At 41.6% G+C, this 279,765-nt stretch overlaps 12 protein-coding genes across 21 annotated transcripts; 8 read left to right on the top strand and 4 right to left on the bottom strand.

The window, feature by feature from the left end:
• The first annotated feature begins 2,668 nt into the window (after positions 1–2,668).
• adcy1a (adenylate cyclase 1a) lies at positions 2,669–40,819 on the top strand. The gene is made up of 20 exons (XM_029500684.1): positions 2,669–3,280; positions 4,549–4,698; positions 6,761–6,879; positions 11,286–11,397; positions 15,693–15,820; positions 17,615–17,773; positions 18,614–18,755; positions 19,996–20,151; positions 23,857–24,051; positions 27,415–27,512; positions 27,737–27,821; positions 28,948–29,037; positions 30,338–30,603; positions 30,741–30,867; positions 32,780–32,896; positions 36,885–37,031; positions 38,594–38,692; positions 39,082–39,196; positions 40,002–40,126; positions 40,490–40,819. Exons 1-20 carry the CDS (start codon positions 2,669–2,671, stop codon positions 40,817–40,819), a joined length of 3,372 nt encoding a protein of 1,123 aa, XP_029356544.1.
• A 13,324-nt stretch (positions 40,820–54,143) lies between these two features.
• igfbp1a (insulin-like growth factor binding protein 1a) lies at positions 54,144–56,060 on the top strand. 2 transcript variants are annotated; one of them, XM_029499530.1, is made up of 4 exons: positions 54,144–54,655; positions 54,830–54,981; positions 55,334–55,462; positions 55,808–56,060. In XM_029499530.1, the coding sequence occupies exons 1-4, from the start codon at positions 54,301–54,303 to the stop codon at positions 55,916–55,918; spliced, it is 747 nt and encodes a 248-aa protein (XP_029355390.1). In that variant the 5' UTR covers positions 54,144–54,300; the 3' UTR covers positions 55,919–56,060. The 2 variants fall into 2 exon arrangements, with proteins under 2 accessions (XP_029355390.1, XP_029355389.1); XM_029499529.1 differs by having other exon boundaries at positions 54,144–54,688; positions 54,812–54,981.
• Positions 56,061–61,162: 5,102 nt separating this feature from the next.
• Positions 61,163–78,159, bottom strand: igfbp3 (insulin-like growth factor binding protein 3). Its single transcript, XM_029499528.1, has 4 exons — positions 77,693–78,159; positions 74,204–74,454; positions 71,759–71,878; positions 61,163–61,490 (listed from the first exon to the last, which is right to left on the bottom strand). The coding sequence occupies exons 1-4, from the start codon at positions 78,054–78,056 to the stop codon at positions 61,365–61,367; spliced, it is 861 nt and encodes a 286-aa protein (XP_029355388.1). The 5' UTR covers positions 78,057–78,159; the 3' UTR covers positions 61,163–61,364.
• Positions 78,160–107,097: 28,938 nt separating this feature from the next.
• tns3.2 (tensin 3, tandem duplicate 2) lies at positions 107,098–150,624 on the bottom strand. Of its 5 annotated transcripts, none has more exons than XM_029499590.1 (27): positions 150,552–150,624; positions 146,523–146,733; positions 145,505–145,555; positions 145,296–145,418; positions 145,150–145,214; positions 142,112–142,195; positions 141,761–141,873; positions 140,517–140,577; positions 140,350–140,425; positions 139,271–139,400; positions 138,971–139,036; positions 137,854–137,955; positions 132,576–133,523; positions 128,289–128,395; positions 127,017–127,125; positions 126,863–126,931; positions 113,066–113,222; positions 112,366–112,823; positions 112,082–112,165; positions 111,841–111,972; positions 111,564–111,659; positions 110,637–110,714; positions 110,286–110,363; positions 109,890–110,058; positions 109,711–109,779; positions 109,124–109,153; positions 107,098–108,575 (listed from the first exon to the last, which is right to left on the bottom strand). In XM_029499590.1, exons 3-27 carry the CDS (start codon positions 145,514–145,516, stop codon positions 108,434–108,436), a joined length of 3,558 nt encoding a protein of 1,185 aa, XP_029355450.1. In that variant the 5' UTR covers positions 145,517–145,555; positions 146,523–146,733; positions 150,552–150,624; the 3' UTR covers positions 107,098–108,433. The 5 variants fall into 5 exon arrangements, with proteins under 5 accessions (XP_029355450.1, XP_029355449.1, XP_029355447.1 ...); XM_029499589.1 differs by having other exon boundaries at positions 132,576–133,543; positions 137,871–137,951; positions 138,967–139,036; positions 146,560–146,733; XM_029499587.1 differs by having other exon boundaries at positions 146,560–146,733.
• Positions 150,625–152,108: 1,484 nt separating this feature from the next.
• Positions 152,109–170,440, top strand: LOC115041758 (PH domain leucine-rich repeat-containing protein phosphatase 1-like). The gene is made up of 17 exons (XM_029499491.1): positions 152,109–153,963; positions 158,439–158,635; positions 159,027–159,152; positions 159,276–159,424; positions 161,185–161,331; positions 162,067–162,294; positions 162,536–162,738; positions 162,833–162,893; positions 162,982–163,077; positions 163,940–164,095; positions 164,259–164,459; positions 164,743–164,905; positions 166,646–166,776; positions 166,882–166,998; positions 167,418–167,612; positions 167,733–167,970; positions 168,548–170,440. The coding sequence occupies exons 1-17, from the start codon at positions 152,415–152,417 to the stop codon at positions 169,685–169,687; spliced, it is 5,097 nt and encodes a 1,698-aa protein (XP_029355351.1). The 5' UTR covers positions 152,109–152,414; the 3' UTR covers positions 169,688–170,440.
• Positions 170,441–171,403: 963 nt separating this feature from the next.
• Positions 171,404–176,703, bottom strand: LOC115041759 (MARVEL domain-containing protein 3). 2 transcript variants are annotated; one of them, XM_029499494.1, is made up of 4 exons: positions 176,597–176,703; positions 176,219–176,294; positions 175,714–175,811; positions 171,404–174,923 (listed from the first exon to the last, which is right to left on the bottom strand). In XM_029499494.1, the coding sequence occupies exons 2-4, from the start codon at positions 176,287–176,289 to the stop codon at positions 174,265–174,267; spliced, it is 828 nt and encodes a 275-aa protein (XP_029355354.1). In that variant the 5' UTR covers positions 176,290–176,294; positions 176,597–176,703; the 3' UTR covers positions 171,404–174,264. The 2 variants fall into 2 exon arrangements, with proteins under 2 accessions (XP_029355354.1, XP_029355353.1); XM_029499493.1 differs by having other exon boundaries at positions 176,219–176,291; positions 176,597–176,682.
• Positions 176,704–177,195: 492 nt separating this feature from the next.
• On the top strand, positions 177,196–181,256 carry c4h8orf82 (chromosome 4 C8orf82 homolog). Its single transcript, XM_029499333.1, has 4 exons — positions 177,196–177,297; positions 178,669–178,990; positions 179,068–179,116; positions 179,939–181,256. Exons 2-4 carry the CDS (start codon positions 178,832–178,834, stop codon positions 180,433–180,435), a joined length of 705 nt encoding a protein of 234 aa, XP_029355193.1. The 5' UTR covers positions 177,196–177,297; positions 178,669–178,831; the 3' UTR covers positions 180,436–181,256.
• A 321-nt stretch (positions 181,257–181,577) lies between these two features.
• naprt (nicotinate phosphoribosyltransferase) lies at positions 181,578–192,077 on the top strand. Its single transcript, XM_029499332.1, has 13 exons — positions 181,578–181,938; positions 182,958–183,085; positions 183,186–183,268; positions 186,005–186,135; positions 186,274–186,389; positions 187,068–187,264; positions 188,480–188,620; positions 188,731–188,815; positions 188,894–188,974; positions 189,347–189,449; positions 189,560–189,717; positions 191,055–191,162; positions 191,310–192,077. Exons 1-13 carry the CDS (start codon positions 181,692–181,694, stop codon positions 191,394–191,396), a joined length of 1,665 nt encoding a protein of 554 aa, XP_029355192.1. The 5' UTR covers positions 181,578–181,691; the 3' UTR covers positions 191,397–192,077.
• A 1,940-nt stretch (positions 192,078–194,017) lies between these two features.
• LOC115041672 (1-phosphatidylinositol 4,5-bisphosphate phosphodiesterase gamma-1-like) lies at positions 194,018–223,040 on the top strand. Of its 3 annotated transcripts, XM_029499329.1 has the most exons (33): positions 194,018–194,654; positions 194,856–195,283; positions 202,318–202,467; positions 203,050–203,143; positions 206,490–206,537; positions 207,896–207,980; positions 208,074–208,154; positions 208,939–208,973; positions 209,370–209,442; positions 209,522–209,617; positions 209,719–209,837; positions 210,222–210,307; positions 210,503–210,623; positions 210,751–210,919; positions 211,708–211,827; positions 211,935–212,042; positions 212,345–212,529; positions 213,272–213,472; positions 213,551–213,670; positions 213,760–213,943; positions 214,141–214,218; positions 214,562–214,665; positions 214,744–214,840; positions 214,912–214,978; positions 215,671–215,837; positions 215,935–216,031; positions 216,108–216,332; positions 216,969–217,114; positions 217,224–217,338; positions 217,431–217,592; positions 217,690–217,778; positions 218,658–218,842; positions 220,501–223,040. In XM_029499329.1, exons 2-33 carry the CDS (start codon positions 195,013–195,015, stop codon positions 220,559–220,561), a joined length of 3,939 nt encoding a protein of 1,312 aa, XP_029355189.1. In that variant the 5' UTR covers positions 194,018–194,654; positions 194,856–195,012; the 3' UTR covers positions 220,562–223,040. The 3 variants fall into 3 exon arrangements, with proteins under 3 accessions (XP_029355189.1, XP_029355188.1, XP_029355191.1); XM_029499328.1 differs by having other exon boundaries at positions 194,018–195,283; XM_029499331.1 differs by lacking the exons at positions 194,018–194,654; positions 194,856–195,283; positions 202,318–202,467; ... (1 more) ...; positions 206,490–206,537; positions 208,939–208,973 and having other exon boundaries at positions 207,898–207,980.
• Positions 223,041–224,179: 1,139 nt separating this feature from the next.
• On the top strand, positions 224,180–228,945 carry LOC115042170 (alanine aminotransferase 2-like). Its single transcript, XM_029500235.1, has 11 exons — positions 224,180–224,284; positions 225,213–225,302; positions 225,523–225,631; positions 225,721–225,854; positions 226,062–226,305; positions 226,370–226,449; positions 226,540–226,676; positions 227,637–227,811; positions 227,888–228,043; positions 228,634–228,746; positions 228,822–228,945. Exons 1-11 carry the CDS (start codon positions 224,180–224,182, stop codon positions 228,943–228,945), a joined length of 1,467 nt encoding a protein of 488 aa, XP_029356095.1.
• Positions 228,946–229,475: 530 nt separating this feature from the next.
• gpx7 (glutathione peroxidase 7) lies at positions 229,476–233,823 on the bottom strand. Its single transcript, XM_029500660.1, has 3 exons — positions 233,615–233,823; positions 230,406–230,667; positions 229,476–229,847 (listed from the first exon to the last, which is right to left on the bottom strand). The coding sequence occupies exons 1-3, from the start codon at positions 233,744–233,746 to the stop codon at positions 229,684–229,686; spliced, it is 558 nt and encodes a 185-aa protein (XP_029356520.1). The 5' UTR covers positions 233,747–233,823; the 3' UTR covers positions 229,476–229,683.
• A 1,555-nt stretch (positions 233,824–235,378) lies between these two features.
• On the top strand, positions 235,379–250,068 carry tut4 (terminal uridylyl transferase 4). 2 transcript variants are annotated; one of them, XM_029500511.1, is made up of 31 exons: positions 235,388–235,507; positions 235,594–235,764; positions 237,791–238,350; positions 238,433–238,584; positions 239,599–239,715; positions 239,818–239,995; positions 240,106–240,194; positions 240,304–240,355; positions 240,603–240,672; positions 240,850–240,976; positions 241,247–241,366; positions 242,300–242,494; positions 242,615–242,795; positions 242,887–243,425; positions 243,950–244,100; positions 244,646–244,732; positions 244,955–245,058; positions 245,152–245,209; positions 245,298–245,401; positions 245,495–245,584; positions 246,256–246,369; positions 246,481–246,558; positions 246,668–246,845; positions 246,931–246,978; positions 247,456–247,538; positions 247,622–247,737; positions 248,284–248,438; positions 248,536–248,633; positions 248,776–249,337; positions 249,463–249,636; positions 249,730–250,068. In XM_029500511.1, exons 3-31 carry the CDS (start codon positions 237,870–237,872, stop codon positions 249,816–249,818), a joined length of 4,590 nt encoding a protein of 1,529 aa, XP_029356371.1. In that variant the 5' UTR covers positions 235,388–235,507; positions 235,594–235,764; positions 237,791–237,869; the 3' UTR covers positions 249,819–250,068. The 2 variants fall into 2 exon arrangements, with proteins under 2 accessions (XP_029356370.1, XP_029356371.1); XM_029500510.1 differs by lacking the exon at positions 235,594–235,764 and having other exon boundaries at positions 235,379–235,507.
• Positions 250,069–279,765: the final 29,697 nt, after the last annotated feature.

Genomic DNA, 279,765 nt, shown 5'->3' with positions numbered 1-279,765 from the left:
AGCGGGCAGCAGAGAGTGATCTTTCTCCGCAGCACATCAACCATGAAAAGTTTATGGACAAGTTTAAAGCCCAAACTCTGAGAAGAAACTGTACAGCAGCACAGGGACAATATGTGACCTCTTCCCACCCTGTTATTCAGACCACTTGACAAAATCTTATTAGGCTCCCCATAGATTGGGGTCTGGATATCGTTTTTGTCACTGTTGTGATCTCGACTCTGCAGCCTATTGATTTAAAGTAGGCTGGAAGATAGAGGATAGTGACCACATAATAATTGAGTGTGTAGAGAATATTTTGTTTGGATGGCCTCAAGAGCTTTGCGTTGACTTTTTCATTGATGAACCAGTCCATTGACTTTTGCACAGATCTTAGTGAGCTGAGGCAGATGTGCAAAAAAACAAGCAAACACAAAAACAAAACTAAACAAAACAAAAACAAAAGCTAAAAATGAAACAAAAAAGAAGCAAGATCTTTGCACCTGATTTTGAAGATGTGAACTGGAGAGGAGCTATTTCAGGCATTAACAAACATGCCAACCTGTGACATTCTAAAAGTGTTTTTATGCACCCTTTAAATGTTTATTTTATTTTTTATTTTTTATGTTTTGTCAACAGTATTTAATTTCCCTTCATGCTGTGGCAATGACAATAAAGCTTCCTTGAATGGGGGGGGGGGGGGGGGGGGGGTGACCCCCAATGTTTACCCATTTGTAGAGTTTTTACTTTTCTTTGTGAAGAATTTCAGAAAATATGAAATCAAAACACAATAGAAACACACAACACAATCATAACAAAAAATGGATGGGTCTGGTTTAATTGCCTGAATTAGATGTTTTGATACTTGATCCAAGCCTGGTTTCATCCAGCTGTAATATCCCTGCATTTATGTGTTTAATCAGATTAGCACACAGACATACCTGGGGTCATGTTATATTCCAGTGCAGGAATTTTGCTGCGGTATGGAGGAGCGCGGCTTGTGTTTTCTCCACCAAACAGACAAATGTCAGTCACATAAGCATATGCACATTAAACAAATAAAAATCTTTATTTTTATCAGATGCTCGGGGCCCAAACCCTGAAACCTGAATATATTACAACTGTGAAATAAAAAACTTTATTAATTTCCTGCTTGCATGTTAAACCTTTATGTGGACATTTAAAGGTTGAATCTACATAATGAAGAATATCATTACACATGCATGTAAACACATCAGCATCCCAGCATCCACACATTTTTCACTTAAATAGGGTTCAGTTTTATACTGACTTGTCACTTTACTACTACTGTATAATTTATAATATTTTACCTTTATGTACTTTTGTCTATGGGGATATCCATTATATTTTCACAAAATGTGTCCCTTTCTAACCATCTGTTGTCTGTCTATTATTAGAATTTTGATTTCAGCTAAAACATCACAGGATCCCCCATTAAATTACCTGACTGAGATTGAGACTGAGATTAATGTACAATACACATTTTCCAGTTTGATGCATCAACTTCAGATTTTTTTATGAATACGGGTACATTCTATGGATTTCTGAATAAAATGCCTTCTAATAAAATGCTCTAATGTTTCATTGCAGATTTTATTTTTGCGTCTGTCTTGCACATTTCCTTTATTTATATTCTCTTTAATCTTGTTTAAATTTGTTAGTGACATCTTTATCTGTCCTATTGTGGAAGGCGCTTGTGAGCCTATCACTCTTTGTTCCACAAAAAAGCATTCCATTTTCCTTGGCGTTTAAGTTCAGGACTGATGAAAATAAATGTATCAACACACATTTAACGACCTACTACAGGATATGAAGAGACGCAGCAAAATGTGTGCAAATGCAAAAGCAAATATGCGCTTAACATACATTATGACATAACATACATGGCAACATTCCCTTCTCACACCTTCCTTTTCACATTTCCTCCCATTAGTTCTCTCTGTGAAATTACACACCCGATTGTGCAATAAAATCTGTGAGGGGGGAGAGATGCGGGAAAGACCAAATTGTTGCTATATTAGACCATCCACCGGTGCAGCTGGTCTATTTTTAGCCGGGAACTACATCAGCACTGACTGCAGACACAGTGAGGGGAAATCACCAGCACTGCTCTGCTGCTTTTTTCACCAACCAATGACATTTCATTGGAGCGAATTAAAGCAGGGGATGGACAAATGATATTTATCCCACTGTGTGTGTGTGCGTGTGTGTGCCAGCAGCTAAATGAATACCAGGAAAAGATGTTATGGTGATTATTATGTTGGTGATGAGGTTGCTGACTAAACCTGTTTGAAAGTTGTTTTGATTATCACAATGCCAATGTGTGAGCTCTCCTGTGAGCGGCGGATCACAAGGAACCCGGTCTGAGGCGCTGCATGTGGTCCAAGAAGGAGGGAGGGAGACAGGGATGGAGAGAAAGAAGGGAGAGACAGGACGGGGGCGGGGGGGGCGGGGGGCTTGCTGCACATTGGTCGGGCTACTTTTCTGACGACACCAACAATCTTCAACCTGAGGATAGAGCGCGTGTCATCTCCTCCACCGCCACCTTCTGCTGTCAGACGCCGAACCCCGACCCGCCGACACCAGGGACTCAAGCTCTGTCGGAGGGTTCGACTCCCGAGCGCAGGAGAGCCATCGAAAAGTTGAAGGAGTCGTGTGCCATCCCCGCTTCATGAATGGCCGGAACATGGAGGAGATTCCATTCGAAAGAGTCAAGACCCAGAGGAGGAGGGGTCATTGCCCGGCCGGGGCGCCCCTGGGCGCCATTGCCTGTGAGGACGAGTTCAACAGTCCAGAGCTGGAGTCTCTATTCCAGAACTACAACCTGAAGCTGGAGCAGACCGCCACCCTCAAAGCGCTCGCGGTGCTGATAGTGGCCGCGTCGTCGCTGTCTCTGATGGAGCTGTCCAGCCCGCGTCTCACCTTGTCCAAGGGCTCCTACCCGGTGCACTGCGTGGTGTTCCTCTCACTGTTTATCGTCACCAACGTCAAATACCTGCAGATGACGCAGCTGCAGCAGATCGCGAAGCTGGCCCTACTCTTCAGCTTTACCTTTGCGCTGCTCTGCTGCCCGTTCCCGCTGGCGCTCGGCACGTCAGACTTGGTGAGCGCCGCTACCCCTGAGCAAGGCGTGTGGCAGCTTATGCTGGTAACCCTCGTGGCTTACGTGCTGCTGCCGGTGCGGACGTTGATGGCTGTGCTCTTCGGGGTGATGCTGGCTGCATCCCACTTCATTGTCATAGCGACATCGGTCACGGGGATAAAACAGAGGCTGTGGAGACCGGTAAGTGCTCCGCCTGCATTCCGGCCGGGTCATCTGGAGGAAATGGCACGCGCTTTACCCACGAGCATGGAATCAAAGCCAGTTTTCCCGTCAAAAAAATGGTGTATTCCCAGTGAGCCTTTGACCTGACTGCACGAAGAGTGTCGGAAGGCAGCCGTCAGAGAGGAGCAGGCTCCAACAGTTTAATCTGAAACACAAAGTTTCACTTTTGCGCAGCAGATTACTGAAGCAGCCGAGGAGCTGTCCAGCACCCGGTGCTGAAATCTGCCTCAATATTGACCCCGAGCTCAGTCGCTGAGCTGAGACTGCTTTAGCCTTTAAGATGGCCCCAAATATTTTGTTCGACCTGTTTAATGGGCCTAGAGCATATCGATTATTATTAGAGTGTCCAGCCAAAACTTCTGATTGAAGTCTTATTTGACTTTTTTAGGGGTTTAGCGTGAATCTAAAATTTTCCACAAGCAAAGAGCATCGATCAGTAAAAAGGGGATTTTTTTTTCTGTTTACTCACAACCTTCCAGATTAATCTTGGTGGTTTGGAGCCACTGCTTGATTTTGATAGCCTTGATTCAATTTACTGCCGCACTGGGTTCCCTTAAAACTTGCCTCCTCATGATCAGATGTCACTAGTTCAGCTAAAAGATGTTTTGATTTTTGATTAAATGACCCAATCGTTTACTGAAACAACAGTAGAAGCAATTGGATTTATTTCTGGTGAATCACTCTCTTGCAAAGACATCAACAGCACTGAGCCAAGAAGTGTGTTCTTCTTTGGTTTACTAGCTACTGTTTGAACTGAAGTGAATGCTGATCTTAGGAGACTGTTTTTTCATTGCTGATCACAACACAGAAAAAGCGCCATCCATCTGTCTGTACTAGATTACAGTGTTTCTCCAACCTCTGACCTCTGACCTTTCTGGAATCAACGGATATAGAGTTCATCCTCTAGATAAAGTGTTTGGGGGATCCATACTCTGAAATCATTGCCCAGTAATGTACTTTAGGTGTTAGCTAGCCCACTGTATGACCTTTGTTGTTAAAGTTACACCTGTAATTCATGTTGTAATCCACGAGCTGACCTTGATATCCATCATCCTATGGATTAATCCAGGATTGCAAAATCTAATCTAGCCGGGATGTATGATTACACGCAGAAAACACACATACAAGTACAGTGCAAACTCATGTGCTCCTTCTGGCCCACATGCAAATGCAGTGTGTAAACCCAGCCAGCTGTGTTTGGCATGTCTGTTCTTGTTTGTGTGCAGCTGGTGGCCAACGCAGTGCTATTTGCCAGCGTCAACTTGTCAGGGGTGTTTGTGAGGATTCTAACCGAACGCACCCAGAGGAAAGTCTTCCTGCAGGCCCGCAATTGCATCGAGGAGCGACTGCGGCTGGAAGATGAGAATGAGAAGCAGGTGAGGCATGAATGCAAAGCCAGCATGCATCCACCAATCACCTCTATTCTCTTGAAAAGTTTTTTTAAGGTTTCAGGTGCCAATGCATTTCTAACAACCTGCCCACAGGCACGCAGTAACTATGACAGCAGCTATTTAAGGAATAAACAATTACTGTGGCACATGCACCGGCACCACACATTCCACCCCCTTCACACACACTTATATGGAACCATTTAACTGAGAAACAGTCAGGCAACTTCAGCACACAAAAACCTTTTGTTGTGCACCACACCCTCACCAGCCGTGAGCACAAATGTCAGCTACACCGATTATTTGATAGAGAATTAATCATCCCATGTATATAATATGAATTGATACGCATGCCACCTTCATACTGGGGAGGACACATGCACTCTCTTAACCTGTGCTTTGTAGATTAGATGTTGATATGCTGTGTTTTCCCCCAGCAGTAACATGCTCTCCTCTGACAGGTAATTACACAAGCAGATTGCTTTCATGGCTTCCCTACTCTAGTAAAGGTAACAGTCTATCTGGGTGAGGGAAACACACAGACCCTGATTCATATCTATCAGCAGCCAGCCAACAGCCCGCAAGTAGGCTGCCAGCATCACTGGCACCACTCGTGTGCCCACCAACAAAAGACTCTGGATTTGAATTTCAACCATCAAACATGCTGCTGGTTATCATTTGGGTGTCTCCCCTGGTCTCTGGGCTGGATCAATAGGTTGCATTGATTGCCGAACATGTGGAGCCTATGTGCTGTATGTCTGCGTAGGAAATTGACTTCTCAGTTCAATAGTAATCTCAGAACAAACCAAGCAACATGCGGTTTCCTCTCATCTCATGTGAAAGGGAAACAGTAAACGAGGCAGAAACACAACACAACCTCTGTTCCAAATGTAGCACCATTCCAGGAGCCATTGCGCTCTCTAATCTAAATGACTGCTTTGTTCGACCATAGTTTCTGGTTGCTCTATTACAATGACTTCCTCAACAGAAGGTCAAAGGTCCTGGCTAACCATTTACCCCACCCCCTTCCTGTCTTTGGTTTTGTAAACCAGTAGAGTTTGTTTTACTCAGTTGTCATCATGTGATGCGAGTAAAGAATTAGGGTATTGGATTTTCTGTTTTTCAGGTCCAAGCATCTGAGTTATCATATATACACAGATCCAACTTATAAGTGTTGGAAAGTGAGTTGATTTTTTTTGCCAAACTTTTCTTTCCACCAAAATGAACTTTTAACACATAAACGGACTTCATTCTAGTCATCATTCAAGAAACTTCACTCACTTCTCCCATCTTGATGTTATGGATGTTCATGTGAATGTACCTTTCAGTCATTATTTTGTGTCTGGAGAACTACACACCTTCAAATTTGTAACTTAACACAAGAATCTTGTTGGCCATCCAATGAATTGCTCAGTAACCATCTCAGAGTGGTCCTTAAACACAAGAGTCAGTTCTTTTTAACTGCACAATGACATCCATCCATCTTCTTATTAACGGGGATGTTTGAAACGCAGGTCTCCAACACCAGTAAGAATCATCTTGTAGAGCTTAAAGTGCTTCATCTGCTGTTTATACGAAGGCGGTAATGACTATGACAGTCTGGACATCTAGACAATGTTGCAGATCAATGAAAAGGAAAACCATCAACATGACAATGTGCTTTTGATTTCTCGTGCGTTTGATTGACTGGATTTGCCAAAAGAAGACATGGCAATCTATAAACAATTGTTTTTCAATGACAGCCAAATTAAATCACTGTTGATCTATTAATCACACTTCTGGAATAAATTTGGTGTTAAAACAAAAGCAGACTTTTTGATCAGTTTCAATGTTTCATGCCATTCATTAAGGGCTGTTTTTATTTAATCTATTAAGTGACATTGTACGTCTTTGCTCCACATTCTAAAAAACTGGATGTTTACCTGAGAACCTGCAGCAGTTTAATGCTTTTCTTTTTGTCTGCATGAACGCAAAACCCACATTCACGTCCACATGTTCGCCACATAAACTAACGCAGCTGTCTCGTCCGCTTTGGCCCCTCCCTCCTCAGGAGCGTCTGCTGATGAGTTTACTGCCCAGGAATGTTGCCATGGAGATGAAGGAGGACTTTCTGAAGCCGCCGGAGAGGATCTTTCACAAGATCTACATCCAACGTCATGACAATGTCAGGTATGGGGGTGTCATGACAACTTGGGGGTTGTGTTGCAGGGCTAGATCGTTTTGATCCAGGTATCACCTTCTTTTATGTCAAGGTCAAGAATGGAAGGGGAGCAATTAAGATTAGCCATTAAAGCTGACACAATGAAAAAACAGGTTAGAGAATATTTAAAAATGCTCACCTTTCTCTGGCTTTGTGTTGTTCTTGTTTTTGAGGTAAATCTTTGCATCTGTGTAAGAAACAAAGCAATGGCTGCAATTAGATTTCATTATCGAATATTAACCCCTGAGAAAATATAATTTTATTTAAACAGCCTGAAGCAGGTTCTGTCTTCGATCATCTACAGTCTAGTTACTGATTCCCCATTCCCGATGATCCGTTTTCGGGTCGCGGGAAGTGCTGGAGCCAATCCCAGTTTTGGATGAAGGTATGCCCTGAGCAGGTCACAAATCTATTGTAGGACCAACACATACAGAGTGACAGAGATGAACCAACCACTCACACTCACACCTACAGACAATTTAAAGTAAAAAATCAACCTAGACATGCATTTCTTTGGACTGTGGGAGGGAACCAGAGTACCCAGGTGAAACTCACATGGCACGGGGAGAACATGCAAACTTCACACAGTAAGGCCCCAAGCTGAGCAGTAATTACAGTATGGAGAAACCCAAGTCAATACTTTCAAGTTCTGCATCCTGAGTCTTTGTTAAAAATGTTTCTCTTTCATCAAATCAAACGACAATAATAAACAATAGAGGTGCAAAAAAGAGAAGCAGTCCAACAATTAGTAGTTTAATCCAAATTTTAAAACAAAGAACATTTATCTAACACTTACAGTATGTCAAAACAAATAATAAAAGAGTAATGCTTTACTCTTTTTGATTGATGATGATTGATGATTTTCTTGCTTTTTAAAGATAAAGAACAAACGAATTAACCATAAAATGATTGGCAGATAAAATAACTTAGTTGCAGCCCTCCTAAGCAAAAGTTCACAGTTTCTGAACTGTTAAACGGTTTCTCACAGCCAAACCATGCTGATGTAGTTGAATGTTTTTTATTCTTCATCACAAAAAATTTTGGACTGCCTGGAAGCTTTCCTAGAAAAAAAAGGTAGTGGTTTGGAAAATATATATATTTTATATATATGTTTATATATATCATCATCCATCCTTCTTCGTCCGCTTATCGGGTTGTGGGTAGCAGCAGCGAGCCCCAGACTTTCCTTTCCCCAGCCACATTGCCCAGCTCTGATTGGGGGATCCCAAGGCATTCCCAGGCCAGAGTGGCGATATAATTGCTCCACCTGGCCCTCCGTCTGCCCCGGGGCCTCCTCCAAACTGGACGTGCCTGGAACACCTTCCAGGGGAAGCGCCCAGGAGTCATCCTGACCAGATGTCCAAACCACCTCAACTCAGGTGGTTCATGAGGTGGCATATATATATACATATATGTGTATATATGTGTACACATGTGTGTATGTGTGTCTGTGTGTGTATGGCTGTCAAATGATTAAAATTAATCTCAAACAAACAACCACATAATTTTTAGAAACCCCTCCTTTCTTTCTTTGTTTTTTTCAGACTCACTTGTTTTCTTATTTATTGGAGATGAGAGCTGTCCGACTGCTTCTTATGTACAATGTTACCTGGAGGGGTTAGATATTAGGGACGCAGCAGTGTGAGCTTTTCATGGGCTCCTGAATGAGCTGACCACTCGTGATGGAGGTATCGATTCCGTGGTACTGATATACTTCTATATATGTATCTATATACTTGATAAGTATCGATACAAATTAATAAATGATAAATAAAAGTGCATGTGTCACTTACTCCAGGGTTTAGTGTCCTCTCCAAGGGACAGTCTCACTGAAATAATAAAATATTTAGCTGCAAGACTATAACTGCATCAATCTCATATAATGTTGACACCCTGTGGTATTAAACTATGAGGACAAATGCAGACCAAAAAAAAAAAAAAGACAGTCCTGCATACTAATGCTTGGCTTTGGTCTGTACTGCCAGCCGCGATCTTGGACAGAGACTTTGAGTAGCATTATGCCCAATATGCATTGCCAGGAATTCAGTTAATCATGCAAATTATCTGAATGAATTAATTTTGACAACCCTAATATATATATGTAAATTAATTAGATGTGTGTGTGTGTGTGTGCGTGAAAGATCAGCAATTGGTTCTTTGGAGCCCCATCCCCATTTTTAGCCTATTCAGAAGCCACCAAGTGGAATAGTGGTGCCACCTTTTTCAGTAAAAATTAGTTTGCATGAGAACCCGGCATGACTTTGAGCTAATTGCACTGAGACGAGGCAGAAAAGAGAAATGGAAAGCTGTATCAGAGCTGCTGACTCTGGGAATGGAGGGCCAGGTACCATGTCAACAACACTCCTGTCAAGAGACAATCCTCTCCAGTCTGTCTGCCCCCCCTCCATGTCTGTCTGCTCAGCTCCCATACTCATCTCACCCACAGCTCAGCAACAACATGCATAGCCCATTCGCCTGCTTCTCTGCTGCACTGCCAAATATCATGCTGCTGATATGCAGCTGAGTTGTAACAAATACACACACACCAAAACACATGGTGGTTTAAAAAAAAAAAGGACAAACCAAACAAACACAAGCTTTATGCTGCCAAGCAGGGCTGTGACATTTCCCTGATCTCGCCCTCCTTTGATCTGGCCCCGAGAACATTTGATTGCACAGCCATTTATCTCTGCCACCACTCTGCCACTCTGGTCTCCCTCGTCTCCATTCTCCCCCTTTGCCCTCCTGTTGTCTTCCCCTCCTTACCCGTCACACATCCAAATGACCTGAAGCACAGCGCCATTCAAAGACAAATCACACAGCAGAGTTCTTCTGTCAAGCATCAGTTGTGATCCCAGTTTTGCATACATTGGGCTCCCGAGGAGCTATATTTTCCTGACAAAAAGAGCAACAACATCTCATCCATGATGCAGAGGAAGGGCCTAGGCAGGAAGACAGGGCTGGGGATTAGAATGCTTTTGGAGAATTAAATCCTGCCTTTGCTCATCATCATCTGGTATTGAATTTATTATTGGACAGTTTTTTGTTGAGGTAACCCATTACGTACAGACTGATGTCTAATGTCATGTTTTCTCTCAACAATGCAAAATACCCAAATTCAGCAACCACAAACAGTTGGAGTGGATGAAACGAAATGTAACTGACTTAGCCATGACGAACAGTTGGGCTGATGGGGATCACTGGGTATTTGCAAACTGAAACACTGTACATCAAGAAATTTTGAGCCAACAATGAAGTTAAATTTATTACATTATTGTTGTTGTTATTATTATTATTATTATTATTATTATTATTATTATTATTATTAATAATAATATTAATAATAATAATAATAATAATATATCATTACATGAGAGGATGAATTGACTGTAATTTCATTCAACCCATCCAACAGACACTTGACTCATACATACATGCTATAAATGTCAACCTCATGGACAACACTAACTCTAGAGAAATAGGATTCATCATGCTTGAACCATAAATCAGAATGGTTGCATAGTGGTTAGCGGATCATGTTTGGGTGAACTGGTGACTCTAAACTGTCCGTAGGTCTGAGTGTGAGTGGTTGTTGGTCTCTGTCTCTGTGTGTTGGCCCTGTGATAGACTGGTGACCTGTCCAGGGTGTACCCTTCCCTCACCCAGTGTCAGCTGGGATTGGCTCCAGCACTCCCCGCAACCCCGAAATGGATAAGCTCTTGAAGATGAATGAATGAAATGAATTAGCCATAAAATGTAAAAAAAATTCATCACAATGTTTCAAATATTTTTGGAGACATTTTAGTTTGGCTTCAAACTTGAGGATGGAACTAATTATTGACCATGAAAACAACAGTCTGAGCTTTCAGTAGCATCTTGTTCCCATGTTCCCTGAAGATAAATAAAAGTTAAAGAGTCAAATTGGGCTTTTTTTTCATGATTGAAATTTCCAATTCAGCATGAACATGTTTGGATAATCAGATCCAAACTCAAATGTCAGCTTCAGGTCCACTTGCTCTGCGCACAACCCCAGCTCAGATGTCTTTACTCCACAGAAAGAAATTAAGTGGTCAGGCTAAAATTAGCTTTCACTTATAGTATCAGAGATTGGCTAATGATACTTTGTGCTTTCTTGGTTCATTTTTGATCTCCATTGCAAATTTACCTGAGTTCATTTGCGCCAGCAAATGTTGAAAAATGCTGTTAAATGCCATTTAATGCAGAGCATCTGTTTCCCTTGGAATTCCTTCTTTCTTTTTATTGGATTAGGAACTGCACTGTTTACTACCTGGTGGACAGAAAGCCAAATCAGCTGTCATGATGAGTTGAGCTCTTCACATTAGATTAAAATCTCTCTTTCTCTTCCTGCCGACAGCATCCTGTTTGCTGACATCGTAGGCTTCACCAGCTTGGCCTCTCAGTGTACAGCTCAGGAACTGGTCAAACTGCTCAACGAACTCTTTGGGAAGTTTGATGAACTGGCTACGGTAGGTACTCCAGCCTCCCCTGAGGATCACTCTTACTTTACAACAATGACGGGCTGAACACCTCTCTGATAATTCGGCCTGTAGATATTAGGCTAAATTATGCTAACTATTCAACAATTATGTGTCAACTCAGCTATACACATTGTGTTCACAGGTTTTCACAGATGTGATTTAATATTTTCACTCCAAGAACTTTGAAGTTGCTTTTATAGATTTTTTAATCGAGGGCAACAAAAAAAGCTTTAACCATCTTTATTTAGTGAATTTCTCAGCAAAAAATTGCCAATTTGGACATTCAGGAGACAGTCACATGAATATTTCCTCCACTTTAGCTCTGTCTACGGCCTCCTTCGAAAAAAATGTTGGTCTTTAGCTGCTAAATGCTCCACTTCACTTGTCCTTCTCGAACTGTGACTGTCTGCACTCTAGTGGCTCAGCAAAAATCAGTGAGAGGGTTATGGCAGCTTTTTTCTGATAGCAGCTGCCTGCTGCAGCTGAAAACAACATGTACCAAGAGGTGGGGGTCAGCCAAGACAGCTCAGCTGTGAGTTCAGGATTTCTACAGTGTACTCCTGTTCAATTTAGGACTTTTAAAGATGTTTTTAACACCATGTAGAATAAACTTTAGTATTTCTATCACTGTCATATCAAATAAGAACAATGTAAAGTCTGAAATTAAATTTCACATGGACCTTTTACAAATGATTTAATCGAAATTAAAAGTAGATGGATTTTGGGAGACATGTATCACAGTGACTGTACAGAATTTGCTCCACAGCACAATTTGTTGTTGCTAATATACCAATTGTAGTTTGTGGTAACTATTATTACTGTCTGCGGTAGGCAAGAGAATGTACTTTTTAATGCCCTCCACCAATGGTTTGCTGTCCTGAAAATCAAGGTTAAAGTGAAAATTGAGAGCACTGAAGTGGCAACAAGATTTTGTCCCTGTCTCTCTGACAGCATGTCCTATTTTATTTAATTATTTATTTGGATGTTTTTTGGTTCTGTTTCATTACCTGTAAAAGTCAGTGCAAATGACTGCCATCTGTTTTTTTTTTTTTTTTTGTTTGTTTTTTTAACGGATTAACAACTATCTGAAAGTCGATATAAAGCTGGAGGAAGCCACAGATTGAGGGGATAATTCCCTGAAGAGTCATCACTATTATCCCCATTTTCACAGACATATTGCTTTTACATTTGACTCATTGGTATAAAAAAAAAGTCATTATCACATGAACATTCTCAGCTAATTTTGCAACAGAACAACATGTTTACATAACATCACATGTCTACCTCCTTAGTTACTAAATGCCAAGAGGAGCTGCAGAGTTGGGTAATAATTCTGTTTGGCTTCACACTTCAAAATTCAATTTGGTAAGTTTTAAATAATTATGATTGTATGAGTTTTTCTTGTAGAAAAAAGTGTAGTGGTAAGTTTAAAACATTTGTGTAAAAAATTTGTACTATTTACCATTAATCATCAGTGAAGCAACATGATAATACTAAAACAGACCAACAGTATTTGTTTTGAGGATGTATCGCATGAAATGGAAGGGCAAGCTGTTGCGACAGAAACAAACAAGTGCATTTAAATGGAAGCTTCTGCTACAACATTAAGTTGCTGAGCCGCCATCTTCAGTTGACAGTGAGGTGGGCAGGCTGGCGTCAAGTGTCTCCCAACAGTTGGTGAGCTCCTCTTTCAGCTCATTGTTCCTCTGCAACACAAAAGGCCCCCAAGAAAACGAGATGTATTATTCAGTACTGGAGCTCATTTATCATGCCAAGCTTTATATTGATCCAAGTGTGAAAAAGCTGTGGAGACTGGGTGACACAGAGGAAGATGAGGAGGTGAAGGTCAAGAAGGTGGAACTGGAAGTGAGAGAGAGAGAGAGAAATATGACTGATCTGATTTCATAGAGTCAATAACTAAGGGTGGAGATTTGCTGTGTATGTGTGTGTGGCATTTAGACTTGTGCAGTTGACGAAGCGTCTGTGTGTGGTAGCATATAATGCATGCCACTAAGCCTGTGTACCTTTCTCTGGAAACTTGTGACGATTCAATCATCAGAACAGCCCCAAATTTGAACAGAATCTTCCCTGGCTCATGTCCGTCAACAGTTTTCAGCAAAAATTGTCTGATGAGCCAAAGAGCACCATGGAAATGTGGCACTTTAAAAGACAGCCAGATTTCAACATAGAAGATTCATTTGCCCCCATTACTTTACAATGTGAATATGAGATTTCTGTGAGATTACTTCCCTTTGACATCATACCGTTCTGTAAAAACTACTGACGGCCTTTATTCAACATTGTAACTGGACTGGTTGTGGGAACCATACAACCACAAGGCGGTCATTCTGTTTTTTTCTCTGAAACAACTTCATGTTTTCACTCGAGTCCGAAGTCACATGAAGCTTTCCAATAATACAGAAAACTCAGGCTTGTCCCAAATGTGAGAAATGCCACGTTCACACTCAACCCTCAGTCTGCTACCTGTTCAACATAGTCCTCCTCTCAGCCAAGGGATCTCTTCAGACAGTTTACTCAGACACACACATGCACACACACAAGTCATGTGATTAGCAGGATTATTCCTCTTGAGTTCATTCTGCATCTCAGCAATCAGTCATGGCTTAGCGTGAGAGAGGGAGAGAAACGGAGGGAGAGTAAGAGCAAGATACAGGGTGATATGTGGCTTGCCATCAGTGCTCAGTAAGCCATTATATGGAAATCTTGTGATGAGGATGTATAGTGTGCATGTGTGTGTCGCTCCAGCTGCATCCTAATTCAGATTTATACCCTGTTGTGTTTAGCAAGGGAGATATTCACTTTCAAACCGGCTCTGTCACAGCTGCTGAGCCTGTCTGACTGCGATATGTTACACAACGCATTGATACCCCAAAGGCTCAGCCTAAACTTAACCAAAACGGACACACTTGTAACTTCACCCTAACCCTCACCGAACTGTAATGGAAACAAAAATGAATCACAGCACCTTGGGGCCACAGATAGTGCCCCCAAATCAGCTGGTTTGAAATCTCAGATCTGCCTCTGAACGCTAAATGTCTCTCTTTTTCCTGCACTGTTGTCCTAACACACACAGGATTCATGACAACTGCAGGATAAGAGGCGGAGATGAGAACAGAGTAGATGGGGTGCTATGGTTTTCTGCTCACGGGAGCAGAACGATTCTGGCGTGGGAGGATAGAGAATTCAGAACGTGGATGATTATCCCAGTCCTAGGAACAGAGATGGAGAGTGTGTATGTGTGTGCACGTGTGTTACTCAGAGACTGCCCGCAGGCAGAGCTTTGTAGGGTTACCATTATGATTTTCTGATGACTGTGTGTGATGCAGTGCCAAATGGAAACCTTGTGTGCGTGTGTGTGTGTGTACCCGCTCCTGTACAGTATGTTTGCATGTAACCATGCAGCTGTTTGTGCTTTTCTTTAGGTGTGCATGACTGGGCTGTAAAGATGCGTGTGTGCGTGTGCACCGATTGTTTGTGTGTGCCATCGTTGCTTAGTTTGTGACAAATAGCTGATATGTCTGGGTACGTGTGGGCGGGATTCTACTTCAAAAGCATGTCAGAGCAATTAGAGTTGGCCTCAACTACAAACACACACATGGTAGCACAAGCGCACATCTAATTTACATGAGCAAAGATACAACTGCAGTTGTTCTATCTTTGCAGTTTTTGTATGTTCAGATCTCATGTAACAGGAGCAGGAGCCACTTTTCAAAGAGAAATCATTTGTCATTAACTCATGTTTTTGTAATCAGCAGAAGAAAAGTCTGTAAAAAAAAAACTCAAAAATTAAATAAGTGAATATTTTAAATTAAATATCTTAAACTGTCTGATAATTTAAAACAACTGCAGAACTGCAAAAAAGATTTGGGCATTTTGAGATGTGTAGATTTTTCGGGGCTCAGATTTTTTAAATTTTTTCTATTTCAGTAAAATAGAGCTTCTATTTTTTAAAAGTGTGTGTTGAAAATTTTAGGTCATAGTAATGTAGTAGTAATTTCTACATGTTTGATGTCCTATTGTCCTATTATCATGTCCTATATTATAACCAGAAATAATCTAAACTCCATTTCCTCATGGTTTGATATTCTGGATACCATGACATAATCTAAACCAAACCACTGGCTTTTTCATTTGCCTGCATAGCTTTCATAAATGTGTTTTTGTGGGAAAAAAGGAAACATCTAACAAGCAGAAAAACCAGCAGAAAAATACTGCTTGTGCCAATTTATCATCTTAACATTTGCCCATTTCTGTTCCTGCAGGAGAATCACTGCCGACGAATAAAGATTCTAGGAGACTGTTACTACTGTGTGTCAGGTTTGACCCAACCAAAGGCAGACCACGCCCACTGCTGCGTGGAGATGGGGCTGGACATGATTGACACGATTGCGTGAGTCTCACTACGCACATCTTATCTTGTCTTACACGCATCTCAATAAACAGGGACACACAGATCAACTAACACACGATCTGCACTAACGCAGTCGAATGAAAATGAATGAAAATTACAGGAGTCATCGGACATGATACACCAGTGATGATGAAAAAATCCAGTTTCATTGCTTCCAATTTCCGGTTGTGTTGATTGCAATAGAAGAGATTGTCTGGTTTATTTGATGTGGGGTCTGTCTGGGCTACAAAGTCAGTTAAAGTGGCTCAGCCTTCTGCAAAATGACCTGAAGACTCGTTTTATTCCTGTTGAATGGAGAGTTTCTAGTAAACTATGTAAGTACAATTGGAAATCACAAACTTCATACAAATAATAGAAACATGGTCATTTCCAGAAAAAAATAAACAAACAAAAAATCATTCTCATGAGGTCGTTTTTCAGATTCTGACAGGGGAATATTTTGCAAAATTTATTTTATAGTTATATCAAGGGACTTTATATATAAACCAAGCCGCTTTATGGAGCTGTTAAAGAAACCCAACAAACCCCCACAAAAAATATGTCAAGAATAGAACAGACCTATTGAACTTTTATATACTAACATGCAAGAAAGGGCTTAACTCAAAATCTACATTGTAAGCAAGTTAAATTTTTGATGTACAGAATAAACTGAATCTGAATCCATTAGAAATCTGCTCTTTGTAGAGTCCTGGTTCCTTTTGCTGCTGAGGGAAATAGAGGGCAGTCTTTCAAGCTTTATGGATTTATCGATGAGCCCAAAAACCATTATGAAACTGTTCCTGATGAATTAGATTGGATACTTTAACTCTTTCGATCTTGAAAACTGAACCAAGAATCGTTTGACAGTCTCTGAATCGCTAAGTCTTCTTTTCTATGAGTTTCAGAACTGTCAATGAACACACATAAGTGTGACATAACGACGTAGTTTGGCAGCAAACCGCCTGGTTTTGATTGAGCACAACAAAGCTGTGTTGGAAATACCTTCTAATAATAACAATATAATGGACAGTTGGAGAGACACACATTGGCAAACACCCACTAGCATGTTGATCCTTTACCTCATTTCCCTGTGTGAACATTCATCCATCGTGTTCTTTCCCTGCTGCTCTGTCTGAGTTGATGGAGGCCACCATGGGTGTCTTTTCTTCAGAAGACAGGTGCTGCCATACACACGCATCCCTCTGTGTGTGAGTGTGTGTGTACGTGCGCAAAATTCCTCCTTCTCTCCAACAGACGGACCCCATTTTCTTTTCTGCCTGCCTGTAAACACACATTTTGTCAGCCCTCCACCGCTTTCCATTTCTGTACCTCCTTCTTCTGAACCTTCAATGACTCTATCTGATTTGAAGTGGCTGCCCTCCTGCTGCCGACAACTATCTCTGTGTGGTGATTTTTTAGGAAAAGTCCTGCTTCATCTCAAAAATGGCTTGAAGAAGACACTTGAAGCAGATTCAGATAGAGATAGCTTGAGGATGTTTCAATTACAATCCTATTTACAAAAAGAAATATGGTTTCATCTGGTTCAAAAAACAATGATGCTGATGACCAAACTGCAAACTGGATACTTATAATCAGCTCAAAGACAAATGGGTGATGTCAGGATGGGTTGTCATTTGATTGGCTCAATGATCAGAAATGCTTGTAATAAAGACTTTGATGTATTCAGATGATTCAGATATAAATGCTAAATTTTCACTTTCTGCTCAAGACTCACGCTAACACAATTACCCGTTGGTTATAGTTTCATCTTACGTTTCTCTCTGCTCCCTGCAGGTCAGTGGTGGAGGCGACGGAGGTGGATCTGAACATGCGAGTTGGGCTGCACACAGGAAGGGTGCTATGTGGTGTGCTGGGACTCAGGAAATGGCAGTATGACGTCTGGTCAAACGATGTCACACTGGCAAATGTGATGGAGGCCGGAGGGCTGCCTGGGTCAGTAGTGACTATTACACACATCCATTCACTTTGAAGTAAAGCTGGACGGATGTATGGATAATACTGTACATGATCAGACACACAGCAACACAGCAACAGAGATAGAATAAGGCTTTATAGTGCACACACTATATCACCGCAGTAACAGATGGGAAAATGCACTGTATATGGTCTGTAGATATAATATACTTTTATGGACTTGTCACGTGTCCAGCATTCAAGGACATTTTTGACTCGGTCCTGTCAAAAACTATGTCTGAACTTTGTGCAGATAAAGTGTATTTAAAATTACATAAGCATAATAATGTTCATAATCACGACTTGACCATCAATTATGAGAAAAAGATCTAGTAATTATAAGATATGCATCTCATATTAGACACAGATTTTGTGATAATTTGATACTACTCCTCAATGTGCATGCCATTATTACAGTACAAGGCAGTTTTGTTATTTATGCGTTTCCTCAATGGGAACATACTCTCAGACTTTTGGACTTTTACTGTGTATGAGTGACAGATACGCACTCTGTCCATAGACCCTTACATCAAATAAGGAAAATTGCTCTTGCTGCTGTTGTGTTTCCTAACCCTAAAGCTCAAGTTCAACCAAATCCAGCCATTATTTCTTGAATGTTTTCAGTTGTGTTAACAAACTTGAAACTTTTGTTTCAAGTGAAGTAATAAGATTTTCATTACGATTAAAAAATTTTTTGCTGTGAAGAATTTTGAGCAAGCTCATAAAAATAATGAGAGGGGGGGGGTGATGATTTGAGATGTTTGTGGCCAACTTTTAATACTGACTGTTGTTTGTCACCTGGTCTGCTTGTGCTCTCAGCAAGGTGCACATCACAAGGACCACCCTAGAGTGTTTGAATGGAGACTATGAGGTGGAGCCTGGCTTCGGACACGAGAGACACGCCTTCCTCCAGAAACACCACATAGAGACTTTCTTCATTGTGCCATCACACAGACGCAAAGTACGCCAGAACCAAATTTTTCCATGTTCCCTCTGTCTCTCACCAGAGTAGAACCAACAAGTGACAGATCTGTCAGCGTTGTAACAGTTAATCCTCTGACTGGGGCTGGGAGGTAGGCCGTGTGTTAAGATGGCATACACATGGCTAGTATCACCACACTACATCAACTGTACATGTGCACCAGTGCTGAGTATGTGTCTCTTCATAGCATTTTAAATACATGTTGCACACTCAGTTTACTTTCAAAATCACACTCAAGTCTACTTTATTTCCATGAATGAGATGATTCTCCAAAGGACTTTCATGTTCATATGCATGCTGCTTTAAGTGTTGCCCCACAATCTCTCCTGTCATGCTTTCTTTTCTTCATCCATCCCTGAACAATCTAACCTCCCTCAGGAAGTAAATAAACTGGAGGTTTGGTGGTCAACAGAGAAGAAATGATTCATATTAAAGTAATAGAAACATTGTTGTATAAATAAAGGCATTTGTGTTTTGTCCTGAAAGTTCAACTTTCTTGAAATCAAACTGCTGGATCCATATTAGCTTCTACTCTCCGATAAGTTTAAATCTATATTGCATTTTAACTTCCTACAAATAACCTTAGGTAATGCTAATGTGCCATTTATGTACTTAAGTCCAATTTATTGTCTCTATTATTCTTGCACTGCCGATCTGATGCCAGACTGAGCCCCTCCTTTGATTGGCCAATATAATCAATATAGCAGATTTTAGGTAAACACCAAGCTGTCCAATGTTAGATGGTGGGTCCAGGTGGGTGGCGCTCGGGGCTTGACCTGTTTTGCTGTGGCATCAATGTCCAGTCCTGACAGCTGGTTTTAAGGCTCATTTTATCAATGCAGGCTGTGAGTATTTCTCTGTTGACTTAGACCTTTGATACTGTCACAGTATTTATATAGAACCTAAACCTAGACATGGAGGTCTACCTTTAGGCCGAATGGATCTTTAACATCTACTTTTAAACCATGTGCAGCCTTTGAGCTATTATTTTTTAATTGCATATCCTAAAATTGTGTAAGAGGCTGTTTGAGAGACGAAACTATCCATAATAGTTTTTTACTTTGAATGAAAAATGTGTGAGCTAAACGGAATTCACTGGTTGCTTATGATACTGACAAATTGTCAGTACATAATACAGAGCACATTTTCAGACCCGTAAACTGTTTTCTGCATCTCCTCTTTTCCTTGTTCATCTCACTGTTCTCATTTTCTTTTCTAGATCTTCCCAGGTCTGATTCTGTCAGACATCAAACCAGCCAAGAGGATGAAGTTCAAGACAGTGTGCTACCTGCTGGTGCAGCTCATGCATTGTAGAAAGATGTTCAAGGCAGAGATCCCCTTCTCCAACGTCATGACATGCGAGGATGATGACAAGGTGTGTGACGTTTGTGTACCTTAATATAGAAATAGGTCACTCTTTTATGCTTGCATCCATCTGTGCACCATTATTGTAGAGTAGATAGGAATATTTCTGCATTCGTAGTAAAAAAAAAAAAAAAAAAAATCTCTTTACTGGGTTTACATGTCCATTTGTGATGGATTGAAATCCTGCTTGGATTTCTAATCTGTCACACATACATACACACACACACACACTAATCTGGATTTCTAGATTCTGCAGCATCATAAACACCACAGCATGCCTGCATTACAACTGATGGCTGGAAAATAGGCCAGTGGATAGATATAATGAAAAACTTTTCATCCAAACACATTACCCATATGCTCCAGCCTGGGTGTACATTTTTGCTAATGTTTGTATGCTTATGTGAGGTTTGAGACACTCATTGATTTCTGACCATTCTGGTGTTGCTGTCTGTGTAAGTGAATTCATTTTTTGAAGCCACTGTGATATGGCAGTGACTCAGTTGCAGCGCTGCTGGTTCCTTCCTCAGTTGCTGTTGTGACATTACTGGGTCCAACTGTAAGATTTTGCCCACAGGCTGTAATCCACCAGGCTGTGTGAGCTCAGTTAGCCAATAGTACTTCATGATTCTGAAGACCTTCCATTATGACTACTGGTAATCACTCACTGCCTGTTATTATCTTCTCTAATAGCATTACCCACATTGTTACATGATTACCCAAGTAACTAAAATCCTAGCATTGTAACACAGGAAATTTCATAATAGAATTATGACACCACCAAATAGTTTAGGTCAAAGAATATTAAGTAATCTAATAGTGAATGATAAATTTAGATTTTAATGCAGTTTTTGGTTTTCAGAAAAGTACAGTCTTTGAAGGTCAAACAGCTTCTCAGCGAGCACCAGCTTCCCCAAAAGCCTCTCTCCATTAATGGTCCATCAAAGGGGGAAATTCACTAAATCAATCAAGTTTTTTCAAGCCCATAAAGTATTATCATTAAAAACTAAGAGATATCATTCTACTGCACTAAGATTTTTGTGTGATTCAGAGAACAGACGGGTTTGGTCAGATAAAGGGGTATTAAGGAAAGGTTCTGTCAGGCAAATTAATCGTATTCAGAGAACAACTGCGAAAAAACCAATGATGAGTCAAAAACAGGTATTCGAAGCTTCTGGTGCCTCTGGAGTCCCAAGAACCTCCTGATGCAGGATCCTCCAGAGGCCTGCTGATGTGTGTAAAGCTATATTTTGGCCACCTATAACCAATGCCCACAAGGTGAGATTGCAGTGGGCTCAGAAATATATGAGGACTAATTACCAAACTGTTTTCACCATATGGCCCAGATCGATGAAGTTCTAAATGGTTGTTGGATGGCCACCATGTCCCAACAGAGTGCAGCGTCTGCAAGGGGATGGTGGAGTGATGTTTTGGGCTGGACAAGTGAGTTGTTAGTCCCCTTGAAGGTGCCTGAATTTCTCAAAAAAACCTCAGAAAAATATGTGGAGTTCCTAACTGCTCATTTCCTGCCACAGTATAAAAAATAGAACCATGCCTTCTAAAAAATAATTTTCAAGCAAGACAATGTACCATCCCATGAGGCAAAAAAATACCATTGACACCTCAGCTGCTATAAGCATAATGGGAGAAAAAAAAATATGATGGGGCCACCATCATCACCTGACCTCAACACTGTTGGACCTGTGGAACATCCATAAAAGTAAGCTCTATTAGGTTGGGCAGAAGTTTACCTCAAAAAAGCAGCTCTGGGAAGCACTTCTGCTCAAACTACACACTGACAAACAAGTTCAATGGATGACAGAGTTTTTAAGGTGCTATCAAAGAAAGAAGACTGGAAGATATCGTGGACAGTTCCTGGTTCAGTCAGTACAACGTCCTCCGCAGCCCATCCAACCTCTTCCACTGGGGCCTGGCAGGCACTCCACTGTGCCCATTCTGCCAGAGAGGAGAACTGCTGGAGCATATCATGAGCAGTTGCCCAAGAGCACTGGGAGATGGGTGCTACTGTTGGCTCCATGACCAAGTACTGAAGGTCATTGGAGAGGTCATCAGCACAGGGATCTCTTGCAGTAGACAACATATATATAAATGAATAGGAAAGTGTGTCCAAACTTTTGGGCTGTACTGTATGTATATATATATATATATATATATATATTCAAGTAAAAGTTCAGTAAAACACATAAGTCTTACTTTTAGGCAGAATCCAATGTGGGCAGCACATCCGCATAGTGGTTAGCGCTATTGCCCCACATTAAGAAGGTTGCAGGTTCAGTTCCCAGCATGGGGCCTTTCTGTGTGTTCTCCTTGTTAAAATTTAACCAGTCAGATGCATTTATTCATTACTCAGCGTCTATTACATATTCAGACATTTTTTTCTGTTTACTTTTTAGAAATTGCCTTTGTTAGTTCTTACCCTATTCCTGTTAAGGGGCACTGCACTAAAACAAGGATGGAGGATGAAAATAAGGGTAAATGATTTGTTCAGGTAGATGTCGAACTGTAGGAACTAAAGAGTGTAGGAGCAGATTTATGTTATAGTTCTTTTATCACCTCCAGTGAGACTGAATGTGTGAGAGACAGTATTTTTAATTTACTTTCACAGAGGCAGGTGTAAATTTTAAGACCACACACAACTACACAGTGTAGAGCAGAGCGGTACAGTAGCTATCACCAACAACACTTTGCACTGCTGACAATAATATCTATACCTAAATGCCGTATTGTATACTGCATTGGCTTCTCTGCCTCCTTTGTGCACAATTTGATAAGTGGCTTTATTTCAGGACAAAACCGATCCCAATTTATCTGTTTACTGGGATACTTAAAAGGAACAGAACCATCATCATCTCATTAACTACATCTGTGCATCCCAAACCAAGTGTCCATACATTCAGTAGCTAAATAAAGCTGAAGAGCATCTAACTCCTCTTCAAGATGGATCACTGCACAAATATTCTTCCAAACAAGGAATTTAGTATTGCTGACCTTAGCAGGCTTGCATTTTTCCCATTTGCCGTTTGTGCAGAATGCTGCTGTTCAACAGCTGTCCAGTCATTGGAGTCATTAGAGGAGACGCCCACATTCTTGCCTTCTTGCAGAGACGCCTTGTGCTGTGTCAAAATCAAACTCAAAAATCTTGTTATTTGTTACAGCTCTTTAACGCTTCCCACCACCGAGAACCAAGTAACAATCCGAGTTTTACTGAGTGGCTTTTTTTTTGGGGGGGAATCCCAGACGGTGCAACAGTTTGCATAAGAACATGAGCCTGTGTTTTCGACAGTCATTTAAAACATATAATTAGTCACCTCCTTTTGATTATTGTTTGATTTTATACTTTAATTCAATTTCTGCCTTCTCATCATGTTGTTAGAGGCTCAGTCCAGTGTAATTAGTTTACTTAGTTTTACAAAGCTACCAATGTTGCTGTAGCGTTCTAATTATATGTATTTAACACATGTTGGTGTACACATTAGGAGCTGCAGGCCTGTTTTCTTTCTTTCCCAGTATACACTGCAGCCCAAATCTGTACACCATGTTACTTCCACATCTGGACCAATTCTGGCCAATGTATGTCTGATATATTGAAGAGTAACGGTGAGAACCTGCCGAGGTGTAGAAGTGTTGGGGCCTGAGGTCTTACATCTGGCCTCTGCAGAGATTGACTGTGTGGCTTGTTTGGGCGCCTTGACAGCGGCGGGCCCTCCGCACCGCATCAGAGAAGCTGAGGAACCGGACATCCTTTTCAGCCACCGCCGTGCAGCACTCACCAGGAACACGAGTCAACCGCTACATCGGGCGGCTCATTGAGGCGAGGCAAACTGAGTCAGAGAAATCAGACTTCAACTACATCACGCTGTTCTACAGGACCAAAGACAGGGAGTGCAGGGTGAGGACACACACATGAACACACTGACTGCACACACTGGTCATCTGAAGAGGGCAGCAGCTTGGGTTCATATTCACAAAGGACAAATACAGTATATAAATACATTACATATAAGGTAATGTGTCATGACTGCAACCCTCATCGCTCACCCCCCAAGTCTCTCCTCTTCGCCTTACTCCCTCATTTACACACACCCTACACAGCCTCTAATTCTCTTTCACCCCATTCTCCTTCCTACGTCTGTTTGCTCTGATGTGTGTGTCTGAGGAATCCACCCACCCTCTCAGGAGGTGGCTCAGATAATGATTTGGGAACGTCTGAACAGCACACGTGATATCTTTCTCCTATGTGTGTGTGGGTTGAGCCATAAAGAAGAGTACGTGTAGCCAATCGCAAACTGGTAGCAAAGGTATTAAAACCTTTTGCAAACAAACAAAATAATTGTACATTTTTTCTTTTTTTTACATATCTATTATGTCTGATTGTTCAGGAATATGCCAAGTTTATTTACTCCCAATCAAGCACACTAAAAAGATTTCTTTCATCTGGTGTTGGTGGAGTCCAGGACATATATCATTTACACAAATTCATACACAAGATCTTTAGAAGTTATTTTTTCATGCACAAGAAACACCATGTGTTTTTCAATAAATCCAGCCTCTCCAGGATGTGACAGTCTGATAAATTAGATGCAAAACATTTTTTCTTTTTATCTCTTTCATAAATAAAAATAACTTTCCAGACTGTGATCAAAGCAAATGAAACAACCCAGAGGTTGAGATTCAATGAGTGTCAGCTGCTCTTTTGAATTTTGATTACTTAATATCATGCTCTCATGGAGATTTTACTGAATGAACTTGTGGTTTGTCAAATCAAAGAAGAATGAAGGATGCTGTCAGGTTTAATCCATCAACATTCTCCAGCTCTGGCATATTGTTGCAACTAATGCTTGAATTCATCACAATTCATATTTGACACAAGCAATGATGTTGATTCTTTAGCTAGTGTACCAACTAGAGAACCAAACATTCAAGTTCACATAGGAGACTGTTCCTCTGAAACTAAGCCAGTGAGATTCACCTGTACAGTACAGCCAGTCTGTGGTACAACATTGCAACCAGCTTAAAAATGAAACCAGAAGTCAACAAAGACAAGATTACAAAATGAGTCATTTTTGAAAAACTTTGGGCATAGTTACTGCACTGTTTTTCCAACCTTATGAGCAGTGATCTGAATGATTTAAAGTATGTAATAATTAGGGAACTCCCACCCTTCTGTCTTCATTTAACTGCTACTCACACAGTAAATGAGCTCTTGCCTCACTTGAAGGATGCCAATGCGTTCTTTGGGTATTGTTCACAAAGGTAAGGTAGAGCATGAGAACGGAGGTCAGGAATAGTGACCATCAGAGGGGTCATGGTAGAGTAAAGCGACACTCCAGATACCTTCTGTGGTTCATCTTCTGGGACCAACCAGAAGGACAAGCTTGCGGACATGGACATATGAGCTCATAGGATCTTAGGGCTCACCCTGAGAGTTAATATCTGGAGTCTAAATATCCAGGATGACCACAGAGAAAAACTGCCTCCTCTTAACATTCGGAGCTGCTGTTTGGGGGAATCTGATTGTGATGCCCCCTAGGAGCTTAATATTGGCGGTATTCTGGGCATGATCCAAATGAAAACACACCCCACTGCCACATCACTCCAGAGGGAGTCTGTATCTGTATAGATATTTCATGCCAAACATAGATTGCGCTATGCATGGCGTACACGTAGATTGTACAGACCACAAATACAGTTGCAATATAATGCTCGAGTCACAAGCATTGCAATGCCTTTACATTATCTCAACAGTGACATTGACCGTGTAAGCACCTATTTGTCAATGCTGTCATGCTATTGAAGGGTGCATTAAGAAAATCCCTATACTTGGCATCCCTTCAGGTCTACAAGGACATGAGTAGTCAAATCAAATCAAATCAAATCAGATTTATTTGTATAGCGCCAAATCATAACAAAGTTACATCAAGGCACTTTACATGTAGAGCAGGTCTAGACCAAACTCTTTATAATATGATTTAAAGAGACCCAACAGATCCCCCGATGAGCAAGCACTTGGCAACAGTGGCAAGGAAAAACTTCCTTTAAGAGGCAGAAACCTCGAGCAGAACCAGGCTCAGGGGGGGCGGCCATCTGCCTCGACTGGTTGGGTTGAGAGTGGGAGCGAGAGAGAGAGAGAGTGAGATAGGCATTGGAGGGGGAGGGTGTAGGCAGGTTCATGGAGTTGAGCTGTAATACAGAATTCATGAAATATGGGACCAGCAGGTGTTCCAGGAACATGGGATGGCGATGAGTCACCACCTGCAGGATGAGGACAGGGAGAGAGAGGAGAGGAACTGGGAGAGACAGAGACTTTGGCAGAACATGGTTAGTAAATGCAGTATAAATGCTTAGAACTGGGTGAAACTGTGTTTTTTAAGAAGGATGGTTCTTATCAGTGCATGCAAGGGGGGAGGAGGGAGAGCGAGCGAGAGGGAGGGAGAGAGAAAGAGGGAGAGGGAGAGAGAGGGTGACAGGGAGAGACAGACAGAGAGAGAGAGAGAGAAAGAAAAAAGCTCAGTCCTTCCCCCAGCAGCATAGGCCTACAGCAACATAGCTAAAGAGTAGATGGACTTTAACTTTTTAACTATAAGCTCTGTCATACAGGAAAGTTTTAAGCCTGATCTTGAAAATTACTAGAGTCCGCCCCCGGACCGATACTGGAAGTTGGTTCGATAGAAGAGGAGCCTGATAACTGAAAGATCTGCCTCCAGATTTACTCTTGGAGACTCTAGGAACCACAAGTAAACCTCCATCTAGAGAGCAGAGTGGCCCGCTAGGACTGTAAGGAACTATGAGCTCTCTGAGATACGATGGAAGGATGGGTGGTGAGGCTCTTAAAAGATTTGCAGGCATACAATTCTCCCCTGATGTATGGACAAGACATACTGAAGATCCACATACATATTTGCTGCATCCATCCATCCATCTCCGCTTTTCCGCTTCTGGGTTGTGGGGGGTGCCGGAGCCAATCCCAGCTCACTCTGGGTGAGGGTGGGGTACACCTTGAACAGGTCACCAGTCCATCAGAGGGCCGACATACAGAGATGAACAACCTACTTGCTGCATCCTGCAAAAAAACAGATAAGAGAGAGCAGAAGGAAGGAGCTATTTGTAAGTTTAGCAACGTTCTTCTTCCAAGCAGGGTGAGAATTCCCCATGGAGAGTTATTTCTCTGACTCTGTATAGACTCGGACGCAGAGGAGATGGATGAATAGATGCTTCGCACATTCCATTTTCTCTCTGCTTTGTGCTTTCTTAGTATCACCAGGTTTATGACGATCATTTCATCAGTGCTGTGGTTCTCTCTCTGATCCTTGCTGCACTGTTTGGCCTGATCTATCTGCTAATGATCCCACAGTAAGTACACACACACACACACACACACACACACACAAATTCACATAAAACAACACACAGACTCTTCCACATTTGCATATCATCCATTGACGGAGAATAATTGGATCATCTTGCCAGGTGTGCTGAGACAGCTGGACAGGAGGAGCTTTCCTCGCAGTCAGTATGAAGCAAGGGGAGCCCTTCTCACTTGGGTCTCTCATCTTGTCTGTCCTCTGGTCTTTCAGGGGGATGCTGGTGCTGCTGCTGCTGGTGCTGTGCGTCTGTTTCCATGTGGCCTGTGTCATGTATTTGCATCTCACCAGTGTTCAGGTAAGACCTCTCAGCAGGATTCACCTCAAAAATTGGTCTGATCTGAATGGAGAAGATGAACTTTTTTCACATTATTACCACCCTCTTTACCTCATTAAAAAAAACAACCCAAAACTAACACTTAGCTGCAGGTAAACAATTAGTCAACAATTGTGGCTAATTTGTTTTCTATCATTCAGCTCAAATATAAATTGACTCCCTCATAATATTAATATCACTAATATTAAGCCAGGGTTAAAACAAGGTTAGCTAAGCATAAGTACAAAATGAATCTGTCAGCACCCTTAAACCTCTTAATCAAATTGTCAAGTCACATTTCTTTAATGAGTGGGTGGATTTTTTTTTTTTACATATGGGAAGAGTCCAGCCTGCGGCTCATGCTGTCAATCTTAATGCTAACCTGCTGCACACATAGATAAAAGTTGGTTAATTATTTACCTTGAAAAAACATGAGAATCATGAGAATGCTATAAGAACACATGAAAACTGGGTGCTGTCACAGGTTTGCCATAAGTACAAGGTTTCTGCTTTGCAGTCAGCCTTGTAGTTGTGCTGGGTGCAGTTGTAGACTGTTTTTTAACCAGGGCAGATTCATTCATACAGCCTATATGACAGTGTGGCATCAGCCAACATTGAACTGTCATCATCTTCTATAACCCTATAATGGTATGCGTATTATATAAGATACATTCATAAAAAAAAAATAAATAAAAAATAAAGATGCAGCTGTTACAGATGACCAAAGAGAAAAGTTCTTGTTATTGCCGGAAATGGGTGTAATTCCCCATCACTGTAACAAATATGGTATAAACAAAAAAGCAAATATGCAATTATTTTTTTCTTTTATTTTCTTTAATTTTTGCATTTATTTGCATTGCAAATAAAGACTTCAGATTAAAGAAATGTTCTGTCCGTTATTTTTTGGGTCAAGTTTTATAGGGTTAAGCCTCTCCTTTAATAAGCCTGCGCAACATAATGAACTACACCACAAAATGTGCCCATTTACTTGCCACTCCTGGCTAACAACGTCTCCAAAATGTTATTGAGGCAGAAAAACAGGTGCTTCATTCAGTGACTCATCCTGTTCTCCTTCCCCCTTCTCCTCGACTCTTTCCTCTGGTTTCAGTGCCAACCAGGCTGCCTCACCATCGAGATACGAACAATGCTGTGTGTGTTCCTCGCTCTGCTCACATACTCTGTCACCCAGGCCTGTGTGGTGAGTAAAAAAATCAAAAATGAGGAAAGGAAAGGTAAAAATACTTAATAAAGTCTGTTTAAAGTGTTTCAATAATAATTTCACCAAATACACTAAATAATAGAATGGATTAAATATTTGGTATTATGCCATCGCGTAACACCTGAAAAGAATAGAGAGCATGATAAAAAAAAAAAAAAAATGCATTTAAATGAGTTAAAAACATTGTCATCAATTCATTGTTCATCCAGAATACTGTGCAGTTTACAAGACTCTTTAGATGCCAACAGCTGAGCAGATGGAGCTGCACAGTCTCAGAAGAATACAACTCTTCTTGCTCAAGTGTAAAATACCCATTAAAATATTTTCGGCACAAATCCGCTGCTGTAAGCGTGTGTGTATGTGTGTGTGTGTGACTACTATATGTGCAAAACACGGTACTGAAGTGTACCAGCTGGAATGTACAGTAGAGATTGGATGATACTGCCAGCTGTAGCCTTGAACCATTAAAGCGGTGCTTTGAAATAATTAGTGCCTTGGGGCCCTGCATAGAGGCACAGAGCCCAGAGTCACTACGGTAATCCTGCGTGTTTCTTTTTAGTGCCTCTGGGCCCTGCATAGAGTCAATGGACCTTTGTAGCTATAGAGGTCCATTACAGCTACAGACTCCATTCAAATTTTAAAATGTCTATTCATCAGCGTTTTCAGCTATTTCATTTCATTTCTTTTATACTTTTTGGGCCGCAAATGTTAAAGTAGCATGCCCAACTTTTACAAATTATCAGTTTTTAATGAGTGTGGAATGTTCAGAGTGGTGTGTAGCTTTGCTGGAGAGCTGAGTGGAGTGGTTGAGAGCTGAGCACATCGCTCTTTGTCCATATTTTAGGCTCCAGAAACACCAAAAGCCAGATACTGCTTCAGGAACTTGTTGTAGAGATCAGTTCTCTGATAGGAGTTACCTTTTTGTCGGAAGTCACCGTAATTTGAGGGCTTCACAGAGCCAAAAATCAGCTGGCTTTGGGCTCTCTGCCTGCTCTCAGGGCTTTGTCACAGCAACCCTGGAGCTACAGGTGACAGCTGCAGGTGTGTGTGTGTGTGTGTGTGCCTAAGATGCAGACTTCTCTGATACCATAGTAGTAGCATAAATATGGATAAAGGGAAGCAGCTATCTGGCCCTCTCATAAGGAATTAGTGATGTTAACTACTAATTTTGTTGATTATCTGGTTACTCATCGTTGTGTACATGTTTCAATAATAAAAAAATTGTTATGTATGGATGTATGTATTGATTTTCATTCACCCACTCCGCGCCCACCTCCAGGTGGGATGCATTCCTTGGGGGAAGGCTGAGACCAACTCCAGCCACTCTGAGGAGGACGTACCTGCAGACATGGGCCTTTCCAACAGCACAGCAGTGGACAGAGCTTGTCCCAACATGGCATACGCCTTGCTGTCCTGCATGGCTGGCACCCTCACTGTCACCCCCTATCTCCGAGTGTCCTCGCTCCCCAAGATCCTCCTGCTCCTCCTCCTCTCTGTCACCTACACCGTTGTCATGGAGACCAGCAGCTATCACCAGGCTGTGGGGTGAGACTGAAATGCATGTGACGTGTTGGTTAATGTACAAAAGATGTGTGTCTGGTGTCATCTTATTTGGTTTGATGACCAGCTTCCGATTGTATTTAACCAGCAATTGATTTTTAACCCTTTGGTCTGTCTTTCAGTGGTGGCTTTCTCCACACGCGTGGTTACGACCCTGTTTTAGCTGTCTTGTTGTTTTGTGGAGCTCTGGCTCTTCATTCAAGGCAACTGGACCTAAAGCTGCGGCTGGACTATCTCTGGGCAACTCAGGTATGTGTCACTGCTTATGTGAGTTAAAGGCTTCTGTTTCTACATCCAGAACTCTTGTGCTTTTTAAAAAAATCTGATTTGGTCATTATGTATGTAATTGATCCATCAAGCCTCAACTGGCTGCTGGCAACAGCTTGTTGATCCTTGACTTTTTGTCATCAAACTTGAAGGCTAGTGAACCCAAGGCCTCAGGAGACCCCCAAATCCCCCTGTTGTACTCCACAAATTTGGGGCCCACATTTAGGTGCACATTCAAACTTTTCACCATTGATTATATCAGCCATGAGCTCTCATGAGTTCCAGTCCCGCGTTTAAGAGTCTGCTAGCTGGTCTTTCAATAAATTCATTGGCAGAATTTTTTCCTATTGATTTTCTGGCCTTTAATTAATTCATCAAACAATCATTTCTGGGAATATTGGCTGGTTCATGGCGGTCTGGGGACTTAATAAAACCCCTCATGTGAGGGGTCAATGAGGGCCACAAGGCATCCTTGGAAGATATTCCAGCTTGACTCTTTCTCACATTGAGAAACCAAAAATAAGATGAGATCAGATCTGTAATCTCTATTGGTATCAAATTTATATTACACTTCAGCGGCAGCTGTGATGATAAATGTCATGAGTTCATAAGGCTGTGGTTCTGGATCCAAAGATCTCTTGGACAATGAAAAGGAACAAGTTATTAACAAGCTATTTTTGTCTTTATTTGAGTTACATAAGGAGCTCAAGTTTAGGTTTCCAAACTGTTTATCTTATTTATAGTGTTGGTACTTCAGTCTCAGATGGTTCAGAGCTAAATGTCACAGAGACACTAAATTGCTCCCGTCTTTTAGGGGAAGTTGTTTCGTAAAAAAGCCTGAGCTTGACTGCGTGTGATGATGGTAGTTTGATTCCCACACATCTGTCAGCGTGCAACAAAGTTGTTCAGCTCTAACTGGTTTGTTCATTTAAGGGGTCACAACACTGTACTTATTTGGATGATGGTTCAATTCCTGACTCGTCTTGTTCAAGTGTCTTTATATACAGCATTTTGTTTTATTTATGGCAGAAAATCATTTTATCATCCACTGTGGCGAGTGTTGACGAGCGTGTGAATGACATTTTAAGTTAGTGTGTGAAAAATGCTTCAACTAGTTGTGAGAATAACATTTTTCCAGATTATTGTTTTTTTTATATTTTTTTTTCTGAAAACACAAACTAATTCATGCTGATGTCACTGATTTTTGAAATGATCTCTTAAACATTAAATCTGCATCAGCCTTAAAATCTAATCAGTCAGAATCAAGTGGAGCTTTTAGACATAATCATGAACATTTTCTTGCCCAGTCTCCCTGTTAAGATCCTCTGTGTATCATTATTATCATTGTATATTTGTGCAACAATATGAATGTCTCCAAGAACACCATGCTAAAATATTTAACGAGTGATTGTATCAATAACTTTGTTCTTCTCTATTAATGTGACGATTTATTTATTTTCAATATGTATTCATACCTTTGTTCATCCAACTCTGATAAACTTAAGTAAAAGGATAGGACAAATCATTTTCATAGAAAAAGAAATTTTAGCTCATTCAAAAAATTAGATTTTTCAGGGGAAAGGGTTGAAATATTATTGCACTTTTATTTTATTTTAAGGATTACATTTTAAATTGAAATTTTCATGATATGATGTGTCTACTCCTGTGGTTGTTTTGTGCTGTTGTTTGTTTACATGCACAGGCTTGCACAGTCTCAGTGGATCATGAAAGTGTTTCTATTTTAAGAATGACGGTGAACATTTGTCTTGTTTGCAAATCATTATCTCCCTCTAGTGATAAGAACGAGCAATTACAGCTGTCATTTGAGCTTTGGGCTACAATAAAAGTTTATTGTTTGACATTTCCTCATGGTCCACCTGTGTGTTGTGTATAGGCGGAAGAGGAGCGAGATGACATGGAGAAGGTGAAACTGGACAACAAGAGGATCCTGTTCAACCTGCTACCGGCTCACGTGGCTCAACACTTCCTCATGTCCAACCCAAGGAACATGGTGAGTCCGACAGGTATCCACAGTCAGAAAGGAGTTAAAGCATCCGAAGCCGGTGGAGGCAGGGAAACAGGAGGTGCTTGTTTGCCGGTTTATGGGCCAACAGACATTTATATGCTTGAAAGGTGACAGCAGTTCTTGCTCTATTGCTTGAGGGAAGTTCAACCACACAGAGAATTTTACTTTTTCTTAGTTTTTTTTTTTTTTTCATATGATAATTTAAAGTCCTGCAGAGGAAATCCCAATTAGATATTTACAAAAACAAAAACAGGAGAAAAGTGCAACAGCCGTGCAAAGCATAACAGTATTTGATGTAACATCTCCTGTTAATGTACTCTCAGTCCAGCCTATACTCACTGATGTAGAGGCACAGTCACTCCAGACCTACTTGCTGCTATGCAGATTTAAACTGACCTTTTTATCCACTGACCCCTGACCTGAGATATAATAATTCCACTGATGTTGACAGTAGTTATTTTTCTTCCCTGGCCTTCACAGTGATATTAGGGTGGGGGTGGGTGATCTTGCATTATGGTTGGCACACATAGACAAATCTTGAAATCAGAAATTCAACACAGGAATGTCATAAAACATTTAATTGCCATTTAACGATTGAAATTCTCTCTATAACTCTATAAGAATTTAAAGCAACTGTTATGGAAGTACTGTAATGCTTTTGATAAAGTGCTACATTGCTCTTACTTTTACCATCAGTGTCTAATGGAGCCAACAAGAAATATATTACTGACAGAAATATCATGAATAGATGGACTACTATGTTGTTCGTTGGCCAGATGTAAAGCAAGAGGATTATTGATTTTAGGCCTGGATCTTGCTAAAGTTATCTTCAAAAGTTGTAAAATATTAATTGTAACAGAGATGTTACAGAAATTACCTGTGCAGATTGTTATTTTTAATTATTCTCATCTTTTTCAAACTTTTAGCTGTTGCCAAAACTACCTGGCAAAAAATTGTCATCCCTGGTTTGACCTTGATGTGTCCGTTGACCCATTAATCACCAGATCAATGATAATTAGGTGGTGTACCTTATGAGCTTTGTTTCAAGCTGGTTATCAGGCCTGTATGTAAACATGACTCACTGTGTAAGTAAATCAGTCCTTTTTAAAACTGGAGTAGGTTAAAGAATTCATGTTTGGCCCTTGTAGACCATCATAACACTCCTTTATTGCACATATGCTCTCTCAGCATCCATGAGACATTTGGTTTTCAATGTGGGAAAATATCTCAGCTATGTTTCCCGACCATGTTTAATGGCGTTAAAATTTGAGATAGCATATTATTTGTGATACAAAATAAAGGTATAGAAATCTTACTGTTAGGTTTTCAATTGAATTTGATATATTTTACATTGGGAAGGATGGTGGCATAGTGGTTAGCTCTGTTTGATTCCCGGGGCCTGGGGTCTTTCTGCATGGATTTTACATGTTCTCCTGATGCTTACGTGGGTTTCCTCCCACCGTCCAAAGACCTCATGTTTGGGTTAACTGGTGACTCTAAATTGTCCGTAGGTCTGAGTGTGAGTGTGATTGGTTGTTCATCTCTGTCTGTCTCTGTGTGTTGGCCCTGTGATGGACTGGTGACCTGCCCAGCGTGTACCCCGCTCTCGCCCAGAGCATTTGCTGGGGTTCGCTCCAGCACCCACCATGACCCAGAAACAGATAAGCGGAAGACGATGAGCCAATGTTATATATTTATACGTGATACAATTGAGAAATATTCTATTTATATTTATATCACATGGACAGAATCATAAAATACTGAGCCAAAAAACCAACAAAGATTTGAGACCAAAAATTTGCATTAAACCATTAAATTGGAAGAAAATTAATTCCTTTTGTCATTTAATGCCAAATCTTTATATTTAACAGCAAGATAATGCAGGAAATAAAACAATCTTCTAATCTTTTATCTTTTTATCTCCCATGAAAAATATTATGTAGAATCTTTTTCTCCATTGAAAAAATGTATACATATATTGGTATTCATTACGATTATAAAAAAACTTTCAAACACAGTTCTGCTAATAAAAAAGCATAAAGCACCTCCACACACAAAATAAATAACTAAATATAAAAGTATATAAATATATCAATATATAAAATAAAACAAGACAGATAAAACCAACAGGAAATAGCAGCACATGCATGTGGGCCCTGAAGACTTTTTTTAAAAGCTTGACTTCCCTTTGTTTTGAACCTGGATTGTGGAACATAAACATCCAGAAAGCAAAATATTTGTTATATTTATAATATTTTTGTTTGGAGCCTGGCCTGAAATGTGTGACTCTCTTAAAAAAGGAACCAGTAATTCAGGTGACAGCAGATAAAGGTGTGAATTACCTGTTCTGATGTTCTGATGTGACGCTGAACTGAAATGATATAAGCAACATCTCTGAGTCACAAAAAAAAAGAAAAAAGAAAAGAAAACGAATAAAACAGGAAATGTTATAATTTGGCTTCATGAAGGCTCATATTGATGAGGATGGTGACTGTAAATGTGAACCAAAAAAACAAACTCATTAGGACAAATTGAATTGAATTAAATTGAATTGAATTGAACCTGATATTTTAAATATTAATATGAAGTTTTTGTAGCATACTGCAATGAGCCAGAGAGCTCAGAGGTTTGACTAATATACAGAATGACAAAATAATAAGAATAAAAGGGACACAGAGGATTATTATGAACCAGAGTTTTAAGTTTAGCTGAGCTGAAGTGGCAATGTAAAAACTGAAGCACTTAATAAAGTGCAGAAGGGTAAGGAGTCCTGACAAAGTCTTTGATCTATGTAAATCACTGAAAATACTGGGTCATTCATTTCCCATAACTCAACTTGTCAGCCTCTTAACTGTTAAATGGTCCCGTGTTTTTAACCCAATTTATAATGCAGGCCTCCTGTTAGGTCTGCAATCCAAAATTCAACTAAGCCTGATCACTCACAGCTGACACACCACCATGAGGCCCGTTGTGCTTGGAACAAACCCTTAAGTGTTTCCTGTATCACCATATTTGTTTTCTGCCCCTGTAAAAGTGCATTTTGTTTAAACATTGTAGTTTAGTCTAAAACATCTCCAGGACTGGAGCAGATGTCACTGAGCATCCTCAGAGCCGTGGCTTCATGTTTCCAATGCTTTACTTGTTTTGCAATCTGAGAGAAACAGACTACTCTGGTTATGTTAAACATTAAACAAATCCATCAGTTATGGCCACACAGACAGCTCTGATTAGTTGGTTGGTTTTGATCTTTTCATGTTTTTTTTGCATTTGTTTGTTTGTTTACTTTTAGTTATTTATTTATTTTTTTTTTTATTTTACAACAGCAAAAAGATAAAGCTGTTCTTATATCTGAACAATCAACAGGCTATGCATCAGACAATCCAGTGATCATCTGAGGCTCGGGCTAGTAAACACTGAGGCCAGGAAGTATGTTTCCGGCACACTGGTGACCCCACAGAGCGACAGTGTATAGAAAGGCTTCCTCTCTTTCCTCTGGGATAAAGTTCACCCATACACTGTATTCATAACACAACGCAGTGGGACTCTGCTGCCTGGAATTCAAAGTTTCACTGCTCCAACATAATGACAACAAAAACAAAACAGTATTTACCTGGTGGTCTTTAATTCGCTGTCGCAACTTTTACCCTTTTTCTATTCAAAACGCCATCCCCGATCAACATAGCATTTCCTGTATTAAACTGTATATATATATTTGAATGTATATGTATCTACTATATGTACCTGAGCCAGCTTTATTTGGTGGAGAAGCTTCAACAAACTACGTGACGTGAGACAATGACTTGATATATGAGTTCTTCCCAGTAATTTGAGGTTCAAATGTTTATTTGCAATTTGTGTAGACTGACCCTTTAATTGGGATTCACTGTGTCCTTCACCAAGCTGCTTAACTTGAAACCATCAGAGTGCAGCTAATAAGGCGAGCATGGACTGAACTCAGCCTCCTCCCCTCCAGGACCTTTACTACCAGTCCTATGCTCAGGTTGGAGTCTTGTTTGCCTCCATCGCCAACTTCAATGACTTCTACATTGAGCTGGATGGAAACAACATGGGAGTGGAATGTCTGAGGCTGCTCAATGAGATCATCGCTGACTTTGATGAGGTGAGAAAAATGCTTCAGAAATCATTTCATTCATAAACTGCAAACTTTTTTTTTTGTAAAAGTGGAGCTTGATTCTGTTGCTGTGAAGTGAGACCTACATTCTGTCTATGGCCATCAGGGGGCAACTCCATGTGTGGTAAAAAGAAGACATATTGAATTGAAGTCTATGGGAAAATGTCCTTACATCTCCCTTGATTTATATGCTCAGTAAAGATTTTCCTGATGAGGTTTTTGTCTAAGGCTCTAGTTTCACAACATGATGTTCATTTTTTTTTAGAAGAGAACAGACTATAACGCACTGATGGGGTAGCCACTTGATTTTTACTCAGCGATAAATTGATTAGAATCAGAGGTGACAAGTAACAAAGTACAAATATTTTGTTACTGTACTTAAGTAGATTTTTCAGGTATCGGTATTTTGCTTGAGTATTTACTTGAGACAACTTTTTACTTTTACTCCCTACATTTATACACAAAAATATGTACTCTACTCCTTACAGTGTAAAGTGTTACTTTTATTTTTAAACCTCCACAGATTACCACATGAAGTAAAAGCATACGTAAAAGGCGTGAGGACCGAGAGAGGGAAAAAGGGTTTGAAGAAGAGGGGGGGACAGGTAACTGCAGGAAGAAGTCAAGTGAGTGAGGGGACAGTAGAGAGAGAACCGAGAACTTCTACTGTTGCAGAAATTATCAAAGGACAGATTGTGTGTCATTAACAGCAAAAATTCATTTTTACTTTTACTTTGAAGGCACATTTCAGAGCCTGTACTTTCTTACTTTTACTTCAGTAAAGGAGCTGAATCAGTACTTCTATTTTCTTCTATTTTTTTTTTTACACACATATCTGGACCGCTACTTAAGTACAGAATATAAGTACCTTTGTCACCTCTGATTAGAATTTAAAAGTCAAAGGTCAAAAGTTAAAGTTACTGTGGCCTCACAAAACAAGGTTTTGTCATGACTCACAAACACCAAATATGACAAAAGATCCATAAAATGACAGGTTTATTGTCACCTCATAATCAAATCAAAAGAAACACCTCTGGTCATTATTCTACGCTGTAACTGAGGAAGGGGAAATTGTAACCATATTTCCTGTGGCTTGGCTGGCTGGCTGATGGAGGGATAACAACCGCGAGGACGTAATTCTGGTTGCAATGTATTTTTCCAGCAGGTTTCATGTCCTGCTGCTCTGCTTGTGGACAAGCTGGAGGTGAAAGTCTGGTGCGACGTGACGCCATAATGTCACTTTCAAAGACTGAGGCTTTAGAAAATACTGTGTTTATTGATGGAGTATAATAAGCATTGGTCACGGTTGGGAAAGTTCTTCAAAATAGGGAATAACTCACAGATGACTTTTGGCCTGCATGGATCTATAATCAGCAGCATAAAGCACTAATTTACTCAGACATGCTAAAATAGTCAGTTTTAAATTACGTTTGGATCCGTTTGCCAACACAGCCTATAAAATATATGAACTTAAGCTGACAGTTTACTGAAATATTAAGATTAGTAATGTTTTCCTCCTGTTTTCATCCCTTTTCTCTTTTCCCCTGCAGTTGATGGACAAAGAGTGCTATAGGGATATTGAGAAAATCAAGACTATTGGCAGTACATATATGGCTGCAGTAGGGCTGGTTCCTACAACTGCCTCCGAGGTATACATGCAGCTGCTATATTTGCATCCTTTGTGATTTAATTTTTATGTTTTATATGTGTGCATCTTTTTGAAGGGTAGAAACACATTTTGAAACTGCTCAGAATACAGTCAGCATATTTGAGCGGCCTAGTATTTCCAGTTCATCATTGTCTGGCTGTTGATGTTTCCCCTGTCACCTTTTGCTCCGCAAATCGTCCACAAGGGCTTGCCAGCCCCTGAGGTGTCAGCATATTCTGCACTCATAGAGTTTCTTTAAATCCAATACAATGCTGACATTATATCACGGAACACTGAAACAGACGCTAATATCCCTTCCTACTTCAGATGTCAGTGAGTTTGTGGATAATTGTGTGTGTTTTGATATTTGTGTGCTTCTCTGATACTTAGGAAAAGAAGTCCATCACCTTGCATTTATGCACAGTGTCAGACTTTGCCATCGAAATGTTCGACGTCCTGGATGCCATCAATTACCAGTCTTACAATGACTTTGTCCTGAGAGTGGGTAAGTGAGAAAACACACAAATGCAAACACTGGTCAATGCAAACGTTAGTGTTAGACGGTCTGACCTATTGCACTGGACACTGTCAGTGTCGGTGCCGGAAAATGCGGTAGGAAATGCATCACAGAAAGACCATTCCCCTACAGGAAACTCGTCACAGCGAGACCTGAAGTTCTGGGTTCTATTGTGTTGGGTATCCTGTGGGGAGCCTGCGACTGGAGCCCTTGTTTAATCCCACTGTAACCTGGTGAACACAGTGCCATCCTGTCTGCAAGCTGTGGGGCTCCATGTGTAAAAAAAATGCAAATGTTTGTGTGCTCAACTGAACCCACTATGCAGAGACACCACTTTCCGTAATTTGCGCACGATGCCATTTCCAGAAAGTGCAGATTAAACAAACCCGGGTCAGGTTTGGCCCACATATCCCAGACTTCCAAAACTGTGGCTGCAAGGATGAAGAGGAAGAGAAAATCTTTAGTTGTTAGTGACAGGTCTTTCAAATGGCAGAATTAGTATGACTGTTTTGCAAACCTAGAACATGAGCTTGTAACAGGTGGATTAATACTTACAATAGCCATCCTACTGATAGTGTTATCTTGAATTTTAATCAGTATTAGTATCACAAAAATGTCAACACCAAATAACAAAAAGGACCCACAACATGGTCTTAAATTACAGTAAAATTGCTCCCTCACTCACAGGAGTAATAAAAAGGTCATTGGGGGACTATAAAATAAAGCTTCCCCCTTTGGGCTGGCACATCAGTGTTGATTCTGCACATGGTGCCACCGCTTGTGCTCGTTCCAGGTGTCAACGTCGGCCCAGTAGTGGCAGGAGTGATCGGAGCCAGGAGGCCTCAGTATGATATCTGGGGCAACACAGTGAACGTGGCCAGCAGGATGGACAGTACCGGAGTACAAGGAAAAATACAGGTGCAGTTCTGCGGTCACCGAAAAACTTTCTCCCTCTGTTTGACGTTTTTGAGATTAACTATGGGTGCAGATTTATAGCCATACTTTTCAACCCATATTGCCATCCATGATAATTGAATGATATGATGATATGATAATTTATGTATTTTAGGTCAGACCTAGACACAGTGAATAAAGGGCCCAATTGAGAATATGCATTTTAGGTACTAAATTGAAAGTTGAGGATTCAAAAGGCCAACCTGTTCCTTTAATGCTTGACTGGGGTCAAGTATCTTGTTTTATATAATGTGAACAAAAATATTTTTAACCCCTGATACTTTAGTCTTTTTTCTCAAGTATCAGGCGTCCATGTTTCCTGTCCAGGTCACAGAAGACGTGTACCGTCTTATCACAGACCACTACAACTTCATCTGTCGTGGCCAGGTCAGCGTAAAAGGCAAAGGTCAGATGCTCACTTACTTCCTGGAGGGGCGCAGACGAGGTGGACGGCTGTCTAAAACACAGCAGCATTCTGGCAATGCTGAGCGTCGGTCAAGTGCCTTCGCCCACAGCAGCGTGTGTACCAGACTAAGTCCCTCCCCGACCATCATCACCTACACTGCCATCAGGACCCCAAGCCCGACCGTGGCCAAACCTACTGCCTCCACCAGCACTACCAGGTACCTGCCCTCTGTCCCCACGGCAACGGTATGATGGATGCTGTCTCCATGGCGACTGTGGAAAGCCAGAAAATTACAGGAAGTGGGGGTAATGGGATGGATGGTGAAAGGGCAGCAGCAGAGAGAGATTATTCTAAAATGGAAAAGGTGCTCCCTCTCTGCAGCACTGAGAGGCTGAGACATTTATCGTCCAATGAGAGGCCTGGACTGAACACAAAAATCCGAGGAACAGACTCTTCCTCCACATTCCAGCCCTGTTTGTTTCATGAACAGGTTACAAGGCGCTTCAGCCACGTTGCTCTGTAAGCACTCACAGGCCAAGGATGTCTCCAGGAGTTCAGAGTCAATCCCCCTACCCCACCCCCAAAAAGAAATCCATTAAATTAAAAATATGTACAATGATATGTACAATGCACAATTAATCGTGTAGCATGGAAGCCTCAAACACATCTGTAAATCCCTCTAGCAGCATCTTTTTAACTCAGTACAAAACCAAATCAGTGCTATTGCCTTAGCGACCGCTCCTCATAATGAATTTTGTTTGTTGCCTTTTTTTTTTTTAAGTATATCCTTCATTTATCTGACACCAGTTCAGATGAGTTTACTACAGGGACACTGGTGTCCATCAGATGCATGTTTTTAAAGAGGATCAAGCCAAATGTTTAATTGTAAATGGCAGTTCGTGGTTGTAAACTTGCCAAAATCCAACAGGGCTTTGCCTTCGATCATTTCCGGGTCAGTGATACAATGTGTCTCTGCCCCTTTTGCTGAAAAACCCTCTTAATGGCACATGATTCCCTGAGCTGTGCTGCTCAGCATCTTATAAGTGCATGATGCCGCTGCTGCATTTCAGTCATGTTTGCTGTCTGTTTCCCTGTGGTGCTTGACTTCCAGATTCTTCCTTGTCGAAGGTGTAGCAATAAAGCGGTTTGTGTCCTATCTCGGCCTATTCATCCCCTTGCATGCTCTAGCCAGCTGGATCCTATTTTCACCTGATAGTGTACGTAACCAAAAGTGTGCATAGCTAGCCTCTGTGGAGTTAAAGCATGCCTTAGGAAAAAAAAATCTGTATTGTGCGAATGTGATGCCTTCCTCATGGAGTTATATAAAAAAAAAAAAAAAAGGAAAGAAAACTCTTCTCTGCCTGCTTGTTTATGAAGAGATATTTTGTATTGTTCAATAATATTCTGTTCTTTTATTTTTATGAACTAACAGCTGCTTTGGAAGAGAAAAAGAAATCTGCTGTTTGCCTAACCTCCATATCTGGCTTCCCAGATGATTTATTCTATGCTATAGCATGCTCCTCACAGTGCGGCTTACCACAGCCATTAACTCTCCTCTAATCTGCTGGAGCATGCACTGCCTGCAAGCCTGTGGGTCTTAACATGCATGCTTTGACAAAACATTGATACAAACCCAAGCAACGGACACACGGTGACCCTGTTTTGATGTAGTCCTAATGCATGCAGTAAAGGTAGCAGTCCTCTTGAATGTAAGGTGCTCTTCTGACCCGTGTCTTCTTGATAAGCTTGGTGTGCAAACCTTTATTGAGGATATATTTTCAGACATAAGGCAAGGAGCCAGTGATGGCGGGCGGGCGGTGGGCGGGGGAGTGGAGTGTTCCTTCCTCTCTCTCCTCTTCCTCACCGCTCCTGCTGTAGTCGACAGCTGGTTTAAACAAACGTGCCAACCTATTTTGATAAACATATCAAACTTTTTTTGTGTTGAGCTGTATGTGACGCTACAGCTGTTGTGAGATTTTCCTTTTGTTGAATGCCTGTATTTTTACTGTTTGAGCTGTTCCTTGGCAGTTTTGTAACTTAAGTGATTTTGGAGAGATTTATTTGGACACTATAGCCTGATTGAAATATTCTTATTGTTCTTCTTATTATATTTGAAACAGATTTAAAGTCCATATTGTAGCTCAGACGCTTACTTTGAGATTCTAAAAGGTTCACAATGAGGATTTTTATACACTTACTTTGAGCAGTTGATGGAAAGTCATTGAACTGGAGTTGTGTACAATATTTTTCCTGTAAATTGGATATTTTCATACTGTATGATATGGGTTTCAATTGTTCAACTGTCTAGATATTATTGTACATTGTCTTTTTCAGAGATATATTATAAATGATCAGAGATTTGTCTTTTTTGTTGAGAATGTATTTATTGAGATGTTTTATGTGAATGTAAATTTTCTTAAAGATGATATTTTATACTAAATGTTTGCACTACGATGATATTGACGTATTATGATTAAAAAAATAAACCTAGGGGGACTGTTACTCCAGGAATAAACGTACCCTCTTCCTGTCCTCATTTAAAAAAAATACACACACACACACACACTGCATATGGAGAGGCCATCAAACTCAGTTATAAAGTTACGTAACACTAGAAGAACAGAGTAGCTGATGTAAGAAGTTTGGAGCAACATTGGGGTTAATGTCAGCTGGAGTCCAGACGTGTTGTTGAGAAAGATCCTCAAGCATATAATTCATATTCCTGGAAGTTGGTGCTTATAATGATTGCCAGGAATGTTATAACACAAAGATAAATTAGATAGAGAGTAAAAAATATATAATAAATCATGTGAGGCACAGGCATCTCTAGAATTTGCAGCATTATTTGCAAGTTATTGTTTGTTGTGCTTTTTGGAAAATGTCAAAAACTATGAGTCCAGTATCTGTTGTGGCGAAGGTGTACAAAATATGTATAAAATCTTCCTCTCGCACATACAGAAACTTATATGTATTTCAATGCCACTCCTTTAAACTGCATCAGCAATCCTGTTGGTTGTCATCGTAACAAGGATCTCCTGTTATTATCTCTGGTGCAACCATTGATGACTGAAGGCCTGATGAGCATTTCCAACTTAGTTCATGTTGAAATAATCACAGGCATCTCTAATTGACCTAAGTACAGGTCTTGTGGTCTCCATGTGGTATCTGCACAGCAGCAGTAACCCAAAGGAAAACCCCTGAATTCCATGTTCAGGGAGACATGTGTTCATTTTGCTGTTGCGATAAAGGCAACATTAGTTGTTTATCTTCCAGTCTTGCCAAGTCTTGCCACTGTTGCACCAGCTGGTTGCATCTAACTTTAGTAGAACCTGTACATTTATCATGTAATATAACAAAGAGAAAAATGGTTAGTTTAATTGTCATTTTCTGATGGGATCAGTCTCTCTGAGTGTGAGACGCCGAGTTAGACTCAGATAAAAGTGTGAGAAAGGTGTCTTCCCTCGCTCACCCTCTCTTTGCACAGTCTGACAAATAAACAGGGGGGTACAGAGGAAAAAGAAAGCAAAACAAACGTGGGGCCTTATCATTGTGTCTGTTTGTGTGTGGAGCTGAGTGTGGTGGGATGTTTCAAGTCCTGTCGCAGGAAGAACCAACTTCCAAACATTCATCAGTGATATGAAAGTGTGTGTGTGTGTGTGTGTGTGTGCGTGCGTGTGTGTGCGTACGTAGTAAAGCAGCTGGAAGTGCTGTAGCATGTGACAAATGGTCATGGTAAGACAACAGGATCATACGCTGACATAGCGCCATCGAGGTTGTGTTTTTCAACAAGTGGATGATAAACCAACACACACCCATGTTGCCATGTGGTTTGTGGTCATTGATACCGCAATCACTAAAGAGGATGTCAATAATCCATTTTCTGTTGATAACGGCTTGGCAGTGCCAATGTAAACATTCACACACTCTGATATAAGTGGGTGAAAATGGGTCATTTTGGCCTTTGTTTGCAGCTTTAGTGTGGCAAGGTTCAGTGTTCAAGGGGCGATTGGGGCAGTGACTGGGATACCCTGCTGAGTTAATTTTACTGGCCCCCTGCCACTTCCCTCGTGTTGCTTACCCAATGACTCTGTGTGTAATATCATACCTTATTGTAAACCCAACTATGATCTGTGAGGATAACAACAACCCATCTCCAAAGGGTGTGTGCGCTTTTGTGTAATGTTGTGTCTTCACTGTTATATTTATTTTGTGAGTATGCTTGTGTATCTCTGTATCTCTGTTTGTAACTGGGGTGTGGGGTTAAGGACTTCCTTGCTGCCAATTGTGCAAACTGACCTCCCAAAGTTTTCACAACACAAATTTTAGAAGTTGCAATAAGATCTGTTGAATAGAGTTTATTTTTATTCCCAAAGTGACCAAGGTCTTAATTAGTAGTTAATCATTAAGATATTTCATTGATTATTTCTTCAGACATTGGCCTCAGCTTGCCTGGGAAGATCATTGGTTAACATGTTGCTGTTACCATCTTTGAACTGATTAAAATGGGTGAAAAGCTTTGGAAACCTCACCATTCTGAAATCAAAAATTGACCTACAGATGAAGGTTTTTCCCACCATTATTTATCGAGTATAAACCTGTTAATGCCATTTTCTGGAGAGAGTTCATAACTGCCCCTTTAAATTTCAGTATTTTCCTGCCAAAACATTAAGAAACCTTCACTCCACCTTTGAATGCTCAAAAAACATTTTAGGAAACAGCAGCACACAAATTAAAATGGTCCTGACAGAGCGTTCTTACTTCCATCCATCCATCTTCTACCGTTTTTCCATTTCCGGGTCACAGGGACCTAAGCTGCACCTGATCTCAGCTCACACTTGCACTGCATACATACAGAAGGTTGGTGACTACATGTCTTGTGCTCTATGATCACACATAAACAGCAACATCCACCTTCTTTCAAAGAAAAAGTAGAGATGACCTTGTTAATCAGTGTCCATATATGGCCTCTCCCTTGCAGCAAAGCAAAGCCTTGCGTGCACCAATCACAAAATATACACCATGTGGCTCATCGTGGACGCTCTCATATTTTTTAACACTATCTTAAATTAGTAAATCCAAGTAAATCCACCTCGAGAGAGCTTTTGGCACACTTCTCCTTTGACCTGCATTGCTCTTGCACTTTATTTCTCATGGTAACCACAAGACACTGCATGAAAACATGAGAAGAATGGATTCATTGTCTGGCAGAAAGTAACTCAGTACGCTCATAACGCTGAGACAGTGCAGTACACTGAGACTCGGTGAGCATCCAGATGATACACATTGCAAAGGTTCAGGCTACTTGCTCCAATTTTTGTCTCCTGGGACCTTCACACTGCCAAATGTGGAGCACAGTTTGAGTTATAACACATGATTCATCCTAAAGGATTGTTTTTTTTTTTTTTTTAAGGTTTAATCACGCCCAACTGCAGTGCTTTTATAGTGCAAAACTCAAAATGTTCTTCCAGTGTTGTTTCATTATGGAGCCCCTGCAAGATTTTGAAACAAAACATTTCCTAGAGATCCCCAACTAGAGCAAAACAAAAATTTTCTCTTTTCTGATTAACAAAGAGAAAACATCCTCCCTCTCAATTGTTTCTCATCAAGGAGTGTTATTCTATTCCTCTATTCCTCAGTACATAATGTACTGAGCTCATCAGCTCAGATACACACAGGGTCAATGAACTCCGTGTTGTGTAAGAATGGCAGTGACCCTTTCTAACCTTCTCCTACCGCTCCTGCATGTTTGTATCATTCTGAACATCCATACAGATGGAATGCGATGAGCTGAGAGGGAACACCTTAGATCATGCAGAAAAGGTCATAATAACCTCCAAAACGGGGTGTATGACAGTCACCTCACGTAAACCAACAAAACACCCTATGAAAAGCAGACCTGGAGGACAGGCAGGTGACCTTTGGACATTCATAGCTGGGACGTTCTGTCACCAAAATCACAAAATACATTTTTCTGATTTGTTTGGGGATGGTCTCTGCAAAGGATCTCTGCAGTTTCTGCCTTTTCATTTGTGCAGAATGTCATGAAAGACACATTTTGTTCATTGTGCATATAAATGATCAAGTGCAACACAGTGAGGATGAAAGTGTGCCCTTGGTCTACACATCTGCCCCTCCCTCATTTTGTTTTGCCATTTGAAACAGACAAAAACCCACGTACCTTTGAATGTGGTGAGATAGTTTCTTTCCAGCTTTCCAGCTTCCAGCAGACAATTGCTCCTGGTATAGAAGTTACAGCACTTGCAGCTAGAATTCTGCGCTACGCATTTATTTGTCCTTCATGGGGACATAAAAGATGAGAGTGAGGAAAAGTGGAACCAAAGAGAGTCAACACAGTCAACGTCTTAAGAGTGGCCACTGCAGCTCATGATCCGTATTTACTGCTGCGACTCGTTTGATCTGGATGTTCTGGACAGGCTGTTCCATTGTGATGGGAGGACGGATCTACTGACACAGATTTAATGGGAGCGAGGGGTGGAGGGTGAAAATAGTAACACTGAGCTTGGATGGAAAACTTCACTTTCTTGTATGCAAGCATAATAATGGTAAATCCCACCAAACACAGCTCCTCTGACCCATTCATGAGACTGTTTCCAGCTCAATTTGCCAAATACACTCCTCTGGCTCGGACTTCCTCCTACTTCTCATTAGAGCCACAACGAAGAGATGGAAGCGCAGCAACTACACACTTACACACACACACACACAGAGAGGGAGAGAGAGAGAGGAGGAAACTAAACACAATGGATGCTGGCGCATGGGAGCCTGGATTTCCTGGGTTTCCCACACACAAGTGTACAATCACAAGCTCACAAACATATACACTCACTCTGAAGCACATCAAAACATAGACACACACACACACGCACAGACACGAACCATCATGCTACATGCCAAGACACTTGGGTCTAATGAATAAATCCATTTCCTCATTCACAACATTAAAATGGTGAGAGTGGCCCAAGACTATGCTACCATGAATGACCCCGGCTCTGTTTCAATGTTTTTCTCCCAGACCTCAATCTATGATCGACACTGCCTGTTTAATAGGACATGGATTATCCGATTAAGGAAATCTTGTGAGAAGCAGAGGAGAAGAAAAAGAACAACTTTGCTGGGGATTAACATCATTGTACCCCCTCACATCACATTCCTAGCTGTTGATTCTCAGCTCTGGGAGAGGACACTGGTTAACCAGACAACGTCAGCTCCATGTCCTGGGATCAGAGAGGAACCCTGGTTCACTCAAAGAGATTAGTCTCCATCTTTACCAGTTCATCACCTTTAAATAGTCACCGCTAGACATCAACAACAGGAGGATAGCTCACACGTGACAATGTAGAAGTGTTAAAATAAAACTGCAAGGCGAACTGTTCAACATGAAACATGCATGGCCAAATGCCAACTTCATATTCCAAACCCCTAAAAAACTTGCCAGTTGCCCCTTTAAGCTTTTAGCTAATCAACCAAATTCCATTTATGATTTACTAGCTAGCATTTGTACGCATGCTAATTCATTTCTAACTGCCAACCTTATGACTCATTGGAAAGAGGACAAGTGATTATTAAGACTCAAGAGTTTCTCAATTGGTAATAAATCTTCAGGCTTGTAAATGTTAGTGTGTCATTAATCAGGAGAGGTTTTTTGTGCCAGTAACCAATCAAATCTGCAGTTTTAAATGGACTTGCATTGCTCAACCTTGTAGAGGGTAAGTGGTTATTACAGGGATTTCTGTGATGAATGAATTTATAGATGCTGTGGATCAAAGTTCAACCTTGAGGAAACATATTGATGGTAACTCCTGCTAAAGCAGATCATATAACACGTTGAAATTAAATTATTATGCCTCATTATATATTTTTATTATGTTACCAGTCAAAACTTGTGGAAGTCTTATTATTCCAGTTTTCATTGGACGTTTAAATTTGAGAGGAAAAACCTTAAAATGTAAAAGATAACCCCTATCATTTTCTTCCACTTATCCATAAGAGTCACAGAGGCTAGAACCAATTGTAGCAAGTGTTTCAGGGAAGAGTGGGGTACACTCTGGACAGGTCGCCAGTCCAACACAGGGCCAACACATAGAGATACAGAGACAACCACTCACGCTCATGCCTACAGCATTTGACTTGGACTGAAGTACCCGGAGGAAACCCATGCAGAACATGAAAATTCCACATAAAAAGTCCCCAGGCCCAGGAATCGAACCCACAACCTTCTTCCTGTGAGGCGACAGTGCTATGCCAGCCATGCTGCATTAAATGATAACCTTCCCTAAATAATAATGGTGTAAATTATACAAAATGGTTTTAGCCACCAAAGGCTGACAAATTTAATCAGTTTTAGAAGCATTCCAGGGAAGACCACTTGGCTTTCCTGCCATAGATGAAGTAAATGAAATCTTGGCAGTTAGTGTGAACAGTGCCTGCAGTTTGATGATTCACACATCCCCTGTACAAAAGCAGTGTTGTAATAGACCTCATTACTACAGCCACTGATCATTAGGACAACGCTGCACTGCAGGAAGTCATTCTGTATGTTGCTGTCAAAATGGTGAGAAAAAGGGCAAGTGACAAAGGAGGTCGGACTGGTTGGTCAGGGCTACTCTATCAGGAAGATAATGAGCCACAACATTAGAACAGGACTTTCACATGATGAAGACCAGCGTGGTCTCTGGACCCAAACCCCATGGACCAGGTGTGCATTCTTTCTGTAGGTGTGATCTCAAACAACCAGATTTTTCTGAGCTCATCTGTTGCAGATACATTCCTTTTGACGCCCTCCAAAGGGAAAGTGTTAAATCACCATAAATGGATCTTGGAAGGTGTGTGTCTGTGTGCGTACAATTGTGTTTGTGCATGAGTGGCTGCTGAGACAACAGAAATGTTTTTCCCTGTGCTCTTGTCAAATGTAAACATTCCAATCTTGGGACGTTCAATGTCAAGCGCTGTTTGATCTCCATCATGTGACATCTGAAAGAGATGGGAACCCCCCCCCATCATTGCTTTCCCAAACACAAGCTCCACAGCAGCAGTATGGGGGATTTGTGGGATAGTAGGCGGGGTCTCTTTGCTCTGATCAATCCTGCTGTGCGTATGTGTTTTTGAAAAAGTAGGTCTGTCCCTGACCTGAGATAACTCTGCTGACCACTCTGTAGTGGAAAAATCCTCACACCACCTGTCAGACAACCCACATGGCCCCACCATGATGTTTTAATCCCTTGTGCCTCTTCTTCTTTACATCAACCTGCTAATTATAAAGACGATACCAAAAAATACTGCTTTACCGCAGCAGCCACAGAAGGCCGTTGTGGTTCTCAAGAAGAAGTCCTGGGCAGCCAGATGTAAATCAGAAGAGTCTAAAACAAGGATTCAAAACAGCATAGATAAAATGGTCAACAAATCAAGGGCATGCTCAAAAATATAGTCACGATAAAAACAAAGTGCTAGAGATCACATATGGCACAGAGCAAGCATCAATAGGAGTTCATGCAGGAAAAAAGGGAAAATGAGCAGTTGAGTGGAGGACAAGCAGGTCAGGTGATCCTACCAGCAGGAAAGGCATGAAATGACATTACATTTACATCATTTACACGCAAACAAGTGGATTGAATGACTGAACAAATGGCTTGAAACTCAAAACCATGACATAAGACATCAGGCTTCACAGACCATTGGAGGCTCATGAGAAGTATTTTGGTTTTTATGAGTTGGCTTCAGCAGCAGAATCCATAAAAAAATGGGTGAAATGAGGATAAATGTCCTGTCACGCAGCCGCCCGATCCTGTTCCCAGCTGCCCTGAAAAGTTTGCATTCCCCCACAAGGATCCAGACTGCAGGCGTCATCCCCGAGTCACAGTTCAGCCGAGGACATGCTGAGCCAAACACACTGCATGAATGTTGGGACACATGTGACCCTGATTTTAAGACTTTACATTTTTAGCGGATTTACAGACAGTAGCAGTAGTTGAACGGCTATTTAGAGGTGAAAAACAAAGCCATTGTTCTTTTTTTTTTTTTTGCATAATTTTTTTTTCTCTGTTAATACTTTTCCTTAATAAAAGGAAAAGCATCTGAACTGTAGCAGTTTTGTGAGCCAATAACACAAGGGTCCTGTTCCTCTGCAATGTAAAAACTAACTCTTCCAGTCTAAACGAAGACCTCCGTGTGGTCCCCAGGTCTAGGTTTTATGCTAATACAGTGAAAGTATGAAAAGTCTTAGTCCACAGAGAAACACTCACAGTCTGTATTCCAAAACTGAGCCTTAAAACGAGCTGTCAAGACTTATGGAACTTTGTGATATCGCAATGAAACACTAATCACATTTAGCATGTCCAGCCTTCCCGGATCTACCGTCCACCCTTTCATTCGTTTAGGAATATCAACAAGAAGAACCATGGAATTGGAATCAACCTGCTGATCATCCTTTACAGCCACCTGCCATTTCCTGAAAAAGGTGACAACATTTAATTGAAAACTCTGCTAATAGCTTCCATTCAAGCCAGATGAAGGCAAGCTTCAGTGTTGTAAGCGGTCAGGTTCATTTAATATTCATGTGAAATCATCATCTGCACCGTCACTTCAGGTAACTGTCACAAAAGAAAACTAATCTAAACAGAAAAAAAAACTATTGAATAAAGGATGTAACTGAAAATGCAGTGGAGAATTTTGGGAACGTGAAAGAGCACACAAATGTACTGAGGCTAAGAGATCAGCTTTCTGTCAGTGTAAACTGCTCATGATGGGAATGTGGCCGTTCAGTTGTGCACTCACGGACTTCCTGTCCAGTGAGAGCGAGAAAACCATTTGGACATCCTGTCTTGGACATGTCATGTTTTCTCTTCCCGTCATCGACCCACAGACGTCACAAACTTGTGATGTGTGGCCAAATTTTCTTCAAACCCACAGAGCTTAATCTTAATTGTAATATGTACGTACACTAAATATTCACATTGGATGGAATGGAAGGTAGAAAAACATCTGGATTTTTTTATATTTTAAGGTTCTAGAAACGCACTAATTCTTATAGCAATAGAAACTGTGTGAAAGTGCTCCATGATGATTTAAGTAAAAGTCCTGCACTCAGATTTTATTTAAGCAAAACTGCAAAGTACTAAGAGATGAATCTGACAAATACTGGAATGTAAACAAATGAATTTACTTAAGTACAGTGCTTCACCACACTAGAGCATTTACATTCTGTACCTTTGTACTTCTACTTCATTGCTTTAGATACTAGTTATTAGTTAAAATAAAGGTTTTCCTTATGCAACAGTATTTTTGACAGGAACTTTCCTTGAGAATTTTAATTGTATTTTTATTTCATTATATTGCACTGCGAATATTCCATTTTTCTTCACTAAATTTGTGTGTTATGATGACAATTCTGATGTTTTAGTAAGGACAGTCTATAGAGAATTTACACCAAAAGCAAAATATATTTGAAAGCAACTCTTGTGATTTTGGGGTGTTACATCATGAAACTATCTTCAGTCCTAATGCTTTAACCCCAAATCTGCATTCTGCTCTCACAGCTTCTCAGGATGCAGCCAGTTTAACTGTAGGGGATGCCAGGTATGGTTTTGACATGGGAGGAGCTGCAACACTGCCAATTCCACAAGTTAGGAAAGAGATAGGGTTCATTTGATCATTTCAGCATTTCCCCACTTCATCCCCAATCTCACATGGTGGTTGTATTTGCACAATTGCAGATAAAATCATGTGACTGACAGTAGATAAGGCATAAGGCCCGCTAATTTCAAACCACTGTGCCAGTACAGTTAGCTAAACAATGGCTGACAGGGGTGGGATGGGTTATAACATATATTTATAAGGTGTAAAAACCCTCCCCTTAAACTAAAATCACTTCTTTGATTTGAATCATTTTACAGCATGCCTGGACAGTGGAAAAGAAAGACTGAGAGGTGTGCTTGCTGACATTTAAAGGAAATATCTTCAGTCAGATTAGCAGCAAAGGAACATGGAATCTGCCCTGTAACACTGAGCAGATAGAGCTCGTAGCCAAAGGAAGTGTGTTTTTCATACAGGTGCTCTGTAGCATTCATTAAACATTCATACTGTTATGAAAGTTTGTTCTAGTAGACTCATTTACACACACAAACACACACTCTCCTGAGTTAAATAGAGAGTGTGTTTGAGTTATGGTCAGTCATAGAGAAGGGCAATTTTCAGGATTATTTTTGTTGTTGTTGTTTCAATACAGCTGTTTCGACGCATATTCCGTGGTGTGGTCTGTTTTTGCTTCTTTTGTCTAATTGTTACAGCTCTCCCCAGCATGTATTACAACCCACCCCAAGAAAACGCTCTCACGCCACATCAGATTACACTAAAAGCTTTATTTATTTAACTTTGACAAATACAAACGTCGCGTGAATGTGACTGTTAACGACGGTTGACGGATGATGCAATCCTATCAGGCACTTGCGTGGAGCCGATCACATTGATGCAACCCATTGCATCAGAAAAAGTCCCGAGTGAAAATGGGTGGCTGGCGGGGTGAAAGGGTACGCTGGCATTTACTGAGATCAGATTTGTCCGAGCCTTTTTTTAGTGCTTTTGTGAATGGAGGGGACATTATCACATGCAGCCCGGGGTCAGCAGTAACAGGTCACCAAATGCCTCGCGGCGGGCCGTAAAAAACGTGCACGTCGCCCACCGTGGGACCATCAAAGCCCCCAGAGAGCTCTGCGATGAGAGGGACGTGTCTGTGGTCATGTCAGCGCGGCTCCCATTCAAAGCCCGGCTCTCTCATTGTTCCAGGAAACTGGCGATTACAACGGGACATCTCCTGTGTGAAACCCAAAGCCGGCTCAGTGCGTGCGCCAAAGAGGCACAGATAGCGGCCACAAAGCGCAGAGCCGGTGACTCACTGGCACTCTGGCGACCCCCTCTTTTCGCAGCTATTTCTGAAACTTGGGTTTATTGTCCCTGTGTGGCGGACTGATCATTTCTCTTGTCTAATCGGGGCCGCCGCCTCTGTCTCTGCTGTGCCCACGCTCCCTGCGCGCTGCGTGGGCGCAGCGTAATTTGCGCTCATTATTACGCCCCCCACCCCCCCAAACACACACACACAAAGTTGTGTAAGAAGTTCGCACAGAGCAATTAATGGAAAACACTCATGAATAGACAGCGTTGTTTGTTAAGAGGGAAACTCGGTTGTGTCAGCGCAAAAGAAAACAAGGAGCTGCTTCAGCCCTGAAATCCATTCAAGTGCCAGCTTTTTCTGATTTATCCCAAATAAACAAAGACTGCGGCATGTGTGTTGATGCTGGTTTGTGTAAATGTAGCGTACAGTTTGGTGTGGCACCCGGGTGCGAAAATGAAGAGGGGAAGTCTGGGTCGCAACATCAAACGCTGGTGTCGTCACCAGCCAACGATACGTGCCTGTTCCAAAATAAATATTGGGGTGATTGTTGTATTCAGATGAGCTGCATGACCGGACACCGGCGGGCCAATCAGAGCCCGTCGAATCATTACACCTTCTTTTCAGAAATCATTCATAACGCTGTTGCGTCAAACACTCACTGAAGACCCAGCTATAAATACGGCTGCGCGCAAGGCACAGTTAGACATTTTCCCAAAATCAAACGAAAGAAACAACTGAGCGAAAACCGTAGGAATCCGGCGTCTTCCTTTGATAACTGTCTCCACTTTGCTCTGCGTTTTATATTCCATATTTAGTATCCAGCTCACTATGTTTGCCACGGGTGGATTATATGTGCAGCACGTCGTGGTGGCAGCAGTGTGCTCCGTGCTGGCCACAGGGACTCTGGGGTCCCCGGTGCCGGGGCCAGAGCCGATCCGGTGCGCCCCGTGCACTCCGGAGAGGATGAGCCAGTGTCCGGCGGTGTCCGGCGGTCCCGGATGCGCGGAGGTGCTGCGGGGGCCGGGCTGTGGATGCTGCTTCGCCTGCGCCCTGAAGGCTGGGGAGCTATGCGGGATCTACACGGCGCCGTGCGGCACCGGACTGAGGTGCATCCCGAGACTCGGCGACCCACGGCCGCTGCACGCCCTCACCCAGGGACAAGCTGTGTGCACGCAGACTCCCCAGTCACAGCCGACCCCCGAGCCCCCAACTCAAGGTAGGCCTCCATATTAATGCATCTGCTTTTACCCCATCCAACAAACACTATGAAACCTGGAGTCTTTTTCCCCACTCACATCCAGTCAGCCTCACTTCACATGCACCCGTCTCCCTCCTCCAGATCAGGGAGAGCCAGAGGCGGAGATGGAGAACGCTGCCATCGTCTCGGACCCCGGCTCCAGCCACTACCTCCCCGGCCACACTAAGCCCTACGACCCGAGAGCTGCGGCTGACGCTCAGGAGAGCATGAAAGCCAAACTCATCGCCATCCGCAAGAAGCTGGTGGAGCAGGTGAGACACCGCATCGTCATCACTGTGTGAATTGTGCTGAAATCCTCGGCGCAATATGTTGCTAAAAGTTTTCCTCAGGGAGTGTGTGTGTGTGTGTGTGTGTGTATATGTCGAGGGTGGGTTTGGGGGTGGGGGGGGGGGCACTCAGAGGAAAGGACCGACATGCCACGAGGTGGAGCCCGTGTGCTGTTTTAAGTAAGGACGGACACAAAGTAGAGATGCTTTTCATTAGAAGTTTTATAGGGCACTTTGAAGCCGGCCCACTTCAGAACCATTGCTGAGTCCATTGCCGATCCAGCGCAGATCCAGAGCCCAGCGATAACCCCCTTGTCTCCCGTGTGTCTCTCCGCAGGGACCCTGTCATCTGGAATTGCAGAGGGCCCTGGACAAGATCGCCAAGTCCCAGCAGAAACTAGGAGACAAGTTAACCAGGTTCTACCTGCCTAACTGTGACAAACACGGGCTTTACAAACCCAAACAGGTTGGTACCTCGAGCAACACATGCTTGTGTGTGTGAGTGTGCGTGTCTATGTCTGTGTGTATGTGTCTATGTCCGTGTGTGTGTGCGTGTTGGATTTGGTTCATGTGACTCCATTAAGTATGAAAAAGCTGTGAGAGTGTGTAGCCAACATTATCTCAGCCACAGCTTGAAAAACATTTTGTGCTTGTGTGTGTTTTGCAGGCAGGGATGTGTTCAGCATCTCAGAATGTGTTTTGTTTGAGCATGACGTCAGCCCAGGCAGTGCATGATTGCACATGTGTGTCTCTTGAACCGCAGTGTAAATGGAAGCAGTTAAATTAAATGATTGCTTCTTCCCATCTGTAGTGCGAATCCTCCCTGGATGGACAGAGGGGTCGATGCTGGTGTGTGAACTCCTGGAACGGCAAGAAGATTTTAAGTTCAAGCGACCTTCCTGCAGAGTCTGAGTGCCCCTGAAGGAATCAACCACTGATGCAGATGTCACCAAGAAACACACACCTTCGAAGAAGAAGAAGGGGAAGAAGAGGAAGAAGAAGAAGAAATTGAAAAAAAAAAAACAAAGTAACAAACAAACCACTGATTCTCCCCTTTTGATAGCTGTTTATTTATTGTTTTTTGTCCATGGTGGTGTTTAATTCAGGTACACTGTTATTGCGGAAATGTGGGTCCCCACCCTCCTTTGCCCTCGCATCCCTTCCTCCTTCAAACACCCGTCCCAAAGAGAAAAAAAAATCTATTTTTGTTCGTCTAAAATGGAGATTTTAATATTGATGTATTTACTTCTACTTTTCAGCCTTATTTATTTCAAATTTACTGCATTTTTTGTTATTTGTAATTATTTCACGAGTATTTATATATTTTTCATTATTATTATTATTATTATTATTATTGTTATTATTATTATTATTATTATTGTTGTTGTTGTTGTTGTTATTATTTGCTAGTGTATAAAGTGTATATATGTATCTTGGCCCTTAGTAACTCCACTGTTGAGTTGAGCGCGCTCCACCCTTACGGAGCTTTATGGATTTTTAGTTGGGACAAACCAAACACGGACAAAGCACTGACTGACCAAATGTTGCTTTTATGATTCATTATACTATTATTTTGTCTTTGTTTTTGCTATTGTCTTTTTGTTTTCTGATGCCACGCATGATCAGAGCTTGTCAGTGAACGTGAAACTCTCAGTCGGAAAATCCTGAAGCAGTCTCAAAAACATTTCCCATGGTTCCATGGGGTTGCAGATAGCATGACAGGAGGTGCCTCCCTGCGCTGCCTCTCAGACGGGTATTTCTACATTTACCTACCTCCAAAATGTATGTGTCTGCTGTCAGTTGTGTTGATATATCTGTCAAAGAAAAGACTTGCTGTTTGACTTTATACGTTGCCGTTCTCTCTGACCAAGAACACGTGACCACAAAGAGCGAGTCCCGCAGTGAACCATTACGCGCTCTGCTCTATCTACATGCTGCTGTTGGAGAGGCAATTACTGTTAATGTGAGTCTATTCCAAAGTGACCAACTGCTCACTCGTGTGTATGTACACTTTTGTAATTGAGATGTAATGTAAGAAAAAAGGTGATATATTTAATAAAAACATTAACCTCAGCTATGTGCCCCTGGCTTGTCTTCCACGTCAGGAAAGGTTGTTTAATCCACGGGTGGCAAAAGGTGGGATCACAACAGTTTCATCAGGATGTGATTGTGAATGTATATGTGCGTAGTCCAGAGCCAGATTTTCTATTTGCGTTGTGTTTGTGTAGAGTGTTATCACGGTGATCCCAAGTGCAGGTCCTTGTCTAACTTTAGACACGCAGGCCTGCGCTGCCTTTTGACCTGCTCTGTGTTTGCCTTGGTCGGGCACAGGAATTTGCCTCAACCTCTCGTGCCCACTGCCAGCCTCCCTGGCACCAGCAGATTTATTTTTATTCTATACAAATTGAACCTGCGCTTTATACTTATTGAAACATTCCAAGACTGACGGGAGCCTGATTGCATTCAAGGACTTTTAGATGTGTTGATTGCCTGATGAGAGGACTCAGTCGTATTATTAGCTGCTGCTGCTGGTGGTGGTGATGATGATGATGATGATGATGAAAACTACATCACAGCAAAGAAGGCAAAAACAAACTTCGGAGCCCGAATCTTAAATTGTGTTCACTTTTTATTTAAAAAAAGACATTAAATACAAATTATATCTTGAATCAAAGTCATTCCATTTCTCGATTTGATTTTTAGTTTAGTATCACGAAAAGCTTGAATCAAAATAACTTTTTGAAGGATAAAGTTAAAATAAAAAAATAAAAACACATTTACCCGTGAACAGAGAGACTCTTATTGTGACCAACAGGGAAAAATAACTAGTGACATTAAAATGCGAGTGTAAAACTGGCTCTGCACTAACAGACTGAGGCTGGGATGGCTGGGTGTGCATGGAGAGAAGAAGTGACTTCAGTGAGAGGTGAAGCGTTCACTCGCCTTCAGTGGCAGCAAACTAAGATGACAAGAGGAGACCTGATCAGCTCGACTGACTACGGTTCTGCCCGAGGCTGGGTCTCGCCTGCTGGGCACGGAGCTTACAAATGACACTGCTGAGCAACAGAAGGAAAAAGTTCATTTAAAAAAATATAACATTCATTAGTGATTATATTCCCCAAAATACACTGAATCTTATAGACTTTACTGTGCAATCGGCGAGTCACTGAATTGTTCATCAGAAAACCTAGTTTGGATCAGCTTATAATTCTTTCTTAGATAAATAATTTTTAGTACTGTACATGATGTCTAGTCAGACAAATAGCTGGCCAGAAAATAATATTAATTATATATCTATATATGTATATATATATATACATATATATATATATATATATATATATATATATATATAAAGACACACTTACAAACATCAAGGAGGGAATAGCTTAAACATATTTGTATGTATGTTCCTCCCTTAACATCAAGTCTTTGAATCGATGGGATGTAGCACCAACAGGCTGGTTTTTAAGTTGTTGCTGTCTATTAAAGTAAGTTTACAGCCGTTTCTTGTGCTACGGAGCTACAGGGAGAGCATTTTTCTCGGCGCTCTCTCCACTTTTCAAGTCTTTACACAGGATGTGGGAGCGCATCGGCCAGGAAGCTCCTCGGGGAGGGCCACGCCTACTCCTCCAGACCCCCTACCACTTGTGTGAATGCATATTTGGTGCTGTGTCCACCTTGTGGAGATTTGTTGGCATACGATCATACACAGCATTTTTTTCAAAGAAACAAAAACAACAACAACAACAACAATAACAACAACAACAACAAAAAGAAAATAGTTGCATTGAATGGAACATTTCTGAGGGGTGTTCGCTAAATTTACTGTCAGAAGTCCTGGTGTAGCTTAGTTTTTCTTTTCCTCTTGGGTTACTATTGGTTTCTTACAGTATCACACTGTTTCATCTAGCATTACCTCGAAGGAAAGTAATGCGGATGGAGATAGGTCCAATTGTCTTTAACTGCATGCACTGACGAGTAGTGGCACAGCTAAAGTGCTATAAGTGCTTGTGCTTGAAGCATAAGGGTAACTGTCACCTGCGTGAGGAAGAAGACGGTCACACCGGCTCGCCCTGTTTTAACAAGTACACCAGGTTGCACCCCTGACAGGAAGAGGATCAGAGGTGAGCAGGGATTGGCGGGGATAGGGGGCAGGGAGCAGGGCCAGGATTAGGCACAGAGACACAAGGGCAACGTTCTGGATGGGTGGGGTGGGGCGGTTAAACGCATGTAGGACCACAGGACCTCGGCTCTGTGGTGGACAGGGTACACTGGGAAGGTTGGTCAGAGCTACAGCTTGGACACACAGGGGAGGGGGAAGTGGGGCACAGATGAAGAGGCAGGAGGACAGACTTATCCAACCAAACTGTTTCCCAACACTGTAGGGCAGCGTGTGGACACCCCAGAATAATGCAGACACTTGTCTGTCTTCTGAGTCTTAAATACTCTGCTTTTTTTTTTTTTTTGCATAAGATGAAGTTCGCTCGGCTTCACAGGAGTGGAATGGATCCACTTGGCAACTTCGAGACACCAAGTTGTTATTCTTTGCATTATTGTTTCCCTTTGGCAAACACGGGACTGGTTGCATCACAGCTTATTACCTTTTTACAAGGTTAGCAGGTATAAGTGGGTTTCTTGGGACAGGCTAAAAGGACAGTTGACTCTTTTTACAGTGGCAGATGGAGTCAGAGCTCCTATAAATCTCAAAGCCTCCATGTAAGACGCTTTGAGCTGCGATTGAGTGTTTTTAAAAGGTAGCGCTGCAGCCCACAGTCTGCTGTGGTGATCCTGATTTAACAGCACAACAAAAAGGAAGTAAGAAACCTGTTTACAGGATAAAACATTCAAATTAGCACATTGACTGTTGCTGTGCATCCGAGCAGGTGAAATGCATTCATTTGGCGTGAATGGGAAAGCTGATTGTAGCTGTTTCTATTGCCGAGCAAAGCCTATATGACTTGGGGTTTTTTTGTTTGTTTGTTTGTTTTTTTATTTTACTGTAGGGAAAAATTATTTAGTTGACATTGATTTTTGCATCCTGACACTTTCTGTATAAACTGAAGCAATATGCGATTTTAAGTAAGATTTCTTTAATTGTGTCGCCGTGTCCAACTTATTCACACTATCACAGTCTGAAAAGAGGGCAACTCCATTGTTACTCGAAATCAAAAAGTTCAATTTTTAAATAATGGAGCACAACACAAAACCTATTTGAACCAGTAATAAAATCTGAGGTCTCCACAGCAGAGCTACTATAAATACACAAACTCTTAGTCAAACAGTTCACACTTGCTTAGTTTACTTTTGGAGCAGTGGAGCAGCCGTACTTTTGAGAGCTTTGCTGCTGTTTTGATTTTTTTAGTTTTACTGTATTGCATTCAGATATTTTTTTTGTATATCCAAAGCAATTACAGCTGCTGTAGCTAGAGCCACATTCATTTCAAGGCTGCAGTATTTGACACTCAGAAGGCAGATATTCAGTGAGGTATTCCTTATGTTGAGGACCACCGAGAGTGAAGGAGAGACAATCGACGGACAGGTGTTTTTTTTAAGGCACTGTAATTGCACCATGCCCTTCCCAAAAGTGGGAAAATGCTGGACAAAGCATTAAAACCCCCACTGTCCCACAGTCCTTCACTTCAAAATGGACCCAGAGTCAGAGATCCCTGTTTTTTGTTTTTTTTTACCACATTTACTGGGGGTGGGCAGTCTCTAAACTTGGCTTTGTGAAAAACAGCATTAAAACAAATCAACACATCTGAGAAAGAAAGCACCGGCCCGCTCTATGTGTTGTACACATTACAATACATTATGCACATGCTCACACATAAGGACACATGCAGACAGAACTCACACGCACAGACACAGACAGATATGGTGGCGGTGCATTTTTGTTTTGGGTTTGGGTCACAGTCACAATCAAAGTCCTCTTTTAAGTGAGTGGAAAAGTCCCTCCTTCCTCTCTCTCTAAAAGAATAGTGCAGGTGATAGGATTCTCCCTTTCAGCTTTCAGCTTGATTTTTTCTTCTTTTTTTTTAATTAAAGAAAGGATAGAGGTTCCCTCCTAAGCACAGGACAGATAGCTGTGATTGACAGGAGTCTCTGCCGGTTGCTGAGGCTGTGCCCCCCCACCCCTGCCCGACCTCCCCCCGTTCACTCCTGCTCTTTCAGACAGAAATGTGACCCAAAATCAAAGGTCCAGATCTCCTTTAACTGTTCACATAAAACTACATGCATGAGCAAAGAAGGCTCTCTGTCTTCCTTCCTTCCTCCCTTTCTTTCTTTTTCTGCCTTTTTCATTCCCTGCCCTCCCCCTTTTTTATTTGCTGTCTTCCTCTCTGTCCACTTGCCGCCCCTATGTGCTCTCATTTGCTCTCCAGGTTGAAGCACTGTGTCTCGCCGCGCTCCCTGCCATTCAAGCCAGGCAGAGGCTGTCCGTATTTGTCCACGCACCAGCAGTATCCCCGCCTCCTGCCTTTGGATGGACGGCACTGCAAAGAGAGGTGGGAGGAAGAAAAAAGAAAAGAAAAATTAGTGGTGTGCAACGCTACATGTTTGCCGTGCACAAGATGGAAGTGTGCAGCCTCCGGCCACAGGGATTGCACAGACAGGTGGCAGAAGCAAAGCAAGGACAGACACACAAACATCACCTGACTGGCTCTGAACACAGGAAAAAAGGCAGGGAAGTAGCACGGGAAGGGGATGGGGGAGGGGCTTTATCACTTTGAGAGACATTGTGAAAACGGATTAGAATTTCCAAGGTGAGGAACTATTATCCCGACACAGCTTTATCAACACCACCTTCAATGTGCCTTTGTGTATTATAATAACAACGCTCAATCTCTCTGTTGGTTTTTAGATCTCTAGATGCCTGACAGGAGGTTGAGTCATGTCTCAGCAAAACTCTGAAAAGACAAACTTGGAATGCTCCACTGTGTTACTGTGCAGGAACTATCAGAGATAAAGAAGATCAGAGCGGGTAGGGCCTTGTTCAGGCGTCCACATGCAGGCAGAGTTTGTCCCATATACGTGTTCCTGAGCAGTGGGGTTACCTGATTAAAAAAGCTGATAATTTCAATACAGGAGGATTGGAAATGAGAAAGGCCCCAAGCAAACCAGAGTGAAGGAGTGCGAAGGTAAACATGGAGTTGCTAAAATATTTGCCAAGGCCAGATGGATGGCTGCAGGGAAACCAGTGCTGCTATTCTGGGAAGCTGGCAGACACTCAAAATCATCTGGAGCTGATTATGTGCCTGCGCATGCACATAAACACACAATCTTTAAACATTTAGGCGCACGCAAATCGAGCTGCATGTACTGTACGTATGCTTACCCCCCACCTGCTTCCACACAAGTGCTCACACGCATGTACACAGTAATATCAGATGCCCCACAAGGGACTGGGCTTTGTAGAGTGGCAACTTTATGAGCTCCATTTGGGGTTCACATGACAGAGCCCAATCAGTCGGGCCAGGCTAAACTCTGGCTCAAAATAATCCCTGTCCTACCCATGAGGGGTAGCGGTGTTAGATCAGTCATGGGAGCAGTCAGCGCTGGGCGCAGACCTCGATCTAATAGTCCTGAAATGCACAGTGTACATGTGTACAATTAAAGGCTGTCTTTTGAAATCATCACTACAAGTTTAACGTGCCGCCTTCAAATGGTTTGATGTATTATAGACCACTTACTACAAAGCACTAACACGCTATATCACAACTAGCCAATAAATCCATAGTACTGCATTTTATAAATATATCTGGACTTTACTGCCATTTCTGCCTCCATTGGCTTCCACTCTTCTGATATCTAACTCAAACCAGTGATTTTGAATTATTTCTATATATATTTCAGATTTTTGGTAACAATATGAGCACACACTTTGTTAATTAATTTGTAAAGGATATGAAAAAATCAAGTTGTAGACTGTCAACTCTTAGATTATACTGTAGAGTGCAGTTGATGCAGCAAAAACCTTTCCAATAAATGTTAATTGACCTGCATTACTGTGCATTGGCTATATAATGTACACTTGATGTTCAGCCTGACAATTTCTACAGTTCAAGCTAGTTTCTACTGAAGACCAATGGACGGAAGAAAATGGATGGAGAAATGCAGAAAGCTTGCACTGCATGTTGTTTATTCACTTTCTTTGAGTTTGATAAGAGATTGGCTTATTTTACAATAAATCTACTTAATCTTCTTAATAAATCTTCATCGGACTTAGATGCTTAAATGTTGAAACCACAATGTGTGGTTTTAAAGGTCTCGTGCTCTAACAGTTTCTTGAGCTGAACCAGAGACTTTTTACCTCGTTGTTGTTTTGGCAACTTTGCAACTGTAGTTTAGCTGCTGTTCACTCTTGTTTGTTAAGAACTGGCCCCTGTTTGCCAAGATGTAGTAATGTTTAAGCAGCATTTCCCAAACCATATCCAACAAGTGTTATCCTTCATGGTGGCTAATATGAGCAGCTATCCTTTTTGAAGTCACATACTATGTCATTAAGAAATGAAGAAATGCTCCTCTTGCGTGAACGGCATGGGATTCATGGCACTTTTTACCCTCACAGAAGGGCTACAATTTCTATCTTATCAGATGTGATGTAAACACCCTCAAATTAAAGCTGAAATCAGCACTTTAATTTCAAAGTCAATGTTTAATTTAAATTCCTTCATCCAGGAGCGCACAGCCCAAACAACTGCATTGTCTGCGGCTGTGCAGCGTCAGACAGACAGACTTTAGAGTGTGACCAGGTGTCTGTTTCCGGCACAGTCGACATCCACATGCAGCCTGAGTGCATGATCAAAGGCACCTTTATAGAGACGGAGGCCTATTAAAATACCTCGCCGACTACTACTGCAGCAGTCTGGGGGCAAGTATGGAGCCCAACACATCCCGTTCTCACACATTAACATCATTGAAGGATTCTTTTGGATGAACTCAGTTTTCCCTCCTAGCTACATCTCCTCTTCCCTCCTCCATCCTCTGTTCTATCGCTACCTTTTTTTCCTCCATTGGTTCCCCTTATGGTGCCATCATCTGAGTCTGTGACCTGTTTCTATTTTAGCCCTGACCCAGCAGACAAGACTGCATTGAGGAGTTTAACATTGTGTTCCTCTGCTCTGTTGAATGATGATAGAGTCCTGCATGTGTCTTGGTGTGGAAGTATTACGTGTGTGCATGTATGTGTGTGCGTGTGTGCATGCACGAGGGTTGAGAAGCAAATGGAGAGAGGGAAGGGAGAGGAAGAGCAAAATGTGCATGTGTGCATTCCCCTGTTGCTTGGCTACCTTTGAATTTCCGTTCAGTCTCTCTTTCATCTGTGAACTATTAGCAGCCATCTCAAGCAATCCTTTCTTTCCTGCTTCAGTACACACACACACACTGTAGGAAAAGGCCAATGACAGCCAAACTGCCATTGATAACTGGATGTCACTTTACAGCTTCCCAATGAAAATTGGAAGATTTATGTGTCACTAATTTGACACTTTTTGTTTTGGAATGTTCATGTTTTTTCACCTTTTTATACACACTTGTGTCCATTTAAGAGGGTGTGAAGCCCAATAAACTTGGCGCTGATAGATGAAATCGAAAACAAAATCTGCAGATGTTTCCATTCAGTCAGTGTGGGAAAATTCATATGAAATCCCTCAGAACCAACTATAGCAGACAAAATACAACATTTGTCTCCTGATGGGGTACTTTTTTTAATGATCCCAGCGGATGTATTGTTTTTCACTTTATTGGTAACATTGATAAGTGATGATGATAAGTGACACTAGAAATAACTTTTTACTCTCTGAGCTTCTTTGTAGCATCCATGTTGTGACTTTGGATCATCCAAGGAACACATAAATGGAGCATTTCACGAGTTCTAACCCTCTAGTGATCTACCTATTCAGCCATCTAATTCTTGAGATAGAGATACATACATGAGTTTGTGTCATTCTCAAAGCCGACTTCAAACTCTTTGGAGAAACCCTCAAGCTACCATGAAGTGAGTAGTTGATCCTCAAAACATGCTGGAGCATGCTGACTGATCTCAGCATCATGAACCAGGGTCCAAAACCAAGACAGCTTGTGGCCTGAACCTCTGAGCCATGGCACTGGCCCTGCATGATCCACATGGCTGTCACTAAAAAAGCCCATTTCATCCACCCTACACATTCACAATACTACCTTTATGGGGTGTGTGTACATGCGTGTTATGTGTATGAATGCATGCTCTTGTGATGTCTGTCTTTATAGCTAATAGCAGTGCTGCTGGGCTTCACGGACATTAAAAAGAGCCTGGTCTGACCACAAGATAAACACAAGCTCATAAAGTGCAATGTGTGTGTGTGTGTAGAGGGGTGTATGTATATGTATTTGTGTAGAAGAGGGAGCATCTGCGGGTATGTTTGTAAGCACATTGTGAACAGCTGCGGGATATAACTTTTTCTGAAAAAACATAGTTTAATGATGGTTTGAGTGAATTCAGCTCCAGAATCATTTTTGTTTGTTTCAGAAGAATGAAATCTCACAATCAATTAAAGTAGGAGCCTAAATATTGTTTTATAAAGAGCTGAAGGATTGACTGAACCAGATGAAATGCAATGCAAAATATTTTCCAGCTGCACTGAAGAGGTCAGTGTACGGTCCACCTCCAATGAGTGAGTGATTTCAGACACAAATTGTGTACCATATGACGAAGAACAAAATGGATGAAATTGGGCACATTTAGCTGATATGTATTCTTTCTCTAAAACCACCGAATATTCCCATGTGAAAGTTTCGTTCAAAAAATGTGCTATTTTCTGGAACTTTATGATTGTAAATTAAAAAAAACAACTGAAGCTCTTCGTGCAGTCCCCCTAGTGGTTGGGACGCCGGCGTCCCAAACTAATAAACATATGAAAGGCGCGCTTCATGCAGCGACAGTAGACAGGATTTTGTGAAAATTTCAACGCAAACGTTTTAAACACACTTTCAGCTACATGCACAGAAATTTTTACGTTTCTGGGTGCTCCGGTTTTATCATAATTACTGAAATGTGTCTGACAGTCGGAGACGATGGCAAGGCAACAAGCGGCATCACGTCAACAACAAAGGGACTGTAAACATATGTGTACTGTCTTTACTAGTTATTTCACCTCCAAAAAATCGTTTACTGTCACAGAAACAACAACAAAGTGCAGAAATGGAGTTTATTTCCCGATAAAGGTTTCAACAAGCCTGCTCACCAAAAACAAAAAAAGTCGCAATTAGTTTTCTGACTCCGTGAAATACGAACATTCTTCGATCAAACCCTAACTAAAACATAGAATAAAACCACAAGCTTGGCCTCATTTTAAAGCTGAAGATGTGCCCAACAACAATCCGCGGTTCAATGTTATCCATCGTGTCCCGTTAATCGGACATTTTGTCTTTTTTCCCCTCTGGGCGAACGCAAACTTAAAGGTCCGTCAAACTGCGCATCTAATACGCGCAGGCAGTGTCTCCTGTCAGTCAAAGTCACGATGAAAACAATATTTCCCTCCAATAGCAGAGGCCCTGAGGTTTCCGTAGACGTATAACAATCCCTGATTGGGCCGTTCTTCCCCCAAATAAGGGCTGAGTAACGGGACCCGAGCTGCACGGGACAAACAGGCAGTGACGCACTCACGCCGTGACACACCTGGTGACGCACCCGGTGACGAATCGGATGTCCCTTTAACTCGGTGTTTACTCGGATTTTACCGTCGTTTTGTTTCTGTTGTGGAGAAGATTGACTCTTCTTTACACCAAAATGGAGAATATGGCGTTTACACCGACGGAGCTGCTGCAAATGTTGTACAGTAAGGACGAAAAAGGCGGCGACGTCGACGACGGCCGCCTGCAGCCAGCTGGTACCTTTGTTTACTCTCCGCTCCGTGTCAACAAGTAAACAATGGACATTTCGACTAAAAGTGTGTTTTTACTGCCCCAGGTTTTAATGTAATTATGAAATTTATAATAAAAGACAGTGCAGTAAATTTCATAACTTCATTTTTCGAAGGTCTTTGTTTATTTCAGCCATCCCTGATAGTCGTGTGTTTACGTCTGGATAAAGCATAAAGCTTCAAAATAACAACATAAAACAGGCAAAAATAGGTCAAATTCGTGTTTGGATAGGTTTTGGACACCATATATTCAGCCCTATAAATGCAAATTTCAAATGAAATTTTACTATTGTTACTGGTGTTCCTAAAAGCAGACATGTCTGTGATTGGCCCCAAAAAGTTATGAGTTAAAAAAATGTGTATATCAGTGAAATCTTGCAGTGTGAATTTTAGCCAAAATGGACCCTTTTGGATAGGTTTGGCACACTGGAGATCGCCAAGGAGCACTGTTTGGTAAAAACTCTATAGTTCCTCAGTAGTTTTACTTATCAACCTAAAATTTGGTACACTTGTGGACAGGGAGTGTGTGAACCATATATGTAAAATTCAAACTGTTTCATAGTGAAAATTTTGAGATATCACAGTTTTCACAAAAAAATTCTTACCCGTTTCCAAAAAATATAGTTTTTCCAATGGCCCTATCTTTTAGGGAATGACTCAATTCAATATTTCAATGGCTGTAAAGGTACAGATGTCTTCTTTCTTTTAAGCCAACAGCCATTGTTCTGGGATTAGTACATCTGAAGTTATAAAGCTTTATTTGCAGTGATACCAAAACAGGCAAAAATTGCCAAAAAGGGCCTCTGCGTGAAGGGGCTAAAACCAGAGCTTTCCAAACTTGCCAAGTGCTAACATAAAAAAAAACAAAAAAAACTACACCCCAAAATTGTAATACAAACATTGCTTTTCAAATTCAAGTCACTGAAGCAGTTCCAGACTGCCGGAAATCTGTCATTGGGCTTATTTGGAACAGTATAACAGGAGAGAATGTACATTTTTTCAGATAATGGAAAACCAACCACAGCACTCACTTCTGTGTTTTGGCAATGTTTCCAAAAAGGTGTGTGTCTATTTTGTGCTAAACTGCAAACGGTACCAGGCTACTGTGAAGAAATCAATTTGAACCCATGAGAATTTTCAGTATAAAATGTAAGTAGTCAGAAATGGAACCAAATGTTTAAATTGAGCTCAGGAGGTTTTTACTTTGATATCCTTCATCCAAATTGGCTCCACTTGCCACAGCAAGTATCGATGGAATAATCAGCAAATTAAAAACAGGATTCTGCCTAATTTGTGCTCACGAACCAATGTTTTGAAAAAGAAGTTTTTGGTATTGGTGCCAGAACTCTTGCATTCATGATGAAAAATATTACTCTGACCTACATATTATGTAACAGCCATGACCAACAAAAAAAGCAAAGTAAAAACATATTCCCCAGTGAGAAGGAAGAAGGGATGGATTAGAGATCCAGGGAGGGAGCAGAACAAGGGAGTGAGACACAGTGAAAATAGCTGCGTGGGTCCCAGAGTTTGACCAGTTATTATAAAACCATTGTGGTTGTTGTGTACGTTTCCACAGATCCTTCTGAGTCACGCTCAATAAGTCAGCCCTTATGGGCCTGGCACTGTCAGGAGGGAGGGAGGAGGGTACAGAGGCACCTGGCTCACATCTTTAACCCACTGGCTCTTCCTCCTCCTCCTCCTCCTAACACATACACACGAAACTCTGAAAGAGTACTCAGACACTGTCGTCCCATTCACAGCCCTCTGCTGGGTGATTCCTGGCCAAACAAGGAAGGAAAAGCCAAGTGGGCAGGAGGGCAGGATGGTGGAGCTGGTGGACAGGACAAAGGATGGGTAGACAACTGTCGGAAGGGCAGAGAGGGATAGGAATAGGGATAGTGATGGATAGGGGAAATGATGAATAAGAGAGAGAAGTGGGGGAGAAAGAGAAACTTTGGAGGTTTTAATGAGAGGCTCAGTGTTGGGCATGCAGGGCCTGAACTGGGATACAGAGCGAATTCATAAAACAGCTGCTAAAAATAGGCTCCTCCGTAGCCAAGGTAGGACTAATACTGCTCTAATTTCTCCTGCGTGCCTGAAACACTTACAACACTTAACATAGACAAACTCAGTCAGAGTTTTACCCCAAGTTTAATTCATCTTGTTTCAAAATTGCCATTTAAGATTTGCATGGTGTTATCAGATTGAATTCACGTAGATTGCGTTGGATTCATATAGCAAAATGTTCCAGCATCTGTTTGGTCAGTCAGTTCAACGCATGTGCAATAATGGCTGTAAGTTTTCCTCTGCTTCGCAAAGACACTGGCCAAGTGCATGAAGATAAGCAAGTGTGGTAACCTAATGTTTATTTCTCATGCAAAGGGAAAGCTATGGGTATAAAAATATTCCTGATTTGAATCATCTCTTCCCTCTATAAAAGCAAACTGTTGGCTCCGCGTTCCTTTAGATGGTCAACACATGGTATCAATGAATTAGCACATTTTGAGCCAAAATATGGTTAACCACTTGTTTCTGTCATTTGCACTGCTGGAAGCAGCTTGAGGAAAACTGTCACGAGACATAATTGCAAAGAGCTACAGTGTGTGCTGCCATATTTTGACAGTTAAAATTACTGTTTGCTGCATACTGAGCACAGCTTGTGGAGTGGACAGTGAGGAAGCCAATTATGGTAAGGAGTAACTTGGGAAGTTTCTGCTATGGTTTTGATTCTTTGTCTTTGGTTGTGGATACCTGGAGCCATTCTTACCCTTTGTAACCAAGATGAGTCTAATTTGAACTCACAGTTGCATTTTAGAGAGTTTTCTAGGAAGTCTGAAACCTTTTTTGGAATTTGGACCTTCACCTGAATTTAAACGAGCTTTGATCTGCACTGAAGTAACAACATCTGGATTATCAAACACACCTGTACCTGCTGTGGAGGGTTCTGTTCAACCTGAAACACTGCAGCTAAAATGAGATCAGAGATGACAGAGTGAGCAGCAGCCCTGAAAAAAGTTTTAAAAAATCGTAATCATGATCCAAACATCTCACTCAAAGGCTCAACCAGTGAGTGAGATGTCAACCCAAGGATGAGCCGTGACTGATCCCACACTCTTTCTGCAAAGTGTGTTCTGTAACTGGACATGTGAAATTGGGCCCTGGAACAGTGTGATCTCACTGTCAAAATCAGCTTTCAAAAAAAAACTTCTTTTACCTTGTAAATCTGGTGTTAAAAGGGTATCACCCAATGACTACACAAAGTGTTTCTTCATGTGTGAAAATTAATCCATTAATCCTCAAAAGCAATCTTGTCCCCGTTTAGCTTTTATTGACCTTTTGTTTCTGGAAACTCGTGGTTGAAAAAAGCAGGTAGTACCCTGGTAATTCCTGGTACAATCGGGTGGAACAGGTCTGTGTGAAAAATAAAACTAGCAGCTTTAACTAACACCCCTTCCTCACCACATGCTGTAGAATCTACTTGAAGACAGACAGTTTATGCATCACGGGTTATGCCCCCCCTTTTTTTCCCCATTCTCTGCTCAGACTTTCACCCCCCCAGCCCAACTCCTCCCTCCTTCCCCCATGCTTACTCCCCTCTTTTCACAGTATTTTCATACTAGACAGTTCACACAGTCTCCTCTTCGCTATGTTTCCGGTCATAAATCTCTGCAACACGCTGTGAAGACACATCCCTTCAGATGGGTTTAACACAACACTCTGCACCACAGCGGCACTCTGAGAAAGGGGCGACAAGGGCTGGCACACTGCTGCACACACAAACCCACACATAATCAGACACACACTTCCACTAGAACTGATACTTTTCTGGTAGTTATTTGTTGATGAAATCCAGAAAAAGAACAAGGAGGAGCCTGATTTTAATAAAGGTAACAATGAAACCACACTTTGGAGACTTTGGGGAAAGAGTGACGGGATGATTTTATTTTGTGTATGTGTGGGTCTGTTATGGTTCAGGGTTCTGACTCATGGTGCTTGTGGTGTGTTTTGTTTTTTTTGAGTGACTCATGGATTTCTCAGAACAGGCCCTGAGGAATCCCTCCGATAAGGCTCCCAACCTCAGGAAATGGGATGGTGGTATTTATTTGACACGCTGTATTTCTCTCTACTCCACTCCAAACCCATCCATCCAGTAACTTCCTGTTTCGCCCCTCCTTCCCTCAGGTCAGTGCATGTCACCCACCAAACTACTACAACAAATTTCAGCTTCCTCTTTTTTTTTTTTTTTTTTTTTGGTTTTTGTGCCCCCACCCCCCCCCCATCCCCCGTCTTGCAAATGAGCAGGCTATGGGTGGCCTGAGTCGGCTGTACCATGGACAAGAAAAACTAAACCAGTGACAGCATGTTTGTTTTTTTTACCTCACCAACAGCACCCCACACCTACACACCCTCACCAAAACTACCACCATCAAACAAGCGCCATACATACACTCCCTTGCCGCCACATTTACAGTGCCACACACACTCCTAGACCACATTCTTACATCCCTACCCCCCACACTCTCCCACACCACACACCCACAAACACACCTGACCGACTTCATTTCCTGTGAGGCATGAGTCAGATGGCTGCATTGCATTTACAGGAGTAATACATGGTTATTAGCGATTCTGATAATATAGTGTTGATGTGGCTGTCAAGGCAACCTGACCGGCACAAAAAAGGGGACTGTCTGTGTGGGTGGGTGGGATGAGTCTGCAAGGATTCTTTGGAAGTGTTCAGGTATGCGGTGGGTCTACTTGCATCTTCGCTGGTGTGTGTATGTTGAACGTGAATGTGTGCACATTTGTGACAGGAAGACCGTGTGTAAGAGAAAGAAACAGCAGGGAGAACTATTTACCTGTTTTTTCTTGTAGAAGCCCTTTCTGTCACAGTTGGGTATGCGAAAGCCTCTTGGGTTTAGCACGTTGCTGATTTTAAGACTGTTCAAGATGCTCTCCATCTCCCGCCGACACGGCCCCTAGGAACGTGGCAAACACACCCCAAAAACACCAATATTACACAGTCATCACAGTAATGAACAAATGCCAGAAGTCAACAATATTTGAAACAACTCGGGCATGATGTTATGTAAACATCCTGAAACTTGAGTTCGATGTGTGCAATGTTTGTGGAAACTGTGATTTTGACAAGACTTGAAAACGACGTTCCTGTAAATCTGAACAAGCCACTGTTTGGTCCAGATTGAAGAGTTTCAGTCCCAGAATGAGACGTCATCCTTCTGAAAAAAGTGGTGCCTTCTCTTACAAAATGCAAGCGTGTAATTTTAAAAATAACGATGTTGAAATGACAGTAGATAGCCTAAGGGAACCTGTTTGACTTTCTGACCACAAATTGCTCTATAGACCAATGTTTTGATGAGCGATTCCCCATGCTGTGTGTATCTTGTATTTTTCCTGCACGTGTATGAGGCCGCACAAGCATACCACCTACCAAGGTTTGACAGCGATATGCATTTCTGTCAACACAGAGTCAAGGTGGCCAGCTATGTGCTACGGAAGGTTAGTATTCTACTGAGTTTAATTCCAACAAAGTACTTCATCATGTGATTTCACAGATGATTACCCCTTTCATTGGGAGTGCTTTTAGTTGAAGAAAAAAAAAAAAAAACGTGTAAAGGTGCTGAACTGAAATGTGAAACAAGGTCTTCTTACTACAAGTTGCTCATCCTCCGATTTTCTCTACTATCAACTCTAAAAAAAGGGATAAAATGACCCCAAAACATTGAAGACATCCAAAATGAAAAAAGAAATAATATAGCGGGCAGTACTGAAGGGAAGAAGGCCATCAAGCAAATATACACAAGCCTCTGTAAATGTTTTAAGAACTAAAACATATTCAATATGTGTTAACCTTGGAGGACACACATTTGGTATGAAGCAATGAAATAGAAAAAAGATAACAAAGACTAAATGTCCGCCAGATGCCTTTCAGTGGGAATTATTTAATTCAATGGTAGAAATCCATGTGGTTAAATGGTTGATGAAGTTTCCGCAGTGTCTGACTGCGGCCTGATGTCCTTGGAAGATTAATCTACTGAGGCCAATAGTGTATGAAAAAGTGATCAAAGTAACTGCAATGAACACCCAGTCCGGCAGGTGGCGGTAAGATTGAAGCGAAGGCCAAACAACAGTAATTGGCATCTTTTTCAGCATTAATGATACTGACCAAAGTTGAGAGTATGTCTTCAGTCCATCTTCAAGCGAAAATTATTGATTGTGGAAAGAAACAAGGCTCGATGCAATATTGTGAGCGGCTACAGATTAAAAAAGAGTATCAATCAGGACACACTGAGGGAAAAACTGGAGATTTAGAGAACAAAGTTATACCTTCTAATAAATGGGAAGTCATCATTTACAAGTCATATATCAGATGAGCAGTCCACTGCTGTGAAAAAAATGTTTCTCAAACAGGGAAATAATTAATTTTTTGACTCATCAGCACCATTACAGTATCAGAATGTATATGCAAATTTAACTGCTGTGGTAGCGCAGCCCTGGAGACAGTGGTCAAGAAGGCTCAGGGCTCTGAGTTTGTTTACTTTCTGAAATTCTTCCGCAAGACTGCAACAGAATATCCTTTTTGTCTTAAAATTACGATGTAGTCTATTTCCCTAATATTATGACTCTGCTGTTGTAAAATTCGATTTCTCTCTAGTCTCAAAAATAAAAAATAAAATTTTTCCACAAAGTGGCTGTTTGGGATCGGATGACATGGCGGGTGGAAAAAAAAAAAAAAACACGCTCTAGTTACTCAACCAATACAAATGTTCAGCACTGCAGGGCTGGCCCATAAAGTTCATGGACCATTGAAAGGCCACTCTGCCTTTTTTGCCCCAGTTCCTCCAAGCGGACCAAGCAGGGTTCCTCAAAAGGTTCCCGGTTGCTTCTCTTCCTGCAGTCGGAAAGTGGCTCAAGTGAGTCTCCGTTCTTCATTAATGAATTGTTTTTAAATTTGGAATCAGATTAGTTTTGTAGGTGAACATTATTCACTGAATTCAGTAGTAAGTTAGCCAACACTTGAGCTAGCTACAGAGCTTGAATGCTAACTAAGTAGAACGAGAGCCAACAAGCTAACAATTTATAATCACTCATAACTGTTTTTTGATTGACAGCTGGTCAGGTATTTTCTTTTATGGGTTTATATTTAATTTGTGAGGGATCATGTATATTACTGACCCTAATTTGATGTTTTCCACCATCTAATGTTTCTATAAATGTCTGCCACTGCTGTTCAAGGCTACATGTGTAATTAGAAATTTCATGGGCTTTTGGGTGTGACTTACATACTCATTCTCCCTCTTGGTCTCCAGGGAGAAGTTGTGGATGTCCATATTGGCTCCCCCTGACACCGACTCAATCTTGTAGCTTTGCGTCTTCCTGTTCTGATCCTTCTGGATCAGTTTGTTGTGTAGTGTGGGCTTGGTGTCCATCGATCCCTGACTGTGCCCACCCTTCACTGTTGCCACACCAGGCCCCATCGTCATCGTCTGGGTCGCATTGGCACAACCTTCTTCAACCTGGTTCCCAACATTTTCTGTGTAGGTAAAAGTAAAAGCATTCACAGTTTTCAAATGGCACTGACTGACAGATGCTGAAGTCAGTGGGTTTTAACTTTGGTGAAATTACATGAGGACATTTACTAGCTGATTTTGTACCATTGTGCCAATTATAGATGTGAACACAATTAGAAACACACATACAGATTTGTGAAACGTGTGATTTCACAACTTCTGCATTGAAATGCATCAAACTATTTAACAACTGGATCATATTTAGGGACTGTTAAAATAAAGTCTTATGTGTTCGTAATGCCGAAGAAGCAGTGGAATCACAGTTTTGTTTTTTTTTTTATTAAGTACAGGCCTCACAAATCTGAAACTGCCCTTGGTGTCTAACCCTAAATCTAATGCAGGTTTGTGAATTGTAAATGTAGTTGTTGGTTTTGATGCAGAAAAGGAAATGCACAAATACTAAACTTTTTTTTTTTTTGTTTGTTTTCTTTTTCTTTTGAACAGCCTGAAGGCTTTCCTTACAAGATGAGCTATATGTGGTGCAACACTAGAGATTCATCTGGGAAGTATCATCATTTGTTTTTCCCTCAACTTTCCACTTAAGGTCTGAAACGGAAGCTACAAATCAGCATCACAGAGTTGTTTTTAGTTTGCAGATCTTGTAAATACCATGATACAAAATGATGAATGTCTGCTGCTCGTGTAGTTAATCCTGCACAGTTTTAGACTGCCTAAAAGAGAACTGTTTAAAACAGACGAAATAAAGTTAACTCATTGCCTTGAGGGTTGTTTGGAGATAGAATTGAAGCCAAGTAATAAACAGAAACATGACAGTTTCATATCCACAAATTCACAAAGAGTTACAAAGAGGAGCTGAGTCCAAACAAGGTTTTTAAGGATGTTGTGAGGCAGAAAATGTGGTGCATGTGTTTACGTGTGTGGGGCAGGGAATGGAGGATTGGGGATAAAATAAGAGGATGTGAGGACAGTAAGCAGTACAGTGGGAGATAAGGGAACAGATATATCAATAGCCCCAGGCAAAAATTCCTGTCAAATCAGGGACTATCTGTCTGAGAGGAAGAGAGGAGGGGGCTTCTAACACTCCTCCATATAGGAGCAGTCCAAAGTACCCACCATGTACCAGCTGGTCTGCCACACCACCACAAGGCCACAGTCAAAGACGCTAACTGATGTCCCATAAGAGGCAAGGGGATGATGGGAACACACATGCAGTGGCTCATACACACCCAAACACAGTTTTAAATTGTTAACTCAAAGCAGATTTAGTGTTGGAAAGCTGCGGTGAGGGTGGCGGGCGAGCATGTAGGGGTGTAACTCATGCGGGCAGGCGGGCTGGCAGCCCACCCTTTTTGTGTGACCACCTGATCAATTAGTGATGTGGTGGGGCTCCACAGTCTCCCAGGCTTGCCAGAACTTAAAATAATAACAAGGATGTCAACAACAAAGTCATAGGAGGGGGCAGATGCTCCTTAAATGGTTTTTGGAACTCTTGAAAAATGTCGATAGCTAAGACAAAAAAAAAAAAAAAAAAAAACTTTAAGCCCTGTTTAAAAATCCTGCACGCACTATTTTTTTTTTTGTCCATATCAATTTTATAGAACCTTTCTAGGCATTCTGGTGTGTTTTAGATACAAACGCATTGGAGAGAACACATGGCAGAATTTGTCTGTATAATGGCACAAGGTAAAACAGCAGAAACTGCAGTGATGAGACCTTGTTAATGTCTGGGAGGAGAGGCTACGCTGGAGTTGGGGACTGCTGACTGTGCAATCATACAGTCTGATTAACAGGAGTGCCTGGGATGATTTCCCTTTTTTTTTTAAACATCTCTTGTAGTGTGAACACCGTGCATGAGCATGCATTGATATGCATGCTCATTCTGTGCTTTCATGCAAGAAATAAAGTTTTATGTCTCTCAAGGCTTTAAAAGGAGAGAGACACATATGACATGACTGGGAGGTGAAGCGAGAAATATTGAGACTAAAAGACAAGAAATTAAAACGTAGGACAAGTTAAACAGTTCGTGTAAGTTTGTGATGGTGTGTGAGTGTGCGTACACATGTTGCCGGAACCATGCATGTGTGCATTTATGCATTATAATATGACTGCTGAGTGCTTGCACACCACACAACACTGTGGCCAAACCAAATAGCCAGGAAGAAGAAAACACACAGAGAGGTTCCTGGAGACTTGACGTCAGCAAAACACACAGTTGTGTATTCATACCAAGGTGGCATGTGTGCCATCTCACCATTGTGAGCAACAGGCATCCATTCATATGAGACACCGTACACACCAGGTCTCTCATTATTATTGTGGCATGCACAGAGGAAAATATGCTCTGATTAAACATGGGCCCCCGAGTGTGTGTTGTAAGTCCTTCTTGGTTGCTTATGGAGAACGACTCCCATCTCTCTCTTCCCTTCTCTCCTTCCCTTTACCACACAGCTGAGATGTTGTGGCCCACATGGAGCGGGAAAGATGCAGCACATATTTTCATGCTGCGCACCAAAATCCATGAGCTTTACTTGAAGGAAAATGAGGACATTACAGAGGACAAGGACCTGGTATACGCTCAGCCTCAGCTAAATACTGTATACTTACAGTATGTATGTGGCATTCCTTAAGTATTGGTTTGCCCAGGCCAGGAGTGTGTGTGTGTCTGTGTGTGTGTGTGTTTGTGTGTGCTTGTGGGTGTGTGCTAAGGAGAGAAAGAGAAGAAGCAGTGTTGCCCTTTCTTAAAAGAGTCTGCACATCCCAAAGCACAATCTTTTGATTTTCTTTTGCATCGGGCACACAGACACCATCATGAGAAAGAATGTGACCGTCCAAGCTCATGGCTGCTGTTAGAATCTACAACTTTCAGGAGCCTCTGTGATTCAGTTTTAACGCCAAACATCACATCAGTGTGCAATGTCAACCCTCCCCTCAAAACAAACAAACAAAAAAGCAAAAACCAAAGCCGGTATTGGTGTTTTAGACTGAACGAGGCAGCAAAAAACGCAATTCACGCATTTTTCTTTGTAGATTAGTCACCTTTCATCTCATCCACTATCAGTTCACCGCACTGACCGGGAACTCCCCAGAGCTGCTCAGAAAAGAGCGCCACCTCATGCGCGCCTGTCAAATTCACCAAATAACACACACACGCACACACACACACACACACACACACACACACACACACACACAGGCAACAATAATCAACAAAACTCGTAGACACAATTAAGCCCTTTCTACCTTGTTTAGGAGTCGATATGAGGATGCTGTTGACTCTTTTGGACGGAGCGCTGGAGCACACTCCCCGTCCCTCCAGCAGGGCTTGCAGGGGTCGGTTCTCCTCCGGCTGGTGCTGGCAGGTCAAACCGGAGCCGCAGCGCGCGGTGTACACTCCACACGGCTCTCCTTCGCCGAGGGCGCACGTCATGCAGCAGCCGCAGCCGGGCTCCCTCACCCGCTCCGCGCAGTCCTTCGGCAGCGGTTTGCATTGCAGGAGCGCCCCGGTGTCGCACGGCTCGCACCGGACCACCGGCCCCACGGTGCCCACCAGCCGGGTAACCATAGCCAGCGCGGCGGCGAAACAAAGCACGCACAGACCGGACATTCTGCCGATTAAGCTGGTCACAAAGGGACAGTGTGTGAGTTGTCGCGTAGGCTTAAGGGGACTCTCTGTGACACAGCGAGCCGGCTAGCTTTCTCCATCTGTATTTTCTTTTACGCGAACCTCTGGGTTTATATAGGCGGAAAAAAGAGCCAACAAGTCACACCCCTCCGTATGAATAATGTAAACGGAGAGCCCCGATATGAGGAACCGCTATATCCAGTCTGATGACAGAGCTGCTCCCACACGCAACTCTTTCAATTACTTGTCATAATTTACAAAGGACTCCTTCCTTTGCTGCGCTTTTTATGCTCAGCCTGCTCCGGAGGGGGCGGGGGTGGGGGGTGGGGGGGATGTTTGTTTCCATGTGGAAACTAGCCACAAGACAGGGAAGTTATGTGAGCTGCAGATGGCACGTAGTTGGAAGGTGAAGGTGTGGGCGGTATACCTCTTCACTGATCACTCAACAGGAGTCTTTTTAACGTTACAGAGAAGATGCACGTGCACAGGGAGAGAAAGAAGGTGTCTTCTACTGACTGTTCCCAAACCTCTGGATGTTTCCACACCACTGGCCACATCCCCTGCTGGCACCAGTGGTATGTGAGTGGATGCCATTGGTAGTACCCCCCCTCTGGGCAGGTGTGTAGGTGGCCTCCATCTTAACCTACTAAAACAATAATTTCTTCTGGCATGTAACCTCTTTTTGAGACCACGTGCCCGGAGGAGGATGCATTTATTTACTGTTCTGGGTTGTAGGACCTTTGGTGTGAGAGAGCACATCAGTCAAAAGAGCAGCCGCAGCAACAACTCAGCACCAGCAGACCAGACTGCATATCTGACCCCTTTTGCCCAAATACTCTCTGCTCACCTTTCACATACCCCCTGATCTGGCACTTTGAGATGCCTCCACAACCCCCTTGTTCCTAGACACACACAGACCTCCACGAGTCACTGCACCTTCTCTCCTGCACGCCCACCCAGGCTTGACCCCACAGGATTTGAAATTATTAGAAAGAAAATGTTCAGATTCTGCAGGCTCAGCATTGCGCCCCCCTGCCCCCTGTCCAGCATATCCTCCGGTTCTGCAATAACAAATGAGAGAGGGGGGTGCACACTGAGAAAATAAAGCAATCAGTATTGGCCATTGTGTGATTTCCACCAGAGAAGCAGAAAAGGTGTTGAGACTGCATTATGAAAAACAAGCAGAGGCTAAGGAAATACCCCCAGAGTAGCAAGGAACTGTCTACGGCCAAGATTAGTTTCTTATTACTTGACATTTTTTCTCTTTCTGCATTTTTTTTTTAGGAGTAAAAAAATACTCAACATCTGACCTTTGGTTTGTTTATTGCCTGCCAGTCTGTCAGTCCAGGGTGTGATTTACCTAAAACACCTCTTGCAGTCTAAACTAATTCAAACTACTACCACCTTTGCAAGAATACAGTACACTCCTGGTTTATTTTGTCATACTATAAAGGTGGATGGGTTCATTCTGATGTGCCGTTATTGTTCCCTTGGCTTTAGATAGCTGCTGAACCAGTCCTCAGACATCACATAAACAAGCGGGTACAGCATTCTCAAATTGGATGACTTTTTTTTCTCTTGATTAGACATTATAGATATTGTATTGGACAGTTTGGGTATGATGAAAACATAAAATATCATTGGATAACCACTGGCCCAAGCTTTTGCACATCTCATTTCCAAAAACCATGCTTTCAACCAATCTTTGCATTCTCAACAAGCTGTGATAAGAGATATTTCTTGTCTCTCTTATTGATCTTGGCTTCATTTTGCATCTGCATTCATAACGATTTATTGAAAGCAAAAAGGTGACACTGCTAAGTAAATAATGGCATAATGCACTTCAAATTTGAGGGTCGACAGGGACGAAAGGATCTGGACTGGTTAATTTTTTACCTTCTTCTTCAAGCTATTGGAGCAGTAAATGTCCTTGTTGTCCGCATTCGCTGTCTCCATTCAAATTGAAGTCATACCATCGGGACAGTCCAAGCTGGCCCACCACATACTGAATTGTGTATCAACTGGTACGAGAGCAGGTATTTTACACACAATGCACAATGTATCACGTTGCCAGCACTGCTGTTTCTTTATTATTGTCACCTGACCAGCTGCTAAGTGCAATGCAATCTGCTACAGCTGGTCTCCAGTATGATCGAATTGTGTCTTGTTTTGATGTTTTTCAGCCTCTCATCAATTCAGGTTGAAGTTTGAAAGTCATATTTGTTGAATCAGTCATTTTACTGACTGACAGTGTTACAGTAACTAGGGGTCAGTTTACCTATATTTTTTCAGCTGTTGTTGAACTGTATTTGAATAGCCATAACCCCTCCCAAATGAGGGAAAACAGATAAATATCTGTGTCAGTAAAATCGAATTCAGTAAATGCAGCAGAAAATATAAGCGTTGCCTTTATAACATTTGTGACTTTTATGGCACAAATTGGGCTGCTGTAACAGAATGCAATCCCCCTTTTCTGCAGATAATCCAGCAGTTTTTATTGTAACTTGTTAAATGCGACACATGCTTTTAAAACCGTCAGTCTTTATTGATTGCTGAACTGGTGGCTACTCTACAGCAATGAACTCTTCCTGTTATATCTGTTTTCAATAAATCAATGGAATGAACATGGCCTGACTTTTCTCTGTCACTGTGTGCATGACATGTTTCGAAAAACCTGGAAGCAAGAAGAGAGACAACAAGAGGAATGTGTGGAACTAAAAAAGCTTGCAGGGTCCAAAAATATTGACTAGCTGCTGATTTTTAATCAAGGCAGCTGCATGAGCAGCAACTGAAAGGCAGAGGGGTTAACGTTTGAGCATGTGTTGTGAAGTCTTGTGGCGAAGTGTGCGCCATTTGTTTGGGCTGGAGTTAGATATGCCTGGCAGCTCCCTGCAGGAGGTGTGGGTCCAGCCTAGCAGAGGCTCACTCTATTTAGTCAAACAGGCAGTGTGGCATCTTGGATTGAACGCATGCCTGGAGCCAGGTACAACTTTCTTAGCAGCACATCGAGGAAAGATCACAGTTATGTGCTCACAGTCTCCGGCTGTTGTTAGGTCAGCAGTCCTCCCAGGGCCAACCAGGCGGGGGAGGCTGTTATGAGAAGGGGATACAAGGCTAGACAATCTTGCCTGGTGCTCTCAGGTTGACCAACTCAAGTGACACTTTCCTGAGTGTGGGCCAATTCCAGGCTACTAAGAGGATCAGTTTCCCCTTCCTGTCCTGACACACATACCCAACTAGCGCCACTCAGATGTCTTCAGACTCGCTGCTCACCAGGCACAGCCACTTCAAACGCTGACCCATGCTTTCTAAAAGCAATTTGTCCCGTAGCATGGATGGGATCAGGGGGTGTTTCACTGGAAGGACAAAGTCCTCACTAAGAGGATTGAGATCTTAAACATGACTCTCACAGAGTCTAACTATGACCACAGGTAGGCAGCAGGCGAAGTCCAGAAGCACAAGACTTCTGAATATCTGAAAACAGATGTAAAGACAGTAGTATAGGAAGTATTTTTGAGAGAAGGCATAGGGAAATCTTTTGGGGGAAATGCAGACTGGAGGAAAGCCTGACAGTAGTGGAGACAGAAACAGAGAGGAGTCTAATCTTGGATCTTGGAGTGGCAAGGCCAACATGTCACGTATAGTGATGTCACCTCCGGAGAGATCCAAGTCAATAGATCCAATTTCCAATAATCTGTATCTGTATATAGGGCGGCATGGTGATGCAGTGTTGAGTGCTGTTGCCTCACAGAAGGGTCTGTGTTTGATTCCTGGGCCAGAGGCCTTTCTGTGTGGAGTTGTCTTTATTTCAGCCCTGTGATACACTCACTTGAACTCACTTCTGTTTGGCTGAAAAACAGTTCTGGATGTCTCAGTACAGATGTGTTTTGCCATTTGGGTGAAATTCCTATTTAAACGTTAATACAGGGAGAGGATGAAAAGCATTTGTGGATTCGGAAGCAAAAGATGAATACTAAAAAAGTAATTTCCTCTTTCTCACTGATAAAGAAACAGACGCTGGCACTGCAGGACACTGCCAGAAAGGTCAAAGTACAACCCATCACATATGACAGTAACACCCCCAACCACTGTATATCTGGACACATGTTGGAGCCTGACTTGATGCTGAGCAGGTGTGTGCCAGAATGGACTTAAAGGCAACATGTTCTGCACACCAGCTGCAGAGTGGCTTCGACTGAACCCTGCGGCCTGCTAAACGTGCGCTTGACAGTGTTTGGATTGCGGGTGAGTGATTAGGTCATGATGTACAGCCGTTTCACCACAAGGCATTTTAGCCACTGCATTTAGGTGGCTCACAGCTGCTATGCGTGGCACCTAGTCATGATCTAATGGATGGCCTCCATGAGGAAGGGCTGATAGGCTGTGTGGGAAAATTTGGGTGTGGCCTCTGCTGTCGAAATTAAGAAGATAACGTATCACGCCCCCTCTCTGCAACCCACTCTGCACACAATTTTTTTCACTGTGAGATTACAGTTGTATGATTCAGCCACATAAGAGGAGATTATCTGTTGTCAGTTGTCCATCAGTAAACAAATTCTGAAACTCAGTAGAGTGCACCTCCATAGTCAAACAAATGAGGATTAATCACATCCACACCAGAGATTAAAGATCTCCCCCAAAGGCCCATGTCAAACAACATAGAGAAAAAAATTTTATCAATCAAAATTAGCACTCCAAAGTTTAATGACTTCCTCCCTAACCCTAACCCTAACCCTAACCCTAACCCTAACCACAAAACATCCTTCCACCAAGCTCAGTGCAAATAGCTTTGGTGCCTTTTGAAGCCAAACAACAAACAGATCAACTCACTATTTGTGAGACACACAGTCAAGGTCATGGCATCAAAACATGTCAAAGACACCTTTCAACCCAAACCTGTAGCAAAAATGCTAAAGTCAGTGTGTCAGTTGCAGCTTAGCCAGCCTGGTTTGGTCACATAAATGGTGTTTCGCTGTATTTTGGTTGGATGTAGTTTACATATGGTTGGAACATGCTGCTTGTTTTTGAGCATATTCAACAAACTAAGCCCGAAATAAATGGGGGCTTTACATGTAGTCATATTTTGAGTTGGAAACTGGACAAAGGATTTGATAATACTGCTGGTGTGCTTTTAGAATTTCCAGTAGATATTTTGATGTTGTTGGGGTTTTTTTTGTTTGTTTTTTTTTTTATTTTAACTATGAAACTCCAATTAGCTGCTTTCTCCTCTATGAACAGCCATCTGTAAACTCTGCAAGTCTTATTTTTTAATTTCTTGAAATTATGTTTCATCTTCTACTGCTTATCTGTTTCTGGGTCACGGGGGTTGCTGGAGCCAATCCCGTTGGGCAAGGGCAGGGTTCACCCTGGACAGGTCATCAGTCCATCACAGGGCCAACACCCAGAGACAGACAGAGATGAGCAACTACCCATGCTCATACCTGCGGGCAATCATGGAGAGACTCCACAAAGAAAGGGCCCAGGCTCAGGAACCGAACCCATGATCCGCTAACCTCTTTGCCACCGTGCTGCCTTCCTCACGTCAGTGGTCAGTAAAGGCGACATGGAGATCCACAGAGTGTTTAAGTGAGTGAGTAGAGAGAGTGAGGTTATATGGGGGGAGAAATGAATGCCCCCCCACCCAAGCTTATCGCGGAGAGACTGTGTGAGGTGGTGGTGGTGGCATAACGGTGGTCGGGGTGTGTGTGTGTGTGTTTGGGGGGGGCTATAAAAGGTTGATAGAGTAAATAAACTGAGCTCCTCTGACAGCAGTGGCAGTGGAAAAAGAGAGAAGAATGGAAATGTAATCTCACTCTAGCTTTTAAATCTGTCTCGCCTGCGAGACCTTGAGAACAACACGTTTCCCATCAAACAGCAGATTAATCTTGTGTAACTCATGCGTGGTCACATCCTGGTCCTCTCACAGTGCTGGGAAGGAGGATGTGTGGGAGGGGTGACAGGGGTAGACAGGGAGGAAGGGCTCAACGTGCACATCATATCATCTCACTTGAGGGCCAGACAGAGAAAGAGAGAGAGGAATAATAAAGACGCCACAAATTAAAGCAATATCAGCATCTGGGACAGTGTCTCTGAAAGGCTGGTTTTTCCAAGCCACCTGGTCTGCATTACAGGCTGCAAATCTGCTGACAGCTCAGTCTGGTGGCTTATGTTCATGTCCATTGATGAACAAACCTTGTGAGATGAAAATGCAAAGCTAAAAAGATTTCAATATAATAAACTTTAGTCCTGGACTTTTAAGACTTTTAAGCATACTTCATACAAAGACACGATGGGGAAACTTTAAAACAATATAATTGGTGGCTTTACAAAAATAAAGCAGTTAAAGTACAGATTACATATTATTTTGGCCAAGAAGATTCAAAGTATTTGTATTGCAGAAACACCAAACAGAATATACTGGAGATATTTGTCTTTTCTTTTCTCGTTGCCCTGATTGCAATTGACTAATAGAAACTGACATGATTGTGAGTTAATGTGACAAGTAAATAGACATATTTTCTGTCAGTTGACTGAAGTCATGATGTAGGCCATCTGGCCTGCTCACCCACTGGTCTGCTGGTGTAAGTGAGACAGTAAAACAGGTAATTTTTGTGTTTCCATTGGAAGATACTGACATCAACATGCTCAATGCTGTTTTTTTGCATATATTTCTGTTTAAGGCTAACACTGATCAAGAGGTTGGTTGTGCTTGTCAACATACAAGCAGTGTTAGTGTTACTATTAAAAGGCATGATGTGACAAATTTTGAGCTCATTATAACTTACTGGAAGCGGCACAGCGTTATTGCCTCACAGCAAGAAGGTCATGGGTTTGGTTCCCAGCCTGGGGCCTATCTGTGTGGCGTTTGCATGTTCCCCCCCGTGCTTCCGTGGGTTTCCTCCCACCGTACAAAGACATCATGTTTGGGTTGATTGGTGACTCTTAACTGTCCGTAGGTGTAGAGTTTAAGTGTGAGTGGTTGTTGGTCTCTGTCTGTCTCTGTGTGTTGGCCCTGTGATGGACTGGTGACCTGTCCAGGGTGTATCCACCCTCACCCAGTGTGAGCTGGGACTGGCTCCAGCAACTCCTGCAACCCGGAAATGGATAGTAGCTAGAAGATGAGAGGATGAATGAAATGAAGAAATGGGTTTTGGGTACTCAGGTCTTTACATGAGCAAATTGAGGTGAGTTCTTAGCATAAAAAAAAACTAACAACATATTTAATGATTACAAATGCGCCTCAAGCTGGGATGATGCAGAGGTCAGTCTGAATACATATTTCCTGACTGTATAGTCTAATGTATCTTTGCCACAACCACCTGTGAAATTCCTCATGTGAACTTTATTTTTGACACAAAATATTTGGGAGCTACTTGACATAATGTAGAAGAAAAAGTGAGTGGTAGAGAAGAAAACACACACATACACAAGCTGTCATGTGCACACATGGACCCATGAAGACTTACACACACATGCACGCACATACATATCCTTTCTTGGAAAGCCACAAGTTTCTAATTATATCCTGGGTTTCAAATAAAAAGCGTTTACAGCCAATTCGTTTGCGTAAATGCCATTCCTGTCTGTGTGGACAGAGGTAACTGTTTCTACCCTCAAGACAATAAATAGTTTATTGCTTTTATTTGTCATGGCTTTATGTTGTATTGCCAAGCCCCGAAAAGAATAGAAAAAAGCATATTTTGCCACTAATGACAGTGTGTGATTTACAGAGTCTGTCTTTGACATGGGGTGTCTGTGCTTTCAAACCAAGCATAATTAGACCTCTGGAGCTGCATGCAGCGCAAAACACATTGGACAAAAAAACGTTGCGCTTCTCAGCGACACTCTGCTGTGCGGTTTGGGTATGATGCTGCTGAAAAGTCAGTGCATGAGAAAAAAATGCCTGGAGGTTTCCTTTTCAACACATGCACGAATACATGCCCGCATCCATGCAGAGGTCATTGATATCTGAAACAAACATAATGATTGGCTTTGACACACTTTCAGAATCAGATACAAGGGGAGAAGAAAGAGCATATAGATTGGCTCAGCAGGGATCCAAAGAGCTAGTCAAGCATAAGCTGTTCCCTGCCGAGCAGAGAAAGAACGGATCCCCCTCCCTCTTTTGTCCCGGCTGACCCCGAGTGCTCACTGAGTTATTTTAGCAGGTCACAAAGGAACAGGAGTTCACACTTTTCTTGACGCCCCTCACACCTCTCACTCATCCTCCTCCTCTCCTCCTTCCTGTCTCTTTGCCTTTGTCTGCCACTCTCATTCTCTGCCCAGATGATGAGGAGGAGAAAAAAAAAAAAAAAAAGTAAAAAAGTGCTCAGACGGTTCTGTTTTGAGTCCCCGTCAAGTGATTTCTAATGACACGCTGCTCTTGTCCCTGCAACATATATTTTACAGTGAATGATTCAGGCGGTACATGGCCTCGTTAAGTTGAAAGTGCCGCACTGTGCCTCAAAAGTACATGGTGCTGTGGAGCCAGGACTGTTCACGCCGAGAGGTCCACAATCACACGGGTGAAAAAACGCTTCGCTTGAGTGTTTTGAAGGGGAGACAGCAACAGATCAACTAAGAAATAAATTGGGATTTTTACTGTTCCCTCATTTGTTTATGAGATGCATTCAAGAGCTCACACAAATGCCAACTGGTTCAGTTGTTTGTGACCCGACATACTAAACCAACTGTCCAACCATCACTGAAAACTTTTTGCAGTGTTTGACTTTGCTAGCCCCACGACCACTCGCTGTTTGGCTGATGATGCTGCTGCGACAGAGGTGTGTGATACGCTAAGTTACCCAATACATGTGGTTTCAAGTCCCCCCCCCAGACTTTTCATTTCTTTTTCCACATGCAAAAAGACACTGGTCTGAAAATATCAGTATGAAGCAAAGAATGGGACTTCTATCAAGCTTGTTCTTGTGTTCTTGAATTGACATTGGAAATTTAATCACAGTGGCTTGAAAATGGTTTCTGGGTTTGTAAGGATGGACAGAAAAGCAAAGGACATACAGGCGAAAGGGCAGTCAGCTGGCCCTGGACTGGGCAGCATTTAACAAAAAACATGAGGTGTATGGTCAGCCTATTTTATTTTTTCAGTGCTACTCCTTTGAAGGAGATAACAGTTGCATTGCTAAAAGGAAAATATCAGTTTCTGCAAAAATTCTATTTAATTATTAAAATTATTCATCATAGTTATTAAAATCCAAACCAATGTTGACAAAGATCTCTAACAAGCTCCAACTGGAACACACGTGATCCCCATAAAGGATAGGATGATGGTCTCATCTCATGTAATCTCACAGGGAGGGAGATGTAAATAAAAAGGAAACATATTCCAAAAACCTTATCACACATTATCATGGTGAGAAAAAAGAAAACATAAGCAGAAGGCTAAATGAATGAATGAGGAAGTGTTTGTGTGTTTTTCAGTGAGAAATACAGATTGGATACTTCCTCCCAGCAGTTTACAGCCAGATCTGTAGCGAGATTACATCACCAGATAATCTGGACCCAACACCTGGAACATCTCAGTCCAGGGCCAGATTTCCCCTCCAAGGAGACTGAAGTAGGATCAAAAAGGCCAAAACTCCAAGTCTGAGCCTGGCATTGCAACTGACTGAATATGCCGTGCAAATATTAAGATTTAGACCAATAACAATGAATGACTCTTAAGCCAAGATGAACAGGGCAGAAGACAAGGAGGCCGAGTGGAAGGTAAAATATTATATTGAAAGAAATACAATAAAAAAAGGTTACTCACATAGGAGGGAAAAATCCAGAATAACAAAAAAAAAAACAACAACAACAACAACAACAACAAGCTAACAGAAAGTGTCCCACAAATAATGATGCAACTACAGAGGGAGGTAGGCAGGGTCACTCAGTTCAGCTAAGCACAGCAGCAATCCAACACACAAGCAGTTCAAGCAGAGCACACACAGGTAAATCCACAGAGATCACCAAAATCCAGAGAGAAGTACTAACTGGAGTGGAAGCCTGAATACCACACAGGAGAAACAACAATCTGACAACCATGCAAAGGAGCCGATGGGTTTAAATAGTCAGGCTGATCAGCCTGATTATTTAAACCCATCAGCGTCAGCTGTGCTGTTTACTGCTGCCACACCTGCCCAGCCACGCCTCCAACATGAGGCGGGGGGGCAGCCTCCAGAGTCTTAAACAATAAACAGGGAAACAAACCACATGAACCACCACAGTGAAGCTTTTTGTAGACTTTTCCTCCCAAAGGTTTATGTGCAAAAAGCCATTTCTCTAAACTCCATTCACACTCACAGTCACTTGAAGAAGCAGAAAATGTAATAATCATTATTCAAGACAGATTGAGCTGACTGATGAAACATCAGGAAAAGGTTTGAGAGCAGATCCTGCCAGATACTGAGATGGTATAAATGCATCTGTCTCTCCAAGAGACATACACAATCTTTACTTTTCTCTCAGTTTCAGCTTGTCAGCAATATATTGTTTATATATCGTCTCTTTGAAACAACCATTCCAAAAACACTATTTATTTGAACCCAGAGTGACTTTGATTTGAATTAAGAAAACAAAGTTAGATATATACTGTATGTGGTCAAATGTCAACTAAATCTGGGTTTGTTTAGAAACACTAGAAATGTCAACAGGGTCTCTACACATGTATCGGCAAAAGTAGACTTGACACATTCAGAATATATACTTTTCAGGCCACTCACATTTACTGTGCTGCCTTTGTTTTGCCAATGACAGAGTACATTAAACTCAAGACAGAAAAATGCAACTAAAACAGTGAAAACTGAAGTAGTTACCTGACAGACACTTCAGACTATCGACTGTTGTGTTGTATGTTCATATCGGTGCAGAGACAACACACCAGGCCTGACTAATACAATCTCTGAATGTGATGAAACAGAAACCACAAATTCTGCAAAACCAGGGCGTGATAAACGATAGTTGATAAAAATCAGACACCCACAAACACAATTTCACAGGCATACACAATCACAGGTGGTGACACAGTTACTGTGCCATTAACTCAAAATGGCACCGTTTATGAAACACTTTTGTTTTTCAGAGCATAATTTATCTGATAAAAGACATGAGGAGACACAAAGTGATCTGTGACTGAAAAATTTCTAAGGTGTGATTTATGCCCCAGCAAAACTTGATAATGATCATAAATGTCCAGTAATAACAGCAAAGATCGAGTATTTATGAGGCCCAGTGTTAAAAAGAAACAGAAATCGTTTGCAATAGCTCATAACCCATTTGAGCACCGAATTGCCTCATCATAAATCTAATTTGCAATCAACCATAAACAAACCAGAGGAGCAGGAAATCAGGCTTTTTAGCTAAAGCAGGAAGAGGGACAATTTATTGCCCTGATACATTTCAGCTCTCCATTAGTGGTGGTCCTGCTGATTGTAGCGACAGATTGATAACATTGATTTTGCAGCGAGTCACAGTCACCTGACTGGCGAGGACTGGTGGAGACAGATCAGGAGGTTTCAGTAGCCAATCACAGTTCACCTGTGCAATCTGTCAATCACCTCACCACAACCAATGGTCTAACCCGCAGCTGAGGCTGGGGGCCCTGCCTGCTCGACTGTAGTCAAAGGTTAAAAAGAAATTCACTATGGTGAAATTATCTGGTAGGTGGACCATCAAAAATCACAGAGACATGCAGGCTTATTTCACTCCCCCAAAATCTCACTTGTTTCATGTCACTATCTCCCCTAGGTTATTCATTGTATTCATTTATCATCAGATCTCTCTCTTGAAAGAGTCTTCCCCAGAACATTTATTTTACATGATCCAATACTAGATAAAGAATGAATGTATTAATTTACCTTCCACATGATCTTGACATCTAAATCTCTCTCTCTAGTTTCTCTCTTAATTTGTCTATTTAAAACTTAGTGACAAATTGAAGAATAAACAAATCAGTGGTTGTCTGAAAAGAAATTCTCATAGCTGCCTTAAATTAATGAGAAGGTTCTATTTGAATATCTTAAATGTTACTTTCTCTCAAAATCTATATTTCCCCAATGGGTCTTGTCCAGATGGAAGAAGACAACGAAAAAAAAAAACAAAAAAACAAAAGAAGTGACAAGAAAAAAAGAAAGATATTGCTGCACAGACAGCACAAAAAGTAGATTAAAATCCTTCACAGTATTAATTTTTATTTGTACAAAGTACCTTTTATTTAACCTGATCGGAATCTTACTACCAGAATGACATTATGCTGCAGTTGTGGTACCACAAACCAACACACAAAGCAGAGAGATCAAAAACAATTCTATCAAATGTTAAACCAATCAAAAAATTATAAGTACATAAAGTGGACTGTTTGCCTTAGGATTTGCTCCAGCTCTGCACGAATAGAAGAAGCCATCCCTACATGTCCAGTTGTCCCAGTCCGAGGACAGCCGAGGCCACTGAGAAGATGAAGCAACTCGCAGGAGCCCTTAAATCAGGCTGAGATTCAAAATGAGCTATGAGTAACCCCCCATCCACCCACCTTCAGAATACATCCTGTAATGCACTGATCACCAGTGTGTTCACAGTTACTCCAGTTCCACCCTCTTTACGTCTCTTTATTTTAATACACCCCCCCACCCCTCACACCCCTTACCCTCCCCCACCCCCATCTTTAACCTATGTGACAGGTGGGACATAAAATGCTGGGAGGTCTCCAGCTCGGGACATCAAAAGGATGCAGCTTGTGTGAGTCATCCCTGCAGGCTCCAGATTGTCGGCCTGCATCATGAAAACAGAACGGCTCTACTTAAAACACCCGTTGGCGGTGAGGAGAGTGGAAAGTGGGATATGACCGGTCACAGAAGAATGTAATCAAAGTGCATTTTATTACATTTTAGACTGGGGCCACAAGGCACATCGCGGGCCTTCGCGCACGTCATTCCTCTCAGTGTGAAGTGTAATGCACGCCTCCTTTGATTGTGAGTGTGTGTATGTGTTGAGATGAATGTGTTCACATTCTTCTCATTTGTTACATGAGTGTGCTGCATGCCTGCATGCTTTCAAATGTTTTTCAGTGAGAGAATGTCTCGACTACAATTTTTGCCATTTGTCATATTTATATGACCATACCATTAGACATGCACATAGAGCGCCAAGGAGGAACTTCAGGGTTTATTTAAAAATCTAAGAAACTGTAAATTAAGCCAAACTGACATTTGGAGGAATACTCAATATCATTTCATGTAGTTTGGTCTAAAGTTGAATGTTGAGACAGACGTCGAAGCATAATCTGATCATTTAGTCCAAGATGATTCACCCCAAACAGCCAGTGCTGCAACTGAGGAGATGTTAGCTGCGAGGTAGTTAGATATCAACAGTGTGTGTGTGTTCCACTTTTTGTGTTTGTGTTTTTATCTCGGACTCTGACTCAGCTCAGAAATCCAAGACACCAGACTCAAGCTCTTAACTGTTTCACTTTGTTTCCCCCTTGTCTCAGTGTGCTTATGAAGCAACCCTGAAGAATTCTGAAGTTCAAATTCTTTTGTTCACACTGAAACTCAAATGGTCAGTTTCTGTCCACTCATCCTGGTGGATTTGTGTCTACTCCGTCTCTGTTTAGATTATGTCTTCTGACACACACAAGCAAGAGCAATGGCAGCTATTAAAAACAGGAGAGACTAAGAAGAGGAACCAGAAAAAGTATGAGAATTAAGTACATTAAAATTCATTGTGAACAGAAGGACTAGCGTTTGGTGCTTAGACTGCTGCAGGGAGCAAAGCTCATGGGAGCAATTCATAGGTTCAATTTCCTCCAATTAGAGCAATTTTCCACTGGAGCCTGGACACTGTTGGTTGTGAAGAGGACCTTAGTTTGACAAGGAGATGTCCTCAAAAGATTATCCGGTGTCCATGTAAGGAGAAGGTAATTTCAAATTTCTAACACATGTTGTGATTTGGGACTGGCTTATTGCATCTGAAAGTCAGCTTTTACACAGTTCAGCTAAGGTCCAAACTTAGAGCCACCCCTCTTTAATTTTCTTCATTCATGTGTGGAAATAGTGTTAAGGTAAATAGAAACTTTGAGATAGCAGTGCATATGTGCACATGTGTACATGTCCAACACCATCTCTGATACTTATTAAAAACAACTTAGCATATTTTCCAACCTTATCCTCCCCTTAAGATGCGAGTCACTCAACCAACAAGAAAATGACCTGAAAGAGAGAGAAGACAAGAAAGGATGAGAGCTGAGTGATCGCGGGCTAATCAGATTTAGCAACTCCTTCACATTCAAAGAAGCATTTGAGGAGTGGAGGCCAAAAGTTTTCAGGTCACTTTTCACAGCAAGCTGAGTGAAATTGGTAAGGGGGGGGGGTTAACATTTTATGAATGCACGATAGAAAAAACATCTAAAAGGTCCACCATTACTGAATGCCTCTGCCGCTTTGACACAACACCTCTCCTACCCTTGCATACCATGTACACTTGCTACCCTTACACAAATGCTGTGAACCACCACTTTTGGGGAGCGAAGGATGGAGACAGAGCGGTTGGGAGCAAGTGAGTGACTGAGCTTAGGGGTTTAAACACTGCCATTTATAAAGCAAGGCCGTCTGCCTGCCTCATAAACTGTGCATTATTCTGGGAAAGCAAGAAACCGGCTGGACTTCAGGAAAGAGAAAAAAATCTTTTTCTCTGTTTCTTCTCTTTCCAGTGTTCCAGCAACGCCCGCCTTCATGCCATCAGAGAATTTGATCAAGGGTAAAGGTGCCAGAGCCCTCAGGTCTGCACCACCAAACCAGGTAACAGCTTTATCCAACAGGCTGTCCATCCTCCTTTTTTTTTAAAAGGTCTGTGACTCACTCATTAGATCATCCTGAGGACGATGAATGTCATTTTTTCCTTAAACCCCATTGTGTCGCGACATGCTCGTATGCACCTACACAAACAATTTTTCACTCCACTTCTTGTACCTGTGACAAAATTCACAGTAAAGTTGACTTTGAAGTCTACCAACTTCAAGACCTTCGAAAATGTGAGTCCAGAATCTAACCATGGTCTAAAATGCCTTTCAAAGCCATTATATTAACAATATTAAGCTCCTAGGAGAAGCTCTCAAGTTACTTTTCCCCACCCACAGTCACAATCACTCGATAATGACAGAAGTAATTAGATGGTGGATACAAAGAGCAATGGCTGACAACAAAGCTCTCACACCTCAGAAGGTATGGCAGCTTCTTCAGATCCCAAACTCTCAAGCAAAAGATCTAATCCTGTCATAACTGGTCCTGATTAATTTTCTCTGCAGGCTAATAGAAGTGTTTCTCATTTGTGTCAAAAGGTGCTAGTTGTCCTTTTTGACGAGAAATGCAGTAGTGTGAAAGTGAGTAGACCTTGATCTATCAGGTCTGTGTGTACACGACATCTAACTAACAGAAAAAGCTGTATTATTTCTGCTGTTGAGGGGAGACCGTCCTTGAGCAGACACTTCATTCCTTCCATCTTTTTGCTCCTCACAGTCAGAGGACACAGACACAGGACTTACATTTCTTCAGTGTGGTGAAGGAGGAGAACACCTGAATTACTCTGTTAATGTGCTGCCGCTGAGATCTGAGTGGATAGTCTCTTCCAGAAGTGCCTTACCAGAAAATTTGCAGCACAATGCAAATTGTTTTTTGTTTTTTGTTTTTTTTTTTTTGTCCTTTTTTAAAACTAAAATAGAGAAAGGTCTCAGCATTATGATAAACTTTAACCTTAATTTTAACTTTTGGTAATTTACACTTTTTGTCATTTTGAAATGACTGAAGTTTGATACCCAGACTTACTCATAATCCATGAAAAAATGTTACAGGGAGTGTAGGTATGAATATGTTTTGTTTACTGCTGAAATGTGAATATATATTTGTTTACTGCTCATTGCAGAATAGTGTAGACTCGTGAACACTGAAAGTTTAATACTCCAGACATCAGTTTGACCTTGAAGGCTCTGTATGTTTGTACAAGGAGGATAGCATGACCTACCAGAAAGGATACAGCTTGATATGAAACTGCTTACATGCACATTACTGTTACAATAGTTTCCTTTGTTGACTGCACTCGAGAAGCAGATGCTGCCTGGCCAATGGCAAAAGGAGTTAATAACTACGGTCCATGGCTAAAAAATGTAAATGTAAATCATCCTGGAAGCCGGGGCTCTACTCTGCGATACAGGGACAGAGACCACAGTTATGTGTTTAACTTGAGAACGTCCAGATTAAAGTCTCTTCTTCCTCAGATTTCATTTGAACATGCACAGTCGAGCAAAACAGGAACTCAACATAGGGATGTGAAAGTCCACAAGAATTTGTGAAGAATTTTAAGAAGAATATAACTGATAAAAGGTACGAGATATGACTTAATGGCTTATTGAAGCTGTGAATAGCATTGTGATGGCCTGCTAACAAAGTCAGGCCAGCGTTTATGTGATGGTAGCATGTTTTGGAAAAGAGAAAGACACCTGATGTCTGCTTTCTTTTCTGTTCCTGCTTTCTTCATTACTGTGCCAGTCTCCTTTATCTTCCCCCGGGGCACCAGAAGGTTTATGTTTAGACAGGATCGAGTTCTCCAACATGAATAAAGCACTCCCTCGTCTCTGCATGGTGAATGTGTCAGTGGAGTTATAAGCCTTGCCCTCCTCAACACCACCCCCACCTACTCCTTGGCAAGTGGCAGTCAGTCAGCTGATTTGTGCTGCTGAGGGGATTTGGTGTTCCACGTAGGCTATTTAAATAGCAGCAACACCTCTCTCTCTACTCTCTCTCTCTCTCTCTCTCTCTCTCTTTCTTTCCACTAACTCACTTTTTCTCTATCTTGTGCAGAGGCTTTCTTGAACCCACATTACATACCCCTCACCCATTCCTCTATATTGCTGTCTGCACTCCCTTCCCCCATCCCCCTTGTTTTCAATATGCCTGTTTCTCTGCTCTCCCCTCCCTCAATGTCTTATGCTGCATTTATTCTCTCTACTGTATGTCTGTTAGTCCAGTCCAGTGTGTCCATTTCACAGAGGGCACTATGAAACTCCAGGCTAAAGGCCTGATTTGTAACTGTTTTGTACTAAAAAGCATCAAAATTGAATTGTAGTGCAACATAAGATTTAGACCAAAAATTGCCAAGGTTGTCGCCGCATCTGAACGACCTAGTGGGAAGCTTCAGTGCATTTAAAAACAACCTGTATGAATATTCAAACCAATGCAAATATGAGCATTTCCAGCCAAAATATGTAACTGAATGTCCAAATGGAAATTATACTACTAACGAGGAACTGTCTTGACACAGGTCTGTTGTCAGCAGTGCTTCTATAAGTCGAAGTATTCATTGTAAGGACACCAGGTGGAAATGTTGTAAAAAAGATGTGTTTTGAAACTGAGATGAGTAAATTTTTTGAGATGCACATTAAAAGACAGAACATTGTCTCTTGAACTTAACAAACACATGAGGTAGTATAGACACATTCAATAGATTCGTTCAAATTAATGTCACTAATAGAACAGTATACAGCTTTCCCCAGAATCCTGCATGCAGTCTTCATGTCATACAGGCAACCAATGCTGTTTTAAAAAAGCAACTCGGCTGGCGCAGTTTTCCCATTAAAATCCAGCTCACCTTTTGTGTATCGACCTGTTGGGTAAGTCTTTAAACTGCTGACCCAATTCTGCAAATGAACTCACATCCTCAGTCATATTCACAATAATCACCTCATCTCATCAGCAACCTGCCCACACTAGCACAGCTTAAGGCTACTTCATTCTGACCATCTGCCAACAACTTTTTTGTTCCACCTTTATTGCTGTTAGAAGAGTAATCACTCACATGACCACATAATGGTGGCTTGTCAGGGTAGTTTTGTAAAAGCCAGAGGTCATTTTGGCAATACTACATGATTATGTCCTCATTCTTCGTGTTGGTAATATTTATATTTATATCCTCTTTCTGCTTTAAGCTACACTTTACATGAATTATTAAAATATACATTTACCAAGTGTCTTTGAAGTATTGAACTTGAATCAGCTTTTTATTATTGATTAATTGTATGAGTATTTGAAATATGTTGGCAAAAGCACAAGAGACATAAGTTCACCAAGTTATAATTCACCTACAATTTTCAGGAGATGCGACATCCTCTTGATTTCTGATCCTCATCCAGAAGGACAAATCTGGCTCAGGATGTAGAGATGTAGATAATTGAATGACCAAATGACATCCTGTTTGTTGGAATGAATAGGGAAGGTTTTGGTCACTGTCCCAACGTGACTGTGCTTAACCTACACAGCAGATACTGTAAGCATGCATGCACAAACACAGAGATATAGATATATCACCCCCCACAAACACACACACACACACACACTGTAACGCATACCCCTTCCAACCCGTGAATGAAACCATGCAATATTGCAGTCTTTACATTCTGGGAGTGTCTCCCGTGCCTCGACTCCTCTGTCAGCAATGGCTGCATTTACCCTGTTACATTTACAACGGAAACAAAAACATGGCCTTGGGACGGTGTGTGTGTGTGTGTGTGTGTGTGTGTGTGTGTCTGTGTATTTTGCCTTCTTTGAGACATGTTTATAGGTGTTCATGTCTGTGTAATTTAAGTGAAAAGACCAAGTAAGGGTTATCTGTCATTTCTGAAAAGTTAGTGCGGATTCCTCAGAGTGGGACACAATTAAAAAACAAGGCAGAAGAGGAGATACCAAAAATGGACTAAGAAAACAGTAGAGAAATGTGGAGCAGAGGGATCTGGTGAAAAGAAGCACTAACAGCCTGACCAAGCAAACAATCAGTACATAATACATACTGCTTTGTTATTAGTGCCTGTTTCAAACATGAGGTGAAAAATATCTGGTAAGCATCTTAATAGAGAATTCTTTCAACAAGGGAGCCTCTCAAAAGCAGTGTAAACGCTGGGTTATCAGGTCCATGTCCTTATAAGGTACAAAACTGGACTGTGTTGAACTGTGCAGGGGTGTGGTAACGTTAATCAGCGTGTGTTTAAGCTACTGGCTGGCAAAGCTCTCTGCATCTGACTCAAGTCACAACTTTGATGCATTCAGACCTGACAGAATAAAAAAAGACTTCATGACTCATGACTTTACTTGGACGTGAGTTTCCTGACTTTGAAAGATGTGATATACTCCCCAAGCCCAAAGAGGAAGAATCTTGGCTGGTGCTCAGTGACTGAGCAGACACGCAGGCAGTCGTTCAAGCTGTAGATGGATGTGGAGGAGCAAATAAAGTATTGTAACTTGAAAGTTCGATCTAGAAGAATCAGTTGTCAAGACGGACAGAAGAGGTGGTTTCTAGAGATAGACACCTCATCAGATAATTATCTACTCAAAATGAAAAACATTTCAGCAGCTGCATCCAAAACGACATGCTCATGCTCCAATGTCACAGCCCCCTTGTGGCTCTTGTAATTATGGCAAAGATGGAAGTCTGGTGACTTTGCAGAACGACAACAGGGAGGATGACTGACTCGACAAAAAGGCAATGCGACATCTGTAGTCTGTTATATGGAGAGAAAATTACTTTTGCAAACAATAAATGGCTTTTCTCACATTGACCACCACCTGTTTAACACGTTTCTCTCAGGTAGATACTACAGGTGAGTCACTGTTATTCTCCTTCAGTGACAATAAATGCTTTTCTATTTTTATTTTCATTTTTTAACACTTATATTTTACACAATTGCTTTAATATGTTGGCTCATACCCAGGTTTTCCACAGAAAGATTAAATGTTTGGTTTGGTCATAGCTTAGTGATGAATTGAATCCTCCTACTGGTTAACCTTGCTGTTAACCAACGCTCAGTTTTTCTTCATTTTAATTTATTTCATTTATTCACTTCTAAGAAAAAATATTTGACAGTGACAATGTTTTCATATATTTTTCTTGTATCTGTCACACATAGTCAGATTCAGACTATTGTGATCTAGTCCTAATCAGAATTTGGTCTAAGATGTGTTATGTTATGTGAGATATGTTGAAAACGGCGGGACTCTAAGTCTCAAGATCACAAGATGCAGCCACAACACAAAGGAAAATCATCCCATACATTTGTCACACAGGCAGTGTGTCTGTCTGCTTTAACCCGATAACCTGGGTGCCAAAAGGTAAACTGAACAATAGTTCTGAACAATATAGTGATCCCATTTAAATCCAGTTTTGTCTTTTCATGTAGCTCTGGTTTAGTGTCTACAAACCCCTGAGTAAAAAAACATTTGCCTGCAGCAGCATGTTTATATAGTGAGAGCTTTTATGCTAAAAACAGCTTCCTGTTTGGCTGGAAATCACACTGATGTTAGTGTAGAGAATGAAATGCATTTTCTTAGGTTGTAATGATGTTCAGTCATGGTAAAAACAGCAAAATTCAAAACTAAACTAAACTTCTTGGAATCTTCTACTTCATTTTTATCAATGTGATGTAGCCATCAACAAAATTTCGGTCTGGAAACTGAGCTTTCCAACTGAATCCCTCCGACACCTAGCAGGTGCTTCAGAACGACCAGAGCAATGGCTGTAATTGTAGCTGCTTTATAAATGAAATACATCCAGAGGCAGTTCATCAGGGCTTAGTGATTATTTTCATTATTGATTAATCAAACTCATAATATATTTAATGGACTGACATTTATCTTGATTAAGAAGTTTATTGTTTCCTCCATCATGATGACGTGGCTCAGTTATGTGTTCCAATAAGTTCCAATAAGACAGCTCCTGAATTCTGATCTGAAGAGACTGTGGCATCGCACTGGCATCACTTAATGCTCACATGACATTGAAGCTACAAGTGGTGAAGAGCTAAGTTTGATCAGGTACACTTATCACACATAGATGCTGCAAACTATAAATATGGATTATGGACTCAAAGGAACAGCTGCCTCATCGGTTGACACCACACCACAACTTAGTCACCAGGTTAAGTCAAGAAGCCGCACTCATCTGAGAGCTGATGGGGGGAAAATAATCCTGTAACAGTCAAATAGAAGTGCTGAAGGGGGACTCTTGGCTGGAGGTGTCGGCTGAGAAGCTCCAGTAAATCCTGGAGGAGAAGCAACTGAGTGGTCAGGCACAGGCTCCAAGATGGTAATCCTGCAGCTGCTGGACAAAAAGGACAATAACTTGTAATTTGTTGCAGGCCCTAACATAAACATGTGTGATATGAATGCATAAGTGTGAGTGGGGCTTATCACAAGTCCATACTCACAAAGCTGCAAGTCCCTTATCAACTGCACAAAGGGCACATTCAGTTCTTTTCGTTAATGTCTTGTTTTCACATAAATAAATAAATAAATAAACAAACAAATTCCCATGTTTGAGTCAGAGATTGGAAGTTTTTGTTTCAGTCAGTGTGTTGCAAAAGTTGCAGCATCTGTTTTTTCGTTTGGACTCAGGCAGCAGAGGAGAGGAGGAGACAGTCAACCACAAACACACAAATTAAACTGAGATGTTGCAGCACAGCATAGCTGACAGTGTAGGGGTCTGCTATGATTGGTTTTTCTCCTATGATAAACAAGATCATTAGCTGAAGGTTCTGAGTCAAATGCAATATTAGCAATCCACGATTTCAGCGGGATAACTTTTAATGTGTCATTTTCAGTGATAATAGAATATATGATGTGTTATTAATTGGATTTTGTAGCGAGCAAGCATTGATGAGAAAAGGCATTGCTAACCATTCTTTGTTGCAATGCAAAGCTCTTGAGGCTGAAATGAGTTGTAAATAGCAGCAATTCTGCAATATGGATATTGCACCTGGCAACATCCATATTTAGATTCTTTTATGATAAATTGTGTGGCTCTATTTACCAACTACCAATACATGGACTATTCTGTTCTACCGTATGTTGGCACTGTTTAATATCATCTGAGGAGTTTATGTCTTCACAATTAAAGATAAATGATGCGACTGCAAAGCTTCAGATTAAAGACTGATAACTTGCTCAGACTCACAAAGTGGAAAAGTGGAGTTGGTGGGGTGAGGGTTCACACAAAGAAAACTTCACGTTCAGCTCTCTCACACACACACACACACACACAGACACACCTGTGTGTCTGTTGCCACACCCCCTTCCTCAATCTCAGCCAGTCTGACTTCAAACTTCATTTTTGGAACTTTTCATTTTTATTTGTTTTGTTTCTCTGCTGTTGCTAGCTTTTCTTCCACTGGGTTCTTCCGCTCACTTTTCCGCATCTCCTGCCTCCTCCTCACTTCACCTTTCTTCCCACTCTATTTAACTCCTCCCTTTTTTCTTCCTGTTTTTCCCCCCTCCACTTTTTTTTTATTATTTCTCCCTCTCTCGCCATCATTTCTCTTCCTCTTTTCCTCTCGTAGTGCCTGTCAAATTTATTCCTCTTTCTCATTTTCTCTCAGTTAACCCTTTCCTTCTGATCACTTGGTCTCATTTTCATCACTTTCCATTCTCCTTTTTCTTCTCCACCTTCTTCTGTTCTTCTTTTCCAGATACTATATTCCCATTCTCTTCTCCAACGGTCTTTTCCCTCTCTTTATCTCAATTTTGCTGATCATTTTCCTTCTATTCCTGAGTTTTACCATTCTTTTTTCTTACTTTCCTTCTCACCAACATCCCTCCCTCAATCTCGCTTGTATTTCTCGTTCTCTCTGTTAGACTGCGTGTGTCTGTGTGTTGTGTGTACATGTCTGGCTGTCTCTCTGGGGCTGTGGGACAGCCACTGCCTCTATCCTCTGTTGTCCTGCTGGGCAGAGCAGCTGAATAAGCTCATTGTCGGCCTGTGGAGAGTGCAGGTGCACCTCTTCTTCTTCACCTTCGACCCTTGGCCCTCAACACCACAAAGCCCTTTGTGAACTCTATTTACTGCCGACTCCAATGAAATTGCAGTCCATTACCAACATCTCCCCTCTCCCTTTCTTTCCCCATTTTCTACTGCTCTCAAGAAACCAATTAGTGACAATACAAGTAGGTTAGACTCTATTCAGAGTGGGCATTGTTGAACACAATACCAGGAAGCATTGTGAGCTAACAATTAGTGGCAGTGTAGAGTGTCACCGACATTGTTGGGAGTTGCACAAGGCTGGGTTTGTTCCCAAAGAAGGAGTTAGACAGGGGTAGAGGAAGAGAGCATAGGGGGTTCCCAGGTGCTGAATTGGCCCAAACCCGGCCCGTGCGTCCCAGTCACATAACAGCAGCAGGGCTCAGTATACCAGAATGTGTCCCTGAGAGGGTGTGTCTGCTTTCTTTTGGTGTAGATGTTTATGTTAGAGGTAACCCTACCTGGATGGGATTGTGTGCATGCATGCATTCCTGTATTTCCTGTTGAATGAGTGTTTCAACTGAAATGTGTGAATGTGCATCAGTTTACCTGCAATTGTTTTTTGTTTTTTGTTTGTTTAGGTGTGTGTGTGCAGTTGATTGGGCCTTGTATGCACATATGGGAGGACTCAGAGAAGGAGTTGTTCGCCTAGGGTCTTCCCCTAACCTTCTGGCCTCGAGGACAAGACCTGAGTCATTAGCCCATGCTAGTTCAGGCTAGTAGCCACGTGAGGGGGCTGCCGCAAAGAGGCTTCACCCGGCTGGTGACTCCATGCTAGAAGGTCAAGACCAGAAGGTCAAGGGTTCAGTCATGATTGTTATCCTCCACTGCTCCATCCACTCTCCCGCTCATAGCACAGCACAATCACCCCCCCACCCCCCCAACCCCTTCACAGCATGACATCATTGCTGGCACAGTATGGGAGGCTGGGCTTGGCCACAAAGTGGAGACAGCACTCCTGACAGCTGACACTGGCTGACTGCTGCCTGAAGACTTGCCTCACTTCCTCATCGCTACAGTAATAGGTAAAGTAAAAGGGCTGTTTTGTCACACATGATTAGCTGTTCAAAGTTCAAATTCGAGATTTGGTTCTCAGCAGACATCAGAAGGAGATGAGCGCTAATCTAGGAATCTTCCATAATACTCTGTGGGACAAATTAGCCATTTTAGCCCCAGTTTCACACTGTACGGTGTGGACTCATTGGTAACCCAACAGGGAGTGGGGGGCTTGATGACCTGTCTTCCTGCAACATTGAAGACCTTTTCAAGTTTAAGTTATGTTATGTTACATTATGTTATCATAACCAACATGAGTTATGATGTTATGTTATGATAACATTTCTTTTTTCCTTGACCATTTTCATATGGTTACATTTGACATTACTGTATGGTAAGGGCTGTGGCGGAACAGGATATGTATGCCTGTTGAAGAATCATTAGTGTTGAAATACAAAATTTCAATCAAATATAGTTTCTCACTGGGAACTAGGCTGGTGTGCAGACACTGTCAACACCAAAAAGCTACAATTTGTGGCACTCCAATGTTTCGGTCTCAGATGTTGCCACTCTGGATCAATACTGAATCTTGCCATCGCTGTCGCCAGACCTAATTGTAGAGGTTGTCAAAGTGATGTTGCTGTTTAAATGATCACAGCATGATGATCACTGGACTCACAATTGCAAATCATTATAGTTAGACAGTTGAGGTGTCTACCCCCCCCCCCCCCCCCCACCCCCCCCCCCCCCCCCCCCCCCGGTTAAATTTGAGGGGTGCCACAGGAGAGATGTGGGCCAGCGAATACAGATACAGAAGACTGTCCACATTGGTGCCCATTGTGCAGCCATCCCAAATGATCCTGTTCTATTTCTGTCTGCCCTTCTCAGTTTATGTCTTGCTTTCACCCTATTTCCTTCCGCTCAGTTTATTTGTTTGCTTCATGAGGCCCACCTCTTTATTACCCTGCTTTCATTCCTTGACAGCAGACAGTCATGGCATCCAAAATCTCACATGGTAGAAATGCTGAATGGGAATGCAGATGAGACACAAAAACAGAAGCGGGGAGCATGCTGAGGGCCAACCAGAACAGGGAACACAGGAGACTCACGTACACTTGCTACTTTGTTCCCACATTGTGCTGTTTTAAAAGTGCACAAAAGAAGTCACATAGAAAACAGTAAATAAAAAACAATATGGAGTGAAACCGAGGCTGAAACTGAATATGGAACAAAAAACATAGTTGAAACATGAACCAGAGCTACATCGGGTCCAATAAAACACTGTTGAGAGAGACAGGAGACGGCACAAAGAGACACACAAAACCCCGCTATACAGGCCTTTTTCCTACAATCTCAACCTGAGAAAGCAAACTCACGTGCATTTTGTGTAACCTTAAAGGAAAATTAGAGTGAATTTCAACTCTGGTCTTATTCGTGTCCCTGTCCACACACTGGTCATAAACAAACCAGCTATTTATCCAGATAATTTGAACTTGTTTAACATAAAGTAAATTAAATAAAAAATATACTATGGTGTTGAAGTAGTAGTGGTCTCAAGAATTTTCACATCAAGCCAAGTTATTGGATACATTGTTGATATAAAATATCAGTGGGTGCCGATTTAATGATGCACAACATATGTTAAGATATGCTTTGACTGGAGAACAAGTCTATTTTCATGACGCCGAACTCAGACTGAATCAGCAAAAGCAAGTCATGGCATTTAATTAGTGATGCAATCGCATGAGAGCCAACACACACACACACATATTCACACTCACATAATACGTCCCTCATTAGGTGTATTGTGGGGATGCTGATGTAATGCAAGTTAATCTGTTGGCCTCTGGTTGGCTCGGTGGCCCAGCAGGAGCTCTTTGTCTGGGACATTACCCCAGCCCTGCTCCCTGGAGACAGGTTCATTAAGACTGGCGCTGATACCCAAGTACCCAGGCCTTTTGTGTGTGTGCGTGTGTGAAACATTGTGTTTCAGTCAGTCATACCAGAGACAATGCAATGAAGAGGAGGGCCATAAAGGCACTGCTTTCTCAGCATGTGCCTGAGAACACGTAGGCCAGAAATCTTGATTGACATGCAAAGTGTGTGTGTAACTCATAAAGTAGGCATGAGGCATATCTGTGTATGAACATTGTGAAAAAAGGGACAAAATCTAAAACTCCTTCCGTTCCTTCACATAAATCTAAAACTACATGGGGTTTTTCTATGTTGAGTAACACTGATACAAGTGTCTTTGTATTGAAAGGGCGGTAGTTGCCTCAAGGCGATTTTACTCATTGACTTGCAACAGTCATAGGGTTATAAAAGTTGAAGTCATAGTTTTATGAACTTAAAAACTGAATATTTGGTTTTTGCTATTGCTGCATACTTGGCATTAGCATTAATGGCTGTTTGCTCACCAGTTTAAAACAAAAATTCGCTTCAGCATCAAACTTAATTTCCTTATTAACTAAGGACTGCCTCCAATGGTGGAGACCTATGTCCTTGGTTTGCTTTTATTTCAGTCACTGCTTACACTGAACTTGCATGTGGACCAGCTAGCCTCCATGACAACATCACCATGGCCAGCCCTGAATATTTAGAATTATTAGAAATATTTTATTTCTGATAAAATAATGGCAGAAGCCCTGGATAGCAAGTTGATAACTGTTAATGCTAATAATAGGTACTATTGGCAAAACCAACAAACAGCTCTTTTTTAGTCAGGGGGAAATCACCTTATTTGAAATAACCTGACAGTCTTATGGTCTATATTCTTTACAAGTTTGTTCAGACTGTTTTGATTTTGAAAATCACCATGACAGCACCTTTACCTCAAAGTTGGATCTGTAGACTCTAGAATGATGATCCTAGAATCTAGAAGATAACACGAAGGTCAGGGGGTTATAACAAAAGTTTGTTCCACAGTCTGACACTGAGGCACCTGTTGAGGTTAAGTTGAAAAGGTTAAAAGACTTTCAAAAGAAAAAATGCCCATATGCTCACATCAGTCACTGCGTGCAGTGGTTAACTGTGCACAAAGACAAGAAAAAAGTATAATGCACTAATGCACCCATAAGAAGCACATCAGCACCACATGTAGCTGGTTAAGCTAGAAGAAACTCCTTTGTGACTCATAACATTACATTAAAATCAATTGTATTATCATGTTTGATTTGTAAAATCTTCTTTTGCGAAACCAAAGTGGAATTGAAAAGTACAATATTCCCCTAAAATTTTGTGGTGTTGAAAAGCAGTTTAAAGCAGCATAAAATAGAAGTAGTACCCTCTAAGTAACACTATAAACCTTTGAACAAAATCTCCACCACTATATATAACATCTTATTGCCCTATTCTAATTACAAACTAACCAAATTTGGTGCAATAACAAAGTGTCAAATGACAAATTAAAGAGAAAATCAGCAAGTTTGTCTGCCTGGTCACAGTTAGCCCTGCAGGCTGTGTTCCTTCTTCCCACCAAATTAAAAATAGGAGAGGGATTATTTGTGGGTCGGTGTGGTTTGGTGTGCACGATGGACTGTGTGTTGGACCCCCTGTGCAGCCAAAACAGCAGCAGCAGCAGCGCACTTAGCATAGGCTTTAAATAGCTAACTCAAATAAAGTCAGAGGAGGCCAGGGATCAGAGGCTGAGAGGAACTCTGTGAGGGAGGCATTCCCGAACGGAAGCTGGCCTTTGGATTTCCAAACACCATTCGGAGCAAGCAATGCCAGGAATGTTATGCTGTCCAGCAGCGGCGGCGGCTATGAAAACTGCCAGGTCACCAGGTGCTGGTGGGCCACCGGACTGGAAGTGCAGCAGGAAGTGCAAGCAGAGATCCGGCTAAAGGACAAAATGGCTGTAGGTGAATCAGCAGGGGGAGGACAGGATGGTTGCCACTGTGAGCAGAGTCCCTCTCAGGCCTTTCTGAGCAAAAGTTGGGCTTCTATCAACCCCAAAAATCTGTGAGCCGCTGAAAAAGGAAGATGACTCCCCCTTTGAAACAGCCTCTTTCTCATCGACTGGCCGCTCTTCTGCACTTGCCTCCTTTTTTTTTTTTTTTTTTTTTTACACACTGTGTTAAATTTCTATTCTCTCTCATCCTTTTTACCTTTTGACGGCCTTCTTTGTGTGCAGGCTGTGGGAAAGTTTCCCGTAGTGGTGAGGTCATCCACCACGACTACCATTCCCACCACCACCACAACCTCCACCAGCACCGTTTCAGTTACCCCCACCCCCCACATCAGCACACACAGGCACACACACGCACACACCCTCCACGCTGCAGAACTGCAGGACAGTGATGGGCAATGTGTCCCCACATATCCCTTCCCCTTCCTGTTCCACAGCCCTCCCCACAGAGACCAGGGAACAAAATAGAGCTTCATTCACGACTGGTATCTGATGATTTGGCCTCTTAAACCAAGAAACAGAGCATGGACACAGACAGATCAGCCATTTAAATCACATTCTTTCTGTTTTTTCCATTTCTCAAACACACTCACTCAAGCTTGGTCACACTTTGACGCTGTGAAGTTTGTTCAACAGGGTAGTTCTTCTTCATCTGAAACTGTTTCTTGCTATAAAAAAGACAGTTTGAGGCAGGCAGGAAAGGAAAAGTGTCAGAAGCTTCTTTTCTTTTTTTTCTTTTTTTTTGTCAAATATCTGCGGTAGTCCTGTAGATGTAAGTGGCTGCACTTTGTCAGGTTTGGTGGCTGATTACTGGCATCTATTGGCAAAACGGTAAACTACACAATTTTAAAGGGTCAGTTCAGCCAAAATAGGAAAACAACATATTTGCTCATACTCGTTAGATCTTCAGTCATGCAGTCACATTGCGATATCTCATTCTGTAACTTTTGGCTCCTTCACAATACAAAAGAGGCTGTTATTAAATTTCTGGTGCTAGTTAAAGCTGCGATGATAAGATGAAATGGCAAAATGTTTGTAAAACCCAGATTCCCCTCATCTTTGTAGGATTGTTCTTCACCATCGTTTCAGTTTTGCTATTTGATTCCAGCTCTAGCTGCAGCTAAATAAGCTCACTCTAAATTAATCTGCACAGAAACTATTTAGGTTGAGCAGTGTTCAATGTAGTGGAGCATGGAAAACAGTGAACAGATATATTCACTCAGAATAAAGGAAAATGTAAAAAAAAAAAAAAGAAAATAGGGAGCGCACTGCTTGAGGACCTTTAGATGTTAAATTGTTTTATGAGAATTATTACATTCTTATAAACTTATTAAAGTTCATTCTTTCATTCATCTTCTAGCGCTTACCCATTTCTGGATAACAGGTAGTGCTGTAGTCTATCCTAGCCAATGCTCCAGGCAAGGGCGGGGTACTTCCTGGACTGGAGACCTGTCCAGGAAGTACCCCCCAACCATTCACACTCACACTCAGACCTACAGACAATTTACAGTCACCTATTAACCCAAACATGCATGTCTTTGGATGGTGGGAGGAAACTGGAGTACCAAGAGGAGAACATGCAAACTCCACAGAAAGGCCACTTTTTATGTCTCAACAGCCAGATCATCTTGAAATTTGGCACAGGCGGTCACTGATTGGACCTTGGTGGCCAAAGGTCAAAGGTCAAAATTATTGTGAAATCACAAATTAGAAAGTAATCAGGGCAAAATTGAACTCGAAAATTGCTGTAAAGTGATGACATTTTATATGCTAATGGCCAAAGCAGGTAAATCTGGTTTTAAAAACTGAACATTGTCGTGTAATTTTAACATTCTCTGACAAAGTTATGCTAATAGAATATAAATTATCTGACATTTCTCTGATAATAATCCATTGGAGCTCCTATTACATTCAAAGAGAACATGACAATGACTCATTTCATGACAACTGTACATAAACCTGTATTTAAGCAGCTGGTAAAAGAACATATTAACAACCATATTAGTAATACAACAAGAACACATGAGCAGATTATGCAATTAACTCACTGTTAAATAAAACACTATATCAATTTTCTCCCCCCACGATAATATGGGGCATACGTTAATAAATTTGGTGATATGCCACCATTAATCTTAATGTATAATTTGTGTTAATATACAAAAATATATGACAAGTATATTTAGGGAAGGAAAGCATTCTTACACATCTGTAAAAAGGGATAAATACTGAGCAATATATAAACACAACACAATAAATCCATCTAAAGTATCTGCTTTTGACTGTGATTTCCAGCAACAAGTCAACTCAGTGAGGTGCGTTTATAGTGAAGTGTTTTAAATATCTTCCAATCTGAACCTCTGTGAAATAGTGTCCGCAGTTGTTCTTTAAAGCGCTCCAGAAACAGCTTGGCATCCTGTAAAGGAGCCGATATAGGACAGTCTTGACTCCCTCTTGTGGCAGTAACCTGCAGTGCAGTCAGTACTTCTTCGGGGGCTGTGGACCAACTTCAGCGAGTTCTGGAGTGTGTGGCTTCATTGGTTTTGGCTCTTAGTGGGAAAAGTTGTTTTTATTGTCTTTTTTTATATCATTGTGATGTCTGGTGTGAGTTTGGTCTCAGTCTTGAGCAACTCTTTTATTTTTTATGCGACCCTATCATGACCTTTGAGACAAAGTTGACAATGGCACTTGCTGGCTGCTCGGGGTCATGCTCAGCGAACAGGTGGCACATATTTTCAGTCTCACTCTGAGATTTCCTGGCGATGAATCCAAAGATCCTGGAGAGAGATGGAGGGGTAGAGAGGGGCATTTACAGAGGAGCAGGGGTAAAAACTTTTGATGCATTTTATTAATTATTAATTACAACATGTCTTGCACTGGTTTCGAATGAGTCTTTCCCATTATTCTATTGATCAATTGTTAACAATAAGTTGCATTATAACTGACATCCATGTGTGAAATGCTAAACTGCAAAGATTACAGTAATTCCTGTGGATATTCTACTATGCTGTTAATAGTGTGGTTTTTGGTGGAAGGAAGGTTTTATATCTGAATCTTTTAGATTTGCAGGTTTTAGCGATTTCACAGCCCCCATGGGTTTTGATTTATTGATTTATTGAGACTGTTGATGCTAGTGATTAAATCGTTTTTGCTGAGACCTCATAGCTCAGTCTGTGCATCTTACACATGCAGATTAAAATGTAATTCACATTAACAACTTTTACTCTGTTCTCAAATAAGGCAAAAAAAAAAAAAAAAACCCAGATGCAGCACAACAAATAAGATGAAGGCAAAAAAGGAACTGATAAAAAGTAGAAAAACCTACTTTGCAGTGGAACCGCTGCCTCTTGTCCATCTGTCAGAATGACATAATGAAGTTATGAAACTATATCTGGCAATTGCATGTGCCCATTTACAACATAACTTATGGAAGCCCTAACTTATTATATATTAATGTGTAAATAATAACATTTTGGCTCTGACTGCTGAAACTGATTGTGATAATCTGTTAAAGAGACAAGACTCTATCATCATACTAACAATTGTGCCATATTGAGTCCTTAAATATAGTCAGGACAGCAATGAGTGAAATAATAATGATAGTTTTCCAATTTTAAAATCAACATACAGTATGAATCATATAAATTACCTGAGTGTACTATTGTGACATTGCCCTTCAGCTGCTTAATTATAGGCTCTAATTCAATATCTGAGTGAATGATTGTTTAATTATTTAATAAACTGGGATTAACTGCACTCATGAGGGAGGAATCACTGAACCAGTGAATACAACACAACGAACAGATACAAAAGGACAGAATCCCCTCTATCTCTTACTCTTTTTATAACACTATATAAAATGAATACCAGCTGTGTTGTTGCAGTTGATCTAAATTAAGTGTCATGACTCACTTCCTGCCCTGTGGGTCCAGAGAGCAGAATATCACTGTGTTCACGGCGTAGTGTCTCCTGAAGAACAGCCTGCAGGATCAAACAGCAATGAAGAGTCTGTGTGAATGTGTGGAGTCCTCTGTGATCATACATCTGTCTGTGTGTGTGAGTTTTTGGTCTGTATGTGTGAGAGAACCCACTTTCTCTGGTTGTCAGTGAGTGTGATGCCCTGTGCTGACACTTTGAAGTGGACGACAGTGGAGGCCGGCAGGGGGTCCATGGAGAGCGTAACCGTGGTCGCCTTCTGTACAGCCTGATGTCCCGTCAACGACTCCAGCTCCACAGAGCCCAGGTACCACACGTTACACGCTGCAAGGTGACAGAGTGACACGGGAAGACACCAATGCAACAACGCTCATTAATGGAACAGAAATTAAAGACGTTCAAGTTAACATTTGAATTTTGAAACAGATAGAAACTTCATAGAGAGTTACAAATATGGCTGAGTATGGTGTTTAAAATGAATATGTTGTGCACAAACACAGACACACAATCACACACAGGTTTATGTACATAATGTAGCATCTGTGTCATACCTGCTCCCTGTTTGAGGAGTTCAGCTGCTGAGTTTGTTGCCGTTTGTGCAGATGAGTCATTCAGCTCCTCTGCTGGGTCTGCAAATATGCATGCACACACACACATGCAACAAACATTCTCAATAAAAATGTATTCAATTTATTTGTACAGAAAAAACATAACAGCATCAGCAACAGGAAAATACACGCCAGACCGAAATGTCTGAACTAAGCTGTACTTAGTATACTGTTGACAACAGAGAATTCACCACCATGATGTTTTACACTTAAATGACGACAAGACAAGTGATTATTGAGGTTTGATTCCTTTAGGAACAAATACACACACACACACACACCAACACAGTTTACCTTTGTCAGGCAGGATGAGTTTACAGGGCAGAGCCAAAGGGGTGATCGAGTGCTGACAGACCAGAGCGGTGAGACTTCCTGTCAAGGAAAGACAAATAAAACAATCAGCACTTTACAAACACCAGAGTGAGCTGTGATGAATTTTTAGTGATGATATGAAGACCTGTTCTAACTGCACATCAATTTTACGACCACCAGGGGGCGTAAGAGGAGATATTAAAAATCCTTGGCTACTATGTCTTTATGACAGGACCAAGTCCACCAAGTGGACAATTAAAGTCTGCACTTGACTAATGTTTGTGCTTTGTTACATTGAGCACAAGACAGAGCTTTGACTTTTGCCTTTTTTATGGTCTAATTTTTTTTCCTGGCATTTATAATTACAGACATGTAAAATGAAGCGTGACCCATTTATATTACAGCTGTTTGCAGATAAACAATTTAGGAAAAAATTTGATGATGTACAATTATATATATAAATTTAATAAATAAAAAAATTAAATAAAATGTAGATCATATATATATATAAAACAATCAACATTAGAATTGCCCTCGTCAACATATTTACACATGAATAACTGTACACTGACACATTGGCACAGTTTTAGTTACTACTAGCTGTCATCACCTTGGTTGGCTGACAAGCTGTAGTAACATGTTTCCAAGACTTTTGATTAGTGTAACAGAACATCACATTCTGAATAATACTGTGTTGCATTCAAGAACAGAAATAGATGTTGCAGGATTTCATTGAAGGGGAGACAACAAACCCCGGATCTAGCAAATTTTTGCATCAGCATGATGAAGTGCTTGTCTTTGTTGGGCATTTACTTTAGGAATATTTATTTTCAGAAGTGATTTTATCTGCAAACATTTTCTCACATGAATGAAAATGTATTGTTTTGCAATATTTGAAAGTGTCCTCACCAAAGTAGGGCTCATTGGGGCAGCCTTTCAGACGGACTCCTTTCTGTGTGCACTCTATCAGGAAGTGCCGCACCAGCTCATTGGACAGATCTCCCACTGCAGAGAACCAGAGAACACATTTCATTATATTTACATTTGAACTGTTTACAGTTAAAAGAGCAGATGGAAATCCTCAGATGCTTCCCCTCAGATGTTTCAGAATGGAAAATACGACTGAAGGTGATGCAGTCTTCCAGATAAGACTAATACAGAGCTATTCCTCACATTTCATACATACCTTTCTTGCTCTGTTGTAACACAGATGGAGGGGGTGTCGCCACCTTCATAGCTAACCCGTATGCCCCACGAAATGAGTGGCTGTCTCTGACAATGAATGATCCTGGCTCTCTGTCCTTAAGCACTGCGATAGCTAAAAAAAAAATAATAATAAATTCACATTGAGACTGTATATGGAGGAGACCCTTGGCACAAGGCCATATTATGTGCTCAGAAGTGGCCGTTCCAATTCCAATATTTACCTTGGTCTCTGGAAATGTCAGGCTTGTACCAGAACTTGGATGTGTCTTGAACAAACTTCACAGTGTCCTGTTTACTGCCAAAGTCTGGAAGACACAGATTAAACCTGTACATTACATGTAAGACCAGACTCAGCCCAAAAAGGGTTAAGGTTAGGGACACGAGATACTATTTGAAGGGGCAGTGTGCTCAAATTGAAAAAGAGGCAAAATGGTGAGCATGAAATATTAAATTATATGAATCTTTTTAAACTAAGACAAGAACCCCTGTATCCAAGACAGCATACCTGCTCCAGGTGATGGGGCCCCACTTTGTCCTCTAAGGTGGTCTGGGGTCATGGGAGATGAGAAAGGGATGCTGAGACTGCTACCACTGTGAGGGCTGGAAAACCCGCTTAAAGAGGGGGATTGGGACCCGAGTTCTCCACCCTCACCCCATCTCTTTTTCTCAGGCAGCTGTGGAGCGAGGCCCCCATTTCCCCTGAGGTTCAAAGTCCCAAGCCCCTCTACAGCTTCCAGCAGGCTGTGATCCAGGCCGCCGGCCCCTGACAACAACAAGGACAAGTCCGAGATGTCTGTCTCTCTGCAGACTCCTGGACCTCCACCCAGGCTTTTTAAAGCACCCCTGGGAGAACTGTGGGCATTGGGAATGCTGAGAGAGAGGGGGGCTGAGGGCTGGGGCGGGTATGGGGAGTTCAGGGAGTTTGGAGTCATGTCATGCCACACAGGAGGAGGAGTGGCACTGCTGAGAAACAGGAAGAGGTTTTGTAATGGATTAGTTTCTGGATTAGTGAATTAGTCTGGTATATGAAGTTAAAAGAAACCATATTAAAGATTCAAGATTAAATTCTTTATAATAATATTAACCATTATACTATTATAATTATATATAGTCTAACATCAACATGGCACGGATTTCTACATGTAAGAACATGTTCTACATTATTGTAAATACACTTTAAAGCTGTTGTGTAAGTGTGTGTCCACCTGTCTGTGTGGGGGAGGGGACTCCCTGATGACACTGAGCACATGGAGCCAAAAATCCTCTGACAGGAAGCAGGAGTAACCACTATGTCCGATCTGAACAGCTCTCCATCCGTGGAGCTGCCACTGTGGTTCATACCGTCCACAAAACTATGGGCATCTGAAAGAGTAAGCATCGGTTCTCTTTAACTTGTGCTGCGCTGGACCGAGCCAATCAGGGTAGGTCTTTCCTGCTACTTTAATTTATCCAAATAATTTCTTTTTTCTTGAAGCTTATATTGTCACCCAGGCACAATATGCTTCAGAAAACTGGAATTTAAACATGTATGAGGCTGTAGGATTTGACAGCCCTTAACAATAAGCAGAGGCGTGTGTGCGTGCGGCATTTCAAACATCTCAACAGGACACTCTGACATTCTGACAACACAGTGTGTCATTCAGCAAACACAGGACATGCCTCCTCAGGCCATGGACAGGCCCGTGTAGCTCGATGAGTCACCGTGAAAAGAGTCAGTCATTATAAAGAGTTCCTTGTTTCAGATAACACCCCACCCCCACCACACCACACAGACCCAACTCACCCACTCCTCTCCTCTCCTCACTCTTCCGCTCCTTCCCCGCCATTCAAACACTCAGAGAATGAGGAATTTGGACTCACAGCTTTGTGTGTGACCATGTTGGACAAGATACAGCATCTCGAGATAGATTATATAATCACGTGTGCTGTCAGTGAATTTCAGGAAGGCATGAATGTGTGCGTAATTAAACAGCAACGCACACAGAGAACAAGTGTAAAACATCTGAATGTTTGGACAGCAACATAGCGCTTGGTCTTTTTAGCTGTAGGTGCTTAGTATTTCCATTTTATATGCCGGTTGTATAATCACTTCATTTGCATATAAATCTTATAAATATAAAAGACAGAAAGTTGAGTAAACTATTGAGTGGGCTCATCTCTTATGATAGTTTAAGTAATTATTTATTATTATTATTATTATTTGCTAAGGACTTTGATATTTCACATAGTAAGTATTATTTAACTTGTTTGGTACAAAAGAAATCTTGGCTGAACGACTTGCAGACTATATGATCTGATCACAGTCATCTGTTATCTAAATGCAGGATTTGTACTCAACCCTAACCCTAACCATCTCTCACCATTGGCTGAGATGTTTTAGGGTTAATGGGACTTTTATCAGCAGAGGGACTCCCACACACATTTCGATGATGCCAACATTCTTTATGCCATATCAGATATCTACAGTATGAGTGTGGACTTCCTGGCAGCTGCTCTAAGCAGGACTCACTTGGACAAAGTCAAAAGGATGTTTGTGTTCATCTTCGCACAAAACAAGAAATGAAATGTATTAAGAACAAGACGTTAATACCAAAATCAATATGTGACACTTATACAGTTGAACGTTATTGGTGTGTAACTTAGCACCTGTCATCACTGATGTTTGATAAATGTGAGAAATCTCATGTAGCAGCATTTAAGAAATGTCAGCAAATCTCTCACAATGAATCCAAATGAATTCTCATTTGTATATGTAATATTAACACAGGCAGTCAATACTCAATTTAGACTAAGCTCAAGAGGCTGGAGCATATTATACTGGAGTCAAACTATACCTTAACCTGTAATCACTGACAATCTTTCATAGACCAGGAGAGAGGTGTAGCTTGAGGCTGTAGTAGAAGTGAGATGCTGAGGGCAGCCCGATTCCTCAAACATTCCCACTGTCACTGTCAGTTTTCCTCTCTTTAAACTCTTCTCAGAAAACAACCGAGTTTCATCTCCCCACGTTCCCATGGCTGAATGGCCTCACTGAGGTTTTGTCACATCTGCTGCTCCACAGCTCATCCCAGCTCATCCATTTAATTACAGAACAGTCTGAACTGTGGCAACACCAACCAATCCCACCCTGACCTCTGACCTCAAGCCAAACTCTGGTCGTTGAGGCTTCCGTGGTTGTTATTACGCCATCAAACACCTTTAACATCCTGTTTCCATGCTGCAAAGTATCCATAGCTACTTACATTTAAATAGACTCACTAATGAAGAATCATGGAGGGACATACTGAGAGAAAACATTTCAGGCCCAGTGTGAAACAGATGAGGAGACATGCACATTTTTTAAAGGTCCCACACACTATAAAGGTAGAGATCAACGTCTTATTTAAAAGTAAATCTGGTTCTATATTAATCCAGTTAAAGTATCATAAAAGTCTCAGTCCTCAGAGAAATACTTGCAATAAACTGATCCATAAGACCAGTTATCAGGATTTCTTTGACATTGTGATGTCATAACAAGCTACATGCCCAAAGCTCCACCCACCTTGACCCATCGTCTAACCTTGTAGGATTTGGTTTCTCTGAGTTTTCACCTGAAATTTTCTTTATTTGAATTTGATCACTCAATCAGTTAAAAGAAGCCAATGTAAACTGTCAGAGCTAAATGTTAACAAACTGCCTTTGGTATTTGATAGAGCACTCAAACAACATTTGTGTTAGAGAAGTTTGACTAATTCTGTAACTAAAAAAAGGGTGACACCGGCAGAGTGATTAGCAGTGTTGCCTCAGAGCAAGAGGGTCGAGGGTTGGAGTTTGCATGTTCTCCCCATGCCTGAGAGAGTTTCCCCTGCGTCCTCTGGGTACTCACTCAGTCCAAAGAGTAGTCTAGGTTAACTGGTGACTCTAAATTGTCCGTAGGTCTGAGTGTGAGTGTGAGTGGTTGTTTATCTCTGTCTGTCTCTGTGTGTTGGCCCTGGAATAGATTTGCAACCTGTCCAGGGTGTACCCCACCCTCGCCCAAATCATTGGTTGGGATTGGCTCCAGCACCCCTGTGATCCAGAAACTGATAAGCAGGAGAGTGTAACTAAACAATGACGTGAATAAAAACATGTTAACAGCTGAACAGATGGAGCACTTATTTAATTTGTGGGGGAAGGTTTCAACCAAAGGCAGGTTCAATGTGTGACATGTGTGACGTGTGTCAGTGACATAAGTGTTGTAAAGCAAATGTGTTCATTCACTCACATATGTGTCAAATTGTTATTTTATGTACAGGATTTTTTTTTCCTTTTCCTTCTGTTTCAGTTAGAATTGCAACTATTAATGTTACTTAACTTTGTGTGTGTGTTTTCTATTATGACTTCTCCCACTTCACCTTTCTGGGACTAAACTTTGAGCTAGAGCAGGACACTTATAAAATCACAATCCATACTGTACAACAAAAAACGTAAATGTTCCACTTTATTCTGTGAAAACCTCTGGGAGTTTTGGACCTGCTCATTTTCTAAACAATATTTTTCTGTCTGTTGTTTTCACTTCTGTTGCTCTGACTGAACACAAAGCCTCTTCAGTTCAGGTCAACTATGCAAACAAGTTCCAGATGGCACAGACCCATGTGGGCACGGCTGCCAACCTCCATCAGCTTCCACCAGCGTCTGCAAACCTGCAACACACACATGAATACGTACACTGAGAGAGAACGCTGGTTGCAATGCCTGGTGTGGAGATAAAGCCCATTAATCATTAAAGCCTGGGTGAGGTAATCTGGAGCTAATATCTTGCCACCTCAGCCCACGCTGGCTGCTGCATGAGCAGTACGGTATGAATGGCAGCGAGAAGAAAAACAGAACAGATATGTAGAAAGTCGGAAAAACATGCGGCTGCCGCACACTCAGCATAAGTTCAGAGCCGCTTTATTTACTCTGACAAGGACTCGCTTCTTCTCATCTCTTTGACTGTCTAACTTCACACGCGTCAGAACATTTACTCACTGAGGTGCATCACAGTGACAGAGCGATTAGCCTTCATACACTTAAACAACAAAAACATACACACCCACACTGATGCACACGGAGGACAACAGTGGGTTTGCAGGACCGCAGGAATGTTACAGGAAGGAATTTGTCTCCACACACACAGTGTACAGCATGTTACAGTTGTTGAGCGAGATCACAGGCTGCAGTTTCCAAAGAGCAACACTGAGCAGAAAAGGAAACGGGCTGAGGAGGAAGACACCTGCTGCTGTCCAAAGACTCTTTGGGGCTTCATGACCAAGACTAGAAACACATCAGGGTTCAGGGTGAAATGAAGCTCTTATTTATGCTTTGAAAATTCCTTAATTGAAAAAACAAACAAACAAACAATCAAAAAATTTTTTTAAAAAAGCCCTGATGGTCTGGTTCCTATGTGTCAGGGGCTGAAGTTAATCCTCTGAGGCCTCCCTTGGATCACCTTTCCTCTCTTGGAGGTTGGTCCTGACCTCTTTTGCAACTCTTCACTCTTCCCATGGTAGCAATGTGAGGTCCTTCCTAAAATGTCTAAGAGTGGACAAGCTGAATGCCAGCAGACTTGACACAACGTTCCCCTGCTGTTCTCCGCATCAACAGCTAACTTAACTGCAATGCAACCAACTTATGGAACTAAGGAGGAATTCACTCCACTCAATTCCACTCAGACCAGCAGGTCTGGACTCTGGACTTGGACAAAGCACAAGGAAGCTAGTTGCTTGTCCAAGAACTGCATAATGTTCACTTGGCCAACCTAGCATAAAATAAGCACAGCTAAGAACAGGACTGTTATCCTTTGTACGTGCAAATGTAGGTTTGGCTACTTTCTCTGCTGGGCTTCCTTGTATGTGTTTAGGTTGGTGGCTAGCCACACCAGGAGTTGATGTTGATTGTTGTACAATCACACATGCTTTAGCACATCACTCGCCCTGCATAGCAACTAACCTTCCCCCATTTCTACCCTGGCACCTTGGAACTATTTCAGCTGGCCTTAACAAAGGACCACATGAGACGTGGCCGCAGCAGCCATCTTGTTTGTAGTTTCATTGTTTGCCATTCAGTCACTGTCACACATGCATATGGACATACATAGACACGCACGCAGACACACAAATGTACATTTATGTTTGGATAGTACCTGTATGTTTGCTGTGCTTTATAGCAAATGCTCTGAAACACAACCGCTGGTCTATTTGATGTTGCAAAGGAAGGAATATTACCAACCTCTTCTCTGCAGAACTCTGAGTCCTTCTGCTTTAATATGTTAACTTGGCTGTATTTACTCAGTAATTAATAGTCAGAGATCTAAATTAATAGTATTTCATGAGACTGATGATTTAGTGAATGTTTCACTTTTTAGGGTTAACTTTGATATTAATTAAAGTTATCAGTTAACATATATATTTTTAATATTAATAGTTTAGTCAATGTTTGATGGCCAGGACCAATGAACTAACCCTAACCCCAACAAAATGGTGCCCCATATAAGTTATATCGCAACAGAAGTGAGGTGCCCTTATATATGTACTCTGTTATTATACAAGTTCCTACACACAGACAGTCACAACAATACTCAAATATTTCTTATGTCTCATTCACCGTTAAATGCGCAACATTCGTCATCAGCTGCAGTCCCTCTGTGTCTTACAATGTCAAAACTAGGAGCTAAAACACTCAGACGTAGTGACGACCATACAGGTTGCTGTTATTGCTGGAGTATTTTCTTCCCAGAAAGAATGCACTTCCCTCCCTTCCCTAATTGAGAATGTGAGTAGTTGTTCAGCTTCGCCCTCTCAACTTCAGAAACAAAAAAAATAAATAAATAAAAAAAAAAAATAAAAAAATCAACTGCCCTCAGTCCCTGCTGAGTCTTCCCTCATCCTCCTATCCAGAAGCTGAGAGTTGTCAAGCGGAGCATTTTGGTTTGTACGACTAACTAGTAGCCTGCCACCTATAAATCAGATTCCTTTCCACTGGCGCTTTGAACAACAATTTTATGGGTCCAGTGAAGTGTCAGAGGAGAGGCCAAAGAATTACAGCACTGAGCCGAGGGAGAGGGTGAAGGGTGTTTAAGGGAAGGGAACAGTGTTTAAAGACAACGCTCATTCATGAGGTGTTTACTGAAGTATTCTGATGAAGAGCTGATGGTTTTATTAACTATAGTTGGAGCCCCTGCTCTGGTTTCTCTCTCAGCGAGTGTTTGATTTGAAGTTTAAGTGGATGATTTAGTCTTCTATTAGTGCCAATGCTTTTCTAGTCTCATTGATTACTTGAAGTGCCAGATTCAATTATTCATACTTTCTACCTATAATGTGCGTCAACCACTTACATTGAACAGCCATAAAATAAATTTAAGGTTCAATATCTTGCCCAAGGGCCGTTGCTGAGTGGAGGAGCAGGCCATTGAACTGTCGACCTTGCCACATTTGTCTGGGAGTACGTCATAAAATCTATAAACTCTCAGATGTCTTTCAACTAAACCAAAACCAAAATACTAAAAAACTCAGTAAGGGATTCAACCTGTTCAATAAAAGAGCTTTTCATACAGTTTTTGTTCTTCCCTTAAGCTAGAGGTGAATATCAATGATGTCATGATTTAAGGAAGTCTGAACTGTCCCAGACATTTGATCATGATCATTAAGCTGCATTGAAATTCCTCAGACTTTAACCATCTGCAGAAGTGATTGTCCCTTTCTGTAGCTCTAACGTGCTCCTGCGACACAAGCAGCTCTTTATGACCTGTTATGATGATGGACAGTATGAGCACAAGGTCCTGTTTCTGTTTCTGCTTCATTATCTTTATGTGCAAGCTTCAAAACCTGACATTGTCAGTTTCGTCTAGTGAGGAGACCGGCAGGTACTTTGAATGTTTAAATTAACAGTTTAGACCTTAAAGTCTAAAGCAAATCAGTTCTTAGTGGCAGATTCATGTAATATGAACATGGATAATTTGCAGAGTCACACTGACTCCAGTGATCATTCAGTCCTAGAACCTCCCAGGATTGTGGTTTCAGTTGTTAGTTGTATGTCTTAATGCATGGTCATATGGTAAATGTGATACCTGTGGTCTGCTGGGATCCATAACATACAGTTGTGTTAAGATTTCAAGTAGAATATCAAAAAAGGGAAATATCACTGTGATAATTCAGTGTTGTTTGATGAGGCTGTTCTTATCTGTGGGCATTCATACTTCTTTCACCTCCATGCATCTTCGTCACATTACAAATGGCAAATATTCTAGTTGCCATTACATCATCAGAGTTTGCATGCAGAACAATTGATGCTCTGGTAAATCTCACACAGGCTGCAGTTTAAAACAAACCACATGTTGAATAATGCTCCAGGGAACCAAATCCTCATTTCCCTTTTTCCATTTTGTTCTCTGCACCCTCAGCTTCCCCTCTGTCCCCTTTGCTGTCAACATTTTCCGTCCTTGTGGCTTCTTTGTCCTTCATTTCCTGTCATCCCACAGAAGTCCGCTGTTTCTCACACAGCAAAATTAATTGATTATTACAACGTCTGTACAGCGGCTCACAGCAGCTCACTCAACAGTTTTGACCTGTCATCATTTATTTTCTCTAAACTAAGATTGCTCACAAAATTGTGCACATATTCTACATCTGTTTCATTAAGAATGGAACAGAAGACTTTCTACTTTACTCTGACAATTAATCAAAATGGATAATGATATTAATATGTGTATAATAATAAAACAATAATTAAAGGAATGTGGTTGTGTTTATCAACAGCTTTCATCCATTGAATTCATAAGACAAAACATAATATGCAACATCAGATCTGGTTCACGGTTATCATGGAAACTTCAGTGGAAGAAACATTGCGCTTGAGGGCAGCATCTTCGTTCTTGGGGATTAAATGAATGAACCAGTAAGTATTGATGCAAATTCTGTCTATGTGGCAACAGAAAAACTTCCAAACAGCTCCTTTAAATTACCTGTGGATAATGTGTCTGATCACTGAAGAACGACTAAAATAAGACTTTCCACTTGTGTTTGTTCTTTGAAACACCACCTGTTTTCTGAAGTGGGTGTTAACCTTTTAAGTGCAAAGGCTGAGGATTTATGCCAAGCACAAATGGAGTAACAACAGACATCAAAGATCTTTTTGTATGATGACGCAGCTGAAAAAGCTTGTCATGTAATTTCTGCCCATATTTTTATGTGTGTGTATGGCATCTCTGGCAGATGTGGAAAACACAAAACATGGCAACAGCAGACAGACAAAATCAACTTTTTTGGTTCAGTCCAAGTAAGTAATACACAGTGCAAAGCCAGGGGGGGTTAACCACAAGTACATCAGCCTTCCATGACTGCATGATGGAGGCCAAAATAGTCTTTAATAGAATGAGGTCATTAAAGCAGCAGTGGAACAAACCACCTCACTACCCCATATGGGATGTCATAAAAGGCTGCAGATCCATCCAGAACAGATCAACAAAAGAATAGAAGTCCTTCTAAGAGCAGAAAATATAGATAGAGAGAGAGACAGAGAGAGGGGGATGAGGGTCGGAGGGGTGTGTAACAAGCATCTGACAAAAAATTCCAGAAGCATCACAGCACCAGAGGCCTGGAGAAAAGAGGGGAAGTGTTTCTGTGCATGTATGCCCTCCTAAAATTCCCATGGGGACAGAGGGGGAGATAACGCAGCATAAACAGGAGAGAATGAGCAGAAAGCAGAGAAGAAAAACATCTGCTGACAGAGAGGATTAAAAAATAAGGAGCTGCTAAATTTCGTTAACTGCTCAGATGGATGGTAATGGAAATTCTGAATTTCCCTGGTTTGTAGTTTGGTTTGTACACACACGCACAAAGAAAGTCATTCAGCCACACACACTCTTACAAGATTTCTCACGTCATGTGTGAGCTAGTACTTACCAAGAGATGCAGTCATGATGGGACATCTTCAGAAGTTTCCTCAAACTAGTCAGCTTCCTGTTTAACCCCCAAATTTAGTAACAGTTCTTCACCTCCCTGCTCCAGGGTCTGGATCTGTTTCTCAGTTGGTCTGACTCCTTGCGTTAACGAAACCCCCCCACCACCACCACCACCCCTCAACCCTGAACCTCCTGCTCTCTCTCTTTCTCTCTCTCTCTCTGTCACTTCAATCTGCAAAGAGCAATATGAGCTTGACTTATATGCTGAGGTTTTTTTTTTCCCCCCCTCAAGTTCTGGGTTGTTTTGCCACTATGGCCGATTCTTGTTGTCCTCCAGACGGAAAAATAAGCTCACAGTTTTGTTCCCAGCTTGCTGTGACCGCTCGACTTCTGGGTTTGTATGGAGGAAGGGATAGAGGGAGGACAGAGTGAGGGAGGGAGAGAAGAGAAGTAGAGAATTTCTCCCCCCTCCCCCCCCATCCTAGCCGACATGCCCTCCCTCCTCTTCCTCTGGCTGACCACTGAGCATTGTTCCTGCTGAGCCACTGTGAGCACTTTCCCCTAATCAGATTGAATTCCAGGGGGGTCAGATGTCATATGTGGGCTTTTATGAACTGCAGAGAGCAGCAGGAGGAGGAGGTATTTGGGGGCGAACTGATGGTTGGCAGTCGGGTTGGTTTCTATGGCCACTATGTGAGGGCATGTGTGTCCACTCCCACTATCTGCTTACCACAAACGCAAAAACAAAGGCATGCAGACACACACTGGCTGTGTCTCCTTCCATGTGTCTAATCTCAGCGCATCATAAATTACACCATAAAGCCTTTGATTGAATTGTGTCGAGTTTACTTGTTTCAGAGGACGCATGTGCCTCATTTTAACCTGCTCTGTCACAGGAAATGAGCTGCAGCAACTCTGTCCATCTGTGCTGCTCCCTTATCACTTTAAAGGACCAGGTCATCGTTATGAAAATTGTATTACGAATGCAAACAAAAACCTGGGAGCATAAGACACTTTAGATGCAGACAAAAATGAAAGAGCCAACTGGCAGCTAGGCTCAGCTTTGAAATTCACAGAAGAAAAAGTCGATGTTCGTTGTGTATAATTTCCTAAAATGCTGAACTTTAACAGAATTGTCAACAGATTTTGGAGTGCATTGCAGGTTCAGTCTCAAAAACATTTTGTGTTTATCAAGAATGTTCATACATCTCTGACTTTAAAGGAACAGACCATACATTTTTTTTTCACATGTAAATTTACATACAAAACAAGTTCGTCATCTAGTGTTTAACAACAAATTTTGAAATAAATAATAATTGTAATGTTCGCAAACAGACCCTGGATAAGCGGATGAAGATGGATGGATGGATGATAATAGTAATACTACCGTTAACAGTAATAATAACAATAAGAAGAACAAACTACAGGGTGTTAGATCAGGAGAGCCATAATTCAATTTTCTGGGAAGCATTGTTCATGTCATGGATACGCTTCATAAATTAAGTGACCACTTTTAATAAAAGTGTCTACGTGATGTAATACAATCAATTGATGCGATTATATTTAAACATCAATTTCATAGAATCATGGATCAGAAAACAATAATAGATTTGTATGGGGCAGCACAGTCGCATTGTGGTCAGTGCTTTTGCCTTACAGCAAGAAGGTTGCGGGTGTGGTTCCCAGGTCTGGGGCCTTTCTGTGTGGAGTTTGCATGTTCTCTCTGTGCTTGTGTGGGTTTCCTCCTACAGTCTAAAGACTGCATGTCTAGATTGATTGGTAACTGTGCATTGTTCATAGGTCTTAGTTCTTCTCTGTCTCTCTGTATGTTGGCCCTGTGATGGACTGGTGGCCTGTCCAGAGTACACCCCGCCCTCGCCCAGTGTGACCTGGGATTGGCTCAAGCACCCATCACGACCCAAGAGCAGATAAGCTGTACAAGGTGAATGAATGAATGAATGAATGAGAGTTGTATTAAAACCTGTCATTAAGTTTAACAGCCGCTTTCAGTCCTTTTGCTCACACCATTAGTTTGCAATTACACAGTAAAACATCTGTATGCACCAAACCTGTCTGTTCAAGATCAACAAAGGCAATTAAAAACCTTTGGCCAATCCTCCTCATCATCTGAAGGAGAGCCATCCTCTTGCTCTCTGCCCTGACCTTTGATACCTGAGCAACAGACAGTCAACTGTGTGTTTGAGTGAACCGTCCTTAGCTCATAAAATCAACATTGCTTTTGCTGAAGGCTGTTTCCGGTGGCTGAGAGCTGCTGTATGTCTCTGTTTATTTAGATTCAGCCTCATGTGAAGAGAAGTAATTCCGTAACATTTTAGTCCTGTGCTCTTCACTGTCACGAGGAGAAAGAGAGACGATGATGGTGTTCATCTTTGTGGGGATGTAAAGACTGTTATCAATCTGTTGACATTAGCTGCCAACCTTTAATGATGTGATGAGTTTCTTTGGTTTTGTCGAAGGATTTCATTTCTATCCACTGGTGTCTATAACTTACTGGGTTCATGAAAACTTTTTTTAATCCGAAGATCAAATTAGATCAAATTAAAACTATGAAGTTCTCAAAGTGAAACCAAAGAGGTTTCTCAGATGTCCTGTGTGTGTTTCAGATATGAAATTGCGATTTCGAATTTTGGAAAACTGATAAAAACTGGTAAAATAACAGAAGACATTAACTGATCTTAATGCTGCACTTGTGATCAATCATAAATAAAAGGTGCTCAAAGTTATGACCCTGCAGACATTTTTCACAGCGTTTTATCATCTTTTAAAAGTAAATATTCTGTCGTTGACCAATCAGCAGACACATACAGTTACAGGGATTTGGACAGAATGTCCATGAAGTATGTGGTGAAGATGAGCGAAGCGCCCTTGCAGATCAGTGCCTGGCATGGCGAGCTTCAGGTCAAAGCTCAGGCCTAACTGGTGAGCTCAGAGCAAACTGCTTTCAGTCTGAAAGTGAGAAATTGTGGACATACTGAAGTGTTTGGCAGCTATGGAGTCAGATAGCTCCCTCAGGAAGTGGTGGAGACCAAAAATAGAGTTAAAAATGGACTATTAGATTTGTATTGGCTCAGAATTAAGGCTAATGAAGCATCTGTTGGATGTGTGAGAAGGAAACGGTTGCACTTATTTGGCCACAGCTGCAGAAGTCACCAAGCACAATCCCGAATGCAGCTTTAATTTTTTCTTTACAGGCACAGTCCACAAACTCTGACTCATGTTGAACGTTATTAAGATATTACATATTTCCATGTTAGGCTGATATTTAAATTAATGCAATTAAGACACTTTATCTGTATCTGGGGTTGAACCTCATTAAAATCAGTTCATACATCAACCAACAATTTCAGCATTTTCTGTGTGATCAGCCCGTCTGATAAAGACTGTGGGAACACAGTATAATGGACTGACTAAGTGCTGTTTGGCCTCCACCCACAATAATCGCTCTCCATAACACAGTAGCCTTGGGCCAATTATTAAATTACACTAATGAAGGTCAACATGAAATAATAATCATTCAAACAGGAAATCAGACTTTTCTCTCGACATGACAAATTATTTCCTAGACTGTCATCCACCTCCATCATGGGAAACAGGAAACTCCTGTCTGCCCCTCCTCCAGCAATGAGAGAGAATCAGGTATTTTTCCTGTACACAAGTAATATTTCGTCTTTTTTCAGCTGTTCCTCCATCCTGCTGCATGCCTGCTCTGGTTATGTATATAATAAACAAAAGGACATTAAAGGAACAAACAGATCTGTCTGCAGTACACAGAGAAACGGATTAGTTTTGCTATCAATAAATGTTTTGGAAAAAATATTACTTATGTCATTATCTGCTGTTTATGATTTGATGTTGATAATTTTGCTATTAGATTTTAAGACAACGATATGGTGAAATTTTAAGAAAGGCCACAAGTTTAATTTGTGATCTGCATTTATATTTAGATAAAAGCTTAGTAACAGAAGATTAAAAAGAAGTTCACTTCAGGAAATGATTCCAATTCTAATATAAATTTTCCATGTATTTTTTGACCCTCAAATGTTTTGTATGGAGGCATTTAATAAATGTACATATATTACATTTATGTTCTGGATGTGATCATTTATGCAAACCTGTAGATATGTTTCATACTACGCAGTCTCTCGTGCCTTTATTGTGAAATACATGTAGGAAGTTGAAGCTCGTCAGAACTAATAGAAAATACAATCCTATGTATTTTCTCTGTGTACTTTCTCTGTGCAGAAAGTGTTTAACACTTTCTGCACAGAGATGGAACATGTTTTAACTACTAAAGTACCCTAGGTTGCAGAAGTTGTTTGAGCTTAAGGTTGAAGGAGCAATAAAGGTTTGAGCACAGAATCACTGTTTTAAGATATGACTTTGTTTTTTCTTCTCCTCTGCTTTGATTTATTAATTTTCATCTTTTGGGAATGCATCTTGTTTTGTGTCATCATTCATGGGCTTCATTTGCTCAGCAAGAAAAACAAAAAGAACGTCAGAACCAAGAGCAACTCGGTCGGATCTGAAACCTGCACGCTGAGAGACGCTTATGTTTTTCTGACACTAAAGTGAATTCCTTCTGCAGCTGTGTGGTACGCATCTCTTTGAGCAGGAAGTCAGAGCAACAAAAGACCCTCCCCTCCCCTCTGCTCTCATCCCCTCCCACAACAGGACGTGAGTGGACATCCTGCCAGCAGTGGTCCCTTCCTTTGCTACCCCCAGCTATTATTAGCACCACCAGCATCAGCTGTCCTGCAATAGTCCGATGGGACAAGTGCTTTTTTTTTTTTTGACCCCTTGCACCACAAACCCTCTTTACCCCAAACACAAAACCAGCCAAATACATCTCTGACCAGTTAGGCCGATCCAAAGTAGAGCTGTGCCTGCAGGTCTGTGTGTGTGTGTGTGTGTGTGTGTGCGTGTGTGTGTGTGTTTTGAGTGTGAGTGTGTTATGTCTAGAAGATATTCAAGCCAAATTTGAACGTCGGCCAGCATTATAGCATTTTTAACATTCAGTCTTTAGTGCACACATACATACACACACTCACACTCACTCATGCACACAATCCACTGGAAAGTGTACCTTGTGTGCAGCTCTGTTGGTCCCACTGCCTGCCAGTCCTGAACTGGGAAAACTCAGAGAAGTTTTTCACTGGGAAGAAAAGAAAGACACTTTTAAGATTTCAAAACGCAAGAAAGCCACAACCCAACGTGTCCATCTTGGTATTATCTCTTACCATAGGGCGTTGGAGGGGATAGGGGGAAGGCTGGGGTTTGTGGGACAATATCCGAGCTCTCCATTTGCCCCTGACAACCCACGCTGTTGGCTTTGTGGAGATGCCCGTGCTTCAAAGAACAACAATAACAAAAGAACAAGGGAGAAAATTAGGGAGATCTTCCCATGAGGTGACAGGCACACGCACGCACGCAGATGCAGACGCAAACGCAGACGCACACAGACATGCAAACACAATTGCAGACATCAGTCTTGTGATCTGTCTGTGGTATCCTGTGTTTTGGTGTAAACAATCAGACCATTCATGCCACCTAGCCATAAGGATGAGTCCAAGAGCAGAGAGAAAGATGATATAAGAGAGAAGGACAGAGGCAGAAAAGAGCAAAGCTGTAAATACAGTTATAAACTCAGGACAGATTCTGGAGCAATAACACAATGTTACACTCAGTGACACAATTCTTAAGTTCATAGAAGTTAAGGGAGACAGAGCCACAACTGTTCCTCTGGTTTCAATTAGACAGCGGATTGGAAAAGTGACAGGAACCTCTGTCTTGTCTTGCTCTGTGTGGCCTCTCAGGCTAACCTGACGCATACTGGTTCATTTTGAGTGTCGCAACTCATACATGCTGCCAGTTGTGTGTTTCTGCTCTGTCCATGTTAAAACTGGTGATTAAAGGTCCATAAGATCTGAAGGTAGACATTAAAGGACTGTATGGTCTAGGGGCAGACCTCCATGTGGTCTTTGTTTATAGACTGGGTGTAGGTTCTATATTAACACAGTGAAAGTTTCAAAACTCTCAGTCCACAGAGAAAAGCTCACTGTCTGTATTCAGTAGCTTAGCATGAAAACCAGCTGTTGTTTTCATGAATTGTCCAAGCATGAAGCATATTTTTTCACAGCCATTTTTTGCCAGGCTTGGTTGAAGGTACAGAGGAGAGAGGAAGTGCTGGTTAGAAAGAATCTGTAAGCTGAATAAGGTTCTGGGCTCAATTAGAATCAATTAGTGAGTCAAGATGACTACTTGTTTTTCATATACTTCTAAGACTTTATTAGCTTATTTTAGTAAAGACATTTTGGTAAGTAGTTGGGTTATTTTAGGTCCCCTGTCATCATGTAATTATTTTTAATGGTTATAGTAGATTTTGTTTTTAACAGCCTTGATGTTTATTATGGATGGTTATTATTGTAATTTTTTCACAGAATGTGTTTGTTGCTAATCCCATGGAAAAAGGAAAGTAGAGTGAAGTAAGGTAAACTGAAAACTGTGTTTACCCCAGAAAGTGAAAAAGGGGGACTGAAGTTCTGAGGTCCTCTCTGTCCTGGACTATGAGGACCGGCGTAGTCTTTCACATCGCTGACCTGTTTCTGATGATTCCACCCTGAGTCAGAAGTGGAGAGAGGAGTGAGTAAAGGTGAGAGGGCGGGAGACAGAAAAGGAGAGTCAGATTATGATCAGATCAGTCTTATGAATGTGTCTATTGTTGTAACGAACCAAAACATTATTGGGGAGTGCCTTTGTCATGGTGTCCTGGTTTTGTTAGCCAGCTGCTTCTGTGTATGTGTGTGTCTGTTTGGGTCCTGAAGTCATTGAATTGTTGTGACTGACACATTTATGACCAGATTTGGTGAAAAGGGATGGTTATAATCGATGATTGGTGCGTTTCTGTAAAAAACATTTTTCTATGAGTGCGTTTATCAGCAGAGGGATTGTCTGTGTGACTGAGAGCAGGAACCAGCTGGAACCAGCTGGTGAAACATTATGATGCGGAGCTGGAAAAACATCTGTTGGAACAATCAGAGGTGAAGATCATCGCCCCCCCAGGCTCAAACTGATCCTCCCACAGACATACCTTCTTATTACACAGACGCTGAACAACAGGCTGATTTTGGCCAGAAGGATAAATTTAATAAAGGATTATAAAACAAACTGATTAGAAAAGGCTTATTTTAGTGTCAGTATTTTTCCTAATGTGGTTCAATCAATCTTAAGTAGCTCTGCTCTTTCCTGGGCTCAAATTCATCTTCAACAGGAAAATCAAATCAAATTTACATTTCATCACTAACAGAATCAATTAATATCTGAAAAAAATCTAAACTTGGTAAAAGCTTTTTGTTTTCAACAGTGATGAACATCATCACTTGATTCACATTCCCACCAACCAAATCCAGTCACTGGTGTCAACAATCTTTCTCCCGTGTTAAAAAGGTAATGTTTTAAAGAAATGAAGCTTGTGGACAAAACTTCAATATGAATAATAACTTGGTCACATTTTGAGGCAAATTTTTGTTTTGCTTGGTTATATTTTCACACGAGAAAAAACTAATTTTGAGATGCATGAGGCCTTTCTGTGGGGAGTTTGCATGTTCTCCCCATGTCTGCGTGGGTTTCCTCCCACCGTCCAAAGACATGCATGTATAGGTTATCTGAAGACGTTAAATTGACCGTAGGTGTGAATGCGAGCTTGAGTGGTTGTTTGTCTCTGTTTGTCTTTGTGTGTTGGCCCTGCGATGGACTGGTGACCTGTCCAGGGTGTACCGCGCCCCTTGCCCTATGTGAGCTGGGATTGGCTCCTGCAACCCGGATGCAGATGAAGATGAGTGAGTGAGGAATGAAAAGATTATCTGATGTCTGATGTTTCGGCCTCTGGAGAGGAAATTTTTTTTCTTGCCAATTGCTTGTTTTGGTAGAAACTGTTGGATTTTTGTAAATGATTTTATGCTCCATTTGGAAAGTGCATTGAGATGATTCTGTTGTGAGCTTGCAGAAAAATGTTTCGGTTGTAGGAGTGAACAAAAATTTTACTTAATTGAAATACTTTATTCCATAGTTTTATCTTATTTCTCTGAACGAGTCGATCTGCACCGCAACTCTGTTTTCCAATTACAATAAAAATCTAGATGTAGATAAGAACAAAAAGGAGAAAAAGAAGAAAAACAGTATTTGGCAATTTGTTTTGATTTAAAGAATTGTTACACTGTGCACGTTCACAAAACTTTGAGCTGCACACAAAGTTCACATTGACATGGACGGTTGGCATCATTGCTCTCAGACATGTGGCTCTGAATCTGCTTCAATTTTGCCATGCCCCGGCTTGGAAACATCAGCAGATTACAGGCTTGCTATAAAAACAATGATGATGGAACAGTTTGAGCTCAGCTGTCACTATGCCCATCCATCATCTCAAAATTGTGCAGAGGCCAAACTAGTCCAACTGAAACTAATCCAGGTTCTCTTGCACAGCCTGCCGATGGGGGGACGAGGGGGGGTAGAGGATGACTCGATACCCAATGTGCTTGTGTGAGGGCTCCCCTCTCTTTGCAGTATAAGAGCCCTGACATGATGAGAGGGAGGGTACGACACAAGCACACAGGAGAGCAAAGTGTTGTTTTGAACATCAGACGCATTCCTGATCACTTACACATCCCCACCGCAAAACATCCCCTTCAAGAAACAAGCACAGTCAGCGGCAGAGATATTATGCAGTGGCATATTAGAGTTCACTGCATTACATTTGCCCCAAAGAAATATCTGCTTCCAGCCCCCGCCACCTACTGACACAGTCCCCTGACCGGTTTACACATAAGCATGCATGTTCAATTTGAAGAGAAAATTGATGGTGTGCAAAAATGCCGAATCATCAACATCAACATCAGCAGCAATGTAACCCTTCGTGGCACATGGCCATGGGTCTCCATGGGTCTCCGGAAAAGCACCTGAAGCTTAGGTGTCATGGCCTCCACTGTGGCCATTGGAGACTCAAGAGCTTTTCCGGGCTCTCCCATCAGCCCTCAACTGGCAGTGAGCTCCCATGTCAAACATCAGGAGCTGGTATTGAAGGAACAGCTTCTCTGGGTGCAAAGAGGCAGGAAGTGGTGGTGTCACTCGTGCACCTATGACGCCAGCTCTCAATCAGAGAGCAAACAGAGGTCGCCACAGCTATGGGCCTCTTCATCCAGGCCGTGTCACATGACAGCAGATGAACTTGTCAGGTGTAGAGATTCACTTCCACATTCCTTACTGTGAATGTGAATCTGTTCGGTTAAATGGAAACAAACTTTGTATTTACAGGGCATGGGGTTACATGGGGTTCAGAAAAGTTCAGGTCCAAGTGCTCAGAGTTTCTCTCTGAAGTCTTGACTGGGAGGCACCGCGTCATTAAGTCATCATTTATTGCTTCAGCTTCACAGCACAGCTTCAGTCAGTATGTCGTGCTTCTGGTCTGATAATAGCCATTATTCACAGCTCAACAATTACTTGACTACTCAATTAGTTGATCAGAACAGCAGATTAATTGGAAACTATTTCAATTCTCTGATGTCATTGACTATATATGGGTTCCAAAGTCTTCAGCTAGAGTTCCCCTTCCTCATCTTTCATGTTTGCATCTGATCTACCCATCACCTGATTAACAACAAGGCCTGACCTCTTGTTCTGCCCCATCTGCGATCTCATCCAGCTCAGTCCCCTTCACCTTGATGACTGATTTGCTGCCCACTGCTTGGCCAGTCACCCACTGTGGTAAATCTGGCCCTTCACCAGAATGAACTACGGTTAACTTCTAACTTTTGAAATAAGTTTTTCAATCCTGAATTTGAAAAAATTTGATTGTGGGATTGCTGTGACTTTGAGGACCATCTTTTCTTTCCCGTCAATATTTCCTTTTAACAGACAGATCTTAACTGAGTCTTTCCAGATAAAAAGGAATTGATTCAATCCCATTCAGCTTCTAGGAAAACTGTAACCATGTTGTAGGATTTTGTTTTGAAGGCTTTGCCAACTTTGTGTATGTTTCTTATATAACTTTTTCTTTCAGTTTTGTATATTTCCATTCAAAATAAAAGCAACCTGGAGGGTAAACACAAGCCAGCTGAGGGCAGAGGGCCTGATTTCACACAGCTAACACAGGAGGAATATCAACTACCTCCTTAATCAAATGCTTCCACTCTCTCAGTAAACACCAAGCACACAAACACACCTTCAGAAACAAACACAGATGTAAATTTCCATGATGAGACAGCACTTTAGTCCTTCAGGGTTATAAATGGTTCTCTCTATGTTGGAGGTGCTGACGGCTTGTGAAATTAGCCCTCGAAACCTTGTTACCGTTTTCAGTTTGCTACATTTCCGAGAACCAGTTACAAAAGCAGTCAGGACTGAGAAAGACAATCTTCATTGGAGGAATTAGGATAAAAGGGAACCTGAACGACTGAGCCATGTGTAACCAGGAGTTCAGTGAGTAAGAGTTTAACTTGGGCTCCCGTATTGTTGATCATCTTTAAGAGTTTCACAGTGCCAGCATGAAGGGCAATGCAGCAGTCGAGGCAAGCGATAACAAGTCTGGAACCAGAAATGGGTGTTGTATTTGTAAAATGTAAAAAATTACTGCTTGCACGTCCACCTTTCACATCTTTTATGTGTAATAAGCAAAACAAGATGTAATTCAAGCAAACCACAAAGATATAGAACTTAGATTAGATTAGAAATTGGGATGAAATTACTGAATGAATACCCACTGTTAGCGGTTTTTCTACAGTTTTATTTGAGGTGATTGGTCTTACCTGTGAGGTGTGCATTTCCCTTGTAGCTGAGGCCATTGGTGTGTGAGGAAGCACAGCGGGGCAGAGGGGTTAAGCGTGTAGGAACTGGCACAAAGGTGGGATCCAAATCCAGAATCAGCTGGTTCAACTGCTCTAAGGACTCATCAATGTCCGTGGTTAACGACACCAAACCCTCCTCTTGGCTAGATGAATTAGTCTGAACCAGCTGTGGATTGTGTGCATTATCTGTGTTTTGGTGTGATCCATGCTCGTCCAGAATTCTTCTCTGCACAGCTTCTCTGCTGCTGATTCCTCGTTTTGGTGTGTCAGGAGCTTCCATAGATGAAGGCCTCTCTTTCCCAACTTTTATCAACCTCCCTTCTGCATCCACTTCAATGTAATTCTCAGTGATGGCCTCCAGCATCTGCTGCTGCCGCACCCAGGAGTGTGTGGAATATTCAGCTTGGGTTGACTTCTGAGTCTCAGGCAGGTTCTCTGAGGACAGGGAGTCAATGCTAATTGAGCTTGGTATGTCTAAAGCAGAAGCTGCCATATCATCCACTTCATCTTCATCATCTAGTATGTCGGTCTCCCTCTCATTGGATGAACCCTCCCCATTCATGGTGTGATCTAATCCAATCTCATCTTCACTCATCTCCACTTCCCTTCCGCCGTAAGCAGCCAGCTCAGTCATGACTTCCAGAAGAGGCTTAGCAATTTCAAAGTCCAGCCCAGGGAATAGCTTTCTTGCCTGGGTGCACTTGTCCTGCGTGTTCCCTCTCCTGTGCCAGGCTCCGGTCTGGCCCTGTGAGGCCACAGACAGGCCCGAGTTGCTGCTGGCAGACAGATCTTGGTCACTGCAGCTCGGGCTGCTGGTGGTCAGGGGCATGGAAACTCCTTCCTCACAGCTCGCCTTCCTCACTCTGCTGTACAAACTGCCATTTACAGGATCCAGTACATGAGAGGCAACTGCGGAGACAAAACCCACTCTGTTCAGCTGGAGGTTTACATGTTGACAGAGGAGTAAAAACAGATGCAAAAAGAGCAGTTTTAGCCTCAGAAAACAGGGGCATGATGAAATCAGGTTTTCGCTTACCACCAAAAATTATTATAGTATAAAGGTAGCTTGACTTTAAGGCTATAAAGCAGGTCTAGGTTCTTTCTTTTAATACTGTGAAAGCACCAAAAATTATCTGAAATTTGCAATATTTTGTTTAAGTGCCCAGAAAAAAGAAGACAGAGAGATTTAGAGATTTTGTCACTAGAGCCATTTTTAATCAAGTTATAGTGTGACTAACCTCATGAACATAGTCATACCAGCAGTGCAGGCATGGTTCATTATGACACAGACAAAAACACACATCGCCTGTTGGACCACAGTCATCACACCAGACACACTTCATGTATATAACACAAAGCCCCTTTGTGTAGGCTGACACATAGATATGGCTGTATATTTGCGTGTCTGTCATGTCATACCCAAGTTGGCTGGGCATGTGTCCCCACGTGCACACACATCCAAACAGGCAAACTTTAAGTTTGGAACAACATATAAACAGATTTAAATGTCTTGCCACATATTGGAAACACACAAGAACTACAGAATATTAATCATGAATCAATAAGTTGATCAACAGAAAATTTATTGACTCTACCATGTTAATAGTTTTTATCTGTGTGTTTTTTTCCTGTTATTTTACACAACGCATGCTCTTGTTCTGAATCCAGACTTTTTCGTCTTGGACTGTTCATTGGATAAAACTTTTTAAAGCTGCGCAATAACCCAAGAAGGTAACCATCCAAAACACACTAGACAGGAACATCCTCTGATAAAGAGTCTTCTCATGTTACAGAGTACAGTAGCAGCAACACTTCATACAGTGCATACCAGTGCAGCCTCCTAATACCTGAGGGGCAATAAACCTCGAATACCAGACATGCATGGTAAAACCTCCCAGCTGGTCTCATAGGTTTCTCTCTCTCACACACACACACACTCACTCACACACATGCACATATGAGAAATACATTGGCATGCTGATGAACAAGTTGTACAATAAGTTGAACGAGTTGTATAACTTTTACTGTACTGTAAGGACCCTTTAGTTACAACACGCACACAAACACATAACAGCATGACAAACCCATCAAAAAGCAGCTTACTTTATCGGCAGTTGGGGGACGAACTTTCACAGTTCCTTCTGCAGACTAGAGACAGGATGGAAAAGCTCACCCTTTGCAGTCGGAGGAAGAGGAAAAGAAAAATAGATGAGGAGCAGAGTGGAAGAAGAGGCAGACACAAGAACTGAGTGAGAAGGATGAGAACATAGACTGAAAAGGTTCAGACCAGCTCTGGTGGACGTCTCTCCTGTTTTGTCCCTCCCTCCTGTGCTGTCCTCTCGTCCTCTCTGTCTCTCAGGCTGCCAAAGGAAAGACAAACAGAGTGCATTCTCTCTCTTAAGGTGCTAACATACCCCCCTTGTATCTCCCCCTGCTTTTCCCTCACCCCTAACCCCTCTCTCACTCTCTCTCATGTAAATCCTGCACTCCTTCCTTGCCTGCTACGTCCCCTGCACTACGAATCCCCGCCTTCACCAAGAAATCAACCTTTGGTTTTGTTTTCTTTGCCCCCCCCCATCCCCACCGCCCCCTCCCCTCCTGCATCCTGTCCGGGGCCAACTCAGGTAGGTAACGCAGTGGAGAGGGAGTCTGTGCATTCATGCATTTCATGTCAAAGAACAGGAAGCGGGAGAAGGAAACTGAAGGGTAGATCATTCACCAGACTGGCAAGCACATACATACACACAAAAACAAACAGACACACACATGCAGGTAGATGAGTTTATGCTGCACACATAATGCACTTTCAAGCAAAAACACACAAAGCACAAGGACACTGACCAGGCCAAATATGGAGAGGGGAATGTAAACATGGGGCAGGCTCTGGAGAGACTTGTGTGAATAAGGGGGATGGGGAGGAACAACAAAGTGCAACTTGAACCTGATACCAACAGATATAGACAGAAAGATGAGAGGAGATATAGAGGAACACAAGAAAGGGAGAGAGTAAAAGAAGATGTGGAGATGGAATGATATGACGAGGGGAGCAGATGGGTGTGAGGGTAAAGTAGAACCACCTGTGGTTGAAAACAACATTCTTGCAAATGGCTACATTGCTAACTTGCTGGCACCCTCATTATGCTAGTGTGATGGTGGTTAAATGTAATGGCCATGTGTGTTTGCATTCATCTGAGTATGTGTTTACATGCTAGGCTTCCACATTTCTCCCCTTAGTGATCGGCCTTTCCAAATTACATGCCTGGTCGGACCAGTTTTTGCAAAAAGGGGTATAAAACAGCTGGAACTGAAACCTCCAACACTGATTAAAGGTGATTGTTTCAGCTGCCTGTTTGTTTGTGCGTGCGTTTTGCTTTTGATTTGTGTGTGTGAACAGTTATTTTAACTAAATTGGAAAACAGCCACCTCCAAGCACACAGGTCTGGTCTGGCTGCTGTCTGTAGGATTGCTGTCACACCCATTTCCCTGGAACGCCATAGAGGCCTTTGAGACTGCAGCAGTTGTAAGCTGTCGCACTGATGAACAGTCAATCGCCCACAAGTGTGACTACAGCTGTGGCCAGAGTCCAAACCCAATCTCAAAAACTGGACCTGCATCCACACAGAGTTGCAGCATCTGAACAGGAGCCAGATATATATAGGAATATATTATATATTTATAAGGTGGTTGGGAGTAGAAATATCCCACAGCAAGCGGCAAAATCCACCTACTACACATTACCTAACATCAGCAAGCAGGAAATACCTCTTTCTTCATACAAGAAACACACAGAGCATCATAATCAGAACATGGGAGTAATGTTTGAGACCACAAAGTCCAACACTCACTCTGGTTTTGTCTCCACCAGCTCACTATCTACTGTGTGGTGCTAAGCAGGTTGTGGACTGCAGATTTATCATCAACTGCTACAGCTGGAAATGCAGCTGTTCAGAAACTGAAGCATAGCTGCAGTTAGTTGCAAACACATCTGTGTTTGCACTGAAATTAAACCCTTTTCAGCCTTTTTTTTTTTTTATTTATTTAGATTTTTTTTTTTTTTTTCCAGGATGACCTTGGTGTCACTTTCATTTTTGCAGTAACTGACATGTTACATGAAATTACAGTGCAGCTTTAATTAGTGCGTGCTGAACAACAGTACTAGAGCAGTTCAGGGTCATCTACCTCAAATGAGTCGTGGCAAAGAGGGAAATTTATCCTGCTGGTCCAGAGTCACCCAACACTCACATGCTTCACTGACTTTTCGGCCACTGCTGAACAAGGTCCTGTGTATCTGTTAACATGTTTTGTTTTGGTTTTTTTTCTTTTGACTCCAAAAACTCACCTCCACAAGAACCCTGTACCTTTGACTTACTTCTTTATAGCACACCTGCCAAATGTACTCATCTGTTTACCTCCAAAATGAGCATTAATTCCTATTTATTTTATGGGATAATACTTTTAATGAACCAAACCATTTTGAAGATGATGCTTGTTAACATGTCAGGCTTATTGCAGAGACCCAAATAAATTAGCTCCAGTTGCACTGAGGCCATGTGTTTTTACTCAGGAAAATGTTTGGTAATTCTTCCGTTTGTTGTCAATAATTCGAAGGAAGAACAGAAATAAACGTGAAATGAGCTGCTTTTTAATTGTGTTCACGTCAAATGTGAGTTCAGAGCTTAAGAGAAATATGCAACTTGCTGTCACATGTTACTGTGAAAAATTACTTTCTCTTCCATAGCATCTTCTGTAGTTTGATGAAAGCTGAAGAACTTCCAGATCATCGCACAGCTGTCATCAGCAGGACTGCACATGTGCACAGATCTGATTTGACCTGAACTTTGAAAAAATCCATATCCAAATATGTGTAAAAATAACTGCAGTAATCTGGAAACCAAAAGTTGCTGTGTGATGGCAGGAAAAACGCATACAAAAGCTGTGCAGCATAGTTTGGAAAATTACCAGCAGGTCACCAGCAAGTGACGTGCACATGAGACATGAGGGAGGTGAAATGTGAGCAAGCCAGGTCTGGGCTGAGCAGGTGCTCCAGTTTTCACAGCGAAGGTAACTAAATGTCACCGTTATGTTGGACCAGAGCCGAGTGTGTCTAATAATTATGTCGGACACGCCACAGAAATTCAAAACAGGAAAAGAAAGTGACCCGAAGTATGATATAGTTTTGAAAAACAGCAGGCAGGGCTGGTTTAAAAAAAAAAAAAAAAATCACTAAAATCCTCCTTACCCATCTCAAGGGGACACTCTTGGAAGGAGTCTCGTCTCACCAGGGGGTCCAGGGTGTCGTAGCTCACCGTCACAGATTCTCCGTTGTGCCAGAGCTCTCTGTCTGCACAGGGAATATACCAGATAGTAAGAATGAGTCAGTTAAACAACAGTGACGACACACAGACACACACTAGCTGATCACACAGGTCCAGGTTTGATTTCAATCATAGTTCTGAAAGTCAATCTTGAATTTAATTCTGTCGTATGCGTGTGCGCGCGCATGTGTGTGACTGGTTTTCCCCGCCCTGTTTGTGTGTTGTCATACAGCGTGTTGTCATACAAGCTGTGCATACAACCTGCGATCGGAATTCTTGTCAAGCGTGAGTGTGTGCGTAGGACCATTGTTCGCATCGCTTCTTGCAGAGAGGCGAGGAGTGTGGCTGTACGTGCAGAAGCCGGTCTGTCCAACAGCGTCCCCAGCTGGGGGTCTGTTTCTGAAGCTTTGCCACTAATCAGTGTGCGTCAGCCTAACACAGTCAAACATACTCATGTGCCGTCAGACTCTTAAAAATCCATATGGTCTAAAGGTAGACCTCCATATCTTAGTTTCTAAATCTGGTCTAGGTTCTGTATTAATACAGCAAAAATATCAAAGTCCACAATGCTCCCAGCTGAGTCTTATAACAAGCCATCAGGATTTCATGAACTTTGTGATGTCACAGTGAACCAGTCCCAAGCCTAGTCCACCTTGATCCATTCTCCAGCCTTACAGGAGTTGGTTTTTTTTTTTTTGTTGTTTTTTATTTATTTATTTTTAACATGAAATATGCTGTATTTTTACTGGTTTACCCCAAAAGTCCCTCAATCAGAAGATAGGTCTGAATTTTTTTGAGCTCCAGAGAGAAGCTTGAGAGATATTAAGGAGACATAAAACTATGATGAGATGGAATAGATCTTTTCATAGTAACAAAAACTAGGAAAATATAATATATAAGCCCTTTAATCTTGAAGTAAAAACATCCAATACATATTTTGGTGTACATATTCTCTGCTATGTAACAATTTCACTGCAATGATGTTTCTAAACAAAGCTTCTAAATCAAAAGAAAAGAGAGGAAATCCTCTTGTGAACTTACCTGTGCACTTTTCAGGACTTTCAGAAAACAGCAGTTCCACTTTTCCATTTTCTGGGAACCGAGGATCTGGAAAATTGCATCAGGCAGAGGTCAGACACCTGGACAGATAACCTACTTCCGGACCTTGTTCTCATGTGTAATTCACACCTGAACATCTGATATGGGGTCCAAGGTCAGTACAGTCCAGGTATTTACATTGGCATAAGGGAGGTTGCAGAGAGACTCCAGCCTTTATCAGTCACAGATTAAGACTGATAGAGCAGTAGAGAAAAGTGTGATAGTGTGTGTATGGGTGAGTACCTTCAATGGCACAGTCGAGGTCTGGCTTAAGGAAGGTAAGGGTGCGTCTGTGTACAAGGCCAGTGTGAAATTGGAGGCGGAAAACGACCTGCCGGCTGGACGAGTTGCTGTTTATATCATAACACACCACCTGCAGGATATAATTTTTATAGTTTGTGTATCATTTTCACATCACTTTATGATAGAATAAAGAACTGCATAACTTTATTTTCACTTTCTCTAAATATTTCCAGGATAAAATTAAACAAATTCACCTTCATCTTCAACCGCTTATCCATTTGGGATACAAATTGTAAACTTAATTAAATAGTTTTTGTTTTGTTTTGTTTTTTTAGAAAGTGCAACACTCCTTTCATGCTAATTTTATAGAACACCAAAAGTTGATATTTTAAGTTATCCCCACTTAATGATGATTCCTTTGACATTCACCACTGCACAGTAAAATTTTGTTGTTCGTCTGTGGAAGTTGAGTTTCAATAAACACCTTCACTCCATAAAACTCTTTGTTGTTTTGTGCATCAAACACACTCACTGTTTCATTCACTCATCTTCTACCACTTATCTGTTTCTGGGTTGCAGGGGTACTGGAGCCAATCCCAGCTCACATTGAGCGAGAGGCGAGGTACACCCTGGACAGGTCGTCAATCCATCACAGGGTCAACACACAGAGACAGACAGAGACCAACAACCACTCTTACTCACACTTATAACTATGGGCAATTTAGAGTCACTGATCAACCTAAACATGTCTTTGGACAGTGGGAGGAAACCGTAGTGCCCGGAGGTAACCCATGCAGGCACAGAGAGAACATGCAAACTCCACATACAAGTCCTCAGCCCCAGGAAATGAACCCACAACCTTCTACAGCCTGTGAGGCAGCAGTGCTAACCGCTATGTTGCTGTGCTGTCCCACTGACCCATTAAAATAAAAATAATGGATATATTCATACACACAGCATGGCAGAAGTAAAGTTTGTGCAAGCTGAGCTACTATTGCTATACCTTACTGTGTCCCTTCCATGTTAGTAATGTAAACTGTGAATGATTAAATGAAAATAAAAATGCCATTTCCACCCACCATGATGTCTCCTTTGAGTAGCTGAGCTGGCTGCAGCACAAAGTAGAGCAAGTCAGGCTGTTCCGCAGTGATGTGACTGTGATGGAGAGAAACACGTTAGCTGCTTGTGCATCCTGCATTAATGTCCTATCAGAGATGATCATTTCAACATGCACTGTAGTTCTTACTAAACAGGTGATGTGCAGACAGCCTGCAGGCTCTGGTAGACTCTCAGGAAGAGAGAACATCCTAAGAAGAAGACAACATGATAAGACCATGGGCAGTTTCAAGCTTTGACTTCGTAGAACTCTTCAGAAACGTTGTGACCTTCATGTGACTTTTATTAATGGACTCGACAGACTTCAGGTGTTTCTTTTCTGCTGAAGGGTTTGTGTTGGAAAGGTTTCGCTTTACAATATCAAGGATCCGAGGACAGAGGGTTTCCTCCTCCCGGTGGACCCTGCACTTCATCGCAACATCAGAAAGAAATTCGACTAGCGTTGATTACAGTTAAAAATTAGGGCCTGATGTTGGAGGACATTGTGATATTTAGATGATAGTGTGTCATGGGTTTAGGCAGGATCCAAGAGCAGCACGACAACAGGAGTGTCTTTATTCAAATCCTCACAGTAACTGAGTAACAATCCACAAGAATTTTCTTCATGTTCAGAGTTCAGTTAGTGTCCCTGCCAGGATGTGAGCCTCGTTCTCTGGAGCACAGACAGTGATAATATCACACAGCCACTGGACAGCAGGAACATAGTTTTGAAAGAGGTTGCAGGCAATTCCTCCTAGGAAAGCCAGAGAAACCAGAACCAGGAGACACACAGGCAGGACTCAGAGTCAGGGGCAGAATGCAGGTCAGATTTCCAGGGCAGAGACGAGGAAATGTGGTCAGTGAAAGGAGATCAGTCTGGAAAAGAGTGCTGGAGTGCATGACGCGACAACAATCTGGCAGTGTCTGTGAGGATCTGGGCTGTTAAAATACTGGCTGGCTGATGAGTGGAGAGGAGCTTCAGTTGGGGGGACCAGGTGAAGGCGACTGTGAGTGATGAGGTGGCGAGGCAGGAGGTCAATGAGTGTGGGCTGAATGTGACATAATGGGATTTGCTCACAATCAATGTGAGCAAAGAGAAATTTGTATTTCATAAACCAAGATGGCAGTAAGAGGAAAATGGTTATTAACTCAGGTTCACACCTATCATCACTTTAATATCACTATTTGACCTAACCCATCTTTGGACAGCGGGAGGACGTATTTAAAACTGAAGTCACAGTGCTAGCCACTGCACCCACGTGCTGCCACAGTTTAAAAAAAATAAAGGGGAAAAAAAAGAAAGAAAACACAAAAAACAAATCAAAACCAAACTAATTTAGTCAGTAAAATATAACCAGACAATGTGAACATTGTAATGATGACAGTCAGCCTTACCTCCATCCGGTCTTATTTTAGGAAGACGATGAAGAACAACACAGAGGAGGAAAGTCGGAGAGGGATACATCCTCAACCCTCCTCTTAACATACTCCCCAACATCCACACATACCTGAAGAGCAGAGAGAGACCAATTCATTTACTTTATTTATCCACTGTTATAACTGAGAGAGTCATGCTCCTTTTAGCAGCTTTCACGAGAACATAAATCATGTGATTAATGACCTTGCAGTCTGAGGTCAGCATTCACAGCAGATCCGTGTGCTTACTTTGCAGAGGGTACAATAGCCTACTAAGCAGTTGTTGACTTCTGACCTGCAGTGATCCTGCTCCATCAGACTAAATCTTACCGTTTCTGGGATGGGGTCATCAGGGCCGACAGCTTGTCGTTGTAGAACCTCTTCATGGAAAAGTGGTCAAGAGAAAGGCCTGCACTGAGGGAGAGGTATATGTTCAGATGGAGTGGCATGTGACACCACCTGCATTATTCACATATAAACAAAACATGTATTTCTTCAGGCGTGTTTAGTGTGGCATCCAGACCAACAGACACTTTGACTTTCATGCCTTTGGAAGTTTTGAAATATCTGCCTCTGTCAGTACAGTGAAACATTTGAAATGTCACTTACATTGTGGGTAAAAGAATTGCCATTGAAGGGTTATGACAAAAAGCTTCCCCAACAGCTACTAAACATGGACAATAAATGGAAATAATTTGTTGTTCTCACACTAATCCATTTGCTGAAAAAATATATTTTTAATTTTATAGAAATGTGTATAAAATTATCCAAATGGTATCAATGTCTTGGATTTGATATTTCCCTCACCCTGCAGCTCCAATGAAAAGCTGGAACAAACTAACAGTGCAGCGTGTCGCTGCTTTGAGACCCACCTGACTCTGACTCCAGATATTTATCAGACTTCACACAACTCCCTCTGGAGCCACAAAAGACTTGCATCTTTTCCCAGACACACTCACATTCTCTCCATTACTTCATTTACATGCAAACATGTACATGCTCACACATACACATTACTTCTCCCCTTTTTCCCAATATTGCTCCTGCAATTTATCCTGGTATTGCTTTACATACTTGCTCCTATGTTTTTCTTCATCCTCTTTTATGTGTGCTGGGTGTGTCTATATGTATGTATTTTTTTCCAACTAGGGCCTCTTGGCCGGGTCATGTTTGTAAATGAGAATTAGTTCTCAAACATTTTACCTGGTAAACTAAAGGTAAAGAAAAAAAATGAAAAAAGATGCAATGTTGCTTCCAAAGACTAGTAAACAGACTGTGATGTGTAAAATGCACTTTAAGGGATTAAAAAAAAAAGAAAAAAAAAACAGCGTGGATATAGTTTTTTGGGTTTTTTTTGGCAAGACTTTACTGATATATGATGTTCACAAAATTTCGTCTGAAAAAAGGACAAACGAACAAAAAACCTTTGCTGGTACTTTGCAGTACAACAAAATAATGCAAACTCCTTTGGTATTCCAAGTGAACTGACTACAAACAGCAAGAATAGATTTGCTTTTGCATGTTTACCTGGGCTCATTAAAGCCTGTGAGCTGCTTGTCTCTCACTGACTTTTCATTTCATCCCATTATTTGATTGTGTGATTTTAAAATGCCTTGGAGTGAAATGGATAGCGTTTTGTGGTATTTAAAGGCCTAGTGGTCAGGTAAAGTGGAATTAACAGTGAATCAATTCACAGGCATCACTGCCTGAAATGTGCTGCCCTTTGCCTGATCGTGCAGATCAGCCTCTGTTCTCTCTATCTATTGTTATGTCTGTGTTCTTTGACCTAGATACAGGCTCAACAGTAAATGTCAATACTGGGCTATTTAAGTTTTACTCTGATTTAATTTGGATAATTTCTAAGCAGAGCTTGCATGTTCTCCCCATGCATGTGTGGGTTTCCTCCAGGTACTCCGGTTTACTCCCACCATCCAAAGACATGTATGTCTGGGTTAATTGGTGACTCTAAATTGTCTGAGTGTGAGTGGTTGTTTCTCTCTGTTGGTCTCTGTGTGTTGGGCCTGTGATGGACTGGTGACCTGTCCAGGGTGTACCCTGCCCTCAGCCAGTGTGAGCTGATATCGGCCCCAGCATCCCCCATGACCAGGAAACAGATAAGCAGTAGAAGATGAATGAATGATCAAATTTGGACAATGATTTAGCCCACAGTGGCTGAAAAGTTCACTGTTGGACAGACCGTAAGGCTAAAAGCTTCTTCTTCATTTGGCCTGTTGATAGCAGCAGATCAAGGGTTGGTTGCTTTGACTTGATTTAACTTTTTTTTTTTTTTTATCTTATTAAAATTAAAATGTCAGATTTTTTTAATATATTTTGATGTTTGTAATATTCTGATTTGATTTTCTTCTACTCTAATTTTTGTATATTCTAGCCAAACCGGAGGCACACTTGTTTGATCACTGTGCTCCAGAGAGAAAACTCATACCGTATTTTGCAGATCATAAGGCGCACTGCATTATAAAGGTGAATCAATGAATCAATGAACGGGTCTATTGTCATTCATAAGGCGCATGATAAAATATACAAAGGGAAGCACAGCACGTACTGGTGTTACAAAAAGTGGCGGAGGTAAGCGTACTGGCGTGCTGCATTCTGATTGGTTTATCATTGCCAGAGACAGCAAACACCTGAAGTTAGTATGACATTGGAACAACGTTGTAAAACAACATTTGATCATAACTGGATTATGATATGGATTTGAAAATTGGGTTTACGTTAAAAACCTAGCGTTGGCTTGACGTCTAATTATTGAAAGGTAACACTGACTAAATGTTGGATGATGGTTGCTTGCCAGCACAGCATAATTAGTTATCTAACGTTGTCTGACGTGGCAACCCATATCCAACCAAGGAGTAATGTTAATACAACGTCTCTGTGCCAGCTGGGAATGCTCCATCCATCAGGCGGAGCGGCTTCGTCGCTGACCAAAGACGCACTAAAACATTTTGACAGATTTTTGAGCACAGTGTACCACACAAAATTGGTTTAAGGTCAGTAAGCACAACAAGAATCCATACATAAGGCGCACTGCCGATTTTTGAAAAAATTTAAGGGTTTTAAGTGCGCCACAAAAAGTACGGCAAATAGATTGCCTTTAAATTGTATGCCCGTCTGATACATTGCACAGGCTTTTTCTATTTCCATTTGTTTCCACATGGGAGATTTTTTCTTTTTCCTTTTTTAAGGAATTTTTTGGGACCTTTTGCCTTTTTTCATATCGGGACAACGAGGGAGCAACAGGAAAGCCAGGGAGGAGGCATTATTCATCTTTCACCATAATGAGTCATCATTTCAATCATTTCAACAGCTTGTTTTTCTAAATAATATTCAACATCTGACATCAGTGTTACCTGGCTAACATGTTGCTGAAGTGAATATAAGAAGCCACCAGGACTCCAAGCTGCCCTTTACCTCCCTGAGGAAGACAGAGAAAGCATTAGGACAAATCAGCTCTATAGCAGGCAGATCGATGTTAAGAACAGTGTGAGGAATTTACCCTGCAGTGCAGCACCAGGACGTGCTTCTCGTTTGTTTGCAGCCAGTTGTCTATGGTTGCACACATGCTGTAGATCTGATCCAAATTTGGAGCCAGAGGATCCATCCACCCTGTGTCCAACACCTGACAGAGGAATCACACATCCAGCACATGTCCACATGCTGCAATATTTCCTCTTATAAATGAACAGTGTGAAGTGTTGTCACTACCTCATTGTTCATTTGTGTGAGAACGGCATTCTTCTGTGAGAGGTTGATGAGCTGAAAGAAAGAAAAATACAGAGTGGTGAACTGAAGATATGAAATTAAACCAAAACATCCTGAAATCTTAAAGTGATGTGCATAACGCTTCCAATATAACATGTCTATCTTGTATATATATATCTGCAAATGGTTGTTCTTGAGGGCAGCATGGTGGCACAGTGGTTAGCACTGTTGCACCACAACAAGAAGTTCCCAGGTTTGGTTCTCAGCCTGGGGCCAATTTGCATGTTCTCACCATGCCTGCGTGAGTTTCCTCAAGGTACCCCAATTACCTCCCACCGTCCAAAGACATCATGTTTAGGTTAATTGGTGACTCTAAATTGTCCATAGGTCTGAGTGTGTGAGTGGCTGCTGGTGTCTGTCTGTCTCTGTGTGTTGGCCCTGTGATGGACTGGCAAACAGTCCAGGGTGTACCCCCCCCCCCTCTTGCCCAGCGTGAGCCAGGATTGATTCCAGCAACCCCCGCGACCCAGAAACAGATAAGCAGTAGAAGAAGAATGAATGGTTGTTCTGCAAAACATTTTCACTTTTGCTTCTTAAAGAATATTTCACTGCTAATGCTTCTGTTGGTTATTGGGCCTAAAAAGAGCTAAAATATAATCACTTCAACATTCCAACTCTGTCATAATTACAATGTTGTGTAAAACTGGTCACAGTCACACTTGACCTTTGCTCACAACGAATCTAAACAGTTAATTTTTAAGAAGAAGTTGCACGTTTGATCGAAATTGAAAAGAAATTCTCTCGGGCATAACTAAGATATTTATTCATAAGAACACAACAGCTTTGACTGTTGCTGTAGTGGAGGTATAAAAACTTACTTCTTTACTTTACAATGTACATTTCAAATTTTGATCATTCATTATGTAAATACTATCCAAGTTTCTGGGAATTATGACTTTCTTTGGCTGGTAATTTAAAGAAATTCTACACTATGGTATTACTATTTCAATTTAACACCTACACAGTTCTTCCACTGCTGTACATTGCAGTCATCTCACCAAGTAGTTGTTTCCATGCTTCGACTGCAGCATGGGAATAACCTTCTGCAGGTTTTGCAGGTACGTCTCCTCTGGACACTCATGAGGACAGAATATGGAGATGATACGTTCGGTGATGAAGGTCAGATCGATTTGGGGCGTTTTGTCCATGACTTGCTTCATTCACATGGACGCCTATGAAGACAGAGGAAGTGAAATCCAGAGTGTAATAATGAAAGTCATGCTAAATATAGGGAAGTGAGAATTTTTACCCCAGGTCAGCAGCTGTTTTGCAGAGCATTGTCCTTTATCACCTGAAACTGCAAGTAAAGCAGAGTGTTTTTGGCCCAGACAGCGATATCTGGGTTCAAATACGGTCAGTGTTTTTAATCCCAAATTCCATTTATTGTATGTAATGCTAAAACAACAACTCCATAAAGAGTTTGCTCTGGACCTGCTCTATATGTAAAGTGCTATGATGTAACTCTTATAATTTTGCCCTATATAAATACATATACATACTTACTTACTTGATTTGATTTTTCACTTTGAGTCAACACCAGACAAAAAAGGAACTGAACCAAATGCTTAGAGACTGGAAACTCCCATTTAGCCCATGGCCACACAAGAGATGATGATAATGAGTCAGAGAGGAATGATGCTGTCCTGAAATATGTTCTTAACCTCATTACCTCAATGAGGTTAAGAACATATAACAGAAGGTAACTGAAGTCAACAAAATTCTAGAATGATGTTGTACTATCTTACATCCAAATGACTAATCAACACTGACATAACTGATGAAATAATTTCATTCAGGGGCTCAAATGCAGCTCTACAGTCATATACTTATTGGTTTGTGGCCTTGTTTTAAAGAAGCCTGGTTGAGGAGATGTTAAGTTACATTGTGATGTGATAATATCAATATGATATATAAAAATATAACACACAAAAAGGCCATGAAATGTTTCTATAAATTTTATTTTTGCATAAAATAACATGCAGGAGCCAGTCTGTTGTTTTCTCTGCTTTTTGTGTCTTAGAATCTAATATGAACTCATGAAGAATGATTTCCTTCCACATTCCCCTCATAACCATGAACTGGAAAATTGTGTGGTATCTGGGCCCTTTATATACAGACAAGGGCAATCACATGCATGTTTGTGCGCTTCTGTGGGAGGGAGATCAGCAGACAGCAGGAGAGGAGCGCACAAATAGTGGCAGCTAACCTTGCCTTCACCCAAACCACGTGACCACAGCAGAGTAAACAGTCAGACAACCATTTTTACCAGACCAAAGTACAGGAACAACCCATTGGAAACTACTGTAGCATGATTGAAAATACGCTACACCTCAAGTTATAGGCCACTACAACTTTTGGTTGTATTCTTTATCTACTAGTAATCATACTGTAATTCTTTAATCTCATGGTGGCTTGTAGATGTGTCATTGCATGAGGCATTGTGAAGGATGTCACATTGGTCTAATGTCCTAAACTCATCATGAGTATCTAACAAAATCATATTTGATATCTATTCTCATCTTGTCATTTTGTTGCAGTTCTAGTGATTGTAATTCCTGATGGAAATTTTTAAAGACCACATTTTCTATATTTCCTGTGTTTTCATTTGAAGTATTGCTATCCATTTACATTTGTGGTCTTAAGCACAAAAAGAAAAAACAACAAAAAAAAACAACAACATTTCAGTATAGTTTTCACTCTCAAGCATCTCTCTGAAGTTGTAGTGAAAACATGTGAGCCAGAAGATAAGACCTGGCCTGGTCTGACTATTTTCTGAGCGAGCCTGTAAGACTATAGCAGATTTCAGGTAAACACAAAAATCAAATCCTGTAAGGTTGGACACTGGGTCCAGGTGGGCTGGGGGGCTTGGTTCAGGGTGGTGACTGCTTTGTTGTGACAAATTTTGATGCAGATAAGTATCTTTGGGTTTTTTCACTGTTGATCAGTCAAGAAAACTTACTGAAGTATATGACATTTTTAGCCTCCAACTTTCTAGTTTTTACATTTTCTCTCAACATTGTGACATTAGAAAATTACAGATAAGCAGTAGAAGATGAATGATCGGGTCATTTTGAGACTCAGCTTCTGAATACAGGCTGTGGTCATCAAGCTTTGTGTTCTGTTTTTATAACACAATTTTAATTTAGAAGAAATGTTTAAATTTCTGTTACTTATCTGGTCATTCAACCAACATTCTCAGAAAGAAACCCAGCAATGTGAATTGACTGCTGATTTTTACAAAACTTTTTTGGTCTCACTTTGTCTACTTTGCATCACAAGTTTGTGTCTTAAAGTTAAACATTCTGGATGTTTTACAACCTCAGTGACCAAAAATGTACCTCTAAAAACGGTATGATAATGAAGGCAATACTGAGGAAATCACTTTTTTTTTTTCTTCTGATTTGGTAGAAAATGAAGAAGAAAAAAAAAAAGGCATTCCTGTGTGACTCATTGGTGCTGATATCTCCCCAGCTTCTTACCCAGGGCCAGTAGGGTCAAACCAGAAGTGCTGCTGCTGTTGCTGAGGACTGGAGCCACTTTGCAGCTCCCCTCTGCCTCAGTCAACACTGTACAGGCTTCCTATACGGTGTTTCAGATGACACATCTGGTGACCAGGCTTGTTTTGACAAAAATGTGAGTAATGTATATTTCTTTACAAACTGGTCCTCGCTCTGTGGCTCTGTTTTAGAGTGAAAATGATGTGTCCATGCTGAAATAGTTGGCAGGGTTGGGCAAGCAATCTTAATGAGTCACTACCCTACAATTGTGTATTTCTGCTCTGTTTTTTGTTTTTTAATTTTTCCAGCATTTTTATTCTGCTGCAATCTAAATTTGTCAGTACTCTGCTTGAGGAACGAAAGCAAACGGAAGTGTGCAACCTAACCACACGCATACATGCGCACACACGCACCTTCTTATAGGGAGATGTGCTTAGGAAAGTCCTTGGGCTTAAACTGGCCACATCTAATTATAGTCTCTATTTATCAATTTAAAGGAAGGCATTCCAAAAAAAAAAAGAATTAGCCATCTTTGTTTGTCTCTTTTCTCTCTTTAAGGCACAAGTTGACAGAGGAAAAATATCTTCTGCATGGCATCTTAAATCCAGCATGAACTGAACCACCAATTGCTGACATCTTGTTTGAAATTGAAAGTGTTTGTGTAAAATACCAGAAATTAAATTGATAGTAACCAACCATTGTTTTGCTCACCATCCTCGAGTGTGCCATCCCCATTTAGATTCATCTATTACTTTTTCTTCCCCTAATTGGTTTTTATCAGAGCAGTAAACAAAACCCCCTTATGCCCATCTGATCCTCACTCAGGCACCTTATTAAGTTACACAATTTTATTTTATCATAAAGGAATGGGATAACATTAAATCCACCAGCAAGGTGAGCTAATTTCATTTTCTTCCTTTCTGTCTGTCATGGATAGCTCAAGCATTTTGCCCTTTATTTAATTAGTGTCAAAATCAAGTCAATTCTTCCAAGGGGCATCTTCACAGCAAGTTGATTCTGCATTGGTTACAAGTGTAATTATCACACACACCCCAGTGGAAGTGCTTTTAACTTGTCCCAAGAAAGTTAAGCTTCTAAGACGTGATTCAGGATTAAATGACCTCTTAAAATTGACGGAATCCCAGAAGAAATGCCTTTCCTGGGGTTGGTTGTAATGTGTCAGGAGGCTAATCCCTCTCCCCTTCTCTGTGTATCTGCAGGGAGATGTTTTTGACTGGTTACCACCCCTTTGCTGAGATTTGTCACCCAGTCTTTTATTTACTGGAAATGGTGGTTTGGAAATAAAATCTGTACCAGTGCCATTTTCCAGTAAGATTCAAGGGAAAAAAAATTTTCATGTCTGTATACTGCAGTTTGGATTAGCCACACTGAAAGGTGGCTGTGATGGAAGCAGATTATCACCCTTTCAGATTTGGCTGTATGAGTCACAAGGAGAGAATTTACATATTTAAAGTATGAGAGTAAGTTCTTACCTCAGCTGTTGGTGAAAAACACGAAGTCAAGATCGGAGCCGTATGAAGCCTGATGAGTGAAAGTCTGAAAGGCTGGTGGAGAAAATGAGGTGGAGACTTGACGGGGGAGGAAGGAAGAGAGAGAAAGAGAGAGAGCAAGATAAACTATACTGTTAAAGCTTGCACTTTGCCCTCTGTTGGACTGTGGTGTGACAGCAGTCTACCTTGTTTGTGAGCATGCAAAAGTGATAAAGACAGATATGTATATATACACCCCTTTCTCTCTCAGTGTTGCTCAAACAGTAGCTGATTAAACTGAGCTCAGCTTTATCTGCAGAAAACCTTTTTAAGTGAAGGACACCTGAGCAGAGTCAAACAAGTAAATAAAGAGTGGACAAAGTGAATCTTGTGATTTGTGCTAATTTGGAGCAGTGCTTGAGGGAATTTCTGCATATTTACTGGGTTGAAACAACTGCAATTCTTTTTATACTCCCCCAAAATTTCAAGGTGAAACACTAATTTATAAACATGAGCATTTAGATTGACAAAAAAGGAGAATAGATGATAACATGTGTGCTATAAATTAAACCACTCAATGATAGTTCAAGTTAGCTTCAGTGTAACCAGTAAAACATTTAAACTCTTATATATCTGTAATTTCAGACAATCATCAGTATATTTACAGATGAAACACTGGAAAAAAAAAAAAAAACTTTACTCTTAAAGTTCATTTTGTTGTTATCACTCTATGATCAATGCACTGCAGTTTCACTTTCAACTGGGTGATTTTATATTCAAGGATCTGAATATTTCCTCCAGCACTGAATTAGAGAAATGGAAATAATAAGTGATACTTCAGTCTCACTGCAGGAGTCCCTGGTCGCCTCGGTGATATTGTGTTTCCCAATAGGTGGCACCAGAAGACGTCATGTCACAACAAATTCAAAACATCACAGGAAATTATTGAAGGTCAATTAGAAGAACCTGCAAGATAACATTTCTTGGGTTCATTGAATCTGGTATAATCAAATTTTTTGTATAAAAATAACGTCCTTTTAAAGTGGAGATGTTGAGTTTGATGGAATAAAATAGTGAGTGAGCTGCAGTTGATGTTGCATTCACAGACTTAGTATCCTCGTAATCCACAACTTTCAGAGAATTGGATGACTTCTGTGAAGTATAAAAAGCTAAATTCGATATAAAAATGAGTTGCTATTAAATATGTAAGATGTAACAGCTTTCGAAAATTACCTGCGCATGTAGGTAAATTATTCTGTTGACATAATTTATTTTCCATGCATCATATTTATTCTTTATTCTGAATCGATGTGATACAAGAGATTGCGTAACGTTATACTCGTGTGTCAAAGCGGCGAGGAGGAAATAAATGAGTATGCGTTTTTCCTGACCTGCGTTTCCTTTTTCTAATATTTCCTTTGAATTGCAAAGGCTCATAACTTATCAACCAGGGACACGCTGTGCAAACGATGTAAATTTGGAGCATTGTTATAGCACCTGAAGGTGTCATAATTCATATACAATGAGACTCCGCCCTGTCCACCGTGTTGCCGTTGATCGTCACTTTCTTGGGCTTGTACAGTAGCGGTCGCGCCTTCTCGCGTTGGCTTCCATGGCGACCGATTAAAAAAGCATTTTCTCGTGTCGACCAGCCGGTTAGCTCCCGCGGGAGAGCTAACTGGGCCATCGCTGTCGGACGGGATGTAGCGGCTGTAACTCTTTGGACGAACTGCGCAGCACCCTAGCATGCTAAGCTAATGCTGAAAAACTAGCCGGTAAACTATAGCGAGCTAACAGCTCGGAGCTAACCGAGGTTTAGCACTCACCTGCTGCCTAACCGCCACCCTGCCGCGGGGACCCAACGGGATGGAAAGTGGGAAAGAAAAGGAGCCAGGGGCGGCTTCTGCTCTGCCAACCTCACAGGAGAGCTCCGACGCTGGTGGTGACAGCAGCTCGGTCAAAGCCAGTGGATTGACACCGCGGGAGAAGAGACCGTCCATCGGGGAGGACGACGGAGGGGGCGCAGAGGCGAAACTCTTCGGGAAGGGACTTGCGGCCACCTCCCTTCTCCAGATTGCAATAAGGAATGGGATCTATCAAAACCAAGTTGCCAACGCTATCGGCGGCTCGGCCAAAAATATCAACATGCCCGCCAACATTTACAGTCTCACATCGGTCAACAGCAGCACTTCTGTCAACTCTGTGCTGAGCAGGAGGCGGCACAGACACAAGCGGAATCTGTCGCTGGGGGCTCCACCGACCAGCAGCTCTCTCGGTGTATCCCCTGCGGAGTCGGCCGGTCCCGCTCCCTCCGTTTCCCAGCTGAGCACCCTCAGCCTGGACAGGAAGACTTTTCTTCGGCAGAAGCAGTCGAAGCAGCTCCAGGCCTCTGATAAGACATGGGTGAGATCGGACCCACGCCGCGGCTGCGTTCACGTCCACGACTGGCTCACGCCCTTTTACCCGCGGCCCGTGCTGTGCACCGCCGACACCACTGCTAAAGAGGTGGTCTGCAAGCTAGAAGGGAGCAAAGCTGGAGCTGTGTTGAGAATTAGCGGCAAAACCACTGATTTAGTGGACTTACACGATAACTTTAAAGAAGGCACTGGACAGAATGATGATACCAAATGTCCAAGTCGTACTGTGGATGCTAAAACCCCCAAAGGATACGAGAATGAACACACAAAACAGTATTATCCTTATACTAAACTCTCCTCTAACTTGTTGGATGATAAAACTGCTAGTAACTCTTCATCTGAAGTGTGTCTGAATGATATTGGGGTGGATTTGAGCTTGAGTGTGGCAGACTGTTATGGGGTCTACTCTGGTTCAGATATGGAAGGCAGCACCTGTGAGGACTTCAGCCCAGGTGGGCCCAGAAGCACTGACCACCAAGGCTCACTCAGTGATGGGCTCAGTTTGGGTACCGAATCCTCAGTGTTGAGTCCAAACTGTGACAGTGCCACTGAAGGACCAGACCCATTTGAGAGCTCTTCAGATGAAGTGGACCTCATCTCCACCACAGATCCTTCTAGTGCTACCAACAAAGTGACCAGACTAGCACCTGACACTGAAACTGGAGCCAGGGACAACACAGACACCCCAGAATTAATCAGCCCTCCCTCTAAATGCTCCAGCAGCTCACAATCCCGCCCTCTAACCAGCCAAGCATCTGTCCAGCCTGACCTGGAGCTCCCCTGGGGCAACAGGGGATGGCTGGAGCCCTTCGATACTAGTCCAATCCCGGCCCTCTTTGTCCAGCTGCATGGTGGAGCTGTGCGGCGACTGGGGGATGATGAGAGGCCTCTGCAGATATTAAATGACTATCTCACCAATCTGGGGTTTGAAGATGCTTGCAGGGTGCAGGAGGAAGGCATGAATCCAGAAATTGGCTGCCTGATTCGTTTCTACTTTGGTGAGTATTTTGTTAAGAGTTGCAAAAAGGTCAAACTGTAAACCATCTTTAGCATATTCTCTTTTATCTGCAGGTAGGCTATGTGTCAGTACCAGAAAATTATACCGAAAAGGTTTTTATCACAATTCTTATTTAAAAACAGACTGAAGTTAAGCTGTCTGAGTGCATCTCATTGCTCGTTAAACTGTGCCATTTTCGTTGTGCTGTGATGGTCTCTGCTCATTCATTGCTGATCCATTCTCATTGTACCGTGAGTGCTATCATTGTGTTTGGTCAGTCGGACTTTTAACCAGTGTATTCAATTGTCCTGTGGGAACAATATCCAATGTTTTGCCTGTAAACCCACCCCGACCCCTCTCTGTGTATAGTCCTGTAAGGAGACACATCTGGAGGTAACAGGTGTGATCTTTCAGCGCACCAAAGACCAAAATTGTGTGGAATTTCTTGTTCTGTTGTTTTTAATTATAATGATCTGGTTTTGCAGATGAGCAGGGTAAGAGGATGTAAAAGTAGCCCTGATCTCTGATGGGAGTAGCACAACCAGATATTGTTTTTGATGTTGTTTTTACAGCCTCACCAAAGACAGCAGAGGTTAAAACTGCAGCTATCGATGATTTTTGTAATCGATTAATCTAGCAATTATTTTCTTCCACTTGACTCAATGATTATTTCAATAGGTGAAAAAAAAAATAGTAAAAATGTGAAAAAGACATGTCTGAAACAAACAACTTCGTCTGTTATGCCAGAACCAGCTGAACCAGCAACCACAAAAAGTATAAAAGGACAAAATATCTATGTAGAACTCAAAACAATAACAACAGTATGAAAGTATATTGGAGTAATGCTGCAAATGTTTTATCATTGAGCTCCATACCACAGTGGATGCATTGTATTGTACATTTTCTGACTTTTTGTCCTCGTCTCTTCTGAACTTTGCTCCATGTTATTCGTGGCAACCCTGGCATCATGTGCATCACAACAAGCATCTGTGTGAAACACAACAAGCGGAACCAATGTTTAGTGGCAGCGAAATTAAGGAAACTAAGCTTTTATTCAGGAAAGTTGAGATTGAATAATTTTTCTGAATCAGTTCAAGTCAATTATTAGATTAATCATTTCAGTTTAGTAGAGAGAAAGAATGGGAGCCAATGGTGGAAGACACAGAATATATATATATATCTCCAAGGAAAAAAATAAAAAATAAAATAAATAAATATATATATATATATATATATATATATATATATATATATATATTTTTTTTTTTTTTTTTTATTTTTTTTTTTTTCCTTCCCCATATTATGCAGTTCCATTAGACATTCTGAGAAAAGAGCAGCAACAAATATTTATATGTAAGTTGATGGAATGACAGAGATTGACATTCAATCATTAAAAAACTTAATTTAATTAAACTTAATTAAAAAAACAGAGGCATTCTACTTGTGCATTCTGTTGCACCTCTATGTGCAAGTCGATGCAGAAAACAGTCTCTATACTGAAAATATTACACAGAGAGCTTTCCTAGCTTTCCTTGTTAATTTACTCATCCTTCAAGACTTACCCCCACGGCAGAGGAACAAAACATGACCTAAGCATTATACTATTGAGGGCAGGGGCATTTCCAGCAAATGCTGACACACACAGGTATGAAACAAGTAGCAACAGGCTGGTATGTGTGACAGGAAAGTTGAGGTGCTACTGGCATGACAAGAACTTTCACAAAAGAGAAGTTGTGTGAGAAGGGACAACCACATTTTAAAAACAGTGTCAAATTGAATAATTCAGCTGTAAAAGAGTGATCACAACCCTTTTGACTCAAAACCCTGAATAAGAAATCAGAATGAAATTGGAGCCCCTTAATGAGTGTGTGAAATGTTCAGCTGGTCATTTTTGGGATAAAGAAGTAAAATTATCCATTAATTAACAACACGCTTTTGATTTTGACTGTCATCTGTGTGCACACTATGTTTGTTACTGTAGATAATCAGAGTTGAATCAAAGGCGTGTGACTTAGTGAAAAATCCCACCACAAAATGTACATTGCCAAGCATTCTCACTCTTTCGAATGCACACACGCACACACATTGTGCTGACACTAAGAGAACAGCGACCTTAGTGGAACTCAGATTTCACTTCCTCAGTGTTTTGGATCTATGTGAGACAGTTGCAGCAGCAGACCTCTCTCCATCCTGGAGCTGGAACACCCAGAGGTGATTGCTTCAGTTTTCAAGGTGAAACACAAAATAACCTGCCAGAAGCACGTGCCCAAACCCACTTGATAGAGATACTTGCAGGTTTTAAAAGCAAACATTTTGACTTTGCCCTTTGGTGTTGCCAGTATCATCAAGCACGGCGGTGTAGTGGTTAGTGCTGTCACCCCACAATAAGGTTGCAGGTTTAGTTCCTGGCCTTGGGGTCTCTCTGTGTGGAGTTTTCCCCATGCCTGCGTGGGTTTCCTCCCACCATCCAAAGACTTGCATGTCTAGGTTAACTGGTGATTCTAAATTGTCTGTAGGTGTGAATGCGAGCGTGAGTATTTGTTCGTCTCTGTTTGTCTTTGTGTGTTGGTCCTGCGATGGATTGGCGACCTGTCCAGAGTATACCATAACCCTTGCCTTGAACATTGGCTGGGATGGGCTCCAGCAGCCCCCGTGACCTGGAAATGGAAAAGCAGTAGAAGATGGCTGGATGGTGTTGCCATTACACAGCAGGGCTGATTGGTTTGCCTTGCACATTTCTTTAAGGAGGCAATGCAAAGAGGAATTCAGGAAAGAGACACAGAACAATCGCGAAAAGGCAGGATATTCCCCATTCACAGAAACAGACGGAAGGAAAGGGCATGTATAACTGTGTATATATGAACACACTTCATCTTGCCGACACTACCCAGGAAAGGGTGGACTCAATACACAATACACTTTACACATTGTTTAGTTTAAGAATTTGATTGATCTGCTCCATCAGTTAAAGGGTGAGTTTATGTTGACGTTATCTGAATATAATGAGAGCAGGTCGTAACATTTGTCCAACATACAGAAGCCAGGCTACTTGGTCCTGATTAATTTTTAAAATCTTTCATTTTCTTCCATCAAACCTTAACCTACAGTTACTTTTCCATCACTGCTCTTGGTGCTGTCAGGACTTGCTATTCCTGTTTTATCAGGGTTTGTTCGGAGCCCAGAAAAATGGGCAGATCCATCATCTTGGAATAAATTCCAATAATCCTTGAAATTATGCACAGCAGTTACCCAAAATAGATTTAAATACTTGCTGAGCTGAAATGTTTAGTTGATTGACAGAAAGCTGGTCAACTATTTTAATAATGGATCAATAGTTTGAGTTTTTGTTGTTTCCATTTATCAAACTGAAAAAATAGGGCTCGGGACTGTTGGTCAGCAAAACCAGAAAATTACTGTCTCCTTGTGAAATAAGCTTCTCTGTAAACAGTGAGGCAGGTGTTGTTAAAAAATACCACCCTGATCAACAGCAGCAAATTCAAAAACCATTTATTCATAGTAAATTAAAGGAGAAAAAGAGGAAAGAAGACATATCACAATCAGTTGTGCTTGAAAACTGCAATCATTAAAATAATAATTAAAATGGTTATTTAATAAATGAGAACAAAATGCCCCAGAGGTGATGTAAACACCAGAAGCGGTACAAGAATTTAATAAAATATAGTGTAAATTTAGCAAATTTCTGATTTAAATCAGAAGCAATGTAATCAGAATTGGTAATAACCAGACACTGAATCTCACCCTGAGATTTGTTATCAGCTCCCTGTGGTATGGACAGATTTCAGCTGGGTTTAGAGAGTATTGATGCTGGACAATCCGCCATGCTGTGCAACTGGTGAGTCTGGGTGAAACTTCAGTGACGTTAAGTGTAAGACACTGGAGGAGGAAGTCGGGAGGATGAAGGTGTTGGTGTTTTAAGACATTGCGTAACAAGCTAATCTCATTTCAGGCTTCTCAGTGGCTCAGACTCATCATGCATCTCCCTTTCTCTTGCTCTTTGGTGTATGTATGTGTATCAACAGAGCAGTTTTCTGCTGCACATTTTCTCATGTGCAGTGCTTCAGGCATATGGGTTAATACAGGATGTTTACTCCAAATATCATCAACTTCTGCCACTTGCCTTGTCTGTAACCAAACTAGAGGTTTTTTATTTATTTTTTATTTATTATTTATTTATTTTTTCCTGTTAATGCAACAAATCACGCCTGAGTGACTGCTCACTCTCCCAGCCCACAGGCTATTAGCTACAATTAACTTACATAACAATACAGATCTCAGTTTCTGCAAGAGAATCCTAGTATGAGAGAGGTGATTCACAAAATCCTCCAGGGCTAAAAATAAAAATTCTGTTATCCAAAAAGCCATTATGAAAAGTCTTTATATAATCATCTCCATTCTCAGGATCATTTGTGATCTCTTATACTACTGTATAACAAACCCGTGTTTTTCTCCCTCCAGGTAAGCCTCGCAGCATTGGCGGTTCTGAGCGAGTGCAGCTTTCAGGGGTGTTCAATGTTCGGAAAGGAAAGCTGGCGCTGCCAGTGAACCGCTGGTCGAAACGTCAGGTCACACTGAGTGGAACCTGCCTCATTGTTTCATCTGTGAAATACGCCCACACCGGCAAGATGCACATTCTCCCTCTCATTGGAGGAAAGGTACTTGACTACCTGTTCTATCAGGAACAGATTTCCTCTCTGTGGTCTGGACCAGTGTTGCATACAGTTCTGTATATACACAGGGTTAGGGACCTCAGGACAAAGTAAAGTTGCAACTCTGCGTTAAACTCTGTTGAGAATGTCTTGTACTCTCACATCTGTCACAGCAAGTCTCTGAAGACAATATTGAAAATGTTGATGTTAATACTTAGACTTGTCCTTTTTTATATACAGGTCACAGGTAACTTTATCAGAAACTAACTAACTAACTAATCAGTTGGAGCAGTACTCCAGAGAGAGAGATTGGGAAAGTGGTTCCGTTGAACCCTTTGTCATTATGTTGGATACATAAACAAAGATGGATGAAACTAAAATGTCGTATTTGCTGCAGGTGGAGGAGGTTAGGAGACACAGCCACTGTCTGGCTTTCAGCTCAGCTGGTCCTCAGGGTCAGACCTACTACATCAGCTACGACTCCTATGCGGAGCATCTTCGGTGGCACAGGATGGCCTCCAAGGTCTGTGAAAGCTCATGACAGCATGTCTTTGGCAATAACACTTTTTATTGCAATTATTTTGATAATGCCGATGATGATGATGGCAGTGTTGTGACCTCATCCTGTTGTCCTCCACTACATCAGATTTCATCTCAGAGGGTGAACTCAGTCGACCTGTCGTGCTGCAGCCTGGAGGAGCTGCCTGCTCAGCTGTTTTACAGCCAGGACCTCACGCACCTCAATCTCAAAAACAACTTCATGTCCCCTCATAGAGGTGTTCCAGCACTTACCAGGTGAGCTTCCACCATCAACACATGCATTCAGTGCTGTGTGTTTTGGAGTGCAGCAGCAGAAGCAGCTGGAAAACGAAAGCAATGATTTCTCTTTTGTTTTTGGAATGTCCCCTAATTGTTTGTTCTGTCTTGAGTAGCTACCATACGTTAAAAAGAAGGCGCATCCTACATCAGATTACAGATGATATTTGTTTGGGTGACTGTGCAGTTCTGATGATTAAAAGCGAACTGCGTTCTCATTTGGAGATTTGACACCAGTAACCTGAACTCTGGGACAGAGTTTCTCCTTGTTTTTCAAGGACAGATAGTCAGCTGTTTTTGATTTATTAAGTGAAGTCTTTGTTAAACTACGTCCAAACAAAGTTGGCTATAAGTGAAGATTAAAATCTATTCAGCTATTTCATCTTTGCCTTTCTGTCAACACTTAGGTGACATTTACAAACTAAAAACAACTATCATTATTATGATTTTGTGCAGCACTTGTGTGTATCTGTCTTCTCACCAGATATAGGCTATGATACATTTAGTTGTTTCCAGACAGAGGAGGAAGAGATTTTGCTGTTACTTCCAGTGTGGCTCAAACAACATGAAAATGGAGGCACGTTGTTTTCACATGTGCAGTTTTCAGATTTACCCAGGAAAGACACATTAACTGAGACAATATACCTGCAACTGTATCCATAATTTCACACTTTTGTATGATGGTGAAACTGCTCTTGACGTGATATTGGAAAGTCTTTGGAGTGTTTAAGTTGAAGAACTCAACAAAAGCCCTGATTGCTGTCTCACTAAAATGAAACATGTTGCTCTGTCAAACTTTTACAATTAAAATATGAATGTTAACTTTGGACCATATATATATATATATATATGAGAGAGAGAGAGATACATACATATGTATGTATCTATATACATACATATATACACACTTCCATTGTTTCTCCACGAACGCACGTTTCCCTTTCCAAGCCAGGAAGGAATGTGGTTGTCCCCTGTATCTTTCTGACTTTCCCTCAAAAAGGACATGGATTCGGTTGAACCTTTTGCTCTGACCCCTGTGTGAACTGGATAAGGTTAGGCTAGGAAAGCTAGGGAACACACATACGCACAAACACTCACACTCCTACCTGAATCACATGCTGCATTGTTATTGTGAATACTATTCATTGTGTAAACACTTGACTGTAAAAAGATTGTATACCTTTAAGTGTTGTGCTGCTGGGTCCTTTAAACCTTTTGCAAACTTTCTCCCTGGCAGCATTCCCTAATTATGAGACAGGTTTTTTCCATTGTTAGAGCCTCAATTCAGAAGAAGTTGGACCAAAGTTTGACTGAAGCACAGAGATGAATATTTTAGACTTTTTTCAGTCCCTTTCCGCCAGTCTAAAAGATGGGCTAACATCTGACTCTTGCTGGCAATTGAGAACAATTAGCATTAAATCTAGGTCTGCTTTGAGACAAACATCACTAAGGTGTGTTTCACACTGAAATTTTGACACTTTAAGGTCCAACAACTGTCTCATCTTCTGGATTTCACAAGTTTGCAGAGCAGTTGTTTCTCCCCTGTTCTTTGTAACTGCATCAGATGGCATTGCCACACTACAGCTGCAAAAAAAAAAAAGTCAGTCAGCATTTGCCTGCATTTAACAAACCTTCTATAATCACTACATTTGGTGTTAGAGCATTTATCTGCCCTTGCCTTCCTGTAACCTTTTTGCCCCTCTCACTCTCTTTAAATGTTTCTTTCTCTCTCTCTGTAGGTTTTGTAAACTGAGAAGCCTTAGTCTGTCAAATAACTTCCTGTCTGAGTTTCCTCTGGCCTTGTGTGACATCACCTCGCTCACAGAGCTGAACTTGTCTGGAAACCGTCTCCTATGTCTGCCGGCTGAATTAGGAACCATGCACAAGTAAGTAGGCTGGAAGAAGATGATAGCCTGCACGCTGCTGATATTGATCACAATGTTGACAATGATAACTTGCCAGCTATTTGCCCAAGAGACAGTGTCCTCAGTGACCTGCACTTTGCTGATGGAGGCACCAGGCAGAGATTGTTGTCATTATGGTTCCAACGTTGCAAATTAATCCCTCTATGTATTAAATGAGCAACTGGCTGCACACCAAACTTCTGTCCTGGAGATGCAGAGGTAGCATCCGGGTGATCAGAGTAGGGTTAGGGTTAGGGTTTTTTTTTTTTTTTTTTTTTTTTTTAGGGTCATCAAAGATAAGCGTTATTACCCATAAAAATCAATAATGTTCTCTGGCAGTATATTTGTGCTAAGGTAGAAGTTTTCCAAACACCAAAATAGTGACAAGCTTCTTTTCAAACAACCAAATTGTAAGAGCGGCTACTCCCATCTCAGCTGTTTGTCACCATCATGAATCTGAAGCAATGTCTGATCCAACTTTGAATATCTGAGATTTATTTTATCACACTGCCCTCAGTCTTAGGTCTGAAGTCATCTACAGTAGGCTGCAGATTGTTAGCACAAGATGTGAACACGTCTGATGTTAAACCATTTGTGGGCTTTAAAAGAAAACATGCACTTTTTCATCATCAACTCTCCCCCACACTGTGAGTTTCATTCATCTTCTTCAGATAGATAAGTCCTATAGTTTAACTGTAACTATTTGTTTGCTTCCAGCCTGCATACTCTTCTCCTGGACAGTAACTTCCTGAGTTCTCTGCCCTTGGAGCTGGGCTCTCTGCAGGGCCTGACCTACCTCGGCTTGTCCTTCAACAGTTTCAGCTGCATTCCCCTTGTGCTGGAGAAGCTCAGAGGCATGGAAAGACTGTGTCTGGCAGGGAACCAGCTCCCTGTCCTGGATATGGTTGGACTGCAGTGGCTGCCTGCTCACCATATAGATGTCAGGTAAGAATATCCTCACAGACGGTGAAGTTTTTAGAAGTAACACTGGGACAAAGTTCAGCAGAAATCTAACATGGCCCTAGTTTCTGCCAGGAAAATCTGCTGCATCACTGCCTGTCTTGGCCTTTTTGTCCTTTACACCATGTTTTTTGGTTTTGTTTTTGAAAACAAGAGGTTGAAATTTGAGCTGTTTATTCTGTAAATTTGAGCGGTTTAATCTGTCCAATCAATTTCTCTTGGACAGATTAAACCGGCTTCAGTTGGTGACAGTGGGAGACCCAGAGCAACTGGTCCATATTGTCCACCTGGACCTGAGGGATGCTGGTCTACAGGAGCTAGATACCAGATCCCTTTGCAAGCTGGAACTCCTCCGCTGTGACAGAAATGTTCTCTCCCTCCTCAAAGTCGGTGGCCATGCCCTCAAGAGTCTGTACGCTGGACATAATGGTACTTGATTTGTTGTGGCAATGTTAAACAGGTAATGCCATTAGACACACATTCGCACTGAGTCTGTAAAGAATTCTGTATTTTATTTTTGTAGAGCTGAAGCAGCTGGAGGTGCAGCCTGTGCCAGAGAATCTGACTGTTCTGGATTTGTCCTGGTATGATGACACAGAAAGACCACTTCACTGACCTATTTACAGAGTAGAAGAACAAAAGCCTAATGCTACCTGTATCTGTTTCTTAAAGGAACAAGCTGACAAGTGTCCCTGACTGGGTGTGTGGGAGCAGTGGACTGGAGGTTTTGGACATCACTCATAACTCTGTCAGTGAGCTGCCCATATGGTGAGAACCAGATAAACAAAAAACACACCTGCTCCACAGCAGAGAGTGACACGGGAGTGAACTGTCACTCTTGCTCTGGTCCAGGTGCAGTGACACTACGATCTAAAGATGGAGGTTCACCGTCATATTTTAAATCCTGTGTTAGTGCTGTGCCATTTGGAGCTTGGGCACAGGTTCAGTTGAAGCTCCTCTTTTAGTTCAAATTCAGACTGACAGCAGTTTTGGATGAACAACATTGAGCCTAGTTATTCATTTCAAAGAGACCACTTTGTTGGGACAAATTAAAATAAATGCAGCAGTGACAGAATACTCTAGTTAATTTCAAGTAGAAAGCCCTGTAAAATCTATCTATCCTACATTGATTAAGATGGAAGTTTATTTACTTATTCAGAATTGTATCTGTAAAAGCCATCTCTGTGGGTGAAGTCTGAGGTGTGGTTTCTCAGTATCTGTAGCAACACGTTCTCACCAGCTCAGACCTATTTTAATTTGATATTGAATCATATTGAATTTGATCAACTTCGGGCTACATCTGCCAATTAAAAATATAAACTATTATGGTGACCTGGCTTAACTGATACAGACTGTTTGATAATAATTTTGTGTTTTGTGGGGGGTAGATCAGCCTTTACCATTGACTTCAGTTGACATCAGTCACTGCACTTATCCCAAATATGTCAAGTTCCCTCCCATCTATGATTCATGATTCAACATGGAGGAGAACTTCTCAAAGGGTAAAATTAGGTCATTACAGCAAAGGCTGTTTTGTGTACTGCTCTGTTTCTCATCATAGTACAACAGAGCAGTTCCCACTGACAGCTTTATAGTGCACACACAAACTGATGTGCTGTTTTTGTCGTAGGCTGCTGTCCAGTGGGAGCTTGAGAAAGCTGCTTGCAGGCTGGAACCAAGTGTGTCATCTGGCTGAGAGGCTGGAGAGATCGCAGCTCGAGGTCCTTGACCTCCAGCACAACTATCTGACTGAGCTTCCACACAACCTTTTCATCAAAGCACAAAGGTGCAAACAATAACACAACATCCACTGTCTTTCTTCCATTTCTTCTATGTGTATTTCTGCTGTACTTCTTTATTTGGTTTGGTCTTTCTTCTCTCTGCCATTCTTTTTTTGGGGAAGGTGTTCAAGCGCTAAGTTTGTCTTCTCTGTTTGGATTTCTTCACAGCTTGCGATACCTAAATGTGTCGGCCAATAAACTGGAGAACCTGCCTGCAGCCAGCTTGTCAGAGGACAGCTTCAGCAGCCTGGGGGAGCTCTATGTGACCAATAACAGCTTGACAGACAAATGTGTTCCACTCCTGATGGGACACGGCCACCTCAGGGTGCTTCATCTCGCCTACAACAAGCTGCAGACCTTCACTGCCAGGTATAATCAGCACTGCATATAAACAATATCTCTGTCTGTGTATTTAAGTGGTATAAAAAACACACAGTTCCTAAGTTCCCAAACATGAGATGTAAGACTACTTCTGGCCCTGTGCAGCTAATTATAGGCTTGTTTTTCCACCCAGACTTACATCAACTTATATGGCTTTGATTTTACAAGTTGTTGTCCTGTCTCAGTCACAGCTTCCCTTCAGGGTTAAGTGCAGGCCACTAAAGTTTTAAGTAGCAGCTCTCTTATGTGATTGTACGTCTACCTCCTGCAGTAAACTGTCACAACTGGAGCAGCTGGAGGAACTGGACCTGAGCGGCAACAGACTGAAAGCAATTCCCACCACCATCCTCAGCTGCCAGCGCATGCACACTCTCTCAGCCCACTCCAACTGCATCAGCACGTTCCCTGAGGTACTGCAGCTGCCAGAGATCAAGGTTAGTCAGACACAACTACGTTTCTTAGGTGTTGATTCAGATGTGTAGGGTTCTCATTGCTTGCACATCCAAATCAGATATTCTCCCAAGTTAGGGGGCTTTGTGCTGTCAGTTCTGGGAATTACAGAAGAACCTCTGTTTAGTCCAGTAGTAAAAACGGAGCTCTTTCCCTCTTTATAAGCCCTGATATCTCAGCCCCATCATCCTTATCCCTGTACCTCTGCGGTCATCTTCACTGGGTTGGACCAGATCAGGAAACCCTTTGTAATCTCTCGGTAATTCCCTAATCTCTGCATTTTTCTGAAGCCAAAGACTGTTGCCAGTAAAAGTGTGTGTCTGCGTGTGAGAGAGAGAGAGAGAGAGAAATGTGTGGGGGAAAAATTGTTGAATTTTTCATTGACTGTGATTTCTCTTAAATCAACAGAATCAACTCACAAAATTTTTTCAGAGGCTTTACATGTTTTGATCATGTGAGTTCAGCAAATCCAGGTATTTTCTCTGAGGGGAAGAACAGAATTACATTGGAGACGACAAATAAAACCTATCTGTGAATTAGTGTGGGGGCTAATTAAGGTTCAACCAACTGCATCCATGTGCAAGTAGCTTTAAAAGAAATCTGGTCTTTGTAATGAAATTGACACATTTAACAGTGAAAGTGATGAGTTTACAAACTGTGCCTCAAAAAATGTATAATTTCACATGAAATCTCTTTTGCATCTGCAAGAGCAACAACCTGCTCAACTCTGAACAGAGAATTTGAGAAAAGACTAAATGGACCACTATTTCATCTATATTTAGTTCAAAAATAGTTTTAAATAAATTTTCAGCAGATTTTTGTCACTTGAATTAGAGTCAGATGATTGGTAAGGGAGCAGCATGGTAGTGTGGTGGCAGGAAGGCTAGCCAAGTGTTTAGGATGGGTACTTTATGGGTTCATAAATCCAGAACAGGTCCAGTATTCATCTCCTATCTTGCTGGAGCCCTAAGAGCATGTCATTCCCCATTTCCCGTCTCTACACTGTTCAGACAATTACAAAAAAATACACGACTGAAGCCTGGTTTATGGTTCTGCGCTAAATCAAAGCCGTACCTACGCCATAGGGTAGTGAGGTTGACTGTAGCCCCCAGTGAAGCCAGACGTGCACCTCTCCAAAAGTGTAACTACACGTCGAGGTGACGCAGACCGAGAGTGCTGTGATTCGTTTGCTTGGTAGCAACTAATTTTTCGGTTCCGTATTTCCAGATTCTTCTTCTTCTATTGCAATGTAGATGTTGTAAGGATACTTTCTTCAACATCCAACGACTCCAACTCCAGCAAGATTCTCTAACTCTCGGTCGCAATAATTCATTGTGACCAGAAAAGTCGGGAGCTAAAGAAATAATCAGTTCGGGACCATGATAACCCTTTAGGAAAGGAGCATGATGAAATGGAGTGACGGAGAAGTTCAAAGGGTTCATGGCAGCGTAGGTACAGCAATGATTTAACGCAGGACCATAAACCAGGCTTAAGTCCAAAGACATGCACAGCACGTTAATTGATGATTCTAAATTGCCCATAGGGGCAAATGTGAGCACTACTCTTTGTTCTCTCTAAATCAGCCCTGTGATACACAGTTGATCTGTCCAGGGTGGACCCAGCCCATTCCCACTGTCAGCTGACATTGGCTCCAGGCCCCTGTGATATTAAGGATACTGTAAGCTGTATAGATGAATAAAGGGGACTGCTGTTTTCTTCTTAAGTGTGTGGACCTGAGCTGCAATGAGCTGACTGAAGTGACTCTGCCAGTGACGCTCCCTCCAAAGCTGCAGGAGCTGGACCTCACAGGGAATCCTCGTCTGAATCTGGACCACAAGAGCCTGGAGCTACTCAAGTGAGACTGTTAAACCAAAACACACTCAGCAGCAAAAATCTTTAAAAAACGCAAAACCAGCAGGCTGGTTATTTTATTCTCCCTCTTTCCTCATTCCCTCCGCAGTAACATCCGATGTTTCAGAGTTGACCCGTCTCCTTCCGCTCCATGTGTGAGCGAGAGCCATGGGACCCCTGCAGTCTGGAGCCACGGATACACCGAGGCCTCTGGCGTCAAAAACAAGTCAGTGCCTTTCCATTTGTGAATTTCCTTATCTGTCTTTGAAGATTATGAAAGAAAGAGACGAGGAGACCAAAGCTGAGAGTTTAAACTGTATTACTCATGTTTTTATGCCACTGTGCCAGCGACAGTCAGAGCTGCCGCCATATTTTTTTTGGGTTGTTTTACTGTCCATCTGGACTTTGTTATCCTTTCACTTGGATTCAATGGAGATAGATTCAGTCAGAAGTCAAAGGTCAACATCAAAATGACTTCAAATAATTATTTTGACCTTATAATTCCTGAAAACTATTCACTCCCTTAGGCACAAATGTCGATGTGGACTCGCAGATGAGGTGATCAGATGTTGATGGTCACAAGTCACTGTGACCTCAGGTGTGTCCACATAATGTCTAGTAAACTCATGGATCTGTCATTCTCAGGCTGTGTGTGGCAGCTCTGGCCCTGGATAGCTTCTGTGGGGTCCGTGAAGCTCTGTATGGAGTTTTTGACGGAGACAGGAATGTTGAGGTGCCTTACCTGCTTCAGTGCACCATGGGAGATGTGCTAGCAGAGGAGCTACAAAGAGGCCAGAGGCAGGAAGATTACATGACCAACACTTTCCTCACCATGCAAAGGTAAACACTGCTTTGAACAGCAGGAAGGGGACAAATAGCCACACCTTAATGTTTCCACAGTGACAGCGAACACACACAGGCGCTCTTAACTTCCTGTATTTTTGCATTGCTGTCCTGCAGAAGGCTGGGCACAGCTGGCCAGCGGATGGGTGGCTCAGCAGCTCTGTGCCACATCAGACATGACCCAGTGGCTTCAGGCGAGCATGGTGGCTGCTTCACTGTCAAGGCCGCCAATGTGGGCAGGTGCCAGACTGTTTTGTGTCGAGACGGCAAGGCTATACAACTCTCCAGCACACACACTGTCCAAGAGGAGATGGAGTACCAGAGAGTGCGACGGCATAACGCCATTATCACTGAGGTAAAGAAATAGAAAACCTGCATTTTCACTGAACATGCAATTCAGAGAATTGATATGTAGAATAGTTATTTTAGTTCATGCATCTTCTACTGCTTATTTGTTCCTGGTTCGTGGGGGTGCTGGAGCCTATCCCAGGCCACATTGGGCAAGGGCAGGGTACACCCTACATCGGTCGTCACTCTATAGCAGGACAGACAGAGATGAACAATCACTCACACTCAGACCAATTTAGACTCACTAACAAACCTAAACATGCATGTCTTTGGACTGTCAGAGGAAACCCACGCAAGCATGGGGAGAACAATCAATCTCCGTACAGAAAGGCCCTTAGCCCAGGAATCGAACGCAAAACTTTCTTGCTGTGAGGAAACAGAATTAACCACTATGCCGCCGTGCTGCCCAACGTAGTTATTCAAATTAATTTTCTGTCAGGTGAAGAATTGGGTAATTTGGAACAAGAGATTGGCTGTTAGCATGATGAGTTTCAGTATGAAGAAAAAATCTTCCTCTTTCTCCTTTTCCTTCACCCTATTCTTATCAACCTTCTTATTTTTATCCTTATCCTCCTCTTCGGCAGGATAATAAAGTCAGTGGTGTAACTGACTCCACCAGGATAATGGGTTACTCTTTCCTGTGCCCATCTGTGACGCCTCAACCCCACGTTTCTACGGTGACACTCACCCCGCAGGATGAGTTCTTTCTCCTTGGCAGCCGGGGATTGTGGGACATGCTGTCTCCCAGTGAGGCAGTGGAGGCGGTCAGGAATGTGCCGGACGCTCTGGCTGCTGCTAAGAAGCTGGTGACTCTGGCCCAGAGCTATGGCTGCTCTGACAGCCTCAGTGCCGTTGTCGTCCAGCTGAACATCACTGAGGATTGCTGCTGTTTCTGTGAGCCGCCACCACCGCCCTCCAGTCCCGGCCTGGGAGCGCACACCAGCACACACCATTACTTAGCAGGTGCTGATGGCGGTATACCAGTGCCACTGGTCTCTTCAGGAACAGTGAGTGAGCTGAGCAGCGAGTTTAGCACGTCTGAAATGAGCAGCGAGGTGGGATCCACGGCATCATCAGAGGAGCCGCCACCTCAGGCTGAGCCCCTGGCATCCCACCTCAACCTGCAAGGACGAATTGGTGTGCGGAGGCCTGCCTGTGGAGGAGGGAGCTTCCAGAGGCAGTTTTCTGGCGCTCTGTCTGACAACGGCCTCGACAGTGAGGACGAGGAGCCCATCGTCGGCGTCTTTTCAAATGGCAGTCGCGTGGAGGTGGAGGCGGATGTCCACTGTCTGCACCGCCATGACCGCCCAGCACCCGAGTTACACAGTAACACTCAGCCGAACACCTTTCCTGCTATCGTCTCCCATCCTGAGCGTTCACCCCACCACTTCTCCAAGTCTCCCTCTCCCATCCCTCCCTCCCCCCCCTCCCTCAGCAGGGAGACTGGGACCCTGGGCCGTCGGGCTCGGGCCAATGGCTCGGTGGCCTGCCAAGGGAAGAACCAGGACCTCATAGAAGAGGTGGCTGATGCCCCTGTCAAAAAGCTGGGGGGCTACTTCAATGCTCCAGCTCAGCCGGATCCTGAAGACCAGCTCATCATCCCGCCAGAGCTGGAGGAGGAAGTTCGTCAGATCATCCAGCAGCAACAGGAGCAGATGCAGACTCACAACCAGAAAGCACACAGTTACCAGAAACCTGCAGACTACTTCATCACACCCCTCTAACTTCTGCCCCTTCCCTCCACAAAAGCTGGTTTCTCATCCAGGATGTAAGACTTGGTGAGTTTCGGGGATGAAGGAGTGTGGAGTCAGGACCACCTGTCTTGTTGCTTGACTCTTGTCTGCATTCATTTGTACCACTCCCTCCAAAAACCTCTGAATAGTGTTCTGAATATGGTGATGGACTACAGACTGTTTCGTTATGTTTTTTGTTACTCAGCTTTTTTTCTACTGTTAACTTGATGCCCCTTGAAATGCAATGCAATTTTTATAACACTTTATGTTGATGAAATCTTCACATAGTTTTACCATATCTTTAATTTGACAAAGCACTTTGAATGCTTTGAATTAGACTCTGGAGATTCATTGAAAACATTTAAATGGTACTTTGATTTGGACCATTGTGTTTTTGTGTTGTAGCATATTTCCCCTCATTTGTTGCGGTTGATAGCCAAGCAGTTGTTGGAGTTAGTAAAACTGTTTGTCTAACTCCCAGGAGCTTAATACTTTAAAGTGACCTAGTCACTGAAACATACTAATATTCTCTGAGAGAAAAGATAATAATGTTGCAGGTTTGTGTTCTTCTTGGGAAGGAGGGGCGGTGTGTGCAGAGTTCAAAGTGGTGCTGTGGTGGCGAAATCTGACAGATATTACCAGCTCAATAAATGTTCTCAGAACAATTACAAACTTGTTGACAATGGCAAATCGCACAAAAGTTACTTTTGCTATATAATAAATTAAAGTTTTGAGATAACTACATGTTGGCTTTGACTGGATGTTTTGTTTTTTTTGGGGGGGGTGGGGGCTGACTATGCAGATGTTTGTTTTTATGTGACAAATTCATTAGATATTAGTTTACATCTGAAAGTTCTTGCATGATTACCAATCTTATCTTGTCAATAATAGTAAGTTTCCATAGTTTTTTTTTTTTTTTTTTTTTAGAACATTCTCTTTTAATGTCTGAGTAATTGTAAGTAGTCTTTTGACCAAAAAGATGTTATCACAATGTTTTAAGAAAATTTTCATGACATTATACCCACCAAAATATTGATCAGGAGATAAAAATAATTCTCAGTTGCCTGTTTGGTACTTAAGTGTCAAAAGGAAGTTCTTTTTGACCCAAACTGCTCACTGTGACTGGACAAAGAAAATCTACAGGTTTTTAAATATGAAAAGCAACAAGAACATTTGGCGTAGTTTTTTTTTGTTTTTGTTTTTTCCAAGACTTAAACCCTTTCAATCAATTAATCAGCCGATCGTTTCAGTGCTATATCAATAAACAATAAGAATAATTATTAGTTTTAGCCTCTTTCTATCCATGTAAGTGGTCGTTGGTCAGCATAGTAATTTGAGTGAAGTGACCAAAATTCATTCAAAAGATTGAAGACCTGCAGAACAACAAGCAACAAACCAGCCAATGTCAGGTTGGGGTGTATCTGCTGCAACAACACAATTTCTGCATTGGGGAAAGTTGAAATGGTAAAATTAGATATTTAAAATTGCCTCACTCGAGAGGATTTCTTTTGTAACTAATAAGGTTTCGGGCGAACAGACCAATGGTTACATCACTGCTGTGTCTTCTCTTTAAGTGTGGTCCATTGTGCGACAGCAGAGAGGGGACACACAGCGGTGATGTCATTGTTGGCAGGCAGCCTAAGGGTGACAGAGACGGGACCTGCAGAGACCTCTGAGGCCCCATGTAGGGTGCTGTCATCTCACAGCCTGATTTGACGCAGTTAGATTTAATGAATACATGTTTCCAATACAAGTAGTACAGAGTTTAAAAAAAAATTACAAAATATGAATTCATACAAGCAGACAAGTTACAAATGTTTTTCTGCATCTAATCCAACATGGAAAGTTTGAAAGTAAACCAAGGCTGGAGACCAGATAACAAAGCCCTTAATCTGGTTTTCCCTGCGCCACCTCACTCAACATAAATTATCTGGAACACTCCAGGTCTCCCGATCCTCTATAATAGTGCTCACAAGTCAGGGACACAACATGAATGTGTCTGCGTCTCTGTCGCACAGTAAGTAAGTATGCATGAACAAAGTGAACATTGAATCTCTCTGTTTATGCCATTCAATGTGTGTGTGTGTGTGTGTGTTAAGCCAAGTCAAATTTATTTATATCAAGTGACAGTGGCAAGAAGGCAGAAACCTCAGGCAGAACCGGGCCCAGGGACTGCAGCTATCTGCCTCAACTGGTTGGGTTGAGAGGAGGGAGCAGAGAGAGAGATAGGAGAAAAGAGGGGGGATCATTAGAGGGATGGAGAAACAACAAGAGCAGGAGAAGAGAAGATGCATCAGAAGACTAATAGCATACAGAAGACATACAGCGATTGCAACCTAGTGTGTTCGTGTTTCTGTCCCACAGTAATGTTTGAACAAGTGAACAATTCAACCCTGTGAATGTGCGTTTGTGTATGGTGTTTGCGTGTGTATGAATATCTGTACTTTATATGTGTGTGCATCTGCAAGCACAGATTCCTAAGAGCCCTCCTATGAGAGTATTTTATCAACTAATACACACCTGTAGCTCCAGGGTTGCTGTGACAAAGCCCTGAGAGCAGGCAGAGAGCCCAAAGCCAGCTGATTTTTGGCTCTGTGAAGCCCTCAAATTACGGTGACTTCTGACAAAAAGGTAACTCGTATCAGAGAACTGACCAGACAGATCGCTACAAGTTCCTGAAGCAGTATCTGGTTTTTGGTGTTTCTGGAGCCTAAAATATGGACAAAGAGCGATGTGCTCAGCTCTCCAGCAAAGCTACACACCAATCTGAACATTCTACACAAAACACACTCATTAAAAACTGATAATTTGTAAAAATTGGGCATGATGCTTGAACATTTGCAGCCCAAAAAGTATAAAAGAAATGAAATGAAATAGCTGAAAACACTGATGAATAGACTTTTGTCAACGTCTTAAAATTTGAATGGAGTCTGTAGGAATGCGGAAAAAGTGCAGGTTTGAAAAAGGTTGAAAATCTGAGAGTCAAACTACATGCAAATACACAAACATAATAGACACCCACTGTTACGTCCCAGTGTCTAAGGGGGGCCCACCTCTCTCAGTGTCTGAATCAACACAGCCAGCACTACAAAGCTCAAGTCTCAAAAGCAGCTTTTATCATCCAAAACAACAAACAAGAAGAGACTAGGAGCCCTGAACTTACCTCAAGCAAAAGAAACAAACTAAAGTTCAGATACCTTACCTAGCCTCCTAGTATTTGAAAAACAGGACAAAACCAAGATTTAAAAATGAAAAGGGTTTCTCACCCCTACCACTGCTGTAACAGATAAAACAACACATTCTCCACAAAGTCACAGAACAAACGACACACAGGAAGCTGGCTGTGCTGCAGTGAGATGGGTGGAGAGGCCACCTTGGTGGTTGGACGTGCCATTTAAAGCTGCAGAGACCCAATGAGGAAACAGCAGCCAGGACTTCAGCTACACACATATAGCCACACCCACTAACTCACACAAACAAGAAGCAGAATCCCATAACATCCATTCATTTTTTTGGCTGCTTTTTCGCTGTTTCCACTGCCAAAAATAGCATAGTATCTGGAATAGAAAGATAATTAGCACACCGATCAAGACCAAGCTGCACGTTTTGATATATAATTCACTGAAGTTTTCTCAAAACCCTAGGACTAGTAGTGAATAAAAATTTTGATGGAAGAGGAAGAAGAGGAAAAAAAAAAAAACAAAAAAAAAAACACAAGAGTGACTCTGTGCAGACCCCCCTAGGCACTAACAAGAGTAGTTAAGGTAAATCTGATCAAATCCTTGATACTGAGCTAATTTACAACATGAAAAATTATTTCCATCATCAACTTCATATTTCCCGCTATCACATCATTGAGTCCAAAAAGCTGGACCAATTATCCCAGTGGCTGCAGTGATAGAAAAAGTTCATAAAAACTGACAGACAGCTATAACCTCCACTCATCAGGGGGTCTCTAGCTGCTCTTCAGCGTCTATTCACAGATGTTCAACAACAGTTTCAACACTCTGGGCACTGTACAATGAACACACAAACACACTGCATGTGGCCAGAAAACGAACACTTCGCTTACTAGCCTCCACCAGCTGCATCTACAGTAGCTGCTACTATAAAACTAATGTGCCATTGAAATTCTTTATAATCCACTCGTGTTGCTGTCAGACCTTTACTTTATTCTACAGATCTGAGGGAATGTAAAATGTCCTATAATGTTATGTAAAGCTCCAAAAGTCCAAAAGTAGTTGAGAGGAAGAAGAAATCCGAACCGTGACTTTCCAGGGACTCTGATATTTTAAAAAATTTAATTGATCACAGTTGCTTGCCACTTATTTATAAATGCAATAGTTTTGTCCTTGATGAGAACCTATTACAGAAAGTAATTCAAAACAGTTTGATCTGCGTCAGAGTAGGTAAGCAGTGATTCCCACTGTTAAAACTGTTAAATACTGCACCATTTAAAACTGAGCAGGCTTAGTAAGGTACCTGACTTAAAGTCAAACATGTGAGGCAGCTTAGCAAAGTTACTTCATGTTGCAGGCTTCAAGTGTCTATCCTCCCCAGCCCCGCCTTCACACAGAGGTGGTTTCTGCCCTCAGTGGTGCCCGCTGTGGTTGGGCACGGGCCCGATGCCGGTCCCCCTCTCTGCGCTTTCGCTCCTGCAGGTAGGCCTTCACGCCTCGGATGGTCTGGATGGTGAGCACTGTGCCGGCCACGTATAGGATGGCTGTGATGAGCCCGAACAAAGCCACAGCGGCATCCGCCCCACCAACGTCACAGTTCATCCAGGTGTAGCCGTTGCGTGCATACAACCTCTCCCGCTGCTGACAAACATCTGTGGAGTTGATCCTGATAATGAAGTGTAGGTAGAGGCCAACGGCCACTACGTACGCCACGGCACCCACCGCCTGAAAGAGCATCGCTCCAACTAGAATCTTCCTGGACATCAGGGTGGGGGGTTTGCTCCCAGCAACCACAAATAGCAGCGAGATGACCCCAAAGGTCAGGCTGAATGCAATGCCCCCGTAGATCCCCGGCGCTCTCATCTGGCTGTACTGCATGTCCAGGTCTCGAACCTGCTGCAGCTCAGTGCCCTGAAGGTTAAAGTTGGAGTTGATATTGAAGCCACCAAGTGCAGCAGTTGACGACAGGCCTGTTGACACCATCTGAGCCGCGACCACACAGATCAGGACCAGGGCGTTAGTCAGCACAGCACAGATTAGCACAATACCTGCAAATGAGTCAAAACGTGAAATGGATGAGGGGGAAATCAAAAATGTTGTATCATGATTTTGGCATTTGTCAATGTTGAAATGTTCAACACCCCCTGGCAAAAAAATGTTCTGTACTTGTACATTCATGCAACCTCTATCCATCATGTAATTGTCCACAGACAGTTGCAAAGTGAAAGAGCTGACCATCTGATTGGAGAAAATTACAGATTTACGCGAATGTAAAATAGATATGTCCCTGGGTTTGAAGAGCAGGCCAAGAACGTTTCACTTACATTTCATAGCTCAATAGATGAATAAAGAAAATAAAGAGCAGATTGACCCATGATCATTATAATAATTATTTGCAGCCTTTTTGGCTTCTCTGAGTATTTCACTTAGACAATAGTCAGCCAATCAGATTGTCTCACAACCCGTTTTTACTGAAACCCCTGCAACTGAAATATTTTTTAGCTTCATTGATTTTGATTAACTGGTAATCCAAATCATTTTTATTTTGTATTTGTTATGTAATTGTTATTCTCATCCCTAGAGGATCAAGTCTTTCATGAAACTCATTAACAGCAACACAGGTATTGCTGTTAGCCTTCTCCCTCACTGACAAGGGAATGTTACTCTACTATAGTCTAAACTCTGAAAAGAGGTTGTGAAACAGCAGAGAACTGGTCAGTCCAGTTTTTAAAAGGAGAAGGAGGAGGATGTTAACTGCACTGAAACCAAAGTCTGCTCTCTTGACGCGGCAGCTTCTGTGGGAGGAGCTTGTTTTCCTCAGCTGTGATCCTGACCTACCTCTCCTGGAGCAGATATGGGTGCATTTGGAGTCATGGCGCTCCACTTGTGTGGGAGGTGAGTGGGCCTCTTTGGGGTAGTGTGGGGGTCGAGAAGAACTTAGGCACAGAGGAACACATACACATGCATATGTATAAGAAACATGGACACCTTGTAAATTGTGTATTTTGTCAAAAAAATCTAAGAAGGAATTATATCTCAGTTGTTGACAATGCACTGCACAGTTTTCTAATATAAAGTCTCTTTAAAAACATTACTTATGATGTAAAAGTTCAGTTTTGATGTTGTCTTATTTCTATTCGTCTTTTTTGTCTTCTCTGCATCTTTTGATTAATGTGATTTCATTTATTCTGTATGCTTTTATTGTTTTCAAACGACTTTCTTTCTGTACAGCCTATCTGAGCGCATTTCTTGCATTTCTTATGAGAATTATTATTATTAACTAGTGATTAAAATGTTCAATCTTTAGCCAGGATGATAACGATATGTTGTTTTATTTGCTGACCTGTCAGGTGTTGCCCGCCGGTCCCCGTTCCTCTCCCGGTGTCCCCGGTTTGAACGTGGAGCCTGGCTCATACCTGCTGATCGGAAGAGTGACGCTGATCACAAAAACAACCTTTGAACGCCATAAAAACGGTCGTTGATAAAATATGGAGACCCTTGGTGTTTAATGGATGTAAAACACGAGGGACTGGGGGGCATAAGAGACCTATGTCCGAACGGAAAAACGTCAACAAACGTTTCAGGTCAATCAGATCTGTCAAGGCTAAACGAATGTTCTCTGGAAAACTTCACATGAAGTTAAAATGGTGAAAGCACAAAAAAAGGCGACGGTGCGCCACTTCCGACTAAAACAGACAGTAACTGAGAAAGTAAAACTTACTGAGAGGTCGATGGACGCGCCTTGAAGTCCGACTACACCAACATTATTTAATCCTCAAATACGCGTTCCGTCCCTTCAGGTAGAAGCGGCTCCGCCCTCACCTGGACCCAGAAGAGAAACCGGAGCAGGAGCAGGAGCCGGAGGGGAGCCGACCGGTCGATGCGGGTGGAGATAGCCCGAAGTAGTGGTGCTGAAGTGTTTTCTTCTGTCATCACAACACAATAACAGGCACAGAAAGTACTGCTTATTCTGCAATGACTTTCTGTGATATGTATATGCATTTAGGTAACTCCATAAAATAAACAATATTTGATGATCATGACTGATGTTTTGGACACAAGCACATTTGTATGCCTATCTTACATCAAATCCTTTGTTAAATTAAGCAAAAAGTTATTCTAAAAAAGTAGGAAAAGAAAAAGAAACAAAGATTACTTATTTCAGTTTGTTGCCATATGTAGGAGCTGGAGAGAGATTGTTTTCTTTTGCTTTGTTTTTTTTTTTTTTTTTTTTTTTGGTGATTAGTGAATCAGTCGTTTCTGTTCATGCTGTTTTAGTGGCTTTGGCCTTTTATACAGGCAGCATAGTCTCGCGGGAATGTTGTTGTTTATTAGCTTTTTTTTATCCACACAGAGATTTAAAGGGAGCATTTCTCAGCACAGCACTTCACCCACTGCTTGGTATTCATCAGCCTCCCACATGTGAGTGAAACTGCAAAGCCAAAATGTGTTCTCTAGAGGAGAATATTTAACAAGAGTCATATTACGGATGGATTACCAAACAGGCACAGAGGTCACGTGGTGTTAACTGCATACCTTTTAAGATAATAGAACACGCAAGGTATTTGTGATTTATCCTGTAAATCCTATTTTTAAAAGTACCTTCAACCCCTTGTAACCCAATATTCCTACAGTGGTTTTTCTGTAAGTCAAAGTCGACAAAAAATATATATATTCTCTGCCTGACAGTGGCACAAATAGACACTTTATTTGTAGTGCATAAGGATAATCCTCTTCATGAGGGTTATAACAAAGTGCAAATGTTTCAGAGCCAGTTTCAATACTATTATAACCACTGAGTCACCAACAGTTAATTAGTTTAATTACAGTTTTAAAAGGATTCCCATATAACTCAACACAATTCAATAGCACCATGCCTGGTTCGTTTGGCATTCTTGGAAATTATATGGTCACGATTAATTGAATAATATTTGTGTGCACAACATGAGTTTGTAGTGATTGATACACAATGTAGTTTTTTTTTCCTCCTCATTGCTGGAATTCTACCCACTGCTTTGGCCAACAGTCAATTCTACAAGTATTTCTTGTTAAATCCACAGTAGGAGTCCTCAGTGGCTGAATATCCCCCGCTTCTCTTTTCTTTTCTTTTGGCCAAAAAAACCCTCACAGACTCAAACTGTCAGTCATGTCATTAATTAATTGAGCAAAAGACTGCAGTCCCAATTTCCTTGCGGGTAGTTGAGGGTAAAGTGCCACAACAGCAAATGGTGCAAATTTTAGCTTGCTGAGTTTCATCAGGTCAAGAATATCTGGTTCCACGAGCGCTTTAGTTTTCTGGTGTCACAAACTGGGCAATTGATTTGAATGAAAAATCAGAGAAGTTCTACAGCAGACGGTAAATGGACATGCTGGAGTTACATTTGCTAAACCTTTAAGGACGTGATATGTAAAAACAGACATTAAATAGAACTGAGCCCTCGGGCTAATTGTAATTAATAACCGTAGTTGTAACTCATGTTAAGGAAAACAACGTTCTTTTGATTTCATATTTTTTTATAATGGGGATTATTATATTTTTATATTCTTAATTGCATATAAAATTAATTATAAGTTTAAATTCTGATGAATTTCTAAAATTAATTGTGATATAATGGTGCAACGGGAAAGCAGCTTTTATCCATAAATGAAAAAATGGAACATTGGTGCATTTAAGTAAATATTTTAGTCTTTATTATCTTTGGCTTGACACTGTATGAAAAGGTCCAGCAGGCGGCGGCAGCTCAAAAACCCACCCGGTTGCAACACTGAAACTCTACCGGGTTGTTTCCACAGCTGTATGTTCCGGGTTAACCTAGCAGCCGTAAACAACAACATGAGGACAACGCTTGTGTAACTATCCCCAGCAACAGTGTCTCTCGCCGCGGGACGCCACGTCCTCTCAGTCTCCGTCTTCGCTGCTGGACGTGTTGACCCCGAAACGGGTCCTGGTTCTGTTATGTTGCTCCTCCGGACTGCGGCTCTCGGTTGCAGAGGTCTGCCTGCTCTGCGCTACTTTCCCGCCGGCAATACCAGAACCGTGACTACATACATCCAGGGCCAGAGCCCCGAGCCCCGGATCCGGGAGTATTTCTACTATATCGATCATCAGGGACAGGTGAGACCGGAACACCCCCCACCCCAAACCCCTGATCCTCTTTAGTCCAGCTGCACTCACATGTTGATCTTTTCCAGCTGTTCCTCGATGACACCAAAGTGAAGAACTTTGTCACCTGCTTTAAAGGTATACACACGATCAAACACACACATATATGTTTTAGTTTTAATTGCGTATCCACAATTGAAACCAGTAGTTTCGTGTCCATTACCCCTAGAAATGCCGAAATATGAAAAACTGGTGATCGAAACACCTGCCAAATATCGTAAAAAAAAAAAAAAAAAGTTTCACCCTCTCCTCAGGTGGTTTTTTCAGATGTGCCAAAGAAGAAGTATATCGCAAAAGTGTAATGGAGACACTTGCAAATCGCAATTATACTTTGACGATATATTTAGAAACGTCGCTTTTATTTTCCAGAAAAACTGCAGTGGAAACGCAACTATCGTTGTTTTGGGTCTCAGCCCTGTTTAAACTGTGAGGTCTTTTTGAAGCAGCTGTCCATCCTTGATTTATTTATTTACTTATTTATTTGTAATCTTAATTGAATAATTGAAGCTACAAAAGCTCCATGGAGATTGAAATCAAGCACAGGACAAGGAACAAAAGAACGAAAATAGGGGGATCCATGTGCCCTAAAGAAAACAAAACAAAATACTGCACAACAGTAAATAAAGTGCATCCAGGCTACACAATGAGCAATGCATTTAAAACATCATATAACAAAACAGAGGCACAAAAGGCAAAAAAATAAATAACGATTCCGCATATCCAGGAGTGAGCTGAGAGGAGGAAAGATGTAACTTCAAAGGAAACTTAATGTATGCATTTTGTACACAATAATTAATTCACACAGGATGAATTAAAAGAATAGATTATGAGCAATGTTTGAACAAATCTTACTTGTGATTTTGCTTGTCTGTCCATCATTGCTGTTTCTGTGTTCATCAGATAAACAGTTCCTGGTCTTCTTCTTCAGTCGCCTGCGCTCCAATCAAAGTGGGCGGTATGAGGAGGACTTCCCATTCCTGTCCCTGTGTGGGAGGGAGAGGAACTTCCTGCGCTGTGATGACCAACCTGTGGTCTTCACCCACTTGCTGCAGAACCCCGCAGGGCCTGAGGGGTCCGCCACAGACCGGGAACTGTTGTCATACTGTGGAGGGGCGGAGAAGCTATCTGTCCCGTTCCAACCTGAGGCTCTGTATATGCACCCTGTCAGCGGCCGTGTGTATCATCCCTGCCCGGAGCGCTCAGGGGGGGTCGGCCTGGTCCGCTCGGCTCTGGCAATTGAGCTGAGCTCATTCTTTGTTTACACCCCAGAGCAGGGACAGTCAGGACAGCCTACACATTTTCTGTGGGGAGGACAGAAGCACATCCTGACCAATGAGCTTGCAGGATGTTTCCCTTTGGCAAAGGAAGGCGATGAGCAGCAGCGAGAACTGGAATAATCATAATGAAAAAGGCAACTACTCATTCACACGTGGACGCTTATGCACACAATGTGTTTTTCACTGCTAGAAACAGGAGTTGAAACGTCACCCATCTAATTCAAGATGACAATTCAGATTCCATCTGTTAAATCACATTTCAACAACTTCAAACAATGAAACATCTACTTGCATCCCCTCACCAAAGAGTTATGTTCCTCCCGAGATTTATTTAAACCAGACATCATATTTTGAGTCATGTAAATATGAAATAATCCAATATGTTGCTGGCAAGAAGCAAAGAAAATGCAAATATCTGCAAAAATAAACATATCCAGTCAGATTTATGCTGTGATACCTTGGGTGGGAAGAAGCTGCTGATGATGACAGTCACAAGTTTCACAGTGTGTTGTCACCTTTAAAGACATAAACTCAAAGGGGAATATTGATTAGTGATTGTATAATTAGCCAGCAGTTATTTAGTACATTAGATACACCTGGTTAAATATCAAATGACTAAAAACTCTGTGCACAAAAATAAAGAAATACAGCGACAACAGCAGAAGAGAACTTACATAGATGCACAATGGGACACTGGTTTATTGCATTGGTAGAAAATAAAAATACATTCATGTAACAATATTTATTAATAAGTGATATAAAACACAAGGCATTTGTGGCTTTAAATGTGCTTAGGCAAAATCTAACAAGCCACACACAAGCATTTAGAAATATTAATAAGATGTTGGTGAACTACTTCTGCAATAAATGTGAATCTGTCTCAATGTTTGTTTTGTTATACCAGACTGCTGTCAATAAAAATGTGCCAGCACTTTTCCTCACCCTCTTTGTCCTTTTGTCAATTTGAAGGTACATGCACTTTAATTATGGCGAACATGTCATGTCATTTTCATTTAGATTATGTTAAACGTTACATGTTCAATAAATATGTAGCTGATGGCTTCTTACACATTTTACACTCAGCCTTATCAACCAATTACCCGCCTATTATTTATTAATTCTTTTTTTCGTGTATGTGTGGTGTGTGTGTGTTTTTGTTTTTTTTTTTTTGTCTGGCCACAACATCTGGAGTAGATGAATCTGACGGCGCCCTGAGAGCGAGGCTGCAGCGCCTTGTCCTGCCTCCGGGGCTATTCGTCACGAGGCCCCACTCCGGTTCTGCCTCCACCCAGTCGGTGCAAGCTCCGCGGGGTTCGAAGGACTTCAAGTCCCAGAGATCTCGGCAGCAGTGAAGCTGGAGCCAGGCCTCAGTAAGCATGGAAGCGCATTCTGGCAGCACAGACGGGCTCCATGAGCGGTCAATCCGGGAGCGGGTCCCCCCACTGCTCACCGACATGTACCAGTTCACCATGGCGTACGCGTACTGGCGGGCTGGCCGGCACCAGGAGCCCGCCGTGTTCGAACTCTTCTTCAGGGACAATCCGTTCGGCGGCGGCTTCTCGCTGTTCGCCGGTCTGCACGACTGCCAGCTCTTCCTGCGAAGCTTTCGCTTCACGGACGAAGGTGAGAAAATGCATCCACATCAAAATCAACACCAACAGGAGCCAACGGCATGAGGTGGCTTTAAAGAAGCTGCAGTTATTCACCCGATCGGCGCGACTCTTCACTCCGCAAAACTTTTTACGCAAACCGGCCTGGTTGCGCAACAAAGTGAGAGAGTTTCAGGGCTCAGAGCTTGACCCTTGAGCACAGGAAAAATCTGTGAACCAGAGCCGAGAGCAGGTGGTCTCCAGCAAAGTGGTCCTGAAATCAGCTTTCCTGCGCCTGTTTAGAAGTTAAGACCAAAGACGTGAACATAATGCACCTCTAGAGTTGTGGAACAGCACCGTCCTCCGTATGACTGGGTGGATTTTATGATGAAGCAGCATTTCCACCTTTGATTCTCTGAGAGAAACTCACAGTTTTCAACATCATATCTTTTCTATGTTAAATCCGAACCCAGCTCACTAAACCAACAACTAAAATTGAACTAAGGGAAGGGAAGTGAGCAACAAGACACCCCCACTGTGAAATACAATTAGCTCTGTCAAGTCTAAAATTGCATGAGACTAGACCGATTTACTCTCAACTAGAAGACATATGTCCCTATGTTTCAGTTAACAAGTGTGAAATAAGTATTCACACATTACAGCTGTTTTTAAAGCTAAAGCAAGATTAAGGCATTTACTTAAAAAATGATTAGCTGTGTAAATTGGATTATTGGATTATTACTGTAATTAGTTGAGTTTTACTTGCAGCTGAGCAGTTCTTGAACAAATGATCATATTTTATGAAATGAAGCATGCTTTGTAGATCAAATATTAATCTCTGTCAGATGTACCGAAAGTGTATAGATTTAGCTAAATTATCGTAATTGTGTGCATGTGTGAGATTGTGCTTGGTCGGAACATGTGAGACAGACAGGGAGGGGACATGAAGGTCATGTGCTTGTGTAAGAGCACGAGTGGTGAGTTTGAGGTGGAAGGATGTTTCACTATCTGCGTTCCAGCTGTTGCATTAACATTGTGTCTTGATGGCTCCAGATGTGGAGTTCCTGCGCTCCGTCCTGCCTCCGGCCACCGACCCCGCCTTCTTCCAGTTCCTGCGAGGCCTGGACTGCTCAGATGTCACGCTGCGCTCTGTCCCAGAGGGCACTGTTGTATTTGCCAGGGTGAGCTCCGGGGTAGGCCTGATGGTTAAAAAAGAGGGGCAAAGGTCACAGTCAAGGTTAGAGTGTCTAATTTGTGCTGCATGTCTGAAAACCTCTGTAGGTGCCTCTGATGGAGGTGACAGGCCCGCTGGCTGTGGTTCAGCTGCTGGAGACCAGTCTACTTTGTCTGGTTAACTATGCCAGGTGAAAACACAGACACATTCTCTAAACTGCTGTTAATCATCAGACAGTATGTGTATATTTGTAGCACTCCGATCATGTATACTTTCTGTATTTTATACAGTGCAATTTTTCTCTTTCCTTTGTAATGTCCACATCATTCAACTTTAAATGACAAAAACAATCTAAAAAACAAATCCAAAATATTAATTAACATTGATGCCCGTAACAGAAAGTTGGAAGAGCTGGAACCAGCTTTATTTATTCCTTTTGCTCGTTAGATATTATATTTAAGGAATATTTTCCTCCTTTAGTCATTTGCTCAGTGAACTGAACAGTCATGTTAGGATTGTTTGGCTACATCCAAACATACATCCATCTTCATACACCTCCTCCTACTGTTCCCACTGAATCAGATGCTGATTGTAATTAGTTCTTATCTTATTTTAAATGAAATGAGGAGTCAGTCCGAGCCTCAATTATACCCAGTGCCTCTTTTAATAATGCTTTTTATTCACAAAAGAACGTTTTAAGCCAATTTCACCCAATAACGCTCGGATCCCATGTGATGTGATCCCATCTAGGTTTTTAACTCACGTAATTGACTGTGTTGGGCCTATCCTGATTTCTATTTTTAACAGCTAGCTGGCTACTGGTTGTGTCCCTGTGATTATTTTAAAACCGCATGTGTGAGCTCTCTTTTGAAAAAACCTGGTCTAAATCCTTTCTTGTATCATAATTTAAAACATGTCTCCAAACTACCTTTTTATATAAAAAATGTTTGAAAAAGAAGGTCTCAACAGCTTTTAGCAGCTCCAGAGGAAAAAAACATTATTTTTGATAAAGAGTCTGGTTTCCGAAAGAACCACAGCACAAGAATGGCCCTAATTTAAAGTGATATTGGCTTGTGTTCAGTCCTGGTACTTCTGGATCTCAGTGCTGCATTTCACACAATTGATTGCAAGATTCTTTTAAATAGACTGAGGCGACTGAAGACTGAGGTAGGAGTGTCAGGTACAACTATTGAGTGGTTTTATTCATACCTTTCAAATCAAAAGTTTTGTGTTGCAGCAAATAACCACGTCTTCCTTTTCATTGTTGAAGTACGGCATGCCCCAGGGGTCCGTTTTGGGACCAATTTTATTTTCACTGGACATGCTTCCCCACAGGCGCATAATACAAAATAAAGTGTCGTGGGGTGGTTTTCATTTTCATGCTGATGACACACAGCTTTACCTGCCCGTGAATGCCACTGATCCTGGGAAGTTGAGTGCTTTATTAGAATGTATCACTGCCATAAAAAAAAATTGGATGTCTTTCTCCAACGGAATAACAATAAAACTTAGGTAATGGTAACTGGATCCTAACAGATGACTTCACAAAGTCTATCATCTGCTGGGCTGATGGCTTCAAACTTTTCACTAAAAACCTTAGCATCTGGTTTGATAACAACCTGAATTTTGAACGGCACGCCACAGACTTGTACAGTCCTGCTTTTATCATCTTAGAAACATTTCAAAGATTCAATATTTTATGACATGTAAAGACAATGAAACAATTTTACATGCTTTTATTTCATCACGACTACATTACCGTAACAGTCTTTTGACTTGTCCTGATCAGAAATCCCTGGACAGACTCCAGTCAGTGCAGAACTCTGCTGCCAGGCTTTTAACAGAACTAAGAAGCATGATGACATTGCGCCTGTCTTAGGTTCTCTCTTGATTTTAAGATTTTACTGATTACTTTTAAAGCACCCAATGGTCTTGGCCCTGCATATATCGCTGACCTTTTCACTCCTTACTCTCCCACTCACACATTGTGATCATCTGGTGAAGGTCTTTTAGTTGTCTCTGGGACATTACTGAAGACAAAAGGGGACAAAGCACTCAGTTCGCTCCCCAAGTCTGTGGAACAACTTGTCTGAGGATATCAGATCAGCTTCATAGGTTTTAAATCTCTCCTTAAAATTTATTTTTATTGGAGAGCTTTTCCTGATTTTATCTAATTGTATATCTTTTATTGGTTGTCCGTTTGCTGTACAGCACTTTGTAACAGTTTTGAAGTTTATTATAATTTTTATTCTCTTTGGACTGTCGGTGGAGGCTGAAGAACCTTGAAAGAACCCACATAGGGAAAATGCTAACTCCTTTCCTTTATCTCAACAGACCTTACCTTTTGTCAAAGTGTAGTTGCAAATAACAAATTGTTCTTAACCTGTTTGGCCTCATCAAATAAAGGTTAAATAATAATAGTAATTAAAAGAAATTAACAGAAGGGCCTCTGTCTGTGTGCAAACAAACTTGGTGCAAAAGTCCATTTGAGATTCAAAACCGTAGAAAATAGGAAACAATTAAATTATGTATAAAAGTGTGTTCATGCTAGTGGTTGCAAATGTCCAGTAAATGTAATACTTACTTTCAATATGTAATGGTTTCTATTTTATAAGATTTTCAAACAGACACACAGCAGCAATATAGACTGTAAAATTTAGATACAAAATTAAAAAAAACAAATTATAATTTGATAAATCAATTAAGGAAAAGTGTGCACTACATCGTGGCCTTGGCTCCATTTCCATCCCCTGCTGTGTCTTTGACCTCTGCATTTTGAAACTGGTGGTCTCTGCTATATTTTTCAGTGGTTTCTACCAACAGTTGGCCAGCCATGGCTGCAGATTTTATGTCTACCATATAATACTGTGCACTTTTATTTTGTCAGAGGTTATGAAACAGCAGATTCTCTTCCTTCCTCCGACAGTCTTGTGTGTAGTAACGCTGCCCGTTTTCGACTGGCGGCCGGCCCCAGGAGAAGGCTGTTGGAGATGGGCCTCCGACGAGCCCAGGGACCAGACGGAGGCCTCACCGCCTCACGATACACACACATCGGGGGTGAGTGTCGCCGAACCTGCCAGATGTGTTCACAAAGTTTTTATGTATGGATTCTGTACAGCTACATGTTTGCGGTTTTGATTCATCACAGTCCTGTGATGACACACACACACTCTGATACTGGACTCTGTACCCCAGGGTTTGATCTCACCAGTAATGTTCAAGCTGGATTCCTGTTCGGGATCCCCGTCGCAGGGACCATGGCTCACTCATATGTCACCTCCTTTACCTGCCTGAAGGAGGTGTGGCCACAGGTGAAGTGTTAATCTCTACAAAGATTGTGCGCCGACATGACTGCTACTCATTATCCAAAGCAAATCGTAAGTTTGTAAGTTTATTTTCTGCAGTGAACATTTTCCATACTTTATTTCTCTAGCAGCTGTGTTGTAATATTATAGTCAGAGGATTAGTAGCACAGGAATGCAGCCATGCAGACCAATATGAAGGAATCTGAACATTAAATTCAAGTTATACACAGTGAGGAGCATGAGTGAGTGTATCTGTAGTGTCATGTAACTCTGGAACAAACAAACATGACAAAAAGATATAACTATTTTGAAAGGAAAAAATGTTAAAATTTGCTACTGCTCTTATTCTTAGTGGAAATATTTGAGTGTTGTTGGTTCAGTGGAAAAATGCAGTTGAAAATGTCAGCGGTTGTGATATTTTTCACAAACAATTGATGGATTGAAAATCAATTAGTCAGTTGAAGTGCTTGTCATATATTATGGCCATAAATCACTTTAGGATTGAGAAGAGAAGCGTGTGTTTACAACAGTGAAGAAAAGAGCTATTGGTGTTGTCACTCAGACACTCAACATTTAGCGCTCACATCATGGTGAAACCAAACACACATTTCCACTTTGTGGATAATAAACCCAGACCAGAGAGGTGTAGTTGATGATATGTCCCCTGGCATTTGTCCCATTCAGACTCTGGTGGCCATGACCGGGAACCCTGACCCAGTGGACTTCATTTCTCTTACAAAGGGCTGGCTGAGCCGTGTTTGTGACCTCCTGGGAGCAGAGCCAAGGAAGGTCAGGGAGGGCGAGCTGGCCGCCTTCCTGTCCTACGCCATTGCCTACCCTCATAACTTCTTGGCTGTGATCGATAGCTACAGTGTTGGCCGGTAACTACTGACATTAAGCCCCCCAAAGTGGAACTATATTTTGGATATTCTCTAGGTTGCACATCACACAAATTCATCCACCCACAATTTTTTGTTTTTCTGCTAATCAGACATGATAGCGCATATGAAATAAATGTGTTATATGATTAGTTAAAAACAAAAAAGATTACACCCTCAAATCTAAAGTTTTGCCTATAAAAAGTATTCAGTTTCCCCTTTTGTTGCTTTTATCAATGAAATAATGGTCAATATAATTTGGCTTGATGAGAATTTACACACAAAAGCTTCTTTCATATCAAAGTGAAAACAGATTTTTACAAACTACTGTCAATTAGTAAAAAATATATAGTGTAAAATTTGTGTTTGCATAAATATACACTCCTTTTAAACTGACCGACCTAATTCAACATAGGTCCAGCTAGTTGATGTCACAGTTAGTGGAATGGAGATCGTCAGAGTGCAGTTGATGTGTGTCCAGTGACTGTAGTGAGAGCACCGGTGTGAATTTGTGTAGTAACTAATCTCATGCAATGTAATTTCCCATCAGTGCCTCCAAAATTTACTTGGTAGACATATTATAAGGCAAGAGTACTTTTAACGAGGGCTGTAACTAATTAAAATGCCCACATTTAAATTTTTTTTCATTCGAAGTGTTATGATATCAATAAGAAAGAAAAAATGTGGCTTTAAGAAGCAAAAACCATCTTAGTAGTTTTACTTCTCCTCTCTCAGGCATCTCTTTGGAGCTTATGTAGCAACAGATCTGTCAGCCAATCAGAGGAAAGGAAATGAGCTTGTCTTTCTCACTCACTCATCTTCATCTGCTTTGTCCGTATCTGGGTCGCAGGGCTGCTGGAGCCAATCCTAGCGAGGGGCGGCATACACCCTGGACACAAACAACCACTCACGCTCGCATTCACACCTACGGTCAATGTAACGTCACCAGTTAACCTATACATGCATGTCTTTGGACAGTGGGAGGAAACCCACGCAGACACGGGGAGAACATGCAAACTCTGCACAGAAAGGACCCAGGCCGGGAACCAAACCCGTGACCTTCCTATTGTGGGCGACAGCGCTAACCACTATGCCGCCGCGCTGCCCCTTGTCTTTCTCTGACTTGGAAAATAGTACAAAAAAGTAAAAAAAAATCTCTTCTGTCTTCATTGCCTCTATTTCAGACTCACTGTAATCTGTATGTGTGTCTGTTTTCAGTAGTGGCCTGTTAAACTTCAGTGCCGTGGCACTGGCACTGTGTGAACTGGGCTACAGGCCAGTGGGGGTCCGTCTTGACAGCGGGGACCTTTGTAGGCAGTCGCTTGATGTCCGCCACGTTTTTAGACTCTGCAGCGAGCAGTGAGTTAGGTGCAAAGACAAAATGGGCATCAGTATTTCCCAGAGAGACTTTATTTTTTTCCCCCACAGGTCTGCACTGGTTTAATTCTCTTTTGCCAATTTTTTTGCAGTTTCTCCATTCCAGCCTTTGACTCACTGATCATTGTTGGGACCAATAACATATCAGAGCAAAGCATGGCTGAGCTCAACAAGAAGGTACATTGAAAATAAATGTTTTATTGTCTCTTGTCACCTCTGTCCTCATCACTTACAGTCTAAGTGCGATTGTTTCAGGAGAATGAGATCGATGTGGTTGGTGTTGGGACACATCTGGTCACCTGCACAAGACAACCATCGCTGGGCTGTGTCTATAAGGTGATGTGACAAAAGCAAAAATGTGCACAGAAAAACACTGAATAATCACCACCTCACTATCATGGTGGTGCTTATTATAATTAATAATAAAAAAATCATTATCTTTTCAATTCCAAATATAAAAATAACTATTTCACTGTTTCAATTTTGTTTTTAATCCGTTGAACTGGTCATGAGCAGTGACAACTGCTTTATTTTATTCTTTTCTGTTGTTATTAATTCTGCCTTATTCCATTCAATTTTATTATGTTGTGTTTTACTGTACATGTTTCTACTCTGCCCTATTCTATTGAAAAGCCATAGACTAATTTCTTTTGTCATTTAAATATAAATCATACACATTTTTTCTCTGCTTACATTCCTGTGTGTTAGTTGGTGGAGGTGAGGGGAAGGCCCAGGATGAAGATCAGCGAAGACCCAGAGAAGAGCACGGTACCTGGGAGGAAAACTGTTTACCGGCTAGTAGATGCTGAGGGTGAGTGTCGGCGTGTAGCAGCCAATTCAGCACATTTGTTTCTGCTGTGTAAAGGACATCAGAGCTGCTGGACTGCGGCCAAACAGTGTCGCCTTTTGTCACCTCTGCAGGTCAGCCTTTTCTGGACCTTGTGTGCCTGGCGGTGGAGCCTCCACCTGAGGCGGGAGTTCCTCTCACCTGCTTCCCTCTGGGCTGTGAAAGCCCCAGTACCTCAGTCACTCCAGCTCAGGTTACCTGTCTGTGTCAAGAAGTGTTTACCAAAGGGCAGGTGAGGACAGACTTTGTGGCATAGCCCACATTTGTTGACTGCCTGCCATTTTCTGATGCTGTCATCAAATTTGGGTCATGCTGGGGTACCAAACAGTCTGCCTTTGGGCCAGAAGCAGACGGGCAGCAATGCCCAGCATGCAAAAATCAGCAATTGGTGTCTTCAAATTGCTCAAGAGGAAAAAAAGGTCTCAGAGTCTTCAAAGTCTGATTTGAATTATGTTTATTAAAAATACAGCAAGTATTTTCTGACCCTGTGGTCAGAATACACACTGACTAACAGTTCTCAACTACCTGCTTATACATCCCAGAGGCCCCTCCTGTGCTTCTCAGAGGCCACAACCCATTCTTACTTTTAAAATTTCAGTTTGAGCTGGTCTGCCACCATTAAAGTCAGTTTTTCATGAATTTATGACTTTGGGAATTTTTTGTGATCTAATCATGGCAAAAGTTACTTTCACAAACATCACAACCACTGCACTGTACTGTTGTGCCTGTTACTGGCCACCTGGCTCTCTCATTCTCTACTTCTCTACCAATTTTGTGTCCTGTGTATTTCCAATACACCGATTTCTGGGTTGTGGCCTCCTTGAATCTACCAGTTTATCTGTTTTCCAGTGTGATACAACATAGTACCAGTGTTTACACACACAATGTGTAACATATTATTTGACTTAAGAATCTTAAGTCAAAAAACTTGTGTGGGTATCTGGATAAAAGAGAGTGTGTTTAAATTGCAGCTACGTGTAGAATTTAGGTCACTGTATGTGTTTCAAAAAGACGTGCTACAAAACACGTATAGGAGCTGAGGGCTGTTCATTAGACTTAGCGAACCTTATGTAACTGCTAATAATTTGGGAGCTTGATTCCCCTGAATGAATGATCACTCGATGAATTTCAGTTTTAGTTCTGCTCCCCAGCAGAACCTCTCTACCCCCTTCTGGACTATTACAGAAATACACCCACCTAGTTCAGAATTTGGATTACAGAAAATCACTCTTTGTCTTCATTTTGAAACATTTGAAAGAATGTAATTGTGGGAAAGGTAAGGATGCAGAAGAGGGACAGAGGATTTTTTTGTGTGTGTGTGTTTCACATAAAAAGTAGTAAAGGCCCAAATACAAGCGTTGGGATCCAATCAGTATTCATAAGTGAATCTGGTGTTAAGGTTCACCAATGTTTTTTTTTTTTTTTTTTTTTTTTTTACATCTATGATCCATGGAAAACCTGCCAAAGAGGACTCACACATAACAAACACAGATACAATCATTGTTTACAGAAAGAGATAGCACAGTGGAGGAGTTTGCTCTTTATGAATTTCTCTCCCACATTTTTTAGATCACACACCCCCCATCCAGTGCGGCAGAAACTAGAGCAAAGGTCCAGCACTCCCTCCAGACTCTGCACCCTCGACATAAGAGACTGAATGAGCCAGTCTCTTACACTGTGAGTCTCAGTCAAATCTGTGCTGAATGCAAAGCACAACAGTGGCAACTCTGTGACACACACACACACATACAAAACATGAATTACAACATGAATTGTTTGCTTCCTTGATATCTTCACCTTGTCTTTGTCCTGCTCCCTCACCAGGTGGCGCTGTCAGAGAAACTCTACAACCTGGTCACAGAGATACAAAGAGGGAGCTCCAACAGCAGCAACTTCCTCTTAGCTAACTAAAGACAATTGTACACAACTGCTCTGTTATCATCCCACCTTTTTGTCTTTTTATTGACACTATGTTCTAAAGTTCCTGACAGCAAAAGGAGCAAAGAGCACTGTGCTAACCCCAAACCTTTGAAATACAGGAAGGCACTCTGTCATTGCCCATGTTGTTCAGATCTGGCGTAGCTGGTTCAAACTTTTTCTTTTCTCTGATCCACAAGGAAACAAATACTCACAATGAACAACACTTGTGTATTTTAACCACAAACTCACACAAGACAAAAACTAAAAGTTATTCTTCAATAATAATTGGACCAGAGGACAACGACTGTTAGCCTGAGCCTTGACCTGCATTTTATGGCCATCTTCTGGGGATGGTGTTTGCTGATTTGTTGTGGAAACATCAAACTTTGAGTTAAATCCACTGAAGAAGGCAATGAGAGGCAACTGAGCACTTAGCTAAAAGCAAGAATGTGGACCTTAAGATGTTTGTTGTTGAAATTATTGGCAAAAATTAAAATCTGTGATTCAAACGTTTTTGTTTACCTTATGTAAAATTACAGCTTTATACCTTGATCACTGACTTTTTGGATCAAAGGACGCTGACTGTGGCTGAAGAGTGAAGCCAATGCTGAAGTCCCTTAAGTGAAACTCAGATTGTATTGAAGTTTATGTGAAAATTTCACTCGTGATTTATTAGCTAAGTAAAGGTTTTCATAATGAGTTTATGGTCTCAGTCTCAGTCTCAGTCTCAGTTTCAAGTCTTTCAAGTCTGATTTTAAATGATGGCCCAATTTAGAGGAAAATAGACCAAAAAGCAGCAGTCACTGTGTGACTGACAGCTGTACCACTCAATTATGATAGAGTGAGTCAGATCCACCTTCTCATCCAAATATGGTTTCTTCTGATTTGCCCAAGGGAAGAATTAGTAGGGTGAAAAATATTGGCCCAACTACAGAACTCTGTGGGACTCCATGATTAACTCAAGTGTGTGAGATTGCTAACATGATATCTGTCTGATAAGTATGAGTCGAACCAGCTTAGTGCAGTTCCTCTGATCACAATTTCAAGTTTTTGATATAGAATATTATGGTCAATGTTGTCAAATGCAGCACGGAGATCTCAGAGGAGAAGTATGGAGGCCAATTCATGGTCTGACGTCACTAGATGTCATTGGTAACTTTTACCAGTGCTGTTTGTGTAAACCTGACAGAAACTCTGCAAACAAACCAGGCAATATCCAATTAAAGTGAAACATTAAAAGATTAAATGCAATGGAGATAATTATAATAATGTTAATGTGTAGATGTAAATAGGTAATTCTTTAGATAATTCACTGTAAATCATAAAGGTTATTGAACTGCCCTACATATTAAATGGGCCACCCCCCCCCCCACCAGCCACCTTCCTGCTGCAGGATGTGTGCAAAGCGTTTTCTTGCATTTTGATTGGCTGTCGGGTGACCAGTGGTAGTAGAAACACAGATACTCCCTGTGGGACATATGGATCTGATTAGACATGGAAACGCTGTGATATCCATGACTCCCCCATCTCAGTGTACCTCACAACACACTCACACACTCCACACATGGGTTTATGTGTGTACTTTTTTTCTTTTCTTTTCTTTTTTTTTTGTGACATGTCTCTAACGGAGGCACATGCCATATTAATCAGTGTCAAAGAAAAGCAAAAGAGAAAATGAAACTGATGGAAAAGTGGGCTATGTCACACATTTTGAGTCATACAACAGGATCACATGTTCACAGATCAGATTGACAAGCCAATCTTCCATAACAACGATTGAGAAGTTACACTGGATATGTTTTGTATCTGGGACCGAAGGCATCTTAGTGTTTAAAGGAAATTTTGGAACCTAACCAACTGCTCAGTGTATCTAACACCCGGATCCAAATGATCTGACCAAACCTCATTCCCATGCACAATGTAGGGAGGCTCCAATTTCAGTTTTTCAATTCCAGCACAGAGTTTTTATTCTTTAGTCTCTATAGCGCATGATAGAATCTCTCCCTCTTCATATGGTGTGAGCTTTCCCGTCACTACTTTTGCCTAATCGGGCCACGTCTTATTCATTCATCACATTTACTTTCTTCTCCAAAAATAAATAGAGAGATAGAATTAAAGCCTCATGAAGTTGTTTTACATGCAAAATTGCTAAATTTTAAGAAACTTTACCATATGCCCAATGACTATCTCCTTAACTGAGCGTTTGCATGTCAGTCTAGCCTGAGGTACACTTTGCTCATCTGATTGTGATGATGCGATGATGGTGCTTTGAATAAGATGGAGGTGTAGACTTTCATTTTTGTAAGTGTAATTAAGCCAAAGGAAGGACATTTTTAATCAGCTTTATATCCTGCTAAAAAAAAGTGCCCTTTTAAGTCGCTCTGACTTGATGACCTGATCTTCACCTGACCTCTGCAACTTGAACCCCAATTGACCTCCAGAATCAAGCCAACACCCACAGTGTCAAAGTGCAGGGAGGAGGAGGAGTAAAGCGGTTTCTCCTCCTCCACAGCCGCCTGCAGGTCTCCTGGAGGCCCACGGAGGTCGCTCTGCTCTCTGCCGCCTTTCCTTCTCCGGCTCTCCGCTCGCCTCATCTTCTCCTCGGATACACTACAGCCGCACGGAGAGGAGGGGGGGGGCGGAATCTGATCAAGCTTTTCCGGTCTGCTAGACCTAATTTCCTCCCAAGACCTCTGGCGTTGGAGCTGAAGGGACGCGCAGGCAGAGGGAGAGAGAGAGAGCCTGTGCCAGGAGAAACTGGGGCAGTCGGTGCGTACTAGCTCAGCCCCGCACGCCTTTGCACGGTCACTCTGCGGAGGATAATGCGTCCTGTCGGTGGTGCGGTGCGCCCGGGGAGGAGGAGAGAGTGAGGGCGGAGCAGAACGGAACGGGTCGGCGGATGGGAGCGCTCGCGGTTCTCTCCGCGGCCGCTCCGTGCTCCTCCATCCGCGCGTCTCTCCGTCCCCCCGTGAAGCCTCCATCGAACGCGTCTCCTCTCCGTCGCCCCTGCAGAACCCACCCCCGAGGTATATGTCCGAGTCTTCATTACATAACTCGGCGTCTCTGACTCCGGTTTCCCACGGCCGGCTGTGAGGAGAAGAACCACGTCCCGTTTACGTCCACGTCCAAGCAGCATTTGTGCTGCCTGCTTTCTGCTGTCGTGGACCGGAGGGACAAGGAGGAGGACACACTGAGGGAGGAAACCTGAGTCCAGCGGGGATGAGAACTCAGCCCGAGTGGATTTCACTGGTGAGCTGCCAGAAGCATCTGGAAAGGATAACAGAGGGATACACTCCCCCCCTTCAGAGACCAGAGGATAATTCACATCTCAGACATTTCACTGCTTCATTTCTGTGCCTGCTGAGCGCTTAGCCTGTGGTATTAATGTGAAATTAGTTTAATCACACTGGCACTTCAACGTCCTTTCCTCTTCTGGGTGGCGCACTTTAGGTTTAAAACCAGGTTTCTTGGCACCTGTGTGTTTGGACATGTTGGACGGCTGTGACCCTGGTCTGCACTATACTTGATCCAAGGACAACAATCACCTTCAAGAAACCCTTGCCTGACTAGTAATCCCACACGCGGCCCTTGCAGCTATGCAGTGAAGATGTGTGCTGCTAGGTTCAGTAGCGGCCTTAATGGCTGTGCCGAGGAGGCTGTTGGTGGTGCCGCAGGGGCTGCTGGTCCGGTTGTGGCCTCCAGGATGCTGGACTGGACAGAGGCAGGTCCACGCATCCTCCATAGCCTAGAGATAGGCACGGTGATGACCATCTTCTACCAGAAGAAGTCCCAGCGCCCTGAGAGGAGGACATTCCAGATAAGACAGGACACACGGCAGATTGTGTGGAGCCGTAGCCCTGACAAGATAGAAGGAGAGAGTGAGTATTTCTGTTCAGACGTTGGTGGTTCACTGAGAGGGGCTCCTGGGCTCAGATCTCCTGACTTCTAGGGACCCCCAGGCCTGCACCATAGTCCCTGTCTATACTCCCCTCAGATAACAATTTCACAGAGTTCAGTCAGAAGTAGGTACGGAGCCTGATTTATGCTGATCTGGATCCAGCCTCAAAAGGTCGAGTTCAGAGACAATTTAATAAAATGCAGGAATTTTGGTCAAATAATATTGATCTTTCATGGTTTCCTTCCTTCTCTACATTATGCTTGAGTATTTAATATAATATCAGTGCAGAGGATCGTCAATATGGATCTGCTGAAACTCCAGAGATCCAAATTACTACGATGAGATACAAAATGGCTACAGAGTGACACAAAATGATGAGACTCAAACGCAAAGAGCCTGGAAACAGCTTCGACCAAAAAAACACACTTAATCACAAAAGGAGGCAAAATGACTTGAAGTGATTCTAATGAGACACAACAGAGGGAGGCGTTAACATATCTGTACTCATGGTCTATGTCCAGGTACAAAAACTACACATGGCTATCAGAAGATGCTGAAATGTCATCAGCATCGCAGGTATCAGAGAACGCGCTGACAAACACAGAACCACAACATCAGGGAATGTTTCTCCCTCCGCACCAACACGTTTTTTTAACTGATCCTGTGACCTTTACAATAAATGTCAAATCCTGCCCCTGTCAGTCATTTAATGATGATGTCATTAAATGCATTAAATGCATTAAATGCCGTCATTAGATGCTTTGAAATGTGAAGACAGAGGCAAAGAAAGCAAAAGTGGGTATCAAGTTTTTACCCTTTTTTTTGGCTTGAAAAGAGAATCTGTAAGTGATGATACAGTGACAGCATCCAATCAGTCTTTAACCAGATGGCTCTTTATTTACAATATTTTTATTTTATTCAGGCTAATTTTTTACAAAGAAATAATACAGCTGATGTTGGTGAAAACATGTAGATTTGTCAAAGGTTTTCAAAATGACATTAACTCAAGATCCAGTCATGGGGCGCTCTTGACTGTTCACCATGGTCTTCAGCCATGTTTTGAACTTCCACTCTGCAGTCACATGATGAGATCCATGCTGTCTCCATGCAAACTGAGCAGATGGCATTGTGATGAAAAACTGAAAGGGTGTGGTTGAAAGGTCAGGACAAGAACAAATACTAATTCGCTTCATGCTCAAAACTAGGAAGGCAGAGATGAAGAGCACACCTCCACCAAAGCCAGTGGTGAACAACAGAAATCAAACATCTAACAGAGAGAGGTTTAAATTCATACTAGATGCGAATCTGCCACCAAAGTTGGTGGGCTCCGCGCTGGATTTGTATCGCACAACCTCAGTTCGATCTTAAAACAGCTCAGTACTTGTGCAGTTCCACTGACCAATCAGCAAACAGATAACTGGAACCATGACCCTCTTGGTTGGGTAAAATCTCGCAACCTGAACATCATAGAGCAAAACTCTTTGTAACTCAGAAAGGTTTGTGAGTCTGTAATTTGGGTGTACTGGCCATTAAAACATTACTTTTGGTTGTACCTGATGTTTTATCTGGGTGTATAGGTGCAACAATGACCCCATGTGGCACATTGCCATGGTAGACTGGGCTGAAGCGACTCAGGCCTGAGGCTGCTCTGCTCAAGAGTTCAGTAACAGTGGTGAACTTAAAGAAGCAGCCTGTTGTTGCTGTCTTGAATTGGGCCTGTCGGAGGACCATCAGCCTGTCTGGGGTGTGGAGGCTATTGTCTGTGCCTAGGATTTTTTTTTTTTTTTTTTTTGTGGCCTCGGTGAGGATTTATTCTATTGTCTGTTAGCAGCGAGAAAAGTTACAGCATTCACTGGCATGATAGAGTTTCCTTCTGTCTGCCATGTGTTATCCTAACTTCGACTTTATGATCGCACACTGACTCCACCCAAATTAGATAGAAATAGTTTCACAGAGAAGGTGCTCAGGTTTGTTTTTCCATGCCCAACTCTGGGTGACTCCTTTTGCTGTTAAAGGACATTTCGTCTTCTTCTGCGTCCCCTGTTCATTGTCAGGAAACATGGAAATCCATTAAGAACAATAAGATAAAGAGAAGACGCAACAGGCTGTTGATGTGTTTCGCTCCAGTGCATTTATGGCAAATATATATTTTTTTTAAAGTTCAGTTTGTTTCTGTACTTGCTGCATTTTTCAAACTGATGTTTTTCGCATATGTGCTATGAAGTTGCTGAGTGTTGAGCTCTTTACGTTTCTCCTGCTTTCCCTTCTACCCTTTATTCCTTTTCCATGAAAGCTGGTAGGGTAATGACCACTGCACACATGTGGGTGTTATTTCTGCTCAGGGAGCCTTGTCAATTATTTATCCATAATAATAAACCAAGTAAATGGCGCCTTTGCTAATCCAGCAGGCAGCGCATGCGAGTCTGAGCATGTAGGAAACCACTGCAGACACGTACACTGCTCATTCGCACCAAATCTGCACAATACCACACCGGTGGAAGTACTGCTTTCGACACACAACACACACACACACACACACTCGTACGCTTTCATAACCCACAAACGCCCCTTTACAAACAAGCTCCCTCTGGACAACCCACCAAGTACATTCCAGGAACTCAGTAGGTCTCTCCTCCAGTTTATCCCCCACAGCTCTATCTCTCAGCTGCCCACTTGTTTTCCCTCCTCCTCTTCGTCCGTGCGTCTCCATTTTCCTCCTCCAGCTGTTCACCTTAACACTCCTCTCATTTGCAGGACCCCCCCTCAGTTTCACTAAATAGCTCCTTTCTTTTGTTTCAGTTTCTTTTTGAACTTCAAGGTCATCCTTGATATTTTTTTTTTTTTTGGTCCTCTTCCCTGACCCCCTTGCTAGTCTCCCCCGCCTCCTCACACCTTCCCTTTCCTTCCTTTTGTTTTTGTTGATTACATTTTTTTTGTATTGTTCACTTGGGATTTGTGCAATTGTCAGATCAGTTTTGTTTTGTTTTTTAAATGAATGTTTGTAAACACTGGGTTCATTAAATCATGAGGCATAGGAAGTGTGGGGTTATCAGGGAGTGTCTCTTCCTGTCTCTGGTTGAAGGACTCAAAACAAAAGGCCCAACATCTTCTGCAGGAAGCAGAGACATGGACTACGAAAGAGGCCCTGGATGTCTCTGATACTCAACGTACATCATCACGTTTACATCAACAAGTTAATTAAAGTGGGACAGAAATGAACAATTGTTTCTATTTCTTCCAATAAAACAATTAGTTGTTGACTGTAAAACAGAATATTTACAAATGCATCCTATAATTTTTCCGAATATGTTTTTGTTTATAACTGATGGTAGTTAGTTTAAATAAGTTTTGTTTTGTTTTTGTTTTTTTTTTTTAGTTCACCATAACATAAGGAGGCGCTGGAATGGTGAAATGTTAAATATCTAAATTGGCATAAACAGTTAATTGATTATTAGCAGTTTTTCTGATAGTTTTTTTGCTCTGATATCAGCATCCACAACTCTCTAACCTTTTCTTTTTCATTCCTCATTCTCGCTCTTTGCATTTCTGTGATTTACTGTAAAACCTTCCTTGCCATCTGGCTGAGAGTGATGTCACTCGCTTTACCAGGAAGTTTGTTTCACTGAAAGCGAACTTGAATTATCAATGGCTGGTGGTTTCAGGTCAGCAGTGTGCACAACTTCTGCGACTGAACCTTCATTCAGTCTGAGCCATCTCTGGGTTGCAGGAAAAGAGCTCACAAGCTTCTCTGATGAAACGGGCATAAATGTAACTGTAATGGAGTCATTTCTGGTGTTTTATTTCTTGAGGTTGTTGACAGTATCTTACACTGTGATGTCTCACCAGTCAGCCCTCAGTGTCATCTCCCCTCCTGCTATGTTCAGCAGAGTTTACATCAGGCCATTCTCCAAAGAAATTCCCTGTCTTTATCTCAACCTTGTTTACAGCCTGGAACAAGGATTAAAGGCCACGGTGGGAGGAATTGTGCAGTGTGTGCGTGTGTGCATGCATGTGCGCATTCTGTTTCTGGATTTTCTGTACTCCTTATCTATCAGTGTTAGTGTGTGATGGAGTGAAATCGGTGGGGTGTGTTAAAGGAGTCGTGCAGAGAGAAGTGTCCAGACTAAATGGCAGGAAGTAATAAAAAGGAAGACAAGAGCAAAGAAAAATACAAGGTTTGGGGTTTTTTTAATAATAGTGTGAGGAGGAAAATGAGTCAGATTATCCGCACCCAATGGCCTTGTTATGCCTGGATATCATGCAGTACCAGCAGTTCAGTTTTCCAAAATAGTTGTTTAGATGCAGAAATATTGTTATGTAATTGTGATGGTGACAGTTCTTAGCTATGCATTAGAATTAAGCTGGTGACATAACAAAGGAGTATCTTCTACCACCTATTTTATTGGCAACTTGCAGCAAAATAAAAAAAACCAAACCTTTTTCCAGAAAGAATTTTTCTGATGAATCGCAGAATAAGGTTTATCCACTGAAAAGACCAAAACCATGAATGCATTGGTCTGTCTTTCAGTAATGCTCTGACTCTGATCCAAGCCCATTGGTTCCTACCACAGATGTTTGGCTCCCAAATTTATCCCCCTGAAAAAAAAGAAAAGGACCTCAGTAGTTCAGTAATTTTCTTAAACAGCTGGAACTTTGGCCTTTGTTGGGAACAATTTTTTCTTCCCTTTTTTTAGCAATGGGTTTTGTTTTATAGCTTATATCTTATATCTTGATTTATTTATACAAACAACACTAAGAGTTGGAATTCCTTGAATTAACTCATTCCTGTTGATGCATGCTGATATTGCTAATTTGAGTCTTGTATTATACTGTCCACTTCCTCCATTTGTCATCCCATTGTCATTTCCGTCATATTTGTGTCTTTCAACCAATTGACAGCCATCTTTTCTCTGTTCGTGACTCCATCCTCCTCCAGTTCCTTTTTTTTCACTCATGTCAACAGAATCTCTGTTTTCTCTATCTCTCTTTTCCTGCCATATCTTACCAATATCATATTTTTTTATGAAAGTTTGAAAGTTCTCCAGCTGACACAGCAAACACAGCTGTGTTTTTATGCTAATGAAGGGCACAAACCGGTTCAAGACTGTGGCTCATTTGATGTGTTTAATTATTTATGCAACCAGTGGCTTTTGATGGTCAGAGTTCCTTTTTTTAAATTTGTTTTTGAAAAGTGATTTGTTGGGGGAAAAAAGAATATCTCCAAAGTCTGTCTTTAAGGTGTCAGGAAGTTTTTTGGACCACAGACTGTTTTAGATTAGATTCCACTTTATTTTCATTGTGCACACGTATAAATCCTATGAAATGCATCTAACCAGAAGTGCAGAAGAATAGTATTATTTACAGAAAAGTGCAGGTATAAGTCACTGTTCTGCTTATCAGGGAATTAGCTCAGAAACTTGAAAGAAAGCAGGTCATCTCTGGGTGAGAAGTCAGACAGTTTCAATTACGTGTAGCCGCCCCATCTCCCACTCAGTAAAATGTGGACACGTTCCATCTGAGGATAATGGCATTCTCTCTTAATCTCATGCCAAACGTGATGCCTGTCATCTCCACATGCAGGAGAGTCAGATAGGAACCAGATTTCTCTTCTTGGCCCTTTGATTTGGGATTATATACAACCTGCTGAGGGTGGCTTGCATTAACTCTGGTTAAAAAAACAGCAACAGGCTTGGATTGTTCCCTCTTTGTCCTCCTGTTGGACTGATAATGTTTTCACAGTGAAAATGTTGAAATCAAACAACTTTCCACTATTTCTGTTTTCAATTGGCTGGAGTTTGGAAGAAAAGAGCATCCAGCCTCATGAGAGTCCCTATGTGTGTGCATTATGTTGGAATTGGTGTATGAGTGCCACTATGAGTTTGTGTTTACATATATTTGCCCAAGACATGTGTTATGTCAATACGCCAGAATTTTCTTTGTGGGTGTGTCGACTGGTCCAAGTGTCAAAGTGGAGTCCAGAGTTGACTTCATCGTCTGTGGTCAGTCACCTGACCTACCGTTTACATGCTACACAGGTTATTATTTTATGTATATATTGGTCACTAAACTGCAGGAAACTTGCCACAACTGCAGATTAGAACCATTTGGAGCTTATACCTGTCGACATACAAGCCTACCATCTCAAGATTTGTTCAAATCAAGTTTGGGCACACAAACATATTCTTGTGGAACTCCTTACTGTTTGACAAAATTAAATACTAAAAAAAAAGCACAAAGTAGCTACATTTGTGCTGAAACTCCAAACATGATGATTGTTACTGATAAATCAAATATTCAAATAAAATATTCCTTAGAAATCTAAATATTGAGATAGAGCCTTTTGCAGGTCTACCTTTACACAGTATTGGACTTTCAATCCCATAATATACAAAACAAGGAAGGTTGTGCCATTTCATGAATATAAATAGAGCTACAGTTTACAAAACCTTTTTTCGTCTGATGGTGAGAAACAACTGAAGATTTTGTAAGCACCTTTAAATCTGTGGTAAATGTGTTGTGACTCATGTATTTTGACAATAGCTGGCTTTTTATTTTTTAGAAAAGTGACTTCAGAGTTATCCAGGAGCAGACTGAAGGGGATTGGTAACATTTTAAGGCACTTTTATGGCTCCAGCTCAGTTTTATGTCCTTAAAGTGACTTGTTCCGTCAGAGGTTTCTACAAGTTTAAGGTTTTGTGAATCTCCTTCCAAATAAATGTGAAGAAAACTTGGAGAAAGCAGCTGTTTGTTTGGCTCCTGCTGCTGAAAAACCTCTGTAGACATTAAGTAGCATCCTGCCACCGACAGCTGAAATGTGTGTGTGTGTGTGTGTGTGTTCGTTCTCTGGGCTCTTACACACACAGTCCATTTGTTAAGGTCTCCAGCAGCAGACTTATGTGTGTCAAAGTGTGATTCATGGCAGTGAATATTTGTGTTCATGCAACACGATCTCCATCTCTCCTTCCTTCCTTCCTCCTTCCATCCCTATCTCCTGCCCTCACTCCCTCCCTCCAGTCGACATACGAGAGATCCAGGAGCTGCGGTTGGGGAAGAGTTCACGTGATTTCGAGCGGTACCCGGAGGAGGCCCGTAAACTGGACTCTGCACTCTGCTTCATTGTGCTCTACGGCCTGGAGTTCCGCCTCAAGACGCTCAGCGTGGCTGGTCAGTGTGCGCACATCCTGCACTGTGTGCTGTGCATGTCTGTCTGTGTGTTCTTTCTGGGGGTTGAACAACTCAACATCCCTGTTTCATTTGACCGAAATCTGATCATCTAATATAATAATTCAAAGCGTCATCTGTCTTTTATTTTCCTCTTAAATGTCCCATGAAAAGAGCAAAAACAACACCAATGTGTTCATTTCTAACCACTTCTCTGATGTTCCTGAGCACATAGTTTTATATTTAAAAATAATACATTATTTTACATTTATATTACATTTTGTTCAGGGCTAGTTTCTGTTGCAGATTAATCCAGGCTTGGCGCTGTAGTGGGGTAAATGGAAAAATAAAAGAGTATCACAATTCTCATCCTTTAAAGGATAAGTGCATCATTATTGGTCTGGTGACTGCTCAGGTCACTTCGATTAGAGACTGATTATCTATTTTTATGTCCGGATGTCAGTGCATTTGTTTGCAGAAAAATTTGATGACCACAATGAAAGGCACTATCTCTGTTGCTTTATGCCAGGAGTCTTCTCCCAGATCATGACCTTTTCTCTCTCTTTGTTCTGTGACTTTTTGCAGCCTTCAGCGAAGAGGAGGTGAACATGTGGATCACTGGCCTCAAATCACTGATGGCTAGTACTCAGAGAGCACCTGCGCCGCAGCAGACAGACAGGTAAGACTTGTGGACATGAATCTTTAATATATTCGTTTTGATTATCAAAAAACAATTAGAATTGTGCATAATGAGTACTTAAGTGGTCACTGAGATGAGAGAAGTGAGACACCTTTTAGCCCCACCCATGCAGAGGCAGATTTATGGGCGTAGAAATGCTTGGTGGCTCATTATAAACACCCCCTTTCTCCCTTCACACCGGAGGTTACATCTGGTTCGGGACAGCAGTTATCCAGATGTGAGGAGCTGATGTGGTTAGCTCTCTAAAAGTTCAGCGGCATTGAGCAGTAACTGAAATTCACCTCGTCCATCACATGTGGCCCTTTAAGCCTCCAACACTGAGGAGTTTCAAAAGAAGTTAATGAAAATTTTCATTAATTGTGTCTTTCAAAACAAAGTTACAGATGGATAAATTGAGATTTGTAAGCCACAGGATTTAGGTTTAGCCAGTTCTCACATGAACCAAAATGCATCACATTAACCCTTTAATGTCCTCACTAAGGAAAAATCTAATCAAATCAAATCAGATTTATTTGTATAGCGCCAAACCATAACAAAGTTACATCAAAGCACTTTACATATAGAGCAGGTCGAGACCAAACTCTTTATAAAATGATTTAAAGAGACCCAACAGATCCCCTGATGAGCAAGTACTTTGCGACAATGGCAAGGAAAAACTTCCTTTAAGAGACAGAAACCTTGAGCAAAACCAGGCTCAGGGGGGGCGGCCATCTGCCTCGACCGGTTGGGTTGAGAGTGGGAGAAAGAGAGGGAGATATTCAAAACAGGTGTAGGCAGGAACATGATGCTGCATGGAGATCATGGAGATGATGCTGTAGTGCGGAGTTCATGAGGATAAGGGAGCAGCAGGCGTTGCAGGAACATGGGATGGCGATGAGTCACCACCTGCAGGATGAGGACAGGGAGAGAGGAGAGGAGCTGGGAGAGACAGAGACTTTGGGAAAACATGGTTAGTAAACGCAGTACACATGCTTAGAACTGGGAGAAACGGGGATTTCTAAGAAGCATGGTTATTGTCAGCGCATGCAATGGGGGGGTGGGGGGGTGCTCAGTCCTTCCCCCAGCAGCATAGCTAAAGAGTAGATGGACTTTAACTTTTTAACTATAAGCTCTGTCATACAGGAAAGTTTTAAGCCTGATCTTGAAAGTTACTAAAGAGTCCGCCCCCGGACCGATACTGGAAGTTGGTTCCATAGAAGAGGAGCCTGATAACTGAACGATCTGCCTCCAGATTTACTCTTGGAGACTCTAGGAACCACAAGTAAACCTCCATCTAGAGAGCAGAGTGGCCCGCTAGGACAGTAAGGAACTATGAGCTCTCTGAGATATGATGGAGCTTGGCCATTAAGAGCTTTATATGTTAACAGAAGGATTTTAAATTCTACTCTATATTTTACTGGCAGCCAATGAAGAGCAGCTAACAGGAGAGATATGATCTCTTTTCCTAGTTCCTGTTAATATTCATGCAGCAGCATTCTGAAATAACTGAAGGCCTTTCAGAGATTTGTTTGGACATCCAGATAGTAATGAGTTACAGTAGTCCAGCCTAGAAGTTACAAATGCATGGACTAGTTTTTCTGCATCATCCTGAGAGAGGATTTTCCTAATGTTTCTCAGGTGGAAGAAAGCTGCCCTACTGACTTGTTTTATGTGAGAGACAAAGGACATGTCTTGGTCAAAGGTTGCTCCAAGGTTTCTAACAGTGGAGCTGGAAGCCAAAGTGATGCCATCTACACTGATTAGATGATTAGCTTTCGTTTCTCTGAGGTGCTTAGGGCCGAGTACAATAACTTCAGGCAACCTTAGGCAAAAAAGCAATTGAAAAATAATTTCTTAGCATTTTTTATTTCCTTGGGGCAATAATAACAAAAAAAAAAAATAAAATAAAGTTTTTAAAATATAGGCCTCTACAAAACAGTTGAGCAGGACATTAAAAAGTTAAGTGCCTGAGGATATTAACAAGCATCACTAAGATATTTGTTTGGTGTATTTATAATGCAGCTGCCACTCTCCTAGACCGACCTATGTGCAATTAAAGTGATATCTGCTTCCATCAGAAGAAGCAGCGTCCTGGAGAGGAAGTCTCTGGTCAGGAGGAAAGGACAAATATTTGTTTAGGGATGAAAATATTTACTCCAGATGAATGTGCGGAGGCAGGTCTTGGCTTCCATGGTGAAGAGCTGGAGAACAGAGAGAGGTTGTGAGGGCGTGTGGGTGAAAGACAAGAGTTTGGTTGTGTGTGTTATATGTTTGGAAATGGTCAACGGAAATGAAAATGGCTAATTTCGGCTGTTTATGGCGGTTGTGTAAAGTGTTTGTGCGGCAGGGGGTATAATCAGCTTTTTACAGGACTTTAAAAATACAGACACATTTTAATACTTCTTATTTTCAGCCTCTAAATCTAATAATCCTGCAGCTTTTGTATTAACCCTGTTAACCCTTTAACTACTAAAAATAATGTACTGGACCCATCATGCTGTTTAGCTTTTATTACATGTGGAAAGTAGAAGCTACTTGGCCTAGCTGTCTGAAGTTAGCGCAGAATGGACTGAATGTTATTTCAACACCTGTAGAGTCAGCGGCTCCCACACACACTCCCTCAATGGTCTGTGCAGTCTGTATTATAGAGCGGAGGCTGTCCATCTGAGTGCTGGATCAGTTTCTGTTCTCAGTCTACATGGCTGTCAGACTTAGTCAGTGATCTAGATCAGAGTCTTTGTATGGAAAGTTGGAGGTTTTATTTCAGGCACTACCTGTTTCTGGAGGGAAAAGTCTCTTTAATTTTCCCATAAATACTACAGCGAGTCAACAATCACATTTTAGTAGCAGCCATTTTTAACACACTCTGTGTTCATTCATGCATTCATTTTCAACTACTTATCTGTTTCTGGGTCAAGGCGGCTGCCAGAGCCCTAATCCCAGCTCATTCTGGGTGAGGGCGAGGTACACCCTGGACAAGTCACCAGTCCATCACAGGGCCAACACACAGAGACAAACAGAGACCACTCACGTTCACTCAGACCTATGGACAATTTAGAGTCACCAGTTAACCCAAACATGATGTCTTTGGACAGTGGGAGGAAACCCACGCAGGCACCAGGAGAGAATGTTAAATCTGGGGGGATCCGAACCCCCAACCTTCTTGTTGTGAGGCAACAGTGTGAACCACTATGCTGCCATGCTGCCCCTCTTAATGTAAATTGCACATTGAATTGCCCTTTATATGAATTACGCTTTATAAATAAACTTGCCTTGCCTGCCATAAAAAAACAGCTTCACCTAGGTAGTTGGACTTTCATTATTTTCCTCCATCCTCCCCCTGTAGGTGGCTGAGGAAACAGTTTGAAGTCATGGACAGGAACCATGAGGGCAGGTGGGTGAGTCGCCGCCAACACGTCAAACCTCCCTTCCCTTTTTTTTCTTTTCTTTCTTTTTTTTACAGCAGCCTGTAATGAATGCTTGTTGGGTCGGACCCGTCACAGCCGGTGGGTGGAAAGGTCATACCAGATCCAGATGTCATTAAAGAGCTTGTTACCCCCCTGCTACCCTGTCAGGAATCTGCCCTGACCCTAACGTGTCGACACACACACAATCAGTCATTTTCTCTCTAATGCTCATATTAATGAGTCCAGGCTTCTGTTTGGGTGGAAGCTGCTCCAGGACAAACAACCTGCCCCTGCCTGATAAGGAGCAGGAAGTGATGCGATGGGCTGGGAGAGGGCAACTTCCTGTCTCTTGTGAAAATAGTAACATTAGCTAGACAGGGAAAAGGGAGGAGGGACGGATCAGACCTTGCACTGATGGCCATTGGTCGTTGACCCCAAAAAGATCTTCTCTGCCTCAGATTCACGGAAATGCAGATTTCAAAATGTCTATTTTGAAGACCTCTAATCTGTGTCAGCCTTGAAAATGTAGTGTGAAAGTTGGAGGAAAAACGGCTCAGTCTCTGCGCCAACTGTCTTGGTTAGCCCCATCTGTGGCTAAAGTTCATGTAACATGACTGAAAGCTTCCAAACATCAACAAAGTGCATGTGCTTACTTCTGTTTCGAAAGGTTGAGAAATGCTCAACTAGGTCAATGCCGTTTCAACACAGTCTCAGGTGTAAAGAGAGTCAGAGGCTTTTGGAAAAATATTTTTAAAATATTAAGATATTTATTCTTATAGCTTTTTTTAAACCTATTTTTTGTAATTGGCTCTGACAGGTTATACATGCACAAGCACTATTACTAGAGGAAACCATTTTCTACGCAGGAACAGGATTTGACTCATGTTTAACTACTCAAAAGAATGAATAAATCAAATCATCATTTGTCAAAAGAATCAGATCAAAGAGTAAACTGGACATTCTGGGATTTTGTTATCAAACGGTGGTCTTGTTGGGGACTATTTTCCGCAGAGGTTTAATCCATTCTTGGTGCTCTAGTGAATATTCCCTCCTTTGCTTTTAAAAGGCAAATTTTCTTTCCACTGACTCCTTTTACTTTTATTGAGTACAAACTGAAAATCTTCTTGTTCATTTCAAACACATTTAAAACTTTACACTGATGCTAATACTTCAAACGGCACAGCGCCCCCTCCTGGTGAAAAGTCAAACATAATTGACTTTCTCAGAGAAATTCTCCATATATAGTTGTTGCCTCTCCATTGTTTGCTCAGTCAACCTTCAGTGTCAGACAGTTGCTGCTTCAGTTTGTCTGACGCTTTCTTCTTCTTCATTTTCTTGTTTCCAGTATCACAATAAAGGACGTGAAAACTCTGCTGCCTCAGATCAACTACAGAGTCCCCAACATGCGTTTCCTCAAAGACAAGCTCCAGGTGAGGGCAGAGTAAAATCACTTTAAGGCCACTCATGTCACCCATCTTTGCCCCTGTGAGGTTTTCTGACGTTGCCTTGTGTCACACTGACAGGAAGTGGAGGCCAGGAGTGACCTGTCGTACCCTAACTTTGCACAGCTGTACAGGACACTAATGTTTGATGCACAGAAGAGTGTGAGTGCCTGTGTTTGGTTTTCCACTAAAACCCACACACTTGCACTGATAGACACTATTAGAATGTTGGAAGACGTACTTAAATCTTCTTCTAATGAAAGACAGTCAACATCCAGAGCTCTGCATGTTTCCAAAGAAAACACATGTATTAATGTCTGGCTTGTGCAGCCACATCTGATCACATTAATGCAAAAAACCTGATTTATATCATCACCATCAATGATATTAAAGGGATACCAGCGTTCATAGAGATGTTATCGTGTAATCTGTATAACAATAAATAGTTATTTGATTTGGATAAAAAAACACAATCCACTCTCCATGTAAATGAAGGCTTCATTTAGGATAAGAGTCCAAATTTCTAATGTGCATGACCATTAACTAAATAAGTGTTAGTCATCCACAAGTTTTGTGTGAAGTGTGATTCATTCAGTCATTCTGGGTTTATTACCACAGTAATTCCTTCATCCTACAGCAAAATCACCTTTACACGTCCAGGAAACCTGAGGAAGATTAATTTCAGGATTTCCATAAACAAACTTCAATAAGACTGATTGTAAAATCTTAAATCTACATCGGTTTCTCCTGTCTTCAGATACTAGCAGTGGAGATGGTCTCCAAAATAAAATACCACCTTAAAATTGCCTTTAGGTACAGCATTTGAGTAGTTTCACCAGCACGTTGCGCATTCCCACTGCTGCACTCACACCACACGTTACTGTTTTATGCTTCACTGGCTCCCCCCCACCTGTCCATCACATGGTTCCTCCCCTTCTGTTCCCAGATTATTGAGCAACTGGAGCTCTCCTTCCCTCTGCGGTGAGTCTTTCCACCTCCACCTCTGTCACACCTCCTTGTCTTTCTCCTCCTCACGTCTCCCTTACTGTTGTCACCCCAGCTATCCAGGGTATTTTTTAAAATACACTCTGATTGTCAATGTCCCACGGAAAGATTTGGCATTCTGGAAAGTAAAGCATTTCCATGTGTTTTTCCCATTTTAATGGAACTTTAATGCTTTTTTTTTTCCTTGGCTCTTTTGTTAATGTTATGGGACATTAACCCAAAAAATGGCATAATTAGATTTGGCGCATGCAGAGTAATCAGGTTACCAGCCAGTCAGAGAAGTGTACATTAGTGTGCCTGCTTTCTTGCATAATTGTCTTGAAATTTCTCTCCACTTGCCGTCTGACATCTTGAAAATTGTTGTGTTTGTAGAAACGTTGACAGGCCAGAGCTCTGTCAGATCTCTCTCTACGACTTCCAGAAGTTTTTACAGATGGACCAGAAGGTACTGAGCAAGTTCAGCCCAACCCCAGAAAAAGTTCTCAAAAAGAAAGGTTCAAGAAAACTCCTTTGTATTCACTCAGGAGTCCTGGGCGTCGGATCTGAGCCGGGCCAGAGAGTTTCTCATGGGGTACATGAGGGGGGGACCGCAGCCTGAGCCCATGCTACAACTGGATGAGGTGCCATGATAATGCGAGCACACATATACACAAAAATGGAAACAAATTGAGCAGATTGTTGTCTTACCTTACAGTCTGATCACATGACTCTGTTTTCTTAGTTCCTGACCTTCCTGTTCTCCAAAGAAAACTCCATATGTGATCCCGGACTCTCACCTGTCATTCACGACGACATGAAGCGACCTCTGTCCCAGTACTGGATCTCCTCCTCACACAACACGTATGCCTCATAATTTGTCTTTACTGTCTGGGTGTCTCCATATAATCAGATCTTGTTGTATGAAAAGGAGATTGATATGCTCTTATTCTGATATTTGTGATTCCAAGACTCACTCAGCATTTTAGAAAATCTGATTACTTGCTGTTTTAGAAACAAGTGGTATTGACTTAGTTTATCTTAGCCTAGCTTAGCTCGGCTAATCTTTTTTATTGGAAGTAGAACTGAAAACAAAAAGCCAATAAATCAAAATAAATCATTCAGCAATTTATCAAACATCAATTTGTCTAAAGTTTTGCTCAAGCAAAAACAGGAAATAAAATTAAAGATAAGTAATAGCAGATTGGTGTTACAGTGAACATTTTCCCTTGTGGTCATTTTTCCCAGCTACCTGACAGGGGACCAGTTTTCCAGTGAATCATCTCTAGAAGCCTATGCCCGCTGCCTGAGGATGGGCTGCCGCTGCATCGAACGTAAGAAGAAACTGAATTTGGGGGCAGTGCATGAAGTTTTGATTTTACGGTGCACTGTTTTTGCACCATAAAATATTTTTGATGCACATCCCAGTGTTGCTCTATCAATGTCTTAGTATTTAGCTGAATCAGTGCAGCTTCTTCTGTGCATCTAACAGCTGGACAGCAAACTTGAGCTGTGTTTTGTGATGTTAGTGGACTGCTGGGATGGGCCCGATGACCTGCCAATCATCTATCACGGCCACACCCTCACCTCCAAGATCAAATTCCTGGACGTGTTGCACACTATCAAAGAACACGCCTTTGTCACATCTGAGTGAGTGCTTTATCTTGACCTCGATAATAACCTTAACCTTCGGTCACCTTCAGCCATTATGTATGGAGATGATCCAGTTGATCTAGGCAGAGAGGTCACAAACCAACTAGGCATTGTGTTTGTGCAGGTATCCTGTGATCCTGTCCATCGAGGACCACTGCAGCGTGGTCCAACAGAGGAACATGGCCACACACTTTAAAAAGGTGTTTGGAGATCTGCTGCTAACCAAGCCGGTTGATAACAACGCAGAAGAGCTCCCTTCTCCTTACCAGCTCCGCAGGAAGATCCTCATTAAGGTGCGTGCGCACGCACACACACACACACACACACGCGCGCGCGCACACCCCCATACACACACACACTTGCTGTTTGCTGCACAGGAAATCAGGTTTACATTTCAAGGTAGAGGCAAACTCGTCCCATTTGTGAAGCTCCAAGAAATTGAACCTGAAGCGTTTTCGAAGGCTAGCCAAGCTGCTCCTTCTTCAAATTGTGTCGAACTCACACTCAGGATGTAAATGCCATTTATGAACTTTCTTAACTGCCTGGATGTGTTGTTAATCCACGGAGATGATTTACAAGGTTCATTATTTGTCCATTAAAGTTAAATTTTTTAATTTGTTGGAAAATTTTTGTATTTTACTAACTCATTATTTATTTCAGGTCTGAAACTTTTCCAATCATCATCTATAAATATATCAATAATGCAAAAGAATAAAACAAATCACAATTTGGTATTCAGAGGTCAAGGTCTGTGTAAACTGATCATGAATTCATACACTATTTATGACACAATTTAACTAAAAGGTGTATAAGGATGAAATGAAAGGACACTTTGTATCCGCAAGGTCAAACGTCCACTTCACTGTGAAATGAGAAGGCTCTGCAAATTATACTTTGGCCATTAATCACCACTGTAGCTCAGGACAAGGAGGTTGTGACCATATTTCACTCTAAGCTAATGAACACAATGGTGAAGCAGTGATTCTAGTTATGTAACTTTTCTTGAAAATTTATGTCTGACATGGTAACATGTAGGTTAGCTGAAGATCAAGCTGTCTCAATCTTTGTTATCATGTCACAGCACAAAAAGCTGGTGGAGGGGACCCTGTATGAGGAGGTGACGTCAGCCAGCTATTCTGAAAATGACATCAGCAACTCACTGAAGAACGGCATCCTGTACCTCGAAGACCCCATCGACCATGTGAGTGTGTACCGAGTGTATAGTTGTGTGTGTGTGTGTGTGTGTGTGTGTGTGTGTGTGTGTTGATAATGCATTGATCCTAACTGAATTGTGTCTCTGATCTACAGACCTGGACTCCACATTACTTCGTCCTGACCAGTAATAAGATCTATTACTCAGAGGAGACGTCCCACTACCAGACAGCTGATGAAGAGGATGATGATGAAGGAAAAGTGGTAAGGAGATGATAATGATGACGATGATAGCAGTAAGAGAAAGTAAGAATATGATGGTTAATATAATAAGCAGGTTAAGTTCATGCTGACTCTCAACAGGTATTCTTGGAAGTAACACGACTAATTATCCCTTCTTCCATGACTTGTGGGAGGAATATCCTTTTAACTAACAAACTGGACTGAAAACTACATTGTAGATTAGCTCATCCTCAAATGATGTATTGAAGATGATGAATTGAGGATGTCTGTCAGTATAAAAGTATCTGTATGTGCTTCAACATCTCCTCTCTGCTATGCGTCAGGAGTGTAACAACAACGAGCAGCACTGTGCAGAGCGATGGTTCCATGGGAAACTGGGCGGCGGTCGAGACGGCCGGCAGGTGGCTGAGAAGCTGCTGCAGGAGTACTGTGAGGGTGGGGCCAAAGATGGCACCTTCCTGGTCAGAGAGAGTGAGACGTTTGTCGGGGACTACACCCTCTCCTTCTGGTCAGTAACAATAGGAAATTACCTTAAAGGTCCATACAGAGTAAAGGCTACTCACCTGCACTGACACTGATGGCTTTTGGTTCTTAAAACTAAAAACATAACTTCTTAAGGAAATTAAATGTACAGATAAAACACTGGACTTAAAATTTGGACCTTTAAAGTGAATGCAGTTGCATCTCTTTTTTTTTAAGAGTTAGAGAAGACAATGATTTCGAAGAATTTCAAAATATGATGATCACAGCTGTAAGCAGTATAGCAATGTGGCTCTCAGCTCTTACGTATACTAACAAAGACAAGAAAAACAGTTTACAGAGTAAAACTGTTTCAGCACAATAAGGCACCAGGGACATTCATACTGCTTGCCCCAGCTGATGAGCAGAACAGGTAAAAAAAAAAGAAATAAGAAAAGAAGCCGTTTAAAAGTAATTAAGTCTCGCAACACATTAAGAATGTCATGCTTTAGTCATTTAGTTCAGTTTTATTTTACAGAATAACATAAAAAAACTAGGAAAATTAAAAAAAAAGATCCAAAAATGTAGGAATGACTTTGTTAGTTTCACTAATTTCGATTAGGAAATTTTAGTGAATATCATATAACATCCACATAAGTCATTCCTCACATTGATCTACCTATTTGGTTCCTTCATTATTTGGTAAATATTGGCCTCAGCCACAGTTATCCTTACTCCAACACAGCTGCACCAACGCGTTTGCCGACTAACTCCTGGTCCTCCTCATGCAGGCGCTCTGGTCGAGTGCAGCACTGCAGGATCCACTCACGTCAGGAGTCTGGCTCCACCCATTTCTACCTGACAGATAACCTGGTTTTCGACAGCCTCTACCGCCTCATCTGCCACTACAGAGACACGCCACTGCGCTGCAATGAGTTTGAGATGAGGCTAGGCAACCCCGTGCCTCAGCCCAATGCACATGAGAGCAGGGAGTGAGTGATGAACGCCTGTAAATCTCATTCACTAATCTGACAAAGATCAGACGCTGACTTGTATGTTGTGTTTTCCAGGTGGTACCACTCCAGTCTGTCCCGCGTTCAGGCCGAACACATGCTCATGCGTGTTCCAAAGGACGGAGCTTTCTTGGTGCGAAAGAGGAGTGAGCACAGCTCCTATGCCATCTCCTTCAGGTGGGGGATGGACACATGCTTTAGTAGGGAGTGCAATTCCTCTAGTTTCTGCTGGGTGTGAAAACAGTTGCATGTCTGTCTGCCCACAGGGCAGAGGGGAAGATTAAGCACTGCCGTATCCAGCAGGAGGGGCGACTCTTCATGCTCGGCAGCTCGGCAGAGTTTGAGAGTCTGGTGGATCTGGTGAGCTACTACGAGAAACATCCTCTTTACCGCAAGATGAGGCTGCGCTACCCCATCAATGAGGACACGCTGGACCGAATGGGCACCACGGTCAGCTAAACATGCACATCCACGGACACACACACTAAGAACACAGTGTTTCCAGTCACCATTTAACTTTAGAAAACTTTGAAAACCCTTAGATTTATGATTAACAATCTGAAAATCACTTTTATATATATATATATATATATATATATATACACACACACAAAGGCCCAGAAGTAAACTTGTTATTTATCTTCCAGGAGCTTGATTACGGGGCACTGTATGAAGTTCGCACGCCGCATTTCTACGTGGAGGCCAATAAGATGCCGACAGCTCGGGTGAGTGAGAAACCTTTTTAAGCCACTACAAATGAGAGAGAAAGTCAGATGGAACAAAGTTTGGGATGATAATGATTCATTTGTAAAGTTCAGTTTGAAAGATCATTCCAAAACAATAAGAATGTGTGATAGAAGAATACAAAAAACATTTCAACTAAATCGATTGTTGCTGGCAGCAGCGCGTGTTGATTTTGGCTCTTTGACAGCAACACGCAGACTGTAGTATTTTTCACCGGGATTGCCTATTTAGAAGATGCTCTAATTATTTATCTCCTTCACTCCAGGCCTGTTTGAGAATATTTCACAGTTGTGCTGAAGTAAACATGCTCCTGATGTGTTTCAGTGTACAGTCAAAGCACTGTATGATTACCGGGCCCAGAGGGAGGACGAGCTGTGCTTCCCCAAACAGGCACTCATCCTCAACGTGGACAAGCAGGAGGGTGGCTGGTGAGTGAGTGCCCGTCACTTCCTGTGCGTGTTTGATTGCTCACACAAGCTCCTTGTTTACCTCTGGGGTCTCTTTAGGTGGCGAGGCGACTATGGTGGAAAGAAGCAGCTGTGGTTTCCCGCGAACTACGTGATGGAGGTGCCCAGCTCTCCTACAAGAGAGCTGGACGAAGTGGTGAGTCTGGTGTGATGCATCATGGTCTTACTGGTCTGAAGTCGGCCGTCTTCATTGCTGTCTATCCTCAGTCCACAGAGAACAGTCCCCTGGGTACGTTCCTCAAGGGCTTCATCGACGTCCCCAGCTGCCACATTGGTGAGTCCAGTGAAACAAAGAGGGGAGCAGTTTCCTTTAGTTAGGTGTCATTTACCAGGCAAATTAAAGGTTGTTTGTGCAATATCTAGTGGCCCAGTGAAAGTGGTTACTTGACAACAGATTAAGTGTTACCCCACTACTTTCTTGGTTGGTTTCCAGTCACTGTGGCTGATAAGTGAGCTACAGTCAATTATCTTTTTTATTCATCCGCACCACAGTTAACACACCTTCATTCTGCCCTTTGGCAGCACATGTGTTTCCACGACAATTCCACATTCAGTCCTGTACCCCTGTAAATTACTTCAGGTAGGAACCAAAAGTGCTCCACACTGAAGGGGGGGTTTTAATACACAATTTACTTGTTAATGTACCAAATGTAATGAACCTCTTCAACGAAAACAGAAAGAACATTTTGTAGCATGAGGTTACAGAAGTCAGTGGAGGAGAGGAGAACCAGCTGTGAGTCAAGCCAGAGTTCCAGCTTGTGGTCGTTTTACTGCATTTCTTGGAGCCTTTTGAAATAAATAGAGGTTTCTTCAGTGCAGAAAACAAAGAGAGAGGCTCTGAACACACCAATTGCATGTAGCGGTCGTGACCTAATTCTCTACTCAGGACACCGGCTAATTTACAGCTTCCCTCTCGGGCCAAGCTCTCTCCCCTGACCTCGACCTCCCTCCTACTTTTTTGTCCAGTGGTCCATAAAGATGGGAAGAACTCAAGGCTGTATGTGTTCACCATCCACTCGCAGCATCTCTCCTCTCACCCGGTCCAGACGCTGGACGTAGCTGCAGACAGCATGGAGGATCTGAGCAGCTGGGTTGGAAAGATCAGAGAGGCTGCACAGAACGCCGACGCTCGGGTTGGTATGACGCACAGAAGTACAAAATGTTTACAAGCAATCTCCATATTGTTGTCACCTCTGGGTTGTTGTTGTTGTCTCATTTACACGGTGATAGATGCAGGAGGAAAAGCAGATGGAGAGGAGGAAAAAGATTGCGGTGGAGTTGTCGGAACTGGTGGTTTACTGCAGACCTGTCCCCTTCAATGAAGACAGTACGAACCAAACTGCACCTTTCACTGTCTCCGTGTGTGTTTGAGTGTCTCATTGTCTCTTGAATGCCATTTGCAGAGATCGGGACAGAGAGAGCGTGCTATCGGGACATGTCTTCCTTCCCAGAGACAAAGGCAGAGAAGTTTGCAACCCGAGGCAGAGGGAAGCGCTTCCTGCAGTACAACCGACGCCAGCTTTCCAGAGTTTACCCCCGAGGACAGAGACTGGACTCGTCCAACTATGACCCGCTGCCCATGTGGCTCTGCGGCTCCCAGCTGGTTGCACTCAATTTCCAGACCCCAGGTCAGTGTGTTAATATGTGGCAGACAGATCACAAGAGGTCAAGGGTTCTGGATCTGTACAGTGAAGCCAAAGCTGTAGATCTTTAAACCATCATCCTATTTTATGACCCCACCGTTTGTAAAGAAATCTAATTGTATTGAAGACTATGGGAAAAATGTCCCTCTTTCTCCGTTTATCTAGCCTAATGAGTTTCAAGTCTTCAAGACATGATGTTAATTTTTTAAATGATGGTCCCATTTAGAGGAAAATGGACCATAAATAGATTTAGGGGCTTGATTAGGGGGACAGCGCTACTGCGTGATTGACAGACACCCAATCAGGATACAGCGCAGAGCAGTCCCGATCCACCCTTCCCAAATAACCTATTTTAAAAAAAAAGTTCATGACGGTAATATTACAAACTGGAGTCCCAATTATACATATATTCTATGTAGAAATACATGTGAGTTTTTTTTTTACAATGCATTTATTAAACTGCTATTTGGCTGATCAAGAGAAATGAACACAGTGGTGACCAAACACACAAGATTTCATTTAGGACATAGTATGAACCTGAGGTTCTGGTCTGAATGATTCTTGACTTCGCACTGATGGTTCAGTCCTGAACTAGGTTGTCCATCCAATGTCCATCTGCAGATAAACCCATGCAGCTGAACCAGGCCTTGTTCATGCTGGGAGGGAGCAGTGGCTATGTCCCCCAGCCCGACATCATGAGGGGCGATGCCTTTGACCCTTTCGACAAGGACACATTGCATGTGGAGCCAATCACCATCCAGTTACAGGTCTGATTGATTACAGAGAGAGCAAGAAAAAATACTGGAAATCAAATTTGTTGAAACAGTTGTGACATCCCCAGGACTGCCTCTTGTATTCAACCTTTCCTGCTTGCAGGTACTGGGGGCTCGTCACCTGCCTAAAAATGGCCGCAGCATTGTCTGCCCCTTTGTGGAGGTGGAGATCTGTGGAGCTGACTATGACAGCTGCAAGTGCAAAACAGACGTTGTTGGTAAGACACCCTAAAACCACAGCAGGGCTCGTGCTGTTTAAATCGGTGTTGCACTGGAAGTCCTAGCAGTCTGTTTGTCTCTGCCTTCACAGCTGACAACGGTCTAAATCCTGTTTGGGTGCAGAGGCAATTTGTGTTTGACATTCATAACCCTACCTTCTCCTTCCTGCGCTTCACCGTCTTCGAGGAAGACATGTTCAGTGACCCCAACTTCCTGGCACAGGCAACCTATCCTGTCCGTCTACTACGAACAGGTGAGGGTTCATTCATCGCCTGAACACAAGGCTGAGGTCAGAAGTTCTTTGAGTTTTGGATTTTGTGTCTGATTGTCAAATATTGTTGTGCTATCAGGCTATAGGAGCGTCCCACTGAGAAACAGCTACAGCGAGGAGCTGGAGTTGGCATCACTTCTAGTCCACATTGAGATTGTCAACGCAAAGGTACAACTATAAATTTGATCAATTATCAGTCATGGTTCAAATTAGTATTAGAATATCATTAAGAATTATTTTATTTTATACATCACTTTATATCACAGTATAAAAAACAAACAGACACCACCCCACCCCCTTAAACTAAGGAAATTAGCTTGTATAAAATTATTTCTCTTTACTTAACTAAAATGAAAATTTCCTTTGAGGATGATTTTAGTGCTGTAATTCATGTTTTGTTTTTTGTTTTTGTTTTTTTCAAAAATTTTCAGTGTTTATAATGATGAAATTCTGAATGCGACAAAAAAAAATTATAATCAGTTTTTCAAACCATTTTATTATTTTATATTAATATCATATTTTATATTATTTGTATGTTGCTTCGGAATTAGTAAATGTTTCAATTTTATCAATATATTATATGCATATACTAAATTTGTATTTATCTAATGTAAAAAAAAAAACAATGACACTTTATTATGAATAATTTAATATTACCGTTTTAAGTCATGTGAAGTAAGTGAATAGTGATTTTATTGATTTTAGCTAAACCAAATACTTTTAGAATTTGTAAAATTTGCATGGTGTCATCATTTTTAAATAGAAATATAAAGTATTCAAAATATAAGTTTCAGATTTATGTGTTTATAATCGTATAGTTGTTCCGACATGTTTATTTTTCTATGTTTGATTCACTGTTTTACTTTTCAGCAAAGTGTCTCATTTTGAGTCTTTTTTTTTCTTAATAATTTGCAAGGCTCAATTTTGCTGAACAATAACACAGTGTGATTATCACATCCAGTGAAACGGCAGATCATACTGAACTATCGGCAGCCTGATTCTGACTCACACTCTGTCCTCTGCTCTTCATCCTTACTGCGGCTGCAGGACGAAGACGATGAGAACTTGTACACGTCCATCCAGCTGCTGCGGGATCGAACCAGCGAGCTGTCCAATCAGGTTTCCATCCTGGAGCGGTCGGGCTCTGCGGATCTCAGCTACCAGCAGAGTCTGGAAGAGCTCAGAGCAGCCCAGGACCAGCTCAGCGAGCTTGTAGAGGCTCGAAACCGAAGGTTCAAATCACAAACATCTGCTTCAATACATACATAAGTTGGATCTGTTGTGGCAGAAAGAGGTGGAAAAAGAGGAATCAGATGGTTGAGACACAGGTGTCAGATGGGGAATCTCATAATCCATATAGTCAGAGACAAAAAACCAACTGTACATGTGGCATGCCTTCTTATACCTAAGACAGGCTACGTGTGTGTATTGTGTGGATAGCATTCACCCTTATCTTAAACCTCAGCCATGGTGATTACACAACACTGTGTGTGTGTGTGTGCGTGTGTGTGTGTGTGTGTGTGGTGTAGTTCTCTTTCCTGAATTCACCCAACAGGAGATTAGTTATCAATTTTGATGGAATTTTTCCAAATTCTCAAATATATATAATTTCCTCTTTAATATAATTAATATAAAGATTAAAACAAAACAACTTTTTTTTACCATTTGTGAACATTTTATAGACTCAAGAAATTTTCTGAAGAAATAATAACAAAAATGCACAATAATGCCAATAATACATAGTTTTAGTGAAGTCATTCATTCCTTCATCTTCTAACACTTATCTGTTTCAGAGCCGCATGGTATGGTAATAAATTAATTTAAGCACCAAAAAATCTGAGGAGCCACTTGAGAGCAGAAAGAGTGGGCTCTTTTTAGTGAGCCGTGCCACAAGAACCAACTCTGTATACAGAGCTGGAATTCCCATCACTGATATGAACTTTGAGCGATCTAGGTATACGGCGATTGGTCCAGACGTACTACATGCAACACCGCCATTTTTAATAAACCAGTTTTCAGCACAATAATAAAAAACACAATAATGGGAAGTCGTTTACTCTAAGCACTGGTATCCAAATTTCTATATCTGCTAGTGCTTCAAACTGTCCCCAACTCCACCAGCATCACTAAAATACTGATGCATCGGTCACAGCGGTAGTTGTAGGTTTACATTTGATACTTTAACTGCACATCCCCAAAGTCACAGGTTGCTGGAGTTAATTTCAGCTCACACTGGGCGAGGGCAGGTTACACCCTGGACAGGTCGCCAGTCTAACACAGGGCCAACACACAGACGAACAAACACTTGTATGCACACTCAGACCTACAGACAATTTAGAGTCACCAGCTAACCCAAACATGATGTCTCTGGACTGTGAAACCCACGCAAGCACGGGGAGAACATACAAACTGCACAGAAAGGTCCCAGGCCCAGGAACTGAACCAATGACCTTCTTGTTGTGGGGCAACAGTAGTAATCACTAGTCACTATGCTGCTGTGCAGTGAATGTCTAAAAATAATATATCTATCCATGTGTGGATCTAATTTGAGATCACAGAGCAGCAGCCAATACCCATGTTTCAGATCCTGGAGAATTTCCATGATTTATTTACACATTGACAATCAAAATTATTGCACATTTATTTAATGACAATGGCCATTTTTTGCCAAAATTTTAGATTGTAATGTACCTTAAAATACTGCCTTTATACTCTTAAATTTATTTACCTCCATATCTGTTATTTGTTGTAGAGCCTCATCACAAAATGCATTTGCTGTGTGAACATTTCTTCATCTGGAGCTGAAAAAAAAAAAAAATGTCCACACACAAACCATAAGTGTTAATAACTGTAGCATAAAAAGTGATACGCTTTTCCTTTTCTTTGCCAGGCTGATGGAGAAGAAGAAGAGGGAGAAGCTGAGGCAGCAAGTGGCAACAAAGCGCAGTTGATCATCTGTCTACCAGAGAATGATCAGCTTAAACACAAACTGCGCCTGACACTTGCTGTGCTGTGGCAGCCGGAGAGAAAAATTTGGCCTTCTGCAGCAGCGACATGCAATCCCTACACGACTGATGTAAAAAATGTGTTCCTTCACTATAAGATGTAATCCTTCAGCCATGTGCTGGACGAACAGCGGAGGAACAAGGGAGAGTGTGAATGACAAACAGAAGCATCTCATGAACTAAAAAACTAAGCTATAAAAACAATCAGGCTGAAACACATTAAGAATGAACTGATGTTTAGGACACAAGACAGACAGGACATTAGTAACTTTTTGTTGTTCAATTAGAACATATATTCTATACATTTTTAAGCTAATATTTGAGTTAATATCAAAAACCTGATGGTTTTCTTTGTCATAAATGACACTAAACTGAATCTGTGACTGCTGATCAAACAAAACAAAGCCACTGAACAAACTGTCACATCTGGTGCGGGTAAAAACGCATGTTTCACAGTTTTCCTGACATTTAATTGACCAAACGGAGTTTAGATGAAAAAGAATAAGCAGTAGATTAATTTGCTATGAAAATAATAACCCAAAAAAACAAACAAATAAATCCCTCTTGAACCGGATTTAGCCTCTTGACAAGTTTAGGAAATGCAAAAGGTTGGTACAAAGTGCAGCCAAACAATAAAAAAATAATATTATAAAATAAAATTAGATTAACCATCAGATTTGCTTTTAAAGTGTTTCAGGCTTCAGTGAGAAAAACAGGATTAAAGGGAGATGAAATCTCAGGTTACGCAAATGGAAGAAATAAAAAACCTTGACACTTGGATGGAAAAAAGGGGGAAGTGGGCACACGTAGCAAAAAGGAAATATAACGTATGTGCCTTTGTCTTCACACTTGGGTTTGTTACTATAAAGTTTCAGAGAGTAAAAGACTGACTGCTTTCTCTACAACTGGAATTGTGGCCCTTTAAGGGAAAACTACTAACAAACTGGAGGAGGAATCAGACCACTACTCATTAAATGGGTTCAAGACCAAGTATTTTTGTGGGTGACAATGTGAACTTTGCCCCTCCCCCAGGTAACAGAGGCTTCTTGTCCCACCTGGGAGTGCACAAAACTGGACAAACTGTGTTGAAAAAGTCCTCACCAAACTGCAACGACGAGGTCTTTTATTACTTCTTCAAAGGGCTCTTAATATATGTATACTACCTTCAAACAGAGGCATGAAAACAGGGAGCAGGGGAGGAGCAGAGAGAACCCCCACCACCACCCGGATGTCACCTGCACACAGTTTTACTGAATGCACACACAGACACACATGAGAAACAAAGGGCTATTCACAGAAAAATAGCAAAGAATTATCTTGATGGACTCCTGTCATCTGGCTCAAATGAAAGATTGTGGTTCAACTGGTCCAGGATCTGCCAAAATCATCTTTGATTCGAGCCACTGCATGCTATCATATTTAATAACCCCTACTCTGTAGCTACATCATCTCCCCATCCCCGTTGATTTTCTCTCTGTATATAACTTTTATTTATCAGACGGGCACAGAGCCTGTTTTCATAGATCACTAGAAGAAGGATAATGGACTTCAGATTGAAGATACTGTAACTTTATGTAGAAATTGATATTGTGTACTTGGCTCCCTTTAAATGTCCCCATAGACGCAAAACTCTCTCTCTGTCCCTATGCTGCAGATGCACTGGGTAGGAACTTCTATGCAAAGGTTGTTGGCCTATAGCCATTGTGTATTAGGCAAATTGTTGTTTTCTCTGTATCTATGCTAACTGTCCAGTATTATTACTCTGCATTACGAATCATGTGCAAGTTTCCATTTAATAAAGCTCTTTTATGTATGCCAGCCTGTCAGTATGAGACCCCACGACGCCTGTCAAATTTATACGCTGGTCTTTGCTAATGATAAGTAGCATTGTTTCTTAGTGATCCTGAGTCAGTTACCAAAATTCACTCAATTTGTAAATAATTTTTTTTCATCTGTTCCCACACTTGATGCTGCATTGCAGACTCTACAGGAGTGACGACGCACAGGAATTGAATAGGATTCTGTGTACACACACATATGTCTAATTACATCACCAATCTTACATATGTGCGAAATTACACACTGAAATTCACATTATTAAGGGCAAAAGTTTGCCCCTGAAATTTAGTATAGTATGTAAATTTGTGAGTTGAAGCAAAAAGAAAAAAAATTGTTTGTGATTTAGGTAATCATAATCAGTTAAAGATTGAGTGAAAATCTGTGTTTGCACTGAATTTGAAGACATTTCATGTTCCAGTAAGGACCGACAACGTCAAGCCATTAGGTTTCTGATCCTGAGTGTCACTAATTAATGATTATTAATCATCTATAATTACTCAAGACCCATTTCAGGAGTGAGATTAAAGTCAATACAATCATTTATTAGTGGATTGGCTGGGAAAGACAGAGAAACTTTATTATTCCCCTGAGGCGGCAGCTAAGTGTTGATTAGTGTTGATTCAGGTTTAGATTTAGAGAATGTATCATATTGTGATTATAATTGGAAATAGTTTTTTCTGAATAAAAAATATCTTTGCTGGGTCTTGTACCAAAATGATGATTTATTGTCTGCCATAAGGCTTATAAGTGCTAACAATCTTTAAACAGCCTTGCCCAAATCCAAATTTGATTATGTTTTAGTTAGTTGTTCAGCCTTTCCATCGGGGTCACAGTGTAACCAGACCAAAGTGCCCATATGTACATGGATGCTGCTTTTTTTCACTGGATTAAAACCAGTTTAGTGTGGTTGTAGTGAATTATTCACACCCCAGAGCAGAAAATTAACTCCAGTTTGCATCTCATAATCTGAGCTGATGGAAACCATCTTTCCCAAAGTAAAATTGACTAACATCTGTAAAACTTAATGACTGACATGAGGCACATTAAATTCTTCCTCAAACAGCCTTTTTGAAAAAGTAATTTATCCTTGAGGACATTATACATCCAAGCTAGATTTGCGCTCTAACTACTCTTATTGAACAGTGCAGGGGGTGCACTAAGTTTGTGAAAGGCATATATTCCAGGAGTAATAAATGTCCATCTTATTTAATGTTATTAATGGAAAATATAATCAAGATTTTGTTTGCATAAGTGCCAAAATATATAACATTTTTTAATGTCTATTCTGACAGACGTGGTTTAAATTAACTATAATGCAAATCCTGAGCAATTCCCAAAAACCCTGAGCTAATAATTCTAAAATTCAATTTCACTTCAACTTAAATATAATTTTTTAATCAAATAACTGCATTTCAATTTTAAATGTTCAGTTTTCAAAAAATGCAAAGTTTAATTGAAGTCTTTCACATCTACATATAAAGGAAGGAGTGAATATTTGGTATGTCCAAAGTTCAAAGCATTCACAGTATGTAAAGCAACATATTTTAGTGCAGCCACAAGCAACCGTAATTGAGTACTTATTAAACAGGACACTTTCATTTGCAAGACAGAACAGTTAGCCATTCACGCCCCTCTTCTGCATACCAGAATCATGCTTTGCCAAATGTTTCATCTGCAACTCTGACACCTCTTCAAACCGGTCTTTCAAAATCCAGCAACAAAATAATGACTTCTCTACAGCAAATAAATCCCAGTGTGAGGGGAATCCAACTTGCACCACACTGTGAATTGCAGAGTTTGGCAACTCACATCAAAAAACAGATCTTGCAGGTAAGTGCCAATTGTCTGCATTCATTTGTGTAACTTCAGATTTAAAATCTGAAAGCCTTGATATAAAACAATTCCAGAGTTATTTCAGTTGTGGATTTTAAAGCAAACCTCTTAAAATACAATTACATTTAGTTAAATACACCATACTTACGGAATTGGACTTGGGAGAGGAGATCTCCAACAAACTTTGGGAGGAGGCCATTGATCAAGTTCATAAATCTTCAATCTGTGTGAAACATGGCCTGATCCAATCTAATTTTGCTTAAGTGGAAATCTCCAACTACTCCTAAGAGGATAAGAGAAGTTTTTAATTTTGTCAGACTAGAAAAGATCAGATTTGTTGTTTTTTTTTTTTTTTTTTTTTTTTTGTTATTAAGTTATTTTTTGCTGTGGTATTTGTCCTGTCTAATGGTTACTTGTTTTTTTTTTTTGTCTACTGTTTTTATCTTGCCTATTACTTGCACCTTTGCTTTGTCACCTCTCTGTTGACCAATAGTACTGTAATGTTTGTCTATTCTTATCTGTTTTTGAAATATCAATAAACAGATTGTTAAAAAATAATTATTATTATTTGTGCTTAATTTTGTGTTTAATTTTTGTCCTTCTGTTTTACAACATTTCAGAGGAAATCATATTTCAGCCCCTATACTTTTTGCTGAAAATTTAATTGTAAAGTTATATAGAGCAATAAAGTTTTTTGGCTTGATGTTATCAATATAAAGTAAAGTAGTAATTACATGATAGCAAATATGTGACAATTACAGCTAACTGCCTATTAAATATATCAAACTGGCTCATTATTGAAGTCATATCAGCCACAGAAGATATTTCACTGGACAGAAAATTTCTGTTTTGAGTTTAAGTCCCTGATGATTTTACAATCCAAACTCAGCAGCTTTTTCCGGCATTCACATGTGTTGTTCTGCAGGGAGTGCAGAAATCCTTCAGAGAGGTGATTGATGTCAGTTCAGGGGATTCCCATCAAGCTGGAATTAAACCAATCTCATTTGTTCGACAGGTCAGTTTTGTCTATTGTGTTTTTCCTTTTTGTGCTTTTATTTTTTAGAAGTAATAATAATAATAACAATAATAACACAGTAATGGACCTGTGGTCTGTTTGGACACATTTTAACATTATCAAGTGATCATTTTAAATTATCTGTATAATATATCTGTATATTCATCATATTGTTATCTTGTAGTTGTATGAATATTCTCCTGTTAATTTATCCTCTCAGGTCTTGGCAGCATGTCTCTACCCTCAGATGCTGGAAGAGCAAAATCTGCCTCTAGACATCGAACTGAGGGCTCACAGTCTGCTGGCGGCCTGCGAGGGTGGAAGCACAGGTGAGGATTTAAACATTATCTTTATTTTAAAGTTGTATCATCATCCAAATTATAACTGGCAGAAAATAAAAAGAACAACTCATCCATAGGTTCCTATACTGACTCCTCCGGAATGCCTCGTGTCAGACAAAGCATCGCTGAGTTCATCACCAGACGTGATGCTGGAATTCCATCCAGTGCTAAAGACATTTTCATCTCAGCTGGTTCTCAACGGGGCTTGATGGTAAAATTCACTCTGGGATATTGGACCCACAACAGCACACGTTTTTTATAAATGACCATTAAAAAAATTATAAAAATCTCTGATCTCAATTCTCCAGACAACATTTCGTCATATCAATATGATGAAATGGATCCTGACTCATCGGGAGGGTTAAATAAGTATAGAATCTTTATAATTTCTTCATTTTAATTGTTCTGTCGCATTAAGGTGCTGGTAAAGCTGCTGGTCAGTGGGGAAACGGGGGTTCGAACAGGTGTCTTGACCCCGGTGCCCTGTCCCCACACTCTGCCCATGCTGCTGGATGAGGCTGGTGTGATGCCGGTGCCATACCAGCTGATGGAGGAGCGAGGCTGGACCATGGAGCTGGATGAGCTGCAGCTAGCGTTGTCGGCCGCTAGGAATCATTGTGAGCCCAGAGCCATTTATGTCAGCAACCCAGGAAACCCCACAGGTGAGGAAACACACTGACACCGTTTTCTTCTCCCTGCTGTCATCAACTATGTGTGTCCCCTTAGGACATGTACAGGACAGGAAGTCCATAGAGGAAGTGATTCAGTTTGCTGCAGCTGAGAAACTCATTCTGCTGGTTGATGAGGTAAAAAATATTAACTGAACTAAGCTGTTCCATGTGGCTTCTGTTCAGTCACTAACATAAATCGATCTCCTCCTTTTCTCTGCTATTCAGGTGTACCAAGACAGTGTGTACAGGCAGGACAGACAGTTTATCTCCTATAAGAGAGTTCTGTTTGAGATGGGCAAAGTGTTCTCTGAGACAGTGGAGTTGGTCTCCTTTCACTCTTTGTCCTGCGCTACCATGGGAGAGTGAGTCCTCTGACATCCTCACACACAGGAGACTGCGACTTTTTGAATGTTTTTGAACTGTTTGTTTGTTTTTCGATTTGTCAAATACATGAAAAGTTATATTAGAACTGAAATGTGGAGTTGCTGACACTCAAGTATTAATATGTGAAAACATTTTATTTGAATATGAGTGTACTTTGAAGCCTGTTATAAGAGATAGAGAGAAATTCACAAGCTCAAGCGTACAATCCTTGAACCCTGAAGCTCTTATAGAACTATAGAACAAGGATCTAACTCTGTGATGAATAAACTACCGAAAGCAGATGATTGTTTTTGGTTGCATCATCCCAGTTTGGGAAGTTTAATGTTCAAAAAGGGAATCTGTCCACCAATTTAAACAATCTCTTCCTGTCACACTGGACCTTGGTCATAGTTTCAAATATGCTCATGTGGACTTTAATGAGACTGGTATCTCACCAGCTCTAGATGATTTAGACTAAAACTACCACTTAGACTCATTTTCAAAAAGGGCCACATCAACATAACAGATGCCCTGAAAGGGTCACATTTAAGTGGAAGACAGTATAAATGTAACTACTCCTTAATGTTGAATAACTCTGAATTCATCACTTATCAAATAACGAATATTGCACATGCATTTGCATAGACAGAAAAAAAATATATACTTGCTAGTTGCTCCAAGTGAATCAAGAAAAATATCACCCAACACCAGTTATGACATTAACTTTGTTCAAAATGTTTTGTAACGGTTGGGAGGGGCAGAATAACAGTTTGTTGCTTTGCTGGAAGGCAAACTTTGGCATACTTAGCTCCGTACCTGTGTAACTGTGTAACCACTATGAGGTCGCAATGACTCTGCTGCACTTATGGGCTCAATTTTTGCAGTATTTTGAGATATACACCAATCAAAGTAGGAAACAGCCATAATAAAGTCTATCTCATATCTCTGTCTGTGCTCAGATGTGGTCTGAGGGCAGGATTCATGGAGGTGGTCAATATGGACCCAGAGGTGAAGCATTATGTCAATACCATGTTGTGTACTGACATCAGCACTCCAGTCACAGGACAGCTGGCTCTGGAGCTCATGGGGAGCCCACTGAAGCCTGGAGACCCGTTCTATGACACATACACCAAGGTGACATATCGATCGTCTGGTCCAGTACCTGGCTTTTTGTTTATTTCTGCTTAAAATCTCTGTTTCTCAATTGAAGGAGATTCTCCTCATTCAAGCCACTTTGGTCCAGAATGCTGAGCGGGCTTGGTGGTTCCTGAACAGTCTGCCGGCAATTAGCTGCCAGCCAGCAATGGGTGGAGTCTACCTTTATCCCCGTTTGCATTTACCACCTGGGCTCATAGAGCAGGCCAAGGTGGGAAATGTTGTCTGAAGCATTTTATAATCAAACCCTCAAATTCACAGATTTTCAAAGTAACAATTTTCCTTGCACAAATCCAGAACCAACTAAATACTCTCTGGATCCATGTGGCACTTAAAAATCAACAAAACCCTTTTCTTAATCTGTGTTTCTATTAACCTCCAATAACTTTGAAAGATTTTGTTCCCTTGAAAGTGTATTCCCTCAGGCCTGACACAGCAGAAAAACTATTTCCATTTCAGTTTATGTAATCATCAAAAAGTGTGAAAAAATTGCTTGTTTGCATTTATTTTCAACATTTGATAATCATTTACTCTCAAGTTTTCAGTTCAAACTGGTTTATGGAAATGCAGTTTATTTGGAAAAGGGGAATAAAAGTGGTATTTTAGAGAAAGGGGAAATAAATGACACATTACAAAGTGTTGTCATGCTGGAGAACCATAGTACAGGAAGTGAAAAAGTAATAATTAGATTTTATGAACAGAAAACGTGAGGCACATTCCAGCAGATAGATATATTTGCATTTTACAGAGAATCTTATGAGTGATTCTGAGAATGAGATACTTAAGAATTTCTCTGTTCAGGCATTAGAGGTGGAGGCAGATGTTCTGTACTGCCAGAGGTTACTGCAGGAGGAAGGTGTGTTAGTGGGAGCAGGTTGTCAGCAAGGTGGAACAACACGCAAACACCACCTCAGGTGAGACAACACATTAGTCAGGTACTGCAAAATGGATGATAAAAAATAAACCATGTTGTGTTCTCTCCCTCTCAGGTTATGCATTCAGGTTCCACCCAACACTCTGGAGGAGGTCCTGACTCGCTTTGGCTCTTTCCACCTTCGTCTCATGGACAAATTTCCTCACTCGAACACTAAGATTTCGTCATTCCAACACTGAGAATCTAAAATCCGCAAATCAGGGTTTAACTGAATTATATCATAATATAATCTACTGGTAACACAATAACAGAATATAACATTGCTGTGGTTGTTAGTTTTAGACTTTTTCTGTTGGATTCTAGATGTGAAACAGTTCGCTAATGACTGGTCTAACAGAGATTAAGCAGAAATGAGCTGCAGACCTACATGTTAATGTTGAAATCTACTCCACTTCATGAGTTCAGTAAACTCTTAGGGGTTATTTCTTCAATTAATCAACGCCTAAGAGTTGGTCAATGAGATGATCAATCCAGGTCATTATAAAAATAAAAACTATGGAAAACTAAAATTAAAATATTTTCCATTAAAATTGCATCAGAGTTCTTATTTCTATCCTCTGGTGTGGTTTTCTTCATTTGCTCTTTACTCTGACTGAAAAAAAGAGTATTATTGATTAGATTATCGATGGATGATGACAGTATTTTAAATTGAGGTAGTTGTTGACTCTTAAAACCACAAAAATATATCTCATTGTGGATATCAACATTTCAAAATAAAACACAGGGACAGTGTAAATCTGGGACCTTTAATAACGTAGCGGTGTTTCATCAGTGCTTCCAGACAGCAGACTGAACTTGCATCTGCCGTGTCAGTTGAATGATTTATTCTAAATCAGATTGCATAAATCGCGTGTTCAGTTCATCTCTTTGGCTCAAGTGCCACTGCATTTACATTTCATACTGCACAGCACGGTGGGTTAAAGCTCCTCTTTCTTCTTAAGGATTATCTGCCGCACCATTTCAGCGATTTTTGGTCGGATTTCTTTGACGGCAACTTTCGGTCCCCATGCGTCCACCACTTTGCCGTCTACATCAATTAGATACTTCCAGAAATTCCAGTCCGGCTCCTTCCCAGAAGACTCTGCGGAAAATTAAAGGAAATGTTTCTAAGAAATGTGTCGTGAAACGTAAGTATACAGTATATCTGGATTTGGCCATGCAAGGACATTATTTTGTTGAGCCAGCCAACGCACTTCATGTCAGGGTTAATGGACTTGTGAGAGTTGTTGTGAGAGTGTACAGCCTTGAGTATAGTTTGTAAAGAATTACAGCACACACACAGAAGAAAAACCGGACATTATAATCAATTAATAAAAAACCCCCGGACGCCCCGGACGGGATGTAAAAAGTGGACATGTCCGAGGAAAAGAGGATGTTTGGTCCCCCTACCTAAGTCCCCCCAAGCAAAAATAAAAATACTGTGAGCGGCATCCACAAACCACTGCCGCGTTGCTATGCTGTTGCTGGGAGAGCTGTCAAAGCTGTAACATATATATCAAACCACTCAAATCACACATCACGAAAAGTCTGAGCTAATTCGGTCGGCTGTCAGTATTTGGCTGTAGTTGTATAAACTATATTAGGTTTGCAATGAAGGACGTGTTCCACCGGTGCAGCAACACCGTCGCATCTCACTCACCAGCAAGATATTTGTAGACGTTGTTGGCTCCGGTTCCGACAACAGCGATTTTGCTGAACAGAGGGAAGGAGACTCCGTAGGTTCTGCGGACGAAGCTGTCGATCTCCTTGTCGCTGCCGGGCTCCTGTTGCCCGAACTGGTTGCACGGGAACGCCAGCACGTTGAAGTGATAGGGCCCAAAGTCCCGCTGCAGCTGCTGCAGATCTCTGTAGTGCTCCTCAGTGAAGCCACACTCACTTGCTACGTTCACCGCCAGGGAGATCTGGAGACACGGACACGCACTGTAAAAACTACACAACCACACAAAAGCTGCTCTGTGCACTTCATCTCTTAGTCCGCCTCTGGCATAAGACTCGAGTTTTTAAGGCGCTTTCGCACCGGATAAAGTTTACCATAGTTCTTAGACCTGTTGGAGAAAGTACCGCCCTTTACATGTGTTCTCACCGCAGGAACGTAGAACCATTCTAGTTCTTAGAACCCCGTTTCGAGGGATTTCTTAAGCCCCTACTTCAGGGTAGATACTTTTGCAGCGCAATATGAACGAGTGATGCTTCGGTCGCGAACGGTTTGGCTCTTAGAGTCGGCTCTTTGAAATGAACGACGGGAAGCGGATCCTGCCTGGTTCAAGTCGCAAGTGATTGGTCAGCTACATGAGCACTGAGTAGGAGGTGGAGGGGCGGGTTAGACAGAGAGAACAGTCACCAGCACACCCAAACAGAGACGTTGGAAACAAGTGGGAATTGAAAATGAGTGGCAGGAAAAGAAGCACAATTTTGATGCATTTAAGTTTCATTGATCAAGCAAAGGCAGAATGCATGACCAAGGCTTCAGTCTACCCACGCCTTGCACATGCGATGGCACAGAGACTGTGAATTGTGGTCACATCTGTTCCCTCTGAGCGAATCTTTTAAAAACAGGGCAAATAATTAGAGAGAAAAGGAACAGAAGCAACCCCTCAAAGCTGAGGCGCTTGGCCTTTCTCAATGCCAATCTTCTTGAAAGACTAGCTGAAACTGTTTTTCATATTTTTTACACATTTTTATTTATTTTTATTGTTTTTATTTTGTTATTTTACAATCAGCAATTGGACCTTTTGTCTAATTGAGAAGGGTCTTTGTTGTACTTATTTATACATATTTATTTTTTGTAGCACTCTGTTCCATGTTAATAATAATAAGCTATATGAATAATGAACATTTGATAGAATGTATGTTTTTTAAATTTAGTGATTCATTTTACATTATTCATGATAATAAATTCATTTAAGCAACAAAATATCTGAGGAGCCACTTGAGAGCGGAAAGAGTGGGCTCTTTTTAGTGAGCCGTGCCACAAGAACCGGATCTCTATACAGACCTGGAATGCTCATCACTGATATGAACTTTGAGCGATCTAGGTATACGGCGATTGGTCCAGACGTACTACATGCAACGCCGCCATTTTTAAAAAACCCGTTTTCAGCACAATAATGGGAAGTAATTTACTCAAAAACTGTTATCCAAATTTCTATATCTGCTAGTGTTTCAAACTGCCCCCAACTCCACCAGCATCACTAAAATACCGATTCATCAACCTAATCAACCACCAATCAACCTAAATGTTGATTGGTGACCCACACATGGAGAAAACATGCAAACTCTGCACAGATAGGCCCCTGGCCTGGGAATCGAGCCTATGACCTTCTTATTGTGGGGCAACTACTACGATGCCGCATTTTAGTCGTAAATTGTTAATTATACTTCCTACGATATTTCCATTTGTATAGTTACACAATTGTACATTTGGGAAAAAAAGATTCTTAACAGCTGTTCAACTGCTATTCAATCAATTGTTTGACCCACTGTTTAAAACCCAATTATAATCAATTTATAGTGAAATGATCAGCCACATCTCACACTGAGAAAATAACCTTCGGGAATATGGCAAGAACAATGAATCACTTATCTATATTTTTTGATTTTGTGCTGATTATTCATCACAACATAACAGGGAATGGTTGGAACAATGATTCAGATGGAGGCTTTATTTGTCAGAAGTCAAATGCTTGACTAGATCAAGGCTTTTTGTGCATTCTTTTCAATCGAACATGTTAGTAAACAGAGATGGGCGAGCTAATAGGTGCAGGTAACTCCACGTCAGAGCTTCATGCTTCAGCTCTCAGTCAGCAGGGGAAAGACCAGAGGAGCAGCTCATCACTGCAGAAGGAAGAACATGCAATGACAATGTGATCATCCCATCATCTAGTGCTGACATCTTGTGTCATAGTGAAAGCAGGTCAAAGTCAGATGGACGTGACAAGGGTTCATGAAGCTGAGCATGTTTTACTCTTTCAAATAGAAACCACACAGTGAAGTAAATACAGCGAAATAGGATACTCAGATGGCTTCTTCTGATTGGTTCAGTGTCCTGTTGTTACTGGAAGGGTTAGGGTTAGAGGAGACGCAAAACTAAAAGCCACAAATATATCTTCTTGTGGACATCAAGACTTTACACACAGGAAAAGTCCAAAATATGGACCTTAAACACTATTTTTAAATATCAATAATTGTAAAGGTTTTGGTAATAACATGCCTCTATGTATTTGTTAAATTTGTGCTTAACAAATGAGTTGATCAGTTAGTTAATAACACATGTTCAGCTTTAAAGGCTGATAACAGAGTCTAAATGAATGCATTGGTGATTGTTTAAACTATCTAATAAAGTGTTATTAAATAGTGTGCTAACCATTAATTAATCCAATAATCAAACCTTTTATAAAGGATGCCTTATTTAAAAGTGATACCTTCAGCCGAATCACGTTTGTCCGTTCCATTTATTGACTCCTAAAAGTGACACTAAATTAGATTTATATAACTTTAACCCCCCAAATCAGATTTTATATAACCTTTGGTAATGTGCTGCATCTGTAGGCGGGTTGAGACTGATCCGGACCGGTGTTCAACCCGATTTTATATGGAAAGTGCCTGAAGTAGCTGAAGGGGCTCTGCAGGCCTCGTGCCACGTAGGCCGGCGGGGCAACATGATGGGACATCCCGCGAAGTCAGAGTGTGTTAGTCACATCTACAAAACATGCTGTTAGGTGGGACGAAAGAACAATCACACTTCATCATGCATTGTTCTTGCATGCAGAAGACCGGATCTGCACAGAGTAACATCTGTAACCGTAACATCCCCGGTGTGAGCTGGTCCATCCAGCTGTGCAGACTTACCGAACCCCGGTATTTCTCCAGGGACACTAACTTTCCCCTGTTGTTCACCACCTTAAATGTATAAAAGTCTTTCTGTTTGCTCTCAGAAAGGCTGAGCAGTGTCAGCAACACGGTGAGAGCAGCGGGAAGCATTGTCACAGTCACAACGAAAACACGGCACCAAGAGCAGCCTAAGTACTAAAAACTTCTTCGACGATTCTCCGCTGAAGTTCGAGTCCATCAGCAGGACAACACTTCCGGGGCCGGCCGTCATTTACAAAATAAAAGCCCATTTACCAAAAATGGCGCGGTAGCCGTCCTATAAATAATCCATTGTTTCTGGCTCAGCATTAACTCTTAGTACGCATTGTAAATGTATTAATTCCAGAGCTTACAAAGGGAATTGTTTCAACTTAAATGTATCCATTAGTTAATTAAAAAAACCAAAAAACCATTTTCTATTTGACAGAGGAAATGAACAGAATCTGAAATAAACACAACTAAACAACTTCAAAATATAAGTAATTCTAAAAACATGTTCATCTGTTTCCTAATCATATTTTCTTGATGAAATCCAAGTGTTTCTTTTTTTATTCGCGCAAATGCATCCACGAGGATGTTTCTCTCTGTCTTCTATTACTCTTATTTTTGGAGGGTTTTTTTTAAGTCTCATGCATTGATGTTTAGTTTGTTTCTGTTGTCTTTACTGTGTGCTGAAATAATTGTATTGTTGTATTGCCAGGGATATTAACCATTGATAACAGCCACTACAGTAACTGGTATTATCTTAGAAAGAAATATTTCTGTATTCGTCTGACAATGACTACCATTTAGCTTCATAATTTAATGTGGAGGCCAACGGAAGGCTACAACTATTTCAAAGCAAGTGAAAAGCCATTTTTCACCACATCCAGCATGGGACATTTTGGGGGATTCACTAAACTCGATTGTGCTTTACTGTACATAAGGAGCCTCACGCTTCTATTTTAAAACGGTTTGCAAGGAGAAGAATTGCAACTGGAGCAAAAACCTTACCACCTCATGCTTTCATTCGGCCAATGAAGGCATTTCAACACCCTGGTCTACATTTTGGAGGAAAACAAATGAACACAATCCGAAAATATGTGCCAAAAACCAGGGTCTCATTAGAGTGGGAATTTAAGAGTGTGTCGCATTCTTAACCAGAGAGTAATTACACAGAGACTAGATCAGTTATTTTGGTTACAACTTCTGTTTGGGAACTTAGTTCAGGAGAATGGATGAACGGCCAACATGCAGTCAGCCATGAGCCTTTTAAACCCATTATGTGAGCTAGTGTCCAAATTACTACAATTTCTATAGTTATATATATGAATAATATTATAAATATAATATATTTATATAATATTAGCTTACGTACGCATGAACCTAAAAGGTCAACTGCTTCACAAAAATAAACACTAATTGAAAAACATTTATTCTGTTCTATGAAGAGTTGGCAACTTTGAATTAGCTTCAAAACGATATTTAAAAATAGATTGCAGGAGGTATGAGAGACAAAATGAATTACACACAGAATTAAAAAAGTCGGATTTCTTGTAAATTTCTATAGAAGTATAATAATCGCTTATGGAAATTAGACTGCGAAAGAAAGAACGAACGAACGAACGAACGAACGAACGAAGGAAGAAGAAAGAAAGAAAGAAAGAAAGGGAGCGTGTTTGTGAGGGCATTCAGCTTCCCCGGCGGTGCGACAAGGCGCACGTTGCTCCTCTTCGTCATCACTGGCACTCCCACAATGCAGCGGGGTAATGTATCAACATGGCGTCAATGGCTGCTGTTTTGAGCAGGGCCGAGGGATCAGAAAAACCTAATGTTGAGCAGAAACATGGAGACAGCTAAACTATGATTTCAAATTCACATTAGAGCTTCAAAGTAAGTTGTTTTGCGACTTTCTGTGTAGAGATGGTGGAAGTGTTTCGTCTTTTTACCACAGTTAATGACTGGCTGATGTGCGGCAGCTCGGTGCCAGTATTATTTATTTCCCGTTAGCTCCGCCGGACGACCGCGCACAGCGGCTAACGGCTGTTAGCTCACGACACAGCGACATCAAAGTCGGCCGAGCACAGAGTCACCTGGAAGGCAGTGTGATTTCTTCATAAAATAAAGGAAGCGCCTTTTTGGTTTTCATGGTGAGCGTTTCTCCGATTGGATAAATGTCTGTGTGCTGCTTTCGTTTTTGTTTAGGAAGTTGAGCTAACGTGAAGTCCCGGTGTTGTGTCGAAGTGCCCCCTCTCGCTCTGCTCGTCTATTCAGTTTCTGTTTCCCCTTCATCTGAAACAGGTCAAATACCAGTCATGTTTGCGAAGCTTCGAAACCTGAAATAAACCTCTGGCACATTAGGCTCTTTTCATATGAGACGTGTTTTTAGCTGCAATGTAGAGTAACCATAATACTTTATTAATCTCAAACTGGGAAATTCTTATGTTAAAGCAATGCACAATATTTACCTAAGACATAATGTACAGTATACAAATCGCTTGCAAAAGTGTTTATATAAGAGTTATAAGAGTAAGTTCAAGAGTTAGAATAAGTAAATACAAAAACGGAACAACTTTTCTCAGCATTGAAGTGTTCATACTTTATGCTGCTTTTTATTTCTGCTCTACCACATCACACAGAAGTATTCCCGCACTTTCCTTTACTCCATTTAACTGAAAAAATATGTATAATAATTGCATATAATGCACATCCAGTCATTTTGGCTTTAGCTCAGACTAGATTCCCATTTTTATATAAATGTTTTTATGTTCAGCTATGCGCTCTCAACCAGAAAGACATTTGATCAACGCTGTTTATCATTAAAGCTTTACAATGGAAAGAATTTCTATTGATAAAAAGAGCAACAGCATATGCTTGATAAAAAGAGAATTCATGAAAATGTGGGAAACATGGATCATGTACATCCATCCTGTGTTTAATTTTTTTGGATATGTTTTCTGTTTTGTATCTATTGTACTTATGTATTTATTTTTCTTTGTGTCTACAGTTTAAGTTTTATTCTTTAGTTTAATTGGTCCATAGTTGCTTCAGGATTGCCTGTTTAGGTGCATTTTTTTTTTTTTAACTCAGATTATTGTTAGTAAAATTTAGTCTTAAGATTTCCATCACATTGTTTGAATTGAGTTAAATAGTTAAGATTTAAAAAAATGAATATGTTTAGGACATTTGTTCTTCTACAAGAAAGTTGAAAAAGTTTGGCATAATTCATCCAAAACGTGTAGCTTGCTGATTAATCATCTCAGGACCACCTAGCTTTATGTGGTGACTGTGGAGGGACCTGACCCACTTTTAATTTTGATATATCTGTTCAGAAAATTTGCCGTAGATATTATATATAATATATGTTTCTATTAATACCAATGTCACACTGTTAGAAGCTATCTGCCTGCTCAGAGTTTGAACTGGAACAAAGACAAGGTCTCATTCCCCTCAATGCTTTCCTGGTTTTGGATAAACATTTCCCTCCGTTAGAAAGTTTACAGATTCAAAAACATGCTCTTGGCACGGCCTGTATGAAACCCAGACCACGTGCTGCTCAATGTATCAAAAGCGGGGCATGAGTGATTGTTACTTTCCAGAGCACTCAACCTAAATTCTTCTTCACTGAGTCTGAGCACTTAAACTTGATTTATATAAACTTATTTGACAGTTGCTTTTGTCCAAAATTATTTACAAGTGAATTAAACCTGGAACAAGTAGTAAGCAGTAAATCAGTTCAATAAAACAAAGTGCATCCTAAGTCTGAGTTTGGCATTTTAGGGATGTCAGTTGGGTTTGGACAGGAAGTGCCATTTGGACACATTAGTTTTCTTGAAGGAGGAAAAGGATTCCCCTCATCATGAGACCAGATCCGTCTGGACTAAGTTACCTCTCTATGCAGTAACAGTAAAAGTAGATGAGTACAATGGATCACCACAGCCCTTCCTCTTTTCTTCTCCTATTGAGGAAATGATAATCTTTATTTCCAAGAAAAATTTAATCGCACATTTACTCAAGCTCCAAGCTCTAATAATAACTTTTTACAAGTGAGTTTGGTCAGTTTTCCTCACTTAAGTTGGTAAAACAAGAAACAACTTTACATTTTACAGTGCTCTTGGTCGCATCGTTTCGGACTGGTATCAGTAATCTTCTATTTTTTCTATTTTTGTAACCTAGATTTTAGGTGACTTGCCTCCCTGGTGATCCTCAGTGTGGTGTTGAATTCACCAGAGACAACAGCAGCAGGACTAGAGGGATGGATAAGTCCACAAGTCCAGTACAATCAGTAAAACAGTCTCAGCCCAGAGGAGCCAAAGCATCATCCAACGAGAAGTCAAATAAAGAGTCTCCTGCACAGAGAGAAGGCTCCAAGTCTGCACTACGTAGCAAAGAAACCCCCGTTAATGCAAAAGATGGTCACAGTATAGGCAGCCAGGGGAGCCTTGGGCAAGGCAAGACTTCTGCAGACACCCCACAAGAAAAGAGGAGAGGACGGCCATCCAGACTGACGAGACTGACTGGAAGAACAAGTTCTGGGGAGAGAGGCAAAGGCAAAGTGGCAAACTCTCAACAGTTGGCAGCAAAGGAGCCTGACTCCAGGTCGTCACTTTCTACAGACAGCAGCCCCTCAGCAAACAACGAGACCAACTCTCCTGTAGTGCCTGGTACGCCTGAGAAAGACCTCACACATCAGGCCAAAAGCTCCAGTCTAACTCCAGCAAAGGAAATATTCCATGGTAGGTTTACACCCCTGAGATGATTATGTCTTTGTACGGATTTGTATGGATCTCTGCTTCATTATTTTGTCTTTGTTTTTAGGGGTGAAAGCTGCAGCGCTGATGCATCAGTCTGTTGAAGAGGGCACAGAGGGGAAGCGGACTGTGGAGGAAGGACCCCTGACAGAGCAGCAGCTGGGCCTTCGCCAGGCAGAGGAACGCCTCTTCAGAGACTACATCCACAGACTGCTGAAAGTAAGGAAACCTCCAGCCAAGCCTCAGGTGCCACAAATGAATGAGATGTTGGTTGTTTGCAGTTGAGTGTCTGTCAGATGATGGTTGGTCGTCTGTAATTTACTGTTCTACTCCGCAAACACCAAGTAAATGGTGACAACATGAACAAGACAATTCCGACTGTGCTGATGTGGCCAGTTATGAAATTCATCAGAAAATAGTTGACAACATTTAAAAAAAAATTTCAAATCATTAAGGCAAATGTGAAAATGTTTGTTTCCAGTTTCTTCTTGAGATATTTTTTTTGCTTTTCTTGGTTGAATCTTTGTAAGTTAAACCAATAATCTATTTGAAGATGTCAGTTAAATCTGAAAGAATTAATTGATTTTTTTTTTTTTGATTGACAGAAAATCAACCTGTAACTATTACAGTTGTTGAAAGTAATTCTTATGCAGAAATGTTAATACATGAGTTTTTAACCCCCATAGAAAGATTAACTGCTTGTCCCTGTTTTATTTCATACCCTCAAGACATTAAGACATAAAATCCAACAAAAATGACAACTCATTTATTCTTTGAAGCTGTCAATGCATAAACATTGTAAATGTGTCTCAGTCAAAAGTGGACAGCTCTAATTTCAGGTGTGAAGACACTGAGAGGTACCAAGGACACATTTTATGTTCAGATAAACATGTGGTCTGGACTAATTTTAAAGCACCAACATGAGATGAAATAACAAGGGGCCTGTGGAGATGCATTTTCACAATCTAAAGAACTAAAGAGAAAATATAAATGAAATTTTAAGTTATTTTGGACAATAAGTTATTTGGTACAATAAGTTATTTGGACAATTTAGACTCCCGGCTCTTTTTACATAATCACCAATGTAGCAGAGAATTGTCTGATTTTTATCCCTACCACCTAGCATCAGTTGGGTGGTTAATGGTGATTTTAATCAAACTGAGGACAAAATTCAAAAACTGCAAGAGAAGATGCATCAACTGTTTTGTTTTGCCTCCCTCTGTGTTTTCACAGCAGTCCCCTGAGTACCCAAACTATCAATACTTATGCAAGCTCTGTTCTGTGCACATCGAGAACATCCAAGGAGCACACAAACACATAAAGGAGAAGAGACACAAGAAGAACATAATGGTAATTATGCATTCAATCCCAGTGCATTTCCTTTTATTAATGCTCTCCAGCATAAGGTTCATGATTTAGGATTTTACATATGCTGTTGCTGTGGTGTTTCAGGAGAAACAGGAGGAGAATGAGCTGCGTGCCCTCCCACCCCCCTCTGCGGACCAACTGAGAGCTGTGGATGCAGCTGTCCGAGAAACAGCCAGGCAGCATGGGATCTCAGAGGAGGACTTTGAGTTTCGGAAGGCCGTGGTCGTGAGGATGGAGGAGATCATAAAGCGGCACCTTTCAGGTATTATGCAGTGGTGTCTTAGAGCTTACAGCATTTTTATTTCTGGGAGTGCTCACAAATTTGTAGTAAAAAGTTTGACACAAATTTTTTCTTGTCTTTTTTTTCCCCAGGTTGTTCTCTCCGTCTCTACGGGTCCTGTCTCACCCGATTTGCCTTCAAGACGAGTGACATCAACATTGATGTCACCTACCCTTCCTCTGTCTGTCTGCCTCACCATTACACAAAACAGTGTTTTATTTTCACTCATCATACCTATACAGTACTTTAGTGTATATCTCACCTGCTCTCTGTACTTTCACTTTGTTTAGATGACGCAACCTGAGGTCTTGATTCAAGTGCTGGAGATTCTGAAGAATACCTGTAAGAGTCATGATTCATAGTGTTTAATCTGCATAAATCGGCTGTTCTGGTTGGTCTGACTTTATAGTGTCATAAATCACAGACTTTCAAAGACACACATCTCTTGGAATTTCATTACTGGTCCTCACGTTGATATGATCCAAAGAGGTTTGGGTGGTTGATACTAACTAGTGTGACCTTGCCTTCACTTAAGTCAGTTTTACAGCTTTCCTCAGGTTGATTTAGTTTTCTGTTTATTCTCTTTCAGGTGAATTTTCTGAGGTTGAGTCAGATTTTCATGCCAAAGTTCCTGCTGTGTTCTGTCGGGATGTTAGCAGGTGGGTGTCAACAACTTTTGTTTGTTTTATTTTTTTATTTTTTTTTTATAATTTCTCAAGCATCCAAATAAATATAATTTTACTTCATTGATGGTTTTTGATGGTTTGGACTAGAGGGTTATCAATACATTTTCACCATGAGTGTGGTGTCATTGCTGTTCCTTTGTGTCTGCACAGTGGCTTGATGTGTAAAGTGAGCGCAGGTAATGATGTTGCTTGTCTCACGACCAATCACCTGGCAGCCTTGGCTAAACTAGAGCCCAGACTGGTACCTCTGGTGCTGGCCTTCCGTTACTGGGCAAGGGTAAGACTGGCACCTTCATTTGAAAGAAGAAACTATAAATGGGCTTGTTTTTTTTTTTTCAACCTACTTTCCAACAAACACTGTTTGAGTTTTGGTGATTTGCAGCTAACCTCAGGTCTGATAAACACTCTTTTATGATGTCTTTTCTATACAAAGTACCTTTTTTCTTACATATGTCCAAATGACAAAAACAGAATCAATCATATTTTTACATGTCATGACTATAATGACTGTTTAGTTTTTCTTGTCTGTGTTATTCTTTCTTCCCAGCTGTGTCACATTGACTGTCAGGCTGAAGGTGGCATCCCTTCCTACTCCTTTGCCCTTATGGTTATCTTCTTCCTGCAGCAGAGGAAAGAACCCATCCTCCCTGTCTACCTGGGCAACTGGGTGGGTGAAGTGTTATGTTCTTCAGATCCAAGTCTGTTCACAGGAAATAAGGAGAGAGAATAATGTTGGATGGAACACAGCAATAACACAGTTTCACAATCAGTGCAAAGCAGGAGAACTCATTGATATGTCTCCACATAAAAATCAGAAGTTTGCTACATCCAGTTTCCTCAGCTCTGGCAGATAGATAACTGCTCATGCCTCTTCTATAGCTCAAGATTTGTTTGTTCATTTAATCTTGTTTCTTGCAGAATAGTTTAATAGTGACACTAAAAGTTATTACTTATATAAAAAAAAAAAATTAACGAGGCTTGGATAATATAATTGATAATAGCACTTTCAAGGAACCGATAGGATGCTGCTAGAAATCATTCATTAATTTAAAGTATAATAATCATATTTATAGTTTTATGAAGATATGAAATGACTCTTGATTAAAATTGCATTTAGCATTCCTGTTCCGAAGTGTTATTGAATTGAATTATAATTTGTATTTAATGCACAGGAAAAACTCCTCTAATATTTATGCAAGAGAGGGCGGAAACTAGTTTTTATGTTTGTGTGCTGGCAACAGTTATGTTTTCAGATTGTCTGTGCTTCTGTCCTGTTCTGTTTGGTATCTGTTCAGTAGTATGATAGTGTGACTAGCATGACATCTGGTACAAACATTTACAGGGTCAAAGGTCACAAAACACATTTTCAGTCATCACACTAATTGTGACACCATTTTACTGTCACAATTTAAATGTCTGATGTGGTAATATCTCATATCTGTAAGGTCTAAGGTGAACTTGTCTGTGACATCCAAAAACATTTCTGCCAATTATTCAACATGTCCAAGCAGTAGAATATATGCAGCTATTAAAAATAAACAGAACTGTTGTGTTTTTCTGTTCTGCTGGTTTTAGTTCTGATGTTCTTTTTCTCTTCCAGATTGAAGGCTTTCATGTAAAACGCGTAGACGAATATCATCTGACTGGTATTGCATTAGATATGTTCGTCCGATGGGAGCACAGACCACCGAGCTCCACAGAGGGACGAGGGGAGAACCGAAATGAGGCCAGAGGAGAAGGCAGGTCCAGACCTGAGCAGAATAAACCCGATGATGGTCATTATTCAGAGGGATTGGTGAGTTACGCTGCAACATATCGGTGTGTGAATGCAGTTTAGTTTGCATTTCACTCCAGTTTCCTTCTGATGAAGGGCAGTTTTGATGTCCTTGCTTTGTCTGTATGTCTTCCCATACAGACCCGATTAACCATGGGAAAAGACATGGGAAAAGATGTGACACTGGGGCAGTTGTGGTTGGAGCTATTACGTTTCTACACACTAGAGTTTGCTCTTGAAGAATACATCATCAGCATCCGCTTAAAGGTGCTCCTCTCCAGGGAAGTGAAGAACTGGCCTCGTCGTAGGCTTGCTATTGAAGGTGAGAAACCTCACAGCTGGAAATCCTAGCTCACGGCTATGGAAAAATACCAGAGATTCACCCTGTACCTTTTTCCTCTGTCTGCCTGTAGATCCTTTTGCCCTGAAGAGGAATGTTGCACGAAGCTTGAACAGCCAAATGGTGTTTGAGTACATTCAGGAGCGCTTCCGTATGGCTTATAAATACTTTGCATGCCCCCAGAGAAGGGGCAGTGGGGGCTGCCAGAGAAGCAAGAAAGCAGGCAAACACAGTGCTAAATTGGATGGGGCTGAGAGTGTGGAGTGTGCAGATTATGGTGAAAAAGGGCAACTTGGCACGCAGGACTTGAAAGAGGATGAGGAGCCTGAAGGTGAAGATAATGATGGTTCAAATCCATCCAGAAAGAAAGCTGAGCGGACTTTAGATACCAGTCTCATGGACATGGTTCTCAGGGAGGGCACCAAACCTACCTTTCCCCCCAACGGCCTGCTGGACAGTGACAAGGAGGGGGAGGGGCAGGAGGAGGATGACGAGGAAGAAGAAGAAGAAGAAGAAGAAGAAGAAGAAAACAGACTTTCAGTGAAGGATGAGCCTATAACAACGGAGGAGCTGCACTATGTTTTTGACAAGATGATTTTCACTGGTGGGAAGGTATTAGCATTGAATTCTACATGCATCAAAAGTGTGTGCGCTATTGAAGGTGAGATATATATTTTGCAGTGTAGGAGAAGCGCCTGAAACCTGTGAACACTTAACAGGTTTATGTTACTTATGTGAGACATTTGTATAAATGGAGGGTCTTTATCATGGTACACTGACTTCAGCCATTGTTACAGACTAAAAAAGCTTTGTAACATGGATTAACAGTTATATCTGCAGCTAGTGTTCAGTTTGCAATATTTTTTAATTTATAAAATATCCCTCAATTTACTGTTTCTAAATTGACGGGAGGTGCAAGCAAGTGTGGCCTTTTTTCCGTTTCTTCTGGTGTGCTATGAATCCTCTTGTTGGATATTTTATTGGTCTGGATACAAAGGATGTATTTGTAGGACATTGGATAATCTAGTCACACCACTGTATCAGTCTTCAGTCGCCGCCTTGATGAGGCACAGCTGTGTGTAAAAGTTCTCATTTCCACTTGTTCATTTAATGTATGGACATTCATTTCTTCCCAGCCTCCAACTGTTGTGTGCAGCATCTGCAAACGAGATGGTCACCTGAAGGATGAGTGTCCCGAAGACTTTAAAAAGATTGAGCTGAAGCCTTTGCCTCCAATGAATGAATGCTTCAGAGCCATTCTCGACGGACTCTGTAAATTGTGCTACTGTACGTAGATGACTTTTCCATCGCTTTACGCTCTTCTTTTGAAGAATTTGAAAAGAACTTGAATATTCCCTACCAGTATGAATTTCATAATTTGTATATAGTTAAGTGAATATGATCATCTGGTTTTGTTCATTTTAAGCAAATCGCATGACATACAAAAAAGTAAACTGGATTATATTTTAAGAATTTTTTTTGTGGCCATTTTGCCCTTATTAATAAAACAGTGGAGAGTAACAGGAAATGGGATAGTGCATAGTGGAATGGCATATATGAACCAGTCATGTCCTCAGCTGCTGAGCTTTTTTTTTATTCATGACATGCACCTTAACCATTTAGCTGTCAGGTTCGAATGCATTACAATTTTACTATTATTTACTCATAATTCTAAAATACAAAACTTTATGTAGGTTTCAGCTACGACTGGTGTATCGCCTCTTCTGAGCGAATCAGTTTAGTCATCTTAAATAGTCTCTGATTTGTTTATTTTATCGCGATTGACTCATTGTCAGAGTTCCGTGACTTAATTTCTGTCCTGCTGTTTGTAGATGAACTGTCACCTACACTTGCTGAGCAGCAGAAGAGAGAGCAGATCCTCGCTGGCCTGGAGAGGTTTATAAGGAAAGAGTACAATGGTGAGAATTTAGTTCCTCGAAACAATGAAGAGATTTGCCATTTTCCTCAGGTTGTCTCATCATTTATTGTCCAGCCTTCCTGTAATAAATTGCTGTTTACTTTTACAATGCTGTTTACAGTTAACAAGGTTTCACTATAAGTCTTAATGTAAAGCATCTGCAAGATTTGTTGAATTTAGTCAACAGAAGAATGAGTACTTTCTGCTGTGTCTGAATCAACAGACAAAGCTCAGCTCTGCTTGTTTGGTTCCTCCAAAAATGGGTTTGGTTTCCGCGACAGTGACCTCGACATCTGCATGACTCTGGAGGGTCATGAGACAGCAGAGGTAGATAAACTACATGATCCAACAGCACCTCAGTGGGATGACGTGATTTGCACCTTATATTCTTACACTGTTACACCTTTTCTGCCTGAACAGAAGCTGAATTGCAAAGAGATCATTGAAGGCCTTGCAAAAGTACTTAAGAAGCACACAGGCGAGTTAACGTTTCACTAATGAAAACACTGATATTTATGTGTCAAGAGCTGAAAATTATGATGTCATGTTTTTCTTCAAAATCACAGGATTGAGGAACATCTTGCCCATTACAACAGCTAAAGTGCCTATAGTAAAGTTTGAGCACAGACAGAGTGGTTTGGAGGGAGACATCAGCCTTTATAACACCTTGGTGAGTGAGCCATCCTCTCAGCAGAATTTATCTCGTGAAATATTATTTGTTCAAAGTGCTGCATGAGTTCATGTTGTCGGATCATCTGTGCAGGCTCAACACAACACCAGAATGCTGGCTACGTATGCAGCTCTGGATCCACGTGTGCAGTTTCTTGGATACACGATGAAGGTCTTTGCAAAGGTACGTGAAACCATTTCTTTTTTTTTTTTTTTACCTCTGGACACATCAGTTTACAGTCCAGTTCTAACTCCAGGTTCATGTGTGCTCAATAACTGCATTACCTTTATCCTGTGTATCTGTCACTGTAAATTTTACAATCACAATTTCACAGTAATATAATATCAGAGGCCCATGAAGTTGGTTAAACATCCCATCTGTCGCTCTTCTCTCTGGTCTGGGACCTGTTGGAGTTAAGCTCTGTTTCCTTCCACCATATCACCAAAAATAAATAAATCATTAAATAAACCTAAAAATGCATGACTAAATTCTGCATTGTGACAGAGTAATATTATTTTGCTCCATGGTAAGTTTAAGGTATCTGCACAATTAAGACACTGACAGTGTACACACAGAGAGAAAATGAGTTTTTCAGACCCTCAAAACCAGTAGAGCTATGGCTCCAAATCTTTTATTGTTATTTATTCCCATGATGACACTCCACTGCTCTGTACTAACAGACGACCCAGGTTTTTTGTGTTGGTTCTCAAATGCATTTGTCGTGATTGCCACAAATCATAATTGCAGCTGTAATTATTGTAACCCTCCCATACGCTTTAGACAGGATTAAAACCACAAACACATTTTTCACTATCTCTAACTGGGTCCTAACCAGCCTGTATCTTTGCTTGCAGCGCTGCGACATTGGAGACGCATCCAGGGGGAGCCTCTCATCTTACGCTTACATCCTGATGGTGCTTTATTTCCTGCAGCAGCGGCAGCCACCAGTCATCCCTGTCCTGCAGGAGGTACCAATCACTGAATTATCCCCACTCTGAAAAAGATTTTCTTCACCTACAAAAAGTTGTGGCCAGTTTTGTGTAAAATGTAATAAAAGTCTCTGTCTGATGTTTCCTAAGATATTCGATGGGCAGGCAGTTCCTCAGCGGATGGTTGATGGCTGGAATGCATTCTTTTTTGACAACCTTGAGGATCTGGTGAGTTTAGTGAGCATGAGTTAACAAAAACTGTCAACTTTTGTTCCTGTCAGACACCCTAAACATTTGTTCATCCAGAGTTTGAGTTTATTCTCTTGTCAAATTGCAGCGTCGGCGCCTTTCAGAGTTGCAGCCGAACGTGGAGTCAGTTGGAGAGCTGTGGTTGGGTCTCCTGCGCTTTTACACTGAAGAGTTTGACTTCAAAGAGCATGTCATCAGCATCCGCCAGAGGAAGCGTCTCACCACCTTTGAGAAACAGTGGACCAGCAAATGCATTGCAATTGAAGGTGCACACCTGGATCAGCTCATTGCTCATTGTCTTCACTACTTGGCTCTTGCTCTTTCAACTCACTCATCTGTTCTCCTCCACAGATCCCTTTGATTTGAATCATAATCTTGGTGCTGGAGTTTCTCGCAAGAGTAAGAGATTTTAGTCCAAACATTCTTGATTATGACCAAAATCTACATGTTTCCACTGCATGGGAATTATTATTCACTCACTCACTCACTCACTCACTCACTCACTCACACACACTCACACACACACACACAGCTCTTCCTCACCTGTAATAGATTGAAGTCACTGAAGGCTATTAATTGTTTGAAACTCTGTAACCAGGTTTTATGAATTTTTAGCAGCATTGATGTGTAGATGTAGTGCAGCACTGCAAAATACTGCATGTATAGTTTCCAACTCTTTCATAAGAAAAACATTTTGATTTCATTGTATCATAACTACATAAAGTGGCAAAACCCACATCAGTTAGTATTTATTCCTTTTCACTCAATGGAAACTATATACGTCTAAATTAGATTTCTTATCTTTGAATCAATTTAGTAAAAAAAAAAACCAGGAAAATGCTCTGCCCCTTAGACTGTCTCTTTCTCTTCCTCCAGTGACAAACTTCATCATGAAGGCCTTTATTAATGGCAGGAAGCTTTTTGGAACACCTTTCTATCCTGCCCCAGGCACTGAAGTGGTACGTCACTCCTGACCCTGAGGTGCTCCTGTCCTGAGAAAACTCATGTGTCTCAAACTTTTGCTCTCTCTGTTGTGCTGCAGGATTACTTCTTTGACTCAAAGGTGTTGACAGATGGAGAGCTTGCACCCAACGACAGGTGCTGCAGGATTTGTGGGAAGATTGGACATTATATGAAGGACTGTCCCAAGAGACGCAGGTTGTCCTGTCTTTGTTTATTGAACTATTTGCCTCATGCTGGTAGAAATTAAAGAAAACTACTGGCAAGTAATAAATGCCACAAATTCTTGCCATTATTTTTCAGTAACTGCTTCCATAAAAGTGTGTATATGCCTGCCATGGCAACAATGACATAATGCTGCCATGGCCGCTAGTGACTGAGTGGCAATTCCCAAAAAGTGAGGCCAAAACATCACAATCTCCTCCTGGTTAGCTGGCTGCAGTGTAAGCCATAAACCCAACTGTGTTGTCATTTCCATTTGACAGGATGTGTGAGATGAAGCAAACTCATTTTTCCAGTTACAATTAGGCATTTTGACTTAATGAAATCTCCCTAGGAAGATCAGAGCTGAACAAACTCAGATCACCTGAAGGTTTTTATTTTTTAACTGAAGGAAAACTAAATACTGACATACTGACATTACTGACTGAAGAACCTGAACTGCTGCCATTTTCCATTTGTGTGTTTGCACTGAATGTGTCAGATTTATTCCTCCTTCCTTGTTGTGCCCCTTTTCTTTGTCAGGATGAAGAAGAAGGAAAATGACAAAGACGAAGACTTGAAAGAGGATGAACGGGAGCCGAAGGACAGACGTTGTTTCCAGTGTGGAGACATGGGGCATGTACGCAGAGACTGTCCTGACTACCGCCACCTTAAACAGAGGACTGCCGGGGCACCAGGTACCTTTATGTTCATTCATACATAAATTCAGAGTGACTGTTGCTTTGTAAATTTGACCACAAAATAAAACTGCTTTATCCTGTTTTTATTTTGTAGCTCCCCACATGGTGCGAAGTATGGTGAACTCCCAGTCCATCCCCATTCCTCAAGCAGCAGCTGACTGTCCGGGTCGGACCAGACAACCCTCTGAATGTGTGAGTACAGAGCTCACACAAGTTACAGAAAACTACAAAAATCAGTTCTGAATACAACGTACATATTCCGTTGTTTGTTGATTTTTTTTTTTTTTTTTTTTTTTTTTTTTTTTATTGTCTTTCCTTGTTTTTGTTTTGACAGTCTGATAGTCGGCAGACTCCGCCCTACTCTCCGCAGCCTTCCACAGTCTCTCAGAACTCCTCCCAGTCCTCCAGCTCCCCTCAGTCCTCCCAAAGTAAGACCAGTCCCACTGGCCCCCAGAAGCAGCCTGCTCACCCTCAAGTCCCACTGTCTCTGTTTAGCTTCCCTACATCCCTTTCAGGCCAGTACCACCCGGGCACCCTCACTGCACTGGGGCTTCTTCCCTCCCAGCAGTCACACCAGTCCCAGGGCCAGCCTCACCATCCAGTCCAAATCCCTTCCACTTCCTGGCCCATTCACGGGCCAGTCCTCACCACGTCCTCTCCCACTGCCCCTTCCCCACCTGGCCTAAAGTTCGCTCTGCGTTCGCCGTCAGGCAACGGAAGCCCCACCGGCTCAGGGGGGAACCCCAGCCCCATGAACCTTAACGACCCCAGCATCATCTTCGCCCAGCCGTCGGGGAGACAGCTGGGCATTGGTGGGCCGGGACGGGAAGGACACTGGCACAACCCCATGGCACAACCGGGGTCACTCATGGGGAATGGCACTGTGGTCAAGTCAGGTATTCACTGGGTGTTATCTGTGTGTAGCTTAGTCTTCAAACACGAGGATCACTCTTTGTTTCCCACAAATTCAATTTTGTCTTATTTGTGAGCCACTGAGTGTGTTTTGATCTTGTGTCTGCAGAGTCAGGCCACCACCCAGCCCAGTTTGTAAGTGTGAGTCAGGGCTCTCGGCTATGGGAGCACAATAAAACGCCCCAATACAACCTGCCTCCATCTTGGCCCTACCGGATGCCCCAGAACTTCATTCAGCAGGGCAACGGAGGCTACCAGCCTAGCAAACCCTTCATGGCACAAGGTCAGACACGACGCAGGGCTTAATCACTGCAGACCAGAGCCACTTCTTGATTTCCCATGCCATGACAATTTGTTTTTGCTCTTTTTTCATCAGGTTCAGTGGTGCACCCAAATCCCAACTTCCCACTGGTCCCACATGTCCGACATCAAGTAAATCTGAACTTCATCCAACAGAAGAAGTGAACTTATCTACTTTTAATTAGGTCTATGGTCAGTAACATAACAAAGCAGAATTATGTACTCTTTGCATCATTTGATGGAATTTTTAAAATGAATTTTATCATTTTTGTACAGTTTTAATGTTTTATTTTTTGTCTCATTACATTGATTTGTGATACAAATGTCAAATATTTTAATACCCCCATTTTTGAGGGGGTCCAAAAAACTGTTTTTATTTTATGTGTAAAGAAAGGAGTAAAAATGTAAACCTTTATTTTTCTTAGCTGTATTCATACTTTGCTTGCTACAAGATGAAGGCTTTGAATAGACATTTGTTTTAAGAACAACTAACATGCCACCCTAAGTAATGTAGTGCCAAAAGCAGGGATAGCAAGAAAAAACGGGGAAAAAAATCTTCAACTTAAAAAAGCTACCAAAAAAATAAAGAAAAAAGCAAACAAGGTTTGTTGTGTAATGTGGGTTGGAAGAGCGAAAGGAACTGGGTGACCTGCTACCTCAAATACCTAAAAACTCTGGAAAAGGAAATTGTCACTCAGGCATTTACACCAGTGTGACCAGCGGGAAGGAAGTAGATGAGTTCCCTCCTGTCTTTCTCTGAGCCACATTATCTATTAGGTGCACATCTAATGAGACCCATTAGATCGGGGGAGGGGGGGGCTGTATTTTTCATTGGGGGGGCCTATGAATTTTTAACTATTTGTCGGTCACACATAGACACATGCACACTAGCTCTCTTGTATGCGCACGTTATCAATCATGCACGCAGCCACTCTGTGCTCTTGCGGGAGGGTTGGGATGTCCACCGATGAGCTGTCAGAGCATTCTGGTTGCAGCTTTCTGCTCGTCCAACTCTCCACTAAGACACAAAATCCTCATTTAAATATTTAAATACTGCTGTCTCCACCTGTTGCTCCTGTTTTAATTTACACTTATTCTTAGTAGATCACAAAACAGTCTATTGCACTGTGCATACAATTTAGTATCCTTTACGTGGGGTAAAGGGTACTAAATTGTAAAGTGTATGATTGTTGTATTATTCACACACACAGCATGAGCAGAGTGAAGTAAAATTCTATAGCCTACTCTCAGAGACAAAAACCTGAATACAACAAAACAACTTATATCAGAGTAAATTAACTGTAGTCCAACACAAGAATATTGCACGCACACTGCAACATGAACAATTTTCACTTACCGAAGAATAGGCCTACTAAAATATAACTAAAATATAAAAATATAGGCTAATAGAATCCATCCACCTATTCGCCAAACACTGAGCTCTCTCCCACATTCACACACAGGCTAAATGTTGTCGGTACGATTGCTAGACAAACATTTCAATCATATCAACATTATGCCGACATCTCATGTCAAGAAAAGCTCATAGCTTACTCACCATGCCACTGCAGAATGATTTTTTTCTTTTTCCCTAGTTCAGTTCAGTTAGCCTAATCCACCAATGAAGTTGGTTCTTACTAGCAGCAGCTAGCAGCAAAAGTCTGGTAGCTCTCAATTTTTACTAAATTTTACTTTATTTTAGTTGTATTTTTATTATTTTTTGTAAATTGCTGATGGATATTTCTGTGGGGAGAAGAGCTTATTCAAGAGAAGCACTTCTTTCATTGAAACTGGGCAAATCTAGAGGATACCACCTGATTCCAGCTGAGATAAAGAGGTGTTTTCGTGGTTGCCTTGCTTTGTAACGGTGAAGGTCAGGAAATGGAGATATAAGGCCTTTCTGCCATCAATCGTCATGGGAAATGTCAACTCTCTGCCCAATAAACATGATGAGATGGAGCTATTGGTGAAGACTCAAAGTATACTGTGAGAGCAGCCTCATGTGTATTGTTTTGAGTATACCAACTTCTGTAAAGATACGGTCATACCAACAAAGACTACGATGTTTCCCCAATAACAAATGCTGGATCACAAGTGACATAAAAGGAATCCTCAAACAGGAAAAGGAAGCTTTTAGAGATGGCGACAAAGAACAGCTCAAACAGGTGCAACGTGAGTTGAATACAAAAAGAAAATTGAAAGAAATTTACAACAAAGCAACATCCGGGAGTTGTGGAGAGGAATCAACACCATCTCTGGCTACAACAGAAAGAAAAGACAGCCAACAGTGGGTTATGTGGACAGAGCCAATGAACTTAACTAGTTCTTCAGATTTGACACTGTGGCCACACCCACCTTCATTGCTGCTTCTTCTACTCCACATGGATGCATCTCTACCACGATTCCTTCTCCACAGCACCTCCTTCCCCTCCACCTACATATGTCCATCTCCACTGCTGCAGCTACTCCCGTTGTCACCCCTGTGCCTCCACCCTTGTCCGTCACTGAGATGGTGGTGAAGTTGGAGCTTGGAAGACTTTGCTCTGGGAAGGTAGCTGGCCCAGATGGTGTGTCCAAGGCTGCTTAAAGACTGTGCTGCCCAACTGTGTCAACCTCTCCAGAAGATCCTCAACCTGAGTCTACAGTTGGGGCAGGTCCCGGCTCTATGGAAACATCTTGTATTGTACCAGTACCTAAAATAAAATATCCGGCTGAACTAAACGACTACAGACCCTTACATCCCAAATCATGAAAACCCTGGAGCGGCTGATTCCATGCCTACTGAGGTCAAAGACCAACCAGATCCCCTGCAGTTTGGAACACTTTGGAGTGCATGATGCTGTCCTTTACATGCTCCACCGTGCCCATCTGGAGGAATCAGGCACTTATGTAAGAATCATGTTCTTTGATTTTTTTGATTGGATAGTGCATTCAGCACTATCCAATCAACCATACTGGATCCCTCATTTGTTTTTCTGGATCACCAATTACCTAACAGAAAGGCCAAAGTTTGTCAGGTTGGAGAATTGTGTTTCGGATACAGTAATGATCAGCAAAGGGGCTCCTCAGGGGACTGTACTGGCTCCATTCCTGTTCAAGTTGTATACCTCGGACAAATACAACTCTGAGTCCTGCCACATACAGAAATACTCAGATAACACTGCTATTGTGGTGTGTATCAGGAATGGACAGGATTCCGAATACAGGGATCTAATAACAGCCTTCAATGACTGGAGTTGAAAAAAACACCTTCAACTGAACACCTCAAAAACAAAGGAAATGATCATGGACTTCCACAGGTCTAAGCCCCTTCTAGAGCCAAATGAAAATCTGTGGAGTGGACATTGAAGCAGATATCTAGGTGTCCTTGTGGATGACAAGCTGGACTGGTCCCCTAACACAGACGCCCTCTATAGGAAGGGACAGAGCTGCCTGTTCTTCCTGCGGTCACTGAGGTCCTTTGACGTCTCGAGTCAAAAAACTCAAAGTCATTGGACAATCTTGTTAAAAAAAAAAAAAAAAAAAGCGAGACAGGACAAGGAGACAGGCCTGGGTCTGCTTTTACAGAATCCTGTTTGAGAAAGAAAACCCGGAAGAAGAGGAGATTGTGGACATATGCCCTAAGACATGCCTTCTTCCCTGTGGAGAGCAAAGAATGGCAGCCATCGAAGTAGACGTCTTTGCAGCTGTCAACTGTGGGTCATTTAAACTGCAGGAATGGTTTACCTGACATTTGGTAAGGAAAACGTTTTGATTAGATTTATGTTATAAGGGACCATGTCAACCTAACCAAAACATTTATGCATTGTCACTACTGCCCTAGAATGCTGACTGAAGTGAACTGACACTAACGACAGCTACTGTAATGCTAGCACTCACCTTTGCTGTGACAATTAAGAATTTCTTGTCCTTCACCTCCCAAATGGCAGCATTATTGACCCACCCAGATTGAAAATACTTATAACTGTCTGTCCTTTTGTATCCTCATCCTGGCAGCAGTGTAAGGGGAGGGATTCTCCACAACATAAATGGAAAAATTGCCAAATTGGAGGTCTAGCAGGGACTTTGCTGTGTTTAACAGCTGAAATACGGCGGCAGGTGCTGTGTATGGCTCGCGAGTGCCATATACAGTATTTTGGTGTTTTGTTTTGTTTTTTTTTCTTTAGAGCAATGATCTAAATATTCGCAGCTTGAACCCGTTTGGATTGGTTGTTAGCCACCATCTTGGACTCGGTTTTTTTGCCCTCCCGGGGTCAGCACAAGTCATGTAATTTAAAACTATGAATTGACTACTGAGTAGTCGATTTTATTCACTTAACATTCTCTTATGTGAAATTAAAACAGCCTCTGTAAACATGTACTGTATATTCCCAATACAGTAGTGTGTGTGTGTGTGTGTGTGTGTGTGACACCATGGGGTTCTGTAGGCACCAAAGGTATAGCAACAGTGCATACTGTTACTCTTCCTGTATGAGCCCGCAAATTTGAATTACTTAGCAACTTTATTTATTTATTTATTTATTTTTATGTCACAGTCAGTCACACAGAAACCAGCAGGGTTATCACATTGGGCAGTTTTGCAATCTATTTTGCAGGCAAAAATGGGTTTGGCCGGGTGGATAAAAACTGGGCTGTTTCAGATCAGTTGTTTTTTTTTGGCTCAAAATGCCGGCACTGCAGATCCTTCTTCATGCGACCCTCTGTTTAGCAGGCAGAAGTCACACTCACTCAAATGACAATGCAAATTAACATAAAGGGATTGCCTGGACAGATAGATGTGGGACTATATTCCAGCAGAGCACCGCTGCCAGGCGCAATGACACCACGCAGCACCTGTGAACCCCCAACTTCCATCAACACACCAGTGTGACTACTAGGCCGATACCATACTAGGCTGTGTGGTGTCTTTTGCGCCTGGTGGCGCTTTGCCGGGATACAGTGCACGTCATAAGTAGTAATTAGGAAAATTCTTGAGTTATTTGAATCACATTTGTGAACGACATGCTAACAGGAAATGGGACATTAGAACGACTATGCTAAACTAACTGGACCAGTTACAAAACGCTTTTTCTCACTTATCCTACTCTGGGAAATACAGTGACTGACTCCATTTCTTTGGGGGTGGAGTATCCATTTAAAGCTTGTTAATGATTTCAATGTGTTGAAATGAAAAACAAGCCAAAACTATTTTGGGCAGTTTTCTGTGCATTCTCACGGTAAGTGATAAGGTCTTGCGGTTGAAAAACTTTGCTGGCATCTAGCAACACTTAGGCACACACTCCTCTTCCTCACATTCAATACAGATGATTGAAGGCGACAGCCGCACGCGTTTCTTCGTGCCTCTCATCTCACCATTTTCCCTGTTTAAAGTAATCACTGTACAATGCACTATGAACCTAGCAACATATATTGTTTATCATTACAAGCGTGGCCGAAATTGGTGGGAGTGAGAGGGGAATTTGCCTGACCACACCACCTGGAGAGCTGCACCCCAGAAAATACACGCTACCTAAAACCTTTAAGGTCACACAGGTTTGCTACACCTATAATTTTCCAAATATAACAGCTATATTATTAACAATTTTCTATCTTTTAAAAGGTGATTGAGAGTGCCCAACCTGGGTACCCACAGTAAGCCATTGGTAATAGCAGCAACCATACAAAACAAATGGCAATTTGCGTGGCGGACAGATTAAAGCAAACAAAATAAATAAATAAAACTCAAAGCAAAGAAACCCCACTACAAACCAAACCACGTTCCACACCAGTTTAAGGGGAGTGAGGGGGGAAACCACCACCCGGGAAGTCTGCCTGACACACACACCAGGTCAGCTCCTGTCCTGAAACAGAGGAAAACAAAATTATACTGCAGTTCGTGGTGGGACAATCAGGTGGTACGGCTAAAGTAATTAAGGCAGGAGTCTATACTAAAAAACAAAACAGCCACACACACACGCAACAGAATGAAGTAATTAACTGAAACCAAACATACTATAGGAAAGGAAACCAGTAAACAGAAAATAAAAAACAAACTTAAACTCAGTTGTGGGCGGGGGCCAGGAAGTCGTATTAATTAAAAGTACACAAAAGCAAATGGCAGTATTTAACCTAAGCAAATAAACCAAAGAAACAAAAGAACAGAAATTAATCAAACCAACAAATGTGGTTGAGTAGAGAGTCCAACATTGCGTAAGCACACAGCAAGATTACTGTGCAATTTGGCCAGTCCGTTAAACAGCAGCAGCCGCCCAGAGGGGCAGAGCGCAGGCGGTGAAGAGAGGCATGCTGTGGCCTCTACAGCCGAGTAAAGGGAGCTTTACACACAGCCCAAAATGCCATACTTCTCACAATCCCATGCAACTGTGCACCAACAGCATAGCTGACACTACTGCAGTGTAAAAAAAAATCACAGGCACTGTCACACCATGATGCACTATAAAATTACAATTATGCACCCATGCCTACCTGTTCAGTGCTGACAGCATATGCCCGACTGAGCCCTTGCAAGATCAAATGCCAGACAGCTTTGGGAAACCTGCATCGTCTTCTTGACTGTGATGCTGAGCCAAGCCTAGCCACTTCCATGCTCAACTCAAGGAACTGCATGATGGTCTTCTTTGGTGCACCACACATTGTCAGGTGTTTGCAGTAGAGTAGCTAGCTGATGGCCTAAGCAATATCCATGAAGTGCATTAGCATCCGCATTGTCCACTTCTTAGAACGGGCACTAATGCGATAGTAACTGATCATTCTGTAACCATGTAGATTATGTGTTTATTATTTTAATTATAAATGTTATGTTGTTACACTTATCATAATTTTTATTATATTACATGATGTAGGTACCACCTGCCCTTGTTTGGGTGGGGACCCATAATATAGACGCACCAGAGATTTCTGGCTCTGCCCTCGTGCGCGTTGCTTCGTCGGTGAACTTGACCTGTAAATGAAGTAAAATAAAGTCTTCCTGTCCTGCTGTAACGGCCCATTTTTCATTGAAGAATTATTTACAAACGTGTAACCTACAACACATGGCCCTGGCACGCTACCCATCCAGAAACCAGGGTTACAATTCTATCAATCAAGTCAACTCCACCTATCTTGAGGTTGCACTCACCGACAACGCTTGTGTGACAGACATATTTTTTCTGTTTCTTGTGCCAGCGCTGGCAGGTGTCTTCAGGTTGTGTTTGTTGTCATACCACTTGTCATACCACTTCACTACACACAACTTTCCATCTTCAGTAGAAACTTCTGTTGAAGTACCTCTTCCTGCATTTTGCATGGTTTTGTCAGTGGGTAACTTCTGTACTGCGACAGTGACCCGGTTTTTCATTACTGTACCAGTCATGTACAGCTCCTTCTTCATCATTTGTTTCGCACCTTGGATGCTTGTGAAGAACAGGTCACAACACACTTTTGTGCCACGATGGAGAGTTTGACACAGACGAGTCACGACTAAGCTTCCCAAACCCAGACCCTCTGCTTCTTCGACCTTCTCAAGCAGTGCACCTCTACCTTGATACAGATCAAGGTCCAACACAATGTTGTAGCACAAAGTTCTTTATGCCAACAGGGTTTGTTTTCATTGGCAGATATTTCCTACATGGACAGGCTCCTGTGAAAGGGATCATCTGCTCATCAATCGATATGCATTCAAGTCAAGAGACCTGCAGCCTTGCAGAATCTGATCCAGAAAAGGCCTCACCTTCCAGAATTTGTCACTCTTCCTCAGGTCTTCTGGCACATAATCAATTATGACTTAATGATTGCTTCAGTTTGAAGAATCTTTTACACGTGAATCTCTCAGTGATGGATTGAATTACAAGTATCTGGACCAGTATATCCTCATTTTTGGGTTAGGGTTAGGGTTAGGACATCAAAATACAGTCACCAAAAAATGTTAAACCTCATCTACTGATGTAGTAGGTCCCCACTCCTACTCAGTGACATAGCATTAGTACAAACTGCAATAGTTTTCATCAAATCTCTCTTTCTACTCTTCAAAATAGTTTAGTGGGGTCCAGCCATTTCTGTCCTGCTCAGTTTTGTCCTAATGGTCGAACTCTGCAAGGTTTGCCATCAATGGAGTAGCCCTCCAGCACGTTCCACGTGCTGCACAACCAGAATCACAATACAAATAGTGCTTATTGCAAAGTAAGTTAGACATTTACCCATGTAAGCATTTCACTGAGGTGTATTAGTGCATAACATAGTTATACTTTAGTATAACATAGAACCTTAGTGGATACTTACCTTCAAGGCATGCCAAAATAAGAACAATTACCTTTATTGGAATGTCCCTGAGGGCTTGGTCCTGGTTTTGGCTCTTCTGGGCCATCATCTGATCCATCAGCCTCAATCTGCAGAGTTTGATGGCAACATCTGGAAGTGTGGGACCTGGCAGCATCAGAGTCTAAACCTGTGCCTGTCCCTGAATCTGTCAACAAGTGATGTAAATTGAGATTTTGCTACAAACATTGAATAGAGCACTGTCTATATGTATTCCTTTCAATCATTCACTTAGCCCTGAAGCCCTAAAATGAACAAATTTCCACTGTGTCTTGGCTAACCATTCCTTTCATCATGGAGACGTTTACGTCTCCTGCTGTGCCCAGTGGGCTGTGGAATGGGCTCCTCATCACCACTGCTGTCAAACTCACTGCTGCTTTGCTCCTGTGGTGGGGGTTGATAATCGGCATCCAGGATGGGATCATCATTGTCAGAAAAATTTTCCAAATCTGACAGGTCTCCATCAATTGCAACTCTAGTGTTCTTTGCACAAAAAAACTCTGGAAATAAAATCACGAAAAAAATCTAATTTGTGTATGTATCTATTTAATTGTTTATTTATTTCCCCGGGAAAATGTATAGCTTTTTAGCTGCTCAAGAGTTAGCTATAAGCTAATTTAAGTTTGCTGTAACTGGGCATATATTAACATTTTCAGTCCCTCTCTACACATATGTACATCGTGTTTAGCGGCATACTAGATTGTTACTTTTATTAATTTTTGTCAAATTGTCAAGGCAAACTTACAATACTTATATGCAAATCTAAACAAGAATAAGCCATGAAATATGACTGGATTTCTCACCTTGTCGATGTTTGTGTGTTTGGAGTGGCTACCTGAACGCACACGGCCGCTAGCTCAATTGCGGCATGCAGTTAGCTTTCCTTTCTGAACCTGCTGCAGAGAGACAAGCAACGTAAAGTTAGTTCTCTGAAAGAAGAGAAGAAAAATAACATTTAGACTTGTGGAAAGTGTTTGAGGAATGTCTGAAACATTTATCAGGTGAAATAGCCTTGGACTGTGAGAAGAGCAGTGTTGTCCACTGCCAGCTCGCTGTAGGAGAGAGGACAGCGTGATTGGCGGACTGAGGGTTGGATTCAATACTTTAGGCCTGAGTCGGGACTCCATCTCAACTCCCACCAGTAAGAACTCTCCATTATCAAGGATATTGAGGAGTGAAAGAAAACTGAGGAAATATATAAAATAAAGGTACAACGGGTTGTGCACAACTGAACGGGAATTAAAGCTGCAGCTATTTTTTTTTTTTTTTGTTGTTGTTTGGGCCAGACTTTTGTTGTTGAATATAGTTTTTTTTATCCTTTGTGTGAAGTCAACCCTAACCAGGGCATCACTAAAAGGTGTGGTGACTGTAGACCTTGAGATCTGTTTTACAGGTAAATGCCATTGGCTGATTTAAAACAGACGTGTATAAGAATAACTGGTCCTGAGACTGAAAGTATTAAGAGAGATGTTTGAATTTATTTGTACTGTATGAGAGCGTAACATACAGTACAGATGATTGAAAGTGTGAGCTGTGTGTGTTTCTTTATCCCTCTCATCTCACTATTTTCCTGTTAAAGGGCACAACAAGAAACACGATGGCCCATAAACTGAAATACCAGAGCAAAGTCTTTGGTGTGTGTGGTATGGGTGGGGGGGTTAGGGTTAGAGTTGGGTTGAGGGGGGGTCCTTCGTCAGTGGGGGTGCTGGTAAGGAGTTATAGTGCAGGAACACATTCCTGCCATATGCCATCACACTATACAATAGCACTCATCTGTCTGACAGAGAAAAATCACATCTCTCTGCTATATAAAAAGAAAACAACTGTGATTGTGTTTTTATAGTTTATAGTATAGTTTTTGTCTGTTTATAGTTTTGATTATATTGTATATATTTTTCATTTTTTTAAATAATCGTTATTGTTAATACCCTGGTGTACAGTGTGTCTTTCTTGCTGAGTTCAGCTTCCTAACAGCCTGATGGATGAAGCTGTTTCCCAGTCTGGTAGAGCTGGCACGTAGACTCTGGTACCTTCTCCCAGATGGCAGGAGACTGAACAAGGGGTGGGAGGGGTGAGTGGAATCTGTGGCAATGGTGACAGCTTTCCGGGTGAGCCGGGTGCTGTTCAGGTCTGTGAGGGGAGTGGGACACCACTGATCCTGCTGGCTGCATTCACTCTCTGCTGCAGGTTCTTCTTTTTGCTGGCAGTGCAGCTGCCGTACCAGACAGTGATGCAGCTCATCAGGATGCTTTCTGTGGTGCCCTGGTAGAAGGTGATCATGATGGGGGTCGGTGCACTTGCTCTCCTCATTTTGCAGAAGAAGTAGAGTTAATATGTGAAGTAGAAATTCAAAAATTAAAAATATTTTTGTGTGACTTTATTATGTAGGGTGACCGTGCACCTAGTGTGAACCAGAGTGCTCGGAAAAAGCCATGCTGACAGAGACCGTCTGCTGGTCACCCTGGCCTGATGCTGAGTCCAGAGTGACCAGCATTACAGCACAATGACAAAACATGATGTAGAAGAAGGGCCAGAGTTTCTGGAACCAGCCATGACTCTTCATGGTTGGAATATTTGGCGCAGTGCTCCCTGATGTTGGCCTGGAGACTTTGAACGATGGCAGCTATAACACTTGGCTGCTTGGAGATGATAGCGGCCCTGGAGCTGTTGTTTGTCCTCCTCAGCCTGGATGGACTCTTCAGGGCTGGAGGTGGGAGGATCAGAGGTCTCCATCAGGTGTGTGGAGCTCAGCTCGGGTGCAGCACTCTCTGGACTTGGGGTCTTTTCCCTCACATGAATCCCCAGGACCCCTTTGTGGGGGAAAAGGCGATCTGATGGGACTCTCAGTCACCTTGTCTCCAAAGCAATCCGGTGTCGGGCCTCTTGATGCAGTGCCCTCTGTAGTTATTCAGATCCGGTTCTTGGACTTGCTTCTTGAAGTTGCTTCTTGGATTTGGATCTTGAACTTGCTTCTTCAAAGCGGCGATAACAGATGCTCAGTGGTTCGTGGTGAAGTTTAATAACTTTTAAAGTTAAGAGCCTGTCGCTTACTTACTTCAGAGATCCAAAAGGAATCCGTCATCTCTGAAGACGCTGCGAATACCGTTCGATCACGCAGCAATCTGCGCACGCTCTCCAGCTGTGAGCTCGTGCGTTGCCCGGGACAACGGACTGACAGGTGAACCCAATGCGGAAGTGCAGGCTATAATGACGGGCGATACGGATAATTTTTGAAACCATTCATCTAATATCAGAGGTGACAAGTAACAAAGTACAAATATTTTGTTACTGTACTTAAGCAAAATTTTCAGGTATTTGTACTTTACTTGAGTATTTATGTTTCTGACGACTTTTTACTTTTACTCCCTACATTTATACACAAAAATATGTACTCTCTACTCCTTACAGTGTAAAAACAGGCTTATTACTTTTATTTTTAACCCTCCACAGATGATGACACGAAGCAAAAGCATACGTAAAAGACGTGACAACCGAGAGAAGGAAAGAGGGTTTGAAGAAGGGGGGGGGGACAGGTAACTGCAGGAAGAAGTCAAGTGAGTGAGGGGACGATAGGTAGATAAATGTACTGGAGCAGATATTATAAAGGGATGTATTGTGTTTCATTAACGACAAAAACAAATTTTTACTTTTTACTTTTACTTTGAAAGTACATTTCAGAGCCTGTACTTTCTTACTTTTCCTTGAGTAAAGGAGTTGAATCAGTGCTTTTACTTTTGCCAGAGCATTTTTTACACATGTATCTGTACTTCTACTTAAGTACAGAATGTGAATACTTTTGCCACCTCTGCCGAATATATATATTTATGTGTGTAACGGAGAAGATTTGGGTTGGGCTTGTTCAATTATGGCAAAAAAGGTGTTACACCGCCATCTATTGGCGCAGTGCCTAGTGTGGGAGCCGCACAGAAAAAAGAGGACGTCTCTGCGCAGTCCGGGATCTTTGTGATGTTCATACTTCACACTTTGTATTGTACTTATTCTGGCTTATGATGACTATTTTGAGCACTTGCTGTGTTTGTTTTTTTAGTCCATAAAGTTATGTTTAGAGAATGATGCTAAACGAGCCCATGTTCACGTGTTGTTCAGATGTGTCTGCTTCACCACACTGTTGCGGTGCTGTATGTTGTGTTGCCGGAAAAAAGCGGAAGTCACTCTGGGGAAAGCTGCGCAATAAAACCCCATAATACACCTGGTCGTCGTCTTTGGTCTGTAGAAGCATCAACAGTGTGGAGCTGCATTTCACAGAAAGATGAGATCTGCCTCACACACACACACACACACACACACACACACACACATATATTATATGTCAGGTGACCTTCTTTGTCTTTATGGTTTTAATTGTTTATTCAACTATTATTCATTTAATTGCACTGGGGTTGGGGGGAGTACAGTGCAGTGGTGGATAGATTTGTATCGTGGGCTGGATGCAATCGCCTGAGGCTGAATGTCAACAAGCCCAGAGAGATGGTAATCGACTTCAGGAAGAGGAGGACGACTTCACAGCCACTGTGTATTCTGGGAGGGGCGGTGGAGGACCACAAGTACCTGGGTGTCAAAATCAACAAGGAGACTGGACTGAAAATCCAACACCAAAGCTGTCTACAAGAAGGGGATGAGCAGACTTTACTTCCTGTGGAAGCTATGTGTGCAGCAAGAAGTCTGTGTCTGTGGTGGCCAGTGTACTTTTCTTCACCGTGGTGTGTTGGGGGAGCAGCATTGGAGCCAGTGACAGCAACAGAGTGAATAAGCTCATCAGGAAGACTAGCTCCATTATTGGCAGCAAACAGGACACTGTGGAAAGTGTGGTGGAGAGGAAGACCCTGAACAAACTGTTGCCCATTATAGATAATCCTGATCACCCTCTCCACCACACACTGGACAGACAGTGGAGCCCCGGTCGAAGGGACAGATGCAGGAAATCATTCCTGCCATATGCCGTCACACTATACAATAACACTCATCTGTAGACAGAAAAAAATCACATCTCTCTGCTATATAAAAACAAAACAACTGTTATTATCTCACCTTATGTCACTGTGATTGTTTAAATAATTTTTATTGTTATTACCCTGGTGTACAGTGTGTCTTTCTGCTGTGACATGAGAATTTCTATCTATCAATCTAAATTGAACCGATTCATTCACAAATCAAACATATTTGTCTGCAATTTTATTTTGTCGGGGAATCATGCACCTGGTGTGAACCCTGGCCTGATGCTGAGGCCCCCAGTGGCCCCTGTGTGGCCATTATGTGGTAGATAGGGGTTGAATAATTTCAAAACAATTACATTTTTCAGAAGACATGATTTCATCCGTTTGTATTTTTTGTCTTATTAGGTTATTAGAAGTTTGAGCATAGGATGAGTGAGGGCAGGCTCTAACCTGCTCACCATTAATGTCAGTCATAGGTCACACACTAGCCACGGCCCCATCATAAAAAAATGTCATGCTGTTCTGGAGACTTCAAACTAAAGACCATAAGCTCATTTATTATTCCCCACAGAACTGTACATGTAGGCTATGCTGCAGGTTAACTCTACTGTTCCTCACCTGCACTGGATAATTCTCTTGAGAAAACATTTGGAGAAGCAGAAAAAAAATTTAACATATTTTTCAGGAACAGGTTAGTGATCTCAGATCGATCCACCATCCTGTTGGAGGTGTTCAGAGCTGCCACCTCAACATCTGCTGACCTCTGAAGGAGAGCTGCCAATCACACAGCTCCTTTATGACAGCTGAGGAAAATCGGATTTATCACTGAACTCAGACTCCGTTCTCTGCCAGGAGACCAGAGAAATATGTGCATGTGTCTGCAGGTGGTCACAGCACTGTGAACACTGTGATTCTGGGATGTACTTCATTGATTGATTTACCTGAAAATAACCACTTTGCTTTGTACAGAAAAAACTAGATTTTGCCTGTTTGCACATGTTGAAATTTTTTAAGAAACCTCCTTGGGGCAGCAGCATGGTGTAGTAGTTAGCCCCACAATAAGTCGTGGGTTCAGTTCCCAGCCTGCGGCCTTTCTATGCAGAGTTTGCATGTTCTCCCCATGCCCACGTGGGTTTCCTCATATTTAGGTTAACTGTTGGTTTTAAATTGTCTGAGTGTGAGTGGTTTCTCATCTCTGTGTGTTGGCCCTGTGATGGACTGGTGACCTGTCTAGGGTGTACCCTGCTCTCACCCAGTTACTTTTGGTTCACTGTCTGTTGGTGCTGATATTTATGTACTTTTACTTGAACTGTGTAATTTAAAGTTAATAAGTGAATGTTTTGAGTGCTTACGGTCCCACCTCTGTGCCTGCTCTCTGAATCTTTACCTCAGTGACGATGATGATGGTGGCTCTTACTCGTCAGGTTCCTGACAGGTTGCGCATGACAGCTCTCTCTGGTGACCGATCCAGTTCCTACACCTTCCCCAAGATGCATCAACACACCTTTAGAAGGTTAAGCAGCTGAACCACAGGAGCCAACAGTACGTGTTCTTCTATGAAATCTAACCCGAAAAAGTTTTAGTTCTTTTTAATGAAAATGAAAGGAACCAGAAAGGACTGGTGGCTCAGAAAGTGTAGGGATCCACAAAGCTTAAAATAAATGAAAGGTAATACAATTAAAACTGAAATATTCATGTAAAGTCCAAGAACGTACTTCAGGACTTGAGTCAATGTTTTGAGTTACGTTCCTACCACCATAAAACCCTTGAGTTAAGTTCTTCCACCTGAGAAACATTAGGAAAATCCTCTCTCAGGATGATGCAGAAAAACTAGTCCATGCATTTGTAACTTCTAGGCTGGACTACTGTAACTCATTACTATCTGGATGTCCAAACAAATCTCTGAAAGGCCTTCAGTTGATTCAGAACGCTGCTGCATGAATATTAACAGGAACTAGTGTGTCTGTGTATATGTGTGAGTGCGTCTGTATATCTGTCTCAGTGTGTGTCTGTGTATATGTGTGAGTGCGTCTGTATATCTGTCTGTGTGTGCATCTCTATATCTCTGTGTGTGTCTTCTGAGAAGAAATCATTCAAAGTGATGGCCGTAGACAACAGACAGAGTGAGATGAGACCAGCATGACTATCATTCTGTGATTGTGTAGTAAGAGTAGTAGGTATCATAAAGCCTGTTGTCACCAACAGAGTTCAAAGTCTTGTGACCTTTTAAACTTTGAACGGCGTTTCTGTGACAAAGTATGACGAAGCAGCGAGGCTCCAAAGTGGGGTGGGTTTGATTCACAGCAACAGCTGCACACAGACCTGAGCTGAGGGACCTGCGGTTGCCACGGTGATTTGAGAATTCGCTCAGGTCAGAGCTCAGACTCTCCCCAAAAGTCTCAGAAAAGTGGCTTTTGACCACGTCCCGCTCTACGTTAAATTGCGAGCAAACCGTAGCTCCGGTCTGAAAAGCGAAAACACCGTGAGAGACAGAAGAGTCTGGAGATTCCAACAGTCTTTATTTGAATGGAAAACTCATTAAAATGAGCGTGTACGGACAGTGCGAAGACAGAGTGAAATTGTTTTGAGGAAAACCTTGATTTGCATTACGGTCAATTGGGGTAAAAACAGGTGTTGCTGGCGCTCTGAGTGCTCTTAAATGTGGTGAGGAGCTGAGCTCTGAAAATGACATTTTATGAATCCCAACACCTGTGTCTACATTTTGCCAAAAAATTATTTGTCTCCTTTCTACGATTTGGCTGTGAGCTCGAGTTAAAAATGAAAATGACAGTTACTTTTTCACTCTGCTCTCACTCTAGTTAACGAGCGGCTCCACTGTAACTTAGAGGAAAAAGTGAATCGGACTGCTCCTTTGAGGGCTCGTAGTTTGATAACTGTACCGTTTAGGAGAAAACAGTTTGATGTTCTGGGAACAGCACAAGATTTCCTCCGTTTTAAAGTTTGAATGACATTTCTAGGTGCACGTATGACAGAGCTACGCGACTGAGTGTGACTGAGCTAAAGCCTGTGGCACTAAACTAGGAAAAGAGATCATATCTCTCCTGTTAGCTGCTCTTCATTGACTGCCAGTAAAATATAGAGTAGAATTTAAAATCCTTCTGTTAACATATAGAGCTCTTAATGGCCAAGCTCCATCATATCTCAGAGAGCTCATAGTTCCTTACTGTCCTAGCAGGCCACTCCGCTCTCTTGATGGAGGTTTACTTGTGGTTCCTTGAGTCTCCAAGAGTAAATCTGGAGGCAGATCGTTCAGTTATCAGGCTCCTCTTCTATGGAACCAACTTCCAGTATCGGTCCGGGGGACGGACTCTGTCACGGCTTTTAAGATCAGGTTTAAAGCCTTCCTGTATAACAAAGACTACACTAATAAATTTAAGTATTTATTTTATTTTTTTTTTTAACTTTATTTCTTTTAGTTTAAGAACTTATACATATATTCACAAACATACATTCACACATACATTGGGAACATGAGGAGAGGACAGAAAGCTGTAAAAAAGAGAAAAAAAAATGCATATGCATATATGTACACACACACACACATACTTTTTTACACATACATATTCCTATATGCACATATAATATGGTTGCTGGAGTGGGATATCTGCACTGTTCGCTAATGGGCTAAAAGAAAAGGGTTAAATTTTCCCCAATGTCTTTCCCCTACAGCTTTTTGTAGCCCCAGGTTACAGGTAGTCTGTTCCATGTGGTGTAACTGATTCACAATGTTTATAAATGACGGACGACCTTTCCGAAGCCAGCATTTGTAATAGTTTTCTTAATGGCTGCCATGAGATCCTCAAGAGATAAGAGTCACCATTATTTAAATCCTTTGGGGCCCAAGGTATAGCGTGGAAAATGTCATACTGACAGGGAAACCCAGTCTTTTTGAGACAACGCTGGACAATTCCACCCAAAATGGCTTAATGTGAAGGCAAGTCCAGAGTGTGCATGGTCCACCATTGCTCTGTCACACCTCCAGCATGGCAGTGGGGTTCCCATTTGTCTAGATTTTTGTTTCAGGGTTATAAAGAAATGGATGTTTTTCCAGCAAGAATCCCTCCAGGTTAGAGAGTTTGTGGAAGAGAGTTGTGTTTTCCACATATCATTCCACATATCTTCAGTTATTTTTATTTGTATTTCCTCCTCCCACTTTTGCTTTATGTACAACGTTGAGTGTTTCTTCGGAGAGGAGATGCCAGAGTATATCTTGCTTACAATCCCCTTATTACTGCCTGAATTATAAGCATTATTAAATACTGTAGTAAGTTATAAATGTAAGGTTTAAATTCTCTTTTTCTTTTAGTTGTGCTGCTATAGGCCGAGACTGCTGGGGGTTAAATTGAGCACCCCCTATATCTCTCTCCCTCTCTGGCTTTCTTTCTCTCTCTCTCTCCCTCATGCGTTACAACATTACATGTCTCTAACTTTGTCTCTTCCTGTAGTCTGTGTTTTGTCCCTCCTGTCCTCATGCTTCAGGTGCTGAATCATCTCTGCTCCATGTTCCTGCTCTGTAGTTACCTTTTGTTATCATTATAGACTACTACTCACTTGCCATTGTTACTTCTTCTTCTCCCCTACTGCTAATATTTTGTAGTGCACATTTAGAACTACCAGGTTGTGATCACTGAATGTTTTTTGTATGTTATGTTTGTTTGCACCGTGTGCAAAAATGCCTTGATGCAACCCTGTTATGATTTGGTGCAATATAAATTTAATTTAATTTGATTGCATTTTTGTTTTGATCATGACAACAAGGTGGGGGCTCTGCTTTGTCTGAGGTGTGTTTTTCTGAGCTATGATGCAGATGACTCCTTAAAGAGAAACAGAGCTGAAGACGTGTCAGTCATCACACGTTGTGTCTGAGCAGCATTTGTGCTTTCTGTCTGGATCATGAGTCTTCACTTACATATGCAACTAACCAAGTGGATCCTGTTTGTTGTTGCGTGTCAGATGTGTTTCCCAGCTTCCAGTTTGTGCTCTCTGCAACATGGTTACCTCTCTGTTCCCACTCCTAAACTGGTAACACGACAGAGGAATCTATCTCGAGTTCCCCTCAGGCTGAGGCTTTATTTTTTTAAAAAGGCAGAGGAGCAAAGACACTGGTAGGAAGAGGTGAAACAAAACATCTGATGACACACATTTTATGACCTGACCCCAGCCTGCTGTGTATGAAACAGGTGAGATAAGGAGGCTCAGAAAACTATCATCCAAACTGTCATCTGTTCAGTGCCAGAGGCAAAGGGACTTTTTATGGAAGGTTTTCCATTTTGGTGCTAAATTTTAACCTTAACGCATAAAGAAAATCTGTGAAACTGAAATATATTAGCTTATATTCTGGATTCAAGATACTTTATCTTCTGGTATTATAACCTTATACTGAGGTTGGCACTACATCTAATGTCAGGGGATCAGAGAATATATTTGTCTTTTGTGATAATCCATCATATGAGCTGTATGAGATGTTCTCACTCTGTTTGAGTCTGTGTGGTTTCATTCCAGCTGTTACACATTAAACCCAAGAGGAGGTTTTCCGTAAGTCCCTCCCTTATCTCCTTTTGTGTCCATAAATACTTCCTCTCTTAACTATAGAGTTTTTCCCAAAATAGGAAAACTCAAGTATCTAATGTTTGAAAGCAACAAGCACCCAACACTGAGGACAAAAACTGCAGTTATCAAATGGCCACTTGAGGCTGCTAAAAAGTAATCCTTGTGGACTTCCACTTTAAAATGCAACTTTCTGTGGGGAGTGAACTTCTACAGAATTCAGCTATTTAAAGTTGTGTCTCGCTGAGGGTGTTGGTGACAGGTGGGTGCTGTCAGCGTCACCTCCTGTTGGAAGATCCGTCATGGCATCAGACAGATATTCGGTCTTCCTATAATGCTAACTGACCAGCAGAACATGAAGATGTCTGTGCTGCTGTCTAGTGACTGACATCCCACTGTTATTCTATTTCTATGTTAGTACTGCCCTCACCATATGTAGCTTTTTGCATTAGCCTGAAAGGTAGCTAGCTAATTACCTAAACTAATTAGCTCAGAGTTTCATCTCTTCCCATTTCGTTGGCTGTTTCGGAATTTGCCAGGAGGTAGCCAGAGTCAGATATTGCTAGGATGGCAACAGGCGGAGTTTCCTGTTTCATAGCTGTTCATCAGAAATACGACGATGACGTCACAGAGGTTGAGTCCATCTATATGGTATTGTAGAGTTTATTTACTGTTATTACACATAAAACACGGTGAAATTTGGCAGTTCACTCCAATAGCAGCTAACAGTTTAAAAGGTAAGAAGTTACTAATAATAATGAGGAAAAATAGAAATACAGAGCATAAAAATGTTTAACAAAAGTCATCCAACAGTGACAGAGCAACAAATTAATTAAATTAATTTATTTTTGTCTGTCTGATAAATCATCGATCTGATCCCTGCCGACTCCTGGCAAAAATATCTGGCTCATCAGCTGCTGGATAGGTTCTGTTGTCATCTCTGCTGTGTCAGTGCAGGGCATGCTGCGCACCATAAGTTTATAACACCGAGGTATGCATGTGCGTTAAAGTGATAGTGATTAATGTAGCTTTAAATTCAGTACCTCACTAATGTACAAACTGTTATTCCTTTCCACCTCTGCCCAGCTGTCCAACTGTTCTCTTTAAATGCCTATGGCCATCAATTAACAAGGGAATGGATTGGTGGAAGTTAACTTAAATTTAGCAAATTCATTCATTAGAGAGATTTTTCTAATTAAATTAGCAGAAGCAATACAGAAAGCTTTGATAAGAAGCTTGAGCGGAGCTAGAAGGCCTAATTATATGAATTACTTTATACCCTGAGGAAAAATCTGAGTCAATAAGTTCTGCAACCCTTTAATCTGTTCATAGAATAAAACAAGAGTTGGTGGGTGAGGGGGGGCTGAGTCCTGCACACAGCGAGCTGCCGCTGCTGGAGATGGGCTTTTCTGTTTCAGTTGCAGGAATGAAGTTATTAAATGGTCTTAATAACCGTGGAAATGGCAGCTCATTCTTCCTGCCATTGTCAGTCCACACATGTCGCACACTTTGTTAAATGTCGTGGTGTGGCCCAAGTGTCAAAGTCAAACACAAGCTCAGACCTTAATGATTCAAATGAGCGGCAGGGAAACAGCTGAGGGATGTTCGGAGGATTGAGGTGTTGACAGCAAACTGAGAGCTGACAGGTCAATCCTCAAAGGCCTCTCAGGTGCTTCTGGGTAATTGTGTCCACTGTGTCTGAGCTCACATGCTGCTCTGTAACAATAACATCAGTTCAGGAGAGAAGGAACACAAAGAATTACAATGAATATTTTTGTTACATAGATGGAACACACCTAACATTAATTTTCTACTTCTTATCTGTTTCTGGATCTCGGGGCAGGGGGGACTGGAGCCAATCCCAGCTCACACTGTGCGAGGGTGGGGTTCACCTTGGACAGGTCACCTGTCCATCACAGGGCCAACACACAGAGACAGACAGAGACCAACAACCACTCACACTCAGACCTATGGACAATTTAGAGTCACCAATTAACCCAACATCATGTCTTTGGATGGTGAGAGGAAACCGCAGTATCTGGAGGAAAGGCCGGGACCCAAACCCACAATCTTCTTATTGTGGGTCAACAGCGCAAACCACGATGCCGCTGTACTGCCCACCTCTTAGCACTTATTGATCAAATATACCATATACATCATCTGTGCTTCAGTGAGAGTGAATTACATATTTTATCACATTGTGTCTGTCAGATGGATCTGGTCTTTACAAGCTGTTTCCTAAGAAGCATTGTGCAGAGCTTGAATAAAAAAATCTCTTTCATGAATTTAACGCTCTGATGGTCAAAATAGTAAATTGATTGGTTGTGATTTAGGTGAGATGTCAGATGTGAAAGGCACAGAGAGGACAGTTTGTCCCAGAGCCAAAGTCAATCACATCCAAATGGGTCATATTGATTTACAATTGATCCTCATCAGCTTGTTCTTCAATGCCCAGTACGGATCAGAAGTTTGGGTAATTTCATTTCCTGAAACTCTTCATACGTTAACGGTTTTCAGTTTTGGGAGTGAGCTACTCCTCCGTAGCCATCTCAGCAGTGCCAAACTCCACCAACATCATGGCTAATCAAAAAATGCCAAAGAGGAGGAGCTACATGAGTGTAAGCACAGTGGCCACTCCCTCTTTTATGCAGAAGTGTAAATCTTATCTAAACGTAAGTAGCAACAGGTTATTGTAACCTCATCTATAGGTTTTGTTGTTAGGTGACTGCTAATGGCCGATAGAGCTACAGGCTGAGGTTGGAATAGAAGGTGACCGAATCACAGTTCCCTCCTCCACCTGACTAATTCTTTGACCAAGTTTCTAAATCTGGTTTTCCTCAGACCCATAATGAATGTCTGGTCTATCTAAACATGCACCGAAATTTTACTCAGCACCTAAGCTGGGATAAAGCAGACAAATTATGCAAGGAGGAAAGCAGAAGGATAAAAAAACAAACAAAAAAAACAAAAACAAATGAACAAACAAAAAAAAACTAAACTTAATAAATCCTGAAAGGTTTAATGGGACGTTTTGTAATGTTTGTATTTGCCCTTGTGAGTGTCTGGACCTCTTTGTTTGTCTGTGAGTGTTATCATCATCTGTGATTTCTTGGAGAGAAAATACAGGATTCAAAGTTGGAAAATGATAAATGGATAATTTAAAGGGTTACATCTGTCTTGTTAACCTTTGCCTGCGTGCAAATGATGTGTTGGATTAAACAATGTGCTCTGAACATGACAGGCACTACATCTCTGCAGCAGCCGTGTGGAGACGCATTGATCAAGGTGTCACATCCATGATCTTCAACACTCCTGTGAGGCTCTGAGCCATCCATCACCGGGCCCTCTTTTGGGTTCAGATATCAGTGTCAATTCACATTTTTACAAATGTCAATATATATACATATATACAAATATGTTGAACATGTTGCATGCTGTCAGTGTTTCTCTGCCATTTCCCCCTTTGGAAGCTAAAAACAAGATCAAAATAATAAAATCCCATTATACCTTTCACAGTTTTTGTGAATCAAAGCATCATTATTTAGTTTTAGATTTAGATTCTGCGTACCCTTCATAGGTGCAGCCATCATTGATTTACAGTGGAGGTCATGACCTGGACAGAAATCTGCCTGCAGCAGAACTGATCGTTCAGTTGCGTCCAGCAGTGTGTAACTGGAGGTCAAAGTGGAAAACCTCTCTTGAATATTCATGGCGTGACACGTTTAGGTCAACTGAAGTTCAGATTTTGAGAGATGGAATTCACTGATGCCTGCACTTAGACAACCGAAGAAAAACAATGGAGCCTAATAAATCAAACATACGTACGAGTACAGCATTATAAATCAAATTTTTCATTATGTAGGCTGCAGTGTGGCCATGCCTCCCTATTAAGGACGTGTCAGATGTGATAGGAGGGCTCTGCTCCACACTTCAGGGAAGCTGGAGCATCAGTTGTGCTCCGGCTCTCTCGCGTTAAAATGCAAATTGGTTTTTCCTGACCTGTTTGCCATGAATAGGGAGGGCCTGTAGTGTTCAAAGTGACCTGTTTTTTGCCTCAAAAGGCCACACACTATGATGCAGCGGGTGTTGGGACAAGACAGCTTAGGAGATAATATCACCCACAACAAACTCTCAAACTCAACACCGATACATACACACAGCCACTCAGCATCTCTTCAACCCCATGCAGCCAGAGGTCAGTGATGGTGTCAAGGAAACAGCTTCATTACATACATATCACAAGTTCTTTAAAGAAAAAGGAATAAGGTGGATCATCACCCAGTGACTCAACAAGTCACAAGTCCCCAGTCCATCACAGGGCCAGCATACAGAGACAGACAGACCAACAACCACTCACACCTAAAACAAAATTAGTCACCAATCAACCTAGACATGTATGTTGTTGGACTGTGGGAGGAAACCCACACAGGCACGGGGAAAGCATGCAAACTCCTCACAGAAAGGCCCCTGGCTGGGAATCAAACCCACAACAACACTAACCAATATGCAGCTGTGCTGCCCTGGTATGGGGCAGCAAACAATGTGAGATGAATAAATTAATTGGTTGTGACCAATTTGATTCAGCTCCTAGCTCATCAAAAAGATGCACATACACAACTCTTTCACTTGAGTCAAAGCATAAATACATGTACTTAAATACATGTGAAAGTTGTTCAGTAAGAAAACAGTCTTCTTCCACGCCCTAATCAATCATTGTTCTGGTTCTGACGGAACTGTTCACAGCAACACTACGTGACTCATGGAGGAAGTGATGTGTCACAATAAAATTATAAACTTTAAAGAGGTGTGATGGAGTCAACAGCACAGCATTTGTATTTTAAGCGAAGTGAGGTAAAGGTCAGGGAATACTCAATATGTGTTTATGACTTATATCATCTATAAAATCGTTTGGATGATATTCAGACCAGACTAGGAATACTTTAAATTCAAAGATTTAAATTGAAGCTTGAATATTTTAAATGTTTAAAATGCAAATCCAATTCTATAGTTTATATTAAAAACGATACAGTGGAGGGGATGCTTTGTGTACTTCAAAAATTAATCTTCTGAGAAAAATGTATTTTCTGTAAAAGACTTCACAACTGAGAAAACCTTACTATTATAGTGTTAAAGGTTTTTAAAATCTGCCTCTGCTGCTCTGTGTGATGTGTTCAAAGGTTGCTTTGTTTTGATTATTATCTTTTTATCTTTGGAACTTCTTTAGCCCTTTTGTGTAATTTCTTAATGAAAGGCATGGAAACCATGTGGATGTTCTCACAGACATGAAAAGACAGAATCCCGTCCAAGGACATGCTGAGTTTTTGACAGGAGGAGCCTGTGATTGGTGGACAACACTTGAGATGTAGCAACACTCATAGCTGGCAGAGTCAGCAGGACAAAGACCAAGACTAAAGTCCAGTCCTGATCTGGATAAAGAAAAGGTGGGTGAGCTTCAGTCTCTTCATTGTCTCTGTGATGCAGTCCAGGCTGCAGATCCTTCACTTTGAGCAAAGCTCTTTGAGACAAACTTCTAATGCTGCTTTGACATTTCACTCAAACTTCAGTGATCCCAACTTGAAAACAAAAGCTCAAAAACTTAAATTTGGTTCAAATAGAAAATGTATTCTATGGCCTTGATCTGAAGAAGCCTACCTTCAAAACTGTTAAAACGGAACACAATTTTCCTGTGTCTCTGACACTTCACCTATTCAGATTGATTGATTTTCTCCAAATCAATCAATTAGCTCAGTCTGGCCACTTAGCTCAGGTGAGCAAAAAGGTCCACAGGAACATTATTTATCTGCTGTCACTTCAGGATGGCGCTGGGTGGCTGTGTGTACCCTGAGTGTCTGGCAGAACCTGCAGGTTTACGGGAGACACAGCTCGCAGTGAAAAAGGTTAACAAAGACATCTCCTGCTTTCCCAAGAGACGGAGCCGTCACATTGCCAGCAAGGGAGCCTCAAACAGGTCTTCACCACATGCAGAGCTGGAATATTTTTGAATATTAATTGTGCACTTAGTATGCTGTTGTCATATAGTTTTTATTAGTATTCCATCAACGCAATGAGCCGTGAAAGGTCCAGATGCTGCATCCTCATTTATTCCACATTTATTCTTGTTTTTTGTCATTTATCAGTGCAGTCAATGTCATTCTGCTCATCACTTCAGCAATCTGATGTCATGTATTTATTAACTGGACCAGTGAGTTTAAGCATGGATTAATAACACTTAGGTCAGATTTACAATATCAAAGTGGGGATGAAGAGGAAGGACACTAACAGTCTATACCTCACACTGCTCCCAGTCCTCAGCACATTCTCACATTATTGTATTATTGCGCTTGGGAACTTATATTCTTAACCTAGCAGGCTTGCCCACCCATTGTCCCTTCCTTCTTCTCATCCTGGTGCCAATCCTGTACCCCTAAACCTTGATTACTTTTAGTGAATAGAAGCATTAATCATCAAAAATATTTCTCCCTAATCAAACCTCCACTTGGATCAAAACCTTCAGCTCCAAACAAAAAAAGTCCTGAAAACAAATAAAAAACTTTACGTTAACCAAAAACACCCAGTGAATCTGAATCAAGGCTTTTTCTTTCTAACCTTGCTGATTCAAAAAAAATACATTGTGAAACACACGGTTATTGAGTGCATAGCAAGTTCAAATCTTTTCCTTGATGGGCTCAGACACATCTGAGTTTCTGTATTGCACTTTATTTCTCAGCTATTTAAATCGTGACAGCGGTTAATTTTTAATTAAACTGGAGGAGAGTCTCTGATTGATTTTGTTCTTCTCTTGACTGAAATCCCAAGTGATTAAGAGAGTACGTTTGCATTTTCTTGTTAATAAATTCTTATCGTAATAGACCAGGGCTGTTGTGCAAAGATGATCTTATCAAAAGTTCACAGAGTATTCATATCTTTGTTAAATTGATTGTCAGCTCATTGGTTATTTTTTTTTAAGTCATTGCTGTTGTGTAGTTGCATTACATCGTTCAGAGGTGTGAGCTCCTTCCGCAGCAGCTGCATTTCCATTATTCTAGAATTAAATAAATTGCATTTTGTTGTATTTTATGTGCAATGACAATAAACTAAATCTGCTTCTTGCAATGAAATTGTAAACTTAGAAAAAAATCTTTAAAAATTACAGCAAGAAAGGAGAAAGTGTGTGGTTACATGAGGTGGCGGTAGAAGATTGGTTAAATTCTTAAAAAGGCCTGAGGGGGTTAAACTGAGATCCAAGTCTGTCCTGTTTCATTTAATCCCATAACTTCACACACCATCCATAGCTTATTTCACTTTTAAAGTTAACCTCAGTGTTTTCCTCCCTCTCACCCACCCTTGATCTCCAAATCCACCTGCTTCCAGTCTATTCAATAACTCTCCCCCTCTCGGCACAGACCTGCAGCTTCCTCCAGGTAAGTTTGACAGCTTTCCTCCTTCTACCTATTCAGGTCAGTGACTGTTTCTGCCTTTTGTCTTGTGTCAGCATCTTTGATGTTTATTTTCTTCAAAAATACATGCTGGCATGTCGCACCAGTAGTTTACCAACACCGGTAACTATCCTATGAAGTGGATCCATAATCTGTCCAAATACTATTGATTACATTTTCTTTTTAAAGGTTGCTCCCATCATGAACTCAGTTATGATGAGCTGCAGACTCCACAACAATCTTTTGTGTATCCATTCAGGGTGTGGGAAAAGGAAAGCACCGGTCTGGATGACCTGAGCTGCAGGAGGAAAAGTTTGGTGCATCCAAACTTAAGTCTTTCCATGAAACAGTTGCTGCTTTCAGGTTTGAAACTCTGAGCATTTGGCTCTCCTTCCTGTTTTATATCACTGTCAGTTGAATTTCTTTCTCGAAGACTAGTTACCTATCACAATAAAATGAAAGATATACATAGATCCCCACGTAATGACAATTTTTTTCAAAATAGAAATGCTTTCTGCATAGAAATGATATGTCACAGATTATCTTTATTCAATTGTTTTGATTCTTTTAAAGTAATTGTAATTGTATTTAAAGAAATGCATAACACCATAAATATAATCAGTAATTCTGAGTACTTAACAGAGTCAACAAAAGATTTATAACATTAAAAACACTGAAATCATCAAAAACAATAGTAGTGATAATAGTAGTAATAGTAATAGTAAATAGTAATAATAATAATTTAATATAATTCAAATCAAATTTCAAAGCAGGGGTTGAAAGGGGGCAATGGTTTCAGTGGACTGTTTGAATGCATTGCTAAATAAGAATGTTTTTAGACGTGTCTTGAAGGAGGTGACAGACCTCAAAAGCCTCAGGTTTTCTGGTATCCACTAAAAGCTGCGTCACCCTGCTTGGTTCTGGTTCTAGGAACAGTGAGTAAACCTGTCCCAGAGGACCTGAGGAGTCTGGGTGCCACGTAGGGGACTAGGAGTCTCTTAGGTATTTAGGCCCAAGACCATTGAAGTGCTTTAAGGACCAGCAGTAGTATTTTAAAATCGATCCTTTGACTCACAGCAAGCCAGCGTACTGATTCAGGAACAGGTGTGATGTGTTGGACCTTCTTGGTGTTAGTGAAGACTCAGTGGAGGCCACAGCATTCTGAATAGATTGCAGCTGATTGATTGATTTTTTAGTCAGATCTGTGAAGACACTGTTACAATACCCTAGCCATAGTCCATAGTCCATAGTTACACCAAGATTTCTGGCTTGATTTGTATTTGTTTCATGGAGTCAAGGCAAGCTGACCTTTAAACTTTAATTTTTAGTATTTCTCTATCTAGCTTTAGGAAGTTCCAACATATCAACTTATTGATAGTTTCAGAGTGTGTCATCTGCATAGGCATGGTAAGACATATAATGTCTTTAAAAATTAAAAATTAAAAATAACAGGCCCGAGAATTGATCCTTGGGGAACTCCACGCCATCTTTTTACGCTCAGATTCAAAATTACCAATAGACACAAAGTAGTCCCTGTCTTGTAAATATGTTTTGAATCAGTTCAGTACAGTACCAGACACTCCCACCCAATGTTCCAGTCTGTTGAACAGTATGCTGTGGTCAACGGTGTCAAAAGCAGCACTTAGATTAGTAAAACCAACAGTAACCTTTGATGCATCACTGCTCCGGTGAATGTCATTTAGGACTTTAAGAAGTGCAGTCTCAGTCAGTTGAAATCCAACCTGAAAAGCATTAAGAAGACTGTGTTGGTACAGGAAAGTATATAGCTGCTGATAGACAGCCTTTTGTTTCCTTGCAGAGCTCAGTTTGATATTGGCCTATAGAATGGACTTCTTTAAGAGTGGTCCGATAACAGCAGTCCTCAGAGCTGAAGGAAAAATGACTGACTGACGAGAGCTGTTCAATCTGTAATAAATCTGCTGTTAAACTGGTAGAAATATAAAACGAAGCAAGCAAAATGTCAAGGCTGCAGGTAGTTGGCGTCAGGTGGTGATACAGATACTGATACAGAGGTGTAATCTAAGTGGTAAGTATATGGAGGCACAACTAACAATGCAGAGTCACTTAAAATGGAGTTAGAGACTGACTGTTGTTTTTCAAATAGAAAAAAGAAGCAAAGTCATTACACGACTTAGCTGATAAGCGCTCTTGACGAATTGATGCTGCGGGGTTTATCAGTCTGTCAACAATGTTGAATAAAGAGTGTGCATTATTATTAGATCTTAGATTTGAATCTGTGGTCATAGTTTTGGCTCTGGCAGTTATAATTCATCCCCTGTAGAATTAAGGAAAAGGAAAATTGAAACCACAATCTTTGGACAAGCAGACATTTAAGGCCTTGTCAGAGTAAGATAGCGTTCTGCCGCCCACATAAACGAATGTGAACAAAGGTTGTTCTGAGGATTCAGTCTTCAGCTGCTGTATTGATGCTCCTGCTGCGTCTCTGAGCTGGCTGAATCTAATGCAGGTAACACACTTAATTTAGATTACCCTCTCCCGACATGTGACCTGGCATCACGTCAATGTCATTATTTTTAACGTGGTCATGTTGAACCTGAAATCCAATCTATCCACTTCCTTCACATCCTGAACAACTTTAGTCATCGAGCTAGGAGCTCAGGCTAGTCATGTGATGCTCATGTTCCTTAGCGAAGATGAACCTGCTGAACATGGATTGGAAACTGACCTTCATCACAAATTTTAAAGAACCATGGTGATGCATCAAACATTTGAAACATGAATTTTTATTAGCAATGGCTGCAACTTTTTAAGCCGATTGTCAAGGTCACAACCAATTATTCATCTCACAGTGGTGTCTGCACCATACTAGGGCAGCATAGCAGCATAGTGGTTAGCGCTGTTGCCTCTCCGTGCCTGCGTGGGTTTCCTCCCACCATCCAAAAACATGCAAGTCCAGGTTGATTTACTCTAAATTGTCTAAGTGTGAGTGTGAGTGGTTGTTTGTCTCTGTATGTTGGTCCAGTATGAGCTGGGACTGGCTCCAGCACCCCCGTGACCCAGAACCGGATAATAGGTAGAAGTTGACTGAATTAATGAATGAGCGAATTCTCATGTTCCCATCGGACTATCAGACTAAAATACCTTTAGCAGCAAATATCGTGTGGTAAAGAAAATGAGTAAGGGAGGGTGAGAGATGACTCAGGCTTTGCTGAACAGTCACTTCTTACATGTTTAATATTCACAGTGGAATCCTTCCTATTTAAACTGTTGACTAGAGTGTGTGTCTGCATACACGTCTTTATTGATGTTACTTAGTTTATGGTCTTTGCTAATTTCACTTCTTGTCCCTTGTGGGAAGGACTCTTACATGCCATTCAGACTTAATGCTTCATTATCTTAAAAACTGAAAACACCACAGATATGAAAGCAGTAAAATAGTATACTGAAATGTATATTGATTCATAATCTGTGAAGAAACAACAACACTCACGCAATTGATCATAGGTGGTCATCTCCAAGTTTCAGCTCATTTCCCTGTTCAGGGTTCCCCGCGATTTCCATGGTTGATTTGGCTGCAGTTTTTAAGCCGGATGCTTTTCCTGTCACAGCCCTCCCCATTAATTTGGGCTTGGGATAGGTACAAGCCTGCCACCGGTTTGTGTTGGGGTGGGGGTTTGAACTCGGCCTGCCACTGAGCTACATCCCTGGGCCCAGGCGATGCAATAATATCAATAAAAACTACGGTAATTAGCTTCCATCCATCTTCTGCCGCTTTTCTGTTTCCGTGTCGTGGGGGGTGCTGGAGCCAATCCCAGCCAACGTTCCAGGTGAGGGGCGGGGTACACCCTGGACAGGTCACCAGTCCATCACACAGAGACA

The sequence above is a fragment of the Echeneis naucrates genome, chromosome 4 (assembly GCF_900963305.1).
Source record: "Echeneis naucrates chromosome 4, fEcheNa1.1, whole genome shotgun sequence".
Classification (NCBI taxonomy): Eukaryota; Metazoa; Chordata; class Actinopteri; order Carangiformes; family Echeneidae; genus Echeneis; species Echeneis naucrates.
The sequence above is the reverse complement of the archived record's forward strand: the minus strand, read 5'-3'. Positions and strand labels throughout refer to the sequence as shown.

What these genes read in the sequence shown, in the direction of transcription:
- naprt (XM_029499332.1), top strand. Translation starts at nt 181,692, where the DNA reads ATGGAAGCGCATTCTGGCAGCACAGACGGGCTCCATGAGCGGTCAATC. An exon ending in TGAAGGAGGTGTGGCCACAG is followed by an intron (nt 186,390 to 187,067) that starts GTGAAGTGTTAA and finishes TGTCCCATTCAG; the next exon opens with ACTCTGGTGGCCATGACCGG. An exon ending in CGCTGGGCTGTGTCTATAAG is followed by an intron (nt 188,975 to 189,346) that starts GTGATGTGACAA and finishes CCTGTGTGTTAG; the next exon opens with TTGGTGGAGGTGAGGGGAAG.
- tut4 (XM_029500510.1), top strand. Translation starts at nt 237,870, where the DNA reads ATGGATAAGTCCACAAGTCCAGTACAATCAGTAAAACAGTCTCAGCCC. An exon ending in TATAAGGAAAGAGTACAATG is followed by an intron (nt 244,733 to 244,954) that starts GTGAGAATTTAG and finishes CTGAATCAACAG; the next exon opens with ACAAAGCTCAGCTCTGCTTG. An exon ending in AGGGTCATGAGACAGCAGAG is followed by an intron (nt 245,059 to 245,151) that starts GTAGATAAACTA and finishes CTGCCTGAACAG; the next exon opens with AAGCTGAATTGCAAAGAGAT.
- c4h8orf82 (XM_029499333.1), top strand. Translation starts at nt 178,832, where the DNA reads ATGTTGCTCCTCCGGACTGCGGCTCTCGGTTGCAGAGGTCTGCCTGCT. An exon ending in ATATCGATCATCAGGGACAG is followed by an intron (nt 178,991 to 179,067) that starts GTGAGACCGGAA and finishes GATCTTTTCCAG; the next exon opens with CTGTTCCTCGATGACACCAA. An exon ending in CTTTGTCACCTGCTTTAAAG is followed by an intron (nt 179,117 to 179,938) that starts GTATACACACGA and finishes TGTGTTCATCAG; the next exon opens with ATAAACAGTTCCTGGTCTTC.
- gpx7 (XM_029500660.1), bottom strand. Translation starts at nt 233,746, where the DNA reads ATGCTTCCCGCTGCTCTCACCGTGTTGCTGACACTGCTCAGCCTTTCT. An exon ending in TGGAGAAATACCGGGGTTCG is followed by an intron (nt 230,668 to 233,614) that starts GTAAGTCTGCAC and finishes CCGTGTCTCCAG; the next exon opens with ATCTCCCTGGCGGTGAACGT. An exon ending in CGTCTACAAATATCTTGCTG is followed by an intron (nt 229,848 to 230,405) that starts GTGAGTGAGATG and finishes AATTTTCCGCAG; the next exon opens with AGTCTTCTGGGAAGGAGCCG.
- LOC115041758 (XM_029499491.1), top strand. Translation starts at nt 152,415, where the DNA reads ATGGAAAGTGGGAAAGAAAAGGAGCCAGGGGCGGCTTCTGCTCTGCCA. An exon ending in GAATTAGGAACCATGCACAA is followed by an intron (nt 161,332 to 162,066) that starts GTAAGTAGGCTG and finishes GTTTGCTTCCAG; the next exon opens with CCTGCATACTCTTCTCCTGG. An exon ending in GCCTCTGGCGTCAAAAACAA is followed by an intron (nt 166,999 to 167,417) that starts GTCAGTGCCTTT and finishes TGTCATTCTCAG; the next exon opens with GCTGTGTGTGGCAGCTCTGG.
- LOC115041672 (XM_029499329.1), top strand. Translation starts at nt 195,013, where the DNA reads ATGTGTGCTGCTAGGTTCAGTAGCGGCCTTAATGGCTGTGCCGAGGAG. An exon ending in TGACAAGATAGAAGGAGAGA is followed by an intron (nt 195,284 to 202,317) that starts GTGAGTATTTCT and finishes CCCTCCCTCCAG; the next exon opens with TCGACATACGAGAGATCCAG. An exon ending in ATCTCCTCCTCACACAACAC is followed by an intron (nt 209,838 to 210,221) that starts GTATGCCTCATA and finishes CATTTTTCCCAG; the next exon opens with CTACCTGACAGGGGACCAGT.
- adcy1a (XM_029500684.1), top strand. Translation starts at nt 2,669, where the DNA reads ATGAATGGCCGGAACATGGAGGAGATTCCATTCGAAAGAGTCAAGACC. An exon ending in AGTTTGATGAACTGGCTACG is followed by an intron (nt 11,398 to 15,692) that starts GTAGGTACTCCA and finishes CTGTTCCTGCAG; the next exon opens with GAGAATCACTGCCGACGAAT. An exon ending in AGCTATCACCAGGCTGTGGG is followed by an intron (nt 30,604 to 30,740) that starts GTGAGACTGAAA and finishes TCTGTCTTTCAG; the next exon opens with TGGTGGCTTTCTCCACACGC.
- LOC115042170 (XM_029500235.1), top strand. Translation starts at nt 224,180, where the DNA reads ATGACTTCTCTACAGCAAATAAATCCCAGTGTGAGGGGAATCCAACTT. An exon ending in CAATCTCATTTGTTCGACAG is followed by an intron (nt 225,303 to 225,522) that starts GTCAGTTTTGTC and finishes TTATCCTCTCAG; the next exon opens with GTCTTGGCAGCATGTCTCTA. An exon ending in TCATTCTGCTGGTTGATGAG is followed by an intron (nt 226,450 to 226,539) that starts GTAAAAAATATT and finishes TCTGCTATTCAG; the next exon opens with GTGTACCAAGACAGTGTGTA.
- igfbp1a (XM_029499529.1), top strand. Translation starts at nt 54,301, where the DNA reads ATGTTTGCCACGGGTGGATTATATGTGCAGCACGTCGTGGTGGCAGCA. An exon ending in GCAAGAAGCTGGTGGAGCAG is followed by an intron (nt 54,982 to 55,333) that starts GTGAGACACCGC and finishes GTCTCTCCGCAG; the next exon opens with GGACCCTGTCATCTGGAATT. An exon ending in GGCTTTACAAACCCAAACAG is followed by an intron (nt 55,463 to 55,807) that starts GTTGGTACCTCG and finishes TCCCATCTGTAG; the next exon opens with TGCGAATCCTCCCTGGATGG.
- tns3.2 (XM_029499589.1), bottom strand. Translation starts at nt 146,721, where the DNA reads ATGAAGCAAGTCATGGACAAAACGCCCCAAATCGATCTGACCTTCATC. An exon ending in TACTCAAAGGAGACATCATG is followed by an intron (nt 139,401 to 140,349) that starts GTGGGTGGAAAT and finishes TATATCCTGCAG; the next exon opens with GTGGTGTGTTATGATATAAA. An exon ending in CCCCTTTTTCACTTTCTGGG is followed by an intron (nt 127,126 to 128,288) that starts GTAAACACAGTT and finishes TGTTCTTTGAAG; the next exon opens with CACGGGCATCTCCACAAAGC.
- LOC115041759 (XM_029499494.1), bottom strand. Translation starts at nt 176,289, where the DNA reads ATGAGCCAGGCTCCACGTTCAAACCGGGGACACCGGGAGAGGAACGGG. An exon ending in CGGCGGGCAACACCTGACAG is followed by an intron (nt 175,812 to 176,218) that starts GTCAGCAAATAA and finishes TCTGTGCCTAAG; the next exon opens with TTCTTCTCGACCCCCACACT. An exon ending in CCATATCTGCTCCAGGAGAG is followed by an intron (nt 174,924 to 175,713) that starts GTAGGTCAGGAT and finishes ACTCATTTGCAG; the next exon opens with GTATTGTGCTAATCTGTGCT.
- igfbp3 (XM_029499528.1), bottom strand. Translation starts at nt 78,056, where the DNA reads ATGTCCGGTCTGTGCGTGCTTTGTTTCGCCGCCGCGCTGGCTATGGTT. An exon ending in CATATCGACTCCTAAACAAG is followed by an intron (nt 74,455 to 77,692) that starts GTAGAAAGGGCT and finishes TTACCTACACAG; the next exon opens with AAAATGTTGGGAACCAGGTT. An exon ending in GCTTCTACAAGAAAAAACAG is followed by an intron (nt 61,491 to 71,758) that starts GTAAATAGTTCT and finishes CTCTCTTTGCAG; the next exon opens with TGCCGTCCATCCAAAGGCAG.